We start from the raw sequence: 288,358 nt of genomic DNA on the forward strand, positions 1-288,358 counted from the left end.
AATATGCATAGACTCTTGCTATTATTGCACAAAGCCTTTCAAAATGGTCAACATCCACTGCCATGCTTTCTCTGCTGTATTTTTAAATATTCTACATCTGATGAGTAATAAATTCAAGACTAGTTTAATTTTATAAAGGAACTAGATGTGTTCATTCTCCATCATTTGTACAACCTTGTAATATATACATGTGGAAAATTGGGGACAACATTGCTTGCTTTCTTTGTACAGAACCAATTTAAATTTGTCACTCTCATTTACTTACTGCAGAGAAAAATAAGGAGCATGTCTTTTGAGGCTTAGCTTTGCATTTCATAGACTATATAGGCAAATGTGGGGGCATCACAACAAATGCAGGTGAAAAGGGGGCTACTAATTAAGAACCATCATTCAATGTCATTTCTACATTAGATTAAGAAAAATACATTAGAATGCTCCATGCTATTTTTCTCAAGAGGTCAGAATCCAAGCTACTAAACTCATCAGAACAAACATAATCACTTTTTATTCATTTCACAACAGTTCAAGCTAAAATTAGGTCTCATTTGCCTTTTACCAACATGCCTTCTAAATGCATCATAAGCGTTTCTTCATTTTGAAAAAGTTACTACAATAGGCCACATACATCTCTGCCCATATTCATTTATTTTGTCAAGTCAAGACAGTTCATTAGAAGTGTAAATATTTTTTCTTTGGTTCTAGGGAATAATTTTTCTTCTATAGACTTCCCAGAATATACCTGGGGAAAAGAAGTTTTGATTCACAAATTGAGTTTTGAGCTCTTGCTAAGACACAGAACACCACAGAAAGGGTGAAATTCAAACTGTATGTACGCAAATGTAGTTCTGGTGTTTTAACTAAATCAATTTGGACAACCTCTTAGATTTTTTTTTTTTACTTCGCTGATGATAAAATTAGTCTTTCATCACAGTCAGCCTCTTATGTGTATGACTGCTGCCTCTGTGTAATTTACTTCTAAAGATTGAAAATATCTTATTAATTAATGATCCAAACTTAATAATAATATTGACTTAAAAACAATGTTGTTTCTACACAAGTGAGGTGAAGTTCAGAGTACAAATAACAAGATAGTTACAAAAGAAAAACTGCTTGAAACTGCTTGTGTATTTTGTACTAAGATTGATTGGTTTTAAGTTATTTGGATGACTACCTCAGTTATCCACTTTACTGGTATAGATATGGTTTAAGTCATGGCAATAAAATAAATAGTAATAACTTTAAAAATAAATAAACACACAATTAACTGATGTTGCAGATACTTCACTAATACAATATTTAGTTTCCAATTTGTTCATATAGACATATAAAAACAGGAAACTACAGATAGGTAGTTTATATAATGAATAACTTTAAAAAACCTGCTAACATGTAACAAGAAAAAAATCATATCATATTTGAAATTATGTAATTCTGACACCCTACATAAGAAGAGAGAAATTATCATGAGAGAAAGCACAACACAAATTTAAATTTTGGGTAATAGTTCCTTTCCCTTCTATTTTAAATAAATGATCATTGATTATAATATATGATAACATGGTGGTCTGCTTGGTTAAAGTTGATAACAATCATCATTTTCCATTTGATTTGTGCATACATTTTGAGTAGTACAATTGTCCCTTGGTATCCATGGAGGATTGGCTCAGAGATCTCTTGTGGATACCAAAATCTGCAGCTGCTCAAGTTCCTGACATAAAATGCTGCAGTATGTGCATATAATCTATGCACATCCTCTCACATAATGTAAATCATCTCTAGATTACTTATAGTATCTGACACAATGTAAATGCTATTTAAGGCCAGGCACGGTGGTTCATGCCTGTAATCCCAGCATTTTGGGAGGCCGACGCAGGAGGATCACGAGGTCAAAAGATCGAGACCATTGTGGCCAACATGGTGAAACCCCCTCTCTACCAAAAATACAAAAATTAGCTGGGATGGTGGCACACGCCTGTAGTCCCAGCTACTCGGGAGGCTGAGGCAGGAGAATTGCTTGAACCTGGGAGACGGAGGTTGCAGTGAGCCGAGATCGCGCCATTGCACTCCAGCTTGGTGACAGAGCATGACTCCATCTCAAACAAATAAACAAACAAAAAAAATTATTCTACTGCATTGTTTCGAAAATAGTGACAAGAAAAAAAAAATCTGTTTATATTCTGCATGGACATATTTTTTCCAATATTTTCTGCTTGTAGTTGATTGAACCCATAGAAGCTGAACTCACCAATAGAGAGGGCCAGTTGTATGCAAATATGCAGAACACGCTAAGTATTAGACACCAAATATGCTACAAAGGTGACTAAGACCTGGTTCTCCTCAAGTGAAGATGAGCCAGCCACAGGCTACAATATGGAGGAGACTCCATTTTAGTCTCCATCATACACCATTTGTTGGCAGCTTACGGAGTTGGTGTTCTCTTGTTTGCAATGTAGTTTTCTTTATATCTTTGGAAGTTCATAAATGAGAGATTCACAACTAGAAAAGGTTTCTGTATGAATATGCAGAGGTAATAAACTGTGTCTTTTAAAGAAGTACCTGAATCAGAGCAGACAGACTCAGATTTAAGTAAGTTTTCAGCTGTGTGACCTTCAGTAAAACACTCAAACTCTCTAAGATTCATTTGGTATATCTGCAAAATGAGAAAAATAAGTGTCAATATCATGGATGCATGTGAAGATTAAATTAGGTAATATGTCAAGCATTTAGCACAGTACCTAATATAATAATTACTACAACAATAATAACACAGAATAAACTACTATTAGTATTAACGAAACTCAAGTTGCCATGGAAGTTCCAAGGAAAATTTCTGTGGAATGCATTTGGGGATCAGAAGCATTCTAGTAGAGAATAAAGGATTTGTTGATTTAAAACAGACCAAGAAGACAACACAAGTGTTTCAGGAGAAAGGAGTGGAAAAATTAAGTGCTGAGTGTTAACAAAACAAGGTGTAGTCTTGAGAGAAAAATGTACAGTCAAGCATTGCTTAATGACATGAGAAATGCCTCCTTAAGCAATTTCATTCTTGTGCAACATCTCAGAATGTGCTTACACTATCTTGGATGGCACAGTCTACCACACACCTAGGCTATATGGGACAGCCTATTGCTCCTAGGTTACAAACTGTACAACAGGTTACTATACTGACTACTGCAGGCAATTGTAAACCCATGGTATACATCTGTGTTACTAAGCATATTTAAGCATAGAGACAGTACAGTAAAAATACAGTATTTTACTCTTACGATACCACTGTCATATATGCAGTCTCCATACCGAAACATGGTGTTGGTAGGAAATGATGATAGTCAAATTTGAATGAAAGCAAATATTAGGATATAAGACTGGAAGCACAATTTGAAACACAAACTTATCGGTTCTTAAATGACAGACCTAAAAGTCTTTATTGGTCTTTATTTCATAGGGCAATTGAAATCTTTGCTAATTTTTGAAGTTAGTAAGATGGATTGAATACGTAGGAAAGTAGATATGAGAAAAAAATTTAGAAGACTGTTACTAAAGTCGAGACAAAGTGAAATGGGGCCATGAGCTAGGGGGCACTAGAAATAAGAATGAAGGAAGAGAAATGAAAGGTAATTATAGAATAAACTTAACCAGACCTAACAAATAAATATATAAGGCCATGCAAAGGAAATCATTCAGAGTCAAATACTGGATGATTCTTGATGCCTGTTATGGGGCTGAATTGTGTTCCCCCAAAATTTATACGTAAAGTTTGGTACTAGCTCTAATCCCTAGTATCTCAGAATGTGACTGTCTTTGGAGACAGGGTCATTAAAGAGGTGACTGAGTTAAAATAAGCTCATTACGGTGGGTGCTAATTCGATATGACTGGTATCCTTATGAGAAAAGGAGGTTAGAACGTGGACAGGCGAATAGGGAAGATCATGTAAAGCCAGAGAGAAGATAACTGCCTACAAGTAAAGATGAGAGGTGTCCAAAGAAACCAACTTTGCCAGCATTTGATCTTGGAATGCCAGCCTCCAAAACTGTGAGAAAATAAGTTTCTTTTGTTTAAGCCACCCAGTCTGGTATTTTGTTATGGCAGCCCTGAGAAATCAATGGAGTGTTGACAGAAATGGAGAAAATAAAAGTGGAACATATTTAGATAGACACAGATAATTAGTATAATCACAGGCAGGTTGACATGACTCAGGCTTTGTAAATTAAGATAATAATGGTTTCCTAGTGATCTGATGGTTATGTTGAAAATATTAAAAGTTTAATGCTATAATTGTTTTTTGGGGAGAACACACACCTTGTATATTATGTTCATCAGATAATTAATGTTAGCTACCATAAAAAGAAATTCTGCCCCTCTTTCTATCTCAATGGCTTCACAACATAAAAATTTATTTTTTGTTTGTATGAATTCACTATAAACATCCAAGTTGGTTCCTCTTTTTTAGAGTTAACTTGAAGAGCTTGCCCTCTTTTTTCTTGTAGTGCTGATGTTTTTCCTTTGCTTCTAGCCACATGGATGGAAAGAGAGAGAACTTGAAGAATGGCTTTATGGCTATTCTTGGAAGTGAGACCTATTTCTTCCTCCCATATTCTATTGGCTGGAACTCAGTCACATAATTCTACCCAGATGCAAGGCATCCTGGGAAGTCTAGCTGAGCTGTGTCCCCGGGAACAAGAAGCGAACAGAATATTAATTTGTACAAGTAAACTTTGCCTTATGGGCTACCAGACTTTTAGTGTGCAGAATTATATATAATGGGGAAAGAGAAAGGAGTAGCTAATTCAATATAGGGCATATTTCTATGAAGGTAATTCAAAAGACCATCTGGATTTAGAAATTTCTTCTCAAAAATATAAAGATTGCTTAGCATTCCCTAAGGTCCAGAACAGGCTTTGAGAATTTTTTTCTGTAAAGGAGTAGAAAATAAATACTTTGGGCTTTTGGTGCCATATGGTCTCTGTTGAAACTACTCAACTCTTGTTATTGTAGCACAAAAGCATCTGAAGACAATATGTAAATAAATGAGCATGCCCTTCCAATAACACTTTATTTACAAAATTTTAAAAAAGGCAAACCAGATTTGGCTTACAGCCATGGTGTGCCAACCCTTTTCCTAGTATATTAGGTAATTTGTCATTTTGCAAGTATTTCATGCTTGTGCTCAGGTAATTGTGCATGGGCAGTGAGCCTAGCTCACCGCCAGCACCATCAAAAGTGGCTTTGCCCATTATCCTCAGCAAACTAAAGCAGGAACAGAAAATCAAACACTGCATGTTCTCACTTATAAGCGGGAGCTGAACAATGAGAACACATGAACACAGGGAGGGGAACGACACACATTGGGACCTGTTAGGGGAGGGTGGTATTGCTGGGAAGTGGAGAGCATCGGGAAAAATAGCTAATGCATGCCAGGCTTAATACCTAGGTGATGGGTTGATAGGTACAGCAAACCACCACGACACATGGTTACATATGTAACAAAACTGCACATCCTTAGCCAGGCGTGGTAGCTCAAGCCTAAAATGCCAGCACTTTTGGAGGCCGAAGTGGGCAGATCACTTGAGGTCAGGAAGTTTGAGACCAGCCTGTCCAACATGGCAAAACCCTGTCTTTACCAAAAATATAAAAATTAGCTTGGCATGGTGGCGCACGCCTGTAATCCCAGCTACTCAGGAGGCTGAGGCAGGAGAATCACTTGAACCCTGGAGGAGGTAGTTGCAGTGAGTGGAGATCACGCCACTACACTGCACTCCAGCCTGGGCGACAGAGTGAGACTCCATCTCAAACAAACAAATAAACAAACAAAAAACCTGCACATTTTGCACATGTATCATGGGACTTAAAAAAAAAAAAAGTGGCTTTGCTCTTTGTCATGCTCTAATTTACTTGCTCAAAGTACAAGAAGTGTCATTTACAGAGAGGAAAAAAAAAAAAGCCCTAAGTTACTTTGTAAAAACTGATCTTAAAAATCAAAGGTAACTACTTGAGCTGATTATGAAAGTAAAGAAGAAGTGAGGAGCCCAAGAAAGTGGTAGAATATAGCTAGGAGATGTCACAGTTAATTTCTGTTATTTTGATTTGTCTCAGAAGAAGGGTTGTTTTTTCTTGCCCGTAAAGATAACTTTTCTTGATTTTATGATTTCTTAAATCCAGAGGAATCTTCTAATCACCTAATTTTTAGCTATCGCCTCCATTCTGTCCTTCTATACTGGCCAATCTCTTTTACATTGTAGTACATTGTAGGTGTCTTCTCATTATATTTCTGTCTCTAGTTTTTCCCATCTGCCAAACTGCACAACAAAGCATATGAATCAGACAGATAGGTGTTTGAGTTCTCCAGTCTTTCATTCTTTAACCTTGTGACTCAGGCACTTCACATTACATCCCTCAGTCCTCAAGTCTTCATTCCTAAAAGTTGGCAAAAGCACGATATTAAACTCAAAGATTTGTTTGGTTTTGTCTAAATTAAATGAGTTAATCTATATACAGACCACTAAACTCAGTGTTTGGAACCTAGTAAGAGCTTGATATTAGTTTATTAGCATTTTAATTTTTCAGTAATTCTATCCTCACTGCAATATGATTACTAGAACCCAAGTTGTACCAACATTTCTCTTGCTAATATCACCAATGGTTTTTTTTTGGGGGGGGCGGGGACGGGCTGTAAAGGTTTGTATTTGTTTAATATTGTTAAACACCACTTCCTCAACATACTTCTTTGCTATAGTGTTCATGTCATTCATTGTATTCTGCTCTTTATCTCCCACATTTATGATACTTCTTTCTTCATATAATTTGATGGTTTTCTTCCTCTGACTCATAAATGCAATGCAGACAGAGCTTATTTCTGTACCCCTTTGCTCCCCACACTCACACTCATGAAAACCCTTTCTTTGCGGGGAATCTCAACAACTCCTGAGAACAAGTCAAACACAATCCTTAGGTTCTGTTTTAAGCTCTCACACTTGCAACTCTTTATCTGATACTTCCATGGGAATATATCTCACCCATGAGAAAGTATACTCCAAACCAAACTGATGACATTTGACATGTGAACAGTCTTTCTAACTTGCCATCATTGTTCCCATTTCCCAGGCTTGAAATTTTTAAGTCATTTTCTACTCTCCTGCATCTTCTTCCCTTATGTTTATTCAGTTCTCAAATCCTGTCTTTCCCTAAAAATATCTGCCCTTCCCCCGTCTCTTTGATAAGGTCCTTAGATCTCATGCCTGAATTAATTTCTGCCCTTGGAGTCTATTTTTCCTTCTACCCACTACCTATTTATCCATTCATTCAATGAGTATTAATGCTCTACCATGGGCCAAGCAGTCTGAGGTCTCTACTATGAAAAATACGTGAAATATCAATCTACTCCTAGCTTTTCAGTGTGTATATTCTCTTGGAAGAGAGTAGACATTGATAATGCACACATGCTATGGAATCAAATAGTCTTCTGTTAAAGTCTTGGATCCTTTATTTCCTACAACTTTAAACAATTGACTTAACTTCCCCATGACTCATTTTCTCATGTGTAAAATTCAGATGTAATCTGGTACACACTTGATAGGTATTTTGTAAGTATGAATTAGGTGGTGCCACATCTAAGCCTTTGCACTGTGCCAAATATCTAATAAACCCTCAATAAATATCAACCATTATTATTACTAATAAAAGCAGAAAGAAACATTGCCACGAAAATGCTATGTATTATTAAAAGCCAACATGAGAGTTATCTGGAGTTGCAGTGATTCAGGGAAACTGAGGTGAACTGTGACCCTTCTGGGGCCAGTTCAATGAACAACCCAACACAAAGACAGGTTTCATTTATGTATGGTACTGAGTGAGACTGAATGTGGGAGTTGATGGCCTCTAATAGTAAGCCAGGACATGTGAAGAACTTCCTCCTGTTCACAATGTGGAAACCGTTTAGGTTTTGGAGCTGAAAAGTAATATGACAAAATCAGTTTTTTGTTTGTTTGTTTTTTTGAGACGGAGTCTCACTCTGTCGCCCAAGCTCGAGTGCAGTGGTGTGATCTCGGCCTGCCTCAAGCTCCGCCTCCCAGATTCACGCAATTCTCCTGCCTCAGCCTCCCAAGTAGCTGGGACTACAGGTGCCCACCACCATGCCCGGCTAATTTGTTTAAATGTTTTTTTAGTAGAGACGGTGTTTCACTGTGTTAGCCAGGATGGTCTCCATGTCCTGATCTCGTGATCCGCCTGCCTTGGCCTCCCGAAGTGTTGGGATTCCAGGCGTGAGCTACCAAGCCCGGCTGATAAAATCAGTTTTAAAACAACTTGAAATCACATAGCAACCCTTTATTCCTTTCCACGTGCTTTGCCTGCCCTCTGTTAAGGTCAATTGCGTAGTATTTTTTCCCATTTAAATATTGCATTTTTCCAAGTGGAATAGTCTTATTTTGAGGATAGGAGATATCCAGCAAATACTTGATCGTTTATTGAAATGTAACTGTTTTGATTGAGCACAGAAGTCAGGATTTTTTGAATCACTCCCTTTTGTGGAGGTGCATTTATTTTGTCACTTTATTCCATGGCTATGCTCTCTACCATTAGACTGAGGTTAATTTGTGGTTAAAAATGCCTGTGGTGTTGTGTTACAATGTCTACAAATGTCAACGAAGTCATCTGTAATACTGTAAAAGTAAATTAAACTCCAAATCAACTGATTATGATTCTGAGGTGCAGTCTTCACAATGATTAGGAACTTGATTATTTAGTAGAATTGTGCTTAGGTATGAACATCACCACTCTTTTCTGCACTGTGAGAAGAAATTACTTAATATAAATGGAAGCATCTTATTTGGCTCTACTTTAGTGGTTTTGATTTTTTTTTTTTTGACCAAAAACTGTGATTATAAAGGTCAGTGAGCTATTTAAAATAGATTCTGTCTCAGAATAAAATACATTTTGTTCATAACTTTGCCAGCTACTATGTCAAGCCTATATTTACTAAGGGCCTTCATGAAATTATTTGGAAGAATCAGTCTGTAATGGCAGTGATGTGTCACAGAAAGACGAAACAGGCTTAGGGAATGCATTTTACCTGCTGTGGGTTGCATGTACCTATAACAGAAAGATTCCTTTGTCTTTGGGCAGGTGAGTTGCCCTGGCAGGGTGGTGGAGGATTCTGTCTGTGCTTTCCAGCTCATAGCAAGATGTTCACTTCTCTTTACTTCCTGAGTATCCTTCAAGCGGTACTGTTATCAGAGCTGCATTTGAGATGAAAGGGATCCCTATTATGGACCAAACCGAAACTCTCCACAGGACACCTCTAGGTAAGGATTAAGCTGTTAGGAAGGTAGGGATTCTTTCCAACTTTAGACACTGAAAGGAACTCTTGCTTCTTTATTGTATGCAAGATTTTCTTTGATATTTTAATGCTTATTACTTTAATCTCAGAGGAAATGTTAGAACATACTAAGGTTCCATTTATTCCAAATATGTAGAAAATAACTTACTCTTTTTCAAAGAGAGGCACTATGTTTACCATCTGCAGATTAGGTATGCTTTACCTATGTACATATGCACTTATGAATGAACGGATGAATGAAGATTTAGGTGGTATTATAGGCTCTCCCTTTCTCCTAACATAATTTGCATAAACAGTGGTCTCAAAAATACAATTTCCCCTGATTCTTTACTTGTAGAGCCCAGGAAATGCTTGCAAAGTCTGAGGTTCACAAAATGGATCTGGTTGGCAGTTGTGTGCCTGTGTATATTTTCTTATTTCTTTTAAATTCTTAATGACCTTTATGTAAATTTACTTTACCACTTTGACCCCAGAATACCACATATTTTATTGGCAGGGTTATTTATTACTGAAAGAATGTAAAATAAAGGTATAAAAATGTTTTCTAGATGAGGCATTTTTAGTATATTTTCTGTGGTTAATTTTTTTTTTCTTTTTTCTCTTTGCATTACTTCTGTTTAATTATGGAAGCAATGTTTTAGGCCTGTTCTTTTCTGACTTTACTAATGCACTTTTCTGACTTTAATATGCACCAAAGTTGTCCTGTTTAACAACTCTTTCTGTATCCTTTTACTAACGTTCAATCTCCTGGGAATCAAGAGCAAAAACAAAGTCATCCATCTTGAACTAATATACAAGCTTACACCTACTGACAGTAGTAAATACAAAATTGGTGATGCTCTCCACGACTGGAATTCCATTTAACTACCAATTCCCAAGGAGACTAATTCATTTACCAACGGATATGAACAAAACCACAGTCACTATTTCAGAGAACATATTGTATTTTCCCTCTCTGAGATAATTCTAACAAGGGGCTGTTCCACCTTACATCTTCGATCACATGGTGGTGAGAAAACCCTATAACTTAAAGGAAAAGAGTTTATTACGGTAAGTATAAAACAGAACAAAACAGCTGGGCTTCCACAGCACTTTATGGGAAATGTCTTCTGACCCTTCTATAAACAATTCCTTTGGTAAAGTCCCCATTTTATGTTGGTTTGCTCTGTCATCGGTGTAGAGTTATGGCTTGAATAAATTCTTGTTGAGGGTTTCAAGGTTGGCATGGGAATGCCTTTCTTTTCGAGATCTTATAGTGGATGTGTGTAATTCATCAAGTGTGGAACATATGCCATGCTTTATTCACAAACTTTGAGAGGAGTTAATTGCCAGCTATCTCCTTCAAAATCTCGCACCAGAATTTGATATCTAAATCATTTGAGTAAAAATTAGTTGGTAAGGCTTTGCCAGTTACTCCTAGAAAATATATTAGCTTATCCAAATGAAAATAATTTTAGTGTGGTTTTATGATTTTCAAAAGCTTGTTATTTATGCTTCATTTCATATCGTGGTAAGCATTTTAGGATTTCACTATAGCTAAATTTTGGATTTGGTGTGAGAATTAAATACATAACTAAATTGCTGGAGAAGATCAGGTTATAAAAATTTAATTTGTATTTTATTTGAGTAGCATTTAAAGGAAAAATGTGTTTTCTGTATGTACATTAGACTTGTGATATTTTATGTGTGTTTTAAAGCATAATATCCTCCATATATTTACTTTGTAAAGAAAACAAGTTTATGAATATAACACAAGCTTATTTATTCCTGCTCTCTTTTTAAATTGAACTGTTAACAATTACCAATGCCTTGAAAACTCACAAAAGTGCATTAGGTAATATACTTTCACAATTAATTGGTTATTAGATAATTATAAATATTTAAAATGTTTTTTCTTCTGCTTATGGTACCCAACTGCTGCATAAAAAAAAAACAGACATGACATATTATTTGATGAAACACCAGTTTTATAAAATCTTTTTTGGTTTAAAAAACCAAAGAGGAGCCTGGTCCTCACCTAATAATCACCTTTGGTTTAAAAATAATCACCTTTGGTTTAAAAAACCAAAGAGGTGCCTGGTCCTCACCTAATAATCAGCTGGAAGTCAACTTTTATATTTGAGTCTAATTTTGAGAATAAAAGAATAATCTGCAGCAAAGTGTATTTTTTCATTAGATAAAGTGAATAAAACATGCTTCATGTATAAGAATTTCGGTTAATTACCTTGTGTGTAAGATATTCTTCAATTAATCAGTTCTAGCTGTTTCCACAACAAACATTTTTTCTTTGGGCATGTATAATAGAAAAAAAACACATTAAGTTGGGCATAATGTTTTTTTTTGTACTTCCTCCTAAGCAATTCATTCAAATTTAGATAAATTTTAAGTTATTTTATTTTGAAGTAGGCAAGCTATATTTATTTCACTTTGTTTCAAATGCAAATGGTTAAGTGTTTTGCATTCTCATCAGTAAAGAGTCCTATGACAAAATAATAATTTAATGATCTCTTCCTAGAGAGATAATGCAAAATTTAGATCTGAGAAAAGGATTCTTATTTTTATCTATTTACGCTGATCTTTCTATAAAATCTCTGCAGTCTGCCTTTGTTGTTCAAGTCATAAAACAGTAGATGAAATCAATATTGTGAGAGATAATATATTTATTATAGAATTATGGATTATTGAAATAAATCTTCATATATGAAATGATATTTTATGTATTGTGATCATGTGCTTTTTCTCTGGAGTTGGGAAATTGTCTCAGTTTTATCAGAAGCAAGAGTACAGCCTTTTTTATTTAAACCATCATATATAATTTAGGTAAATTGAAAGAAAAAATTTTATATTTACCCACATCTTTTCCATTTTCAATGCTCTTTACTTCTTTATAAAGATCTGAGTTTCTATCTGGTATAATGTCCTTTCAACCTTAAAAATGACTTTTAGTGTGTCTTATATATAGTGTAATTCTAATGATGATAATCCTCTTAGTTTTCATTTATCTGAAAATATATTTATTTTACCTAAATATTTGAAAATTTTCACTGGATAAAGAATTCTGGGTTGATAAGATATTTTTGTTCATTTTTCTTTCAGAACTTTTAACTTGCTATAAACAGTATGCAATGTGTTGTTTTTCTCTCTGACTGTTTTCAAGGTTTATTATTTTTGTTTTTTGGCAGTTTGATTATTATGTACTTAGGTGGGGCTTTCTTAATATTATCTTTCTGAAGGTTTGCTGGGATCCTTGAATCTATTAATGCTTGATTTTCACCACATTTGATAAATTTTTTTGCCATATTTCTCTAATATATTTTTATGCCTCATCTCTCTTTCTTCTGTTGAAAATTCAATTACACACATGTAAAATGTTTTGAGGTTCTATTCAATTCCACTCCCACCCACCCCCAATCTTTTCTCTCTGTTTTTAAGGTTGGAATATTTCTATGGATCTAGCTTCAAGTATGCCAGCTCTTTTCTCTGTTACCTCCAATTTGCTGTTAAGCTAAGTGAAAATTTTAATTTCTGATATTATTTTTTCAATCCTAGAATAGCTTTCTGGTTCTTTTTTAATAGTTCTATTTCTCTGTTTAGGTTTCTCAATTTTAGGTTCATTTTGAAAAATATTAATTTTTTTTTTCATCAAGCACAATTACAACAGTGCTTTAAATTCCTTGTTTGCTAAGTCCAATATTTAGTAGGTAATCTCAGGGGTCATCTCCATTGTGTTCTCTTTGAGTATGGAACACATTGTCTGGTTTTATCATATGTGGAGTCATTTTGAATTGTTTTCTGGTCATTGTAGAGATTCCAGAATCTGTCATGTTCTCCAAATTATATTAACTTCTGTTTTGACTACCAGGCAGTAAATGTAGCAGAAATCAAACTATAGTGTCCTTTGAAGTGGATGGTTGTTGAAATCTCAATTCAATTCTTTTAACCTCAGCAGACTGTTTGGAAATTATCTTGCTGTCTTAGTTCTGGCTGCTGTAACAGAATACTATAAGCCAGGTGACTTCTAAGCATCAGAAATGTATTTCTCACAGTTCTGGAGGCTGGAAAGTCCAAAATTGAGGTGTTGAACTATTTGTTGCTTTGTGAGGGCTAATTTCCTGGTTTATAGGCAGCTACCTTCTCCCATTGTCCTCACAGGATGGAAGGGGTGAAGGAGTTCTCTGGGACTTCCTTCATGAAGGCACTAATCCCAGTCATAAGGGCCCCACTATCCTGATCTAATTACTACTCAAAGGGCTCATCTCCAAATACTATCTCATTAAGGATTAAGTTTCAACATATAATTAGGGGGCAGGCACATATATTCAGTAGAGCACCCACTGATGCATATTTCAGAAGATAGCCAGGGATTGGGCATCATTTACACATAGAATATGGGGCCTTCTCCTTGATTTATTTCCCCTCAATATTTCCCAGTTGCTCTGGTTGCCCAAGCTCTGTCCTTTGCTTCTTCAAGCCAATAACTGCAGGTTTGCTTTCCTCATTTTATCCACCTAGAATGGACAGACTGGGTCTTGATCTTCCCTAAAAGCTGTGAAATAGGAAACTTACCCAGTGTTGTTCCCTTCTTCCAGTTGTATGCCCCTTCACTATCTGCATGTTTTGGATTACTTTCCAGTGTTTTCAGGTACTTATGTTTTATATATTGTCTATACTTCATAGTTGTGTTGTTTTGTTTTGTTTGAGACAAAATCTCGCTCTGTCACCCAGGCTGGAGTGCAGTGGCGTGATCTCGGCTCACTCTAACCTCTGCCTCCCAGGCTCTAGCAATTCTCTTGCCTCAGCCTCCTGAGTAGCTGGGATTACAGGCGTGCACCATTGCACCCAGTGAATTTTTGTATTTTTAGTAGAGATGGGGTTTCACCCTGTGGGCCAGGCTAGTCTCAAATTCCTGACCTCAAGTAATCCACCTGCCTTGGCCTCCCAAAATCCTGGGATTACAGGCATAAACTACCACGCCTGGCCTATACTTCATAGTTTTAGGGTTGGTTGGTTCTGAATGGACCCAGTATTTGAAATCTATAACTTCACATTGGAAAGATTTATCATATTACAAACCTTTGAAAACATAATTTTAATGGCTGCTTCATTACAGGATTACAGAATAATCTATTAGTTTAAACAATGTGAAATTTTTATTTTTCCAGGTCAGAAATTCTCAGATAATGGTAATTTCATACGATTTAAACTAATAATTATGTTCTTAGATATTTATAATTTATTTTATCATTGAATATCTATGGTAATATAGAGTTTTCTATATTTCAGTTTACTTACATTATATAGAGTCTTAGAAGTGGAATACCTGGGTCTCAATTTATGTACCTCTTTAAACCTCTTCAATATAATTGCTATTTTTGTTTTTAAATTGTAATGTAAATAACATGTAATTTTTTGTAAAATGGTTGCATACATTAATGATATTTAATATGGCTTTCATCCTACAATTGTGTCATGCCATTAGATTTTGGCTTTACTATTTTTTCTTTGGCAAAATAGTACCAAGTTATTTAATTGATTTGTGTTTGTTCATTATTATCCATATTGAATATATTCATTATGCTTGTTAGCTTCTCTACTTCATCTTTGGATAAATGTATCAGAATATTTTAAATACCCAGAAATATTTGAGACTTTCATCATCACATTTTCTCCTTTATTCATATTTAAGACTTTAAATTCTGCTTAAATTTAGGAATTTCTAAAAATAATGTCAAATTTTATCTTAGATTCAGTGGGTACATGTGCAGGTTTGTTACGTGGGTATATTATATGGTGCTGGAGTTTGGGGTGTGAATGATCCTGTCACCCAGGATCATCAAGCATAGTACCCAGTAATTAATTTTGCAATCCTTAGTCCCCTCCTCTCCTCCCTCATTTACTAGTCCCCATTGTCTAGTGTTGCCATCTTTATGTTTATGTGTACTCAATGTTTCACTCCAACTTGTAAGCGAGAACGTGGTATTTAGTTTTCTGTTCCTGCCTTGATTTGCTTAGGATAATGACCTTCAGCTGTATCCATGTTGCTCACAAGGACATGATTTTGTTATTTATTTTATGGCTGCATGGTATTCCATGGTGTATATGTAACACATTTTAGTATCCAATACACTGTTGACGGGCACCTAAGTTGATTCCATGTTTTTGCTATTGTGAATAGTGCAGCAATGAACATATGAGTGAATGTGTCTTTTGGTAGAACTGTTTATTTTCCTTTGGGTATATACCTAGTAATGGGATTGCTGGGTTGAATTGGTAGCTCTGTTTTAAGTTCTTTGAGAAATCTCCAAACTGCTTTACACAGTGGCTGAAATAATTTACATTCCCAGCAATGGTGTATAAACGTTTAATTTTAGGAAACTTTTAAGATGGCTCCTATATGCAAGTAATAATATTTGAAAATGTGTTCTATATTTGTATTATTGTGCATACACTCAGATAAAGAAAAAGGAATCTAAGTCAATAAGTGTTTCCTGTTTGGAGAAAACTCTACTTGATATACGGGCAATACAAGTGTTATATATAAAGCTCTTGTCTGCTTATGTGCCCTTAAATGTTGTAGTATGAGCTGGCACAAAACTATCTAAGTGAGAAACACAAAGGATATGGCATAAGAGAGAGTTACTAATTCCTATAAGATAAGGCAAATTTTTCATGTCAGTATAAACAGAAGATTTGGAACCCTTGCTGTGGGCTCACTGTACTGTGGCATAGTGCTATGAATGCCTAAGAAGGTTTGTCTGTTTATCATATTCTGAAAAACAACATGAAAAAAATAAATTGATAGGTCTCATTTAACCCCTGGAAGAAAACAAATCCAATGCAATGCTTGTAAAAAACTGAGTTATGTTTGTGTTAACACAGTGCATCACATACTAGCAATCTGTGATTTAAGTACATGTCTGCTAATGAATTTGTTTATTTTGCAGGAAAATAAAGTTAATTGAAAGCATGAAATATGATTCCTAAACAATGCATGGAAAGGGCTAATTGGTCCATGGCTTTTTAAAAAAAATGGATAAAAATATCTTAAAATGATGTCCTGTTATATCACAGTTCAAAAGAATAAAGTCCCCACCCATGTTTAAATGTATGCTAAAACTTAGGAATATCTTAAAGCAAGAATAGTAAATACTTAACACATGAGAATTATCTCTTGTATAATATCAGTGATATTATACATTAATAGGTCACTTTAACCTTTCCTGCTCAGCTCAGATGCAGGGGCAGGATCCTTGGGACACAGTGTTTCAGTAAGTCACTACTAATCAGTCGGGTTAATTTATGAAAGGAAGATTATTTTGCCCTGTATACATCTCTTACTAAATAACCTCTAACAAGAGAGTAATCTTACTTAGAAATATATCATGAATAAGAATGATTTTAAGAAACAGGAAACCGTTGAAACTATTTTACGTGAGACATTTTTTTTTTGTCTCACCTAGCTACAAGGTCAAGTGCATTCCAGTTTCAGCTTTGAATAAAAAATAACCTTTCAGTTTATTTGAAGATCTGGGTCTTCAAATATAATTGTCAAGTATCTATCTCTCTCCTCTTTTCTCTATAGTGACTTTATTCTCAGGAAGGCTCTTTCTAAGTGATGATAAGAAGAAGGGAGTTTCTCCTGCCTTATGTCATACCTGCTGAGCAACCCTGTTTTCTTCTGGTAACTCATGCATAAATCCAAGGTAGGTTTCTCACTGGCTTCTGTTGGGTCTGATGCCCTTCATAGCTTTAGTCCCCATAGACTTAGGAGTAGAAAATATTGGTTTGTCATGCCTGTGTCACATAGACCAGGGGTAACGAGAAAGCATTGGAATTAGCCTCAATTCAGCCACATAACCACAGGAGATATTATTCCTTAGGTCCAACCAGGCTAAATGAATGGAGATAATGCTTGGCAAGCAAAAAACAGCAGGTATTCATGGTAGCTTCCATTCTTATTTTTCTTGACTATTCTTCTGAAATTGTTCTGATGACAGAGATTACAGTTGCATTTGTTACGGTAAAGTTTAAGCAGTTATAATAAAAGTATCCAAAGGAGATTGGCTCAAATTGAAAAGGGACGTTAAATTTTTTGTGGTAGTACGTAGGTTCTGATCCTCAGGGTCATGTAGGAATTCAGGCCAGAGTGGAGTTTCTTTGTCATCCTCAACATGAGCCTTTTAACAGTGTGGGTTAGTCAAAAGGACAAGGAGAAGTGAATCCAGATTATTTTTAAGTAGATGAGCTGAAAGTTGCCAACAGCATTTTTCCTCTTGTCTCTTTGGTGAGAACCTAGTCCTAGAACCAAACTAAGTCAACATTTAGTCTTTAGGTTGGTGGCCGTGTGTCCAGAAGGAGAAAAAGAACAGTATGGGCCGGGCGCGTTTGGCTCAAGCCTGTAATCCCAGCACTTTGGAAGGCCGAGGGGGGTGGATCACGGGGTCAGGAAGTCGAGATCATCCTGGCTAACACAGTGAAAACCAGTCTCTACTAAAAATACAAAAAGAAATTAGCCTGGTGTGGCGGCGGGCACCTGTAGCCCCAGCTACTCGGGAGGCTGAGGCAGGAGAATGGCATGAACCCGGGAGGTGGAGCTTGCAGTGAGCTGAGATGGCGCCACTGCACTCCAGCCTGGGCGACAGAGCAAGACTCAGTCTCAAACAAACAAACAAACAAAAAAACAGATTAGTGGTGCCAGAGGGAGTGGAGAACAACCTGCGGCTGCCACAAGTTCTTGTTAGTCTTTCCTTTTTCTCTAACATGTTTCTTTTACATTGAGTGGAAAACATACGTTCAAAAACAACTGGAAAAAAAAAAAAAAAAAAAAACAAACGAACAACAATAACAACAACAACAACAACAAAACAGAAAAGGACAAACTTAATTTTGGCAATGTGTCTCTGTAAAAAGATCAGCCCTTATGCTCCTGGTTATCACTCACTATCTCACTATTCAATATTTGTCTTGTTTGCTGCAACAGAATAATAATAAATAAAATTATCTTCAAATATGGCAGTGGCTTTTCATCCTGTAAAATGTTACACGATTAAAACTTTGGAGATTTTTTTCAATACATTCTAGGCCATTAACCAGTTGTACAACTCTGATAAAATTTCTGAATCTTACTCTTCTCAGATATAAAAGGAAGCTATGGAAGATTATGTTATCTGAGGTCCCTTCCAGATTGAAAAGATTTCATACCATGTTGGAAATAGAGAAGTTTAGGAGAAATTCTCATCCTCCAAACATAGGAGGACTTTCTCCAACAAATAGGAATTCATCCTGTAACTCAGTTCACAGGTCTTTGAGATAAGACTTGGCTGCATAGGACTTTGGAGCAAACCATCACTAGGAAAGAAAACTATCCATTGTAGGCATTGTTGATCGGAGGATGGGAAATCCTTCTGACCTGCACAAGTAATCAATGGATGCCTTAAAGCGTGAGATTTGAAAATGCTTAACATTATCTTGGCTACATAATTATAATGTTATTAATGGCCACAAAGTTTCTTAGCCTTTAAAAAGAAATCCATTAAAAGCATTTGATTTCATGACCTCCCAGGGCTGAATCACACATATTAATGATCCATGGCATGCAATACAAGATTTTACCTTTTTATTTGTTCCAGAATTATTGCCCTTTGATTTTTAATACATATCCTTTTGGTCTTGTATTAAAGGACAAGTTAAAGGAGTATTGACTCTGTCAGGATAACTCTGCAGAATTAATATGGTCTTTTTAGCTTTATTAATATCTAAGCTGAAGTGGCTGCTTTGTACTTTCAAGGTTGCTTTTGAAGGATCTATTCCTCAGTGGAACATCCTGCTTCCTGCTTTTATTATTATTATTATTATTATTTTATTACAGCAGTTGGCCGGAAAGCCCCTGTTGATCTGGACTACTTGGAACTGCTAGACTGAAATGCCATTTTCAAAACTCCAGCTCTTCTGCTAAACAATTTTTCTAGGAATGATGCCATATCACTAGCTACTTGTATTTGCCAAAAGGCAATACTACTTCAATGGCCCTAGTTCTGGGAATGATACCAAATGATGGTTCAGGAGGGAGGTAGGCAGTAAATCAGCAGGAAAAGCTGAAAAATGCCCCAGTTTTTAATACCTTTTATCTTTTTCCAGATGACTGGCCTATCTCTCTCACCTTCTGCTTCTATTCATGATAGTACCCTTTTCTCCCCTTTTTTGTGACTTGATATTAGTATTTTCATTTGAAATGGCCTTCCTCAATTATCAGAGAGAAAATTCACACCTTTCAAAGCTAAGGCAATCAAATTTCCACATGACTCGTAAGTATACGTTCTTTCTCTAGCACCTATGTGCAACTGCGGGATGCCTGATAGATTAGGATTGTATGTTGAATGGGAAATCGATCTGAACAAAGTGTCAGACAGTAGAATGGGAGCCAGGGGAAGGTTCCAAAGCAGCAGCAGAAGGTATCTCTAGCAAGCATCCACTCTGGCTGGCGGCTGCCTTCTGGTTCCAGCCTTACTGGAAGCTCAGGCAATGGAGTTGTGAATTCCTTGGGCCAGGCAAGCCTAGATGTGTTGCTTGCTTTTGATAATGTATCAAAAATATGAACTCATCCTTGGAGATGACAGCTATGAGGTGTTTCTTGGATGTAGAAATTTAGGTCATCTGTCTTCCTTTTGCATTGCCTTAAAAAATACTATTTCCTTTCTTGGTTTATCATTTGCCTGCTTGCCCTTTCTTTCTTTCTTTCTTTCTTTCTTTCTTTCTTTCTTTCTTTCTTTCTTTCTTTCTTTCTTTCTTTCTTTCTTTCCTTCTTTCCTTCCTTCCTTCCTTTCTTTCTTCCTCTCTTTTTTCCTTCCCTACATTTTCCTTATCTCCCTTTTTTCTTTCTTAAAATTTGGTTGCCCAGGGTAACACGTATTGCATACATGCTGACTTCCTTACTGTCCCTAATAAGCTATGTGTGGCTATTATTTCTTCATTTACATGCAATGTCAGAAGCTTAGAAGTATGTTATCTCCCTTTCAATAAAAACTCACATTTAAGAACTGACCATCTTCTTGTTTGGGGTATTGTGGCTTGGTATTATCTAATATATTTCGAGGGTATTTGATTTTTTACAAAAGCAATTGGCCATGTCTATTGAGTTTCCTACTGCACCCTAGCACCCAGATCAGTAATTGATAAATAGTAGGTGCTCAATAAATATTTGTTTTTTTAAAATAATGATTCTGTTGTCCACCAAGAAGGAAGGAGCTATATATTTAAGAGTACTCTGTTCATCTGGCCAAAATGGAGTTCTGAGTCCCATGCTCAGGTGATGCTTACCCAGAAGATGGTAAACTCCTGAGACCAACTTGGCTTTCTTGTCTTTCTTTTGTGGTTCCTTGACCTTGGAAATGCTTTTCTACAGGCAGAGTATTCCCCCCGCTGGAATTTTATTTAATATTCTATCTTTGTTTCTGCTTCAGAAAACATGCCACGTGAATAATGATGCCCCAGGCAAAAGAAAACCACTCCAGCAGTACAATTTAAACTTAGGACATCCTGCCCTCACTTGCATTCACAATTTGCCAAAGCAGTCAGTAAGAACTGTGCCCACACACGAACTGACAGAATCGAGGCCCCAAGGTTAGCGATGACTAAAATTTAAAAGTCCATTTACTCGTTTTCAAAATATTTTATTCGATTGCTTCTGAGACAGAATCATGAGTTGCCTTCGCTTTTGCTGCTCCCGGTGGTGGCATCCAACTCTGAGGGGAGCTCATCCAACTCTGAGGGGAGCTCTGAGGGGAGCTAAATATCCTCATTGTTCAATGAGCTAGATGAGAACAAAACGAGGCTGTAAGGTCAATCTCACAGCCTTAGTGGAGTAAAAATTAGAACTCAATAATTCTCTTACGAACAAAGAGGACTTGCATTCAACAGAATTTTTAAAAGTGGTATTGTGTAAAAATTTTGGAAAATACCACCATAATGGAAAAAAAAATTGAAGTGGCATATAAATCAAAAATAGTGCTAAAAATTATAATTTTTCCATATGAATTTTGGAATCCTAAAATATTTTTATGTGTTTGTGGATTGATAAGGCATCAGAACTGACTTTTAGCACTGAATATGAGTACAGAAGGCTTTCTTCTCCAATAGTGAATTAATAAAGGATAAGTAGGAAAAACGTTATGAAACAATATGGTAAAATTATGGACTCTGTATTAGGGCAAAAATTGTAAAAATAGTAGAGGGTCTCTAAATTTGTGTATGCACAATTTGACACCGGATGGTTGTAGCATATTTTGTAAATTCAATAGTAAGCCCCACCACGCCCTTAAATGAAGGAAAGCAAGAAGATCATTTTTAATACGTACATGGCACCACACCCCTCTAACATGCAGCAATGGGAGAAAACCAGATTGGCGACCTGTGTATGGAATATCAACTGAGTGAAACCACCGGGGGGCGGGCGGGGGGGGGGGCATTTCTTTTAAATGTCGCTTTTGCAGATAAACAAGCGGAGATCCTACCTCTTTTGACCAGAGATGTTGAAAAGCACGACCAAAGTTTTTGGCTTGGTCTCTTGGTTTCCACAATGAGATAAAGTCTTAAGCCTGTAACTCTCCCTATCCCATGGGAGTGTGCAAAGGGAGGGAAAATAAGCGGCGTGGGTGAGGGGTGGCGGCGCAGAATCGAGGAAGGGAGGAGAGGCGAGAGCCAGCCTCTGGCAGGAGGGCGTGGATCTCGGTGCAAGCCAGAACAGGTCCAGCCTTCCCGCGGCCAGCGCCAGCAGCGGGAGGGGACAGGCGGGACCTCCGTGGGCAGTCCCGGGTGCGGACCAGCGGGGAGCGGCCGGCAAGAAACTCCCTTGGATCCGCCCAGAGCTTACTGGACCCTGCCCGTTCCTGTCCCAGCTCCCAGCCAGTTTGGGGGAGAAGTTGCCCGAGGGGAGGTACCGGACAGATCTCGTGCTGGAAGCGACGCAGGTGTGTCAGGGGTGGGGGTCAATTTGCATCTCTTGTGCCAGCCCTGGGGGGTCTCCCATGGAGGAAGGGTTAAGGGTTTGCTCCCGGGAGGAGGGGGTCAACCCGTTATGGAAAGGAAATGGTGCGCAGTCAGGGCTCCTTGTCTGAAGTGGGGGTGGTCCGAGGTCCTTCAGCATTCACCCGGGAAGAGACACCCCCTTTTCAAGCCCCGCCCCCGGGTGGCCGAGGCTGGATTCAGACTGCTCGGGGTCAGTCGGACGGAGCACAACGGGTCCCCGAATCCGCCAGGTCCCACTCACTCCCGCTGGTCGCCGGTAGGTTGACCCTCTTATTTCCAGCCTCTCCTACTCCATCCCTCGCTACTCTCTGAAGAGGATTCCAGATCCCACTGTAGATTCCCGTCCTCTCTCGGGTGGGGATCCGAGGTCTAGCTAGTTTGGGGGTCAGTCTCGGCCTCTCCCACCACGCCCCTCACGCCCCAGACACCTCCTAGTGTGTGGAGCTCAGTTCCCCTCCCAATCCACTGCCCCTGTCTGGCTCCTACTCTCAGGAGAGGAGTCTAGATCCCAGGGGGGATCCGAAAATGCCGCCAGCCTGGAAGAGGGGAATCAATGAACCGCGGGGTTGTGGGGTTGGGGGGCACGAAAAACCAGAGAGGGGCTAGAGCTCCACCTCACCAGAGCGCCGAGGGGGCGAGAGGGCAGGCCGGGGGCCTGGTTGCCATGGCTCCTGGTAGCGGAGCCCGGGGAGCTAGAAATGCCAGTCACGGATGGTCCCTTCTTCCTCTTTGTGCCTCTCTCTTTCTCTCGCTTTTTTTTTTTTTTTTTTTTTTTTTTTTGAGTGTGAGTGTGCGTGGGGAGGCAGCACGGAGAAAGTGATTAATTTGGAGAGCAGGGATTGGAGCTGGGAGGCTGGGGAAAGCCAGCCCCTCCGTTCCCACTCTCCGGGCTCGCTGCGAGCCACACTTTCTCAGTCAGGAGCAGTGCTGGGGAATTCCTGCGAAAAACCACCAGCCTGAGGAGCCGCAGCCGCGCAGCCCAGGTACCCCCGCCTCAGACGGCGCGCAGGGTCGAGCGCAGGGTGGGCGTTCGGGCTGCTGGGCTCGGGAAGGCGGGCAGGGGAAGGGGTGGCAGGCCAGCGGCAGAGGGCAAGTGTGCGTCGGCACGGCTGGGTGGCCCTGCGGGGAAGGAGCCCCAGGCTCAGCCTCTCCTCGAAGGGCGCCGGGGTCCAGTCCCGCTCGTGGGAGCCGCGGAGCAGCCCCAGAGCCAGCAAGGGGCTGGCTGGCCAGGAGCGTGCGCGATGGCGCGCTCCCGCTGGAACTCGGAGTGGGTGGGGAGATTTGCGCGTGCGCGTGGAGATGGGCAACTGGTGAGCCACCTGGCTCACTCTAGGAGGAGGCTCCAGGGGCGCCCACGTGGCTTCGAATTCCAGCTTCACCATCACTGTGATGTGTCACTTTGGACTAGCCATTTAACTACGCGCCTCAGTTTCCCTTTCTCAATAATATGGAAATTATCAGTACCCTCTATATTGGGTTGTTGCAGGACTGGAATGAGATGATACAAGTAATTTAACACCATGCCTGATGCATAATAAGCACTCAAAAGTTAGTTACTGATGTCGATGGCATTACTGTTAGTTAATCCTCAGTTTAATTACATATGGTGCATTCTCATTTCTCTGCATTTTCGTTGAAGTCAAAAATCTGCGTTTTCTAATTTTGGAGAATAATCTTAATTAAAATAAGAACATTTTTACTGCACAGTCCATCTCCTACAAAGATCTGACTTGCAGCAGATTGGACGAGAGAAACTGATCAACTGCTGGTGAAGTTGGCTTTTCAGTATATTGATGGAGAGAGAAGCTTAGAAGCTTAGATGGAGGGGAAACTTTTGGTGACAAGAAAATAAAAAGTTTATCCCACTTTTTTTTTTTTTTTTAAATCTTCGTGTTTTCTCTTTCAGCTGCAGATGTTGCAGTTGGATTTGTCTTAATTTCAGTCTCTTTGTGAGGGATCACCATTTGGCTGTCATAATTTAACTTAGTTACAGAGCCTATGTATACCCCCGCTTTCCATTTTATGGCCTTAAGTGCTGCAGTGGATTTACCTATAGTAGTGGCAGAACGTAGTGTATAATCATTCCTTGCAAGCTCCTGAATATTGTGAGCAAATCAATGGAGACAAATAGTTATTACTGGATGGGTGTGAGTACTGGCTATGGCTGCTCATTAAAATCTCTTTCAGGGCATGTTTATACCCACTTCACTGCAGCACAAGACTATGATGATGAATATATGTTTTCCAGATTGTTATCTGTTGAATGTAGACTTATGGATCCTTTTCTTTAAAGAAAAGGCTATAGATATTTATTGATTCCTCATGGTTATATAGGTCCTCCAATCTATCTGCTGATAAGTAAACTGTACACTGCATGGGCCTAGCTGTAGGTCTAAGAGGAGTTGATATTGCACATACTGTACTTATTACATTTAAGTTAATTCATCTCATTACTTGAATTGGTTTTAAATATATTTTTAAAATCATTTGATTATTAAAATAAAGGCATTTCTTGGTGAACTTGAGGCCAGTAAAGCCTGACAGATGTCACCATCACAAAGATCCTTAGTGACCTTTACAAAATAGAGCTCACCCAGAAAAACATTTGCTGGATAGAAACCTGATTTTATAGTCGCGTCTGACATCTTTGAAGATAGGAGTTTATTTGCCCCAAAATTGCTTTGTTGAAATAATTTAGCCTGACTCGCTTTTATAGAAAAATAAGGGTAATGAGGTAATGATCAAGACTAATTTAAGCTTCTTGTATTTTTAACTGATAAAGGAAAATTCAGTAATAGTGGGGGACTAATGGTGTCAGATTTGAAGGAATGATTGTCAGGAAATACTGAGAGTATCACTTCAGGTAGTAGTGTTTGGCTTTGCAAGACAACCCTCTCATCCTCACCATGAATGTGTCATCTTTAAAAGGTACCTTGAGGAATTAGTGTGACAGCTTGTCTGAAATTCATGTGATCATTTACATATTGTTTCCCAGGAGCTTTGGCATTAAATGTTTCATTTATTGGAAATTATTTTGCCCTTTGATTTATGACAGCCAACAGTGCAATAGAGTCTAATGCATTTTAGAAACAATAAAATTAGCTTTTCACCATTTTGTATTTTCCCTAAAAATCTAGCAGTAATACACTTGGAATACTTAAGTTAGTCCAGAGACAAATGGTAAGAGTTGAAAAACATGACAGATTGGGAGGTGTTGAGTCCTGAATTTGGGGACCTAATTGAAATGCAAAGGTATAATCAAGAGAATGAACATCTCTCTGTACTAAGGTTGTTTTCAGTGATGTACTGTATTATCTGATTCAATCAGTGTTCCTTGTTATTTTTTCAAACCAAGATTGAGAATACTATATTTTCAATTATGAACATTTTGATTACAGTTTCATTTTAACTAATTCATTCTGAAGAGAATGCAATTATTATGGTGATTTACATACAATATGCTAAGTTAACACAGCTAATGAGTGAAAGCATAATATTCTTTCTATTCATTCCTGGAAAAATATTGTGCTAAGCATTCTTTCAAAGAAAAGATTACATTATTCACTATCATTTTATGTCTACCTACAAGTAGAATTGGCATTGAGCCATTTTCTCTGCTATTAAAGTGAAATCTCTTATATTTTGGTGATCACATGCCTTTCCTCTCACCCCTTGGGGGAGACTGGAAACAATTCTCAATTTAATTAGATATGCTGCTTTCTTTTTTCTGTACATCTTTATCTGAGGAAAGATTCTGTATTTTCTAATTTGGGAGGCTGCTTAACACCTTAAACATTACTAATTACTGCAGTTTATTTTATGTGTGTCGCAATAGTGTAGTTAGTTAATTATAGCTTTCTCATTAGCACGACGTAGAGAATAATGAATTAACACATCCTTTTGATCAAAAGGGATTTAAGTTTATCTTCTGAGAATAAAAGTGTTATTGTGTTACTGAAAGTCACTATAATTTTCCCAAGAAACAAATTGGTTGGAATTCTGTATCACTGGGTTAGGAAGCTCGATGAATGAGTTGGATTGATCACAAAGTAGAGTAGAGCTGTGGTTGCTTGGCAACCTGACATTATTCTGCAATTTCTGGTATATTTATCCAGTAAACTAGAAAATTCTGTTTTGTTAACGAACGTTTTAAGTCAGTGCACAAATAGACCATAACTAATTGAGATTTTATGTGTTGTGGATAAAAAATGATCCTGCTTACCTTCTCATTATGTTTACATAATGAAAATACAAAGGGACATATTCTGTTTTCAATTTTAAGGCTTTTCCCTGAAATGTTGACTTCACTTTCACATAATTTATTCCTAGCGGAAGAATACAACTTGTATATCTCTTTGGAAGTTAAATTATTACGGGTGTGTGTGAGTGTATGTGTGTGTGTGTGTGTGATACTTATATACATAAATTCAATAAGAATCACAACTGGAGTTTGAGGTGAGATGAATTCTCAAAACTCATAGTTTGCTAATTGAACTGACAATGTGGTAAATTTAGGGTGGGCATAAATATCTGATTCAAATGATACTGGCAGATGATGATAAGAATAATAAATGCGTTGAACTTGGCCAATATATAAATATATTTTGTGCTTTGACCAGGGTTTCTTCTCCTGGTAGTCTTATAACATTCTCCCTTCTAATGTTTGTTTGCATCTTATTTCCCCTATAGTTGTGGAAGTAGGAGCTCTGTTGCCCATCTTCTGATTCACCTCTTCCTAACTCCAGGGACTACAGTTGTTCCATTTTCCTATACAACCTATGAACTTTAGTGTGCATTACAATTCCCTTCTCAGATTGTAAACTCCTTGAGGGCACACTTTTCCTTTTATGCATCTCGTAAACTCTTAAAGCATCTGGCACAGCGGGAAGCAAACTGGTGTGGTGGTTACGTGCCCAGGTTATAAAAGTCAGGCTGCCGGGGTTCAAAATCTAAGTCTGTCAGCTTGCAGGTGTGTGGCACTGGCTTAGTCATTTTGACGTCTCTAAGACTAATTTCTTCTGTAGAAATGGGGAAATAGTCATACCTAGCTATTGTGGACATTGTATGGGGCAATCTATGCAGACAGCTTAGTAGCACTTATTAAGTGCTCAATAAATTTTGGTTTTTTATTGTAGTGATAATTATTCTTCTATATCATGCTCAGTATGTGAATGAACAAAGATAGAGGGACAGAGTATATATGTGTGTGTGTGTATCACTGTGTATGTGAATAAGTGTGAGCCACGATCAATGGTGGTGTCAAATGGAAAACTGTTGATTCCTACATTAGTTATATGTGCATGTACCAATAATGATTGTTTCACATATTTAAAAGGTTTTCTCAATAGTTGTTCTTAGGCTTGGCTAAAATTAGAATCATCTGGAGAGTTCTTTAAAACTGCCAACACAAATCAATTCAATTACAATCTCTGTGGATGGTGACTAGGAATCTGGATTTTTGAAAACTTCTAATGAGATTCTAACATACCCTAATGTACCATCACAGTTGAGAACCACCACCTTAGATTTGCATACATCTTCCATAAGACCGTGTTGGGCTAAGGCATTGGTTCACAGTTACCTTGGTGTCATGAAATGTGGCTGAACGAGAGAAAATGCTTTGGCAAACTTCTGAGGTTTTTCTTACTAATCTTCTTGGTTTAAATAGCACTTTATTCTCTGAAGATCTCAAATGTGCTTTTCATTTACTGTGTATAATTTCATTTTTCAACCAAATGTCTCTGTGAAGATGGTAGGAAAGAAGTAATTATCCTGATTTTGCAGATGAATGGAGTGAGCTACACTGAAATTAAATGATTCTACTAGATTCATACATTTAGAACAGGCCCACATAACAAGATTCCTGTGACTTTGGGGTTTTGATTATTTCTCTGTTTTGCCTGCAGATTTCCAATGAGGTAGGGGGAGTTATTGTTTTTGGACTAAAGTACTGTGTAAGAAAAAGCTGTAAAAATGAGACTTCCATCCTTTTTTGGTTGTAATTGTGCAGTGTAAAGAAAAACAGATTTTTTTTTCTTTCTAAGAAGAGGCACCATAGTCTATATAGGATCCAAACCAATGTCCCTTGGACTTTGAACCCAGCTTGTATAAGTATTTTATTTGGCTCAAAGAATGTTTAAGACAAATTTCAGCCAACATTTAAATACTGGGGATTTCATGTAAAAATTCATATTTCTGGCTTATCTTAAAAGGCTTGATGTCCTCACAGTATTGGACCTGAATGTCCAGGTGGCAGAATGCCACAGGCTAGAACCGAGTGGTTTGTCCCCTTGATGTTCTTGAAAGGCACGTTTTCGCTGGGTAAAACATGGCTTCCTCTCACTTTCACTTTGTTCCTTTCTTTTATATAGAGCATACTCCAAAGGGGTAATTAAGGGACCTTGAAGACGGGCCCACATCTCTTTGGATGGGATTAGGGGAAGCCCACAAGGGCTGCTGAAGCACATCTGGAGCTGTTACTGCCCCTTGTCCTGAGGGACCATGGGAAGGTGAAGCTCCTGGAAGGAGGTGGGAGCAGTAGCTCTGGGAGAGGGCTGTCAAGTAGGACCTATGGCTTTTGGTAGAGGAACATAACTACTGTCAAATCACAAGACAGTGCTCTGCTTCTGCCCCAAGATTTCCAGCTGCTTCTTGAGCAAGGCAGTAAGAAAGCAAGCGAGCCTATTAAGTGGTTTGTGGAGGTCAGTTCTCCCAGAGCAGAGCAGGATGGAGGAAGACAGAAAAGGGGTCTGAATCTGGGAAGTACATGAGGAATAGCTAGCACATCTTGAAGGCTTTACATTTGTGGAGTGTGAGTAATGGGGAAGGCGAAAGCTAGAATTGACAAAAACGGTACAAAGTAGGGAATCAGTAGGTTTGTATTCAGGAGAATCTTCACCACTTTTTCTTTGTCATTCCTTTTTTCTCCCTTCTTTCATTGCCTGAGGTGGGCATGCTCATATTCAGTGGTGTGTTTCAGCTGAGACTTCTAAACTTCAAAACAAATTTGTCCATTTCGTTGCATTATCTATGCTTTCTAAGATGAGAGCTGACAAAGCAGATAGAATAATGTAAAAGATGTATTCCAGCTTCTATGGTAACGAGTTTGCATTTTTAGCAGAGGTTCCTCCCTAACAAAAGCTTTTGCTGTAAGTGGTGATTCTAGTGGGAGGGATTGTAGTTATGATGCCTGGGAAAGTGGAGATACCCTCAAATGTCAGTCTGGCAGCTGAAACTCATGTAACCTGGATGCCTGGATCTTTGGAGGAAGTATCCTTCCTCTTTGATATAGTTGTATCAGGACAAAGACGATGAAGGAATAGACCAGGATGCACTATTTGCATCCTAATGTGAGGAATTTTTATTTCCAGGGACTAAGCAATGTGTTTCCCAGAGTAACAGAATGTAAGTGGATAAAAGGAATGTGGGGATTTTGGTGATCTGTTGCTGTTAAAGTTGTTGGAAATTTGATTTTTTATTGCATTGAAAACCTTGCTAAAAACTGTAAAGTGACAGAATATTAGCTTATTATGGGATGCCTTACATATTGGTTATGTTCAAACGAAATAGCACATCTCATGTGAAAAAGGTTCAGGGGGAAGATAAATACAGACTCTGATACTGGATGCTGCATTTCCATCCATTCAGAAGATTTCCTCTGAAGATTTCTATTTAAAAAAAATCATAATGTCTTGCATTATTTGAGTGCTTTATTCTTTTCAGAAAATTTTTCCATGTCATCTCATTTGACTTTTACAATAACATAGTGAACAAAAGGAAACAGGTTGTTAGCCCATTTCATAGATGAAAAAAACTGATGCAAGGTCAAATAGTGAGCTTCCTATTTCACCACACTGCCTACAGTAGTGACAATTACAATTAAATTTTAGATATCCTAATTTGTAACCCAGTTCATAGCACACTCTATTGCTCAGGTTTTTCCTTCCTTCCTTCTTTCCTTCTTTTCTTTTCTTTTCTCCTTCCTTCCTTCCTTCTTTCCTTCCTTCCTTCTCTCTGTCTCTCTCTCTCTCCTTCTTTCCTTCCTTCCTTCCTTCCTTCCTTCCTTCCTTCCTTCCTTCCTTCCTTCCTTCCTTCCTTCCTTCCTTCCTTCCTTCCTTCCTTCCTCCTTTCTCTCTCTCTCTCTCTCTCTCTCTCTCTCTCTCTCTCTCTCTCTCTCTCTCTCTCTCTCTCTGTTGTTCTGTTGCCCAGGCCACAGTGCAGTGGTACAGTCTTGGCTCATTGCAACCTGTAACTCCTGGCCTCAAGTTATCCTCTCACCTCAGCCTCCCAAAGTGCTGGGACTACAGGCAGACACCATCATGCCTGGCTAATTTTTAAAATTTTTTTGTAAAGATGAGGTTTCACTATGTTGTCCAGGCTGGTTTCAAACTCCTGGCCTTGGGCGATTCTCCCACCTCCCCCTTGCAAAGTGCTGGGATTACAGGCATGAGCCACCATTAGCAGACCAGATTTCCTCTATGGAAGAAAAGAGCAACATTCTATAACTGATGGTGAATTTTTTTTTTTTAAGGAAATCTAGAGTCACTGTATAAATTGAGCGTTGTCTAGGGGAAAGATTGAAAATGTTACAAGTTATATTTTGAGGGTTGAATGTAGTCCTGGACCAAGATAAGGAGATAGACTTTTCCAAAGCATCCTGAATTCTATGATACATGTTCTTGTGTGTGTGTGTGTGTGTGTGTGTGTGTGTGTGTAGGTCCTATGAGGCATTGTGACCAGTCATTATAAAAAGCTTTTATTGATCACCACTTTCTGCTAGAGACAGGACTGAAACTGTGCCAGGCAGATACTTAAATAGCCACCATTGATCATTTATCAAGTGTTTATTATGTGTTTTGCAATCCCCACATAGTGATTTGAGGAAAGTACTATTATCATAACACCCATTGTAAGCTGGGTCATGCAGACACAGAAGGGTCCTTGTCCAATGTCACACAGTATGTCTTGCAGTGCCAGAGTCAGAATTCAAACTCAGAAGTGTCTGATTTCCAACCCCAGCAGTGCCCCCTTGATTAGCAGGATTCTCCAGCTAATCTTGATTGACTAATACTCTTTCCTGTTGTCCATCCAAACTTACCTGTTCTGTGTCCCATTATCCCAGGTAAATATGTGGAAAAGTAGACATAAAGGAATCCTACTGAGGTATTAGATGATAATGCATACCTATTCCAGGAATGGTGGCATTTAATATGAGATTTTAAAAACTGCCAGGCATGGTGGTGCAAGCCTGTAATCCCAGCACTTTGGGAGGCTGAGACAGGTAGATCACTTGAGGTCAGGAGTTGGAGGCCAGTCTGGCCAACTGGTGAAACCTCATCTCTACTAAAAATACAAAAGTTAGCTGGGCATGGTGGCATGCCTGTAATCCCAGCTACTCAGGAGGCTGAGGCAAGAGAATCACTTGAACCCGGGAGGCAGAGGTTGCAGTGAGCCTAGATCGCACCACTGCACTCCAGTCTGGGTGACGGAGGGAGACTCTGTCTCAAAACAAACAAACAAACAAACAAACAAACAAAACCACCTTAATGCAATTTTGGGAGGTGGAGACTGGAGGATCCCTTGAGGCCAGGAGTTCAAGACCAGCAACATAGCAAGACTCCATGTCTACAAAAAATATATAAATAAATAAAAATAAAAATTATCCCGGTGTGGTCTGGCATGCCTATAGTCCCAGCTACTTGGGAGGCTGAGGTGGGAGGATCATTTGAGCCCAGGAGTTGGAGGTTACAGGAGGAAGACATTTGTATTCTCTCCAAAATCAAGTCATATAAGCATTCGATGCTCTGACTCTTCCTGCACCAGACCCTGGGCATCATGATATGTGCAAATGAAACTTTACCTCCTCATTATCATTTTTTATTTCTTGGCAGAAATGTTTCTGATACTCTATAATATGAATACTCATGGATTTCCCTCACTTCTGGGTATTATATGTAACCAATTGCATTTCATGGTTGGCATTTCCACAAAGGTGGAGTATCTGCTATTCCAGATTAAAATAGAAATTGTTGGCAATGGCAGATGCCATATCTCAGCCTTGCTGTTCTTGAAAATGGCTTGAAAATGACACCGATCATAATGATGGCACTGTCTTTATTAGCAGCTGTCAATGAAGATAAGGCTTTGGAAGAAAAAAAGGCAACTCTATTTCAGGCACAGCCAATATATTTGGGAGTTTTAAGAGGTTTTTGACTTTTTTGTTTGGGATATTTACAAGCAAATGTTCATGTATTTTTAAAATATGCATAATATAAATAGCATTCTCAGATGCTGAGTGGCTCCAAAAGGCTCCTTTTTGTGTACTAGAAAGCGGCAAGAATAAGTTTGTTTCCTGCTTTGGCTAGACAGGAGATCCCACTTCCTTGGATTATACACAATGGATTTTCTATAAAGCTTTTGCTTGACCCATACCTACTTCTCTGGAATACACAGCTTGGCTTCTCAAGAAGTACGTTTATTTCTGTGTTGTAAATTCAATGATTTTTTTAAATCTATAAAATGCATCTGATGACATAGTGGAGAATTCATGCATTGGATTAAAATTGGATTTAAAGATGTAAAGAATGTTTATGGCATTATACAATGGCAAAAAACTGAAAACATTGCCCACAAGGGTAAATATGTAGACAAATAATAACAATTTTAATATCTATCACCTATATTTGCATGAATAACAGGCTATATTGGGTTATTTGTTATTGTTCACTAATTTGAGGACATATACTATTTTCTATAAAGAAGATCTGAGTGAATGGATAAAGATAGCGAAAACAAGCCTTTTTAAATTTGACCTTGACCCCATTTTGCTTCGTGACCTCTAGCAATTCTCAGAGGAGCAAATTTCAAGGGGTCTCAACAGTCTGCACTTCCCATGCATACAAGTTTCTGCATGTAATTGATTTGGGCTGAATAGATTTTGAACACAATTGATTTGCTTGAAATAACATTAAAGGACCAAGCATTGAGCAATTCAGGTGCAACTCTTGCACACTTCTGAGTCAAGTTCAAATAAATTGGATTTGACCTTAATCACTGTCCCCTCAAAAAAAGGGCTGGCAGTCATCAGAGTGAATGCCATCCAATCAAGTATAAAAACTGATATGAGTGGTTTAGATCAGAAATTGATCTCCATACACAAAATCTTCTTTTGAAAACTTGTTATGAGCTTCTGTTTTCCTGTTTCACCAGCTGTAAACTGAGGAAAGAAACATTTACTGCTGCCTCCCAGTGGCAGTTGGAGGATTAATGAGCTAATATTTGTAACGTGCTTTGAAGATGAAGGTGCCAGCTATTATTATTACTAATAAACCATTTTCTTTTCTGCAGTGTAATTTTGGACAGCAGCCATTAAAAACTCATTACTGTATTTAACAGTAAAACAATCTGCCACAGCCTAGTATTTAATGCCTCAATTAAGCATGCCTTCCACTTCCTTTGCCCCTCCAAATTCAGAACTGGCGAGGAGAGACAGAAAAGTGTGTGTCATCATTTCCCAAGTTCATTGAAATATTAGGTTTGGGTTGTTTGATTGTCTCGGCAGAAAGCTAGACTATATCCTCAGTGGGAGACTAGTTGGGCTACACTATTGTTTCTATGCCTTATGAAGGGAACAGAAGGCTTAGTTCTTGGCCTTTATTCAACCAGATTTACATTGCAGTTTATTATCTTTGAAGACTGCATTCCAGTATCCCTTTGGTTATTTGAATACGGTACCATTAATGAAACTGGTTAATTTGGGTGGTTTTATGTGTGTACCTGCATGAGGGTGGGGTTCACAACTTACTCCTAAAACCGAAGTGGAAAATGGAGGTAATTCTGCAGCTATCCCATGTACAAAAATATTAAAAAATAAAACTGAAGACCTTGAATTAGACAGGGTAGTTTTATAGCCAGTAATTATTGTTATCAATATATGATATTAAATCCATTCAATCTGATTTATTTTGATCTATACAGATGTCCTAAAATATCAGATGGTACAGGGTAGTGTAAATATTTCTCACATATTGCCAAGACAATGCTCATTTTCCTCTGATGCCGTTTCGGTACTGCAAATAAAAGTAACAAAAAATATATATAAAGTAAATAAATGACTACCATGAGATGTCTCAGCTTTCAACAGCTACTTAAGGTATTCAAATGCTAGGCCAATATCTAAAAGTTGAACAAAAGAAGCCTCAAAGCATCCTAGATCTCTTTCTTAGCAAAAATTCACTAAAATATAAACATTTGATTATGGAAAGAGCTTCTTCATTCAGAGAGTATTTGCTCTTAATTTAGAACCATTCTAATATTCATAATTGTATTTTTTAGCAGATGACAAAGTATAAACTGCAAGTTGGAGCAGATGAGAGAAATTCTGCAAATTCATTCTAAGACAAAAGAAGTTACATCGAATATTTCTTCAGCAAGGGAGAGAGATAGAAAGTCTAGAAAAAGACAACTCAGAAATGACCATATGGGTGCTCTTGAGTCATTAAGAAATTATAAAGTAGTTTAAAATGAAAAATAAATTGACATACCACCTATAGGAGTACAGATCATTTATCTGAAAATCATATTGAACCAATCCTTCCTAGTGGTCTAGTTGTTCAATAATGTTAAATACAAATTCTTAACAGAACCCAAATCTATTATAATAATACTTTAAGTTCTAGGGTACATATGCACAATGTGCAGATTTGTTACATATGTATACATGTGCCATGTTGGTGTGCTGCACCCATTAACTGATCATCTACATTAGATATATCTCCTAATGCTGTCCCTTCCCCTTCCCCCCCCACCCCGTGACAGGCCCTGGTATGTGATGTTCCCCACCCTGTGTCCAAGTGTTCTCATTGAACAGAACCCAAATCTTTTAAAGGGTTTCTTTCACAAACAATGCACTAATAATGATCCAAGGTAGGTGCTGTTGTTTACAGATAGGATTTTGTATTGCCCATTCCAAGTCTGCCACAGAGTATACTTCTTACTACTATCACTTAGGGAGACTGTTTTGTAAATACCATCACCATTCCATTGACTTTTGAAATTGAGCTCGTGCTATTTTCATCATTTGTTTTAATTGTGTATGGGGAATTCACCATAAGGCTTAAAACTGTTTAAGACCTCAGTAGATACGTATTTTGCATATGAGATTCTTGGGGTATCTGTAGGAATATACACAAGCTGTTTGTTATTGGGAAGAAAAGTACCTGAAAGTTTGCGTGTAGCTAAGAGGAGAAATGATGAAAAATATTCTGAAATGTAGCAAAGTAACAATTTGGGTAAAATGCGAAGGCGCGTTGTTCCACTTACCTATTATTGAATGGCAAACTAACGCGTACCTTTAAACAGTAACTTCAAACAGACATTTTATGAAATCTCATGAATTGTAGGTCAGAAATTTAGGCAGGACTCTGCTAAGTGATTTCTTCTGCTCCATTTGATGACAACTGAGGTCATATGGTGGTGTTCAGAGAGTGACTGCGGTGGGCTGGTGCCCCCAGGATGGCTTCCCTCACATGACTGATGCAATGGCAAGGAGGGCTGAGCTCAGCTGGGCCCCTCTTTCTGTCCAAGAAGTCACAGGGCCTCTCTCCTGGTCCTTCCAGAAATGTCACTGAACTTTTCACACAGTGACTCCGGGATTTAAGAATCTAACTTGGAAACGTAAAGGCTAGTCCTCAGACAGTTCAGATTTGAAGGAAGCTCACATCCAACTTTTAGTAGACAAGGTAGCAAGAAATACTAATTAAGAAAGACATGCTAATTAACAGAGTTATTAAACCCATTGTGATATACCATTCACTCACCACGTGACTGCTTACAAAGAAGGAAAAAATATGGAGCCCTCTGCTCCAAGGGAACACTTGTTTGCCCCTCCCTACACTTCCTAGAGATCTCAGACCCACATGACTGTGAGAAAGAAGAGTGATGTGAGAGTCAACTTTGGCAAGGCTGAAGTGCCCTGATTTTGTCTGGAGAGAGAATAAAAGTGAGAGGAAGGAGGCGTCCAGTTGGCTGTGAACACTGTTGGCTAAGATTCTTTAGCAGAGTGGGCTTTTCCGATGCTTTTCTCCTCTGATCTATTTAGGTTTATCCTTACTCTTTTCCTTTTATCTGGGAAGTGACTTGGGTTTAAGAGAACCAGTAGTATCTCAGCAGAGTCAAAAGGGCCACGGTGAACCCCAAATGTCGGGAAACAAGGAATTGACTAGATTACTCAAGGCTTCACTCTTGAGGAGGGAGAGAAAACAGCTCCTGCATTTCCTTCTATTTATTGATTACAGCCACAGATGGAAAAGGAAGCAGGCTTTGTGTCCTGAAATAATGATGGTACATCGGGCTGCAGAGATCCTATACCTATAACTCTCAAAAGTATGACTATAATGGAACGAAGACTAGCACGTGGCTGGTACCATTATTCTCAGATCTTCCTGCAGTGTTATGAGAGCACAGAGCAGGGTGCAGGGTGGGGATAGACAGCAGTGGAGCTTTCTTGAGCTACTTATTCCTCTCCAAATGCTCTCTGAAAGTGGATGAAGAACTGCTGCCATGTCTGGCTTGAGTTCAGTTTGTGCTCTCATTGCTTCTACTTCTCTGTTTCTCCAGATCCTACCATCACATTCTTCCTTCTGTGGCTTGGCCATTTTTCTCTCTGCCCTTGGGAACCATACATACTATCATTCCTCTGCCTCTGAAGCATTATCCCATCCTTCTGATAGACATGAGTAGATGTTTTCCCCCCACCAGTCTTGCCAAAAAGCACTTACAGAGCATTGCACTATATTTTTCATAATTCAAAAACACTTCAACAGGCAAAACGCGATATGCACAACCAAAAAATGCTGTGCTATGATGAATTTAGTTCTATATTGGTAATGCTATAAATTGCTTTTGAATGAAAGATAACATAATTCAAAAACACTTCAACAGGCAAAACGCGATATGCACAACCAAAAAATGCTGTGCTATGATGAATTTAGTTCTATATTGGTAATGCTATAAATTGCTTTTGAATGAAAGATATAATGTCTATATATTATTTAATTTGATATCTGTAGTAGCTAGCTATTTAAGCAAGATAGGTATTAGTCTTGTTCAGTGAAGTTCAGTGGAACTAATGGAACAAATGTGTGGGAGTGGAACTGAAACTTGGATGTCCAATTTTGTCTTAAGTTATTTTATGACAAGTCATGTAGCCACCGATAAAAAGTTTCTTATTCAGAAAATTCAATCTTCTGGACAAGTTTCGTTTTTACATGACATAACCTAAAATGTTATGTATGTTAAATTCTGCTGTTTTAGATTTCAGGAAAACAAATGCAGAGTGGTAGAGGCTGGTGGTGAGAATGAACTGAGAGGGATGGTAGTAAACTGAGGTTTCTACAATGAGTTTGCATTTAAAAAAACTTGTTGGGGATACTGGAACCCAAGCACGCAGATTTTTCCATAGCCTATTTTTATATAGCATAATACATTTTTATTATGACCAGGCAATAAAGCAAGACTGGTGAACAGTCTTGCTTTAGCCATTTACCATTTCCTATACTCTACGTATGTCCTTTCTCTGCTTTTACACTACCACAAAGCCTGCTTCAACTTTCCCCTCAATACACTGAGATTTATTTCTTCACTAACCATTCTGGAAAATTCCTTGTTCAGCCTTCTAATCACTAGACCCCTGAACCTTTCCTTCACTGGATTTCTGCCTTGTGTAGTCATTCTTCTCCAATAAGATCTAAATATCACTGCTAAAATTCCCTTTCTTGCTTGTCACTTTGACCATGATGTCACTTACTTCCTGAAAATTTCCCCTGGCTCCCTACTGCTTTGCAGGCCAAGTAACTGTCACACTTCGTTTCCACTTTCAGCTGGACTCAGCCTTCATTATTCCCCTCTCCATCCCTGTATCCTTAGAGACCCTCTCCTTTGACTCAACAGCTCACTGCTCCTGTCTTCTCAGAGCTCCTGTCTTTTCACACACAGTTCCTGCTGTCCTTTCTTCTTAAGACAGCCAGCCATTCGACAGTCTCCAATTCTCTGAGAAGACATTCCCCTAAACTCACTATCTTCAATACTTGTGTCATATCTTTGTGCCAACTTCTAATTCACTTAAGATTTTAACTGGCTTATTAAAAAAATACACTAACTTAAAATGAAGGTTTTATTTTATTACCTTAAATGAAACACCAATGTCAGTGGCAAACAACGAAAAGTAACAGCAAATGTTACTATGATGAAAGCAACCTGAAGTCATTGCATTTTAGGTAGATATTTTTGCCTGCCCCAGACTCTGGGCTTGAATCTTGCTCTCTTATTAAATAGGGAGATTAGAAAAGTTAAATTGTTATTAATGTTCTATTAACACCTACTTGAGACTTTCAACTTTTTGTAGTAAGAATGATTGAAAAATAATTCACAGGGAATGCAATTCCCATGATGCATTCACCTATGTCCTGCTCAGAACACATCTAGGATCATCTCAGGACTGCCAGACTGTTCAAGGAGATGCAGCCCAACGCAAGGAGGGTATAACCACCCCTAAGAAAAATTCATCATGCTCCTCCTCTTTGTTTCTCCAGTTTTATTCCCACTTTTGAACATTAAATGAAAATTTATGAAGCTCCTGCTGAGTGAAAATCACTGCTGGATAGATGAATTCCAGGATGAAAAAGATACAGTTTCTGGTCTGAAGTTGCTTACTGTTACCATTGAATATATGCCCATAAAATATTATTAAAATATACCTAAATTCCTTTTCTGGGGTCTGGAACTCTCAAAATGTTGTGAGCCTCCAATCTAATTAAAGAACTCACTCAAGTATAATGCAAAATAGAGGATGAAAAATGCCATGGGAATGTATAGATAATGTATTATGGGAGATTAGGATAGAGAAAGATTCTTTCCAGCTTGTGCACTGTTAAGAGTTATTAGGAAAGAGGTAGAATTTGGAAGACAAAGAAGAAATTGCATTTCAAAAAAGGCATTCCATTGCAATGATTATGTCTCTGAAGCAAAATAAGTGTTCAATCCCAATTTAATGAGCAATTAATTTTTAGCAATATTTTCCACATATCCATAATCTAGCACCATTTGAGAAAACTTTCTGATGTGAAAAACTGTGATTTGAATACCTGTCTCAAGTTCTGAAAGGCTTGCTCACATATTATAAAACAAGAGCCCTCGCTAATTTGAGTCAGGTTAGAGAAAGCCAAACATAGGTGGAATATGGATACCTTTACCGTAACTACATTTGGGGAGTCAACCTAATGTTGGCTTAATTCCTTCGCAGAAAGATTGAGGGGGGCAGTGATATCCAGCATCATCATAGGGCTCTTTGGTGCCAATAATCTATTGAGGTGCTTTTCAATTGTGAGATGACCAAGAAATCAGCTAATCCCAGCAGAAAAACAGAGCTCCTTCCTTACTTTTCAGCTTGGTTAATTTCTTCTCTACATTTCAGAGTACTGCTAACTCCATCCACTCATCCCTTCTAGGGCCTGGTTTTCAGTCCTAGGAGATCAGGTAAGGCTATTCTCTAGGCATAATATGCATGTGAAACAAAAAAGAGAAAAGTAATAATAAGGACTTCAGATATTAGGATCTGACTGTGAAATATCAGATTCTTTTAACTCTTGTATTCATGTAATCTTCCTACATTTTTTGAGTGAAAATGTTTCCTACATTTTTAAGAGACATCAGTGTTATGTGTTACATTATCGATATTATTTTCTTATTGGCCAGGAAAATGCTTAAATAATTGACTTGTTACATCTGTTTTACACATTGCATTTTAATTACTTTTATGATTTTAAGAAACTTCACTTTTTAGAAAAATATAGACATGAATACCCTTGGTATTAATTAGTAGTAGATATCCTTGCTTCTGATAGCCCTTATATGATGTATCCCTTTCTATGAGTGCTGTAGATTTTTCACTTATATCTACAAATACAGAAGATACAACTTATTAAAAGTTCAATAAGAATAAGTCTTCATGTTATGAGAGAGCATAAAGCAATAGTTACAGTGATGTGAAATATTATAACTGTGCCTTCTGGAATTATTCCTTGCAAAGATTAATTATGTATGCCTAATGAGATAACAGTGACAAGGCATAATTTAGAGATTATAAAGCAGAGAATTTAAATGCCTAGCATGTGCACACACACACATACACACATAACTGCTCTTTTGCAAATCTTCATCACATCATTTGTGTTGAATCCATTATCTTAAGCTATGCTTTCTCATATTAGCAAAATGAAAACCTGAAAGTAGTATGTTGAAGAGACACTATGTTGAAGAGATTCTCATGTTGATTGCAGCATTATTTACTGCCAAGATATGGAATCAACCTAAGTGTCCATCAACAAATGAATAGATAAAGAAAATGTGGTGTATATATACACAATTGAATAGTACTCAGCCATAACAAGAATGAAATCCTGTCACTGTGGTAACATGGATGAATCTAGAAGACAATATGCTAAGTGAAATAAGGCACAGAAACACAAATATCCCATGTTCTCACTCATTTGTGGAGTCTGAAAAAGCTGATGGCACAAAAGTACAGAGTTATTAGTGACTCTGGAATGTATCAAGGAGGGGAGGATAGGAAGAAATTGGTTAATGGCATAAAATTACAGTTAGATAGGAGAAATAAGTTCTGGTGTTCTATAGTGTATCCCTATACATTACTATACTTTATAAGTATTGTAATACATTACAATACTATAGTAAACAGTATTATAGTTTGTATTTCAAAATAACTATAAGAGCGGATCCTGAGTTCTCACCACAGAGAAATAATGTTTCAGGAGATGGTTATGCTAAAGCCAGTGTATACATGTATCCAATCATTATGATGTACTCCATAGGTGTGTATACTTATTGTGTATCAATGAAAAACAGAATTCAAAAATTGTCATGGGTTTGCTCTTTTTTTTTTTTTTTTTTTTGCAGCACAAAATGACATCTATTTCTTGGCTGCATGCTAGGTGATTAATTATAAAATGGCTCTGTGCATTGAAGTAGCTCTTTCAAGAGCTTTATAGCCTCACTTTTGGGAAAGGTACATTGTATCTTTTGAATGATTCAAGAGTGAAATTTATTTCTGAGTTTACCATTTTGTGATTTCTGAATTTTTTTCACTTTCAGCATTTCCCCTCGTGTTTTTTATTTACTACTTCCACAAATCAGTCAGTTTCATCAAATTTGCCAACTGCCAGCCTAAACCATTGGAAATTGGCATAATGAATATTCTGAGTTAGAATACATATGTTATTAGGAATATTTTAAATATAAGAAAATAGGATACAAACCTAGCTCCCAAAATATGGCAAAAATGTAAACAAAAATGATGTGTAAAAAATGCCACTGTATTTCGAAGGGATAAAACTAATCAGATAGTATTTTAAAACTGATGTCTTGATGGTACAATTTTAAATTGAAGTGCTGTGGGGGAAATTGACTTACTGGTATTTGCAGTTTGGGTTCAAAAATCCAGAAACTATATCTTGAAGAGTGTTTAACAGAATAATTCTAAATATTATAGTTTTCTCTTTCCTTTTTGTTATCTTGTGATTTTAACTTTGACTTTCTTATATGATAATTGAAAAAGTGTCTTCAATTTTGTGTATTCTTTTTTAATGTGATCAGAAGAATTGATCACATTAAATTGAACATTTTCTTTCATAAAGCTGAGAGTTAATTCTGAAACATTGTACCAGAATACTTTTATGAAGGAAAGAATAGCCTTTGAACCCTAGGAGAGTCAATTCTACACCAACCCTGTCTATTAAAAAAAAGTCTGTGCTTCCATATGTCTTGTGTGAGATGTGGCTTTACCAAAAGTATCTAAACTTCGTATTTCTCCTATCACTGCCAACTGCCCATGGATATTGGCAATATATTTGGTAGACTTATTTCTTCTGTAGGCATACAATGCCATGGCCAAAGTGAACTCTACATTTTTAGGAAAGGCTGCTAAATATGGCCAGTCAAAACCGAAAGACTAGCATTTGTCCAATTTGGCAGTGGTTTCTGGATGGCACACCCAGACTTACTTCCTTAAGCAATGCTGATTTATGGAAATGCCATGATAGAAGCTCACAAGCTAGCACTGAATTCAGCAGTGCAGAAAAACTCCAAATCTTATGGTTCTTCTTTGTCAATATTTTCACTAAGGCAACATAAGATATTAAATCACCTGGAATTAGTTATGTGCCGTTTCAGCAACCTTTTGTGCTCAGTCTGCTACAAGCTGCTTGTGCTGATTAGCAGTTTAAAAGTCTGCAGGGGAAGGAAATTTTCAGTAGCTCGATTTTACCCCACCCTTTGGTCCTGTGTGCATTGGAGAAGAAATTACGTTCTGTGCAGTTCCTGAATAATTTGGTTTGATTATTAATAGATTCATGCTGAAAAAAGAACAATATCAGGAAAAAAATTTACCCATGGGATTGTAACTGTGCTCCCAGATACAAAACAGGGAAAGAAAACAGGTCTCTCCAAGCAAAGGGTATATGCGTATACGTGTGTGTGCATGTGTAGCTCTGATTCTAAGAAGCCATTCATTCATTTATTCATGCACCAAATATTTATTGAGCTGCGAACAAATCCCAGGCACTGTGATGAAGACAGATTTCCTGCCCTCGCAGAGTTGCCATTACTAAGAATGTTAGCCAATAAATGAGTAAACACATAAAATCTTTACAGGAAAGAAACAAAGGACTGTGATAGAGAAAAATGGGAGGAGAAACTTACTTTAGAAAGGATTATCTGAGAAGGTGCCTTTTAAGCTGAGCCAGAAAGGGAAGAAGGAAAACAGGAAAAGAGCCCGAAGAGCAGAGTTCCAGGCAGAGGGGAAGCAAGTGGAGAGGCGGTGTGGAGGAATCAGATTTGGCCCGATCTGGAATGGACAGAAGGCTAGAACCTGCAGTGCAGTGAGCGTGGGAGGAAACCAGCTGGCACAAGGTAAGCTTAGGGAAGATAACATAAGGCCTTGTAGGTCATGGACAACAACATGGATTTATGTGCAGTATAGGAACTTCAAAGGAATTCCAACAGTTAAGCTAGTTGATGTAATTTTTGTATACACACACACACACACACACACACAAAACAAACAAACAAAAACCTTGGCTGTTGCTTGCAGAGTAGATTGCCATGGAGAGGAGGACCAGTTGGTATTCCACAGGGGAGACAGGGATTTTATATGAGCAAGGCTGTTTTATTATTTTATTTATTGTACTTCTATTCAGGTGATATGGGTGCTTTGGGGGCTGTTGTAAATTACAAGCCACAGCTCCTGCACAGGAAACCTCCACAGGAAACAACCAAAGAATAAGCAGCTGTGAGATGACAAGGTTTAAGATACGTGTGTTGTCAGGTTTCTTAATAGTAGAGTGGGTGGGTGATTTCCAAAAAGAACTCAGGACTGGGGTGGGTGAAATTTTGGAGCTTCTGGATTGGATGAGGGTGTGTTCTTGCAGAAAGAATTCCTGAATACTTTCTGCACTTAGAGAACCTGCTTATTAATTCTTAACAGCAGTTACATTTTAGAAGACGAAAGACAGTTTCCATTCAATTATTGATCATAAGCATGATGTGTGTTGATTAAAATGGCATGATAATGGTACCAAATGGACTTTTGATATCTTTTTCCTTACTATATTTTCATGTATCATATTTAAGTTTCCTCAAGTCAGTACAGAAGATGTTACCCATGTCCTCTTTTCCAAAGAAGGAACCATTTGATCATTTAAAGGTTTACTGAATAGAATATAAACTATGTTGACTTTAGCACAAATTCCTGCCCTAAGTTTTGGCCCATATATTAATGATATCAAGTGCTGCTAAATGTGTTCTTCTTCTATAAAAATTAAAGTTTAAGCTTTGGATGCTAACATTCAAATCTATGTGAAATGATATGATTTACTAGTTATATAAAGAATGACATAAAGAACAAAATAATACTTTTTAAAATGTATAGGGGAAAAGACAACACAAAAGAAAAATGGGCAAAGAAAGAGAACACATTTCATGCAAATCAAAACCACAATGAGATACCATTTCACACCAGTCAGAATGGTTTTAATTAAAAAGTCAAAAAATAGGCTGGGCACAGTGGCTCATGCCTGTAATCTCAGCACTTTGGGAGGCCGAGACGGGCGGATCATGAGGTCAGGAGATCGAGACCATCCTGGGTAACATGGTGAAAACCCGTCTCTACTAAAAAATACAAAAAAATTAACTGGGTGTGGTGGCGGGCACCTGTAGTCCCAGCTACTCGGGAGGTTGATGTAGGAGAATGGCATGAACCCGGAAGGCAGAGCTTGCAGTGAACTGAGATCACACCACTGCACTCCAGCCTGGGCGACAGAGTGAGACTCTGTCAAAAAAAAAAAAAAAAAGTCAAAAAATAAAAGATGCAAGTGAGGTTGTGTGGAGAAAAAGGAAGAGAAAATATACTGTTAGTGGGGGTGTAAGTTAGGCCAACCATTGTAGAAGACAGTGTGATGACTCCTCAAAGACCTGAAGACAGAAATACTATTCAATCCTGCAATCCAATTACTATACATATTCCCAAAGGAATATAAATTATTATATTATGTTTAAAAGACACATGCATATGCATGTTCATTGCAGCACTATTCACAATAGGAAAGACATGGAATCAACCTAAATGCCCATCAATGACAGACTGGATAAAGAAAATGTAGTGCATATGCACCATGGAATATTATGTAGCCATTAAAAAAGAATGAGATCATGTCCTTTGCATGGACATGGATGGAGCTGGAGGCCATTATCCTTAGCAAACCAATGCAGGACCCAATGCAGGAAAACCAAATACTGCATATTCTCACTTACAAGTGGAAGCTAAGTGATGAGAAAACATGAACACTTAGAGAAGAACGATACACACTGGGGCCTACTTGAAGTTGAAGGGTGGGAGGCGGGAGGGGACCAGGAAAAATAACTAATGAGTACAAGGCTTAATGAAATAGTCTGCACAACAAACCCCCATGACACAGGTTTACCTGTGTAACAAACTGGCACATGTATCCCTGAACTTAAAATGAAAGTTAAATAAAAGAGAACACATTTCAGAAGAAAGCTCAAATGGCCAAAATATGTACTAAGATAGACAATCTCATGAATAGTCAGGGAAAAGCACATTGAAATCACAGTGAAACAAATTGGAGTTCATCTATATCATTGAATAATACTCAGTATCTAAAACAAATGGACTACTGATATATGCAACAAAATAAATGACTCTCAAAAACATTATGCTAAGTGAAAGAAGGTTACATACTGTGGGGTTTCTTTTATACGATATTTTGGAAAAGGTGAAACTGAAGGGATAGCAATAAAATCATTGGTTTCAAAGACCGGCGAGGGTGGTTGACGACTTAGATGATGGGAGTATTTTGTGCTGATTGTGGTGGTATTAATACCCAGTCTACCTTTGTCAATATTCATTGAATTGTACTTTTACAAATTTGGTTATTGTGATGTATGTAAATTATACCCTCAATGATATGATTTTAAACATTACAATGAAGTCGGGAGTGGTGGTGTGCACCTATAGTTTCAGCTACTCAGGAGGCTGAGGTGGAAGGATTTCTTGAGCCTGGAAATTTGAGGCTGTAGCATGGGTGTCCAGCCTTTTGACTTCCGTGGGCCACATTGGAAGAAGAATTGTCTTGAGCCACACATAAAATACATTAACGCTAACGATAGCTGATGAGCTTTTTTTTTTTTTTAAAAAAAAGGTCCATGCCTAATTTTTGTGATATCTGCCCTGCCACCACAGATAAACAAAGAAGTCCTCACATTCAAAGGATTTTACACCCATGCATGTAGAATGCTATAATTGCACCTGTGAGTAGCCACTGCACTCCATCTTGGGCAACATAGTGAGACCCCATCACAAAAAAGACTCACAATAGGAAAATGTTACGATTTATTAGGCTACAACAATGAAAATATGTAGTACAGAATCTTGTGAAGGTGTTAGGAAATGAGAACACTCATGCTCTGTTGGTGTGAGTGGAAAGTGGCATAACCTCCTTTTGGAGGAGGAATTTCACAACAGCTAGTAAAGTTGAACATGTTTTAACCCACACCTTCTTAAGTCTGATAAACATTTACAATCAATTGTCTCTGAAGCCTACTACCTGGAAGCCTCATCTGGATAGAGCCTTGGTCTCCACAAACATCCTTAACTTAACCAAGACACTCCCTTTTATTGATTCTAGGTCTTTAGATAAACTCCTTGGACTAGTTGCCAATCAGAAAATCTTTGAATCTACCTAAGACCTGAAATCCCACACTCAACACTTTGAGTTGTCTCACTTTTCCAGAATGAACCAATGTGCATGTTTCATGCATTGATTGATGTCTTACGTCTCCCTAAAATGGATAAAACCAAGCTGTAGCCCGACCACCTTGGGCATGTGTTCTCAGGATCTCCTGAAGCTGTGTCGTGGGCCATGATCACTCATGTGGCTCGGAATAAATCTCGTCAAATATTTTACAGAATTTGACTCTTTTCATTGACACTAATCATCATTGTAAAATTAAGACAATAGTAATCAGTGCATGTTGAACCCTCAGTTGTTGAAGTACTATCACAGAAGATCGTTATCAACTTTTGTTTCAGCTCCAGATTACAAGGTGAGCCTATGAGTGTTTATGTGTAGCAGACACTAAACTTATTCAAAGAATCATTTGCTTAGATCCAAGAGAAATCTCATCCCTTTTACTTTTAATATAATGGTCCCTGTGAAAGATCAGACAAAAAGTCAACCCAAGTAGTTCCTTAAAAGAGGAAGAGTACAGGGAATTCACATGAGCAGCACCCCAGTACTTAACAGTCATTCAAGGACTTATGCATTAATAGTACTTGGCATTTCATGTAATCCTTCCAATGTTCTTATCAGTTCTATGTGTTCTTACCATTGAAGTATACATGTGCACACCATTGAAAAGTTTAAATCATTCATTTAGTATTAAGTTTATAAGAACATAGGTGGTACACCTAAACTTATCCAAGATATTAATCCATTGTGCCTTAGTGTTGTATTGACTCAATTTATACAAATATTGTATGTGTTCAGAAAAACTATAACTACATTCAAGACATAAATTTGATTTTATGACTTAGGTTTCTGTAAGAAGCAGCATACTTTTAACTCAGGCTTATGAATATAATATCACTTCATTTCCTTACAAAATAATTAGAATAAAGGCAGCATATATTTTGTATGAACTCAAAAGAAGTACAAAATATTGGTCCCCAAAATTAAAATGTAAGTTCTTAACTACACATTTCTATGTTATATTACTTGTATTAGTTTCCTATTATGGTAATAACCAAGTTCCTCAAATTTAGTGACTTAAACCAACATACCCTTTTCTGTTAGAGATCTGGAGTTTATAAGTCCTAAATGAAGGGGCGGTCTGCCCCTCCACACCTGTGGGTGTTTCTCATTAGGTGGAACGAGAGACTTGAGAAAAGAAATGAGACACAGAGACAAAGTACAGAGAAAGAAAAAGTGGGCCCAGGGGACCAGCGCTCAGCATACAGAGGACCCACTCCGGCACCAGGTCTCTGAGTTCCCTCAGTATTTATTGCTCATTATCTTTACCATCTTAGAAAGAGGGAAGTGGCAGGATAATAGGATCATCGTAGGGAGAAGGTCAGCAGTAAGACATGAATAAAGATCTCTGTGACATAGGTTTAAGGAGAAGTGCTGTGCCTTGATATGCATATGTAAACATCTCCATAAACCTTTTTAGTGCATAAAGAGCAGCATTGCTCTAGCAAGTCCCACCTTTCGCCCTAAGGCTGTTTTCTCCTTTCTTGGTAAACAGAACCCACAATCGGGTTTTACACTCAGATGTTCCCTTGCCCAGGGACGGGCTGGAGAGAGATGCTGTTCTCTATCTCAACTGCCAAGAGGCCTTCTTTCCTCTTATACTAGTCCTCCTCAGCACAGACCCTTCACGGGTGTCAGGCTGGGGGACGATTAGGTCTTTCCCTTCCCATGAGGTCGTATTTCAGACTATCACATGGGGAGAAACCTTGGACAATACTTAGCTTTCCTAGGCAGAGGTCCCTGTGACCTTTGGCCGTGTAGGTATCCCTGGGTACTTGAGATTAAGAGAATGGTGATGACTTTTTACAAGCATACTGCCTGCAGGCACCGTTTAACAAAGCACACCATGCACAGCCCAAAATCCGTTAAACCTTGAGTCACCACAGCACAAGTCTCTCACAAGGACGAAGTTGGGGGTAGGGTCACAGATTAACAGCATCTCAAATACAGAACCAAATGGATTCTCTTATGTCTACCTCTTTCTATATAGACACAGTCACAGTCTGATCTTTCTTTTCCCCACACTAAAATCAAGGTGGCAGCAGGGCTGTACCTTTCTAGAAGCACTAGGGGAGAATCTGTTTACTTGCCTTTTTTTTTTTAGCTTCTGGAGGCCACTTGCACTCTGACTCACGGTCCTGTTGGGGCTAAGAGGAAGCTGCCCTCTTGCCCTTGGATGGTTTGCTGAAAAATAAACTCACAATAAGGCATGTTAATAAGAAGAAAGGTATAAAATTTATTTAACCGTATGCATGGGGAGAATCACAGAGTGATTACCTAATTACCCAATCAAACGCAAACACTTCTATAACCTCCTTTCAGAAGAGCAGGGGGAGATGGGAAATATAGGTAATTCTTTTGAGAGACATTACGTGATTACTACGGAAAAGTAAATGGATCCTTGGGAAAAGGAATAGATGGACTTGTAACTGATTTGGAAGTTGAGTGAACCTCAGAGACAGTCACTATTTTGTAGAAAGGCTGTGCCAGTTCTGAATACATTCTTCCACTCCTGTCTTGAAATAGATAATGAGATAACAGGGAAGGGAAGGAAAAACAATTGTTCTTTTTGGTGAATCCATCCTATTTTTATGAAGATAGGGGAAAAGTCTCTAATATGGCATATTGATTTCTAAGGAATTTTAATTCAAAGTATTCATTACATCAGGGAGCCATATTTTGGGGTGAAATTCTCTGTGCTCTTTTAGTGCCATCCTTCATTTTTATGGCCAGCAGTATAGTATCTTCCAATTTCCCTTTCTTTCTGGGCTCTGTCTTCATAACACCTTTTCAGATTCTGACCCTCCAGCTTCTCTTGTGTAAAGACACTTGTTATACATTGGCCCACTCACATAATCCAGGATAATATCTCCATCTCAAAATCCTAAATCACCTTACTCACATTTGCAAAGGCACATTTCCAATGTAAGTTGACATATTCTCAGGTCCTAGCAACTAGGACACGAACATCTTTGGGATCATTATTTTAATGAATTGCTTCACCCTTTAAACCCTTTTCTGGTTGAAATATCCATAAAATTAAGTGACATTTGGGTGAAATGTCATCACCCATCACTATCCCTATCTGATATAAAATAATGATACTTAAGTGAAGTGTTATAGGAATACAAATTTGCACTATGAAGTTAATATTGGAAGATAAATGTCCTCTAAGTATTATCTAATGGTGGTAAGATAACTTTTGTGTGAAGACTATACTATCTTTTATTCTTACAGTAATTTACTATTCAAAATGTGGTCAGTTTTGGCACATTGTCAGAACTATCACTGTATAAAGAATAAGACCTATCTCAGAAGGTTGTTGCAATTATTAAATAAAGCATTATTTTGGCATATAGACTTGCTATATATTTACTACAGTTGTTAATATTAGATCCATGTGAAATATCAAAAATTGTGTTGTAATTGTCCAACAGGTTCTTCTTGCCTACTGCATGGATACGGCAGATTCACTGAGACAGTGGTATTGCAGTAGAAAAATAGTTTAGTAATTGCAGGCCCAGCCATGCAGAAGGACTGGAGTTATTATTACTCAGATCAGCATCTCTGAAAGCTCAGAGGCTAGGGATTTTCCAGGATAGTTTGGTGGGCAGGGGGCTAGGGAATGGGAAATGCTGATAGGTTGGGGCAGGGATGAAATCATAGGGGTCAAAGCTGTCTTCTTACATGAAGTCAGTTCTTGGGTGGGAGCTCCAGGACTAGTTGAATTAGTTCCTTGGTATGAGTCGCAGATCCTGGTGGAGTCAGCTGGCCGCCCAAATGCAAGAGTCTGAAAAATACCTCAAACACCAATCTTAGGTTTTGACAATGATGATGTTACCTATAGGAGCAACTGGGAAGGTTACAAATCTTGTAACCTCTGGGACAATGGCTGGTTATTGTTTATACCTAAATCGTAATAGAGTTCAGGCCTTTCCCATAATCCTAGTCTTGTGGCCTTGTATTACTTTTACAAAGGTGGTTTAGGTCCCTGAACAAGGAGGGGGTAGTTTGAGGAATGGCTATTTTTATCCTTGTTTTAAGGTTAAACTATAAACTAAATTTCTCCCAAAGAGAGCTTGGCCTATGCTGAGGAATGACCAAGGACAGCTTGGAGTTCAGAAGCAAGATAGAGTCAGCTATGTCAGAGTTCTCTTTGATATAGTTTGAATATATATCTCCAGCAAATCTAATGTTGAAATGTAATCCCCAGTGTTGGAGATTAGGCCTGGTAGGAGAGGTGTTTGGGTCATGGGAACATATACCGCTGTCCTCACGGTAGAGAGTGAGTACTCAGGAGATCTGGTTGTTTAAAAGTATGTGGCTCCTCCCCAACTAAGTCCCTCTCTAGCTTCTGCTTCCACCATATGATGTGCCTGCTCCAACTTTGCCTTCTACCATGAGTAAAAACTCCCTGAGGCTCACCCAGAAGCCAAGTAAGTGCCGGTGCCATGCTTGTGCAGCTTGAAGAACTACGAGCCAATGAAAACTCTTTTTTTAATAAATTACCTGGTGTCAAGTATTTCTTTAAAGCAATGCAAGAATGGCCTAATACATTTATTGTCATAATTTTGCGAAGGTAGTTTTCATGTCAGCTATATCAAACTGAGGGTTTGCTAGGACAGAAAAGTGAAAAATATCAATTAAAAGAACTCAAGGCCAGGCACAGTGGCTCATGCCTGTAATTCCAGCACTTTGGAAGGCCGAGGCGTGCAGATCACCTAAGTTCGAGAGTTCAAGACCAGCCTGGCCAACATGGTGACACTCCGTCTCTACTATAAACAGGAAATGAGCCAGGTATGGTGGCACATGCCTGTAATCTCAGCTACTCAGGAGGCCAGGCCGGAGAATCACTTGAACTCAGGAGGCAAAGGGTACAGTAACCCAAGATCTCGCCACTGCACTGCAGCCTGAGTGACGGAGTGAGACTCCATCTCAAAAAGAACTCAAAAGGACTGTGTTAGGTACTTACAGACTAGAGGATTAAGTTAATGAACCTTTTATTCATTCAACATATAATTATTGCCCACTGAGTATGTAACACGTTTTCTGTTATGTTTAGGAACAATTATGAACAACTCAGAATGGTCTCTGCCCTCAGAGAGTGTACAGTCTAGCTCTGTAGGTAGATAATAAATAATGAGTGATGAATGTTGCACAAACTATCCTTTATTTGACCCTTAGAGTTATATAGTATATTTAAACATTTTGAAGTTTGAAAATGAATATAAATCAGAGAGACATCCAATAAGGCAGAATTTGGGTTAATGTTTATTTTCCTCAAGCCCAATAACAGTATGCGATAATTAATTAAAAATTAATTATTAAAACACATCTTTATATTTCTTTATGAGACAACTCTCTAAGCAAAAGTGAAAGCTGGCTCAAACACAATTCAATTACTTACACACATGTATACACACACTTATAGTCACACACACACAAAACCACCACTGTCTAGGAACTAAACAATAACTGTACTTTTCTAGATACCTAAAACAAAGAGAAGAATAGTTAAGAATAGGTTATGGCCGGGCACAGCGGCTCACGCCTGTAATCCCAGCACTTTGCGAGGCCGAGGTGGGCAGATCACGAGGTCAGGAGATCGAGGCCATCCTGGCTAACACGGTGAAAACCCATCTCTACTAAAAATTCAAAAAATTATCCAGGCATGGTGGCACGCACCTGTAGTCCCAGCCACTAGGGAGGCTGAGGCAGGAGAATCACTTGAACCCAGGAGATGGAGGTTGCAGCGAGCCGAGATAGTGCCATTTTATTTCAGCACTTCAGCCCAGGCGACAGAGTGAGACTCTGTATGGAAAAAAAAAAAAAAAAAAAAGTTTAATCTTACTTTTATTCTTTTTCTTTTTGAGACAACCTCGCTCCATCACCCAAGACAGAGTGCAGTGGCATGATCTCAGCTCACTGCAACCTCCACCTTCAGGTTCAAGTGATTCTGGTGCCTCAGCCTTCCCAGTAGCTGGGACTACAGGCACGCACCACTACGCCTGGCTAATTTTTTATATTTTTAGTAGTGACGGGGTTTCACCATGTTGGCCAGGCTGATCTTGAGCTCCTGGTGTCATGTGATCCGCCTGCTTCAGTCTCCCAAAATGCCGATCCCAAAGTGGGATTACAGGCATGAGCCACCATGCCAGGCCGAAAATTCTGTATTCTATTATATATTATATAATATATAATATAATATATATACTTATATATTACATAATATGTTTTTTAATATATATATATATTTTTTTTTCCTGCAACGGAGTTTTGTTCTGTCACCCAGGCTGGAGTGCAATGGTGTGATGTGGGGTCACTGCATCACTGCAACCTCCAACTCCCGGATTCAAGCGATTCTCCTTCCTCAGCCTCCCGAGTGGCTGGGATTACAAGCACGCACCACGCCCAGCTAATTTTTGTATTTTAGTTGAGACGGGGGTTCACCATGTTGGCCAGGCTGTTTTTGAACTCCTGACCTCAGGAGATCCACCCTCCTCGACCTCCTAAAGTGCTGGGATTACAGGCGTGAGCCACTGCGCCCGACCTGTAGTACTTATATATTTTATTTTTTCTCCAATCTTTTAATCTTTTAATCATTCTCCAAAATGTTGCCTTTCTTCTCAATGCTTAGCAGACAGTTTGATAAAGAAGGATCCTTTTCTAAGTGACTTCATATAGGAGAGTTTTGAAAACAGAATAAAAAGGGCATATTATTCCTTGTCAAAATATTTTCTTGTTGAAAATGGAAAATTTTTACTAAAAGCTGAAATGCATAGCAGATTAATTTATGCCTATTACTTCAGGTAAATAATCTCACTAGGAGTCTTTGTAGGTAAAATGAATGTTTATGCTTGATAAAAAAAAAAAGTAGCAATTGTTGATTTCAACAGGGTTTTAAAGAAGCATAAATGTTATCCACCTCCTCTTTCCATCCCATGCACATCTTACTTTTACTTTAGTAACTACACCCATGAATGTCCATCTATTAAACCCAAGCAGAGAGTAGTTTTTAAAATGTTCCTTTCCTGTTTTCTGTTGAACTATTTTCTAGACAAGCTATATAAAAAAGAAACACAAGGAACAAAAAATGATATCTTATTCTGGTGAAGGAAATCTAAAGTTGGGATCTAGAATACAAATACACCTGTGTGCAAGCTCCAGTGATGTCAGTTCCTAGTATTAAAGAGCATTGTGACTCTGAGCAAAAGAGGGAAGACAAACATATAAACAGAAAACCTTGTCTTTTCTCAAACATCCTCGATGACCGTTACATGAAAATGAGGGCGATCAGGCTCATATCATTTTCAAAGACAATAGGTTATATGCATGTGGAGAACAAAGACAAAAGGCATGCATAGAAATCAAAAGTGACTAGAAATAGACTGAATTCTGGAGACAATGGCATCTGTGCACAGACAGGTGCTACAGATTTAATGCTGACATGTCAGAGAAGAAATGTCAGCTTTCTTTATTACCAGTAGCTCTCAGCTTTTCAGGCAAATTGTTCTTCTTTGTACTCTACATTCTTTCTCCTCTTGGAGTTCCCTCTTGTTGCCTCTTCCTACTTCTTCACATCTTTCTACTCCTTGAGATACCTGCACTCACTGCTTGCACTTCCATTAGTGATTTTGGTACAGTATTGCGCTGTGTGTTTCCAGGAGTGGAGCCAATATGAAGGAAGTCCAGAAATGTCTGTCAAGGGAGACTATGAGATGATGACAGCACTCCTCTTTTTCTCTCTTGTGCTTCTTGCAATTAACACCTACATCTATCTATCCGTCTATTTGTGTATCTCTGTGTCTGTCTGTCTGGCTATCGATTTATCCATCACCCATTCATCTACTCATTTATTTTGGCATACAGCTTTTCGATAGAGGCAGACACTGCCTAATGGAATTGATCTACAACAAGACCATAGCTGGAATGAAAGAACCAGGACTCAGAAGTTAAGGCCAAAGTTAATGATGTTATTGGAATGTATAGTGTTAAAAATAACATATTTTTAAGACAATTTTAATTTGATTAAGTGTGTAATGAAAACACAGGGGAATGTTTGAAGAATCTTTTATCTTTTGCCCAGGTGATATGCTTTCAGATGGGATTACATTTAATCTGAGAGTTAGAAAAACTTCACCAAGAACATCTTAAAGGCTTACTCCAACCATCAGAAAAATATTTGAACGATTTCCTTCTTAAACTGTGCACAACTTTTTACGTAGATATTAAGTGTTCAAGGGGATCCCTGCACATGGATGTAGTCATGTTTGCATACACTCAGTGTAAATATGTGTACAAACACACACAGACACACACACAGCAGAGGGAATATTTTTTAAATAACTACACCTAAATGGCTACTTTCCATCTCTATTTATTTTCTTCTGTGGAATAATGCAGACTATAACTAACATAAATTGAATGCACATGAGACCACATATCTTCACGTGGTATAGAGTGTGTTATCGCAGCAATTTTATAATGGCTCATTAGCCCCTGTGAGAGGCCAGTAATATGGGATAGCAATGGATTTCTATCAACGTCATGAGAGAGATAAGTAAGGTGGCATCTTATGTAGATTTCTAAATCCTCTACTTTGAAATCAGCTCAATAGCATATTTTAAACTCAAAATAGAATGTCTCCTGGTTCCTAATGATTGATTTAATGGTGGATTTGACCATATGTGTATCAGATGTGAAAAGTATTGTCCACTAAGTGGAGTAAAAATGATCTTTTACAGAAGGAAAAAAAAAAACTGATTTAAATCTTTAGATTCTCATGGGATCTCATTAAGGTTCTCTTTCTTTAATACATTGTGCAGCCTAATAGTTATCAGCAACCCTGCAGTGTGCATTGCTGATAGGTTAGTTTACACAGGATTAATTGTGTAATTTTGCAAGCAACCAGCACAGTGAACATTGATTTTTGCATTAGCCCCATGTGTTGTTTCCAAGGGGACTCTGCTTTCTATTTTAAGGTGGTGTTACATTTCACTTCTTATTAATTATAATTTCTGCTAGCATGTTTTATGCCCAATACGATTTATTAAAAATCCTTCATAATCTTTTTTTCCTAATTGTTATGTCCTTCGGTAACTTCATTAATTTTGAGCACTGATGTGTAAAAAATGGCAGGAGAAAATGGCATTCACAAAAGGTTCTCTGACCAGCCCGTTTCCCCATGCTCCCGTTGATAAGTTGCCACAAATCTTTTGCTAAAATACAGAAACAAATTCAGTTGCAGCCACTCCAGATATGCTAAGTGAATAATCAGTGCAGGCAACAACCTGACAATACTGCATTCCTCAAACCAAAAGAATGCGAATGTTCAAAGAAGTGTTGGCTATGCAGAACTCAGTCCATTTTCCACAATATGTATCTTAGTATTTTCCAGAAATACTCGTGTATTTGGAAGAATTAGAGGAAGGAATCTTTTGTTTGAATATTCTACATAATAGCGTAGTTCAACACTTAGCTACTACATTTTATCCCCTCTTGGTGAGATTATGAAATGCCTATTGAGGTTTCAGTGGAATCTTTATAGCTGGACTTGATATTCTCATACGTGGTTTTGAAAAAACAAAACCAAACAAAATGTTGACTATGCACAGTTTAGAACTTAATCTTTAAATTATTTTTGTCTTGAACTTGAAAATCAGTTATTTGTCTGTGCCTTACCACCTCTTCCCTCATCTCAGCCTTCGTGAGATAAAATTTCTGGCTCCCTCTGGAGCACGTGGTCTCTCAAAGGGGAAGAGTCACATCTCCTTGTTTGTGCAGCTCTTGCTTTGTTTTGTTTAGGGTGGGTCCTCTCTCCTCCTTATCCCCAGGAGTTTCTATAGTATTATAAAGGCCCAATAAGGTTCTGTTCAAAGTGGGTACTCAAAATGTGTCCTGAGTGACCAACTGGCCCCCACTGGAAGAACTCTTTTAAACACTCTGTTACCAGAGCTTCAAAAAGGGCTTGTTTCTGAGGGATCAAAGGAACTCTTGTATAATAAATTCTGAGCGTTCAGTACATAATGAAGAGAAGAAAACGTCTCTTTTAAGCTCCTATATGATGCCTGGATTATGTGAAGAGATGAAGGAAGTGGTGACTCTTTCTGGCTTTTGTGTCATTCACATTAAACAGGAATAGATGAAAGCAAAGGCTTAACACTGACAAAATCCCAAGTAGGAAGGCTCGGCATCCATAGCCTGTTCGCACATTCACAACAAACCACCAGCTGATGACTTGAAAAAACTATGGTTTTCTTTCATAGTGAAAGACTGACTTTATTTTGTGCCTTTTTAAACATCCACCTTCATACAGTGTAAACCTTTTTTTTTTTTTTTTTTTTTTTTGACAGAGCGATTGGGTTACAATATTGTTACAGAAGGACTAGAATTAGAATCACGATACTTGGGTGCCACACTTGACCTTTGTCACTTGTTATGTATGACACTAAGGAAGTAATTTAGTCTGTAAATTAATTTTATTTTTCATCATTCATAAATAAACCTAGTAAAATTAACATGAATAGTTGTTTCAAGGGTTTATTTTAGAAATCTTCGTTATATTGAGGTAAAATGTAGACTCATATTCTTATAGGTAGATTGCAATAAATTGTTGTAAGCAATTACAACAGATCTTATTGCTCTAAATTAAGGCTGAACAATCTCTTTTTTCAATTCAACTTTGTCTGAGTAGTTTGAATGGCCCAGATCAGAGGTGATTTTTGAGACTGTTGTTATTGTGTTCAGTATATTGTGCTCATGAAGGCATGTGCATATTTATGGAGAAAGAATTCTTAGCTTTCCCCAGATGCTCACATGTGTTTGTGATCCTAATGGGGTTAAGAACCCCTTAACCTGATAATTCAACCAATTTTCCTTTCACATTAAGTGGGAGTCCTACTATTTTAGTATTAAGTACCAGAAGGGTGAATTTTATATGTTGCTTTATATTTACTATCGGTTTTGTCTAACAGGAATCTTGTGCTGTAAAATACCTACCTTTCAAATTCCCTGGGAGGAGAAGGACAATGCATACTGGCGATATGAATACTTTTCCACAATACTTATAAAAAATAAAAATAATTACCTTGGTGATTTCCCATAATTATGGCAGATTTTTTTCCTTCCTCTTTCCTCTCCTCTCTTTTTTCTGTTAAAACCACCACCCTCATCATTACCACTGCCACTTTTATCTCTTCCTGTTTGAACTGAGTAGATAATTGCATATGTACAATTTCCTAGAGAACTGAAGCAGGCCTAGCCCATAGGCGAACTAAGTTTCAAAATTTGCAAAGTAAGACTGGATTAACTATATTTTCTGTTAAGTGTTGGTTTTAATAAAAAAAGAAGTTTATATTAATTGAAATTTTCAATTGGGAGTATATGTTTTAAAACCTTATTTCTTCTTCTTCTTCTTCTTCTTTTTTTTTTTTTTTTGAGACCGAGTCTCGTTCTGTCATCCAGGCTGGAGTGCAGTGGCATAATCCTGGCTCATTGCAACTTTTGCCTCCTGGGTTCAAGCAATTCTCCTGCCTCATCCTCCTGAGTAGCTGGGATTACAGGTGCCCACCACCATGCCTGGCTAATTTTTTGTATTTTTAGTAGAGATGGGGTTTCACCATGTTGGCTAGACCGGTCTCAAACTCCTGACCTCAAGTGATCCTCCCCCCTCGACCTCTCAAAGTGCTGGGATTATAGGAGTGAACTACCGCACCCGGCCTAGACCTTATTTCTTAACCTCTAAATGTGTTTGGTGTGACACTCAACTATATTTTCAGCTTACCTAGCCCAACATAAATTTTATTTTAATGAATGGTTTCCAATATTTTGACTCTCCTCATGTTAAAAATATCTCTGGATTTCCTTATTTTTGATTTATGTACTTATCAGTATTCGGCAGGAATGCAAGTCATGGCAACAACTGATAGTTGACCAGACGTTATGCTTAGAATTGATATATTCATCTCCTTAACTGAGAAGGTTTTGGTGTCTACCATTACTGACCTCACTGTGAGGAGGCACAGGAGAATCATGATCTCATTCTGTACATTGGCGTGTCGTTACACATTATTAATTTGGTATTTTGAGTGACACAACTGTATTTGTATATCAGTGTGTTTGTACACTGTCCCTGGAGCTCTTTGTACTGAGTTATTTTTATTTCATTTTTATTAGCAATATTTTGGGAATTGTCATTGAATTTGTACCTTTTCTCCCTTGTACTTTACAATAATTAGCATATTGTTATAGTAAATTAGAAGTTTAATAATTAAGGTAACATTTAGATCCTGTCAATAACTATAGCCTACTTCATTTTTGGAACATCTTACTATGCCCGTTTGTAACAGTTTTAGGTTTTTTAAAAAGTCATTAGAGTCATTTATTTATGCTCTGCTGATTAGCTATTTATTTTCACAGTTTTATAAGTTAGATGCTTGTACTTAGATGTTTTTTCCAGATCGAAGTTTCTATTTGCTCATGAGTAGCTATAAAATAATAATTATCATTAGGTTAGACATTTTCTGTGTTACACAGTTTGCCATTTATATATTCTCATTGCCACCCTGTGAGTGAAATGAATCAGGGGTTGTTAACTCCAGTTTTTAAAAAAAAATGAAGAAAGAGACATTCAGGGAGGTTGTGGCATACTCAAGGCTCAATGGCTAACTAGTAAGTGCCTGAGATGGTGCTGTTCTGTTCATTTAACTTTACATTTTAGTCTAGAATTTTCTCATTACTCCACTCCCTTCTCTACTCAAAGACCTTTTTCTAAAAGAAACCAAGGAACCGTTAAAATTTGTTCTCTAAGGTTAGGGCTGGACTCAAACCATTTCTGGCAAAATCAGTTTGGTCCTTTCTTTCCTCCTGATTTTTTTTTTTTTCTTTTTCTTTCTCTCATAATGAATCTCTCATAATGAATCTCTCATAATGAAGACATCCAGCCTCCTTGAAACCTTAAAGGCATCTGAGAATACAAAGATACCAAACTGGAGTTATCTTCCTGACACATAAATCTGATCTTGTCATTTCCTACTACAAATCCACAATGGTCTTCTTTTACAAGATAAAGTTTAATTATCTGAGCATGACACCTAGGGCTCTTCACTTTCTGTGCAATCCAGCTTTTCAGCCTCATCTCTTTTTATTATCTATTGCTTGCCCTCATACACCTCATCTTCAGCCTCCCAAATTCCATATATCTTCTCGACAATGCCCTGCTCTTTAAGGCTTCTGAGTTGCCTCTCTTGCTCTTGTATACCACCAGCCCCCAACCCCAACAGGAATGCCATTCTTTCCTTTGTAGCTTGCTAAACTGGGCTACTTACCTAACCAAATAACTATGTGGCTTTGGAGAAAATAGTGTTTTTATTTCTTAGCATGTTTATTTTGATGCAAAAAAAAAAGTGTAACACATGATCATTAGAAATATATCTATTAAATTAAGTCATCTTCAATCTTTCTTCACCACTTTCCTCCCATAAACAATGGTAGCAATTTGATATTTTTCTTTCCAATGTTATTTCTCATGTAGACATTGCTGCATAGTATTTTTTTTGTATGAGCAAAATAAAGCTCACATCCTATGTAAAATGTTGTAGTGCTTTATTTCACCTAATATTATACAAAGTCTCAGCATTCAATATTCTTTGAAAATACAACTTTTTAAAATTATAAACTTTTCTAATACATAACTATATTCTACATATTTAATTATTTCTCTATGGGCACTTAGATTGTTACCAAGATTTTATTGTTATAAATTACAATCAGTAAAGATTTTTCCATTGGTATTTGGGCATATATTAATATGCTTAATCCAAACTTAGATTTCTAGATCTATGCATACTGGCCACATGAACATAAAAATCTATGTTAGGATATTTTAAAAAGTCAAAATGCTCATAATGTTATGTAGAGGTAAACAGCATATGATTTTTACATGTGTAATATATTCATACACATATCTGTATGTGTGTATATGTGTGTGTATATGAGTGTAGCTATAGCACTGGTTGAATATTAATATATCAATTGGGGAAGGAAATACACTAAAATATTATTTCTTAGATGATGTCCATTTTATTATGTATATGTGTGTGTATATATGTATATGTGTATGTATGTATACATATATATTTGTATTTTACCAAATATCTAGAGTGAGCATTTGTTACTTTTATGATAAAACAAAACTCCCACAATTATCCACCTTAACCAATTGCTGTCTCCTACAAATCCTTTCCAACCTGACTTCATGGGTAGAAAGTGAGTTTCTGCTGGTGAAAGAGTGAAACTACTTGAAAATTATTTATTGCCTCCCAAGGTTCACTGTAGCATGAGACCTTAGGTAGTTATCAAGACTAAAATACAAAGACAGCCCTGAAAATAGCTGGGGAGTGTGGACAAGTACTGAAAATTAGTGATATTTAAAGGAAAACAGAACGTTTAGCTCTTGGTTTACTTTGGGAGAGGATGGGATTCTGAGGCCTCCATGCTGGTGATGCAAGGATCTTAGAGGGTGGTTAGGGGTTTAAAGCCACTTGAGCAAATACTCAGTCCAAAGTAGCAGGTATAATGGCTCAAGCAGGAAACAGAGTAATATCCTGAGATTGTCTATGTTTAGACAAGTTTCTATTTTGGGGACACAGGGCTCCCCATTCATGGATGTGCCTTGAGTGTAGTGCCAGACACAGAATAGTCAAGTAATATGTTATTGGACGAATAGACAAAGACGCTTTGTACAATGCTCTGGGACAGAAAGGCTTCATAATAGTGATGTTAACATCTTTTCATACCTAAATAAGCCTAAGAGACTTCCAGGCAGTTTTCATATGTATTTCAATGTGACTTCATGGTTTACAATTCTGCTTTCTAAACATTATTAAAAATATTTGTGTCACTCAGCTTGCAGCCATAAAGAACAAGAGTTTGCTTTAAAGGTGTACTGATGCTGCAGTAACACCTACAGCAATATTTAAGGTTATCAAAATTATAAAACTCCATCCTGGAGAAATGGTCATGTGACTTTAGGCAATATGTAACATCTTTATGCCTTAGTTCGGTCATTGTTAAATGAGGACATTTAAAAAAAGCAAAACAGTATCTCCCTCATGGTTTGTAAGGATAAAATGAGTTAATAAAATGTATAGCAATTAGGACAGTGCCTGGCCTATAGTTAGCCCTGTATAAGTGTATCCCATTATCATTACCAAAGAAGCTTGACATTGGTATTAACTTGCCCACAATTAACTGGTTTGATCAGGTATTAGTTCAAGGTGATATTTGAGTCTACCATCACATACATTTTGGACTATATAGAAAAACATAGTGCTTCTCTATAAATGGTTTGCAGAATTACTACCGCAAATTTTAGTGACCTTCTACTTCCAGAGGAGGCCATCTCCAACTGCATTAGAAAGTAATATAAAGTAGGAACTGGGTCCTCTTTGAGATCTAAAAGATTATCTATTTGATTTATTCTTAACTTAAAACATTGACATTTTTGCTTATTGCTTTCAAGACTGTTTCAAACATTTCTTTTGATATACTATCTTTGATAGTAGTGAGAAAACAAGAGATGCCTCTACCATCATACTCCAAGGTGGGAAACAGAGGACTAACACCTCCAGAAGAGGGCATCTGGCCTCTGGCAGGTGGGGCTTTTAAGTTTCATGATTTGGTATTGGTGCCAGGATCTGAGTTTTGAGGTTTGACTATGCAACATGCTTGAAACACGGCCTCAAGGATTGTTTGGCTGCCTCAGCATTCGTGGTGGGAAGACTAGTGAATGAATGGTAAGAGATTTGGACCTTGCATGGCAGCCTTTGGCCTCAGGCCCTGCTCCACCTGCTTGGTATTCTGCTATGATGAATTAGCTACAGCTGGTTTCCCAGGAGCTTTGTCATATCCACATTTAACTGCGGAAAAAAGAGGAGTTAATTAACTTTCCCAAAAATGACACAGCTAGTAAGTGGCAGAGCTTATTCATTCATTCAAGAAAATATTTATTGATGACCTGTTGTGTGCTACATGGTGGAGCTGGATCAAAACCCTCAAGTGTCTGAGTGTTATTGATATCATCAATCAGACCCAGGTCCTTCTGGGTCAGCCTTCTATAGGGAAAGGAAGTGGGGAAGTGTTCTTGAGAATGTGTCTTGGTTCTCCATGATGTTTTGGACAGTAGCGATGAAATGCATATCCTCATTTCTATGAATAAACTCTGCCTGCATTGGCCAAAACTATGTCTCTCCTTTTTTGGAAGCTATTTATTTCTTTAACATATATGATCTATTATAGTAATATAATTCTATTGTGTATGATTTGCCCTCAGTTTATTTCTGGAGGATCTCCTGTCTTCCAAGTTGTGACAGCCCAAGGTTATAGAAAACATAGTGATAGTCACATTTTCTGTGTCCCTTAAGATTTTACTTCAGTCTATCAGTTCTGTGTATTCATCTTTCCACACTAAAGATTTCTAATGTTTTTAATCTTCCTCTGTGTGAGTCCCATGGCCCCAGCCTCTTAAATAATATAGTGCTTTTCTCTGTACCTCCTTCAGTCCCATTATTAGAGAGTTTAAAAAAAAATCATAGACTTCTAAGGCAAAAAAAAAAAAAAAAAAAAAAAACAACTTGTAAATAGCATTCAGTTAAAATTCTCATGTTGTGCATAAGGATTCTGAGGCCCCAGTTAGTTAGGAAACACGTCATTAATAGGGAGTGTTACTGACATAGCTAGGAATCAAACTTGTTAGGACCTCTGACTTGCCTTGGAATATTCTTTGCTGATATCACTCTATTACGCTGTTAGCATCTGATATGGTTTGGCTCTGTGTTCTCACCTAAATATTATCTCAAATTGTAATCCCCATGTGTTGGGGGACAGACCTGGTAGGAGGTGATTGGCTTATGGGGCTGGTTTCCCCCATGCTGTTCTCATGATAGTCAGTGAGGTCTCACAAGATCTGATGGTTTAAAAGTGTGTGGAAGTTCCCCACTCACTCTCTGTCTCTGCTGCCACCATGCAAGATGTCCCTTGCTTTCCCTTCACCTTCTGCCATGATTGTAAGTTTCCTGAGGCTTCCCCAGTCATGTGGAACTATGAGTCAATTGAACATCTTTTCTTTATAAATTACCCAGTCTCAGGAAGTTCTTTGTAGCAGTGTGAAAAGAGGCTAAATACAGCCTCCTTTAGATAGTTGAATATATCTTAAAAATAGTAAAAGACTGAGGTAAAATCCTTTTGGATTCCTTAAAGATGCTCAAGGTACTTTAGATGAGTGATGCAATAAGAAAGAGGGTCTACTGTAGATAACAGCACAGGCCTTGAGGTTGCACAAATTAGGTCCATATCTTGGTGCTGACATTTATTCTCATTGTAACTTTGTAAATGATACCTAACTTATTTGAATTCATTTAATCTTCTGTAAAATTAAAGTTAGTGGTACCCAAATTAGAGGTACTTGTATTACATGAGATTATACCTAAATTGTTAAATATGATGTCTGACATATAATATATCTTCAACTGATATTAGAAAAAAATCACATATGATGTTTAGTAGGGAGTCAATATCTGTGATTTAGTAAAGAAATGCTAAAACTCGTGATCAGAAATAGGGGCTATTTCCATTTAGAATGCTCTTTCAGAAGTATTCTTAGAAAAAAATTGAACATCTTCACATTGCCTGTATAAGGTTTTGCTGATAAATAATTCCCAAAAGCAAACATTAACAGCTTATCATATTTTGTCTAGTTTTTACATTATTGTACGTTATTTTATTTTAGACAGATTGAAGAATTTGTTTGTGTGTTCATTTTTGCAGTACTAGTAGCTTATAACCTAGGGAATATTATGTGCCTCATGTATCATTTTCCTTTTTAAAAGATATCGTCATTCAAATTTGTATTGAGCATTTTGGCACACATTTTGAGGGTTTGGGCCTGCATGATTTGAATCAAGAGCTGATTCCTGTCAGGTAAATGTTAGTTGATGACCAAAAAAACCGTGTTTTCCATCCCAGTTTCTTAAGAATATTGACCTAAATATTGACTAAAAGCTGAGGTGCTCACAGCCTTTTCTAGCAATTTAAAAAATCACTCAAAATCTCCAGTGTTTAAAGATCAATTGAGATCAGATACATTTTAAAAGGAAAAAAATTAAAAAATAGCCAGTTTTGATCTCAAATGCACACACATATATGTAGAATAGGCATTTTTTGTCAATGTATGTGTATTAAGCAACCAGTATTTGGCAATCTGACAGCCATTGTGCTTGAGTACTAGGAAGGCAAAAATTAATAAGATCACTTTTCCCGGACCTCGACTTAAGGAACTAAAAGTCTTGCATAAAACATTGTAAAGAAACGCTTTTCTGGCCAGGTGCAGTGGCTCACACCTATAATCCCAACACTCTGGGATCACCTGAGGTCAGGAGTTCGAGACAAGCCTAGCTAACATGGTGAAACCCAGTCTCGACTAAAAATGCAAACAAAATAGCTGGACGTGGTGGCGGTTGTCTGTAACCCCAGCTACTCAGGAGGCTGAGGCAGGAGAGTCCCTTGAACCCACGAGGCTGAGGTTGCAGTGAGCCAAAATCGCGCCTTTGCACTCCAGCTTGGGTGACAAGAGCAAGACTTCTAAAAACAAAACAAAACAAAAACAAAAACAAAAACCTTTTTTTTTTTGTCTTGTGAGAATAAGGCATGTAGCTGCTCACACATGTGGCTTATACAGCAGCTGTCAAGGTTCATATGCCACCATGCGGGGTACTGTGTAATTTCCTCCTGATGGCTGAGTTGAGTGGGGACTTTCAAGTAGGGGGAACCTGGAGACTGATCTCAAGTGTCCCTCCCAGCTTCATTGGACATCATCAATCAGGACAATGATGTGGCTGCTGCTACTGCAGCTGCCCCTTGCTTTTCACAGAGCACCGGCTAGATCTCAGCCCTGTGCTAAACAATTTTTGCATGTTAGTACTATTCCTCCAAGCCATTCTGCAAAACAGATAACTATCATCCCTTATTTACCAAGGAGACAATTGGAGATCTAAAAGGCTACATGATTAGCTTTTAAGATCACACAGCAAGTAAGTGCACACTTGCTGTATTTTCAGTCTCTCTGTCATTTTTTTCTCTGCTGTAGCATCTTTTTTGACAGACACTGTGCTGGTAATGTGCTCCCTCCTGTTCTACGAAAGTATGAAATTCATACCTGTGACTGTAAGGTGAAGGAACTATGAATACTACTATTAATTGATATGTGTAGCTTTAATGCATTCATTCATTAATTCATCTAAACAGTATATATATACATTTTAAAATTATTTTTTCATAGGCTTTTGGGAAACAGGTGGTATTTGGTTGTGTAAGGTCTTTTATGCTGATTTGTGAGATTTTGGTGCACCCATTACCTAAACAGTATGCAATGAATCCAATTTGTAGTCTTTAATCCCTCACCCCCACCCCACCCCTTCCCCAAATCCCCAAAGTCCATGTATCATTCTTACGCCTTTGCATCCTCATAGCTTAGCTCCCACTTAAGAGTGAGAACCGGGCGCGGTAGCTCAAGCCTGTAATCCCAGCACTTTGGGAGGCCAAGAAGGGCGGCTCACGAGGTCAGGAGATCGAGACCATCCTGGCTAACACGGTGAAACCCCGTCTCTACTAAAAAATACAAAAAACTAGCCGGGCGAGGTGGCGGGCACCTGTAGTCCCAGCTACTCGGGAGGCTGAGGCAGGAGAGTGGCGTGAACCCGGGAGGCGGAGCTTGCAGTGAGCTGAGATCCGGCCACTGCACTCCAGCCTGGGTGACAGAGCGAGACTCCGTCTCAAAAAAAAAAAAAAAAAAAAAAGAGTGAGAACATATGATTTTTGGTTTTCCATTTCTGAGTTACTTCACTTAGAGTAATAGTCTCCAGTTCCATCCAGGTTGCTGTAAATGCCGTTAATTTGTTCCTTTTTATGGCTGAGTAGTATTCCATCATATATATTTATGACAATTTCCTTATCCACTTGTTGATTGATGGGCATTTGGGCTGGTTCCACATTTTTGCAATTGCGAATTGTGCTGCGATAAACATGGGTGTGCAAGTACCTTTTTCGTGGAATGACTTCTTTTGCTCTGGGTAGATACCCAGTAGTGGGATTGCTGAATCAAATGTAGAGCCACTTTTAGTTCTGTAAGGGATCTCCACGCTGTTTTCCACAGTGGTTGTGCTAGTTTACATTCCCACCAGCAGTGTAGAGGTGCTCCCTTTTCATTGCATCCACACCAACATCTACTATTTTTTTTTATTTTTTCATTATGGCCATTCTTGCAGGAGTAAGGTGGTGTATCAAGATGTAGTTTTGATTTACATTTTCCTGATCATTAGTGATGTTGAGCACTTTTTTCATATGTTGTTGTCCATATGTATATCTTCTTTTGAGAATTGTCTATTCATGTCCTTAGCTCACTTTATGATGGGATTGTTTGTTTTGTCCTGCTAATTTTTTTGAGTTACTTGTAGATTCTGGATATCAGTCCTTTGTTGGACATATAGATTGTGAAGATTTTCTCCCACTCTGTGGGTTGTCTGTTTACTTTGCGGACTGTTTATTTTGCTGAGCAGAAGCTCTTTAATTAAGTTCCACCTATTTATCTTTGTTTTTGTTGCATTTGCTTTTGGATTCTTGGTCATGAAGGCTTTGCCTAAGCCAATGTTTAGAAGAGTTTTTCTGATGTTATATTCTAGAATTTTTATAGGATCAGGTCTTATATTTATTTAAGTCCCTGATCCATCTCGAGTTGATTTTTGTATAAGGTAAGAGATGATAATCCAGTTTCATTCTCCTTCATGTGACTTGCCAATTATCCCAGCATCATTTGTTGAATAGAGTATCCTTTCCCCACTTTATGTTTTTGTTTCCTTTGTCGAAGATCAGTTGGCTGTAAGTATTTGGGTTTATTTCTGGGTTCTCTATTCTGTTCCATTGGTCTATGTGCCTAGTTGTATATAAGTACCATGCTGTTTTGGTGATTATGGCCTTATCCAAAGAGTATATATTACATTTTATTATGGTACCAGGCAGAGACATTGGTACAGCTAATATATGCCCTTGTGGAACTCAAGATTTCTTATACTGAATACAGAATAAAAGTAAATAGGAATATTTACAGCTGTTAGGCCTTTAGTTAATTTTGTCTAGATGGAGTTTCAAATTACTTATGATTTGCTGTCAATTCAGTGCATAAGGAGAAATTTACCTTATAAATAGCTCAAAATGTCTCGTGAAGCCAACTTTTCTTCCAGCATGGCAAGAGATCACCATTTCTCTTGCTGAGCATCTAATGAAGTCATAGGTTTGCTGTAGAGGCTATGTTGTGTGAAAAGTACTACTTTCAAATATTTGATAACTTCAGAGTCACAACATGCTCATATTCAGAAAACATGTGACCCTGACTTCCACTGATCCGCAGCTCCCATATTACACCAGCCATGGGTAGGTTATTTGCTGAGTGTACCCTCATAACCCAGTTTTTACTGTATCTTGCTCTTGAGCAAGTTCTATTTCTCCTTCCAGTACACTCCAGTATACTTCCTCTCTGTTTTTTTTTTGTTTGTTTGTTTTGTTTTTACTTTGCCGCAAGTCAGTAGAGTTTAATTTAACTAGTTTATTGTGCATACACTACGTTTTCTTTCAGTCATACTTTTCAAATCTTAGTAATGAAGCAAACAACCAATAAGGACCCAAATGGTTGTTTTGCCTTAAATTACTTTCTTTTTAATATTTTCTTTTTAATATTCTTCTCCATTCTTATTTTACATTTGGTGGGTATATTTATTTGTATCTCTTAAGTAAAAGAAACTAAGGGATTTTGAAAAAAACACACAACTTTTCACTAATAATAGAGAATAAGTTGTTAGTATCTATGTCAATGGTGGTGAGGGAAAGGGTAAACGCTTTCTAGAGTAAATAAATTCAAAGGATTGTACGTCATGTTAATATAAAAAAATTAGAAAGATGTTTTCTTTGATTATAGCAGTATATTGTGTATACACCCTTATCTAATAATGTTTGAGCCTATCCCTCCACTATATGTATATCCTAAATTGTAGAGACACTAGTATGCTAAAATTTATCATAAGAAAACGGTAAAAGGAGAGAAATGTTTAAAAATGAGATGAAAATCATAAGTACATGTGAGTGTGTATATATATATATGTATATATGTTTCAATATTTCTTGTTGCATTCTAAAGGATGGTCTGTGTACCTCTTTCCAGAGATCATGCACCTACAACATGAAGGAATGAAAGAAAACCTAATAATACAGAGACTGGCCAGGCATGGGGGCTCACGCCTGTAATCCCAGCATTTTGGGAGGCCGAGTGGGGTGGATCGTGAGGTCAGGATATCGAGACCATCCTGGCTAACATGGTGAAACCCTGTCTCTACTAAAATTACAAAAAATTATCCAGGCATGGTGGCGGGTACCTGTAGTCCCAGCTACTTGGGAGGCTGAGTCAGAAGAATGGTGTGAACCAAGGAGGTGGAGCTTGCAGTGAGCCAAGATCGCGCCACTGCACTCCAGCCTGGGTGACAGAGTGAGACTCCATCTCAAAAAAAAAAATTAAAATAAAATAAAATAAATTAATACAGAGATAATTCTTTGTTTACAGTAAACACTAAGAACACACACACACACACACACACACACACACACACAGAGAGAGAGAGAGAAAGAGAGGGAGAAAGATTAGATTCGTAGCAAGGAACTTACATACATGATTAATGTGGGTGCCTTCTGAACCAAAGTTGAAGGAAGCAGATGAGAACTCTGTGGGCGAAGGCTGCTTCTGTGAGCATACAAATAAGTTTGATTATACCTACAGTTTCCATGCCTAATGCCAAACAACTGCCTTGAAATTCCTAAGTGAGAGTGTGGTGGGTAATTCAGCACAAGTACTGATCTCTGTTGTCATGAGTGTCCTTAACAGGGGTAAGAAATGGGGACCCATTGGGGAAGAGCCACCTGATGTGGCTTCATGACATGATGGATTTTGAAGAGATGTCTTAGACAGATCTAATGTTAGAACAATAACAGTGGTACCATGGCTGTAGGAGATCCTGAATGCATGACATTCTTCATCACTGAGATAAAGAACATTCTAGATTAAGTCATTTAACATTCACCACAGCAAATGGAACAGCAGGGTCAGCAAATCTCATTTTGAATCAACATATGCAAACATTGCATTATTTCTTTTCCCCACTGAGAGACTGTTGTAACACACACAGGATGCTACGCACAACAAAGTGGGAGCCAGGTTCTGTATTATTCTACTTAGGTAAACTTCTATTAGCCTGCAGAAGTCAGTGAACACAATTATATTAAAACAATGTGTACCATGGACCCATTGGTTAGAAACCATATTAAACGCAGTTTCGTGCATGGTTAGTCATCCATAAACATTTCTGTTTGTAATAATAATGGTGTCAGAAGTAGGCCTTATGGGGCTGAAATGAGGTTACTAAACAAAAGTATTAAGGGCACAGTCTGTGCAGTGTGTCACTTGGTCAACTGGAAAGCAGTGACGACTTTTCTTATACTTGCCAGGGTGGAATTCTTCTCAGTGTATTGGTGTGAGGTTCTCTCCGGAGGCATTGCAATCTGTTTATAACTTCTTGGCAACAGCTTTTGGAATAAGGCCAAAGAGATTGTCAAATAATACACAGAGTGGAAATGAGTTGTTTGAATTTTTCAGCCATCTTCCTTTTCTTAGGGCCAAAGATGTAGTTTTATAAATCTCCTTAATCCGTAACTTCTACCAGAATGAGTCAGAATTATTACATGGAATTTAGCTCTTCTAAATGATGTTCAGTCATTAAATTATGACAGCTGGTATGCAAAAAAAAAATGTTGACTTATTCCGATTGTTCTGATGCCTAATAGAAAATCTAGTTTTTAAAAAGCGTGTTCATGGGATGGCATTCAAAAACAAGCTTAAGCAATCTTTTTGAGATTGGGAGCCAATCCTTGAGACACCTGGGAATGAACAGTAAAAGGATTGGATATATTGGTTGAATCAGTCCCCTCATTTCACATGTTGTTGTTTTAAGAGATAGGCGGCTTGGCAAACCAGGGTGAGAGATGACCTCTTGAGTTGAAGGCTTATATTCACTCTTTAGTTCAGAGGTCTGATCTTTGAATGCTTCCTGACAAAGCTCTCCTCGTTATGGTCTATATCATTTTGTTTTGACAGATTAGTCACAGCATCAGACAGATGCAAGTAGCTATTGTGCCAAACAGGTCAGGAGAACTGCTTTGTAGAAATACTTACAATTGTGGTCTGTTGCAAAATACGTGAATTCATGACAGAAGACACATCGATAATGTTTTCAATAAGAAGTATAATTATGTGGCTGCCTTTTGCATGCCTGCCCTCTCTGCTTCTTTTGTTCCTTGACAGAAATTCACAGGACCCGTTTTTTAGCAACACAGTAATACTACTGCTTAGGTATTTGAGTGGAAATTTTGAGGGGTGTGGGGAGAAAGAAAAATTAAATCTGTTTTTTTAAAGAGAAAACGTAAAAATTAATTTAAAAGTGACTCCTTAAATGATAATTATTTCCAAAATTACAACTTTCTAATCTATCCCTAGGTCCTGTAAACTGCAAACCATAATCCTGTCTTCACACTGCAAACAAATCACAGTGGAACTAAGGGGAACTTAATTTACGGGTAAGAGTATTTTCCTTAATCAGTTGTTTTACGCATTTTTGATTGTATTTAATTATTGCAGTACACAGTGCAGGAGTCACACAGAATAAAGACAAGGAGACGTTGCAGAACTTACGTCTTCACTACATTCTTAGCGTAGAGATGGACCAGATGTATCGTACAGTGAAGGTTTTTTTGTTTTTTGAGTTCCATTAAATTGCTGGCTTATTTTTGAAAGAGCAAAACCCTTACCTTAAAGTTGTTTTTCTTGTTGGCTGACCTGTTAGCATAGTCGAAAGTGGAATATGTATAATATTTATCAAAATGTAATTTTTAATAGAAAAATAGTTTCGTCACTGGCATTTGAGAAGGTTCACTTCTAAGGAGGCTTGAAGTTTCAATGAGAAAACCTGTATTTTCAGGGGGTAAACAGAGCTCATGCTTCAGAGTCAGAACGACTTTCAGCTTCAGTCACTGTTCCTTGAATTTGAATCCATTTGAAATCTGACCTGAGTCCTTGATTGGAGTTTTTTCAAATTCTTTGTGCAACACTAACCTGAATTATAACTAATTTCAAAGAGTTTGGAACAATGAGAAAAGTCCACGTTGGAGGGAGGGCCAAACACAGAGTGATGTAGTTCTAGTTAAGTTATTTAGCTATTTTTATGATCCATGTTATAAACCATAAAACTGGAATAATAGTTGTAACTGCCTACAGGTGCAGCTTAAATTAGATTATTATGATAATGCATATTAGCACTGGGTTTGGTCCATACCATTGTGTTTGGTTCAGTAAGTGCCAATAATTAGTATCACAACTAGTTTTTGAAGACAAAATGATTGGAGGTAAAACAAAAATGAGTAGTAATTTTTTTTCTCAAAGATGAAAGAGTGATTTTCTTACTTTCTCAAGAGCACATTATGTCACTAAGAGAATATGCACTCCAGAAGAATTAAGATGTTACTTGGTGCATGAACAATTTTTTTCTATGCATTTGTTGCAAATGAGACCTTAATACAAATATAAAATAATGAAGACAATGTGGAAAGAGATAGAGCATCTTGACTTTATGAGTCATTGTTAGCATACCTGGTTCCCAGTAACCCCCAGTGGTCTTCTAAATGAATGGAGGCTATACCAAGAATCAGTCTATGAGGAAACTGTGTGTTTTGAAAAACATTTGCTCTCTTCTCTCATCCACTGGAGTGGTTTTGCTCTCCACTATTTTTAGATCTTCGCTTTGGGACTTTCCCCAAAGGGGTTCTCCATACAGGCTTTCTCACCACAGGGCATCTTCAAGTCTCTTGTAACATTAAAAATGGTTTGAAGTAGGCCGGGCGCGGTGGCTCAAGCCTGTAATCCCAGCACTTTGGGAGGCCGAGACTGGCGGATCACGAGGTCAGGAGATCGAGACCATCCTGGCTAACACGGTGAAACTCCGTCTCTACTAAAAAATACAAAAAACTAGCCGGGCGAGGTGGCGGGCGCCTGTAGTCCCAGCTACTCGGGAGGCTGAGGCAGGAGAATGGCGGGAACCCGGGAGGCGGAGCTTGCAGTGAGCTGAGATCCGGCCACAGCACTCCAGCCTGGGCGACAGAGCGAGACTCCGTCTCAAAAAAAAAAAAAAAAAAAAAATGGTTTTAAGTATATTCTAATATCGTTAGAGAAAACTCTTCCCAAAATCTGATTAATCAGTTCCTTTGATGATGATTGTATGGGATACATTTATTCCATGAAAACCCTTTTATGATTTCACTTTATATGAATTTCTAATTCATAAGAAACATAGGTAAATCTTCTGAGATAGTAATGAACAAAATATAATACCCAGGGTATTAAATTTTAAAAAAGAGATTTTCATACTACCGTGAGGAACCGTAATTGTGGTTGTGTCATGATGATGTATTAATAATTGTGTCTCTTGACATCATGAAAATGGATGGTAACCTGTAAAACACCCTTCTTGCTCAAAGCCCTGCATTCTTTCCTGTATTTTATTGAATTATGTTTATTTCTTGTGTTCCTCGTGGTGATTGATGAAATCATTATTTAATTCAACAAAATAAGTTCCCTTACTATCAGTTTTCATTGTGCTAGGGAAATCAGCAATCAGGTTTCAGGAAGGGTTTGTGGAATCATAGTCATAAAACACCCACACCCACACCCACACATGAACAGGCATTTACCTAATCTTCAATTTTCTTTTGAGAATCTCTCTTTTGGAAATTTCCTCCCACAATACCCAGCCTCTCAAGAATTTAAAAACAATGGAGTAAAATACTCTTCAAGCTCTGATTAGATTACAATATGTGAATGCTAATTTTGTTTTTATGTGTTTCAGCACCCAAATTTATCTGAACTTAGGGCACAATAAGCAGTTTAACTGTTAGAAATCTTATGAGATTGAGTTTGTGCCTATCAGATGAATACAGATTTATATATACATTTCAATTATTGCTCTACCTATGTATAATTTATTCAAAGGTGACGTTATCCATGCATCTTAACAGAAGGCTTAAATAGTTGAATGGCAGAGACTACATTTTTGCTGCAGAAGATCATGATAAAACATGTGCTGAGACTGCTTGATGGTACTTATCTCTGCATACTGCATCTCATACTGATTTATGGATTTGGATGACTTATTTTATGTCAAAGACATAAAGAGAGTAGAGAAGAGAGAATAGTATTTTCATTTAAGTCTTAGTAAAGTTCTATTCTATGAGACGTTATAGCTGCCTTCTCTTGGTGGTCTGTGAAGTTTTTATAAAGATATTGATTATTTTCCAGTGATACACAAATCTACTGTCAGAGACCACTCAAATGCTTAGTTACACCAGGGTTTGGCTCCTATACCCTGAGGAGGACACGATTAACCAAATCCTCCTTTTTAAACGTTCTCTGGACAATGAACTGCACGTTCTGCACAAATGCAATTCGCTTGACTAATTTTACCTCTGCCTCCTTCCAGCTCTATTTACATGCTTCACACTCAGTTGAAATTAATTATTTACACAATGGTCTTGTGAACATATCTTTGAGGGCAAGTTAAATTTTTATTTGCATCATTACCTGCGAGAACACAACCTGGGGCGTATTAGATGCTTTGTAAGTGTAGAGGTAGGGAGAAAGAGGAAGAAAGAGAGGAAGAGAAGGAGGGAAAGATTTTCCTGATAGATCACTTCTTAGACACTTTCTGTACTGAGAAGTTCTGAGATTGCCTCTCTGGATCCTGTTATCTTGGCAGTCTTGCTAAGAGTTTCCATTAACACTTAAACATGGTTACTGATGAGTCTTAATATTCCCTTAACTTTCAGATCTCTGATGGCCCCACCTAGCAAGTGGGACCCTGGTCAGAAAGTTCACCTCTGTTAAATAAATACACATAGATTTTCAACATCCCTTCAGACGCATTCAGAGATGATAAAAGATTCCACTGGATGCTAGAACATTGTGCATAAATAATCAAAGTTTTATGCTCCTCAACAATGATGCTAACCCATATCCTTTTTATTTTTCTTTCCCCTGATACGAGGATATGAGTGCATCCGAACTAGTTCCATGCCCTTGTCCCAGAATTAATCATTCCTATCCATATTTGATGTTTATACCTTTTAAATATTTATGGGCTGTTATGTTCCTTTATTGTTGTTCACCCACTCTGGGGACAGTCAGAAGCCTCACATTTCTTCCTTAGCCAAACACCCCATTCCCTTCATCCTCTCTCGGCTGTTCTTTGGATTACCTCCAAATTGCATACATAATTTTGGTATTGAGGTGCCAAAAATACATTTGTTTCAACTGGAGTCTCATTGAAGTTGCTTTTACTCAAATCACGTCCACAAATAAATGTAATTTCCAAGACATGAAATTCAGTAAGTTCTCCAAAGGGAAGCTGAGGTATACAAATATTTCATTATAATGCTACAGGTAGATTTTAAGTCACTAGGAAAATTACATCTCAAAATCAAAAGATTATAGAATGAGTACTATATGAAGAATTACATTTTAAAGCATAGGCCTGTGATCATTTTGCAGGTTTTTGTTGTTACTGTCAGTCTATTGGTTTTTATTAATAATTTTATTGAGGTATAACTGATACACAAAGGACATATTTAATGTGTACAATTTGCTGAGTTTGGACATTTCCAAGGACTCATGAGACTGTCACGGCAGTGAAGGTAATACATGTATTTATTACTTCCAAAAGTTTCCTCTGTCCCTCTTTGTTTTTGTTTGTAAGGTTTTAATAGGCTCAAGCTCAGTCTTCATAGCCTTTTTTTAAGTTAATTTTTTTCTTTCTTTGCAAATTTAGAAGGCAGATTCATTTCATCAAAAAGAAAACAGTTGCTCAGTTGCTATTGCATTGCAGATAAAAGACTGACCATAATGACCATTAAATTATTAAAGAATAAAAGATACTGAAACTCAGCAAAACTTGGGTGATCTCTTTAATAAGCAGACACTTTTAATCTTATATTGACATTTAAAAGGACTGTTCGAGTAGCAACATGACAGACTGCACATATAAAACGTCCATGAAAATATGTAGCACAACCAAACAAATAACTTAGAGCAAAATCCAATGAAAGGAGAAAATTGTGTTTCCTCAAGAAAATGCTACTTTTGCCCTAAAGCAATTCTTGTTGGAGAAAAATATCATGTAAGACATTGACACAAATCACAGACATCTCTTCTAAACAGTGGATTTTATTGGACTGCACACGTGTGCAGATATTTAAGGCCTTGGAAAGGAAATCAGTGAAATATATCACTATTATCACCAACACAACTGCGGAGGGCAAAGAGCAGACACATCTCAGATCCTAGTGATGAAGCAGGGAATTAAAAAGTAAATCAGAGCCTCCGATCAAAGGCTAATTTAGTCTGTCATAATTGATTTGCAGTGGAAGGAAGCCTCATGCACAAAGATCAAAGATTAGTGACTTCACACTTACCACAACATCCCCACCCTAAAGGAGGGAAAAAAATCAGAGAGAAAGGGGAAAAAAGAAGAAGAAACATATCAAAGCTCACTAAGAACCCTGTGCAATATAATCTACCTTTCTTAAGGATAGCATGCATTATTCGAAAAATGAAAATGAATTTTATTATGGCATGTTTGAGTTCTACCCTTGAAAGAGTGAGAAACTGGCACTATTGGCTTAAGTAACTTATTTGCAAACAGACATTATTAGGCAGGGTCTTTTGCTGCAGTTGCTTCCCTTTATTTGTAGCCCTTCAAATGCATACATTAAGATTCTCTTCACAACTGCAAACAGCAGGTAAATAATTGTATATTTGAGAGACTATTCCCTATTGAATTTAAGTTGGTCACAGACTTTAGTCCACGCTAACATACTAATTGTTAACTTCCTGTTAACCAGTTTTATCAAGCCTTATGTAATTTTTGTTGTTTCAGTACATATTGTGAGTATAGCTGGCTCCCTAACTGTGTATGAATATTATATGGGGAGGAAAAAGTCCTGTTTCTCTATTCTTCTAGAATCTGTACCTGGGGCCTGTGAATTAAACTAACAAAAGACAGACTGATAGGAGAAAAAAACATTTTTTTTTTTTTGAGACAAGTCTCACTCTGTCACCCAGGTTGGAGTGTAGCGGTGCAGTCATAGCTCATTTCAGCCTTAATCTCCCAGGCTCAGATGATTCTCTTGCCTCAGCCTCTTGAGCAGCTGGGACTACAGGCATGCATCACCATACTTGGCTAAGTTTTTATATCCATAGAAATGGGGTCACACTATGTTGCCCAGGCTGGTCTTGAAATCCTGAGCGCAAGCAATTCTCCTGCCTCAGCCTCCCAAATTGCTAGGATTACAAGCCACAAATTTTATTTGATGTTAGTAATTTAATTTTTACATGCAGAGAGGATGTCATAGTAAATAAGTGAAAAACTCAAAAAAGCAATTAGACCAGGTTTGTATATCATTTTAACTAAGGGTGATAAATTGTGTAGAAGTGACAAGACAAAGGAAAAGAGATTTAGGCTTCTAGGAGCAGTTAATTGTGGGAAGTTAAGTATATGGGCAAAACTAGTGGAAGATTAGGGTTATTTTTAGTAAGATTTGTCTGTGCAGATCCGTCTCAGTACTGAGTTTCTATCTCCAGTGATAGTGATTGTCCTCCTGGTACAGCAGTGGGAAGGGGAAGACCCTCACAAAAGGAAATGCATGTCCTCCTTTTAGGCATATAGTGGGGAGGCAAAGAGCTCTTTCGGTATTTGCTGTTCCTGACTGCCTTCAGCTCAAAGTAAACCTTATGCCAAAGTGGTGTATTTTGGGGTGACATGTTCTGATCTCTTTCAGTTCCTATACATTATATTCTCCTATGATTTTGCTTTGTATATTTTATGACATTCTAAACCTGTGCCATTTGTAAAATGACAGTGAAAATGAAAGTAATCGTCTCATGAAATGTCTTTCTAGTTGTCTAATTATAGGGTGCCTTATTAGTTTGTAGGAATTAAGCATTTTCAAAGGCATTTATTTAACAATTGTTTTTGTGTGGCTGTTAAGAGCCACAGGGTTGAAGAGACAGTAGCAAACAAAGAGAGACACAGTTCTTAACCTCTCGAAGCTTATATTCTTATAAAGCAGACATGTTATTCAAGTTATAATGCAAACAAATGTAAAATTGCTGCTCTAATAAGTGCTACAACATGGTGATTTGATCTGTGGTGGTCAGAGAAGGCTTCTCTGAGCAACAAATGCCTGATCAGAGATGAGAAGTAAACTAAATCAGAAAGTAACACTAGAATGATCCATTTGATTGGGAAATTTAGTAGAATGCTTTCATTTTTCTTGAAATAGATGTGGAATCCATCTGTGCTGGGGAGGTGAAAAATTAGTCCACCTATCAGACAGAGTACAGACAGTGCTGTAGATAATTTACTGAGAATGGATTTTAGGTCCAGAAAAATCTGAGTTCCAACTTTAACTCAGTAACTTTTTGGTTGAAGAGTTGGACAAACTAGTCAACCTCTCTGAACCTGAGGCTGCTAATCTGTAAAGTGGACTCATAATCCTTATCTCAGATAATAATCATCTCAAGTAATGTTTGTTATCAATGTCATCATCATAGGGTTGATTTGCAATGTCATTTTAGGCAAACCATTTTATCTCTTTGAGTTTCAACTTCACATTTCTTTAAAATGAGGTAAAATGAGGGATGTTGGATTAAATGCTTTCAAGATTTCTTCCAGCTCTACATTTCCACGATTTTCCAAGCAAATGTAAAGCTGGAAATTTCAGTCTAGATATCATGGGAAGCCTATATCCTGGAAAGTTAGAAAAAGTGTTGTTTTTGGAAAACAGACTTTTTAAAAGAGGCATAATTCCACCCTTTAGCAATTTTACTTATATTTCTTTAATCCACACTTAGAAGTTTCTATTATCTTAGATTAAATTTTATAGCACATATTTCTTCTGCTAAAAAGCCTTTAAATTGTTTCAGTGGGAAGTTTAATTTACCATTATGGTTGGTTTCTCAAATCATTCTTTTTGTAATTGTCACATTTTTACAGTCCTGTTTAAAACAAATTCAGTTTTTCAACTAAATATAGCCAGCTGAGTTGGAAATTGAAATACAAGGACTGCAAAATCAAATGATAATAACCCAACCATAAGGTTAAACTTTCCAACAACCACAATCTTAGAGACCACCAGAAAATTGTGTTGCTCGTTTCTTATAAAATATAAAATAATATTTTGAAGATTCTTGTGACTGAAGTAACATTTTATTACATTTCTAAATCTAGAAAAGGAAAACTATTTTTAACACCTTGTTACTTATTTAAACATAAAAATATTTAGTTTGATTGGAGCCTCTTCTTGACTCTATTTATGTTTTATTTAAATTACTATTGCTTTAGCTATGCAAAGCCTGCTTTTGATTATATTTATGGTAAACATTTAATCTTTCTTTGTAGAGCCACAGATTTAAGAAAGTATCCAGATATATATATTTTTTATATATATTATAGATATTACATATATTTTTAATATATACATTTTATATATATATTATATATATATTTCTATTTTGGTATTTTACAACCTCACTCTTATGTTTTGTATAAAAGTACTCTTAAGTGCTTTCATATTTATCTTCATTTTTACCTTAGGAAACACATATTAAATATATTAAATAGGCAGCCCAGGTGCTATTGTCCTTACGTTACAGGTTAGAAAACTGGGCCATTGACTTATTCAAGTTTGATTGTATATTTATCGAGTGAAAATTAGATCTCATATCTCATATCTTCTAACTTCTTATTTTGCATTGCCTTACTGATTTTCCAAGGTAAGACAGAACCTACCCAACCGAATGAAAGAGTACTGACATGAATTAAATCTGGTTAAATGCCTCATAGTCTGATTGTCCTCAATGATTATAGCATTCAATGGTATTTTATTTTGATTTACCCTTCCATTTGTTTCTTATAATACTTCCCATTTTGTTAGCCTATGTATAGATATGCTTTTCATTAGTGAATGTCCAATTATCATGCTTTCATTTTGGGTGGAAGACTGATTAGCATGGATTAATTAAGGTAATTAAATAATTATAGTTACTATAATATAACAGTATAGAAATCAACGTAGCATGGTCTAATTACCTAGTAGTTAGGAACATGTGCTTTGGAGAGGTGATTTAAGTGGGCTTGAATTTGACCTTCCATACTTACTAATAATGTGTGCTTTTGCAAGCTACTTAATCTTTATGAGCCTTAATTTCTCATCAGTAAAGAGGAGATGGTAGTACTTACAGAGTTTATTTTTAATAGACACATTTCTCTAATTGTACTACATTTTATACATGATAAAAGCTCAATATTAGTATTAACAATACTTTTATTGCCCTAGCCATGGCCGTGACATATCTCACTATGAACCAATTATGCTTCCTTAGCACCATAGTTGTAGAGGATGGGACAGTTAATGTAAGTTAGGTTGTTTAGAGTTCTTCCCTAAGGATTTATTGAATTGATGCTGAAGTAACAGAGCTGGTATCAGATAACTATACCAGTACATAAGCAAGAAAGAAACAAGAATAAGCAGAGATGTTTGGGTTTCTGGATCCAGGGGTCCTGGTAGTTGGTTCCTTCTCTGCCTTTTCTGTAGTTTTTCCATGTGGGTCAATACAGTTCCATAACTTAAGTTAGTTTAGTTTGATTTGGGTTCCTGTGACCCACTAATATAATCCAACAATACAACATCTTAAAAGACACATTTCTTTGTTCTTCAAGTTAACACGTATTACTCACAACAGTATCTTATTACTTATTTATTTATATGTTTATTTTCTTTCTCCCAATTACTAAAATGTAAGCTCTATTTGTTTTTGTTTTTTTTTTTTTTTTGAGACGGAGTCTCGCTCTGCCGCCCAGGCTGGAGTGCAGTGGCCGGATCTCAGCTCACTGCAAGCTCCGCCTCCCGGGTTCACGCCATTCTCCTGCCTCAGCCTCCTGAGTAGTTGGGACTACAGGCGCCCGCCACCGCGCCCGGCTAGTTTTTTGTATTTTTTAGTAGAGACTGGGTTTCACCGTGTTAGCCAGGATGGTCTCGATCTCCTGACCTCGTGATCCGCCCGTCTCGGCCTCCCAAAGTGCTGGGATTACAGGCTTGAGCCACCGCGCCCGGCCATGTAAGCTCTATTTGAACAAAAACTTGCAGCATTCTTTCTTCAGCTATTAGAAAACCTCTACCACCTACTAGGTTCTCAGTAAATATTGGGCAATAAATGGATAAAAAGAGAAAAGAAGTAACACTTTTCTAAAAGTGCTCCTGAATTAAAATTGCATCTGTGTTCTTTCCTGAATAGACTGGAAAAGGACACAAATTTAATATTTACTGAGAACTTACACTGAGCTAGCCATCATGTTAGATATGATATATCTTTCGAACTTGATGGTACTATCTCCATTTCACAAATGCACAAATGGAGGGACAATGAGCTAAAGCCAAATTGGTGACCTCCTGGTTCTCTGCTCAGACCGACCTTTGAGAACCAGATGCTTTCCCAGCTGCTGGGGTGTGTCCAGTAGCTTGCACTTACATGTCAGCTCTGTTTTAGGGATTGCCTCAGTGGAAGAGAGTACTCCTTTGTACAATGTCATGTCCCCTTTCCAGGGAAGCCCACATCTAATGCCTATAAAGGCCCAACATCATCAGCTCAGCTCAGGATAACTCTTAGAATCATTCCTGCTTCAGAACACCCTGTAGGGTACCCCCTTCCCAAAAATTGATCTCACATCCCTCACTAATAAACAAGACTCTTCTTCCCAGGGAAACCAACCTGCTATGGTAACTTTCAAATATCTCTGCCCAAGCTAGTGACATGGCCTCTCTAAGGAGGTAAAATGGGCTGATATCCATTGAAGCTGGGAGAAGTATAGTTCCAAGGTATGATTTGAGAAAGGGCTAGGTATTTTCTAGTGTCTTGAAGATAGGCTTTTTAGCTGGGGCACAGGGAGCTGGTGATGAGATGACTGTCAGGGCAGCAGACATCAGACTATGCAGGGCCTATAAGCTGCGTGGCTTAGTCCTTTTGTGCTGCTATAATAGAATACCACAGACTGGATATCTTGTGGATAACAGAAATTTATGTCTCACAGTTCTGGAGGTTGGGAAGTGCAACATCAAGGCATCAGCACCTTGTGAGGGCCTTCGTGATGTTTCCTTCAGAGTGGAGATAGCCATGCCTCACATGGTGAAAAGTGGAAAGGCAAGCTAACTAAATCCTGCATGAAGACTCTTATAAGGCCTTTATGAGGGCCTTAATCCCATTCATGAGGGAGGAGCCCTTTTGACCTACTCACCTCTTAAAGGCCCACCAGTTAATATTATTAAATTGACCATTAAGTTTCAACACTTGAATTTTTGAAGGGATGCATTCAAATCCTACCATCGTGCAAAAAAGCCAAAATTGTATTTCCTATTGTCCCTACCCTTTCCTCAGATGCCAAGATTTGCCTATCTCCAACTCTAGCTACAATTGTTCTGAATTTTGGGGCTCATTTCTACTGCATGAATTTGTATTTGAATTCAAGACTTGAAAGATTAATTTTCCTTTCAGAATGTTATTCATATACCCTTTCATTATTAACCTGCTCACTGGTTTCCTAATATAATTATAGTCTCAAAAAGTGGTTGCATTCTGGCAAAAGGGTGTTTTGAGCTAGAGTTGTTATGCTGTTAGTCAGTTGTTTGTAGTTAAAAAGTCTCTTTTTTAATCCACTGAAATGACTGGAGTCCCAGCTGCTAGGATTCAAAGGCAACAGGGAAGATTTCTTAGAGTTTCATGTGATCATTAAAACCTTTCCAGACATTTTAAGTGATTATGATTTCTATGCTGTATTGACTTACAATTAGAGATCATTCAAATAACTTAGAATTCAGTAACTTCTAGTCACAGAGAGGCACAGATAGGCACTGTTGACAACCTTTTGCTTGAAAACTGGTGGTGTCTTCATGTGTGTGTGTGTGTGTGTGTGTGTGTATACATACATATACACTAAACTGTACTGCTGTATGTGTGGGAAAAAGTCTAAATGCTAAGGATTTTTATTCTAATTTGGGCAAGTGTCTGTGCTCAATGGAAGCAGGTTGGTATCTAAAATCTGAAAAATATAAAGATAAATGGATCATATGTGTACTTCAAGCTTTATTTTCTTGCATAGCTTTTTTTCCTAGTATTTCTTGACAACCTAGAACAGTAGTTCTCACCTTTGACTGCCTATAACCATTGCCCGTGGCATATTTTAAATCTAAGGATCCCTGGACAGATACTCTAACTCAGTGGGTGGAGCCCAGGTAGCTGTTTCGTTTGTTGTGGTAGTTGCTCTCTTTAATGTCTACCCATGGTCCTGTAAGACAACTAGGGTTGTGAACCATCTGTCTGTTACACTATCTAAAAGGAAGGTGTCTGTGGATTCAGGGTATCTCTTACCTTGCATACTTCCACACTTTCAACTTTCTAAAATTCCTGGGATTCATGTTCCCATTCCCCAAAGAATAGTGAGTTACCTATAATCATCTACAGCACCCATCAATAATGCCTTTACTTCTTCACTTTAAGTTCTGCTTAGAGCTAAAGATATTCTAAGCAAAGTAAGGAGGTTTCATACCTCTGTGTATCCATAAGTGTACCTGACAAAGAGACGAAACATGAAAGCGAAACAATACTGATAAATGAAATTTTAAAATATAATACAACTATGATAGGTAGTCTATATTCTGGCACTTCATGAAATCTCCAAATTATTGTATATTACCATAGCATACAAGTTTTACTTATAGCATGGTAAAGCAGAGTTCCTCCTTTTGAGTGATGTACAGCTATTGCACCACTCTAAGTGGTAACTTAACTTAGAATAAATATAAATATAATTATCTAGAGTTGTACAACTCAGCACCTCTGGTTTGGACCAGAGAAGAAGACCTTAGAGTAGTGGTTTTCAACCAGGAGTGATTTTGCCTTTCAGGAGCATTTGGTAACATTTGGAAATATTTTTTGGCTGTCAGCACTAATGAGGGAGAGACTTGCACCTGGTCAGTTGAGGCCAAAGATGCCACTACAGCAGAGGCCAAAGATGCTGTTACATGTTCTGCAACACTCAGTACAGCTGAATGCAAAAAAAGAACTATCTTGCCCCAAATGCCAATCATGCTGAGGTTGAGAAACCATGGCTTAGGGTATTGTATTAGTCATCCTGGCCCACAAAATTCCCATGAAAATTTGGGAATGAGGGGAGGATTCATATGTATCTTTTTGGTGTTGAATTTGTAGTGCCTGGGAGCATGCTTAGCATGCAGTAGTTACTAAATATATTCTTTGGATGACTGAGTGACGGCATGATTTGAATCGGACAATGTTATTTTACCAGCCGTGGGAGCTGGGCAAAAGGGGGCTGCTTAGGAGCAAAGACACAAGTCTGTGTATTTCTGTGCTTGCCTTTCCATGGAAATTCCCATTCAAGGGGGTACCTAATATGTAAGTGATTAAAGATACCTCCTCCTTGGATTTTCCATGGTGTCTCGTATTCTCTAATTAGTTATTCCTTAAAGTTTTGTCCACCTGTGTATCTTTAGTGGGTATGGCTTCATGTCACCTCAAATATAGAGACATTAGCTTTTCTTAGTTCAGTATATCTCAGATTATGGGATAGATAATATTGAAGGGATATCAAATGATCATAGGTAACCTAAGGTATAATGAAATATAGACTCATATAAAGCAATATTTTTTTATCTTTAGTTATCTTTCCCTTAATTCTTTCAATATTTCAGGTAGAGTCAAAGGCTGGCTTTGTACTATCATGATTTTATAACTAATTTTTAACACCATCTCATCTCTCTCCTTCTCCTTCTCCTTCTCCTTGTCCTTCTCCTTCTTCTTCGACAGAGTCTCTCTCTGTAGTCCAGGCTGGAGTGCAGTGGCACCATCTCGGCTCACTGCAACCTCCACCTCCCGGGTTCAAGCAATTCTCTTGCCTCCCGAGTAGCTGGGATTACAGCGCGTGCCACCATGCCTGGCTAATTTTGCATTTTTAGTACAGATGGGGTTTCACCATGTTAGCCAGGCTGGTCTCAAATTCCTAACCTCAGGTGATCCACTGCCTCGGCCTCCCAAAGTGCTGGGATTACAAGTGTGAGCCACTGGGCCCAGCTCTCTTTTAGATAAAGAGACAGCAAACCTCAAAATCAGAGATGCAGCTGGCCACAGGTCTATTTAAAATTGTTTTTATTTCAATTCATGTATTTTTCATGTAAAGTAGTGTTGATTTCCCATTTATAGCAGTGGAGAACATATTAAGATATTTTAATTTAAATAGAAAAGTAAGTCAATTAAAAATAAGTGCAAGTAGTGCACAGATAGAAAAAAATCATAATCATGTCACTTAAATAGGTGAAGAAATCATTGAATTTATTTGTTTTGTTAACATTGTCTCATCTTGATGGAAAGGATGGAATCTGGAGATTGCAGCTTGAATGGCTCTGGAAGAGGCAGCATGTTTTAAGGATTGGATGTGTTTACATAACTGTGGGGCCACATGGGAGGTGATACAGGAAGACTGAAAGAGGACAGCCTCAAAAGGAGGGAGCAAACCTTGAAAACACCTGCAGGGCCCCCTTTTTTTTTTGAGATGGAGTCCAACCGCATCAATTTAAAATGTTCACTTGCTCCCCCATGGCTGGCTGTCCAGGCAGAAGCAACATGACTTCTGGTTTGAAAGGCCTCTCAGATTAAGAAAGAATATTGTTTCATGGGGACATCAATCACATTATTATGAATCATAGAATTATGAGTCATGTGTTATAGGTTGTTTTAGTCAACAAGACCTTGGATGTCCTTCACTTCAACCACTCTTAGGGGTATTGAAGGGTGTTGCCATTGCAATCTGTCGCCAACGTCTACTTCCACATCTTTAATAAAGTGTCTGCCTCTTGGGGCTTCCAAGTCCAAGCGTGGAGTTATGTTTGTAGGAGCCTCAAATCTCTCTCTCAAGAATTTTCATTTGTCTTCCCCAGTTCTTCCCTGTGAAACTATGGAAATTAAAATCGAAACCCTGTTCTATGACCTTCACATGTTTGAAGATAGATATGATGTCTCACTTGAGTCATTTTTTCTTCGAGAAAACATTTCCAGCTCCTTCAATTTTTCCATCCATGAGATAATGTCTGTCTCTTCTTCCATCTTCAGACCTTGCCTTTGAATAAGCTCAGCTTGTCAGAATCAGTTTTAAATAGAAGCACCTACACTTGGATACGGTTTTCCAGGTGTTGCTTCAGTGAGACAAATGAAGAAAGTGAGACAATTGCAGCTCTTGTTCTAGATATCATACTTCTTTATCTGTACCCTAAGGTTACTAACTTTTTAGCAATTTCATCACATTGTTATTAACTAAGTCATTTTTTCTTCTTTTTTTTTTTAAAAAAAAGGAACTACAGTTTTCACACACCTTTATTTTAAACGTATACCAACATCTTTTTTCTTTTCCAAGACAGGTTCTCCCTTTGTCACCCAGGCTGGAGTACAGTAGCTCTATCATGGCTTATTGCAGCCTCGATTTCCTGGGCTCAGGTGGTCCTCCCACCTCAGCATCCTGGGTAGCTGGGACTACATGCCACCGTGCATGTATTCTTTTGTAGAGAGAGAATTTCACCATGTTTCAGGCTGGCTTTGAACTCCTGGGCTCAAGTGATCTGCCCGTTTCAGCTTCCAAAATTGCTGGGATTACAGGCATGAGCCACAATGCCTGGCCAGCAAATGTCTTTCTAATAAACGTATGTGTAGCTGTAGTGTGTGTGTGTGCATGCGTGTGTGTGTGTGTATGTGTGTGATATCACGGAGGTTGGGCAGGAGATAGGAATTGCAGAGAAATATGAACAAACTGTTAAACACAAAGAGAAACTAGAAATTCGAAAATATATGAAGTGTCTGACCCCAAGTTCAAGCTGAGAAGCTAGGCATCAATTTTATTTTTCCTTAGGCTGTTTCTTAAAAAGCATTTCTTCAAAGTTTGGTCCTTGAGCCACTTATCCGCATCATCTTATCAGGGAGGCCTTTCCTGTATATCCTATTGCTTGTTATCTCATCCACCATTTCTTGCTATCTGCTTTACCCTGTTTTATTATTTTTTCATAGCTCTTATTACTTCCAAGCATTTTATATCTTTTTATTTATGTATTATAAGGCTTCATGAAAGCAGGTTCTTTTTTTTTTCCACCACTGCTATTATATTTGTTACAATGATTTTATTAAATGAACAATTGAATAATAAGTAAAAGGTTAACTTGGAATGTGATTGCACATTCAGATTTTTGGATCCCAAGCTGGGCCTACAGAATTAGAATTTCAGGTCATGGGGCCCATTTAACTTACTTTTCTAGTGTTTTGTCTGTGTTCTAAAATTTTAGCAAGACTGAAAGTGCACACAATCTCAGTGCACCACACACTGGAAATAAAGTGTAATGAGTAAATTTTTGAACTATCAACTGGGCATGGTGACACATGCCTGCAATCCCAGCACCCTAGGAGGCCAAGGCAGGCAGATCACTTGAGATCAGGAGTTCAAGACCAGCCTGGGCAGCATGATGAAACCCTGTCTCTACTAAAAATACAAAATTGGTTGGGTGTGGTGATGCACACCTGTAATCCCAGTTAGGAGGCTGAGGCAAGAGAATTGCTTGAACCCAGGAGGCAGAGGTTGTAGTGAGTTGAGATGGTGCCACTGCACTCCAGCCTGGGTGACAGAGTGAGACTCTGTCTCAAATAAATAAATAAATGTTTGAAATATCAAAAAATGGCCATCTTCCTTTACATTCTTAAAGGAAAATGTAAGTCTGTATCAAGACATTAGAATATAATTATGTTGACTGCATATTTTAAGCCAACTGCATATTACTGGCCAACTGGAGATCACTATCTATTAATACATAAAATTTGCTATCATGTAGGTTTATTATTTACAGAGGTAAAAGGGTCTTATTCAAACCTTGTTTGGACTATCATGATGTCATGGTGGAAGATTCACTCCCAGGTCCTAAATAACATTCTAATACCAGCATGACAACTGATTTATACAAGCACAGGCACTTGCAGACTACCATAGCTTACCAAACAAGACCCAGGTAGATCATTTCAAAAAGCTACAAAATTGACACAGCTGGGGTGTAGTTTGGGAAATTTGTTCAAAATGCTAATCTTAGAAGTTAAAGGTGGAAAGAAAAAGTCTACATAAAAACCTTCCTTGGAAGGAGAAACTCTTATTTTCCTATAAATTTCATTACTAATAAAATAAAGGAGGAGAGCAATGAGAAACAAATAAGATTAAGGAAGCCAAATGGTTTTTAAATGAAATTATTTTTCTCAGACTTTTCCACAAGGCGTCAGCAGCTCTGTAACCATCAGATTGTCAGAAATTAGCCTGGTTTTTTTTGGACAGTTTGAGAAGTCATTCCGTCTGCCTTATTTATTGTTTATTAAATTAATTTTACTTGATTTTTTGCAGACATAAATGAGATTCTTCTGAATGATGCCCTATGCTGTGAAACCTTAAAATAATGCTATAGTCACTAGTTCTGCCTCTCAGCTAGTCAGAAGGGCACACCCTATGGTTTTACCTTTGATCATTGCACAAAAAGAAGAGCCAAGATTGTGTAACCTAAGTGTAATCAAAGTAACACAAAAATTACTTAGTGAAGCTAGCCCCGATCTGTTTAGCATGATGTTTACTAATTTATTTTTTTACCTCCAAGTAAAGTATTTGGTCTTTTTAAAAAAAGAAGGAAGAAGAGAAAAATAAAGAGCGGGAGGGAAGAAGATAGGGAAGGAAGAAAGAAGGAAAGAGGAGAAGAGAAAAATAAAGTAAGGAAGGAGGGAGAGGGAGCCTTCTCAAATTCAGAAAATAGTATTATTTTTTCTCTTATGAAGCATCGTGGAAGAAAATAAGGCCAGTTGCTACTAAAATTAAGCATTGGGCTGAGGTTAAGAAATCATATTCCATCTTTAAATTTTATATTCACTACATGTTTGGCCTCAAAAAGTCACAAACTTGTTGAGCTAAGATCTTACTTGTAAAATATATGAATTAGAGCTGAATGATATTGAAACATTCCAGCTTTAAAAACTATATGACTCTTTGATTATTAACATAACTGTCAGATTTGAAACACAAAGATAGAATGAGTATATAGAAACATAAGCCACAGACTTAGCAACCAGCTCTCCAAAACCTCTATTGGTATTTATAAGTAGAAATAATTTTGAGTAAAAAGATAATTGTGAAGTACAATTACTACTGATTATAATTCAATCTTCAATGTTTCAGTAGAAAGAAACTGAACAACATATATTCTTAATAACTTCCTTAAGTCAATAATTGAGTTTGAGAATATTTTAGCAGCTTGAGTGTATTCACAGCCTAGATCTACATAGTACTTGCAGGGCAGAGTTCATACATTTAAATGCTAAGGGATGAGGCATTAGGAGAGGTATAAGACAACAGGGAGTGGTGAGGACTGGTGCACTGAAAAACAGGACTGTTTTAAAGCAGGAAAGCTCTACTCAGCTCTGGAAGAATTTTGCTGTGTGCCAAAGCAGAACTAGTCTTGTCAGAGTTTCTAGGTTTTGGAAGAAAGGACAGAAATCAGCATTTTAATGTTAAAACTCATAATGTTTAAGACATGGGAGCTCATCCAAACTTTCAAAGACATCACTGTGCAAATGCAAACTAAACAAAACACACCTGTGAGTTTGGCCCTGCTAGGGTTTCTGGAGTTTCCTTCGTCCCATTCAACTATCAGGTGAACTACAATTAGGTATTAATCCTTAATGACAGCTTCCTAATGAACTTGTTTAGCTATTTCAAGAGGATCCTTCCCTAAAGTATTCAGAATAGCCTTGAAACATGAAGACCACTTCAAGTGCTATGCAAAGTGAGGGAAATTTGGAGAGTAGATTCTTCTGAAGATTTCTCTGCTAAATCAGTTGCACTCAACTGGAATCCAGATGTGCCAGCACTGAAGCTCCATCGCAGGCAAGGCCGCTTCATTGACCCTACCTTCTGTCCACTCAAGTTCCCCGAGACTGCTGGTGATTTATTAAGTGAACTCCTTGCCATTTGTAAGAGCTAATTCAATCTCATCCCCAGGGTGATATAGGTGCATTAAGAGTTGCAGCTCTTAGATTAATCAGGAAAAAAAAAAAAAAAAAAAAAAAAAAAAAAAAAAAAAAAAAAGCCAAGGGCTTGCTGAACATTTAACTGAAAATTTCTCATTTGTACCTGATGGTTCTGAATTTTGCCAACTGTTTCTTTGTATCCTTGTGACATGTTTCTTATTTGTCATTTTTTCTTTTAAGAAGCAATAATGTAAGGGAAATGAAATGTTCATTTGTTACTGGAAACTTACAGTGATGAGATGTGGTACATAAGACATCATAAAATGTCCCTCATTTCCATTTGCATTTGTCACTGCTCCAAATCATTCATGTATCTCTATATCTGCATCTGCATCTAGCTTTGATTTATTGACATAATTGATGTAGAGTGAGTTTTCCCAAAGACATGAATTATATTAAATTTTTGATATATGCATGTATTTGCTTTTGCATATCTTAGTTTTAGATTTTTATAGCTCTTCGAACTCAGAGAACATTCACCATATCTGTATTGGCCTAGGGAATGTTGGAAGAGTGATTTTAATGATGCCACATATTTTTGCACTGTTCTTAGCTACAAACAATTGTATAAGCTATGCCTTTTGAATATATTCATGTACTGTGCCAAATAGTAGTAGTGCAAAAAGCTAATGTTGGTTTTAAAAGAATGACCTTTCCTTGTGTGTTTCTTTCCAGTGATCTGCTTATCTAAGACAGATAATATTGATGGACTGCACTATCACAGTTTTAGACTTGCAGAAATGCCTTGGAGTTTTTTGTTTGACATTTCTTTATCCCTTGGGTACTTTGCTCTGACTCTGTCATTTAGACTTTACTGTAAGGATAACCAATTAGTAGTTAAATGAGTTGAAGCAGTCTTTTTATGTACTCTATTCAAATAACACTAAACTCACTGTCACATGAATAGGAGAGACGAATTATTTCTTTATGCACTTTTAAAGCAAGCCCACACAGTAAATGATATTGTTCATAACCCCTGCCTTTATTGCTTTCTTCCCTACACTTAGGGACCCTTTTTGAAGAAGAACTTGTAGATATCCTATTCTGCATTCCAGTAGAAATAAGAACTCAGTAGGAATAGGACTATGTAGTTTTTGTTTTTTTCTTTTAATATACATATATGAATGGTAGAATTAGTTTTGAAAGCCATACTCTAAAGGAACAACAATGAGAATACTTGCTGGGAATTCATCTCTTTAAGAAATAGCAGAGGACTGTCAAATTAACAAAATACCCCTGGTCTGTATCATTTGTACATGGTACAGATACATATTGTGGTCCTACTGTGTTCCAAACCCAAAGATTGAAGAAGTAAATTCTCACTTCCCATCTTTGACATATTCAGAATTTGGAAATGTTTAGGAAGCTAGAGGTCAATAGTCAAAATCTAACTCTTAGAATGAAAGATCCTTGGTCTTTTAACAAAGGACATCTGATTAATGAAATAGTCTTAGAGTTGTAGGAGAAATGTGTCATTCTGGACAACAATGACCTTCTGTCTCTTTCACAACGGACTGTTTGCATAAAAGACCAGCGTACTTAGTGAATTAGACATCTACAACACTGTGTAAACATTCCTTTGCAGTCATTGCTTCCTAGTCAGTCATAGAGACCACTTTGAAGGGCCTTTATTTTGAACACTAGGAAAGAACTACAGGAGAGCTACAACCCTCTGCAGTAACCCTCTGCAGTAGTAAAATTTACAAAACAAAGTTTGTAAATTTGCTAATAATGATGTTACATCATATCATTGGGACATCAAACCTGTCTAATGTGCACTAGTACTCCCACACTACTACTGCTAATGCAACAACCATTTACTAGGCATATTGGCTGTGTGCCAAGTGCTGTGTTTATTTCTTACTTTCATAGGATGTATTATTTAATTAACAAGTAGCTAAGAGAGAGGGCTCCAGAGACAAACTGCTAAAGTTCATATTCTTGCTTCCATTATTTGCTACCTTATGTATAAAATGGAAATACTTGCCTGATAGGTTGTTATATGATTAAATCAGAGGACACTGGTTAAGTGCTTAGAGCACAGACTAAATGTTCAATAAAATTTGCTATAACATTTCTATAATATCACTCAATGAACATTTGCGATAATATTTTCATATCACTTACTGATTACTGTAACTCAAAGAATTGTGCTTTCTTATTATTCTTAGTTTACAGGTGAAAAACTGAGGTTCACACTAATGTTTTAGTCAAAAAAACCCCTGAAATTCTAACCTGAGCTGAAATTCTAACCCTGTTTGATCTGATTCTGCAGTTTCAGTGAGGGATGATATGTAAAGAGAAGGAGTAGGTCTGCACCTGAAATGTTTCTAGAATTCTATACAATGATCTGTGATCTTCATAGTCATTCAAAAACCTATGGGTGCGAGATGTGGGGAATGTGTGGAAGATGTCAGAATTTGTATTTACAGTCAAGCAGGGAATTTAATAAGGTGAAATTCCAAGGTTTTAAAAACTCAATGGTTTTTGTAAGGTGGGAGTGGAATGGAGAGTGAAGTAGTAAATTGGGATAAACAACCTAGGAGTCTTCTGGGATGGGAGAGATTTCTCCTCCGTATTCAAATTCTGGAAACCTTTTGAACTTTCGTCAAAAATAACAAGCCATCTAATAAACAAACAATTCCATGCAGAGAGAAAGAAATGGATGGGTGGGGTTTTGAAGCCAGTGGTTCTTAATCTGTGTGGCTAACCCACTAGGGACAGATGGTATTATTGGGGGCAGCTCTCAGAAGATTTGTAAAATGTGGTGAAGTCAGTACCATGGCCAACTTTGTTGTACAGTATCCTTGGTTAAGCATATATACCAGAAGAAGGATCCATCTTTCTTGCACTTTGAAGGATTTGGTAGCTTATTCAGGACTTGGTCCTATAGCTGTGACAACAACAGGAGCAGCCAGCTCAGCTTAAGCCTCTGTTCCTTTAGACCTACAAGTGGCTCTGATGGGGACCTACAGTGATGTACCAGCAAGCGACGAATGGAGACATTTCTTTAACAAGGAAAGCTATACAATTTCTACACGGGGAGGATTCAGTGGAAACAATCTGGTTAGAAGGGGGCTAGGGACTCACTTTGAAGCTCTAGTTGCACAACAGGCATGATGTTCTTACTTAGATTTAAGTTTCTTTGGAATTGATAAAAATTATGAGCAAACTGACTCCTTTCCTGAGGTACAAGTTTGCTCTGTGGCCACTGTTTCTCTTCTGTGAAAACATGAAGCTCCAGCTTTGGTGCTAGCAACAGAACAGAGGCTTACTTTGCAATATGTCTGACAGTGATTGTGTGGTTTTCCTGCATCAAAGGGTTCAAGATGAAATAAAACTTGCATTTGATTTTGAGTAAATAAAGCAAGAGCAAATGGCATTGTCCTGAACAATGTTAGCACACTGTAGATTCTTAAATTTATTGTGGGTGAGGATGGATGTTCTCCAGATTAGCAATGCTGCACTTCCAAAGTTCAGTGGAGGGCACTTTAAGATGCAATTATTTACACTTGTTGTTGTGATATTACAACAATAGTTAATAAGAGCTGAAGAGATTTCCTAATTATTTGAGGGTGCAGGAAATCATTTCACCCTCCTCTTACTTGAAATGCTGGGAATCAAGTCTGCAGGAAGCTGGCTGATCACAAATCATGTGTCAGTACCTCCATAACATTTACCTGCATAATTTGTCCTTATTATTTTTTATGTTGATGAATCTATGGTGACATATCTTGCATTTATCTGTTTTTTTTTTTTTTTATTGTATGTATCTCCTGTTTCACAGTAGTAGGGACCCTACGCTCTATTTACTTTGTGCTTTTTCACAGTACACCATAGGATTTAAATAAATGCCTATTGAAAAATTAAACAAATAAGCCATGCCATTTTTGTTAAGCAGCTTTACTTGGCAGCAAGATCTCTGTTCAAAATTATGCTAAGTTGAAGAGTCTCACCATCATTTCCCTGGTGACCTGTGGGCACAGAATTTAATGAGAATTTGTTTCCTTGCCCTCGTAGCAACTTCCTCTGCATAAGATCCTAATTAACCACCATAAGGTGATTGAGGCCTTGGGGGTGAGGTGGAATTATTCATTTTCCTCTATTTTACATTTATATTTTACTTCATAATACTGCATTCACTTCCTTTGAAATGTTAGTATTAAGAAGTTTTCTAGTAGCTGTTCTCTTAAAATTGTGAGGATTATTGATTTTATGTTATTTTATTAGTCAAAAACTAAAACCAAAAGCAAAATCTGTAAAATTCCTTTTTTTAGGATGTAAAATCACCTTATACATTATATCTCATTATCTTTACTGATTTTAACATTAACACCCAATTAAACTGTGTGTGTATTTCAAAGGTAAGGCCAGGTTCTCATTGATTCTCTTCACTAAATTGTTGCATGAAGCTCAATAAAAATGTGAAAGATTATACAGTTTTTGGGCAACAAATATTCTCCCTAAGACTCAAGATGTATTTTCTTAAGGAAATAGATTTAAAATGTGAACTATTTCCAAAATATAACATAAAGCAAATTAAGCAGCATTTTCTTGCAGGAGAAAATGTAACAATTACCATAGAAATGCATTTGCCTTGATATTGTAATTTGTAGCAATGAGTTTGATCAGCTTTCTGTTGATGATCAATTCTAAAATGATGATTCTTTCCTATGAAAAACCATGCTTTGGTTTCATTTCACAGCTGGTAGTTTATTTACTTCACATTTGTTGTCATTATCACATTTTCTGTTTATTCTTGCTTCAAATGTGTTTTGCCCCAACACATGTTCAATAGATACAATCCTTTATATAAAAATGAAAGTAGATTTCTAAAACTCGTAGTATATTTACATCAAACTGTGAGTAAAATAATTTGGAATAATAAAGCATGAAGTGTTTTAGATGTTATGGCAGTGATGAAGAAAATGTGCTGAAAATGATGACTAGGCCGGGCACAGTGGCTCACTCCTGTAATCCCAGCACTTTGGGAGGCTGTGATGGGCAGATTATTGAGGTCATGAGTTTGAGAGCAGTCTGGCTAACATGGTGAAACCCTGTCTCTACTAAAAAATACAAAAATTACCCAGGCGTAGTGGTGGGCACCTGTTGTCCCAGCTACTTGGGAGGCTGAGGCAGGAGAATCACTTGAACCTGGGAGGCAGAGGCTGCAGTGAGCCGATATTGTGCCACTGCACTCCAGCCTGGGTGACAGAGCGAGATCCTATCAAAATAAAATAAAATAAAATAAAATAAAATAAAATAAAATAAAAAGTAATGACTAGCTTGTGTTTTCAGTACATATTTTGGATTAGATTTTCTACTTCAGTTAACACAGTTTTCTTCTTTCCCTCAATATTATTGCACATGCCATAAATATATCTTGCAAAATTGAATAAGAATTTACTTTGAGGCAGTTATAAATCTTAGTCTTATTAGCGTACAGAAAACAATAAAAAATCTTTGGAATTAGTTAGATTTGAGTTCAAATCCTGAGTTCAATTATTAGGAATTAGGTTTAAGAAATAATTCACTCTACCTCTCTTCCAATGTTCGAGAATATAGGGTTAAAGGCAGAGCTGAATCAGATGGCAAAATACTGGCTTTATTTACGCTTCCCTAGTAATTATGAATGTTAAAGGATGTTGAGTGGGGTTTTGTATTTTGTTGTTGTTGTTACTCTCAAATTGGTAACTAAAGTTCACAGCTGCATGCAGAGATTAGCCTAGTATACCATTTACTAACGAGAGAAGTAAAAAATTATGACCAGGATCCTTTCTCAGGAACTTCTCAAGAGTTGAAAGAAGAAAACTCAATTTCCCCAACCATCAGCCAGCTGCTCAGCTTGTGCACAGAAAGTTTTGGAGGCAGGAAGGAGGAGAATAGCTCTTTGAAATGTTCTAGCATTGTGGAATGTGCATCATTTATGATCAGATGGGATTCCTTCTACAGAGATTTTCTCATCTCAAGTCAAGTGAAAGGCTCCAACTTAATCATTTGTACAGACTGGTGCACCTGTAAGAAGGAGACTGGCAAATGCTCCCTGTTTAGTTAACTGAATCAGTAATGAACTTCCGAATCTATTTCTGTGCCAATGTTAGGCAGATAGGAGAAAAATGGAGAGAGATGGTAGGGAGGGTCAGTGGAGCACCTGCGTTCTTACCTTTGGGCCCAGCTGGGGTACATGAATGTTCTGTAGATAAAAAAGGCTCTCTCTCTCTCTCTCTTTCTTTCTTTCTCTCTCTCTCTCTATATATATATGTACACACACACACACATACACACATATATATATATACACACACACACACCTAATGGAGTTTTGCTCTTGTTGCTCAGGCTGGAGTGCAATGGCATGATCTTGGCTCAGTGCTACCTTCACCTCCTGGGTTCAAGCGATTCTCCTGCCTCAGCCTCCCAAGTAACTTGGATTACATGCATGTGCCACCATGCCCAGCGAATTTTGTATTTCTAGTAGAGATGGGGTTTCACCATGTTGTTCAGACTAGTCTCAAACTTCTGACCTCAAGTGATCCATCTGCCCTGGCCTCCCAAAGTGCAGGGATTACAGGTGTGAGCCACCACACCCAGCCAAAATATACCCACTACTAAGCAGCTGGGCTTGAGCTGTTGCTGGTACCTCATCTAAGGGGGTTGGTAACAGGGTACAGTGACATCAGCAGCAAGAGGCAGTGAGATCTCCAGGAAGCTGGAAGAAAGTGGGATGAAGGTGGAAGTACCTGAGACCGGTGCAGAACCTGACCCAGTAGAGGGGCCAGGCTAGAAGAGATGTGATAATTCCAAGGTGCTAAAGAGGAAGGGGGAATCTGAAAGGAAACAATAGTCTTTTTTTCATTTCAGCTCCTTCCAGCCATAGTTCTGGCCAGAAATGGGGGGAAGGGGGAAACATTTTGAATCAAACTGAGTTTCAATGACAGAAAGTGACTTGAGGTTTATGGAAGAATCAAAAGCATGAAGGCATGGGACAGGAGAATTTGGCAAAAAATAGTGTGAAAAACCATGTTTGAAGAAAAAAATGGAACTATTTCAGGCTAATGTTTTACTGAGGTGAGGGTCTTTGATAAACCAGTTACAGCTGGATTAGAGAACTCTATGAGACTTCACATGTTATTTTTCCTGAATTTAAACCCTGGGACTCAGTATTATTTCTAAGCAATCATAGATAGAGAGGTTGAAGGGAAGAATACAGAGACCTGATTGGTATTTTTACCACCTGGACCTGGAAGCACTGTCATTGACAGATCCCAGGTATAGGCAGAAAGGGCGGGGGATGGGGGTGCAAAAGAATAAACTTTGCCTTGTTTTTGAAGTTTCCATTGAACCAAGCAGATTAGACATCTATCTGTTGTTCCAGTTACTGTTACTGCATAAAAAGTTACCCAAAATTTGGTGGCCAAAACCAAGCATTTATTTTGCTCACGATATTGTGGATTAAGAATATAAAGAGGGCAGTTCTTACTAGAACTTTTAAATACAATTGCAGTCAAGGCATTAGCTGGGGCTGCAGTTATATGAAGGTTCACCTGGGCTGGGTGTTCAGCATGGCTTCCCCACATGGCTCGTAGTAAATGTTTGCTGCCAGCTGGGAGCTCAGCTGGAGCTGTGGACTTGAGCGTGTACACATGTGTAACCTGTCCATCACAGCAGTCTCAGGATAGTTGAACATCATGCATGACTGCTGGCTTTTTTAGAGCAAGCATCTTAACAGAACCAAGAGGCAGTTGAAGGCTTTCTTTGATCACACCACAGAATAGTTGGTTACAAGTATATCATTAAGGCCAGCTTGAATTCAAGGAGAGAGATATAAACCTCATCTCTCAACGGGAAGTTGCCAAAGAGTTTGCGGACATGTTTTAAATCTATCACCCTATGAAAAACCAAAAATTCTGCTCCAATCCAATAAAAACTTCTTATATTTTGGCCAAAGTTCCATTTTCTAAGGATTGTGGGGAGGGCGAAGGAAAGTTTTTGTGAACTTGGGCAAGTTATTTTAACTCATGATTTTCAGTTTTCTCTTACCAAAATGAAAGCAAAAATGCCTACTTTATTGTGCTATTGTTTAATGGGGTGAGGTGGGTGGCTCATGCCTGTAGTCCCAGGTACTCAGGAGACTGAGGCAGGAGGATTGCTTGAGCCCAGGAGTTGGAGACTTCAGTGAGCTATGATTACACCACTGCACTCCAGCCTGGGCAACAGAGTGAGACCCTGTCTCAAAAAAAAAATCATTGCACTTTTGTAAATTTAAATGAAAAGACAGTGTCTAATACATAGTAGTTCTTATTATTTATTCCTATTACATGATGTATCCAAAGAGAATTTCTCACAAGATATAATGAAGAAGATTTGCATATTGGAAGCTTTCATTTATGAGTGGAGAAAAACTGCTAAAGATTTGTAATTTTGAACGAACATTGGCATAAATAGAAAGCCAATGTGTAGAGCAGAGAAGGCTGATATTTTCATGCTAAGCTGTAGAAATCAGGAAATGTGTGATAGGGTTATCTGACAAATAGATTCAGAGAAGCCACAGAGAGAGGAAGGGGAAATAAAAGTGAACATTGATGAATATGGGTGAGGATATTGTGTGTTGGGGAAGCATCTTAGTTCTTCCATTAAATATACAAGTGATGTTTGAAGCACTCTTATGAAAAGTCATCTTTCATGTTAAGTGGAGATCATGTATTTGTAACATTTCTATTTGGTAGTCATATCTCTAGCTATTAAAAATCACATTGTGATAAAATACTCTTTTGATACATGCTGACTGTAAAATCACATGGTAGACATTTTCTGCAATGTAGCAGGATTTAATAGAATTGGGAAAATAATGCCTTTATATTTCTATTATAAATAACATTCATATAAATAATCTTACCAGTTGCTATCAATACAGGGAATTCTTATTTCAATTAATTAGTTTAAATTTTCATCATTTTTGTGCTTTATTGTAATATTGCTACTGTTATTTGAAACACATTACATTTGTGTAAGCACATGTAGCAATGCCAAAAATATTGGGGTGCCTGCTCTGTGCAGGGGTTTACGTTGGTTGTTGTAGTTGTTGTTTTGTTTTATTATTATCTTGTGCTTTGTCATATTTGCAGGCGTGCTATTGTCTTCTTCCAACTCTTAAGTATAGTGACAAACATATTTCCAATTCATAATTTTGTGTTTTTTTGTATTCCTGTCATTATGGTGTGCTTTGTTGTTTTTACATAGATTTTATAGTGTTTTTCCAGGTTTTAGGTTTAGTAATAGAAATACTTCTATTTCATCCATTTCAAGTCTTCTTTCAGAAATATTTCAGGAAGGCAAGGTCCATTCTTAACGAGAGACTATGTTTCCATTCTTTGGAAATAGGAAGATAAATAAGACCCATACTCTGTCTTCAGATGGCTAATAGAGTATGCTAGTATATTAGCCTATTAGCCATGGCATTTTCAATTGCAAGAAATCTAAGGCAAAAGGGAATTTTAGATCTTATAACTAGAAATGCTGTAGAGTTGTTCACATTATGTAAAATAAGTTACAGGGTTAGGGAATAGTTCAAAGCAGCAATGGACATATTTTGTATTGTAAATTCCAGAGATAATCATAAAGATGACTCCTTGGCACTTGGTCCCAAATGGATTCATCCTTTTATTAATTCAGTCTTTCACTCGTCCAATACTTACTGAACTCCCATATTTGCCAGACAGTTGGTGCTAGGGATAGAGAGGTGAATAAGACCAAGTTTTGCCCTTATGAGAGCAACAGTCTAATCTAGGGAGATAACAAACAGCCAAATCAATGAAGAGATAATGAAGTGTCACCTAGTGATCATTCCTATTAAGCTGGTGTAAGTTGGTTTAAACTAGATGATGAAGGAAGGTCTTTCTGAAGCAGTGCCTTTGAACCCGAGATTTGACTGATCTCTGTGAGTATCTGGGAAAGTCTTCAGGTGAAGGGTACAGTAGGTGTAAGACCCTAGGAAAGTGGGAGCTTGGTGGTATTTCACAAACAGTGAGGAGGTTGGAGTACATTCAGCACTTTATGAAGTTTTGTGCATTTTTCAGTCTTGTTGGCATCAGTGAGTGTGCGATAGCTAGAAACAGGTCAATAAATTACTCATGACCAAAATGAATTTGCTGTTTCTCTGCCCACATTATTGCACCCTTGAGAAGTGGTTAGTTTGCCCCACCTGGGCCAAAGGAGAGTTCCTTATCCAAGAACCTGAATCAATATGTTTTAGTTTAGCTGTCTTTTTCCACAAGCTCTTAAGCTCTTTAATTCTATAAAGACCATGATCACTCCTAGACTTAATCATTTTTCTCTTAGCCACCATGTTATCTTCTTTAATCTTATTCAAGACTTGTTTCCTCCAGTCCTTTATTGTTTTGCTATTAAGCCTTATCAATATTTTCTTGGAGCTGTATTTAGTATATTCACATTCTTCTTTTTCTATTCTCTCTCATTTTTTTCTGTGCAAGGACAAATGTAAATGTCATGAAATTATCAGAATCTTGAATTTTGATGTCATATTTATGTTTTCTATCATAATGACTTCTTTTAAAGAATAAGGGTATATATCTCTTATGAATGCTTCTTGTTTTTAAGTTATAATATTTCTGTCTTTTAAATTAGAGGTGGTAGGATGGTGATATGCCTATGTTAGATTTACTTTTCTACTAGATGTGTTTCCTAACTACTCTAATCTACTTTTGCCTATACTGTAATTTTCCATGCTGTAACCAGATAATTCTTTCTGAGATACAAATTTGACAAAACCATAATTCTGCTTAAAATGTGTTAATGATTTCATGTTCCTTTTTGGGTAAAGATCAGCTCCTTACATGGCCTAATAAGCCTCAGTGAAATAGACTCAACAGCAGGGAGGCTCCACTCTGACCAAATCTCTTCTCACTTCACCAGTTTCCATTCACTGACCTCCTTTTCCTCCTTAGTTTCTGTTCTCCATACCAGTCTGAAAACAGAGAATTTGCATGTACTCATTTGTCGTGTTCACTATATTTTTTTCCCTCCTTGACTAACTAACCTATACATCCTCCCAAATCTCAATTCAGTGATAACTTCATGACAGTCACCATCTCTGGATAGATTGTTAAAAGCAGATCTAGACAGAGTACCTCATGCAATTTCTGGTCACTCTAAAACATTATACATGCACACACAATGCATACCACATATACACCCCACACACATTCCAGATAATATTCAGAAATCTTACTATTTTAATAGACATGTGTTCGCTTAAGTTGAACCATGCTCAAAAAAAGAACATTCCAAATTATTAAGCTGAATACAACTGTCTTTAAATAAGCAGAATACATATATCCACTGTTCAGATTACCTAAATGGGGAAATAACCGCTTTTCAAGGTTATTAGCCCACAATATTCTAACCTCAGATGCTGTACTAGAATGTTCTGGCAAAAGTTATTAACCGACAATATTCTAATCTCAGATGCTGTACTAAAACATTCTGGCACAATTGTTGTTTGGTTTAATTTTTTACTCTAGTGAGCTGTAGGCTGACACTTATCCATAGCTTCTTTTCATTGTAAGCGGTACATAGTGTGATGCTCAAAATGTAAATAAGATAATTTCTACCATTTTTCAGGAGCGTCTAAGTCATCTATAATTGGATAACTTTTTCCCACAATTTGTGAAATACAGGTATATCTGTCAAAACTGATGCACAATTTTGTCTCTGTTTCTTTTATCTATAACATGACTTACCCAGTTGCTAGTGTGCAAGAAACATTATTGATGTCTTACTGAATCTTTCTGATGTCTTATGCTTTCTGTATATACTACTGTGATCTTGGTGGCATCTTCATTTATTATTCTAGTGGACGCATATAACTTACCCTCAGTATTTTTATGAGACAAGAAGCAGTATCTCTCTTTTCTAACTAAGCAATTTAGACAGTAAATTATGTTAGCATGGATACCAGTGTGGTCCTACTCACCACTGTAACTTCATTGTCTAGCATGGCAGCAGCACACAGTTGAAACTTCACTCTTGAAACAGCCTGTAGGTTAGGGATAGTCTACCTATTTACTAGTGATGAAATTGCCCCTTAAATGAATGGGTGAGTGATTGCCCAAGTTTACACAGCTGCTAAGTGGTAGGGTCAGGCTCTTAGTCACAGTGTGGCTCATTACCTAGCATCTACTAACATGTTATGAAGGCATTTTGCTACTTTAAAATAATTTATTTATTCAAACTTTGTATTTACTGGTCAGATTTCCATTGTCAGATTGAAAAAATAAATCACTCATTTGCAGGACAGTAGCAAACATCTTACTCGCATTCGAGTTGTGTATGGTTTATTTTAAATGTCATAATATTCTTTTCTTATTCCTCTTGCTATATATTGATGGCAACGGTAGGCCTAGTTTTACCACATGTCTATAGAACAAAGCCATATTTTTGGAATGATTTTAGGTGCTATCTGGACTGACACAGTTTTGTTACCTATAGTAAAATATTTACTGCTTTGTTGCAGAGAAAGCTAGCAGATGGTTTTCATGACATCACAGGCAGGGAAGGGTAGACATGTAGGGTCCACATGTTTTGCCTTTTTTTCCAAGAGTCTAACTTCATGTATTCATGAGAATTTTCAATGAGGAAGTCAATATACTTGTTATTGTTCTATAACGAGAAATCTTTACTTTCTGAAAATAAAGCCTATTACTTGTTGAAAAGAATAGATCTCAGCCTGAAAAGTATGCTTGTGCAAGTATAAACTTACATAAAAATAAACTTGTATAAAATTTAAATATTATTAGCAATCATGATTAAATATATTAATTGTATATATATACTACGTGCCAAGCAATTTGCTAGGTAATTTATATTTTATCTGATTTAATCCTTAAAACTCTGTTAACAGATGAAAAAACTGAGAATTTGAATGTTTGAGAAGGTAATTTATGTTCTAAAAACTAATAATTAGAGGAGTTGAGGTTAAAAATCTGTTGGACTCTTAAGTCTAAATTATTATTGCTTATATTATTCTTTTAAAAATTAAGATAAATATTATATATTCATTGCCATGATTACTTTTAAAATATATTTTTCCCACCTGTCTAAAATGCTGTGAAGGTAAAGATCATCACGTCTGTTTAATTTACCACTATCTTAAAAGTATTATATTGCACCACCAATCATATTGTATATGATTTGTGTCCATTGTAGATACTCAGTAAAATATATTGAATGAATTGCCTTGAGCTTTGAAGATTGGGATTGTCACAACATTAAGAGTGTTATAGCCTTTCTTCTCAGACTTTTTTGGGGAGTTGGAGATAGGAAATGGCAGAGTTTAGCCTGCTTGGAAGAAAGCTGGTGTTTTATAAAATTTGCAGCATCGTTGGAATCCAGTGATTCAATTGTCTTGACCATGTCGTTTCAATAAGAGGTAAGAGGAACTTCAGTTCCAAGGAAAATCTCCTGATTAGAAGAGTTGTACACTGATCTCAAAAGGACTTCAATGGCAGCATGGCATGGAGTTCGAGAATGGACGCTGGGCCAGATTATCAGGGTTCCATTCCAAAGTAGTCCACTTATTAGCTGGTAACTTTTCTTTTCTTTTCTTTTTTTTTTTTTTTTTTTTTTTTTTTTTTTTTTTTGAGACGGAGTCTCACTCTGTCGCCCAGGCTGGAGTGCAGTGGCCGGATCTCAGCTCACTGCAAGCTCCGCCTCCCGGGTTCACGCCATTCTCCTGCCTCAGCCTCCCGAGTAGCTGGGACTACAGGCGCCCGCCGCCTCGCCCGGCTAGTTTTTTGTATTTTTTAGTAGAGACGGGGTTTCACCGTGTTAGCCAGGATGGTCTCGATCTCCTGACCTCGTGATCCGCCCGTCTCGGCCTCCCAAAGTGCTGGGATTACAGGCTTGAGCCACCGCGCCCGGCCGGCTGGTAACTTTTCAAATGACTTCTCTATACCCAAATTATTTCATCTGAAAATTGGAGATAATGATTGTACCTGCCTCGTAGGATTATTATTATTAAGATTAAATGAATTTCTGATAAAGTACTTAGAACATTGCCTGATACACAGTATGTGTTATGTAGTGTTTGTTACCTAAGTATTCATTCCAAAAAGTCATTTAATATATAAACTAAATGCTTATAGATTTTTAAAAAATATTAGGCATCTGCTTGAAAGCTAAAGGATATTATTTGATAAAATGTTAAGATGTTCTCAGTGCTAGAATTATATAATAATAGACACATCCTGGAACCATAAAGGCATTCTTAAGGAAATTTATTTTTAAAAAAGCAAAATAAAGAGCCAGGAATGAGTAACTAGTGCACAGACTGTGAAACCAGAGGATAATATTCTATATCTGTAAAAACACATAACATTAATATCCTTAATTTGACAATTGGCAGAAGAACACAGCATTGAATGTTGTATATTTTCTCTTTTTTTTCTCTACCACATTCATTTCTATGTTACTTTTATCCTTTTCAGAATGCCCAATTGCTTACATTTTAAACTATAATCGCTGTACTTAGGATTTTTTTCTCTTACCTTATACTGGAAAAATATGCAACAAAGTGACATTCAGAACTTACATGTAATTTTTATATTGGGCATTCAAGGAAAATAAATATTTATGCCATTTTATTTCTAAGTGTTACATTTGCTTATTTTGTCTTTTCCATATTTTCCCTTTTCCCCATCTTTGGCATGACATTTGGAATTGTTATTGGAAAGAGATTCAACTCAGAAATCAGGAAAGTTAGCCAGTGACACATTCCTTTATTATATGATGCAAATGTTTTGCTTTGCTCTTTTAGCATTTTTCTTTCCCATAACAAGAAGTTTCACAGCTACATTTCACAGATTTCACATCTGTGCATGTAACAGAAACATAAAATGTAGTTAGCATTTAGGTATTCGTATTTTATTTTACTAGGCAGGAATGTAGAGTGTGTTTGTGTGCTTGTGCATGTGAGTTGGAAGGAAGTGTGGTTGCCGAGTACTTCCTCAGCTCATGACTGAAACTTTGTTCCAGTTCAAGAAGGAAATAAAGAGCTCTTCAAAATATAATACTGAATACTTTATTTATCTGCTCTGTGGAAATCTAGCCAGGAAGCAAATTAAAATTACAAGAATATCCACAACAGAATTACTTGGCTTGCTGTCTATGTATTTGACAACTGCCTTTTATGATTTTAACCTTTATAGACATTCTCTTTGGGGATGGTTTTCCTTATGGCCCGTAGGAGATCCCCCTGAAATCATATACTAGTTGTTGCAGATTTCCTCACAATCCCCATTGCGCTAAGTGGCGACTAATCTGGGAGCTGTCATGTTTGGAAAATACCATGATGCCATGAGTTAATTTCATACCTGTCACGAGATATTGCATGGGATCCCAGGGGACCAGTGGTATGTCACACACTACTGCAAGCATTCGTTAGTACCTCTCAAAGCAATGACCCATGGCCAAGAGATCTTGTTGCAACATATGGCAGCACCTGTCACCGGGTTTCATGACTGGCATAAAATTAACCTGTTTTTCTGTTTGATGTGCTGCTTTTTTTTGCATTATCCATGAAAAGGATGAGAATAACTTGTATTTGGAATAAGTTTACTGTTCCTTTCAAGAAGTATAACGGTACATTTGGGATACTGGACGTAATGAATAGACAGTGTCCTTGTAGAAGTACACACACTGTTATTCAGTAAAGATGGTATTTTATGAATTTCTGAATGGCGGTCTGCAAATCTAACACAGGAAGCAAAGTTTTAGTTTCTGAACTCTGTCAAACCTAGACATAGAGCAAGAAATGACATTATTGTGAGCCACATTGTGGAAGAAAAATCCAGGAAGCATGGGTTTCAGATGTGAGCTTGCCCTTGCCTTTCAAACGGCTTCAAGCAACCTTGAGCTTCCTCTCACTTCTCTCTGTATTTCTCATGCTCAGATCTTAGTATTCTAATGGGGACACAGGAAAAAGGGACCCACAGAAGAACAATATTCAGAATGATGCCAAATATTCACTGTCTGAGAAAAACAGATTAATTGAATTTAGTCTTTAAGTCTTAAAGCTGCAACTTAGCAGTTATTTTTTAAGGATAAAGACAAAGAATATAGTCCACTATTTATATATGGCTTTCTGCCCAGTGAAATAGTAAAAGTTTTTTGATCAAATGATTTCTCAATGGAGAAAGTATCTGGTTTCTTGCATCACTTTTGTTTTTTGGATCTTCTTATATATATTTTTGCAGTTCCCTAAGCTTCTTAAAATATTTATTTTAATTGAGGAGGGAGTTGTTTTCTATAGCTAGTCTCTTTCCTTCTTAAGGTAAATGCTTCTTAGATTCTGTGAGTTTTAAAATTCATATACAGCAAACAACAAAGATAAATTTAGTAGTCTTTTTCCTTTTTCTCACTACCAAGTCTAGGGAACAAATGGTGTTGTTCTTCCACAATCTGGACTGGTTGCTCTGAATTCTGGAGTAATCAATTTTTCCTGGCATTTCTTAAATGGTCTTTTTTATTCACTGAATCTCCTTTGAAAGTGTAAACATTAGTCCTTGTTTTGTGGTTTTGGAAATTGATGACTGCTCTTCTCAAAGGATAGTAGAGTTGGGATGATTGAAGGAGCAGAGCAAAAAGCTGAATTGAAACAATGGAGAGAGGGAAGGTAGTACCACAGACAATGAGAGAAGTGGGCGGTGATTGGGAGGTAATACGAAGTAGGAACTGGGGACTTAAAGGCTGTTTAAGACTTGATTAATAGATGCTGTAAAATGAAATGCTGAGCCAAGGGATAAAACTGCACTTGAGAAGTCACTTGAAAACATGTTAATGCCTTTACTTGACAAGTATTTATTTTTTCGTCCTGGGTATAAAACCACTGTATGAAAATGTAGATCTTTTTTTCACATTGAGTATTTTTTAACTGCTGATTATTGTTATGTTGTCCTGAAATCAGGTTTCTATTTCTGAAAAGAAAATAAAAAGAAATAAATATAAATGTGCAAAGATAAGTATTTTGGAGGCATGGATCTTCAGGTGAAGTGTCATGTAATATCTTTGCTAAGTCAGGATCAAAATAAAATTTAAAACTAAAATTCATATTTAAAAAGTTCTTAGTAGAGTATAGGCTTTCTTTTTTTTTTTTTTTTTTTTTTTTTTTTAGTGTCAGTAACAGTGATGAAAAGTTTTTACCTAAAAGAATGAAGGATTTTGCAAGGGTTTTTCAGGAGACTGTGGCACTGTCATGGATGGTATCTATACCATTTTCTAACAAAATATGTCAAGAAAATTGAACATCAGTCTTCTTAATAGAAAAGAGAATCTGTGGCAAATTATTTTATTAGTAACAGCAAACTGAGGATGCACAAAATAATTTAGATAAGAATTAAAGTGCTACAACAATTTTATTGCTGGTAAAGCTGAATTCAGAACTGCTTCTGGTAATTTTGCTACATCAAGCAGGCCCTGAGAAAGACAACCTGAAACTGTCTAAAGGGAGATGTTCAAGGGTGGTCACAAGATGTAGGACTCATGGAAGAGCTTCCACCATCACAAACCATCACTTTGACTATCACCAACTAAATAACTTTTTCTCTGAGAAGGAGTCAGTGAAGAGTAGAGATGAAATAGGAAAAATTTGGTTGGTTGGTTGGGTGGGTGGTAAGTTTAATCACTACTCTTCTTTAATGAGTAATAGAGTGGAAATAACTTTCCTCTCTGGTTTTAGAAGTTAATAGTAAGTGTCTTTGTTGAAACACATAGACAAACACACATTCACCAAACACACACACACACACATCACACACACACTACAACGGTTTGCTACAGGATTTCTAATTAATGATATCACACTCTCTAACCCAGTAGTTCCCAAGTGGGGTAATTTTGTCCCCTAGGGGACATCCGACTATGTCTAGATACATTTTTTGATAGTAATGACTTGTACTACTGGCTTCTCATGGGTAGAGACCAGTGATTCTCCTCAATTCTCCTACGACACCCAGCATATCTCCCCACAACAAGGAATTATTCAGTTGGAAATTTAAAGGGCACTCAGGTTGATAAGCCCTGTAATTGCTTGAAGTAACTTAGTTTCCTTAGTAATGGCACAGTATTTCATAGTTATTCTTCTTCCACTACTGCTCCCCACAAATTTGCCTACAAACTTGAGAATTTACGTAACTCCAAGAGTACAATAGAAAGGGGCCTCACATCCAAGTGCTTGGGTACTGTGCTATCTTCTGGTTCCTTATTTGCCTTCATCACTGTGATTTACTATCGGCAAAGTTGTGGTCAGGCTGGTTCTCCTGTTCTACAAGAGCCCAGAAATCTTCTCTTGTTGATGGTCCACCTCTGTCTTAAAGTCTATTTTGTCTAATGTTAACATAGCTACCCCAGATTTGTTTTGTTTATTTTTCCAATTTATATCTTTTTTTAATTTTTTTTTGAGACAAAGTCTCACTCTGTTGCCCAGGCTGGAGTGCAGTGGCACAATCTCAGCTTATTGCAACCTCTGCTTCCTGGGTTCAAGCGATTCTCACGCCTCCGTCCCCCAAGTAGCTGGGATTACAGGCACATGCCACCACACCTGACTAATTTTTGTATTTTTAGTAGAGATTGGGTTTCACCATGGTGACCAGGCTGGTCATGAACTCCTGGTTTCAAGTGATCTGCTCGCCTTGGCCTTCCAAAGTGCTGGGGTTACAGGCGTGAGCCACCATGCCCAGCCTATATATTTTTCTTATATTTTTGCTTTTGCTCTGTAAATACGTTTGAATCTACAATTTATCTGTTTTAGATAGGATATAATCATATCATTATAAAAACTATTCTGCCAATCTCTACTTTTTATTAGTGTTTAATTCATTTGTGTCTTATATAATTACTGGTAAGACAGAATTGATGTCTGGTGTTTCTATGTCTTTGTTTTTTGATTCCTTCATATCTGCCTTCTTTTGTGTTAAATAACTATTTTCTGGCATGCCATTTTATTCCCTTGTTTCTTTTATTGTATTTTTAAAACTATTTTCTTAGTATCTGTTCTGGGGAATACAATTAGCATTTTACTAAAATAATCTAGATCAGATAAAAATTAATTTAATAGTATACAGAAACTTTGCTCTAATATGTACTTGTTCCTTTCTTCCTCCTTGGCTGCAATTGTCATACAAATTACACTTTTATACAGTGTAAGCTCACTAACATGGTATTATAATTCTTGATTTATGTAGTTGTCTTTTAATCGGATAGAAGAGTTACAAAAATATTTTAATACTTTCTTTCGTATTTTCCTTTACTAGTGCTCTTTATTTATTTGTATAGATTGAGGTTAATATCTAGTGTTCTTTCATTTGAGCTTGAAGGATCCTTAACATTTTTTGCAGTGCAAGACTGCTAGCAAGAAATTCTCTCAGTTTCTGTTTATCCAAGAATGTCTCATTTTTATTTTTGTAATTTTCAAAGAATAGTTTTACTGTACATAGACTTCTTGGTTGACTGGTTGTGACTGATTAACTGTCCTTTTCATTCAGCACACTGAATATGTCATCCCACTGAAAAATGTGAATGGCTTCACAAATATTTGCATGTCATCTTTGCCGAAGCACTATAGTAACCTTCTCTTATCATTCCAGTTTTAGATGTGTCAGCAAAGCAAGCACTCTGGATCCTTCCATACTGCAATAGAAATGAGGAAGACTTGGGGGAACTTACTATTTTTCTCTATATAAATCCTGCCTTTGCCACTTTTTATCTGTTTTCTGGACTACGCTGTATAGAATACAGTGCCTCTCTAAGAAAACAAAATACTTGCATTTTGTGGCCAGTGATCCAAGTAAAAGCCCTGCTTTTGGGGCATCTGGTGGTTTTCTAACAGCTCCTGCTCTGATTATTTCCTTGTATTCCAGTTTTCTGTCTAATCACATGCAGAACCATTCTCTTCACGTGGTGAATACATCTCTCACTTGACAGAGGGATCCTCATTTATGGGAAAGAAACACAAAGTTTTTATTTGAAAAAGATGTTATTATGTTTGCTTCATGCGGTACATAACTAAAACCTGATTATCACTTTCTCCTCATAGCCATTCTCTTCATGAATATCATTAGCATTCAATGCAAAAATTAGCCTGCAGTCTTCCCCTAATGTTTGCATGTATCTTTTTATGTGATCCAACATTTTGCAAATAGAACGAATTCTGTGGAGACACGATTAGATAATACCAAGAGTATAATAAGTTTCCTGAGATTAGCAATCACACATGGCTTATTTCAGTGCTTTGTAGAATGTTGTGACTACTATCTTTCTATCTATGTACACATACATCTATGAAGTACTCCTTCATCCATCCTTTTATTCATTAGTGTAGCCAGTCAACCATCTATTCATCTATCTGTCTCTAACGTATCTTTTTCTTCATAGGAATTCAATTTGATGTTAGCATATGATAGTTGTCTAATAAATACATGTTAAATTAAATTCATATGAGGAATACAGACTCTAGTGTAAACTGTTGGCATTACTGAAATTTGGGGTTTGATCATTCACTTCGTGGGTAACTACCTCATGGGTACAGACATTGGATGTTCAGCACCATCATCCCTGGCCTCTCAATATATGCCAGTATTTTTCTCCCAATTGTAACAACCAAAAATGTCTTCAGATAACATAAAAACATCCATAGGGGAAAAATCCCACTCCTCCACCACAGTTGAGAACAACTGGTATAAAGGCATCCTTTCCTTCTTTTATCATAGTATGTATGATTAAAATAAATATTTAACAATGACTAATAGTAGGGAATTTATTGGATGAATGAATGCATTTACATATATATTTTCCAGATAGTCACACTCTCCCTCACTGATTCATCCACTCATTTATTATTAAACAAACACTTATTATGTACAAATTATCCACTAAGTACTTTGCCAGGTAGTGGGGATACATTTGTGAAATATAAGTTTCTGCCCTGATAGGGCTTACAGACTTTTGGTGGAACTAGATAAAAGTGAACACACAACTAAAGAAAAGATATCACCAATAAGTGTTTTGTTTACAATATAGCAGGAAGTTATGAGGGAACGACGGGGGGCTGCATTAGACTAATGGACAAGGAAGGACTTTCTGAGGTGAACATTTAAGGTAAGAATTGAGTAATATGAGGAAAACAAAGCAAAGATGTGAATAGTTTATTTATTAATTTTACTTATTTCTTATAGCATATGAGGTTTATGCTAGGAGTGCAAAAGGATGATCATTTGGTGGCATATCAACTTGCTTCTCTACCCATATTTGTGAAAAACACTAGATTGTTTGTGTGGAAACCATTGGGAACTGTTCCAAACTGTGTGAGAAGTCTGACATTTCTTATTGAGGGAGCATAGCTCTACCAATGTAAAGGCATTGTTTTGTGACAATGTCATGAAAACTGGTAAGACATTGAAAAGCAAAAATGAGACATGCAGACCTTAAAATATCCTGTGTGATAAGAACTAGTGATTGTTCACTGAAAAAGACAAATATCAGTTCTATCTTCATGACATTACATGTCACTGGGGAGATGGTGGTCACCAGAGAAAACTGTTCAGAGGAAACTCCTGGCCTCATATATTTAAAAGAAAGCAGGTAAATGCTTATTCATCTTTATTTTTTTTTCTCCAACCCCAGTAGATCTAAGGACATTAATCAAACCTGGGGATAATTATATATAGCTGTGCTATGAGTACGTGGATTCATTTCTAATTCCATTGGTAGTAGATAATGCAATTAAGTACAAAATTCTGTAGAATCTATTCTATCATTGTTTGACGAATCAAATAATGTATTCTGCATTTTTATTCTCATGAATATTTCCTTTATAAATAGATGTCTAAAACAAACTATTTTGCATATGCTTGCCTTATGAAAGTAGGCTTATCCACTGGAAATCAAAAGCTGTTTTAAGCGTATTTGTGTGTTTAAACATGCTTACGCATGTTTTCAAGCATAATTGAAATAATTAGAATAAGTTTCATTATCACCTTTCACCTTTTCTGCTAGATGCTGGATCAGGTCAAAACTGGAATTGCAAGTCAAACATCTTGATGAAATACAGAATGCTGTAAAGGAAACAGATGAATTACAAAATACAATCTTGTTTGAGGAAGACATTATGACAGCTGGGTGACTTGAGCATTTAAATGAAATCTGATAAAGTCCCTCCCACCATTTTCTCTACAAAATGCCAATGGCATTTAAAAGTAGTGTCACCAGAAGAGGCAATGTATATTTTTATGCTGCAATTAAGTAATTGCATACAGAATTCAGTACAGTCAGTGGGAACATGATCAGATGAATAAAGGAAGTCAGAGAAGATAATCATTTCAATTCTTTCCCTCATTTTGCTTTCTAGCCTAGTACTTAAAATTCACAGGCTCACAAGTCTCACTGGGCTCCAGAGAAGAAGCCTGACTCCTCCACAGCTGTGTACTCTCAGGCAAACTATGTAGACCCTACCTCAGTTAACTCAATTTTAAAACTGAGATCGTAATTCTTGTCTTCTAGAATGTTTGTGAGGATTGAATGAAATACTATGTATAATATGCACATTACATAGCTAATGCTCAATAAATCATAACTTTATGATTAGCAATGTTCATTTCCCTCAGAAGTGACCTAAAACCAACAACAACAATATTTTTCTTTTGCTTCCTATGATCTCTGCTAATTATGAAAAAAAATGCGCCTGCATTGATGCTTAGGAAAGAAAAATGGTTGCAATGAGAGAGAGAGAGCAGTGTTTCCAGACTTGTGATGACTTTATTCAGTTTTCTGCATTTTGTTTCTGGCAGTTTTTTTTTTTTCTCCTCTCACTTTCATGATTGAACATAATTACAGTAATGAATTATAAATGAACATAATATGTAATGAACATAATTCCTAAAGTTTATTACCCCCATTTTCATAATTCTGATTCCAAGTTAGATATCCCCTTCCAAGACAGGCTCCATAACCTCCTGTGTAAGATGTCTATGCCCACCCTACCCCAGATAACAGCACCCAGTTTGTCTCCTGCAAGGCACTTATCACAACTATTAATGCTTTTTGTTATTGGCAAGGGGTCCTGATCCATGCCCCAAGAGTAGGTTCTTGGATCTCGCACAAGGAAGAATTTGGGGAAAGTCCATAAAGTGAAAGCAAGTTTATTAAGAAAGTAGGGCTGGGCATGGGCTCACACCTGTAATCCCAGTACTTTGGGAGGCCGAAGTGGGTGGATCACCTGAGGTCAGGAGATCGAGACCAGCCTGGCCAACACGGTGAAACCCCATCTCTACTAAAAATACAAAAATTAGCCAGGCGTGGTGGCGCACCCCTGTAATCCCAGCTACTTGGGAGGTTGAGGCAGAAGAATCACTTGAACGTAGTAGGCAGAGGTTGCAGTGAGCCGAGATTGCACCATTGCACTCCAGCCTGGGTGACAGAGTGAGATTTTTGTCTCAAAAAAAAAAAAAAAAAAAAAATTAAAGAAAGAAAGTAAAGAAATAAAAGAATGGCCACTCTATAGTCAGAGCAGCATCATGGGCCACCCAGTTGCTCATATTTATTGTTACTTATTGATTATATGCTAAACAAGGGGTGAATTATTCATGAGTTTTCATCAAATATACCAAAAAAATGATCATTTTTGTTATGGTAGCACATAGATACACTACTCCACTTGTTTTTTTTTTTTTTTTGAGATGGAGCGTCACTCTGTCACCCAGGGTGGAGTGCAGTGGCATGATCTCAGTTCACTGCAGCCTCCGCCTCCTGGGTTGAAGCGATTCTCCCGCCTCAGCCTCCTGAGTAGCTGGGACTACAGGCATGCACCATCACGCCGGACTAATTTTTTTGTATTATTAGTAGAGATAGGGTTTTACCCTGTTGGCCAGGCTGATATCAAACTCCTGACCTCAGGCAATCTGCCCACCTCGGCCTCCCAAAGTGCTGGGATTACAGGCGCTAGCCACCACACCCGGCCTCCACTGATGTTCTTTAGCTAGCCTCATTTTACTTGGATTCTGACTGAAATATGTTCTCCTCAGAATACAGGAGGAAACAAAGCTAATTTAAGGTGACCAAGTTTATACACTAAGTACAATTAGTGCATTTTTCACCAGAAAGTTGTTCACTGCTTTAAGATTTTACCTTTGTTTTCTATTAGAAGGTATTAGTTAATCTATTTTCTCCTCTCTCTAACTCCAGTCATCATATTAAATTTTTGCAAATTTTATGTGCCAAACACATGTTGAATTTACATATATACAGGCATAATTTACATACATGCATATACAATGTAGAATATATCCAGAAGGTAATTAGCAACTGGTTACAGTTTGCTACTAATGAGGTCAAGTTTACAGATCTACTGATCCTCTGAGTCTATCTTTTGGCCCTGTTCCATTGCCACAGATTCTATCACGACCCCTGGGCTGCTGTTTCACACATGTTGTTTGTCACAGGACGGGGGCCGTGTAGGAGGATGTGATTGCTCCTCTGCCAACCCCCTACCTCTACTGGTCAAGGATCTCAGTATTTTCCTGACGAATGGCATGGGCGGGATGCGTTCCATCTTTGCATTCTCTATGTGTCAGGCTGTGTCCACAGGGAATTGACTGTGAAGGGTTATTACATCAATGAGACCACTAACACCATCTTTATATAGTGAAGACAGCTTATCATTAAATATAGTTTGAGACAAGCTTAATTGTGCAACTGAAAAATATTTTCGATAATATTTAGAACTTTTATCTATTTAGTGTTATTAGATGATGACTTCATTTTTTTTTTTCATTATGTCTTTGGTTTTGTTAGTTTCTTTTTTGTTTTTTATTTCCCTATTTCTTTCTTTCAGATACTATTAATCAACATTTCTTCCTTTGGAAAACAGGTCAAATGACAATGCGAAGGGTGATCAAGGTGAAAATGTGTGAAGTAGAAGCCCAGAATTCAAGAGAAATAAATAATATCTTGGCATCCCTTACTTTGCTTTAATTTCTTAGTTTTACTCCTTTAATGTAACAACTGTTTTTCATTTAAAAGGGAGTTGTGAAACAAACATCTATATAATATTTTTGGGATTAAAAATGCATTTGCAAAATTACATGCATTGGATTTTATCTTAAGGACATAAAAACTTGATATCATATTTAATTTTGTGCTCAAACGTACTGATAACACATTATTTAATCCTTGAAATTATTTGCTTTATTCCCTGTTGTGGATTAAGATGAGTGATTTTATTCTGAAAATATTAGATTGGTGTAAAAGTAATTGTGGTTTTTGCCATTAATAATTTACCATATGAGGGCTATTATAGAATCTAGCTAAAACTAAATACATTTATCCATCTCTCATTATTCATGGTAGTTATGTTCTATAAAGTCTCTGCAAACACTGAATTAGTAAATACGGAACAATTACTCCTGGTGGGTAAATAAGAGCTTGGTTCCTGCACGACTCTGGCCACATTTTTATCAGTCTATCAGTACATAACCTTATTTTATATGTGTTTCTGTTTAATGATATCTTATTTAGTACATATGGTATGCTCATTAACATTATACTCACAACCAATAGCACCGTAACTCACGCCTCATCGAAGCTTGTTCAACACAGTTTTTTTTCTCTGTAAGGCACGTTATAGCCTCCTTGTGCTTAAGAAAACTAGGGAGCACTTCTGCATTATGTTTAAACAGCAAGTCATTTTAAATAGCAGAATCATAAACAACAACAACAACAAAACATAAAAAATGAGAAGAACTAAATAGACCGTGAAAAAAACACTTGTTTATAGTAAGAGAACTGAAACATGAAGGCAGAGTTTCACTTGGTTCAATCTCAGCTGGCAACATGTGTAGGGGGTAACTCAAGTTTTGTGATTCTCTGCACACGTTGGGGAACGATCACACAAATGCTGTGAGTATTAATTTGGAGTACAAACTAATATTAGCAAATAGGTGTATTTGCAAATATGGAATCTGTGGATAATGAGGACAGACAGTATTTATATTATAGGTTAGAAAAGAGAAAATGAGCTCCTGTTAGTCGTCAGAAGCCAATGAAAGACCTGGGTTTAATATTTCCTTCCATCTCTTGGTTTCTGTTTGCTTAATTGAATGACAAATTCTAATTAGTCATGCCTGACTAACATAATTTAGGATGAAACTATGTCTTCATCACTCTCTACTTCTGACACTGGCCCTGTTCCTAGAGTACAGTAGGCATTCAGTTAATGCTTGTTGGAGGAATGCATAAACCCCTGTCCTCATTTGGAACTTTCTGAGTTTGGAACATTTGGAACATTTTGGAATTGTTGAGAACATCAAATGGCAACAAGGTGATTGGAGCTGTAGTCATACACAAAAAGTTGTCTATTTTAATTAGCCAGGTGTGGTGGCACACCTGTAATCCCAGCTACTCGGGAGGCTGAGACAGGAGAATGCTTGAACCTGGGAGACAGAGGTTGCAGTGAGGAAAGAATGTACCACTGCACTCCAGCTTGGTCAGTAGAATGACATTCTGTCTCAAAAACAAAAACAAAAACAAAGAAAGAAAAAGAAAAAAAAAGTTAAAACCACAAAGTTGTCTATTTTCCGTTTTGAGGATTTTAATTATTCTTAACATAGTCATTGAAATTTATTTATAAACAATATTATATAGTTTAACACATTAATATAGGACTTTTTTTTCCCCTGTAAACCAGGGTTGCCTGTTTAATATTTGTATTTCACTATGAGTAGCCAACTAGTATCTCTTGTAATGCAAGGTAAAGAGGAAGAGGTTGGTTAACAAAAGGAACTATGTTAATTTTGCTATTAATAAAGGGGAAAACCTTTTGAATTTATTTATCCTGGAGACACCAAACTTAAACTCGTAATTATATCATATATATTAGCATTACTATGTTTCCTTATTATTGCAAATGTATTCTACTCGGGTCTTTTCATCATTGTAGTCACTTGAAAAACATATTGCATAAGTTTTATTATATAATTTTTTTCACATTGATTTTAGTTTTTCTTTTTTTTTTTATAACCTCAGAAGGAATTAGATATCCAGCATAAAGAAGCCTGATCACTCTAGCCTTACTTGACTTTCCTATAATAGTATTTTTAGGATAACTGATATAAAACCTACAAAGTAAGTAATTTGGTTCATATAAGCAGGCAAGTAATATATTTTTCTAAACATTGTTATTTCTCATTAAAAACATACTATTACTCTCCAAATAAGAGATTTTTAGAGATCACTTTTTTTTTCTCATTTTTAGAAATACTGACTGACCCATATTTGCACTGGTAGACTCAGAAGTGTTTGGTTTATATTTGTTCAAAATGATTGTCAGCAGATGTAATGAGCCTTGGACCAGTCCAGTAGCTTGGCTAACGTATGTCTGCAGAAGGATTTTAAAATCCTGCTGACTGGGCTGGTCCTGTCGAGCCTCACAGCAGGAAAATTGTCTCTTGCAGCTCAGCTTATAAATATAACCTTTGTGTGTTTGGAAACATTCCTTCTAAGGCAGGACCTATGCTCACTCTGAAATCCAAATGTTCATTTTGATGTCAGCACTAACCAGGAAAAAGGAAAGGTGGAAACGATTCCTCTTGCACATTTCAAAATGTTAGAAACTGCCTATTATTTGTGTCTCATTCTTTGCTGCTCTGTACAAGCTCTAGAAATCATAAAGGTGTTCCTCACAAATAGACTCTCTAGAAATGCTGACTCCGTGTTTCAAATCCTATAAAAATATCTACGTGGTAGACATATTGTTTTCATTACAAATGCATTAAGTCAAAACTGTCAAAGGCTGTGTTGTTTTTGCAAACAGGGCAACTGCTGCTTGAATGGGGCTTATCTGTTTAGGCACTGAGGGGCTAGCTGTGCTATCTACACATATTTAATCACAAAGCTTTGCTTGACTTTCCCACGTATTTCCTTTTATTATTTTTACTTATGGAAAGCAAGAGTCAGGTTTCATAGTTATTCAGTAAGTCCTCTTTTTAAACAAAAATAAGTATCAGAAACAGTGTCTACAAGACCACCAGTGGAAATTACTATAGCTAATATAATTAGTAAGTTTGATTCACCACACCACAGTAGGTAAATCTTATTATGAGCAAACATTGATATCTTATTCACAGGTGTGTTGAGCTGTTCTTGCATTGCTATAAAGGAATACCCGATACTGAGTAATTTATAAAGAAAAGAGGTTTAGTTGGATCATGGTTCTGCAGACTGTACAAGCATGGCACCTCTCGGCTTCTGGGGAAGCCACAGAGGGCTTTTACTCATGGTGGAAGGTGAAGCAGGAGCAGGCACATCACCTGGTCAGAGCAGGAGCATGAGGGAGGGAGGCAGGGAGGTGCCATGCACTTAAAAACAACCAGATCTCAAGAGAACTCACTCACTATCATGGACAGCACCCGGCCGTGAGGGATCTACCCCCATCACCCAAACACCTCCCACCAGGCACCACCTCCAAAATCAGGGATTACATATCAACATGAGATGTGGTTGAGACAGATCTCCAAGACGTATCACCAAGTGAACTACCAAAGCTTTTTATTGGTTTGTATTAAGCCGACTCATGAGTTTTCCCAGTAACTCGTGATTTTTACACAAAAACCAAATTAAAGTTTATTGACCAGTTATTTGGATATAAATACATAGATACAGCACAGTGCTTCAGGTTAGTTTATAAAATAAATATCAAGTCTTTCCCTTAAATAATAAATGATTTATGCATTTATTCAAATTTAGAATGCTGAGGTATAAACTACAAAAGAAAACTTGTGGCTGAGTGCAGTGACTCACGCCTGTAATCCCAGCCCTTTGGGAGGCCGAGATGGATGGTTCTCTTGAGGCCAGGAGTTTGAGACCAACCTTGCCAACATGGGGAAACCTTGTCTCTACTAAAAATACAAAAAATTAGCCAGGCACAGTGGCCGGTGCCTGTAGTCCCAGCTACTCTGGAGGCTGTGGCACAAGAATCACTTCAACTTGGGAGGTGAAAGTTGCAGTGGTCTGAGAGATCGAGCCACTGCACTGCAGGCTTTGTCAAAAAACAAACCAAACCAAACAAAACAAAAAAACCTAACTGAATCTTTCCCTCTGTATTTCTGAGAAAAAGCAGCAAATATAAAATAAACAAAAAGAATATGGCATGTTTATTCAGAAATCAAAGGCCCAGCATCATATGTTCTAATGTTTGATAAGATACTACCCAGTATCCTGCAACTTTCACTTTTGTTCTTCTGTCAAAGATTCCAAATGATGATTGTGAGCCACTGTAACTTGAAGACATAATTGGATACATTTACCTATGTGTGTTAAATTATGATTCTTATTGCTATTTTGTGGAAAGACTGGGGAATAATTTTTTTTTTTGAGATGGAGTCTTGCTCTGTCACCCAGTCTCTGGGGTTCAAGCGATTCTCCTGCCTCAGCCTCCTGAGTAGCTGGGATTACAGGCGCTCACCACCACACCCAGCTAATTTTTGTAGTTTTATAGAGGCGGGTTTCGCTGTGTTGGCCAGGTTGATCTTGAATTCCTGACTTCAGGTAATCCACCCACCTCAGATTTTTAAAAATAAAGGTTACAGGCTGGGAGCAGTGGCTCACACCTGTACTCTCAGCACTTTGGGAGGCCAAGGCAGGCAGATTGCTTGAGCCTAGGAGTTCAAGACCAGACTGGGCAACATGGTGAAACCCTGTCTCTACAAAAAATTCAAAAATTAGCTGGATGTGGTGGCAGGCACCTGTAGGCTGAGCTACTCAGGAGGGTGAGATTGGAGACACTTGAGCCCAGGAGGTCAAGGATACAGTGAGCCGTCATTGTACCACTGCTCTCCAGCTTCGGTGACAGAGTAAGACTCTTGTCTAAAAATAAATACGTACATACATACATACATACATACATACATGCATACATACTAGAATCAAGGGGTTTACTTCTGAGTTCATTGAGTTAACTAGGAAGGTAAATTAATCAGGACCTTCTCAAGTTACCAATGTAATATTATTTAATTGCACATGCTTAAACAAGCTCAGATTACATTTGACTGTGATTCTTAAAACGGTGACCACAAACAAGTTATACTAAGATCCCTCACAATCTATGCTGTCTAAGAGAAAATCTTGTCATTTTCTTTTTTTTCACCATTCACTATTGTTCCTAGATTATGAAAGGTAGTCATTTACTAAATCCTTTTAAAATATTCCTTTTTTCTAAATATAGAATTATTATATTAGTAACAGGACAGTCATGGCCATAAGAAAATGGAAACTAATATAGTCAACATAATTAGTAAGTTTGATTCATCACATCCCAGGGTAGAATACATCTTGACCTTCTAAAGTGCAGTCGACCAGAATTCAGATTTCGAGCTATTCACCAGTGAGAATGCATGGCAACACATGCCTAATTGACATAGTTACATGTCATTAATTTATTCCTTTTATTCCTTTAACAAATACTTATTGAATGATTACTATGTACCAGACACTATAGTGCTGTTCTAAGATAGTTCATATTACTTATTATTGAAATTATACTTATTAAAATGGTAATAATTTGTAGAGAGATTAAACTTTGTTTCTTTCTCCCTCTCCTCTTCCTTTCTTCCTTTGTTTCTTTTCTTTCTTTGCTTCCTTCTTTTGTGTAGCCATAAAAGAAGAAGGCATTTCTGTTTGTAAGGCAAGATTTGCCTCCCAATACCCACCTCCCAAAAAAACAAAAACAAACAAACAAAAAAACTAAAAAAAAATTAGGGAAGGAACTGATTTCACATTTCTTCAGAGGACATGTTAGAGTGATAAAAGGCAAAACTATTTTCTTTACATGAACAGTCACAGAACCAAAAAGGCCAAGGAAGAAGTCAAAGAGCACACAGTATTTAATTATGAGAGTTTCTAGTGTCCCGAAGCCACAGAAGAAGCAGCTGCTTAAACATTGCTTACCCTTTGACTAATGGCCAAAAGCACTGAATAGGAGAAGGATTAACATGGATAAGACCTAAACAAAAGTGATACCACCATCAGAGCAACAACAAACAAAGGCACATTAAAAAGTAACATGAAATGATGTTAAGAAAGAGGTCATGGATGCAAAATGATAAAATGTTTTGTTCTTTGGAAGTAACTCTTTTTTTTCTTCTGTTCTTAGTCATCCATCTCCATCAGAGTTCTCAAATAAAAATGCAAAGGAAAGTTAGCACGACTGTAAAACAGTGAAGGGTCAGTTCTCTGCTTTTGGATATGTAATTTGAATGGGAAGTATCCTAATGCCAATTAAACACAATTTTCTAAGCACAGGAAAAAGACTGTAAAGTCAAGCAATGACTGTGGCTTTTCTTTTGTACTTCCTTTAGTATTAACTGTTTCCAAGTTAACAAATTCTGGACAGCCTATCTAGTGAACAGGGATGCTCTGTTGCCAGGCTTATGTTTTAAGCGATGATTGAGTGTACATAGATCTGAACAGTCGTGTGCTAAGTCTAAGTCTCTCTCATTTTGTTTCAGTTTGGAAGAGAGAACCATGGTGCCGCTTCTTCCCGAGGAAATTTGGGAAACATAGTACAACTGTCTCTCTCAAAAAAAAAAAAAAATACTCCTGTAATTCCAACCTAACTATTGATTGTTTTATATTTTTGATGTGGTGAGGAGTTCAGACCCCTTCTTAGTAAATGCTGTGTTTAGCACATTCTTTGGAATATGCTGCTTGAGTCTCTTGGTGCATCAGCTGAAACTTCATTTTAATATCCCATATGCACTTAGTAAATACTTGGTTTTCTTCTAAATTGGTAATTATTCCTGGCCTATCATTGAGTGAAGACCTATCTTCCATATACAGATTTCTATACCATTCATGGAAATTAACACTGGTTGGAAAGTAATAAAAACTGAACTCAAGCTACCTAATACAAAATGGAAGCTATTATTTTATATATCAAAATTCTGTGAAAATACAGGTGGGACTGGCCTTAGGGATACATGATATTAGGGTATAAATCCTGTCACCTTTCTCTCATACTTTTTGTTTGCTTCCCTTTGTAATCATTTCATTATTATTCTTCACTGACTTCTTCATGAATTTAGAACCATGGTCACTGGCACTTTCTAACTCATGCTTTCATAGTTTCATGACCACAGAGGAAAAGAGGCTTTGGAAATTTTCAAGGAGTCACCGTGACTGTCCACACTTGGGTCACATTTTGGACTCATCACAACAGCTTGAAAGTTAGGTGGTATGGATGCCCCAGCTTAGGCCATGAGCCTGCACCTGGAAAAAATGGGGGGAAATTATTTTTAAAATGGAAAGAAGTGGAAGGCAGACATTGTATCACGTTTTATATACTCATATAAACAAAACACTGTAAGTGGGAAAATATAGACTTGAATCAGAGGAGAATAGTTAAACCAATGTTTATATATTTCTTTAGATTTGTTGGAATATATGTGCATGTAATTATATCAGCAAAGTACATAGTGAAGTCAGGGAGACAGATTAGAGAGACAGGAAGAGTGGGAGGGAGAGAATGTACAAAGCAAACAATAGAAAGAAGGGTGGGGACATCCTGAAGTTTGTGTGTGAGGAGAGGACAGATAGGAGAGGTACAAAGGAAAGGGACTAGGAAAGAGAATTAGTTAGAGGATGGGGAGATAATACAAGGGAAAGATAGCCAGGTGTGGTGGTGCACACCTGTAGTCTCAGCTACTCGGGAGGCTGAGATGGGAGGATTGATTGAGCCGGGGAGACGGAGGCTCCAGAGAGCTGTGATTGCACCACTACACTTCAACCTGGGTGACAAAGTGAGACCTCATCTCAAAAAAATTATAAAAATAAAAAAATACATATAAGGGATAAGCAGTGACATAATGACAGAAAGGAACATAGAGGGACACAGATGCAAGAACAGGGAAAGAGAAGAGGTCAGAAAAGCATAATTTGTGGAGAGAAAATTAAAATGCTATTATTATTGGTATTATTGCTACAGTTGCTCTCTTTTGCCGATTAGAATATTTTGGCATTATTGGTAGGCTTCATGTAAAATGAGATTTGTGGGTAACATTGATCTCCAAATTATAAATGTTTTTCAATAGGATATGAACAAATATCATAGTAATTCTCAAAAGAATATTGCTATTTTTAATCAATGGAATATACAACATGTTATATTTTAAAATCATACAGTACTTCAAACATCGTGAAGAGAGAACAAAGCCATATCAAATAATGAATGAATGGTTGTATTACAGAAGTACTTGTCCTGATGGAATACTTCAAATACCATTTGGCTGCTACTTCTCTTTGGGTTTGCTTTGTATCCCATGGAGATGATCTGACCTTAAGCTTTTGTTAGCTTCAAAGAGAGCTCCGTTCTTGCCTCATCTCTGCAGTATTGAAGAAACAGATCTTGGTTAACAACAGGAAGCCAAATTGATTTTAATATTGTGAACTCTTTACTCTGATGCAGGAAATGTTATCTGGGTCATCTCAGTGGGCTAGGGATTATAGAGCTGGATTAGGCTTCAAAATACAAATGAACTCCATAGGTCTGGTATAGCTGTAAGGTACAGGGGTAGAGAATATTAGGTGGCCATCTTGATAATCATCTGTGATTGTGTTAATGCATGCCAAAGTGGACTTGTTACTTCTACCTGAGTGTATATACAACCAGTCTCTTCACTGTTTTCAGTAGCTATAACTTAGGAAAGAGACAACATATCAACGTATGAATGTGGGTATATCCAACGAGATCTCTCTTATAATTTTAGTCATAAATAGGCATAAAAATGTGTTCTTTCAGAAAACACTTACTGGAACCTGAGATAATACAATGTGTCAAATTGCTAAAAAGAAACTCCATGGATCACAGGTCTGACCTGATATCTGACTTTACTAATAATTTTAATGATATAGGTAATCACATGGCATGGGTGAGCCAGGGAGAGAGGTCTTTGACCTTCATGTGGCTCGCAAATGCTTTCTTTCCACGTCAGAGCATGCCCTGGGCCCATAGGAAATCTCTAGGTGACATGTGCAGTTTACATTCCTTGCTCAATAGGAATATTAGGTAATGAAAATCTCCATTTTATCTTCAGATACTTGCATAGCTTTTTCCAGGAGACCATGCCCATAAATGCATAGATTTCATGTTTGTTTATCATAAGCAGAGCTAGATAGTGAGCATTTGATAGAGAAGGACTGTCTCTAAATGCCATTGCTTGCCAGGAGGGTCTCTCATTCACATGTTTAACAGGAGATTTGACTGGGCTACCCTGTTTATTTCCAGGGAGTGGTGCCTTGGTGAAAAGAGAATGAATGGCAGACCTGCTACTTGACCATATTCCTCCTAAATACCTTCTTGGTGATATGGATACAGAAATTAGCAAAACAGTCCCTGTCTTCAAATTTTTTTTTTTGCCATATAAGAAGATGAACACAAACTCAACACCGGAGATAATGTACCTAAAACCCTAAATAACGTGTGTGGCACAGAATAAGTATCTCAATAAACAGGAATTGTTTTTACAATAGTATTAGCAATGCTGTGTTAAAGTGCTATAACCTGGTTGAATCTTATTTGGATGGTGGAGTCTTAGTGGACAATGGAATTTGTACAAATTCTGAGTATACTTATTCTGCTGACATTTATTGAGTAATCTCCCATGTGCCAGATACTATCTGAGGTGAAATGAAAGAGAATTCCTGGTTTCCATGAGTTTTTAGTCTTAGAGAAGACACAGTCAGGTAAATAAATAATTGAAAAATATTATAAGAGTGTTTATAAAAGTCTATTTGTTAGGTATGAGAGTGCAGCATACTTGACCTCCAGAAATGTGGAAAGTTTCATCAATATATAAATTAAATATTGAAGGATGAGTGAACACTTACTGGGTAAATAAGAAGATAAAAGGCTTTTTAGGGGGAGAGAATGAGATGGGCAAAGTTAGCAGCATCAGTGAACATATGGACATGGGGGTGCTGCAAATTCTTACCATTGGTTCCCTTTTGGATGTTGTTCTAGGAAAATGCTGGAAAATTAAGTTTGCATCAGATGATAAATTAGCCCAACAGGAACGAATGATAATAAAAATAGCTACCAATTTTGGTAATTACTATGTTCCAGGTACAATATTGGGTACACATTTGTAATACTCATGACAGATTAGGAGCACATAACATCTTGACTTTATAAATGAGAATTTAGTTCAGCAGCTGGTTAGATACTGTGTTGGGATGTGCCCCCATCCCTTTCCATGACCCTGTGTGAGCTCCCCTAGGCTTGGAAACTTGCACATTGTTCTCACCTGATAGGTGAGCAGTGAAACAGCACTAGGAGGACAATTAGTCATCATTCAGAGTGTATATCAGTGTGCCTCTGCAAACACCCACAGGAACAAATAAATCTATGAATAGTGAGATTGCTTTGGAAATAAAATATCAAAACAAGGTCACTACTACCTTCTCTTTCCATTCCATCGAGACTACAGCTCCTGGCACCTCTTCAACAGGAAGTTGTTGGCTGCCTTTCCCTTGGAAGTTTTAATAGGAAATGAAAGGATCAGTATTGGGTTTCAGAAAGAAAAAATGGCTACCAGTTGATGGAAAATGGCAGCTTAGAGAATCTGTGGTTACAGAAAATTGTTTGAAACTTACTATATCAGAGATGGAGTAATAAGAAGAACCTGGAGTGGCAATCATAGATCAGTTGATTGAAACTAAAACTAATAAGACTTGTTGAGACCATTGAGGGGACCCAAGATGTCAGTTTGAATCACTACAGAAAGCAGTGAGGCTACTTAGATAGAAACTGCCAGAAGAGGAAAATAAATGAACCTTTGGATTTGCTGAGTTTGTGGAGGCTGAATGCTAAAGATTTTTGTTTGAGATGGGGGTAGCTTATAGGTAGGCAGGAACCAGATCTGATGCAAAGAGAGATGATGGGATAGAAGACATGGATTTGGGTTCTGATGACTTTGTGAGAGTGAATGAGAAAGATATTCAATGGCAAGAACCTTACAAGGAGGTAGGGTACAATGTGGTTAAGCTACAATTTTTGCTGTATTCCTTCATTTTTATTGGCATCCAATTATTTTATATGTACTCACTATTTATTTAAACAGCTTTATTCATGGGGTGCCTACTCTGTGTAAGGCAATACCTTTGGCAATGAGGAGATGATTATGAGCAAAGCCTAAATGTTTCTTGCTCTCCTGAGTTTGTAGTCTAGTAAGAGACATAACACTAGTGAATGTATAATTCGAAACTGAGATAAGTGCTCTCATGTGAAACATCTTATTTCTAGGGGAAAAAAAGCAATGTAACAAAAAAACCCTTGTGATATGAATGGTTTCCTAAGAAAGTGCAGCTGTGTTAAGACCTGAAGGATAGGAGTTGCCATCTAGGCAAAAGATGATGAAAATAAAGGGTACTCCAGACTGATGGAAAAGCATATGACAAGAGATTGGAGTGTTTAGCAAGTTAAAAGAACACGTAATTGAAGCTCAGGAAGGGGAAGAGAGATGAGAGATATGTGTAGAGTCCAGACCACTCAGAATTTGCAGAATAATAAGGATTTTGATCCATGTTCTGAGTAATGAGACACCATTGAAGGTTTCCGTTTTTTAAAAAATATTAATCCAAATTTCCTTTACGTGAATAATACAGATAGGAAGTGCTGAGGAATCAAAGCAGAGGTAGAAGGGATTCAGACCCCAGAGTGTCTACATTAGGAGGGAGCTGAGCCTCATCAAGTTCTTTCCATAGGATTTTCTTCATGCACAAATATGCATGGCTGGCTTAGTCTACAGACCACATTTTTGGTTCACCTAGTGTTTCAGATGGCAGATGACATAACTCTGAGTAAATTAGAAGTTGTGGCTGTACCAAAAAAAAAAAAAAAAAAAAAAAAAGATATATATATATATCAGGAAAACGCAAAAGGAAACTGTTCTGTGATGCTTAAGAGAATTCATTGCCAACATCCTACTGGCTATTCTAACCCAATAAACAAGCAAAAGTGACTTGTTAGAGCCAGCAGCTATATTTTGAGTACCATTATCCCTCACTGAATAATTCAGCACTTAATGGTGGTGATTTTGGTTGCTCAGAGAAGGTATTCTTTTGCAATTGTGTAGCTCTTTGTTGAGATTCAGCATTGTCTAGTTAAAAGTATGAGAAGCAAAGCAGAATTCTAGCTGTGAAAATCACTACTTCTAAAGAGATGCAGCATTGCTATATAGTAGTTACACTGTGCAATTACTACATGGAAATTACTTGCTTTTCTGTAGTCTTTTTCCAGAAAGAAGACACTTTTTATTATTATTATTATACTTTAAGTTCTGGGTTACATGTGCAGAATGTGCAGTTTTGTTATATAGGTATACACGTGTCCTGGTGGTTTGCTGCACCCATCAACCCATCACCTACATTAGGTATTTCTCCTGTTAGTCCTCCCCAGCCCACAACCCTCAACAGGCCCTGGTGTGTGATGTTCCCCTCCCTGTGTCCACGTGTTCTCAATGTTCAACTCCAACTTATGAGTGAGAACATGTGGTGTTTGGTTTTCTGATCTTGTGGTAGCTTGCTGTGAATGATGGTTTCCAGCTTTATCCATGTCCCTGCAAAGGACAAGAACTCAAACTTTTTTATGGTCGCATAGTATTCCATGGTATATATGTACCACATTTTCTTTATCCAGTCTATCATTGATGGGCATTTGAGTTGGTTCCAAGTCTTTGCAATTGTGATTTGTGCCACAATAAACATACATGTGCATGCACCTTTATCGTAGAATGATTTATAATCCTTTGGGTATATGCCCTGTAATGGGATTGCTGGGTCAAATGGTATTTCTAGTTCTAGATCCTTAAGGAATTGCCACGCTGTCTTCAGCAATGGTTGAACTAATTTACACTCCCACCAACAGTGTAAAAGCGTTCCTATTTTTCCACAAACTCTCCAGCTGGATATTAGCTCTTTGTCAGATGGATAGACTGCAAAAATTTTCTCCCTATCTGTAGTTTGCCTGTTCACTCTGATGATAGTTTCTTTTGCTGTGTAGAAGCTCTTAAGTTTAATTAGACCCCATTTGTCAATTTTGGCTTTTGTTACCATTGTTTTTGGTGTTATAGACATGAATTCTTTGCCCCTACCTATGTCCTGAATGGTATTGCCCAGGTTTTCTTCTAGAATTTTTGTGGTCCTGGGTCTTATGTTTAAGTCTTTGATCTATCTTGAGTTGATTTTTGTATATGGTATAAGGAAGGGATCCAGTTTCAGTTTTCTGCATATGGCTAGCCAGTTTTACCAACACCATTTATTAAATAGGGAACCTTTTTCCCGTTCCTAGTGTGTGTCAGATTTGTCAAAAATCAGGTGGTTGTAGCTGTGTGGTGTTATTTCTGAGGCCTCCATTCTGTTCTGGTTTATATATCTGTTTTGGTACCAGTAACATGCTGTTTTGGTTACTGTAGCCTTGCAATGTAGTTTGAAGTCAGGTAGCATGATGCCTCCAGCTTTGTTCTTCTTGCCCATGATTGTCTTGGATATGCAGACTCTTTTTTGGTTCCATATGAAGTTTAAAGTAGTTTTTTCCAATTCTGTGAAGACAGTCAGTGGTAGCTTGATGGGGATAGCATTGAATCTATACATTATTTTGGGCAGTATGGCCATTTTCACAATATTGATTCTTCCTATCCATGAGCATGGAATGTTTTCCCATTTGTTTGTGTCTTCTCTTGTTTCCTTGAGCAGTGGTTTGTAGTTCTTGAAGAGGTCCTTCACATCCCTTGTAAGTTGTATTCGTAGGTATTTTATTCTCTTAGCAATTGTGAGTGGGAGTTCACTCACGATTTGGCTCTCTGTTTATCTGTTATTGGTGTACAGGAATGCTTGTTATTTTTGCATGTTGACTTTTATCCTGAGACTCTGCTGAAGTTGCTTATCAGCTTAAGGAGATTTGGGGCTGAGACAATGGGGTTTTCTAAATATACAATCATGTCATCTGCAAACAGAGACAATTTGACTTCCTCTCTGCCTATTTGAATACCCTTTATTTCTTTTTCTTGCCTGATTGCCCTGGCTGGAACTTCCAATACTGTGTTGAATAGGAGTGGTGAGAGAGGGCATCCTTGTCTTCTGCTGGTTTTCAAAAGGAATGCTTCCAGTTTTTGCCCATTCAGTATGATATTGGCTGTGGGTTTTTCATAAATAGCTCTTATCATTTTGAGATATGTTCCATTGATACCTAGTTTATTGAGAGTTTTTAGCATGAAGGGGTGTTGAATTTTATCAAAGGCCTTTTCTGTATCTATTGAGATAATCATGTGGCTTTTGTCATTGGTTCTGTTTATGTGATGGATTACGTTTATTGATTTGTGTATGTTGAACCAGCCTTGCATCCCAAGTATGAACCCAACTTGATCTTGGTGGATAAGCTTTTTGATGTGCTACTGGATTTGGTTTGCTAGTATTTTATTGAGGATTTTCACATCGATGTTCATCAGGGATATTGGTCTGAAATTTTCTTTTTTTGTTGTGTCTCTGCCAGATTTTGGTATCAGGATGATGCTGGCCTCATAAAATGAGTTAGGGAGGATTCCCTCTTTTAATGTTGTTTGGAATAGTTTCAGAAGGAATGGTACCAACTCTTCTTTGTATCTCTTGTAGAATATGGCTGTGAATCCATCTGGTCCTGGGCTTTATTGGCTGATAGACTATTGATTACTGCCTCAATTTCGGAACTTGTTATTGGTTTATTCAGGGGTTTGACTTCTTCCTGGCTTAGACTTGGGAGGGTGTATGTGTCCAGGAATTTATCAATTTCTTCTAGATTTTCTAGTTTATTTGTGTATAGATGTTTATAGCATCCTCTGATAGTAGTTTGTATTTCTGTGGGATTGGTGGTGATATCCCCTTTATCATTTTTTATTTCATCTATTTGATTCTTCTCTCTTTTCTTCTTTATTAGTCTGGCTAGTGGTCTATCTATTTTGTTGAGTTTTTCAATAAACCAACTCCTGGTTTCATTGATAGTTTTAAGGGATTTTCGTGTCTCTTGTCTCCTTCAGTTCTGCTCCGATCTTAGTTATTTCCTATCTTTTGCTAGCTTTTGAATTTGTTTGCTGTTTCTTCTCTAGTTCTTTAAATTTTGATGTTAGGGTGTCAACTTTAGATCTTTCCTGCTTTCTGTTGTGGGCATTTAGTGCTATAAATTTAACTCTAAACACTGCTTTAAATGGAAAGAAGATGCTCCTTAAGTGACTTGGTGGTAGCTTTTATTTTATCAATTTCTTTCTGATAAATTATACTGGTAGTCATATCTGGCCACAGATAAACTTTATTTCCTTTTTGACTGTTAGCTATGTTGAATTCAAATTGCATGCCAAAGCATAACATTTAAGAAAACATCATATCTCTAGAGTTATACTTGATTTGTGCTAATGATATGTTAGTAGAAAATAATGACAGTTTGATTTCTTTCATTCAAAGGAAAATCTCTACAGTAAGGAAGAAAGTATCACAGCTAAAAGTAACTTTTAGTTAATCTCAGGTTTTATCAAAATATTTACAGAACACTTTGTCTTAGTCACCTGCTAGTCAGTGTATTTCAATTACCGCGGTACTATCTTTGGAATCACAAAAATATAATGTAAAAGAAAATTGTTCTAGAGTACAGTGAATACTTAGAAATAGAAAATATATCCAATAAATGAATTAGTTAAGAATGTTGACATAATTAAGAACATTCGCATTACTGATAGTGACCTCTGCCCTAATTATAACTTTATAGCTAAAGAAGTTTAAGATCTTTCACAGGTTTTCCTTCAGTAATCCTTTTTCCAAACTGAATTTCGAATGTCTAGTAACTTGTGATTTTTCTAGGAAAAGCCCATGGTCTTTACCTGTTTGTTCTATAGATAACACTGTATAACTTGCCTTTTTCACTTAATAAAAAATAATAGATATAGGATATCATTTATACAACATATGTAATGCATACTATATGTTATATATAATCTAAATGTACATATAAATAAATCAAAATGAATATAAATGTCTGGAAGTGTTCATATCTTAAATGTTTTCTGGCAGGGATGGGGAGAAGGGGGTTGTATAATCTTCAACTTTTTACTGAATACATTCCTTTGCCATTATTTTCTGTTACAATAAGAATATATTTTATTGTAAAATAAGTAAAAACAAATTAATTAAAAATGGTATGTGATAATAGTAACTGTGTAGTTCTTGGAAATATTACCAATATTGGAATCAAAACACATAAGACTATTAAACATGTATATAAGTAAACTGCCCACTGTATCCAGAAAATTGAATCTAACTGGTTATCATGCAAATGAAGAAGGTAATCAGTTCAAAAATGACATATTAACTGATATTGCCTTCCTGTTCTTATTTCTTATTCATGGAAAATGAAGACAAGATATGAAAGGTTTAGGGATCTAGGTCATTGACCCAGGATTTGGCATTAATTCTTCTCATAAAAGCACAGGGAATGATCAATCAATGTTGACAGCTCTAATGCCATCACCGGAGCAGAAGATGAGCCAAAGGAAGTTATGAATTTCTTATAAATTTATCTTAAGTATCAGAAATCATACTTTGTATCTTATGGCTTGAATAGAATAGGTTTGCTTTTAACGATTTGTATAGTGAGAAGATTAAAATTTCTACCAACATATCCAAAGCACTGATACATCTATTTAACTATTTGCAACAAAAATACCTATACCTTTTTGAATTTGAATAAAAATATCCCACTTAAACAACCTCTGGGATGTGATTATGCATAAATATTCTTTTCTTAATATGCCCCAAATCTCTCTGATTATAGTTGGTTTGCTTTGTTATATTCCCCTTGAAAGTTTTGAATTGACAAGAGGGATGTTTCTGTGAACTACAGATTTTAGGGGAAAAGAAGGCTAAAGTTTTTTGTATCACTATTTGGCCTTTAGCATTTTTCAGCGAGTTAATTATCTTTAACCAAAAAATTTGCCTCAGAGAATGGAAAAAGAAATGTGGTAACAAGAACAGAAACAATGCAAGAAAATGAATAGTTATGAAACAGTATAGAGATAAAGAATCGAAAGTGAGATACCCCAAACCATGAACTATTTATCTTAATCATGCAGCCTTTTCGTCTCTAAAAGAATCTATTAGTGTCATATTCAAGTGCTTAATGTTCACTAGCAGTTGATAATTATGATGACCATCCCTGTCACTACAAGACCCTTAAGTGCCTTTTGATGAGCTAAGAAAAATAAAATCATCTTCAAGTACCAATGGTTGGAATTCATGCTTTAAATACAACCTTAGAAATGGCCTTAGGTTAAGGCTAATGGGGTATAACTTACTTAAATTTCTAAGAGTATATTTTCTGACAATGCTTTCATATAGAAAGTTTATGGCAGATAGTAGTTTCTTCATATTTGCATCCTGACCTAATTTTTGGTCATTAGGTTACTTTTTATAGGTACCAAATAGTTTCCAAGTCCTAGAGAGAAATGAGGATTTTAGTTTTCTCTTGTAAGCTAGCTACCAGATGCTATGTGACAAGGATAATCATAGGATGAAATAGTCCAGGCGAGCAAATATGTATTAGCCATCAAATGTACACATGTGCTTATAAGTATGTGTACACATGCACAAGCATGCATGCACACATACACAAACACACACATCACAAAATTGTACCCTGTATTCTGTCAGTTTGATGGAGTCCCAGCTGTTAAACCTTTGAGGCGTTGTGACAGAAATCTGCGAGAAAGCTTCACTAGAGGCAGATGAGATGATGTTCCAGCTGCAGGGTTCAGCTACCTTTTCAATTGGAGTCATAGGAAAAAACACTTATTGCAAAAATGAATGAAATCCTAAGCCTGGAGTGCAATGAAATTGTGTTTAGGCCATGGGGCTCCCTTGATTTTTTAATATCCTGTTCATGCAAGGGTGCTTGTGTCTGAGCAAACATTTCTAGCAAACCCACCAATATATACAACACTGCTTGTTTTGTTTTTTTTAATGGCTCATTCTGGTAACATCCACTATAGTGATTAAGCCATACTTATACACTTAATATACTTTACAGAATAAAGATACCCGAAGTACATGGAGTAACCAGTGCTACTACATTTTACTAGAGATTTAGAAGAGTTTTTATTAAGATCTTTTGAATACTGATTGACTATATTTATGGGGTGCATTAAAATTCAGTAGCCTTTATATTGTCACACAGCCTATGCTAAAGTATTTTAAAGTAAATTTCAGAAAAGTTAATGATTCGTTTTTGTTGACACCTATAAGAACCACCAAAACCTATGAATATTGTTGGCCTTAAGTAGACACTGTAAAATGAATGAGATTGAGTGATATTCTATTAGCCTTTGAGTAAAGTTCTATTAGCCTTTATGGAAGTATTGTGGCAAGCCCAGCAATGTTTAGCTCAGTGTTTTACATTCAAATCCATATTTACTTTAATGAGTATTTCAGAAGTTTAATTTCTGAGTTGTCTTTGGATGAATGAGAAAATAGAAGGAATTCGGAATTTTCTCAACCAGCTATATCTATGCAGAGTATATTCTTTTGTGGACATATGCATGAAATTCATTCATTCATTCATTCAGGAAGATTTATTGTGAGTATTTCCTATATTCTAGGTAAGCACAAAAAGAATGAATAGGATCTGGCAACTGCCTCATAAAATATACAATCACCTACAAATATGTAGACAAGGCAAGTACAAAAAAATTGTGAGCCCTTGTTTATTTTGGTTTTATAAGTAGTGTGCTCACTACTGGTATCCAACTGAACAATTTGATTAACACAAAAAAGTGGAAAAGTAGATTAAAACCATCCGAAACATTGGGAGATATAGATAGATAGATAGATAGATAGATAGATAGATAGATAGATAATCATGCAAACATAGGGAGACAGATAATATATATAGATAATATCTATATTATAGAACTATATAATATGTTATAATAATATATAATAAGATCTATATCATAGAATATATATAATAGAATAATAAACACCATTATTACGTGAGCTAAGACAGGAAGGAAGAGCATTTGTTTGCCTCTCCAGGCCTTGATTTGGCTCAGTTAGAACTCCAGCTCCTTGCAATCTAGCACATAGCCATCTGCTTAGTCACGCTGGCTCCATCCTTATGTAATGCACGATAGAAGCTTGCCCTACTGGAACTGCTCCTCCAGAATACTGCTGTTTTGGGCATTCATTTTCCTTTCATTATATATATTTTTTTCTGAATTTGTTTTGGATCATTTTTTGTTTAAAATCTCTTCCTCCTCAGGAGTCCGCTGGGCCCTCTTCTTGTGGCCCCAGACAGTGCATAGTGGAACTTACACTGCTGTTGCTAAGGTGCGCTGCCAACCAGCAGCAAGCAATTCCTCACCAGGGACCAAGCAATTCCTCACCAGTGCGGACCGGCTCGCTGTGGGTGACATTGCAGACAAGATCAATGATCCTTGTTTTGCGAGTGCAACACTCCCAGCCACAGAAGTTCCCATTTACAGCCTCAGAGCACAATATTTCTTATTACCTCCCCACACATAAACTGTGTGGGTGTGGCGGGGGCCAATCTTTGTCTTGGCTCTGGGCATCCCAGCTCAGACTTCTGCTTCTTGTGGCAGTTCTTTCTCTTGCCCCTGTCTTCTGGTACTTGTGCCAGTTGTCCTGAGAGATGCCCATTGCTGGGTGCTGGTTGGAAAGAGAAACTTAGGTATATATTTTCTTTTTCTTTTTCTTTCTCTCTTCCTTCTTTCCTTGCTTTCTTTCTCTCTCTCTCTCTCTCCCTCCCTCCTTTCTTTCCTTTCTTCCTTCCTTCCTTTCCCTCCTTTCCTTCCTTCCTTCCCTCCTTCCTTCCTTCCTTCTTCCCTTCCTCCCTCCCTCCTTCTCTTTCTCTCTTTTCTTTCTTTCTTTCTCTCTTTCTTTTGTCTTTCTTTTTTTCGTTCCTTCCTTCTTTCCTTCCTTCTTCCTTCCTTGCTTTCTTTCTCTCTCTCTATTCCTTCCTCCCTCCCTCCCTTTCTCTCTTTTCTTTCTCTTCTTTCTTTCCTTCCTTCCTTCCTTCCTTCCTTCCTTCCTTCCTTCCTTCCTTCCTTCCTTCCTTCCTTCCCTCCTTCCTTCCTTCCTTCTTCCCTTCCTCCTTCCCTCCCTCTCTTTCTCTCTTTTCTTTCTTTCTTTCTCTCTTTCTTTTTTCTTTCTTTTCTTCCTTCTTTCCTTCCTCCTTCCTTCCTTGCCTTTCTCTCTCTCTATTCCTTCCTGCCTCCCTCCATCTCTTTGTCTCTTTTCTTTCTCTTCTTTCCTTCCTTCCTTCCTTCCTTCCTTCCTTCCTTCCTTCCTTCCTTCCTTCCTTCCTTCCTTCCTTCCATCCTTCTTCCTTCCCTCCGTCCCTCCCTCCCCTCCTTCCTTCTTTCTTTCCTTCCTTCCTTCTTTCCTTTTTCTGAAATGGTCTCACTCTGTTGCCCAGGCAGAATCATAGCTCACTCTAGCCTGAAACTCTTGGGCTCAAGCAGTCCGCCAACCTTGACCTCCTGAGTAGCTGGGAGTATAGGCACATGCCCTGTGCCTTGCTAATTTAAAAAAAAAAAAAAGAAAATATTTGTAGAGATGGGGTCTCACTGTGTTGCCCAAACTGGTCTCGAACTCCTGGCCTTAAGTGATCCTCCAGCTTCAGCTTCTCAAAGTGCTAGGAATACAAGCATGAGGCACTGCACTTGGTCCTATTTTTTCTAATTAGTTTTCTACTTTTAAATGTAATTGTAAGTTGTGATCAAACATTATATATATAGTCCTTTAAAAAATTCCAAATTTCTTGTTACGGTTAAATTTTTATCATTAGTTTCCAGACTCAATGAGAGTCATTGTTCTATTAATGGAAAATAAGGGAAAGACATTTCAGCTTACCTGGAAGTGCCTCATTTCCTTTTTGAAAATTCCTGCCATGGTACTGATCAATGTTGATATATATGTGAAATAAATAAAGAGGAGATAAATAGAGGGAACAGTATTTGATAACAGGAGAATAGTAGAGAAGGAGAAAATAAAGTTTTAAAAATGAACATTCATGAGCTGGGCACGGTGGCTAGCACTTTGGGAGGTCAAGGCAGGAGGATCATTTGAGGCCAGGAGTTTGAGAACAGCCTGGACAACATAGTGAGACCCTTACCTCTATAATTTTTTTTTTTTTAATTAGCTGCATGTGGTGGTGGGTGCCTATAGTCCCAGCTACTAGAGAGGCTGAGGCAGGACACTCACTTGAGCCAGGAGTTTAAGACTGAGTGATTCCACCACTGCTGTTATCAGTCTTCTGTGATTTTAGGTGTCCAAGGTGGGAGTGAGTGACGAAAATCTGAAAAAGAGTTAAGAGGATGTTCTCTTTAATTTACAAATATATTTTTGAAGTTGATTTTTTGTTATAGCTTAGAAATCTGTCATATATTATTATTGCTTCCTTTCACATATTACAGTTTTTCTTTCTAGGAAGAGTTCATCTTTTAGTGCTGTTTTAGGTTCACAGCAAAATTGGGCAGAATGTACAGAAATTTCTCTTATACTACCGGTTCTGCGTATGCACAGTCTCCCCATTATCAACACCACCAGCAGTGTTGCATTTGTTACAACTGATGAACCTACATTGACATACCAATAACACCCCAAATCTATACTTTACATTTGGGTTTCTTTTGGTGTATACATTCTACGGGTTCTGACAAAGGTGTAGTGACACATATCCACAATTGTAGTATCCTACAAAGTAGTTTCGCTGCCGTAAAAATCCTGTCCTCCTATTCATTCCCCCTTCTCCTTTAACCCCTGACAACCACTTGTCTTTTTACTTTCTCAACAATTGGAGTGTCATGTAGTTAGAATCAAACAGTATCTAGCGTTTTCAGATTGGCCTGTTCACTTTTAATGTGCCTTTAGGTTTCCTTCACCTGTTTTCATGGCTGATAGCTCATTTCTTTTTAGCACTGATATTCCATTGTCTGGACACGGTACAGTTTATTTATCCATTTACCTACTAAAGAATATCTTGGTTACTTTCAAGTTTTGGCAAATATAAATAAAGCTGTTAAACATCCATGTACGAGTTTTTTATGGACATATGTTTTACTCCTTTGGGTAAAAACCAAGGAGTTCAATGGCTGGATCATGTGTGAGAGTTTGTTTAGTTTTTGGGGGAAACCATCAAACTGTACTCCAAAATGACTGCTTCAATAGTAATGTATACAGTATATCCATAATATATTGACCACACAACTTTTTTTTTTTTTTTACCCAGTATACTACAGCATCAGTATCCGTCACAGTGAGGGTTTGCACTTTTCAGGTAGGACTGTTCTTCCTTGGGCAGGACTGTGCTGAGCACTGCAGGTCATTTAGGATCCATGGCTCCTGCTCACTAGATGCAAGTAGCCCTCCCCAGTCATGTGACAACCCAAGCTGCTCCCACATAATCCAAATGTCACCTGGAGGAGAGATAGCACCTTGGTTGTAATACAAAAGGCTAGAGGAACACAAACAGGTCTTACTCTCTTATGAGTTGGCCAGGTGGGATGCTCTAGGAGTGAAGCTAGTGGAATGTCTTTAGTGACTGAGAGTCCTTAAGAAATGTGAGAAGTGGTTACCTGGATTTATACATATGTAAAAGTTTGCTTAGCACTTTAGTACATCTGAGATTTTGTGCACTTTAGTACATCTGAGATTTTTACTTAATTTGAAAAATAGTCCCTATATGAATTTCACAGGTATATAAGTTGTTTTCTGAGAAATAACTCAGAAAATAACTTAATGTTGGGATTATTCTCCATGCTTGTAGCCAAATGACCATGAATTTCTGTAATTTTCTTTCTTAGTCTCCACTATGAATCAATTTGAATTAGATGTCATTACAGTATACTATTTTTTAAGAATCTTAGATGTATAGGTTGGAAAACAAAAACATATATATATGTATGTTTTTATATAACCTGTATATATATATATAGGTTATATTCAATTATATTCCAGTTAGAGTTCAACCACAGTAATTTGCTATTTAAATAAATGATATTATTAATTATATTAGTTTATCCCACATCGTTATTAACTAAAGCTGACATTTTCCCAATAAAATCAATTTGCTTATAATAACGTCAACATTTCTTTGATCTACTGTATAAAAAATACACCAACTCTGCAGGGATGATGAGTTAACACTCTAAGCAATTCTTTTGTCTTGTCACTGCAGTATTATGAGACATGAAAGAGCGTTTGAATGGATATAGCTATAGTGTACACTGTTTCCTTTGTATTCAGAGTAAAAAGCCATTAACAGTTATTTCAGGATTACTGTGTTTATGACACTTGTAAATTGATTTATAGTATTAGCCAGGCAGGTGATTGAACAAAAGCCTTTTAATTTTTGTGGGTGTGTTTATCCTTCTCAGCTTCAAGATGTTGAGTGATTCAGATCACACTTCAGGCTTATGGAAATTTGCTGGACCTCCTCCCCATAAGACCTAATTCCAAACCAGGGGAATAGTTTAACCTAGCCTGATAATCACATAAAAAGGAGTTTCATAAAGTGACACTTGAGGTCAGAGGGAAGTGAAGGTGACATCCACTCCATCATGAAAACGTCAAAGGGCTTTATATAAGACATCTTGCTTGACGCAGCTCAGTGATTCTTAAGCCATTTTATCACGGAGAGAAAAGAAAATTTAAACATTTCCGAGTTATAGCACTGTCTCAGACTATTATATAAATCCATTGAGTTATTTTTAAAACTATAATTTGGATGCCAGTGTCATAAAATAGCTCTTCCTGCTGGCTATAATAAAAGTTGTTGATCTATTTCAAACATCCTGAGTAGAAAAATGTTGTTTAATGATTTTGCATGCATGAAGTTAATTTCAATCTCTGGAACTCATAGTAGCAGAAACAACTTAATGCTGTTTCTCAGTGAAGAGGAATGTCAGCACAGCATGCATTTTTTTTTCCTTTATTTTGGCTGTATACATTCCATGTTGTCAATGAAAATGGCAGATGGACTGTCACTGACATTTCTGCTTTGTGTAGTTGCTGCCATAGAAATGAAAAAGTTTTTAAAATAGTGATCATAAGAGTCGCCTTTTGTTCATTGAATTTGCCGTGTTACATTTTCTTCTTGGAAATTTAACCTAAAACTGTTTGTGAATAATTATTGAGAAAAAATGTCAAGGATTTTTAAAAATCACTAAAATAAAATGTGCTATGTCAAACCAGCTGCCTTTATAAGCTGCTTTTTGTCCATTTATCACACTTGTCAGATTCTATTTCCCTCTAGGATAAAGTAGAAACTTCTTTTTTAAATTCCAGCTTATAAATTTGAATAATATTATTTGCAAAAGGAAAATCAAAGCATTTACTATTCATTAAAGCCATTAGAGAACCATAGTGCCAAAGGTTTTGTGTAAACATGACACCATGACTGTTAGGTGAAAAAAACAAGTGATTATTAGGAAATGATTATTATTCAGAATACATTAACAATAGCCTTGGATCTTTAAAGTAATTTTAATATAATTTGTTTTAGTGTTCAATTTATAACGGTAGAATGATCTATAATTGTCCAAACTGAAAATTTAGTCTTAACCATTTTTATGCATTGTTGCCTTTCTATGCCTTGTTAATGGAATTTAAGCAGTCTCCAGTGGAAACATAATGCAAAGTTGGTGAATTAAGGATCAAAGCATTAAAGAAAAATGAAGGGGTATTGTGTATACTAACAGCTACCAAGACTTAAGTGATTATGTACCATAAAATGGGCTTACATTTTCTTTAGGTGGGCTATAACTTTCAAAACTCTTAAACCAAGAAAGAAAAAGCATTGAGTTACATTAGTTGCTTAAACTAAATATACAGAACATACATACTGATGTTTAAAGAAACCCCACATTTTCTCATCTTCTTCCAACAGAAGAGGTGCATACAGTATGGTAGCTTTAAGAAAGTCTTTTTTCTTGTTTGTTTTTTATTTTTATTTTAGATGTATGGCACTCTCAAGACTTTGTCTACCTTTTGCCTAAAAAATCTCCTTACTGCTGTTGAAATATTTTAAGCTGATTTCTGATTTCCAAAGACTGAATAAACATTAAAAATGTTTATATTAGGAAAATGTTAAAATGTACCCCCAAATAGAAAGATTAGCATAACCTCCCCCATCTTTCTCTTTCTCTCCATATATATTATATATTATATATATTATATATTATATATATTATATATTATATATATTATATATTATATATATTATATATTATATATAATATATTATATATATATTTTATATATATATCTGCTTCAACAATATTCATTATTGCATCGACTTGTTTATTCTAGCTCTTCTACCTAAATTAGTTATTTCCACCTTTTAAACCATCCCAAAACACTGATTCAATAAAGGAAACATTTATTATTGTTCCTAAGTCTATGTTTCTTTGAGAAAGTCTGCTGAACTTAGCCAGTCTTGACTGATACTAACCAGCTGGTTCTAGCATCTGTGTTCAGCTGGCAGTTTATGTAGGGCAGTCTCATCTAGGATGGCTGCCATTTTACATTTAGTGGCGGCCTATCTGTTAGCCAGGATGAGTGTCCAGGGTGATCTCGATCTCCTGACCTCGTGTTCTGCCTGCCTTGGCCTCCCAAAGTGCTGGGATTACAGGCGCGAGCCACCGCGCCCGCCCGGCAAGCAAAGTGTCTTTTATCTTCCAATGGGGTAGCCCAGGCTTCTTTTTAACATAGCTGAGCAGAGTTTTCAGAGAGACAGAAAGAGGAAAAAGGTGCAAGGCCTTGTGAGGCCTAGACCAGAACTGATTCTAGGGTCAAAAGCCTGCCAGATTCAGGAAGAGAAGAAATAGCTTCTTGGGAGGAGCTATAAAGTCTTATTACAGAGTGTGTGACCACAAAGAGGGGAAGAGAATCAAAGAAGTTTTTGCAATCAATCTACTGCGCTCTCGCACTTTTGGAGAGAATATTTTGTATCAATCAATATAATTTCACCACTATATACTTTAGAGAATACACCTTTATTTTGTAAGTTGTTATGATTTTGTAACTCTAGTAGAATCCACAGAAGTTAACCATGCTCCTTGAATCAGAATATTAGTAGGCAGGACTATATCCTCATTGCCGCTATCAACACAATGATCATCACTATCACTAGCATTAGCAAATTTTATTTATTTTTCTCTGCTAATGATATAGTACCTCACTTAAATCTCATAAGTGTGCTATACAGCAGCAACTATCACCCCAGTTTGTACAGATGAGTGAGAAGATTGGGTAAACTGCCCAAAGTCATCTAGTAATGGTGACTTTGAACCCAGGTTATACTAATTTTCCCATGGTCTTATCACTAGACATCACTTTGTCATGTGACCCGTCAGGTGGCCACAGTAGCTTGGCACTTACTTGGGAAGCCAAGTAGAATGGACAAGGACTTAGCCATCTCTCTTTTCCATGTCTCAAGGAAGAATATGAATTTAAATTAAGGGAGCAAGTTTTTTCTAGATTTGCCACCATGGAGCACTTTTAAAAACATCAGAGGGATCTATGTAGTCACTTTATAATACTCATGATGTATATGTTAGAGGTTTTGTTTTGAAGAGGCAAAGAACTTTATTTCCTTTTTGTTGTGTTGAAACTTGTCCTAGGAGGTATGCACGCTTGTCCATGTTAAACTAATGTTTTGAAATCAGTGTATTCTTAATTCTTATCCCACTAGTGGTACTGGAGAACCCGAGGGAGTCAGGAAGGTTTGATTGCATTGAAGTGACTGCACTGTCTGGGGTAAATACCTGGGGTTCATTGTCTCATGACAAGAAAATGTAGAACACGGACACACATGAGGAGTTTAGGGGCAGAGGCTTAATAGGCAAAAGAAAGAGAAAGAAAGAGAAAGGAAAACAGCTCTCTCTCTAGTGAGAGAGAGGGACTTCCCAGAGGAAAAGGCTGGCCTGCTGCGGATGCACCATATTTTATAAGCAGGCTTGAGGAGGTGGTGTCTGATTTATGTAGGGCCCACAGATGGGTTCGATCAGGTGTGACGTTTACATAGTGTGCAGAAAAGGCTGGCCACCTTACCCCAAGTACCCTAATCATATTAGGTGACTGGGCTTTCCAGTTGACCGGTGCCATCTTGTCTGCTCCTTACTGTACATGTGGCTGGCAAAGGGAAGAGAAGATGGAACCGCCATTTTTGAGCATGATTAGCAAAACTGCCAGGGTCTATGTCTGCAGTTCTATTTTGGAGCCTGCTCTTTGTTAGAAAATGATTTGGGGGTTGTTTTTGAAGGGGTGGCCTGCCCCTCCACACCTGTGGGCGTTTCTCGTTACGTGGAACCAGAGACTTGAGAAAAGAAATGAGACACAGAGACAAAGTATAGAGAAAGAAAAAGTGGGCCCAGTGGACCGGCGCTCAGCTTACAGAGGACCCACGCCGGCACGCCAGCACCGGTCTCTCAGTTCCCTTAGTATTTATTGATAATTATCTTTACCATCTTAAAGATAAGAGAGTGGCTGGACAATAGGATCATTGTAGGGAGGAAATCAGCAGTAAGACATATGAACAAAAATCTCTGTGACATGAATAAGTTTAAAGGAAAATGCTCTGCCTTGAGATGCATATGCAAACATCTCCATAAACCTTTTAGCAGCATTGTTTCAGCCTATCACATGGGGAGAAACCTTGGACAATACCTAGCTTTCCTAGGCAGAGGTCCCTGTGGCCTTTGGCCGTGCACGTGTCCCTGGGTAGTTGAAATTAAGAGAATGGTGATGACTTTTAACCAGCAAGCTGCCTTCAGGCACTTGTTTAACAAAGACACATCCTGCACAGCCCAAAATCCATTAAACCTTGAGTCACCACAGCACATGTCTCTTGCAAGGACAAGGTTGGGGGTAGGGTCACAGATTAACAGCATCTCAAATACAGAACAAAATGGAGTCTCTTATGTCTACTTCTTTCTATACAGACACAGTAACAGGCTGATCTCTTTCTTTTCCCCACAGCTTTTCATTGAAAAGGATAACCTTACCTAGGGGACTCTGGTACCCTCACTATCTGCCTAAGTAATTTCTTCTTAACTCCTGTATCAGTATGATGTGACGTTGAGAGAGCTGTTAGGCTGGTGCAAAAGTTACTGTGGCTTTCGATGGCAAAAACCACAATAACTTTTGCACCAAGCTAAATTTTTCCTTTGAAGTGTTTGGCAGGGATGATTTATTTTTCCTAAGGAAGAGCTAAGATCGTAGGAATATTTAACCCAGTTTGCCTAGATTCATAAAAATTAATAGATTCCTTTGTGGATCTGAGTTGATATCATTAATATAAGCTATCAGACATCAGCTTCATGTGACTTAACTTCAAAAATATTTTAGTAAGAGTATAACTGGAATGTTTGTAACACAAAGAAATGATAAATGCTTCAGGTGATGGATACTCTAATTACCCTGATGTAATTATTCCACATTGTATGCCTGTATCAAAAGATCTCATGTACCCTATAAATACTATGTACTCATAGAAAGTAAAAACTTAAAAAAAATTAGTTCTTGTCTTAGTGCCAGCTCCATCCTGAGTTTCAACAATTGCTATTATATTTGAGGCCTGGCATGAGGCATTAAATGCCATTGTTTCAAGAAAGATAAATGGGAATATAATTTTATTGCTATCTTACTGTTGCAAAATGGCATTCCTAAGCAACGTACCCTTTGTGAATTCTGACAATGAAATTAAGACTGACTTTCCGTTTTCAATCTGAAAGCTATTTTGGAGCTTTCATCATCAGCTAATGGAGTCTTACTTGAAGGGGGTCACATTTAAATTTCTAATAATTTTTATGTTAGAGCCTGTGAACATACAAATTTCAGGTAAATTGAAGCTAATTCCTGCAGGAGGTAAGATCATATTTAGAATTAGTCATTATTCATATTCTGAAAAGTGATGATGTCATTATGGGAGAGAATTTCTTGGGTTAAGACCATGCACTTAAAACTATTAAAATTCAAAAAACTGGATCACCTTTACTGAATAATTAGTATCTGTAAGCTACTTTACTACAACAATTAGAGACCATTGAACTTACTGCCCTAAATCAGGAGATTAATGGAAACTGAGAGTGTTCTCACTTATTTGGCTATCTGGTTATTCTTGTTCCCTATTTCAGAGGTGAGATGATGTAAAATATTAATCTGGAAATATGATCTCCTAGTAGCATAATACTTTGGAAAGTCTTGCTCCTTACAAATAAAGGGTAACTCACAAAACACATACATAAGATGCTCTTAAAGCCATCAGCACTGAATATTAATGGAACCAAATATTAAATAATAACTAGATTGCAAGTAAAGATTGATATATAATAAACAATGACTTTAGATGACTATTATCAAACTGTTTGCAAAAAAAAAAAAAAAAAAAAAACCCAGGAAAAGGAAAATTCAAAGGACAGGGCGTTGATATTTTCCTCAACATTTTTGTATTAGTAATAGCTACATGGTTTGATGTCTCCCAACTTTGCACAAATATGTAGGGCTCACTTTTTGTAGTTAAGGCAATATTTTGCTTTTTATAATGAAAGCATTTTCTATGTTTTATTTCGTTGATTAGGATAACTCATTTCATCAGAAAAGTAGCGTCAATTAACATAGTGACACATTTGAAAATATGTGTTAAATTTACCAGTAGAAGTTAAATTACAAGCATAAGTTATTTGTTATTAGAAAATATTCTGAAGCATACAAGAGTCATTTTTCTCAATATCCATTTTACAAACAGGTCAACTGAGGTCAGGCAGAGTAGAGTAATGCCATTACTCTAATTCAGGGCAAAGATTCACAAGTGTTTTGGAGGGTGAGGGTAGTATTTTCTTTTATGATTAATATAATTTTGTTCTCAAAGTAAAACATAAACAATATTGCTGTTCCATAAGACTCCTAAAACTATAAAACAACAACGATTAGTTACTACTTTAAATTTTACCAATCTGTACATAGATTCAAAAGATGCAGGTCCATAATCTCTTAAGATGCAATTTAAGGTGAAATAATAAAGCCGAAATACTTAGAATTTAATATAAGTTTAATGGCTTTAGTATCTCTGTATTAGTTAATTTTTTCACCAGTTCTAAGTGAACATATAGAGTAATTGATTTTTAGAAAACAAAAGAAAATTACATACCTGAAAGACTAATTATCACATTTTGGCGTAAATTGTTGTATTATTACCTTCAATAATACATGATAGACAATGTACAAACAATGTTTAGACATCTGTTATCACAATGTTTCAGAAAAAAATGAAATCATAACAGAAAGTAAAAAAAAAAAAAATTGAAACCTTAATTCTTATTCTCTTTCTGTAAACTTTGGAATGAATAAATATTCTGTTTAAATGAGAAGCAACTTATGCCTTTGTCTTCTGCTGGAACCAAACTCACATTTGTAAATTTCAGTTAAAAAGGCTGGTTATTCATTTGTTCTTTATTTTTTTCTTTCCTTGATCTTGCTGGAACTATCTATCTTCTATCAGTGTGAAAACTTTGAAGATGAAAAGCTATTTCACCGGAAAAATCAATGTGTGTTTGTGATGCTTAGGAATGACTCAAATGGGAATAGATATCTAATACAAAGAACTGAGTAAAGAAGAACCACCTGTTAAATAAAATTGACTAAATGAAGTTATTCTCTTAGCCATTAACACTCGTCAGTCATATACACCATGGAATACTACACAGCCATATAAAGAACAAAACTGTGTCCTTGCAGCAACATGGATGCACCTGGAGGTCATTATTCTAAGCAAAGTAACACAGGACTAGAAAACCAAATACTGCATGTTCTCATTTAGAAGTGGAAGCTAAACACTGAATACACATGGACATAAAGATGGAAATAATAGACACTGCAGACTACTAGACGGGGGAGGGTGAGAAGGAGTAAGGATTGAAACACTACCTATCAGGTGCTATGCTCATTACCTGAGTGATGGAATCATGTATACACCAAGACTCAGTGGCACTCAATTTACCTATGTAACAAATCTGCAAAGATACCTCCTGAATCTAAAATAAAAGTTGAGAATGGAAAAGAAAAACCACTCATGTGTGTAATATGATACCTTCCAAGTAAAACTTCCTCTGACTTACAAATGTGATTTATTGGAATAGTTTGTGGTTTACAATAGAGTGTATATTCACTGTCCTTTATTTTACATAGAAAGAGGCAAAACTAATTTCATTCATGTAGAGTTATGAGAGAACAATTTCATAATGAGGAAATATACTGCCAAACCAAAAAAAAAAAGCGAATGTATTTAATTTGTTATGTTGAAATTTTAGAGTTTATGAACTAACATGCTATTCTGTTTGTTTTTTTAGTTTCCAGGTTAACTAAGGTCTCAGCTTTAAACCAAAAGTTAAGAGGAGACATTAAGATTTTCATTCTTTCTGGGTTATCTCCTTCCTGAAGAGCAATGGAGCCACGTTTAAATGGAAAAGGATTAATCATATCTCTAATTTTCTTCCTGTTAAAATTCTCAACAGCAATTGAAATACCACCCTCAGGTAAAGTTACAGCATTCAGTGCCTATTAATGGAATTTCATATTTGCATTTTGATTTTTAAGTAGAATACTTATGGATTGAGGATGTGACTTTTCTCCATATTTCTATATATTCTTTAGCAATCTGTCAAGAGAATTCATATTTATCTTTTTCATTTTGTGGGTGGCTGATATACGACTGCTGTAATTATTTTGCAACCCAGGCTTTTAGTTCCTTATGCAAACTTAGAACATAACGAGAATAATAACCTATAGATAAGTTAGTATTTTTCCATATGTCTAGGATTATCTGCAATATTACCAACAATTTCACTTTTATATACTTAGGTTACTTAATCAAGATCCAGAAATTACTGGCATTCAACCAATTACGTCAAAAAGGAATTGGATAAACTTTGTATTCTTTTTCAAAATGATTATATTTAAGAATGAAAACAATGAATTAGCAAAATAATAAGCCGTTTTACAAGTAAAAGTATAAGATGATATCAACTCTCAAAACCTACAGCATTATATAGTGTGCATTCATATTAAGAGCTTAGACAGTAGTTTGATGGAAATACATAAATATATATTCTAACACATGTTGGTAAAATGGATGCAGATTTTTAACCATTATAAATCAGTTTGAACAAGTCATGGTAATTAATAGTTAAAAAAAAATACATCAGCATCAGCAGGACATGGTGATACATGCCTGTAATCCCAGCTATTTAGGAGTCTGAGGCAGGAGGATTGCCTGAGCCCAGGAGTTCGAGACTATAGCGTGCAATGATCACACCAGTGAATAGACATTGGAGGCCAACCTGGACAATATAGTGAGACTTTGTCACAAAAAAAAAAAAAAAAAGCTAAAAAAATCTGCAAACAGAACGTATGTAATAGTATATCAAGTCTGTCGCAAGTTTTTCTTATATTACAGGCATATGGGATCTGAAAGGCCCATGAGAGGTTATTAATACATTTTTATCCATATAGTTCAGCAATAATCTCTATTGTCTCTTTTGTATATATTTTGGAGAGTTATTATATTAGAGGTATGGGTTGTTTATTAGAATCTTAGTATTGCAGGTGATATTTGTGAATCTTCTAAATTCTAGAGAAATAGCCTTGAGCTCATAAAATTTAATAAATGTTAGAAAAGTGTTGAGACTTAACTAAAACGTTGCTTTTGAAGTACTCAGACAGGCTGAATGTGAATAGAGAAGGAAACAACTCTCTGACTATACATAATATAATGTATTTAAAAACTATTCTAAAGGCCACCTTAAATTACTTGATACAGCTATTTTATATTATATACTTCTGAAAGGACTGCAATTGTAGTTCCATCCCCCCAGGTAGAAACCCCTTCTCTATTATTTTTAACAGATAAGTAAGCTCTGTTTTGACATTTCCATTTCTTAAGAAATTCCACTTTTCTGACCTACAAATATATAGACTTAAAGTCTGCTTTACATTTGGCTGAAATCTTTCAGCCTCCTCAATATATTAGATTTCATCACTGACCAGCCTTTTTGTAGAAATGCTGGTCGGGAGACTAAAGTACCTTCATCTTTAGTGAATTCTTTTGGTTTGAGTAAGCAGTAGCAGGTTAAGAGCAAGCTTCTTGGTAATCCTGTGGAAAAAGGTTAGTAATTTCACATTGTCTTCCCAATAGCAACAAAGATGCCACTGAGATTCCTGATTCAGATTCCTGACCATAATCTCTGGCATACAAATTTATTCTTCATCATTTCTTACTTTGTCGGTGGTGAAGGATATGAAATTTTGTATTAATTCCTGGCCCACATTTTTATTCTGGTTGTCTCGGTTACTTATGCATTTTCATGCTATAATGTCCTTAGACAACAATTGTTATAAAATATTAATGACATGTTTTCAGAACATCTGAATATTATTCATTTATTTCAGGGCTCTAGAGCACTCACAAGTAAATGCAACTAAGGCAGGTATCCAATTTGAATGTCAAGGAGTCTGGCATCACTATAACTGGATTAATTATAGAGGAAAGGATTTATAATGTAGAATATATATTCTTATAAACACCCAAAGGTTATTAGCTCCAATCCCCAAATAATTAGGTATTGCTGAGCCTTTACAACCTTAGGAAATTTAGGAAAGAATAATGTTCTAATAAACATGTTGTTCACAAGTTATTAGCTGATATCTAAGGGACTGTGGCCATTGTGTATCATCCCTCACCATTTATAAGTGCAATAAAATTTAAATAATATGAATTTGCAATAAGCTCAAGTCTTGCTCTACACAGAAATAGTAGTAATCAGAAACAAAGTAAATGTGAATGAAAATACAGATATTTTGCATGTTGGTTTATGAATATCCAGTAGATAAACACTGAACTTGAACTAATATCCATAAGCTGGTAAAACTCACTTATCAGATTTATTAGGCAAGAGTGAAAATTGAAAAAAAAATAGAATTAATAGAAAAAAATTTAGAATTTGGAAAGGCGTTTAGTTTTTATTCTGCTCTGGCTGTCAATGCTCAAAATGTGGTTTCCAGAATTATTGGGGCCCCAGAGATACATCCAGATGGTCTATGAGATCAACCTGTTTTTGTAATAAACCTACGATGCCATTTTTTCATTTTCATTGTATTGTCCTTTGCTCTGATGATACAAAAGTAATGGTGGCTGGGCATGGTGGCTCATGCCTGTAATTACAGGGCTTTGGGAGGCTTCAGATTAGGAGTTCAAGACTGGCCTGGTAAATGTAATGAGACCTCATCTCTAAATATATATATATATATATATATATTTTAATATATTTGTATATATATATTTATTATATATTTATATATATTATATATTTATGTATATATATATGTGTGTGTATATATATAAATAGCTGGATGTGGTGGCTCACACGTGTAGTCTTAGCTACTTGGGAGGCTGAGGCAGTAGGATCATTTGAGCCCAGGAAGTTGAAGCTGCAGTGAGCCATGATCATACCACTACATTCCAGCCTGGCATTGGCATCAAACTTTACTGGTAGTCAGACGATACTTAATGTCCATATACTCAGAGTAAAAAAACTCTCAAAACAAAGCAAAACAAAAACAGTTTTGCTTAAGATTATAATTGTTGAAGCACTTATAAATTATTAATGTTATTAATGAACTACCTTGGAATACATACTTTCTAACATTTTAGTGAACTGGGAAATAGACAGGTATAAAATAATTATGCTATGTATCAAAGTGTCTATTTTTTGACTGAATGATTGCTTGAGTCTAGCTGGACATCATCTTCACTTTAAAGTTATGACTGACAAATTACGGTTGCTCAGATAGAGGGAGGTCAGATATTTTCCTGAAAGTGAACCAAGTGAGCCCATTCACTTCAAGGTAAACAACTGACCATATGTAAGTCACTGATAAAATGTGAGTGTTCAAGAAAACATTAGAATTGTGGAGGACATGTATTGTTCACTGAAAGCTTGAGAGCTTCCCAACATTTGATACTGCTGATTAGATCAGTGGCAATTCTAATAAACTTCAATTTTTGATATTCTGTAATTAAAATCAATATTTGGAAGACACAAAACTCAGTGGAAGGGTATTTTTTCCAAATGAAAGCTGCATGATGTTACAAAATCATTTGTAGATTTAAAAAAGTAAAATGGTTTAATGTTACAGAATATGAAAAGTTGATTGATAGGGTTTAGATTCCACATTGCAATGAACGTTTAAAAAACTACCACTTGTTGAGTTTTGGTGTTCTGTCTAAAAAGAATATCTACAATCATCAGAAAAGACTATAACATTTCCCATCATTTTTAAACTACATTATCTGTGTAAGGCTGAATTTTCTTTATATCTTTGAGCAAATCAACCCTATTGCAACAGATGGAATGCAGAGGCAGATATAAGAATCCATCCGCCTTCTCAAGAAATTACAGAGATCGCCTGTAGTTCTAGCTACTCAAAAGGCTGTGGTGGGAGGATTACTTGAGCTTGGGATTTCTAGGCTGCAGTGAGCAATGATCCTACCACTGCACTCCAGCCTGGGTGAGGGAGCGAGACCCTGACTCAAAGAATTAAGAAAAAAGAAATTACAGAGATTTGCAATAATGTAAAATAATGCCATTCTTCTCACAACATTTAAAGGTTTTCATAAAATATGTGATTTATTTTAACACAGAATTATTTTAAATAAATTCATAAGTAAACATTTTGAAAGACTTTTTCAGTTTTTATTTCTATTATAGTAAATATTGTTAACTATACCCCACGTGAACGGATGTCTTGTAATTTGTAAGACTGCAAAAGGGTCCTGAGACCAATACATTTGAGAGCAATTTATCTAGGCTATATCCTTAATATTACAAATGAGAAAACAGAGAGTGGTTCAGGGCCTGGTCCAATGTCACAGGTTGTGGGGTCTCATTTGCAACTCTACTGTGGAATAGTACTTATTTGAGTTAGGCTCTGTGCCTGTCTCCAAATTGCTTTTCTCATACTTTATTTGCCAAAGTCAGGTCACTGCTGCTGAACAGTTTGCATTTCCTTATGAATCAACCCTGTCCTTTTATCAGAGATTCTAAGAACTGTACTCAAACTGGATGTCTCCTTTCGAAAAATATTGAGTGCTCATCAGCAGTAGATCTTTACACACATCATGCTCTATGTTTTATTTCAAAGCTTAATCCAAGTTGTATTTCCAGCATTAGTAAATATATTTTATAGTTGCAATTCTCAGAAATGTAATCTCGTTGCTGTACTAGGTGAGAGGCAAAACCACTTCCTACTTTTTTTTTTACTTTTATGAAAGAGTCTCACTGTCACCCAGGCTCAAGTGCAGTGTCTTGATCACACCTCACAACAGCTTCAACCTCCTGGGCTTGACATTAATCCAGCTAATTTTTACATTTTTTTGTAGGGAAGAGAGTCTCCCTATGTTACCTAGGTTGTTCCTGAACTCCTGGGCTTAAGCGACCCTTCCACCTCAGCCCCTCAAAGTGTTGGGATTACAGGTGTGAGGCACCAAGTGTGGTCCACTCCCTACTTTTTAAAATTGTGTTTGTTTGGTAGATTACTTATCAAACACTAACACAGTTTGTCACAAGATGAGAGGATATTTGAATATAAAGAATCTATTAATGCTATTATGCATTAGTTATTATTTTATAATAAAGGTTATTAGTAAGTTAAATTTTCTAAGGAAATGGAGCAAAACTCAAGCTCCCAATAGATAAGTGAGAAAAAGTTATAAAATAAAAACTTACAAATGAGGAATAAGCACTAAACAAGCCCATGAAGGAATATTTATTAACCAAAAAAAAAAAAAAAAAGAAAATTAAAATAAAGAGAATAGGGAGTTTATATTTTTCTTTGTAATAAATGCTAAACTATTTTATTATTTTGAAATGCTAGCATTCACTGGTGGGAAAAATATAGAGAACCACTGTATTTTTGTTATTTGTGTATATAGTCTGTGGTGAAATGATATTTACAATTTACCCAGAGAAATTACCATTTGTGTCCATGCCTGGAAATTTATCATAAATCAGTAATTCAATAAAGGAAAAATCTATTTACTCAAAATGCCTATTGAAATACTTTACCAGGAAAGAAAAAAATGGATAATAATCTAATAACCAGTAATAGAATTATTAAAAAATATAGCATGTCAATGGGAAGAAATAATGTAAAAGCAGTACATTAATTCTAATGTGTTTATAGAAGCATGGAAGACTACAAACAGAACTTTCAAAGTGACTGAACCAAGTAAAAATCCATATGCATGCTAACATAGATTGAATGCCAATAATTTTAATAATATATATTTTAAGTTGTGATGACATAGCAACTTTTCTTCTGCTTTAAAAATTGTTACATTATTCTGGGTTTAAATAAAATAAACATATACTGAAACATGAAATGACGGCAGTGAAGTGTATTCCTTAGAAGTAAGTACATGTTGCAAAGAGAGAGTGAGATTTATTCGGATTTTCACTTTTGTACCATCCTTTCACTTATCAGTATATAAAAGAGGTTTAAATTGTTTTCGTTATAAGTTAACCTTGCCCAGTGTTTGAATAGTGCATTTTTAAGTACATATTTTAATATTTAGTTCAACAGGTTCCAACAATCATAAAACAGTCAAAAGTCCAAGTTGCCTTTCCCTTCGATGAGTATTTTCAAATTGAATGTGAAGCTAAAGGAAATCCAGAACCAACGTGAGTATTCTTTCAAACTAAGTGATTCTTCAAATGTGCACTGTTCTTTATGCTGTTCTATACTCTTACCATCATAAACTTGTTGGACTATGAATCTACACATGATTAAAGCTAAGGGTTTACAAAAAAATAATATCCATGCAAACAGAAATAAAATTTGGTTATTTTACATATGTTCTTCTGCCAGTTGAATTTATTTTGACCATAAACTAAGGGCTGTTATTAAAATACTTAGAGTAGTCTTTGGTACAGCAGAAATACTCAACAGTCCCTTAGTCTACAAATAAATAAGGTAGCTAAAAACTAGAAGATCCTTTATTCTACTTAGTAAAATGTAGCATTTATTAAGTCAAAGTTTGTAAACATCATTCCACACATATTCATAATTATATGTCTTTAAATTTAAACATCTTATTCTGTGGATAGGTTGTTACTTGATTTTTTTTTAAGCTGTCATAGAAATATTGTCATCTCAAGTGGCAGAGTACTATTTGCATGATATACTACTATCTAGTATTATTTTATTTTATAATTAAATAATTGTTATTCTAGGTGACCATAATCACTGATGAACTTTTTTGAAATACCTCCTATTTTTGGGGAGGGAGAAGAAAATGTACATGTATTGAAGTGAGAAGGGAGAATTCCCAATATTAAAATTCTACGTGATTCTAAAATGGAAAGCAAAGCTACATACTTTTATTAATCTGCATGATTATCTTATATTCATTAAGAATATACATATTTGATGAAAACTGATGATTTTCAATTGTATCATGACTATTATTATTGCCTGATAATTTGATATTTAATAATCATTAGTGACCCATTAACATGCTAAATTATAATTATTTCTATGTTTAACTAAATGGAATATATTCAATCAATATATGTAAGTATAAATAGAATCACAATGGAATGAAGGGTAGTTTATTCAATCAGCATGAATATATTGATCAATATCATGATATATTAATATTAATTAGCTGAATTATTATGTCAAAAAGTAATACCATACACTTGTCAACAGTGAAATGTAAAACACACAGAGACATGTAAGATAAGTCAGGAGGGTAGCTGGGTAGGCCTACTCCTAATGAGAATACATGTCCATGAAGGTGTGTTATTCCTGTTGGAAGACTAATCACATAGATTAGTGTAAGAATATGGTTTCCTGAAATATACCCAAATTTACATGGGTAATTCCAATATACAATGCTGAGTACAATCTAATTGAGAAGTCATTATTTGTCTATCAGACTGATAAAGATTTAAAGAGACTTTTAATGTCGTCGTTCATAGAACTGTCACTCTAGCATACTGGGGTGGGAATTTAACTGTGTACATTTTTCTTCTAGAATATAATTTTGCAACATTTATCAAATACTATAAAAAAGTTTTTAATTATTGCTTTCTTAATCTCATTTCTAAGGAATTGGCATATTGAAATATTTGGACAAGTACCAAAGAATAAATATATAGAGTTTTTTCTTACAATATTGTTCATAAAAGGAAAGACATTGAAATGGTTAAAAGTAATTAAAATAGTAACCATATGACAGAAGATAACGTAGCTATAAAAATTGTCTTTAGTATCATTATAATAATGGAAAAATCCCGTTGGCCAAATTGTATATTCAGTGTGGTTAGAATATGTGAAAAAATTCTAAAAATACTAATAGGAAATATTATCAAATGTAATAAATATCATATTATCAAATGATAAATATTACTTAATATTTATCAAATAAATATTATCAAAAATAATAATAGCTTGTGTATTTTGGGATTTTGAGTGAGTTCTTTACACACACACATACATGAACAGAAATTATATATGTTTCTTGTAATCTCCAGAATATTAATAATAATCTTATGTTACCTTTCTAATGAAAAAATAAGCAAATAATTTTAGTTTAAAAAAGCAAAAGCTAATTTCAATTTTTATCTTCTCATTTGTCAAGCTTTTTTATGGACAGTAATATTTCTCAGATTCTTCTGAGACCCTTATTTATATCCTGTTATATTCCATTAAGTACATACTTTTTATCATAAACTGTCTTGGTTTTGTCATTTTTATGCAGTTGTTAATAAGTACTCTAAAATATGTTATTATTTTTCAGGATTATTAAGTTTAGTTTTATTTTTTAGATTTACGTGGACTAAGGATGGCAACCCTTTTCATTTCACTGACCATCGGATAATTACATCTAATAATTCAGGAACATTCAGGATCCCAAATGAGGGGCACATATCTCACTTTCAAGGGAAATACCGCTGCTTTGCTTCAAATAAACTGGGAATCGCTATGTCAGAAGAAATAGAATTTATAGTTCCAAGTAAGTGCTATAATGGGAATTTCATTTTACAAATGTTCTAGTGAAGTGTTAAATAGGAGTTATATTGGGTTCCAATGAAATAAAGCAATTATTAATTAAATCAACTTATATATGTCTTGTGTTTTATTTATAAGGAAAAATTTCCTCCAGGTTTTGACACTTAAAATTGAATGACCTTAGAAAACAACATAATTTGACTCTGTTTCAGTAATCTTATATCTAACATGGAAAAATACAATATCTGCTTTGCCTTATATGATGAGATTTAAACATATTATTAGCTAAACTTTGCTAAATTCAATGCAGTAATAGATAATCCCAAAACCTCTATGTAAACACGAAGTTATTCCTTGATAAAGCAATTTGCTGTGGGCCTGGCAACTCTTCAGGGCAACTGTTTTTCCTGCAGCCTTCTGGCTGAGCTCAGCTAATGAAGACATCATCATTCTGTGGTTGCCTCTTGTGAAACATGCCATTTTGATCAAAGAGTCTGGGTCAGGAACATGAAAAATTGTATACAGGCTCTTCAACGCTTCTGACAAGAAGTTACACAGGCAAACTCCTTACTCATGTTTTGTTAGGTGGGGCAAAGCAAGTTGCATAGTCCCACCTAACATCAATAATGATGCTCATTAGGAGAGGAGAACCAACTATTGCTAATGTTAACCATAAATAAAAATTATGTAAAACTGCAAGACACTTTGCTATTAGTGGTGTATTTATCAGTAATTGTTCCCTGAGGTAGTGTACTTTATTGGTAGCTTCTTTGCCCTATGTTCATGGGATATCCATGACCACCTTTTATATTTGATCATGTTTTCTCACTGTTCTTAAGATATCCACCATTACCCAATTTTAGCCAAAGCTTTTATAGGGTAAATTGTTAGTATAAAACTGTCAGCCAGATTCTATTAGGAAGTTCTTCTTTTAGAGTCCTAGACATGAAAGTATTTCAAAGAAAGTTCTAGGACTTGCAAAATATGAACATTTGTTTCTGGGGGTTCAGAATGCCCACAAACTTCAGAAAAACAAATGATGAAGAATCTTTAACCCAAAAATTCAGGGGGGGCATTGTATTAAAATTATCCTAAAGTCCTTATATAATTCTAGAGGAAGGAATATAGGTCAAATTTAGACTCAGAAATAAGGCGTGCATCGTAAAACTTATAGAGTATTTATCCTAAAATTATAGGAAAAAAGTATTATCACATTATGTGGTTGATGGGGGCGGGGGAAAAAAATAAAGGAGAGAAAATAATGTGAGAAAGCGGAAAGAAAAAGATAGAAATAAATTCAAATATATCACAAATCAAAGATAAAAGTAAATAGAATAAATGCTTTGAGTTAAAAAAAAGCTATAAACTTTTTACAACACATCTATCTAAACCATAAGGATACAGAATTGTTGAAATGAAAAGATGGAAAAGATATCCCAGATAAATGCTTTCCAAATGAAGGTAGGTATGACCATATTATTATCAGTCATAACAGATTTTATTTGTAAAAGCCTTCATGGAAATTAATTTACTAGACATATGTAATATTAAAATGCATGAAGCAAAAATAGAACTACAAACAGAAATAGATAAATTCATAATAATGAGATTTTAACATATCTTCTTCATTATTTGCTAACTCAAGCAGAGAAAAACATCAGTAAGCACATAGAAGATTTAAAAGTACAATCACAAGCTCCATCTAATGAAAGCATATAGGATATTGTAACTAAAACAGCAAAATGAGTTTTTTCATACACACAAGGTAAAAGGTTATATTTGATGATGTATTTGGTCTATGAGGAAAACATCAAAATGCAATTAACTTAGAAATCAATAATAAATAGAAAACTTAAAAAACTTCTATCTTTGAAAACTAATAAATATATTCCTAAGTGAGTCGCAGGTCAAGTACCAAATGGTAAGGAAAATAGAATATATTTTGAAGTGATGACAGTAAAAATGCTACATAAGAAAACATGTTTGATGCAGTGAAAGCATTATTTAGAGGGATCTTTATCATTTTAAATACATATTAGAAAAATATAAAGTATGAAAATTAATGATCTTAGCTTATTAGGTAACATAATTTTAGGATAAAAATGAATTAGTTAATTTAAGGCAACAGAATAAACTACAGTGAAGGGAGAAAATAGTATAAAAGCAGAAAATAAATTCAATAAAGTGGTATGTAATTTTTGTAGTGAAAGTATCCATATTTATTAAAAAACATTAAAAAGATCTAGATAAATACAAAATAAGTAAGCTATTTCTATTTATTGGAAGAACCAATACAGTTAAAATGCTTATTCTTGATGTGTTGATATATAGAAGAATTGAAATCAGAACGCCTATAGTTTGGTTTTTATTTCTCTGTTTGTGGAATGTGACCAGCTGATTCAAAAATATATTTGAGGAGCAAAGGGCAAAATTTGGTAGAAATTCTTAAAGAATAACAAGTCATAAGGACTTCTTCTTTTCAGAAATCAAGATTCAGCATAACACTTTAGAAATTAAGCAATTATGGCTTTGTGCAGGGTTAGACAAATCAGAATAGCATAGTAAACCCAGAAACAAACCCTCACATATGTAAAATCAGTTGAGGGAGTTAGCATGTTAGCATGGATTTCTCTCTCTCTCTCTCTCTCTCTCTCTCTCTCTCTCTCTCTCCCCCTCTCTCTCTCCCGCTCTCTTTACTTTGAACTAAACATTGTGGAACAATTGATAATTCACACAGAGAAACATTTATATGGACTTGTACCTGTATCATATAAAAAATCATTCAGAGTGGATAAAAGCCTGAACAATGAAAGGAAAAAACGTTTTAGAAAGTTAGACAATTCAAACAATATATTTATCATCAGGGTCATAAATACAGAGAAAGATTTTTTTTTCTTTCTTCTTTTCTTTCTGGCTTGTTTGTTTTTGACAGGAACTCACTCTCTCCAGGTCAGGCTGGAGTGCGGTGATGCAGTCATGGCTTCATGGCTTGAACTCCTAGGTTCAAGTGATCCTCCCATCTCAGTCTTCTGAGTAACTAGGACTACAGGAAAGTGCTACCGTGCCTGGCCAATTTTTGTTTTTATATTTTTTTGTAGAGATGGGGTCTCACTATGTTGCCCAGGGTGGTCTTGAACTCCTAGCGTCAAGCAATCTTCCTGTCTCAGTGTCCCAAAGTGCTGAGATTTACAGGCATGAGCCACCATGCCCAGCGTGGGGTGATTTCTTTAGTCATATTAAAGCCTCATGAAGGAAATCATTAAGAATATGTTCTCCTACGTTTTATTTTAGATCCTTCTTTTATCGAAAGATTCTAGGAAGAAAGTAAAAACAAAAATAAGCCACAACTCAAAAAAATATTGACAATGCATATAACTAAACATAGTATGTATTCATAAATAATTTTACAAATCTTTAGAAAAAATAAAAATGACGAAGTGGCAGCATATATAAACTTGAACCTCAGACTGGAAGGCCAATAAAAATGTGAAAATGTGTTCAACATCATTAGTTACCAGAAATAGACCTATTGTAACCCTAGTGATAAAAGCACTTGATTCTACCCAATTAGGAAATATCAGAAAATCTGAGAATAAAAATTTTAGGTTGCAATATACAGCCAAGAGAATACTTATCCACTACCGATGACAGTCCAGTTTACTGCTTGATCTTTGGAAAACGTTTTGTAATCCCTTCCTTAGTTGAAGATGCTCTTACTTATGACCCAATAACTCCATTCCCTCGCTCATGTGCATGTGCCTCTTGTCCATATATACCAGGAAGATTTGTGGTCACATTGTTTGGATTTAAACATATGCTGGAAAAAAATACAACAGGCCACTCAAAGTAGAATGGATCAATGCATTGTGCTCTATTCATATCAAAAATACTACACAATAGTGAAAAAAACGTCAAGAATATGTCGAGCAATAAAAGTAAATCTTGGAGAAAGTGAAATACGTAAACGAGGCTGGCGGATCACGAGGTCAGCAGATCGAGACCATCCTGGCTAACACAGTGAAACCCCGTCTCTACTAAAAAATACAAAAAATTAGCCGGGCGTGGTGGCGGGCACCTGTAGTCCCAGCTAATCGGGAGACTGAGGCAGGAGAATGGTGTGAACCCAGGAGGCGGAGCTTGCAGTGAGCCGAGATGGCGCCACTGCACTCTAGCCTGGGCGACTGAGCAAGACTCCATCTCAAAAAAAAAAAAAAAAAAGAAAGAAAGAAATACGTAAAACTGACTACAATTTTGACTGAAATAATTTTATGGTAAAATTATAATGAAAAATAAGAGAATGGTAAAAACAATATTCCTGACAGTAGTTGCCTGCAATGGAAGTGAAAATCAGAAAATGGAAGTGGGGGTTCAGACCAGCACCAGACAAAAAGGTGATGATGATATTCCTATTTTGTAAAATGGGTAGTCAGTGAATGGATTTCCATTGTATTTCTTTCTTTGTGTTTTTTACATTTATTCTATAAACAATCATTTTACATTCTTAAAATGAGTAAGCGTGAAGCATCCTGATTTGTCTCAAGTGGACATTTCTGAGTTACTGAGATATTTTAGCATCAGAGCAGTGACATATCAACCTGGAAATTGTCCTCAGGAGTTTGGATTTGAATTGACAATAAATAGAAAATGTCCATGAATCCTGGATTAGAAAGTATTGTCATGAAAATTGTGGTTGATAATAGTGAAACTACATATTACATTTATATAGTTAACTGAAATAAGTTAAGACCAGAGAAAGAGACAGATTAAACATCTGTTGTAGGAGGCAAGTCATGAGGGTGATTCCTAACCTAAATTCTAGTGGTTGCTATGGAGACACAAAAGAAAAGGAAGCAGCTAGATCTATTGCAAAGAAAAGAATGGCAGGATTTGGTTTAAGATTCTGCAATTAAAGAATTTCAATTTTTTTCTGTCATTATCTAGGCAGACCAAGTGAAGACATGAACAATATAAGGATAATTCTGACCAGAATATGAGTATTGTATTAAGAGATGGGAGTTGGATCTGAGCTACGTTGTTGGATAATTGCTCTTTTTTTTTTTCTTTGCTGCTGCTGCAGAAAAGAGCAAAATAAATTAGGTTTCTTATGCATCATTTCCAGCCTCTCCAGAAATTACTTCATCATCTGACAGCTTTCTGCAACCATCTATATATTGAATAGTAACCCAACCCAATCCTTAGGAGTTTATAAATCAGAGACAATTTAAAGCTTCCTACAATCTTTAATCGATTATTCTCTTAAACTGTAGAGAATTGGTTCTTCTCATATATTGATAGAAACTTTGTGATTCAAATGTTAGAGTTTCTACTTCTCAATCTCCTGTTAACAAACAGAAACCTTTGTATACAACGTTGAGTTTTCTATTTTTAACAACATTGCAGTTAAGTTTGCTAGGGAAAGAGTGAAAGAAAAAACAACAACCACCACCAAAGAAACAGAATGTACCATTTTTATATACCTAAAAAATTATTTAACTAAATGTGTTATCCAAGACATGGCATAGGGATTTTGTCAGTGAATTATTCAACAATCATCCTGAAACTCCCATAATACACCAGCCACTTTCTAGTAATTTGGGATCTAACAGTGAATAAAAACAAAGACTGTCCTCCAGAAATGTACATCCTGTGCATGCATATGGTGATTGGATCTTGAAAAGAAGGGAGCTACTCTCTTGCCTTCATTATCCAACTATCAATAAGGTTAAAATGATAATAGAAATTATCCTAATTTGACTGTTGAATACTACTCACCCTTCAGTGCACAAATCAGATTTCTCCACTTAGCATTACTGGCCTAATCCAGCCTAGATTATTTTTTTCTTTTTTCTGAGTTTTTAAACAACTTTTTTGTTTGTTTGTTTGTTTGTTTTTGTTTTGAGACAGGATCTTGCTCTGTTGCCCAGGCTAGAGTGCAGTGGTACAAACACGGCTCACTGCAGCCTCATCCTCTTGAACTCGAGCGATCCTCCCACCTAAGCCTCCCCAGTAGCTGGGACTACAGGCATGTACCACCATGCCCAGCTATAAACAACTTTTTTGAAGTATAATTTACATGTCATAAATTTTACTTGTTTTAAGTGTATAATTAATACTTTTTATACATTATTTATTTATTTATCTTACAGATGGGGTCTTGCTATGTTGCCCACACTGGTCTCAAACTCCTGGGCTTAGGTGATCCTCCTGCTTCAGCCTCCTGAATAGCTGGGATTATTGGCACATGTCACTATGCTCGGCCAATGACTTTTTAGCAATTTTTTTTTAGTGAAATATCATTATAGTCTAGTATTAACACTTTTCCATCACCACAAAAAGATTTCTTGTGCCCATTTGCAGTCACTCTCTGTTCCCACCTCCAGGCCTGAGGCAACCACCAATCAACTTTCTGCCTCTTTAAATGTCCAGAAATGGACATTTCATATAAGTGGAATCATGTATATGGTGTTTTTCATATGTCTTCTTTCACTTAGCATGTTTTGGAGGTTCATCCCTGTTGTAGCATATATCAGTAGTTTGTTCCTCTATATTGCTGAACAGTATTTCACTACGTGGATATCATTTACTGTTAATCCATCCACCAGTTGATGAACGTTTGAATTATTTCCATTTTTGGCTATTATAAATAGTCATGCTGCAAATTCTCTGGGGTTATTAAAACATTTAGTTGTGTACTGTTTGGGACAGTCTATCAATTGTCATATGTATTAATTAGGATCCTTAAGAAAGAGAAAATATACCAGACTATCATATCCTTCCTGTTCTGCATTGCCTCGTAGATGTCACAAGAATGCATACACTACTTTATTTGATTGATTTATTGGTTGATAGGCTGAAGAATAAAAGAATGAATAAAAGTAACAATGCAATTTGCACATCCTATTAAAATAGTCTAAGAAATGGCCAAAAAGGATGAAATCTTCTGTATAATAATTTAATGAAAACTAATTAGAAATATTCATGTGTTAGGTTTCTACATTTGTGTTAACATAACTTCCTCAGATTCCTCAGGACAATTTCCGAAAGATAAACTCTGTCTTTTTACTGTCCTGATTTTGGAGTGGGAGTGTAGGAAACCTGGGTGTTGTAGCCTATGCTAAATTCTCCTACTATTAAGTGCAAACCAGCAAAAACAGATCAATTTGTTCAATTAAGGGTGCAACGTTGAATTCTAAAGCTTTAATTAAGTTTGAGGATTTTACTCTGATTCACCAAAGTATGTGAATGCCTGGAATGAAATGGGCTGGATTGGGTGTCCTTCCTTAGCATGAATTCATTATGAGCTCATGGACTGAAAGCCAGTGTTATTTCTCTGTAGTCCTAAGTGGATTAATGGGGTACTCTGCAGGAAATGGGAATCAATTAAATCTCTTTACTGACGGAAACTGGAGTTAGGGGTGATAAAGTATGTGCACTCAGTAGCATGCATTTGTGACAATGATGGCAGACTGTGAGCAATTTGCCAAGCATCTTTAAGTGAAATGTATGGCACTCGAAAGCTCACCAGGCCAGTCCTATAAACAGAGTGCCAAGTCAAAATAGATAAAGCTTTTTGGTATGGGAAGATTCATCCAATGATAGAAAAAGGGGAAATAATTCAATAAGCAAATCATAGGTTCTACATGAAAAGCACAGCATTTTCTTCCCTCTGTCCTTCCATCTCCTCTGAAAATGTTACTTCAAATAATTACACAAAATCACAGAAGCTGTTAAGATGCAGGCTATAGAGAAAATCAGGAGCAGCAGCAGAAGAAAATTCTGTTCCTTTGCCCACCTTGTCTCTATGCATTTGGCTGTACCATGCAAAGTGAAAATATTTGAGGAGTAGCCAACATGTATTGAATAATTATTAAGTGCTTGGTCCTATTTTAATCGATTCATGTGAAATATTTAAATTTCAACATAAATCAAATGAGTTAGGTGTTATTACATTTCCCATTTATGAATGAGGACACTGAAACCTATTAAGTAGCACATTCAAAGATCATGTAGGAAGAGATGAAGCCAGGACTCAGGCCCAAGCAGCTAACTTCAGTGTTTATGGATAACGTGATGCCACATGGTGTTGTCTATACTTTGATGACTCAGGTAACACATCCTATAGATCAGCAAAAAGGCATTGTACTTCTTTGTTGAAAATACCTTGATACTAGATTACAGTATCATCTAGAAATAGGAAAATATAAGGAAACCTTCTATTTTATTCCTTGAGTGCCAGAGAAAGATAATCTGTAGTGTTGCATAACATGGTAGCGGTTAAGAGGCCAGCGATTTTTTTTTGTTTTTTTTTTTCATCAAAATGATTAATTAGCGTGAATTGTTTTTAGTTAAAGTTCCCTGATGCCATTTCACTACTACTCTTCACTATTAGGCATGTTGGCATGATGGGATTACACAGCTTAGGTTTTATTATATTCCTACCCTTAAGAAGCTTCTACCCTGGTGAGGCGTTTGAGGAGTCTAGAGAGATGAATTCAAAGGATTCTAAGACGCCAAAGGAAAACAAAATGAGATACAGAAAGGTGAAGATATTGGTCTGAATCTTTGTAACCAGTTAGTTTTCTAGTGCCTGCGCTAGAACCTAGTTTATGCTACAGGATATTCTATAGATATAAATTCTCTTTTCAGAAGACTTCTTTATTTCAGGAATGTTATTTTTTTTTTATATATTACACTGAAATAATTGTGATGATGAGTTTTCAAAACTCATTGACAGCACCTGAAGACTTAGAGCTCCTGCAAATTTTGTATTTGCAGGTTGGTTTTGCCTTGATAGTTCTGGTAATAAGATTCACGTGCAGCTAACTTGTCTGTAGGAAAGTTTTTCCATGACAGATTTTAACTGGGAAAGTTTTCAAAAACCTACATGTGAATATATTTGAATGTCACTTATACCCCTGGTGTTAGTTGTTGCTAGAAATCTGTCCATGACACTGAATAATAAATGTGAAAGCCTCATTGAGAAGAGTGAAGAGATACATGCTGTGATGTGCTTGCTTTGCTTTGCTGATGCAAATAAATTAATAGTGGCATTAGATAGAAAGGAAATTGATCTCATCTAGACTTGGTTACAATGGGATTTCCAAACATTCTTGAAGTTCTGCTTAGCTAGACTGTTATTTGCAAGTTGATTCTGATCCCTTTGCAGAGAGGCCATTGAGGATCAAGTCCCGTCTTGTTGAACCAAAGTTAAATGATTTTTGGTTTTGGTGTTGATGAAGTACCCATGTGAAATATATTGGCAAGATAAAGGAGTGTAGTCACCTCATGTACAGAAAAAATTACTGTTTTTAATTTACTTTTAAAAAGTATTACATTTGTCCAAACTCAACAATGCTAATGTTTATCACGAGATAAACACAGTAAATGCCACTGGTTGGAGTTATTTTTAAATGGAGCCATTTCTTTATTTGAATTGAAGTTAACTTCATGTCTGCTGTTGTGTTATAGTAATTAAATTTCGCATTTATCTGTGAATGTTAAAATTTTCACTTTTTATCATGCCATCAAACTCACTAAATAGTTTCAAAGTCAAAGGATAAGACATAAAAAATCCTGAAAAAGTAATGCCATTTATATCTCTTCTAAAACCTTAAATTTATTGATGTATAAGTATGCATCCCTGTTTTCCAGTATTAATTTTGTGTTTAGTTGAAAGCTGTTCTGAAGATTTATGGCATGTGATAACAGTTTTGGTAGAGTTCTAAATTTTCTTTTCTTTTTTATTGTTGGTGCCTTAGAAGCCAGTTGAATTACAAATTTACATTTTCAGAATTAGAATTGTATAATCTAGATTTATTTAATGCAAGGATGCTAATGCTTCACTGGCAGTATTATCTGTTCGAATTGCGAGATTTTTTTGTATGCTCTCAGGGAGCAGCTCTCCAATTAGGGATTTATACATCTTATTAATTAATTACTTTACAATAGATATTATCCAGTGAACTGTGTATTCATATTAGGCACTGTATAGTTTGCTTGTTATCGAAGTGGATTACATGCCCTTTCCATTTTCTAATCCATATTTTATTTCCTCTGCCGCCAAGATCTTGTATCTGAGTATAGATTCACCAACTACCCAGCAGCACCAATAACTTCAATGCCAGTGTTTACTGGGCTTCAGATATAGCGAATAAAACTAAACAAGTGGTTTGAATTTGGAGATTTGGGTACACAAACGTTTTGTATATTACTATGCCTTATATATATAAGGTGTACTTTCTGCAAAATGTTTTCCATAACATTTGCTGTCAATCAAAGCCAAGGCTTTACCAAATAGATAGCATGATATTTTATCTACAAGCTCTTAATGTAGTGAATATACTAAACACACATTCCTGCTGTTTGAGGGAAATTTCATGCTACCTATAGCAAAAATGTGATTCAAAGATGGATGCTATTTCAAAAATGTTTCCAGAGACTTTCTAAAAGAAATCTCATGGAATGAGAATGAGTTGAGCAAGAGGAAATCCACTAAAAGACTATCACATGGCTGAATGTATAAAGAGAACCAAAGTCTGCCTTCCGAAATTGCAAAGGCAGTGTAATAACCACACCGCCCCCTGCAATGTTAAGCCTTGAAAGGTCCTTGAATTTAGACAAAAAGCAATTCACTGTAACCAGCTGGTGCATCAATAAGAGAAATGTCAGCAAATTCCCTCAACCTCTAAAGGCGTGGATGGGGGTTAAGGGGCTATAGGACAAATATATAGGAAGTGCACAAAGCTTCTCAATAAGAAAATTTACGGTAAATTAGTAAACCTTTAGATTTCCAAGAACAATGAAAATTGGCTGTGAATCATAATTTAAGAATGAAATAAACAAATAGAATACCTTCTAATGAATTCCATCAAGTCGGGACTGTTATAAACACCTTCCTAAGATCCTTCTCCTCCACAAGAGACTGTGTAATTCTATAATAGAAATTTCCCCAACAAAAGTTGAAAGACATCAATGTAATGCTCAGGAAGAATACATTTTGAATATCCTTATAAAATCAATACTTCCATAAAAATATGACACTTTGGTGTCAGATTTCAAATTCTGCACAATTCTGACTTATATTCTTATTATAACTGCATTGCTCTTTTAAGAAATTGACTCCAGTGTGGGGAGGAAACAATAGGCTGAAATATTTACAAGTCTTATTTCCTACATCAATTCCATTTCATTTAAATTTTTATTTACTGGGAGTAATTTCAATGCGGATGGCTCTTTTTGCAACTTAAAGTGGTCAAATTTGGCTTTTCATTGTATTCACCATTTTCTCCATATGGGCTTAGAAGTTTTTGTTTGGTGTGGTTAATGCACTGAATGGAATATTTGCCAATTACATTCAAGGCCTTCCCAATAAAGCGAGAGTTAGAGGTATGTAACTGCTCAAAGTGAAATCAGTGTTTGGAGAAAAAGATTTAACATCTATCAAAGCTAAAGCAAGAAAATCCTGTGACTCTGGGTTTATATCTCTGCCCAGAGAAATATGCACAAGTATGTTATTGCCTTATTGTTATCACATAACAAAAATATTATTGTCTGGGGTTTCAAAATGCAGAAGTATTTTTAAAGTTATGTAAAGATGCACACCAGTTTCTTAATAGTATTTATCTCTGCAGGGGAGATGTAAGAACCAGGATCTGTAGCATATAATTTATTAAAATTGCCCAATTTTGAAAAAAAAGAGAATGCATTAAGATATTTGTTGTTATAGTCAAAGTTAATTTTAAAATAACACATTGAAATGATTTTTTACACCAGGTGTTCCAAAATTCCCCAAAGAAAAAATTGACCCTCTTGAAGTGGAGGAGGGAGATCCAATTGTCCTCCCATGCAATCCTCCCAAAGGCCTCCCACCTTTACATATTTATTGGATGAATATTGGTAAGTAATGCTCTGTTCCATCAAAAAAGGGGGATATTTTAATTCTATCCATCGTATCAATAACATGATGAATCCAAAGACTAAATAAAAATAAAGATCTCTTTTTTTTTTTTTCATATTTGAAGAGGAGATGCTACTAATATTATAAGGTTTGTCTATGAAAGACAATACTTTCTATATTTCAAACAGTGCACTTACCTTTGGAATATAGATCATGTGAAAGCTGAGGATGGCATGGGTTTGTGTTGCTAGCTTCATCTTTCTATTTTAGTAATGCTCTACCTGCTAATTGCAGTCACCTACTGATAAATTAGTATTAACTTTTTTGCTTAATTTTCTAAAAGGTTTGCTGACTCCGATCTGAAATTCTAGCTTTGTAAAGTCCACTTCTAGTATATGCCTTAGCAATGCTCTCTACATGTTTTCTCACTGTGAACCATAGAGAAAAATGCTATTTGTACAGCACTGAGAAGAAAGCAAATGAAGCTACTCTTAGGTACAGCCAATTGTTCCAGACGTCAGTTCCCCTAGAACCTTCCAGGCTGCAACCAGAACAGGTAGATTAATATCACAGATAAAACTTTTGGAGAGCTTTTTGTTTTTTATTTTTAAGTCATGTTTTAAATAAACGTGATTCTCAGAAAATAATTAGGGCATTGTCCGCATTGACCAGTTTTCAGTTAAGCCAATTCAGATTCATAGAGCAGAGGTAGAGACCGAGATGATAAACAGTTTACCACTGTTTGTCTACTAGCGGCCTTCTTTGGTTAATGGTAAAAAGCATGCTCTCAAGGGTTTTCCTGCTGTTTTTGTTTTGTTTTGTTTTCCTTTTTGCTCATTGTTCCTGTAGTAAGACCAGACTTGACAGGAATTAAAGAGCAAACAGGAAAAATCAAATGAAATAATAATATAAAAGAAAATGAAAAAGGAAGATGAAGCACAATAAGGGACAATTGCCCTTTTCAATGGCAAGATATCTCTTTTCAGAATTAGAACACATCGAACAAGATGAAAGAGTATACATGAGCCAAAAAGGAGATCTATACTTCGCAAACGTGGAAGAAAAAGACAGTCGCAATGATTACTGTTGCTTTGCTGCATTTCCAAGATTAAGGACTATTGTACAGAAAATGCCAATGAAACTAACAGTTAACAGTTGTAAGTCCAAATAATTTATTGTTTCTTCATGTATGCTGAATGCAAATGTGTCTGTAATTTCCTTCTGGCTGAAGCCGTTTAAATCTGGGTTGATATTTCCCGCCATTGTTCAGTTCAACTCTAGAGACTTCATCCAGATGAAATAGACATCTGCAGCTGCAGATTCACAGTAGCTCTGTCTCTCACAGCCAGGAAATCAAATCTCAATTCACAGGACAAATGTATTTCATCTGACGTCTGCAGGATCTTGTCATTTTCAGTGGGTGAAATATACAATGAAATTCCAGGGTTTTCTAAGCAAATCTTGGGCATTGATTCACTGTGATCTTGGATAAACTGGCAGACTGAAAATTGGGGAGAAAACAACAGAGGCAAAAAAAAAAAAAAAAAGGAAATTTTTATCACCAAATTGGCAAACTTACTTGAATTGCTCCTTTCCCTACTTGATTCTGCAGATGCCAGCCTGGGTTCCCAAATGGGAAAAGTAATTAGAGGGAGGAAGAACCGTCAGATTCAAAGGGAAGAAATAATCCACAACAGTTTACTGACTGAATAATTGGCCCTGGTATAGTCGAAAGTTGGCATTACCATTTCATTGTTTAATTTGGTCCGTGATTTTTTTCATTTTTATGTGTAGATACGCCATGCCAGGGCTTCACTATAACGTTCTTCTAGTAGCCTCAGTTCTCTTTATTGGAGCTATGACTTGAATTTTCTCCACTTGGGTTCATCTGTGGTAATTCAAGATTAAACTCACTATAATTATTTTCTATGTAAAACTATATTCCCAAAGGCAATGTTCTAGTGAAGCATGGTTCTACACCATTTTGTAATTTTTCTAAGACAAAAATATGACTTTTCATTCTTTATTGATACCAGCATCCACCATTATGTTTGTGTTTTTTCCTTCCATTTTTTTATTTCAGTAAAGCATGCTAATGACTCAAGTTCATCCACAGAAATTGGTTCCAAGGGTAAGTTGAACCCATGTGGAGTGTTGACTTTTGTTTATAGCTCATTGTCATTTCAGATTTTGAATTTTTTCTTTAATATCCTCTTAAGTTTATTACAATACTGTTATTAAGAAAAACATCTTAACTTAGAGGGTTCTATTGTCCCCCATTCCCTCTTAAATATATGCAAAGGGAGTGATTTTTATAAATATATAACTATATAAATATAATGAAATATACATAATGCATTGAATAGATAGAGATATTTAATGGAGTAATTATTTTGGGTCTCCTAAAATGTCTCTTATATAAGGTTGATACTTTTGCTGAAAGAAAAGAAAAGAAATGGTTAAGTGTCAAAGGAAGTAGAGAAAACACTGAGTTTAAGAAAGTTAAGTGGATTTTTTCCTTGCAAGCCTTCTTGAAATATTTGGCATGCAACTGTACATTGTGACTTTCTGAGAAAAAACCAGTTTGTAGCATTTTTCAAGCTCATGTGTCTATGTGATCTTTTTATTTAATTCTTTCCCCCATAGAATGTCTACCAGAACTTGTCTTCTATGGAAAATGCCTGAATAAATCTGAGTTGTATAGCAGGCGAGTTCTCTATAATGAGAAGAGTCATTTACATAATTGCAGCAAATATTCTCTATAAAATGTGGACCAGTGATAACTTAGATATCTTATATCCTTGCAACTTCAGTGGAGCAGGATGTAAGCTCCTTTTGAAGAACCGTTAGTTTTTAGGTGGACTGATTCATCCCCAACATCATTTCCTTTGAGATTAATAGCTCAAACATATATAGTGCTATATTTTCATAGTACTCAATGAAAAAATCATTGCATAGAGTACATATTCAGCAATTATTTTCCAAAAAATACAAAGTATACAAGACTGTCTACTGCTTAAGTCCCTTTGAAGATGGAAGTATCCTAATTTGCCATTGTATTTGAAAATATTCTCAAGAAAATAAGAAATGGGACATTTCAATATGCAGCTAGTGAGGATGCTTGCTAATCATTTCCTAAAATTGTTGTTTTCTTTAAGGAACTGAGACCACAGGTAGAATTGCTGAAAGAGCTTGATAAATTCATAGATGCCTAGTGTCTACCACAGCCTTCCTCAGTGAGAATTTCTGGGTGCAGGAGTGAGGAAGCTGTTTTTAGCAGAAATCTGATGAAATTCTTAGGCAATTTAAATTAAATAAAAACATAAACATAAAGTCATTGCACATGACATGATTAAAGTATAGAATATAAAATCATAGATTTTCTATTAAGGACTTCTGTTTGACCTTCTGAGTTAGAAGATATGGTATAAATAATAACATTTATAAAATTTGGCAGTGCTACACTCAGTAAAAACACATGAGGGAAAACCCATGCTTCATGGTAAGAGAGAAGAGGAGTCTGTCTAAATGGAAATATGTTAAATGGAAGTCTATTTAAATGTGCATAGAACACACACACACACACACACACACTCATGTGTGTCGGATTTTTTGTTTTAAGAAAGATGTGGTGTCACAGAATTTTATGTATATTAATTTGAAAAAATTCTGACTTTTCTTTTCTATTTTGTAGCAAATTCAATCAAGCAAAGAAAACCCAAACTGCTGTTGCCTCCCACTGAGAGTGGCAGTGAGTCTTCAATTACCATCCTCAAAGGGGAAACCTTGCTGCTTGAGTGTTTTGCTGAAGGCTTGTGAGTAACCTGACTCTCACTCATGACTTTGTCCATCCAGTTCTGTAAAGAATAAGACATCAAGCACATTAAGACTGTGTTTGCCTAGATATTTTAAAATTATTTATTTGAAAAGAAATAAATTCTGCCAGGCACTGCAAATATTCTGCTCAGGACTGTTATTCCAGGTACTCAAGAGGCTGAAGCAGGAAGATGAGGTTGCAGTGAGCTATGATCATGCCATTGCACTAAAACCTGGACGACAGAGAAGACCTCATCTTAAATAAAATAAAATAAAAATTAATAAAATAAAATAATAAAAATAAATCCTGTTGTTATATCTCTGGAGGCAGTAATTTGTACTTCACTCTACAGACTTCAGGCAGTAACTGAGGTTCATAAAATTAGATCTCTCTGTCAATTTATGATATTGTGGATGGCAGGGATGATGACAACATTCTCCTTAGTTAAGTTTAAGAAGCATGAGGTTGTTGGTAGTCAGCCCCTCACTTTTGGTGCTGAGTTTGCTCTCTGTGCTATACTATCTTGCCCCACTCCTGTTTGCTATGTTACGTACTAAATCTGCTCCTTTTCAGGTTTCAAGGAGCCCTATTTATCTATTTTTACCCTTCTGCCCTTTGCACACATGGAGGTCCAGACCATGTAATTTAAGAGAGTTTTACATCAATATCTAATTAAGTGAACTTTCTTTACACCTGAAAAAGCAATCCTTTTTTTGTTTTTTTTTTTTTTTTGAGACAGAGTCTCACTCTGTCACCCAGGCTGGGGTGCAGTGGCACAATCTCGGCTCATTGCAACCTCTGCCTCCTAGGTTCAAGTGATTCTCCTGCCTCAGCCTCCAGAGTAGCTGAAACTACAGGTGCGTGCCACCACACCCGGCCAATATTTTGTATTTTTAGTAGAGATGGGGTTTCAACATGTTAGACAGTATGGTCTTGATCTCTGGACCTTGTGATCCACCTGACTTGGCCTCCCAAAGTCCTGGGATTGCAGGCATAAGTCACCATGCCCGGACCGCAATGCACTTTTTTAAATCCTCCAAGAAAACCCTAAAGGACCTCACTTGGTCACCTCTTAAAATTGTTCCATTTATTAACTACTGTTAAGTACATGTAAACAGGGACCATCTTATTTAATATTTAATCATGCAGGGTCTCTCCTACTTTTACCACTATCCTTCTGAACTTATGGTCCTTCCCTACCATTGAGAATACCTTAGGAAAATGCATTCCATCTTCCTAGCACCTGCGTTTACTCATTTGAAATATAATCTGTTCATAGGCTGAGGGCTTGGGGACTGTAGTTAGTGGACTAGGATTTGAAATTCAAAAAATCATATTCATTCATCATTTAGAGTACATTCTGAACAACTGGGTTAGAAATGGAGCAGATTTTAATGGTTTTACAACCCCTAAGCTTGGTAAATTTCTCTTTCCGTCCACCAAAAATATCAAAGTTGCTTGTCTGTTGTAAACTCCCCATGTGTCTTTACATAAATTAGTCAGAGGTACTATGACACAGACTCCGTCTGGAATGTTTGGTGTATTATTTTAGAAGAGGAAAGTCTCATGTTGAGTTTGAATCATGATGGCAACAACCTGCTCTACTGGTTGTATTTGTATGTGTTTACAGTGGTAGAAATTAAATTCTTGCAGAGTTCATTACTACATTGAGTTGGGCAGGGTGACCCTTTCAGTAATTCTTTTTTCTCATTCCCCACAAATGCCATCATTGACCTCTTGGATTGACTAGCAACTGCACAGAATGTCTTCAAAATAATGAAATACTCTCATGTGCGTTTTAGAAAATGAAGAGTCATGAAGGAATATATAAAAATAGAGTGGATGAAAATATATGTTGTTGTGAGGACACGAAAATTCTTGATGTGCTGTCTTAAGGATTTTCACCTGAAGTAGTCTCTTCTTACTCATACTGGTTTTGTATTGGGTAATCCTGTCTGATCTGGGTCCTCTCTCAGAAGATGATACATTTTTTAAAAGTTTTTTTGGGTCATTTAAAAAACTTTTTCTAAGGAGTTTTCAAGCCGTTAACCTCCTATAGTAACAAAAATAATTATATTTAAGATATTGTACTATTATTTTGTGTAAAGCACTATATTTGGGTCTTTGAAAACTAGTCTAATTGTCTAATACATTTTACTTGAAAGAATAAAGTAAAATGATTATAAGTGTCAGGTGAACACGATATATAATTTATCTCAAGATAGGTCTATATCTTGACAAAAATTCCCAGCTATATTCTTGAAAATATTTTTATTTCCTTTTGTTTTAAATTTAAGGGACATTTACTAACAGTATCTGAACAAATGTGTTTTGAGGGAAAACTTATAAAATTGCCATAGGTGGACTCATGTGCACTGCTCAAATAGATTTTTTTTTCTGTTTTGTAAATTAAAGTAGGTATAATTCTTTCACAAGATACTTCTTTATAAATAGAGAAATATACAAATAAAAGTTGGCCAGACAAGGGCCTGAAAAAAAAAATTTAGATTATGAGGTAGTGTATTTTGTGTGCAAAAAGGTATTAAGCAATGTATTTTCCCTCAAAACGCATTGCTCAAATGCTGTTAGTAAATGTTCTTTAAATTTCTTTAAAAAGGCAGGGGGTATAAAAAATTGGCAAGAACAGAGTTGGAAATTTTTGCCATGGTATAGACCTATCCTGAGATTAGATTATATCTTATTTTCACATAATACTTTAGATAATTATTTTACTTTATTCTTTCAAGTAAATGGTATTAGAAAATTAGACTAGTTTTCAAAGACCCAAAGACTGGGGAGTCCGGGAGGTCTTGCTGAAAGTGAGTTACTTGCTCTATTAAAGGATGGACTCATGAAAAATTTCCTGTTTTAGGGGAACTGAGTTCCAGAGCAGCCTATAACTTGGAAAATTGTCATTTTGACAGATGGAGTGAAAAGCCAGCAGTTAGGAGACTTGGGTTATGCATCCTGTTAGGTGGTGTGCTCAGAAAGCCAGCAACCAATATACTCTCACAGCTGTCTGCCCAGGCATCATTACCGTGTCCTACACAAGTGTGCCATGTGTTCTTAGCTTGGTAAAATATAAGATTATTGTTCCAGGCTGCACAGCACATTAGTATTTGAGCCTTGAAGGAAGAGAGAAAAGAGTAGATATATGTAGATTAAAGAGTCTTCATCTTTACCTCCATTTTTTTTTTGCATAAATAACTGAATTATTTTAACCACAACCTATCAATACAAACAATTTGAGAATATTGACACACACGATTTCGAAGAATTGCTCTATTATTACATAGTAATGGATGGGCAATTTGACAGGAAGCATATATTCTAAGACTATAGCGTTAGGAAGGGCGTAGATTGAAAAGCACAAAATAATAAAACACACTGATTAAAAAAGAACAAGTTTAGAGTAGACAAATATAAGTTGTGGTATATCATTTATTGCTCCAGTGACCTTAAGAAATTAATTTATTGAAGCTTCAGACTCCTTACTGTTAAATGATTACAATAATGCCCATCTTTAGAATGTACCAAATAACCTACAGCTATTAATAATAGGAAGAAATATGGAGAGGAAAAGTGTAGTATCACTAAAATTAGCAAAGTTGTTTCTTCTACTCACTTACAGAGCCTGACTGGGGAAGAGAAAAGGACAATCATCCTTCAGTTAGAATCAACCCTTTTTGCTTTCCACATAATTCTTAAATCAAATGAGTCACAAAGGGTATGACCTCTGCACTTGTCTGGTTTTCATGAGAAGGGATTTTTCTTAATGTAGCTGCCTTGACTCCCCAGTCCTATTTTCCTCCTTACTAACGTGGGGAAAGTTATCACGCTGGTGTTTAACAAGTTATCACGCTGGTTTTGTTTTGTCTTTACTTTCCTGTTTGTTTTGATTGGGTGAGCTAATCTTTTGAAACTACTAAGCAAGGGAAGATTTGGTTCATTCCTCCTCTCCTCTACTCCCCACAAGGGCGAGAACGTGATCCAGGAGGGAGCATCTGTGCTACAGACTCCAGCTTGCCCTAGAATAGGCTATTCGTGGTTCTAATCAACACATTTAGCTTTCACACAGGAGCCACATTCTCCAGTATCAGCATCATAGGATTAAAGGGGAAACTTCTCTCTGCTGACTGTTAGGTCCTACTTTATTGTGTTTTACACAAACAGGGAATAGGGCTGTTATCACTGGCTGCCTCAAACCACCCACAGGGAGATTTTCACACTTGGAAAATATCTTGGTAATATTATTTCAATGAGCTCCAATTATTTATCCTTCATCCAGCCACACCTAGTCAGCACTTACATGTAGTTAGCCCCCGTAATAGAGGAGAGAGAAGGTTTCCAAGGAGATAGACTATTAGAGGAACTTTCAGTAAAAGAGATTCGCTTCAACACCAGTGTTCACTATTGATGGTGGTGGGTGTCACTGTCCACTGGTAAGGATGATGTGATTCAGTGGAATATGAGCACATATGTAAAAGCAACTTGATAAAGGATGGGTCCTGAGGTTTTCTTTGTATTTTACTTTCCACTTTTAAAAAAAGTTGTTTATTTAATTATTTTTTACAGGCCAACTCCACAGGTTGATTGGAACAAAATTGGTGGTGACTTACCAAAGGGGAGAGAAACAAAAGAAAATTATGGCAAGACTTTGAAGATAGAGAATGTCTCTTACCAGGACAAAGGAAATTATCGCTGCACAGCCAGCAATTTCTTGGGAACAGCCACTCATGATTTTCATGTTATAGTAGAAGGTACCTTTCCCATGTTTGTCTATTTTCCTGCTTTTCAAAAAAGTAACTTTATACATGTAGTAGGCCTTGCTTCTAAATCATACATGTTAAAACAGGTCAACAGTTTCAACTTTTAATTGTAGTGTGAGCACTGAATTCTATTACACTTTAATTAAGCATGTTGGTCATTTATGCCCCAAAACAACATAGAAGGGACAAATGACAAGAAAAGATCTCATGTTAGTGGCTAAACACAGACAGTTTACATGATTTATTCAAATAGTCATTAAAGCTAGTCTCCTAAATTATTTTTATTGTAATACACATATACACTTCATATTATTAAATCATAAAAGCAGCCGTAAGGATTATGATGAAAGAAAGTATTAAAATGGGCCTGGAAGAAAGCTTGGATTTTGCTTCCTAATCCTGCAGTTAACTTGCTGTGCCTTTCGCCATTTATTTCACTCTCTGAACCTGAGGCTCTTCACCAAATAAATGAAAGACGCAGGCAAATTGTTGTGTTAGCTCTTTCCTGGATATAACATTTTTGTAATCCATATCTTGGGTTCAGATGATAAATTCAATATGTTTCTTACAGGCCAAAAAGAATAGACTATGCTATAATATAAATTCTCTCAGAAAGTGCAAAAACATTATATTGAAGTCATCTTCTCTCTGTAAATTCAGAGATTTTGATCAATCAAGGTTTTATTGGCATTAGTTACATTTATAGGAATAAGTAGGCAAAAATGATATCATTTAAATGTGGAATGTAGTTATTAGGGCTGTGCCTGTTTGACTGATGTGAAGGTTGTCTAGTCCCCTGAATGTGATTGACACAGACTATTTTCTGTGGATCCAATCACACCGAGGCTTTCTATCTACAATTTAGTTGACTGTATTGATCAAATTAATGGAATGATTACTGCATTTGTACTTATTTAGTGCAGTGTAAGCTTAACTATTGCAAGGAATTATTCTTTTTAGACTACAATTTAGTGAACTGGTGCTCTAGGGCACCCATTAATATTCCAATAAAGTTCACCTCTTAAAGCTTTAGTTTACACAAGGAACACCTAAGTAATGGCCTGTTGTTTAAACTAATGGGGGGAAAAAAAGGGACTCAGACACAAATTCCCCTCCCAAGTAGATGTTAAGATAGTTGATTTAGTCATACCCCTGTTTGGAATAACACTGTATTTCCAAGCCTACTCCATAATGTGTATTATTATTTAAGGTATGAAGAACAGAAAACCAAAGTTGAGAATTTTATTTTCTTTGACTTGACAAAAGCAAAACTTAGATAGAAGAAAGCCCAATATTATACATTAATGTCAACATCTGGCAAACAGTGATATATTCCTCTGACATTAAATTATTCACAAAGCAATTCAGAGAAGAGGAGTTTGAAAGATTTATTTTATGTATATTTTTAGTCATCATTTGATGTTTCTATGTAATTTGGCTACATCATGCAACAGGGGTGTTTTTCTGTAATCCCTTCCTCCCCTCCCCAGCACACACACACCCACGAACTAGACATATCTAATTGTTAGATTCTCCTCCAAGTTGCTGACTATTAGAAATCCTTCCAGATGGCTGGAACATAGCTACGGTAGCTGAATATTTTAACAATCTGGCCACAGTTTTCTTGACTATAAAACCAAACCTTTCAAAAGAATTGCAAGGGTTGCACAAAAAAAATCAAAGATGTAAAATTAATTATGCAATTTAAGATGTTGACTATACAATTCCAAAGGAATATAGATTTCTAGAACAAATTGTTCTCACTACTCATAAAACAGCTATTAGCACTATTGAGATGTAAATGATATTTTATGAGGAACTTCTAATCCTCTCTCTTTAGTAGGAAACTATTAAATGTACCTTCAGTTGTATGTTTTTGGAGTTTCTCTTTACCTATGCACGTGAAAAGCAAATTGAGCTTAAGATGTCTTTTTTTTTTTTTTCTAAAGTGTGGAAGCGATAAATAAAAACTGTTAATCATCTGGATGGATGAACTTGTGTTTATTCAATTTTTTCTGCCTTCCTGCACTCTCTCCTTTTCTTTTTTTGTCTCTTTTTTAGAAGCCCAAATTAAATAACAGAGATTTGCCATGTGAGAAAATAGCAATGCTATTATGTATTTTGAAAAATCTACTCCATTCTGAAAACACCCATTGTGCTTAAGTAAAATCATGGATTGGGTTGGATTCTTTCTGTATGTGCAATGTCTTTCCTATTACTAAACATAATCAAATCCTGTGAGCTTGTAATTTAGGTTGCAACATCCTAAATATGAAATCAGACTGTACTTCAAATCCTATAATATGTATGAGCAAAAGCAGCCAGGATGTCTTGACTAGGTACAACTATATATTCTAAATATCTAGGATATGATTAATTACACATTCAATAAAAAGAGATATATTAGAGTGACATCTAAAACAGTCTATATCCAGAAATCAAAATATAATCACATCACATTTCAATAGATTATTTAAAAATAAGCTCCCACAAATAACTTTTATGTTGTCAACTTTTGAATTATTTAAAGCCTTTGAACTTTAGTAAGTGAAATAGGAAAGCATTTGTATATAATTATAGAACCATAATATAATCCAAAATGTTTTTGCATTTTCAAAGGTTGTCATAAAATCAAATGCAACTCAGCCATTAATATACTTGAGAAATCCTTTTTTTCAAATAACAAATCTATTTCTAAAATGTTGCAGTTAAATCCAATTTTTGTTGAACCTAACAATTTTTTGTTTATTGGAATATAGATTTTAATAAGAACCTGTGAAGAAACAGTTTTACTAAAAATAACCACTGTGCTGTATGTTTTATAGGTACCAAGTTTGTTTTATTTTGCTTTTTTCGTAGTGATGAACATCTCTATTTAGCTTGCTTAATATATAGTCCCAATGTTCAGACATTTGCATCTCTGTTTCCAGGAACACGAGAGATATTTATCATCTTATTTTTGTATTTACAATTATGAGAAAATGCATAAAGTTTCAACATAAGCAATTTTCACCTGCTACCATATATCTTAGGATAATAGCTAAAAGAATGGGTTTTTATGAGGATGGTTTTTTTCCTCAGAATTTTTGGTTTTAAGGCTCAAGAAGCAGCTGTTTCTGAGTAGGACAAGCTTGAAATCTCTCTCAATATTACATGACTCAGGACCAGCTTACTTCTATAGGAGAAACAGATGAAAAGCATCAAAGTAAATGTTCAAGCAATTACAAAGAAAGCTTATACAGAAGGGTGAAGGTAAAGTATAGTGATGAAGCCTAGTGAATGTTCAGAACTTCTGGAGTCAGTTGATAAATATAGGGGGAGCTTGGACTTGGAGGCATAAATTGAATTAACCTTCTTTCCTGTCTTTGGTACAAATTCATAAGATAACACTGAATTAGAAACAAAATCACATGACTTCAGAGCCTTAATGCTGCTCATCCATAGTTGCTGTGTATATATCTATGGAATGGCAAGGACAGGAACTGGAGCTTCCTTTGCTGGTGGCCCTGGCCAATTCAGGCAACTTCTCCAAAGCTCAGCCCTCTGTAAGGTGAAAGCATTGGATGAGGTGATAATTTGGGACCTCTTTCAGTAATACTAATATTACTAATAGTCCTAATAGTAAATGTCCTAATGATAATAGTAATTATTCATGAAGATTTACAGAAATATCATCATTGCTTGATTTTCTTTATTTTTGCATACATTGAAAGCAATTGTTGTAATTTTCTACTATAAATATGATATACCATAATGTTCATGTTCATGGAATATTTTTCTCTAACTCACAGATATTTAGTTTTGTATTGCTTGTATTAAAATACCAGAAAAAAGTAAGGATATCATCAAAAAATGCAAAATAGACAAAAATAAACCTTCACCTCAGAAAGTGATCTGCAATTTATAATTTGGACTAGTGTATTTTAAACCAAGTGACTAAATATCTACAGGTAGTACAGCTTATGAATACAGATATTTAACTTGGAACTTAACAATTAAGTCAACACCCTGTGGAGTGCACTTATCTTGCTTGAACTTGAACTTGCCAAGGTTAGTTGTATACATTTGTTTCTTATAGTGAACTTACAGGTATTTCCTTTTTACATAATCCTCATTTTCCTCCTTTACTTAGAAAAATTTTACTGATATTTTTTTCATTGTATACATACATATATCTTTGAAGACTTTTCTTTTTGACTAAAAATGGAAATCTAAAATATCTTTGGGTGAAATAACCAAACTACATTTGATGAGATTTGCTACCTGCAGGTTTTGTGCAATTTTCTCTGAAATTAAATTATCCAAACCATCCACACTTTAAACCTCTTATTTACCCCGATATAGCAATATTCATGAAGTTATAAAACAAGGAAATAATGTTTGAAGTCAAGTAAAATGTGTCATCTATTTCTGACATACTTTGTAGTATTGTAATTCTGGAGCATTAGGGCATAGAAAGATACAGGTAATTTTAAGGTGCCTTTTGCTTAATTGCTTTGACTGCAGAAAACTAAACACTGCTTTTGGGCTTCTCTCTCTCCCCTCTTACAAAAAAAAAAATCTAGGAAATACTATTTTCCAAATTGATTATATATATAAATGCTATAAGATCACTAATTAAGAAATATTCAAAATAAACATTAAACATTTTAATTAGTTTTATTTTTAAAATTCTTAAAATGTAATTCTTGTGTATCCACCTTTTTAGATGCCATGCTGCAGTTTGAAAATAACCTGTAGTCAGCTCGAAATAAATTCACCATCTGCTTATTCTTCCCTCAGTTTTTTCCTAGTTGGGTAGCTACTTGTATAGCTAAATAAAGTGGTTGTATATAACTATTTTTAGTATGTCGATTTATTATACATGTTGAGTCCAAATTAAACACAAACACACACGTGCACGCGCACACACACACCCTACAACGCAAAAGTAGCTCCCACCTTGCTTTGCAGAACAAGTTTACCAAAAAGAGCTACTATGAAACCTTTTGTGGTGTCTGCCCTCTGCTGGTTTAAAGTAGAAATACAGGCCTTAACATTTTTGGACTTTTTGACATAGATAACATCTCTCATGAGCTCTTCACTTTATATCCAGAGCCTCCTCGCTGGACAAAGAAGCCTCAGAGTGCTGTGTATAGCACTGGGAGCAATGGCATCTTGTTATGTGAGGCTGAAGGAGAACCTCAACCCACAATCAAGTGGAGAGTCAATGGCTCCCCAATTGACAGTAAGTTTAAAAACCAATTGCAATGCAATGCTGAAGGCCCTGGTTTGATGGGATTAATGATGGTCAGACATGTGTGTAAAATGAAGTTGGTAAATGGATTAGCAGGACAGATATAATGAGCAAATCAGAAATTGCTTCTTTCTAAGCAATTTGGTTGTTGAGACTTGATATTCATGGAATAGCCATAAATAATATTTATACTTTTTGGGCCCTTTTATAAATTATATGTAAGAATAAATATTTTTAATTTTTAAAAAGAAAATTGAATGAGAAAGAGGATGCATCCAAGGAAAAAAGCCAATTATTGTTCCTCTCCCTGAGAAGAAACAGAGCGGGAGCCTAGCGGCTGAGGGCACAGTTTAAAAGTCAGGACCTCCCTTAGGCTCAGACAGCAGCAACACCTGTCCTGGGCTCTGCCCTTTTAAGGGACTTGCTCTGGTCACCCTCTGGTCCTGCTTGTCTCCATGATTTGAAAGCATCCTCAGGGAAACTGTGGCATCCCAAGCCTGAACCTGGTCCCATTACTGCCTGTTCACTACCAACCTCAAGCACAAAGACCTGAAAATTCCCATGCCCGGTCCACCTTGAGCCCACTCCAAATGGGCTGGGCAGGGAAAGACAGGAATGGCCCAGCACTGAGGGCCAACTCTTCCCATTTCACCATGCTCAGCATAGAGCTCCAAGGAGTCCCCAAATCTTCCACTGGAACCTAGAGCTCAGATTATTTTGGATGTCCTTGATCAGGAAGGAGGACAGAACATATTTTTATGTGTCAATTGCTTAATTAAGAGCAGGTACAATAGTGGCTTCCATTTATCCTTTTGCTCTGGGGCCTGCGCTGGTCAAGGGTAAGCCAGTTGGTAGATAACAGACCTGAGGTCCCATCTAGGATGCGCACCTTGCCCGCTGTTTCATCTTGAGGTGTTTTCTGAATCGCCCCAAGCTTATGTTTTTTAAACTGCAGAATGGAGATGGTGGCAGTTGGTTGTGATTGAATGAAAAAAAAAATGTAGCCAGCTGCCTAGGGCAGTGATTCATCTGTAGAGCACTGTGATGGTTTATAAACTCTGGAGCCAGACTGCCTGTGTTTGCATGTCGGCTCTACCACTTACTAGCTGCATGACGGGGAGTATCACTGACCGTCTTCAAACCCGTTTCTTCACCAGTAAATTGGGATAAAAATAACACTGACTCACGGGGTTATTTTGTGGATTAAAGGAAACATCATGCAGAGAATGCTTAGCACGGGGACTGCCACAAAAACAGCACCCCATAAGGTATGGTTGGTTGGTATTGCTTTCCCATAACAGACACTTAGGATACCTTAGTCCTCATTATTATTATCTTCAGATTTGGATTTCTCTCTTCATCTCTTTAGGGAACAGAATAAGAAATGAAAAGTAACAATGAGGTTTTGGGTAGACAAAGGGAAATGAAAGCAACTTTTGTTCATAATGAATGTTCAGGTTACAAAAGTAAGGAACGCAGATTCTCCGGAATACAAAATCATAAAATGTTATATTTGGATGGTATTTCGCTGTTTACAAAAGACATTCACAAATTACTTAGAATCCTTAAAAGAACTTTGTAAAGGAGGTGCTATTATTCATATTTAACTGATTCATTCATTCAGTAATATCTATGGGGTACCTCCTATGTTCCCTGCACTGGACTTCATGCTTGAGATACAACAGTGAATAAAATGGATGGAATCCTTGCTCTGCTGCCATTAGACAAACAATACATGAGTGTGTACTGTGGTGTGGTAAAGCCTGAAAGAGGTTCAGGACCCAGAGTTGCGATCTTATTTTAAGATAATAATAGTAAGACCCCTGTGGTAATTTACTTTGAGTAGAGATCGGAAGGAGGTGAGGAAGTCAGCCATGTAAATAGCAGGGAAAGTGCTTTCTCAGTGGAGAGGTGTGTTGAGGAAGAGAAAAGAGGTGAGTGTGGCTGAAGCTGAGGGAGTGCAAGGGGCAGCCCTAGGCCACCAGATCCACCAGCAGGGGAAGGGGCCAGAGCTTAGGTAAAGATGAACATCGAAGTAGGGCCTTGGGATTTTGAGAATACACTAGGCAGCTCTTGGAGGATTTTGAGCGGAAGAGTGACACAATCTAATTTACATTTTTACAAGGTATTTTCCTGGCCTCTGAATGGAGAATGGACTGTGTGATTGATTCTAGGTAGGAGGCCGTCTGAAAGGCTCTGGGCTCAGGGCTAGATTGGTGGCAGTCGTGGTTAGCTTCTGGATTTATTTCAAAATCGAGTCAATAGGTTTGTTAATGGATGAGGAGGTCAAGGCTGAAAATAAACTTATGCAAGACCGCACAGCTGAATAATGGTAGACTTCAAACTAAAGACAAGTCGCTGGAATCCAAGCTCTGTGTTCTGTTCACAGCTTTTGGTCATGGCTCTCCCTGTTGCCCTGCAAACAGGTCATAAACTTTTATAGGTTGGGATATTTGATGACAGTGGGTTGGCTAAAGGATTTGAAATCTCTTTGAGTTTATTTTAGTTTTAGGGATTATATATCCTTTCCCCATGTTATCTCAAAATTAAATTAAAATGATTACTATTATTGATTATCGGCCTAACCCTTTTCACATGCTTTGCATATGATATTTCTGAACCTCGTAGCAGCTTGAAAAATAGATTCTATTATTCTCCATTGGCAATTGAGGCTTAGAGAGGTTACCTTACTTACTGGAGAATGCAACCCAGGTACATTTAAAACCAGGAACCGAACCCAGGAAGGATTAACTCCAGAGCTGAAGTTTCATCCACTTTGTTGATAATTTCTCACTGGGTTGACCAAAGACAAAACTGAGAAAGAATTTCTGAAGTATGTCAGGACTAGTGTGTTTTATAAAGATTTGGCTTTCTTGAATCCTGGGAGCTTCTGTTAGCGTTTGTCAATACACAACAATTTCCATACCCATGCCAGCAGGCAGATTTAAGCAATGTTTACTTACTTAAATAAAGTATCATTTAAATAGTGTAATTTCTTTTCTTTGTAATGAATTGTTAATTCAGAGTCATACATGGATCAGATGGGACAAGGAGAACTCTATGGGAGGATGGGGGTAACTCTGAAAGACTTAGGACTCTGAGTGGAGTGTGGTAGTGAAGAGTGGGATTACAGACTCAGTGCTTTGCAGCATTCTTAGAGAGTTTAGCCTTAAAAAACTTGGAAGAGCTACTCATCTTGCTAATTTGCAAGAAATAAGTGATAAATTGTTCAATAGGATTGTATTAGTTTTCTAACATTGCTATAACAAATTAAATTACTATAAATTTAGGAGTTTAAAAGAGTACATATATACTATTTTACTTTTCCGTAAAAGTTCAACACGAGTCTTGGCTAAAATCAAAGTGTCAGCAGGCCATGTCCTGGAAGTGCTTGGAGAGCACTCCTTTCTCTGCTTTTTCCAGCTTTCCCAGGCTGCCCACATTTGCTGGCTCCCTTCTGCCATCTTGAAAGCCAGCTACACTGCATCACTCTGACCATCCTTCCATGGTCACATTTCACTCTGGCCACAGCCAAGAAAGGCCTTCTGATTTTCAGGAGCTTTGTGATTATATTGAGCCCACTTGGGTCATCCAGGGGTAGGAAATAATTTTCCTACCTCAATGTCCTTAATCGTAATCATATCTGCAAGTCCCATTTTTCCATCTAAGGTAACATAGTCATACATTCTGGGACTTAGAATGTGTACATCTTTCAGGGGCTATTGTTTTGCCTGTTTACAGAGACCTTTCAGGAATAAAGGTTGCCCAACCTAACATTTTAAGTCATTCCAACAAGTATTTACTGACTGAATTTTCTGTGGTAGCTGCTCTTTGGGCACTGGGGACATGCTGCACAACCTCACAGTGAGGTCCTGCCCTCAGGAAGCTCACAGTCAAGTGAAAAAAATATTCATTTAGGACTCCCAGGCAGAAAAAGATGTATAAGTCTTTTATTTTAATATGTAATATTCATGTTTTCTAGAACCTAAAACTTACTATAGTCATTATCTTGTATAATGGGGACACAATGAGAAAAATGGAATTCGATTGATTATTAATGTTGTAATGTCCTTTAAACTAAAAATTTTTGCATTTGTGCCCATCCCTTGACATTTCCAGCTAATGTTTTCCTTCCCACTGGATTTTTTTTTTTTTTTTTTTTTTTTTTTATGGCGTCATAGCAAGGATAGGGCTTTTAGAGTCAGAAAAATGGCCAAATGCTGTGGGATATGTCATTCAACTTCTCTGCAGTCCAGTTCCCTCACCTTTAAAATGGCCATATAAATGCTGATCCATCGAGTTCTGAGCAGTGTCAATGAGATCATGCATGTGCCACATCCAATAGAGTTTTTGGTCCTTAATAAATGCATCAGAAATGTTAGGGTTTGTTTATTTTTTCTTCTTATTTTATTTTATTTTATTTTATTTTATTTTATTTTTTTTGAGACAGAGTCTCACTCTTGTTGCCCGGCTGGAGTGCAGTGGCGCCATGATCTCGGCTCACTGTAACCTCCACCTCCTGGGTTCAAGTGATTCTCCTGCCTCAGCCTCCAGAGTAGCTAGGATTACAGGAGCGCACCACCACACCTGGTTGATTTTTGTGTTTTTAGCGGAGACAGGGTTTTGCCATGTTGGCCAGGCTGGTCTTGAACTCCTGACCTTAAGTGGTCCACCCACCTCAGCCTCCTAAATTGCTGGATTACAGGTATGAGCCACCGTGCCCAGTCTCATGTTAGGTATTCTCATTTCCAAGAGATATTTCCAGAATTATGCTTGGATCAGGAGTGTGGAAGGTTTTATTGCCCGAAAGTAGAAAACCTGGCCCTTTTTCTCAAGAAGAGTTTAGTCTTACTGGGAAAATGAAATATACAAGGAATGTACGTGAAGTGGTTAAATAGTGAAGCAAGACAAATGAAATGAATGGTGCAGATCAGAAAACCGTAGAGAGGCAGAGAACTGAAATGGGAACAAAAGTGTCAAGGGGGAAAATAGCAGCCAATACTGGTAACTTGGGAGATCAAGATGTGTTGACCCTGTGTCTTGTGCCAGGCAGCAACAGTATCTAAATTCAGAAGAGTAACAGAGTGTCACTTCATCATAGGTCTTGAATGCCTAATGGATAATCCAGAATAGTACTATGCATGTGGGTATGGAAAGTCTGGGAGCTCTAGATGAGCAGATGTTCTGTTACTAAATATTAACTTGAAAAAGGATTGAAAACTCAAATGGATCTGGAAAGAAAAGTTCATAGTCGATGTTCAGAAAGCCTAAAGAATTGACTTCAATGAACTATTAGTCACCCTAAACTGGTTTTAAAATATAAATACTGTGTGACACATTTAATAAATGGTGTATAAATATTTTATGTCCTGTTCTTTATCAAACTGACATTCTTTAATCTCTTTCAGATCATCCATTTGCTGGTGATGTTGTCTTCCCCAGGGAAATCAGTTTTACCAACCTTCAACCGAATCATACTGCTGTGTACCAGTGTGAAGCCTCCAATGTCCACGGAACTATCCTTGCCAGTGCCAATGTTGATGTTGTGGGTGAGTGTGCCTGGGAGCTGACTTAACTTGCTATTTTCTTAAGGAAAATAGTCGAGGTCATGTTCAGAAGTACCAGTTAACTCTTGACACATAATATATGGGGGAAAAAAAATCAAAGCACTTTTCACCATACATTTGAGTTTTAGACTTCACACTGAAATTATACTTTCAAAAATGTATTGAATTGGGATACTTTTATAATTCAAGACAGACACCCACCATAATATTCCGCTGTTCTCTATTCGTGTTAATATGGCTAGGACGTAGAAAAATTTAGTTTGCACATCTTTCTTCCACCAAAATTTAAAACTGTATTTATGTTATTTTCAAATAGATGTCCGTCCATTGATACAAACCAAAGATGGAGAAAATTATGCTACAGTGGTTGGGTACAGTGCTTTCTTACATTGCGAGTTCTTTGCTTCACCTGAGGCAGTCGTGTCCTGGTAAGCCGGCAGCGCACAGTTTTCTTAAGAGAATGTAAATTGTAGATTTGACCTTGTTTCTTCATCCATCATTTGACAGGCTGCATTGGGTCTATATTGTTACATGTACCCAGTGCCTCTGAGACATAAGGTAACAAACTTACCTTTCAGGAAATTACCTCTTCTGAAAACATTGGCTAGATTTCTAGGATTTTCTCACATAGAGACATACAGAGAGCCACTTGTGTTCATAAAGAAAAGCAGAGAATTGAAGAGATTCTAGAGACAATTTTAAAGGTAGAATTGGTTTTTCATTATGGGGTACCACAAGGTCATATTTTACCCTATTGTTGTTGTTTTGGGATTATCTAAATAATTATCTTAGCTCGCATTTAATTCCAAATGCATGTGCTTCAGACTTTTCCAGCATTCATTTCGATTTTAATTTCAATGGATTAATTGGTATCACAAGTCCAAAGACATTATCAGTATGGATCTACTTTATTAGTTACTTTACTGAAAAAGTGTGGTTAAATAGTTCTTGAATAATTTTGTCATTGGTCTGTAGGGCAGGGTGAGATGAGTGACACCAGGTCATACATTTATAGGGTCAGATATTACCTTTATTTTAAATCATGGTATATATTTTGTTTGTCATGGGTTTTCTGAATTATTCTGATTTTTCAAAACACTCCATTGAAATATTATTCACCTTGCTTACTGAGATGTTTGGCACCCTGTTAAATTTTGCATCTGAGGCAAGCCTCTTGCTTACCTCAGCCTAGTCCTTGTCTGGTAGGATCCTGCATGGACTGCATCCACAGTTTATCCTTTGTTTGTTTGTTTGTTTGTTTTAAAATCAAGCAGTCACTTATTGTGAAATGTACAGGATAAATCAAGCTGTGGCAGCAAATGCTTGGAAATGGATGAATGTGGGAGGAAATGGCTCTGGGGTTGATAGGGTAAATGTAATCCATGTCCACAGTCTATTTGGCTAGAGACTCCCTGGCTTATAATATTTCTGAATGACCAATGTTCTCCCAGGACAGCAGGAGGTTTGGCAGATTCATTATCTCTTTCAATTACTAGCTTTCCCATTTGGTACCCTGGAGTGATCATTAACTAAAGAGTTCACCATCAATAAGCCAGAAAATATTTATTAAGCTCTGAGGATACATGCAAACGGGTGCTGGTAGCTATGACAAATACAGCAGAAGCACAGAGCATGGACTTAGGTTTTCTCTAGCTGCAGTCTATTTGGGTAGATAAGATATACATTCATGGTCCATTTTGAGAAAAATATGAAACCCAGTGGAACATTTCATAAGGTTTGCTAAGCTGCTGAAAGGTGATTAGGCTGAATGACGTCACTGACTAGTATTAAAAAGAGTATGCAATTTTGCCTCACCTCAAATGGATGTATGCTTTCTCTGTCCATAGGCAGAAGGTGGAAGAAGCGAAACCCCTGGAGGGCAGGCGGTATCATGTCTATGACAATGGCACATTGCAGATCAACAGAACCACTGAAGAAGACGCTGGGTCATACTCATGTTGGGTAGAAAATGCTATAGGAAAAACTGCAGTCACAGCCAATTTGGATATTAGAAGTATTTTTATTTCACTGTTACTTTGCATGAATTGTCACGTGGGTTCAGTCTGTCTTCATTTGCCCAAATGGAATAATACAGTTTATGTTGGAGTGCCTGATAAATTTCTTTGAAACGTTTTTCAAAATTCCTAGATTGGGTTTCATCTAAAAGATTATTGCAAGAATTACAGGGTATGCCAATGATATGTGTGCAGCTTCATCCTATTTTAAGAGGGAGCCAGGTGTCCTTAGTGACAGATGGCTGTCAATATTTAAAAATGACCTATTAACCACACTACACCACATTTCTGTAACTATATTTTATTTCAAAAGCCAACTCAAGGTAATGTTACCAGTAATCAAGTTTTTGAGCTAAAGATTTCACAAACTCATAACTTTATAATGATTGAGGCATGACAGAATGAGGAGGATTTTTGATCCTCTTTTTGGGTCATAAACAGCTTTGTATTATTCCTTCTCACTTCAGCGCACAGTCCTGGGAGCTGTTGATAGTTTCTTGGGTTTCACCGATATTTTGATTTTAATATTGCTCAGAGAATCCTCAAGAAAACCCAAAGAACAGAAAGGTCCTTCAGTAATAGTAGGAAGCACTTCTGTTTCTTGTGTCATGTCAATATCCCAGCCCGCTTCTCCCTTCCACCTAGAAAAGGGAGAGCATAGTTGTTTCATCATCTGTTTTCACTGATGCCTTTTTGCTCCATACATATTCTGCTGTTGTATCCACTGATGTCTTGACATTTCTTTTTTTCTCTTTTCCCATATACATCCTTCCTTCCTTCTTTTTTCATCCCTTTTTTTTCCTTCTCTTTGGTCTTACATCCTTTTCTTATTTTGTAGTATTTGTCTCTCTGTGCCCTAAGTAAATCAATGTGCCACCCGGACAGACTATATTTTTAAAGCACACAAATACTCTCTCATAATATCTACTTATATCTTATGTCTTCTACATTTTCAAATGTTATGTATACTTTTCAGGATGCCCTCATGAAGTCACTGAAGATGATGATGATTGTGTTTATACTTCAAAAAGTAAACTTATATTAAGGTTAAGCAACACAGCTAGCTGTAAGGAGCATGAAGCCTCAAATCTAAATAGAACTTTGCATTCCTATTGCCCAACACAGCGCTTCACCCAAAATGGACCTCAAAACTGCTAGTGGCCAGAGACATGGACAGGTTTACAAATTTTCAATATGCTGTAGTGTCTATTTTATATGCAAAGACTATATACAAATCATATCAATGAAGGATTAAGGACACATTTTTTTACATATACAAAAGTCATGTTGGGAATGGAGTTAAGTGAGAGTCTATATAGTATAGTAATTGAAAGCATGAGCATTGGCCGGGCACGGTGGCTCACGCCTATAATCCCAGCACTTTGGGAGGCCGAGATGGGTGGATCACGATGTCAAGAGATCGAGACCATACTGGCGAACATGGTGAAATCCCGTCTCTACTAAAAATACAAAAATAAAATTAGCCGGGCGTGGCAGCGGGCTCCTGTAGTGCCAGCTACTCAGGAGGCTGAGGCAGGAGAATGGAGTGAAACCAGGAGGCGGAGCTTGCAGTGAGCTGAGATCACCACTAAACTCCAGCCTGGGCGACAGAGCCAGACTCCGTCTCAAAAAAAAAAAAAAAAAGAAAGCATGAGCTTTAATCTCAGGCAGATTTGGGTTTAAATCCTGATTTAGCACCTTACCAGTTAGGAAACCTTGGTCTTATGGTTTAATTTCATTTTAACCTTAAATTACGTTCTGTGTAAGGTGGGAGTATTAATATTCATAAAGTTGTTATAATTATAAAATGCCACAATGAATATACATTACATAGCAGAGTCCTGATAGAGAAGTGCTTATTAAATTATATTATTATTAAATGAATTTCTGGCTTTATATTTAGAATTAGAAGTAGGATGTCAAATAATTCAGTTAAAATTAATTCAATTTAATAGTCTCTTCAAGTTTTTGTGCCTGGGATAACAATTAATTTTATTAACACTTTCCGTTTTTAACCAGTTCCTTGAGGAAAATGTACATAGCAAATATCAGAGTATAATTATGAAATTGGAGGTCAACCTGTACAGTTGGTCTGTGAGAGGTCCCCCAAAATGCCTAATGCCACATTAAGAGTATACTTACTTTTAACATAGCCTTAAAGAGTAAGGATTGCATGTTTTGAAACAATCATAATGAAGCAAACATTTTTTAAGGCAACCATATACTAATCTTTGAGTTTCATAATGTTGATAACCACAACTTTATTTTTGTTTCAAATTATCACTCACTGTAATTCATTCAACAGTAGATTTAGCAATATGTATTGAATGCCTATGATATATAGGCTCCCTTCTAGGCTCTGAGGATACCACAGTGTTACAAAACAGGCACAGGCCCTACCCTTCCAAGGCTTATTTTCTAGTTCCCCACCTTCATGTTGATATTTCATCCATGCATGGGCTTGAACACTTACCCTCAGGTTTCTGAATTAATAATAAACATGCTAACAGAGAATCAACTATCCCTTTTCCTTTACAGTGCTTTGATTACATATCCAGAAGCACTTGAAGGAGAAATTATGTTGTTTTCAAATTCTACAGACATTTGTTTGCTCATACTTTGCTTACTCCCTTGCCCAAGAAATAATGAGGGAAATTCCTAAACTATTAATTGATATTTCCACTTAAATTTTGTCAGATGTCCAAGCCTGGATGGAAAGAAAATAATAATGACATACAATGTTAGGAAATTACAGTGGGAGAAACCCTGCATGAGGATTGGACTGTTATGGTGACAGTTTGGGTTACTTAAATTGCAGGCACTTAATAACAAAGTAAGCTATGCTTAGTGCTAACTAATATCTTTGTTTGGTAAAAACAGATGCTACACAACTTAGAGTTTCTCCTAAGAATCCTCGTATCCCCAAATTGCATATGCTTGAATTGCATTGTGAGAGCAAATGTGACTTACATTTGAAACACAGTTTGAAGTTGTCCTGGAGTAAAGATGGAGAAGCCTTCGAAATTAATGGCACAGAAGATGGCAGGTAGGTAAACTACTATGATGTGTCATAATATTTGCTTGGGTTGAACACCTTGCATTTGAAAGAAAAATTCCAGGCCGGGCGCAGTGACTCATGCTTGTAATCCCAGCCCTTTGGGAGACTGAGGTGGATGGATCACTTGAGGCCAGGAGTTCGAGACTAGCCTAACCAACATGGTGAAACCTCGTCTCTATTAAAAATACAAAAATTAGCCAGGCATGGTGGTGTGCACGTGCAATCCCAGCTACTCAAGAGGCTGGGGCACAAGTATCACTTGAACCCAGGAGGTGGGGGTTGCGGTGAGCTGAGATCATACCACTGCACTCCAGCCTGGACGACAGAGTGAGACTCTGTCTCAAAACAAAAAAAAATAAAAAATAAAAAGTTCTAAAAGTATTCATACTGAAATAAAAACAAAAACTGAATAATATTTCTGTCTTCAAGTCACTTCACTCTCCTATCATATATTTATCATCCTATTTTTGCTACTGACTTTTCATGTAACATGTACCATTCTGTTAGTGTGTGAAATAGAAACCACTCTAAGTAACTGAGGAAGAATTGCAAGGGCTTGGATGCTTGCAAAAAAAAGACTGAGAACTGCATGGGCTTGGATGCTTGCAAAAAAGGAGACTGGAGGAGCTAGGCCTAGAAGAAGCTGCACACTAGTCTTCTACGTTCTTGATCACAAAGCACTGCAGCTGCAATCCAGGTGTCTGGAAACTGCTGCCATCTTCATGACTACCTCACCCCATTGGTACTACTCGTGAGTCCTGCCCCTGACAACTCTCATGTCTGCCAGAACCACTATCTGCTTCCACTGGCCCAGAGAAGATGGAGTCCATTTTCCTTCTACTTTTCAATCTCACATGAGTTTATTTAACTAACTAGCAAAACCTAAAGTATATCTGGGATTCTTCCTGCCGGAAAGTACTGAGAAGCATACGTTTGAGTCTTCCAAACTCTGTATAGAGAATATAGACAAAATATAAAAGGGAACATATAGAGGAAAGTGTGAATGGATGCTTAATAGCACTAGACAATATTAAGTACATCAAAGAAATAAAAAGTCAGCATTTGCTGAATGTCTACTCTCTTTTGAAAATATGTCAAAGTCAGCTTTGCATGCTTTTGCATTGTTACTAAATAAGGATTAAAACTTAACCATGTTGGAGCCAAATCTCACCTCTCAATAGTTTTGTAATTTATTGCTCTGTAAAAGTAAAAATCTGAAAATTTTTAGATAGGACATGTGCTGCTTGCATGAGACAGCAACAGTGCCATGGGTAAGATCATAAACTCTGAAGCTCAATGGCTCAGATTCAAATCTCAGTTCAGTCACTTATTAGATCTTTGAACTTAGACAAGCTGCTTAACATCTGTGTGCCTTGGTTTTAAATCCCATAACATAGTTTGAATTAAAAGTATTAAAAAGGTACTTTCATTATAGGGTTAACAATACCAAGAACTTAGAAAACATTAACATACAGAGCACTTAGAAAATACCAAGTGCACAGTCCATTTTTGCTCTTGTGATTTGTACTACTAATTTCTTCATTTTTTTTCTTATGACAAATTTCTTTTTTTTTTAATTTTTGTTTTTCTTTATATCTTCTTAAAAAAATGGGATACAAGGAACAGAACGTGCAGGTTTGCTACATAGATATACATGTGCCATGGTCGTTTGCTGCACCTATTGACCTAAGTTCTCTACCCTTGCCCTCCACCCCCCAAAAGTCCCTGATATGTGTGATTCCCCTCTCTGTGTCCACGTGTTCTCATTGTTCATCTCCCACTTGTTTGCTGAGAATGATGGCTTCCAGCTTCATCCATGTCCCTGCAAAGGACAGGATCTCATTCCTTTTTGTGGCTGCATAGTATTCCATGGTGTATATGTACCATATTTTCTTTATCCAGCCTATCACTGATGGACCTTTGTGTCAGTTTCATGTCTTTACTATTGTAAACAGTGCAGCAATAAACATATATGTGCATGTGTCTTTATAGTAGAAAGATATATATTCCCTTGGGTATAGAGCCAGTAATGTGATTGCTGGGTCAAATGGTATTTCTAGTTCTAGATCCTTGAGGAATTACCACACTGTCTTCCACAATGGTTGAACTAATTTACATTCTCACCAACAGTGTAAAAGTGTTCCTTTTTCTCCACAGTCTCACCAGCATCTGTTGTTTCTTGACTTTTTAATAATCCCCATTCTGACTGGCATGAGATGGTATCTCATTGTGGTTTTGACTTGCATCTCTCTGGTGATCGGTCATGTTGAGCTTTTTTTTCATATGTTTGTTGGCCATGTAAATGTCTTCTTTTGAGAAATGTCTGTTCATATTCTTTGCCCATTCTTTGATGGGGTTGTTTGTTTGTTTCTTGTAAATATGTTTAAGTTCCTTTTAAATTATGAATATTAGACCTTTGTCAGATGGGTATGTCAATCTACCCATCTGACATAGCATTCTGTAAGCTGCCTATTTGCTCCGATGATAGTTTCTTTTGCTGTGCAGAAATGCTTTAGTTTGATTAGATCACATTTGTAAATTTTGGTTTCTGTTGCAATTGCTTTCGGCATTTTTGTCGTGAAGTCTTTGCCCATGCCTGTGTACTGAATGGTACTGTCTAGGTTTTCTTCTAGGGTCTTTATGGCTTTGGGTTTTACATTTAAGTCTTAATTCATCTTGAGTTAATTTTTGTATAATGTGTAAGGAAGGGGTTCAGTTTCAGTTGTTTCAGTTGTTTGCATATGGCTAGCCAGTTTTCCCAGCACCATTTGTTGAATGGTGATCCTTTCCCCAGTGCTTGAATTTGTCAGTTTTGTCAAAGATCAGATGATTGTAGATGTGTGGTGTTATTTTTCAGGTCTCTGTTATGCTCCATTTGTCTATATGTCTGTCTTCATACCAGTAGCATGCTGTTTTGGTTACTGTAGCCTTATAGTATAGTTTGAAGTCAGGTAGTTTGATGCCTCCAGATTTGTTCTTTTTGCTTAGGATTGTTTTGGCTATATGGGATCTTCTTTGATTCCTCATGAAATTTAAAGTAGTTTTTTTCTAGTTTGGTGTAGAATGTCAATGGTAGTTTGATGGGAATGGCATTGAATCTATAAATTACTTTGGGCAGTGTGGCTATTTTCATGATATTAATTCTTTGTATCCATGAGGATGGAATTTTCTTTTCATTTGTGTATGTCCTTTCTTACTTCCTTGAGCAGTGGTTTGTAGTTCTCCTTGAAGAGGTCCTTTGCATCCCTTGTTAACTGTATTCCTAGGTATTTTATTCTCTTTGTAGCAATTGTGAATGGGAGTGCATTTATGATTTGGCTCTCTGCTGGTCTATTGCTGGGGTAAAGGAATGCTTGTGATTTTTGCACATTGATTTTGTATCCTGAGACATTGCTGAAGTTGCTTATCAGTTCAAGGAGTTTTGGGGCAGAGACAATGGAGTTTTCTAGATATAAAATCATGTCATCTGCAAATAGAAACAATTTGACTTCCTCTCTTCCTATTTGAATACACTTTATTTTTTTTATTCTGCCTGATTGCCCTGGCCAGAACTTCCAATACTATGTTGAATAGGAGTGGTGAGAGAGGGCATCCTTGTCTTGTACTGGTTTGCAAAGGGAATGCTTCCAGCTTTTGTCCATTCAATATGATATTGGCTGTGGGTTTATCATAAGTAGCTCTTACTATTTTGAGATGTGTTCCATCAATACCTAGTTAATTGAGAATTTTTAACATGAAGGGATGTTGAATTTTATCAAAGGTCTTTTCTGCATCTATTGAGATAATCATGTAGATTTTTGTCTTTGGTTCTGTTTATGTGATGAATTACATTTATTGATTTGAATATGTTGAATCAGCCTTGAATCCCAGAGATGAAGCTGACTTGTTCATGGTGGATAAGTTTTTTGATATGCTGCTGGATTCGGTCTGCCAGTATTTTATTGAGGATTTTCACATCAATGTTCATCAGGGATATTGGCCTGAAGTTTTCTTTTTTTGTTGTGTCTCTTCCTGGTTTTGGTATCAGGATGATGCTAGCTTCACAAAATGAGTTAGGGAGGAGTCCCTCCTTTTCAATTGTGTGGAATAGTTTCAGAAGGAATGGTACCAGCTCCTTTTTGTACTTCTTGTAGAATTCGGCTGTGAATCCATCTGGTCCTGGGCTTTATTGGCTGGTAGACTATTAATTACTGCCTCAATTTCAGAATTTGTTATTGGTCTATTCAGGGCTTCAACTTCTTCCTGATTTAGTATTGGGAGGGTGTATGTGTCCAAGAATATATCCATTTCTTCTAGATTTTCTAATTTATTTGCATGGAGGTGTTTACAGTATTCTTTGATGGTAGTTTGCATTTCTGTGGGGTCAGTGGTGATGTCCCATTTATCATTTTGTTATTGTGTCTACTTGATTCTTCTCTCTTTCTTCTTTATCAGTCTAGCTAGTCGACTATTTTGTTAATTTAAAAAAAAAAGTTCCTGGATTCATTGATTTTTTGGAGGATTTTTTGTATCTCTATCTCCTTCAATATTTCTTATCTTCTGCTAGCTCTTGGATTAGTTTGCTTTTGCCTCTCTCGCTCTTTTAATTGTGATGTTAACATGTGGATCTTTCTAGCTTTGTGATGTGGGCATTTAGGGAAATTTATAGCACTAAATGCTTTAGCTGTGTCCCACATACTCTGGTACTTTGTGTCTTTGTTCTCATTGGTTTCAAAAAACTTCTTCATTTCTGCCTTAATTTCATTATTTACCTAGGAGTCATTCAGGAGCAAGTTTATCAATTTCCATGTAGTTGTGTTGTTTTGCATGAGTTTCTTAATCCTGAGTTCTAATTTGGTTGCATTGTGGTCCGAGAGACTGTTTGTTATGGTTTACGGTTTTTTGTATTTGCTGAGGAGTGTTTTGTTTCCAATTATGTGGTCAGCTTTAGAATAAGGGTGATATGGTGCTGAGAAGAAAGTATATTCTGTTGGTTTGGGGTGGAGAGTTCTACAGATGTCTATTGGGTCTGCTTGGTTCAGAGCTGGGTTCAAGTTCTGAATATCTTTGTTAATTTTCTGTCTCATTGATCTGTCTAATATTGACAGTGGGTTGTTGAAGTCTCCCACTATTATTGTGTGGGAGTCTAAGTCTCTTTGTATGTCTCTAAGAGCTTGTTTTATGAAACTGGTTGCTCCTGTTTTGGGTGTATATATGTTTAGAATAGTTAACTCTTCTTGTTGAATTGTTCCCTTTACCACTATGTAATGCCCTTCTTTGTCTTTTTTGATCTTTGTTGGTTTTAAGTTTGTTTTGTTAGAGACTAGGATTGCAAACCCTGCTTTGTTTTGCTTTCCATTTGCTTGGTAAATTTTCCTCCATCCCTTTATTTGGAGCCTATGTGTGTCTTTGGACGTGAGATGGGTCTCCTGAATACAGCACACAGATGAGTCTTGACGCCTTATCTGATTTGTCAGTCTGTGTCTTTTAATTGGGTTGTTTAGTGCATTTACATTTAAGGTTAGTATTGTTATGTGTGAATTTGATCCTGTCATCATGATGCTGTTCGGTCATTTTGCTCATTAGTTGGTGAAGTTTCTTCATCATGTCATTGGTCTTTATATTTTGGTGTGTTTTTGCATGACTGGTTCTGGTTTTTCCTTTCTATATTTAGTGCTTTTTTTCCAGGAGATCTTGCAAGGCAGGCCTGACAGTAATGAAATCTCTCAGCATTTGCTTGTCTGGAAAGGATTTTATTTCTGCTTCACTTGTGAAGCTTAGTTTGGCAGGATATGAAATTCTGGGCTGAATATTCTTTTCTTTAAGAATATTGAATATTGGCCCCCACTCTCTTCTAGCTTGTAGAGTTTCTGCTGAGAGGTCCACTGTTAGTCTGATGGGCTTCCCTTTGTAGGTGACCTGGCCTTTCTCTCTGTCTGCCCTGAACATTTTTTCCTTCATTTCAACCTTAGAGAATCTGATGATTATGTGTCTTGGGGTTGATCTTCTCATGGAGTATCTTAGTGGTGTACTCTGTATTTCCTCAATTTCCATGTTGGCCTGTCTTGCTAGGTTTGGGAAGTTCTCCTGGATAATATCTGGAAGTGTGTTTTTCAGCTTGTTTCCATTCTACCCATCTCCTTCAGGTATGCCAATCAATTGTAGGTTCAGTCTTTTTATGAAGTCCCATATTTCTTGAAGGCTTTGTTCATTCCTTTTCTTTCTTTTTTCTCTAGTCTTGTCTGCACACCATATTTCAGCAAGGTGGTCTTCAAACTCTCATATCCTTTCTTCCACTTGGTAGCTTTGGCTCTTGATACTTGTGTATGCTTCATGAAATTCTCCTGCTGTATTTTTCAGCTCCATTAGGTCATTTATGTTCCTCTCTGAACTGGTTATTCTAGTTAGCAGCTCCTGTGACCTTTTATCAAGGTTCTTAGCTTCCTTGCATTGGGTTAGAACATGCTCCTTTAGCTCAGCATAGCTTTTTATTACCCATCCTCTGAAGCCTACTCCTGTCAATTCAGCTGCCTCATCCTCCATCCAGTTCTGTGCCCTTGCTGGTGAGATGTTGTGATCATTGGGAGGAGAGGCCTTTTGAGTTTTTAGTGGTTTTTTTTGTCGTCGTTGATTCTTTCTCATCTTCATGAATTTGTCTAACTTCTATCTTGAGGCTGCTGACCTTGGATGGGGTTTTTGTGGGAGATTTTTGTTGCTGATTCTGTTGTTTTTGCTTTCTTTTCCTTCTTTCTTTCTTTTTTTTTTTTTCTTTCAATAATCAGCTCCATCTTCTGTAGTGCTGCTGCAGTTTGCTGGGGGTCCACTTCAGGTCCTATTCATCTGGTTCACTCTTGTGTCTGGAGATGTCACTCAAGGAGGGTGGAGAACAGCCAAGATGGGTGCCTGCTACTTATTGTGGGATCTCAGACCTCAAGGGTCACCAACCTGATGCCAGTAGGATCACTCTTATACAGGATGTCTGACAACCCCTGTTCGAGGGTCTCACCCAGTGGGGTGGCACAGGGAATAGGACCCGTCTAATGAAGCACTTTGTCCCTTGGTGGAAGGGATGTGCTTCACTAGGGGGAAACCTACTCATCTGGGCTGCCTAGATTCCTCAGAACTACCAGGAGGAGAGACTAAGTCTGCTGGTCTACAGAGACCGTGGCCACCCCTCCCCCTAGGGGCTCAGGCCCAGGGACATCTGGGTTCTGTCCCTGAGCCTCTTCATTCTGCTTGTCTCATTTCTGTTGCTTGCTTAGTCTACCTTGGTATTTATGTGTGAGCCACCTCTATGCAAAGGCATTGGTCTCAGCCTTGGTACTTAATTTATTCTCTTCCCTCCTTCCTATATATATAAAGGTTTGCAGAAAGGCAGTGTATGTATTACAACCAGTTCTCACTGAAACACGAAATTAATTATATACATCTAAAGGCTATGCTTTGCAATACAGATCTCCAGTCTCAAGTTAGGTCTCTGCTGATCTACCGACTGCTCAGATATGCCTAAATTCTGCCTCTTTTGTTACTACTGCCTATCTGGGGTCTCCCATGTGACCTCTGGGCTACAGCCAAGAAGGGAATCAGATACCCATGGCTTGTTGGTAATATGACATGTACATTTAGGCTTTGAACCCAGAAGCCCTAAGCAGCCTTTTCAAGTGGCCCAGTTTTACAATTCCCGCAGGATGCAAGAGCTGATACTGGCTGGAGTTATTGGAGTTCCTGCAGGGAAGCCCCATCCAAGGAGGAATGATTGGTCAAGTTCAGGCCTGAAGAGGCATTGAGTCTGCCACAGTGGGTGTGTTGGGCTGTGGGGGACATGTCTTGGGACCGAGCCATCCAGCCTCCCTGGCTCCAGCAGGGGAAAAAGCACATCCTGGAGCTATAGACATGAATGTTGCCTTTCCCTCACCCAGGGAGCTTAGCGTGTTAGGCAGTTGTGATTCCCAGTGCTGGCTGCTGCCCCTCTCCTAAGGAGCTCAAATGGCTTAGGCAGCAGGCAGCTGCAGCTGTGGGGCTGGCCTCCCCTCCCTCTAGGAGCTCAGTAGGCTTAAGCAGATTCCTGCTGAGAGGCTGTTGAGAATCTGTGGGGCTCCGGGATTGTGACACTAGACCCAATGGCTTGAGTTTGTGACTAGGGTCTTCCAATCCATGCGTTGCACAGTTCCGTGGAAGAAGCACTGTATCCCCCTCTGGGTAGCACACTCACTCACTGCCTCCCTTGGCTGGGGGAAGGGGTCTCCCCTGCCCCACTGTGGCTCTCAGGTGGACCACTGCACCACACTGTTCTTCACTCCTCTCCGTGGATCCTGCCAGCCTCCTAGTCAGTTCTGATAAGAGAAACCTGGATACCTTGGTTGCCAGTGAAGGATTCACACACTTACTATGGTTCTTTTCCATGGGAGCCTCTGAACACAGCCCCTTGCTCCCGCCTCCTCCCCTCCCCACCCCCCCTCCCCCCACTAGCCATTTCTTCATTCTACTTGTCTCATTTCTGTTGCTTGCTTGGTCTACCTTGTTATTTATGTGTGAGCCACCTCTATGCGAAGGCATTGGTCTCAGCCTTGGTACTTAATTTATTCTCTCCCCTCCTTCCTATATATACAAAGATTGCAGAAAGGCAGTGTATGTATTACAATCAGTTCTCATTGAAACGCAAGATTAATTATATCCATCTAAAGGCTATGCTTTGCAATACAGATCTTGAGTCTCAGGTTAGGTCTCCACTGATCTGCCAACTGCTCAGATATGCCTAAATTCTGCCTCTTTTGTTACTACTGCCTGACTATCCGGGGTCTTCCATGTGACCTCCGGGGTCTTCCATGTGACCTCCGGGCTCCAGTCAAGAAGGGAATCAGATACCCATGGCTTGTTGGTAATATGACATGTACATTTAGGCTTTGAACCCAGAAACCCTAAGCAGCCTTTTCATGCGGCCCAGTTTTACAATTCCCGCAGGATGCAAGAGCTGACACTGAAATGAACCTCTGGCTATCTGAGTGGATTGAGCAAGTGACACAGATGTTCTGCCAATTTCCCTAAACAAGTAGCAGGGATAAAGGACAATAACCTTAGCTCAGAAGAGGCCCCAGGAGCGAGGAAGGCTGGGAGTAACGGCTGCTGGCTGGCCTTGGCTGCTGCCAAGGGCAGGCATGGAGCTATAGCAGGGAGTAGAAGTCACAGGTATCCGCTAAATTTCTATCAGCAACCTCATACTTCTTACCTTCTGCTGAGACACTTTCTTATTACTATGCAGAAGACCAGAAGCTTTAACCTAAAGAGAGGTTAAATTTCTAATCAAATATACTTGGTGAGAAGTGAAAATCCCTTCTTCTCTTTTCTCTTGTCCCCTTTCTTGTGCAGGGATGCAGTAGGTGCTGGGAACTGCCACTCTGAACCATTAGACCTATGGGGCTTCGTCTTATGTTAGTACTTCCCATACACGCTTTCTCTCTTTAGTCCTTGCAGTAATGCTATTAGGTAGATTGAAATGCCCCCAAGGAATTTTCTGTGGATTTCCAACCTGCATGTGGCTATAGACCATATAAGATATAGACCATACACTATGGTTATAAAAAAATGAAATGGAGCATGGGTATGAAACCATTTTTAGAATTTATACCGTGCTTAACAAAGTTAGTGGGGACTGTTCATAACTGTAGGCAAAGTGAGGGGCCTAGTCCTGCAGGAGAGACCACTGTAGCATGAAAAGTGGGATATACTGATAACTAGGAGGGCGTGGGAGGAAAGGGCATTGAGAATCCAGTGGGAGGGATTTTCCTTGGCACCAAATAGGAGCTGCTTTTTTTTCCCTCCAGAAATAGTGGCAAATGAAAGAGGGAGGGGAGAAGTTCAAGATGCAAAGATTATAAGACAATCATAGTGAAAGGTTTCTTTCTAACAAATTAGGAAAGAAGGTAATTTGTTCAAGCAGAGAGGCAGGAGAAATGGGAGTTGGGGACATTAAAACATCAACCATGAGAAATGTGATTAGTGATAATCCAAAAATGAATGAAATCCATTTAATTAATATTATTAGTAACACTCTCTGAGCACATACTCTGCCAGGCTGTATACACTAATCACTTTATGTGCTTTACCTCATTTAATTCTCCTGAAGAGAAAGAAAATATTGGTATCCCCATTTTTCAGATAAGATGAATTAGGTTCAATGTTTTATTCAAGGTTGTACAAACAATAATTGATGGAACTGAGCCGCAAACACAGGTCTCCAAAGACAGAATCATTTTGTCATGGTGCCTTCAGTGAAACACGGATATTACTCAGCTGAACAGGGTAAGACAAGACTGGCTGCTAACATGGATTAGGGACTAGCAGACAGGATGCTGCAGATGAAGTGGTTTTAGTGGATAAATTTCTCAGGCAAGGTAATTAAGCAGGTGAAGGCAAACAGAGGAAAAGATTGGGACACAAAGACGTGAAGCTGCTTTTTAGCTGCTTCTAAGATTTCAGGTGCTATGAGAGTAGAAAGGATGCAGCTTTTTAAAGCAGAATCCAACTGACCTACGATGGGAACATAATGTGAGGGAGAAATGAGTGACTGTTTTCTTAGGCATGGAGAATTTGGAGCTGTCTGTTACTGCAGCACAATGTAGTGTGACCCTGCTAAGGCAAATAGTTGTCAGATTTTGATGTGTGGCAGAATTATCTAGGCTTCATGTTCAAATGCAATGGCCCTTGCCCCATCTCCAAATGTACTGATTTGGAACCTGGACTGAGGCTGAAACATTATATTTTTAATAAGTTCTTTAGGTATACCATACCCACCACATTTCGAGGACTAGTGAGGCACCCAACCTTGATTAATTTCAGGCACCTAAGGTACATTTGTGAGACTGGAAACAAGGCATAATGCAACTATGACTTGCCAAAAAATTAGTAGCTTTCTTCTCTGGCCTGAAGCACCCATGCCAGGGTTCAAATCTTGGCAAGATTTCAGCTACTATGGACTCTCGTGCAGGGCACAAAGGCCCTATTTCAAGAGGTTATTAAAGTGTATTCTTTCATCTAATGAGGTAAATTTTTCAAAAATTGTCAGGATATGCAATATTCTAATATTGAATCAAATGGACACCTGACTAACATGACCTGAGATGTTAATTCATGTCAAAGTTTTATTATGTCTAGAATTATAGTGAGATTCTTGATTAACAATTGAAGGTAATATTGGTTGGCAAATCTTTCTATTATTGGTGTAGGAATAAGGGCTGATTCTGTCTATAATCAAAATAACTATGCTTCATTCCTCTGCAATTTAAAGTGGATTTATATAATTCAAAATTCTCAGCATTTATATGAAATGTACATTAAAAATATTAATTATGTGAGCCTCCTTTCCTCCTCACAAGGATGACACTATTTAAATTATTTCAACCAAATGCTAATTATTGTGAATACATTTTACATTTTGTGGAACTTGAAAAATACTTTAATAGTTATGTCGACAATACAAAGGTACAGGGTAAAAGGTGAAATATATAAAGAAGCAATTCTCTCATAATAAACCTGATCGCAAATTGGTAAAAGAACAAATGATAAAAAGCGAGGTGAAATGATTTGCAAAAAGAAGTACTACACTGCCATCTACTGTTCAAATAAGCATATGAATGCTTTAATTGCTATCAGATCTTAATGTGCAGTCTACTTGGGAGTGGAGGGGCAGAGAAAGGAGAAACTTGTGAAAAACTGAGATTATCGGATTCCATCTCAGGTATTGTGGTTCTGTGGAATGGAGATGGAATTCAGGAATCTGCCTTTGTAAGAAGCACTCCAATTGAGCCTATATAGGTGGTTCCCTAAACATACCTTAAGAATTACTCAAATATATCTTGGCCATTGTAAGGTATAATGCTAGGCAACACATGGTTCCATCAGTGACTCGTGCAAACAGATGGTTAGATTTCGTAATAATTTTTAATGTGATTTTGTTTATGGCTATGTAGACATTTGTGTATGCTAGAATAATTCTTATCTCCAGGTTTCAACTGTGGCATTCTCTAATCAAATTTGTACTGCATAAATTTGGTTTTCACTCTTAGATCGTTTTCAATGAGGAATATGCATTTTTAAAAGGATCGGGTTTCTATTATTTCTATTGTTTTCCTTCTCAGCATGTACTCACTTTTTTTCTGACAGGATAATTATTGATGGAGCTAATTTGACCATATCTAATGTAACTTTAGAGGACCAAGGTATTTACTGCTGTTCAGCTCTTACTGCTCTAGATAGTGCTGCAGATATAACTCAAGTAACTGTTCTTGGTAAGTGCACTAACTAATGAGAAATCTGTTCTTTTCTACATTTCTGATTAAATTCCATTGTTCCTGGTCAATATAGCTAACGATTATTTGAGCCCCTGCACATATATTGTTAATTTGAAATTTTTGTTTCAAAAGCAACACAATTTCAAATCCTTTCTCCTCTTTTCATATAAAAGAAATTAACTAATGCTTAATTTTTTTTCCCTACGTGTGTTAATTTGACAATAGCAGTGGGAGGTAAGTGGTGCCATCAGCAGAAAGAAAAATAAAGCATGCTTGAGTTCCTAGCACTCTTGAGCTACTCTTTCCTGGTGTGCAAAGAAATGGGGCTGAGGAATGGAGGTGGGCTAGATTGGAGGATCTCGGTAGGGGTTGAGAGGTGGATGCACGGTGGTCATCTCTAACCTAAAGGCACAGACTGAGTTCCCAGGGTTCCCGGAAGGACGGGGAGGAACTTCTAGCATTCTGCAAAGGAATGTCTTTGATTTTTGTTGTTGTTGTTAATGAAAGTACCAATTAGGAAACAGTGTGCACACTTCACTAGTGTAATCAATGCAATTACCCCCGAAATCACCAATGTTTAAAGCTCTTAGATCATCTGCTGGATGTTTTCCAAAATTTCCCTTTCAGATTCACTCTCTACCAGCTCTTTGACCTAGAAAGGTTGCTTGTAAGGACAACATCAGCAAACCACTTGCCTTCCAGCTATTATTTGGTTCAGTAAGTGGAGGGCCATTTGGAGTGTTGTATTGATTCTCCCTACTTCCATCCCGTGGACTGGCTGTCCCACTGCCAAAGTCATACCTTCTGCAGACAGGGTCTCCTCACACCATTCCTTCTGATGGGGCTCTAACAGCTGCATCTCACCACAAATATTTCAAGTCTCTCTCACACCCAACCTACCAAACATCCTACCCACATCTTTTAAAAGATGTTTTATTAAAATGTTTTGGAACTATCCTAAATTTGTGTAAGTTATTCATTAATTTTCTGGGGGGACCCTAACATCTACAGATATTTGTTCTGTTTCAGTGGCCACCATTTAGTCTTTCCTTTGGTTTGCAGGTACTCCTTAAAAGTATTGGTTTTTTGCCTACCTTTCTTTACATATGTCTACATTAATCACTGTTATTAACAGACCTTTGTATCCTTAGCACTCCAGCTTTTGGGACCCACTGTTAGGTTGTGAACAAGGGAGGTGGTGGTACAGACCGCGGGAGAAAATTCAGTCTCTTCTGAGACAAGCTGATAAAAAATGGGTCAACAGGCTGGATCTCTTCAAGTGAAGCGAATGGCCACCCCTCCTCAGGTGAAACAAATAGCCATCAAGTTGGGTTCTAAAAATAAAAGCGCAGTTTCCACTCGTAGAAGGTATGGATTTATAGAGTTGTAGAGTTGGCTCAGTAGAATTGTACCTTTAGGCAAAATGTTTGGCCATGGGTATTTGAGCATTTTCAGGTCTCTCCAAACAGAAACGTTTAATCCCCTAGTGATGATTTCAACAATAATTCATCAGATAAAGTAGTTGAGCTTCAGATAAACTGGAATTCTTCCCAGGCCCAGTGAGTTGAGGGGTGAGTTCAGGCTCCGTGTGCTTTGTCCCTAAGTATTTTGAACAATGGCAGCCACCAAAGGGACTGAGTCCCCTACTGCTTGGTGCTTCCCTTCTCAATTTCCTCTCAAATTTAAAATATCATTCTTGCGATTAGGCTGCCATTTTTGGAACTATTAATTTTTTAAAATTCTATATAAATTTTGCCTATGATTATATGTACTGTTTATGTATGCACTAATCTACCAATGTTTACAGAATAAAAATAAAAATAACATTTGAATAAAAATAAATTTTGAACTTTATTGCTCAAAATTTATATTCGTTTTTCTTTAGACCAACTTCTGATTAACCAAAGCATCTCTCAACAATTGACAATAATAAATAATTATATAGACACATATGAGGTTTCTAAAAGACTATGTTTTCCCCCGGAAAACAATTTTTAAAAGCATATACTTGATCCACTTTAATCAAAAGTTATTTTTAAAAGCATTGACATAAATATGCTTTCAGGATATCATTTTTTAAAAAAGTCTCAGTTGCAAGTTCATCAGTTCTAGCTCCATATGATTCTCAGAGGAGCCCGATTTTAATGACAGATGTAACATGCAGCCTTAGTTTACTTCAGGAAACTTCAGAAATTAGTGGACTCAGTAAATACTGAAGAGAAGCTGAAGTTCTCCGAGCTCAGAGATTCTCAAACCTGTTGAAGAAATAACTTTTTATTTAAGGCTTTAATGTTTGGACACAGTCATGAACCACAGTTTTTAAAAAGCATGTTCTCTATTCTGAATTTGAAACAATGCTTTTTGTCAATGTAAATTTCTAACAATTAGCAAATATTCAGGAGGAGCAATAGACGGTGCTTTCCACTAGGAGAAGAAAGAGCCCATTGAAAGGCTACATTACATAATACCTTCCCTTTCTCTTCTGCAAAAAGATAAAAGTCCTCCAATACTTGAGAGAATTCAAATCAAATTTTAAGAGTAAAGGCCTTTAGAAATAAGATTGTTGCTTTATTTTCAAAGTACCAGAAATTTTCATTTTCTTTAGCACTGGAAAATTTGTGATCATTTACTTACTTAATTTTCCAGTTTCTGTCACAACATTTAACAATACCAAATCTCCCTCTTCCGATATAAACTGCCTTCCTACTCCTTTTGAGAACTCCAGGTCAAGAGGGTATCAAAGTTGCTATAATGAAAATTCATTGTTATCAATGATGATAAAAATCCAACACAGTTGCAAAAAAGAAAGGCAGAGCTCATGTTCTCTCTCTTTTTCTATAGCCATAGGACTTAGTTTTTATTGATTTAATATAATAATTATATGCATGATTGAAGTAATAATATCTTTTTCACTGATTTATTTAGTTACAAGACATTTATGTGTGAGGCACTGCGGGCAACGCAAAGCATAATAAAATATGACCCCTACTCTTGGAGTTGAATCAGGCATATAAACAAATATGAACTGGACCAATAGAAATGATTCATTTGAGATACGTCATGTTTCTCAAACTTGAGTATGCCTAATCACCATCCAAAGAACTTGTTTGTAAATGCAGATTCCTTGGTCCACCTTCCTCAGTAAGCCAGAAATAGGGCCTAGGAATCTTCATTGTTATTAACTACTCCTAAAAGAATTCTGATGTCCCTGGTCAAGGATAACCCCTTGAGACTATAATCAGAGAAGAGGGAGGTAATATGGTCCACTGGGGAGTACGTGTGAAGATGCTGCATTTTACAAAGAACCCCAGACCCCAGAGGTTGATGCGTTTGACCATAGTGGAGACATAGGCCCAGAAAAAAAGGGTTTTTATGGAACCAAACTGGGGTCCACCAACCCAGTAGAGTAAGATCAGGTGTCTATACTGAGGTTTGCAGTGGGAGAAAGGAACATTTATCTGGAGGGCACCAAACAAGAATGGGTCAGCTCACGCTTAAGTCCCAACCTCCGCAATGGCTTGCAGGTGACGGTGTTTAAAAGCAGGAGTAAATTTCAGGAAAGCAAATGCTACAGGCAAAAAAGTAAATTAATACTTTGAGGTTACACATTGGTTTATGCCTAAAAGGGTGAGATATCTTAAAGTGGGGATGGGACATGGCTTACAGGTCATAGGTGGATTCAAAGATGTTCTGATTTGCAATTGGTTAAGGAAGAGAAGCTTTGTTTAAAAATTGGGAGTCAGCCAAAATGAAGATTGGCTCTGGCTCATGGATGTGGCTCCCTTGAGGCCCCTCAGGAAGAAATTTACAAAACAAATGATGGTCAGAGCTCAGACTTCAGTTTCCCCTTATCTGAGGTCTACGTGCCAGCAAATTTATTTGGTGACAGTCTGGGTTCCAGAAAAACAACTTAGAGACATATATTAAGACATTATCTTCAGTTTCAATAGGGGAACCAAACATCCCTGTGACTCTAGCTTCCTTGGCTGTGGTTTAAAGCTACATTACCTTCGTTCTTATCTAGCTGTTTATTTACTTCTTAGGGCTAGCTAGGTGCCTGAATTAGCCTTGAAACTCCACCTTTCACTTCCATATGTCGGGGGCTCCCCAGGTCCCTGCTCTGTCTCAGGGTAGCTGGCAATGTGTGTGAGGAAGCGAATAAGATAAACAAAGGCAATTATCTACATGTTTCCTTCCTTTATTAATTAGATGTTCCAGATCCACCAGAAAACCTTCACTTGTCTGAAAGACAGAACAGGAGTGTTCGGCTGAGCTGGGAAGCTGGAGATGACCACAATAGCGATATTAGCGGTAGGAAGACTTGGGATAACTGTTTTCATTACTCTGGATACTCAAAATTAATAGTGAAGCCATTTTTTAACCATCCTTAGTGGATTATTCTTCTTATAACATCCTTTTGAACTTTTAATATTGGGTATAAATTTTGGTGTAACTTATCCATACTCCATATATTCTAATGTTTTTTTCCCTGTTTTAATGTTTTTCCCAGAGTATATTGTTGAATTTGAAGGAAACAAAGAAGATCCTGGAAGGTGGGAGGAACTGACCAGAGTCCAAGGAAAGAAAACCACAGTTATCTTACCTTTGGCTCCATTTGTGAGATACCAGTTCAGGGTCATAGCCGTGAATGAAGTAGGGAGAAGTCAACCTAGCCAGCCGTCAGACCATCATGAAACACCGCCAGCAGGTATGCAGGTTCTCACATCAGGTTTCTAACAAAATATTTGTTTGTCCCCATCTTTGAACATCTTAAAAAAGATTGATAATGTAGGATTTTAGATTTCTCCAAATAGCGTTAATAGTTGTATAAACAGCACACAAAATATTCAAAGCACACGTGTCTCAGAAGGATTACATACAAGTTAGATAGAAGCAGGAAATTAGGGGAGTGACACATGAAAAAAAATTACTTTCAGTAATTTCTGATGGCTAAACATCAAATTTAACCAGATATCATCAAGTAAGTTCTAAATTAAAGTTCAGTATATATGTATCTCACATTATTAATTTTTATGCATTCAGTGTCTTTTCTTGTGTTTCAACATCAATCTAAATTTCCAAGATGCTTTTGAAAAAATCTCAAGAATGACTGTGCTAGAATTTGTATTACTGAATTGTTATTGATCATCAATGTGGTCATAGCATGATATTTTATTTTTCCTTGGCTAAAATAAATACTCTAGGATATAATTTCCTTTTTGGATTGAGTAAAAGCAAGTAAAGGTTATAACTGAATCAGATAGAAATTAACACTTGTGTGATTTTATGTATGTCAGCCTTTGCACTAAACTCCACATTTAGCTATTTCTAATAAAATGAATCCATCTAAAAATATTCATGACTACTTTACAGGTTTTGTTCTGTTTGATGCCCTTAAAACTTGGCTGCTGATATTAATACATGGTGTTTATTTTATTCTTCTAAAGGCAAATATTCACAACATATGTTTCTAATGACAATTCTAATAGAAAAAATAGAGCAGGCTTAAATTAAAATATATATTTTTAAAAAGCAAGTTCAGAATTTTAGAAAGCAGTTTTAAAAATTTTAAAGGCAGATTCAAAATTAAGACATATATAGTAAACTATCTACTCTCCACTGGATAATAATTATTTCACTCCAAAAAGACTATTTTACTGTTTTAAATAAAATATATATTTAAAAGCTACCTTAAATCTTTTTAGGAACTGGACCAGATATAAATTAATAAGTACAGTCAAACTTATTTAATTATCTGTAGTTTTTGGGGGGACGAGTTGTGATATGATGACTTACCTATGGGTTAAAGGAAAAATAATGTTAATGTTTTTAATTTTTCAGCTCCAGATAGGAATCCACAAAACATAAGGGTTCAAGCCTCTCAACCAAAAGAGATGATTATAAAGTGGGAGGTGTGTATTCCTTAATATGTTATATATTTCTTTGTGCTCTTTTTCTCTTCCTCTTAGGTCTACATGCTAACTACAATGATAGCACAATATTTTTTTAAGAACAAAGATAAGATTTGGAAATGAAATGAACTTGTGAGTCATCACCATCATCGTAAATTTTAAAGATCATTGTGATTAAAATGATGTTATGAAACCGAGTTTAACACTAGTCAACAATTTAGGGAAGATTATACAGATTGATTTAGTTGTAGTACATTACCAAAAGTTTCAAATTATTAATAGTTTAATTAACAATATTCTAGATTCTCTTCCATTAAAAAGATACTGAAAATCTTTAATTAATTTAGTATGATCTACTAGATGTTATGCATATCAAACTGATGACCCCCCAAAGAATATTCACCCCTCATTAAACACCAGTAGATATTTTGTATTCTCCTTTCTAATAATTCTGAGGATGATCTTGTGAAGAAAGCATCATGAACACCTTATTCTAGACCTGGAGATGGCATCCAGGATAATGAATGTCTTGCCCATCACCACACAACCAGAAATCTACAAAGCTAGGATTTATATATGAGGATCTTTGGACTCCAAACCTCACTTTTTCCTACTTTACATATCTCTGTTAAATATTATTAAATAGACTTCACCATTTGAATTTTGCATAAAAATGTACATCTACCCAGATAATTTTAATTATTCTAGGGTCATTTCCAAATTTCTTCTGTAACAGTGAGGAATTTTATTTTACCTCTACTACTTGGATATATTTCATGATGAGTATATTGACCTACCTAAAAGGAAATTATCATTCAGCCATTCTGATGAGTAATAGGCCTCCAACATTGAGTTTACAAAACTTTGCGTAAACATAGAACATTTTTAATGTATGCTGAAATATACTAATTTATTTCCACAACTCATTCCAGGTATAATTCTTGGAAGAATTTTAAAATGCACAAAGTTTAGTTTGCTTTTTATCCTCGTATGTTGGTGTTTGAATTCATTACACAATCAAATGGCCTATACCTGCAAATATTTAGTCAATATTTTTTAGATCAAAATTAGCTCTTTATTTCCACTTCAGTGAAATTAAGTTTTACAAGTTTAAAGTGTGGAATTTTTTTAAAAAATGGTAATACATAGAAATGAAATATATTCAAGAATATTATTTCTTTCCTTGAATTTGTGGTTATAAATAGTTATTACCACATAGTCTTGATAATTACTTAATTTATAATCTAAAATGATGTTAGTCTTTTAGGGTATATCTGTCTTATCCTCCCTTAAGTTCCATAGAAATTTTCATAAAATAGATAATTTAATCAGTTAGGTAACAATAATACTGTGAATTTGCCGATCAGTTCCTCAGAGAAGCACATCATGTTCCAGTAACATTAACTCACTAATCTTCATTACTCCTTTGGGAGGGCTGTGGTTCACGATGGCGTCAGTCTTATATGTCATACAGAGAAACTGGGAATCTCAGAGTTTAATGACCTCACCCAGATGCCATGGGCTGAGTCACATGGAAAAAAGGCCAGAAATCTTCAGTCTTTTTGACTGCTCCTCTCACTCACAAGTCATTTTTTATTACCCCGAAGATACACAAGATTGATTATTAATGCTCTTTTCTTGTAAGAATGGGGCTATAATAAGAAAGCATCTATGGCCAGGTACAGTGGCTCACGCTTGTAATCCCAGCACTTTGGGAGGCCAAGGCGGGCAGATCACAAGGTCAGGAGTTTGAGACCAGCCTGGACAATCTGGTGAAACTGCCTCTCTACTAAAAATATGAAAATTAGCCAGGTGTGGTGGTGCATGCCTGTTATCCCTGCTAATTGGGAGGCTGAGGCAGAAAAATCGCTTGAACCTGGGAGGTGGAGGTTACAGTGAGTTGAGATCACACTACTGCACTCCAGCCTGGGTGACAGAGCGAGATTCTGTCTCAAAAAAAAAAAAAAAAAAAAGCATTTATAATTTGTTTTTGAGGAGCAAATGACATGTAACCTAGTAGTTAATTGATTAGAGGAAGGAAGTAGTCACAGGGATTGGATCTAGGCTGACAGTTACATTCCCAATATGTCCCATGGTGTCTCCTATTATCTTGATATGTCAGAGATCTAGTCACTACTGACACAGCCAGTGAAATTTAAGAACATTCATTCATTAAGTATTGTTCTGTACGGATCATCCTATGGAAAGGAGTTAGACTCCAGGCTTTTCCCAGTTTCACAATCAGATAGCATTGTGAATGAATTACCAAACCCCCTCCAGAGACGTACCCAAAATAATTCCTATCTACATGATAATGATCAGAGAGACATACTTTGGGAAAAAAAAAAAGCTGATATTTCCCAAAAGAATTAACAATGAAGATGAGCACTAGGAACAGACTGGATGTCCCTATTTTTTGCTTATTTGTTTATGTTTTACATTTAACATTAAATATGATTGAATTCAAATAACAATACAATTTAACTGAATGGTAGAACTAGGTTTTTTAGTTAGCATTACCTTCAAATATTCACTTTTCCTATATTAAGTGGGTCATGACTCACTCATATATTTTGAGTGTTCCAACATCATAATGTTCTACTCACAAAACAGGACAAAAGAGTCTACTGCAACCTCATCTGTTAAATACCTATATCAGGATAATTTTTGCTTGAGAGTTTCCATTGTTCTTAAGCATAGGTATGTGAATTTTTAGCTTTGCTCAATACAATAACACATTTCAAACTTAAAGGACACCAAAAACAAAACCAAAAGCCCAAAAACCCCACTAATGTTGAGAAGCAGGAACATCCTTAGTTACATGGTTATATGATCACATCCAAGGTAGTTAATTCCTAATGGATCTAGGTTTTATTATTTATATTACAAGTATAATAAGAAGATCTACTGGCTTTAAAATGAAATTAAGTGGAATTAGAAGAAATATTGTATAACCTAGTAACTACGGTAGATAACAATATATTGTATTCTTGAAAATTGTTGAGAGACTAGGTTTTAAGTGTTCTATCATAAAAAATAAGTATATGAAGTAACGTATATTTTGAGTAGCTCAATTTAGCCACTCCACAATGTATACATATTTCAAAACATGTTGTACATAAGTATATACAATTTTTATTTCTCAATTAAAAATAAATAAAAATGTTCAAAAATTTTTTAAAAAGTAGAATTAAGGCAGGACAGAAGTCTTTCGTTTTCTAGATTAATAGTTAAAACCTTGCTTGGTTCATAGATCTCTTTGAAACTATGTTGGAAGTACAGGATCTTTTTCTAGAAAATTATACACAAAAAGTCATACTAAAGATATCATTGACTTCTCAGATCCTTTAAAGGATACACATGTACCCCATCTAGAGATTCCTACACCGCAAGTTAAGAACCTCTTTTCTAGAGACTCCTTCCTCGTGGGCTATTTCACAAGAGGCAGAGGGAAGGGAAGGCTGGTGGCCTTCTTGCTTACTCCGCCCTTGCTCCCTCTGTTCTTTGTTGAAGAGATGATTTGGGAAACATCTGAGGTTCAGTAGGCATTGCCTCAAAGTCAAATACAAAGCATTCAGGCTGTTTATTTGGGTTCCGGGGTACTAAAAAGGCCGATAAGATAGCTAAAATATTTTTGTTTAAAGTGTTATGGTTTATTATTTATTTATTTAAAATTTGTCATAGAACTTTATTAAATTTAACTCCTTTCTTTGGAGCAAAACGTGTAAAATGAATAATATTATTTAAGCACACTTATTGTCAGTAGAGACTGAAGGAAACTCTCATTCCACATTGCAGCACGGCACTACAGACTCATGGCCTAATTCACTGGGGCAATGCTAAAGCCCCTGGTGAATTTATATCCATTTCACACTCTAAAATATCTTGGAACAAAACTTTCCAACAAATGGAAGCATAAGCAAGGTCTGCAGAAAAATCTCAGAAAGTTTTCATTTTGTTTTAATTTTTTTTCTCCCAGTTAGTTTAGTTTATTCACGTTGGAATAGGCATACACTTAAAATTATTTTGCTTATATGTCACTATGTTATCAACTTAATTCCAAGCAATGCCTCTAAGAAGTCTTTTAGTAACTTAGATTAAGTTGTGAAGGGTTACAGATTCTGTAAGAACACTATGTATGACATTGTTGACTCACTCACATATCCAGACAAAATTACTATGTATATAAGTGAACCTTAAATTTAGGATTAAAATCATATTTTAAACATATTTTATATAACTGATTCATTTCAATGCACAATCCCATTATCTTTGAAATTAAACAGGCAGTTTAAACCACATTATTGTTTTTAAGTTAAACTGTTGCTCAATTAAAAACTAAAGTGGAAATAACCAATTTCCCATACTAGAAATTATTCCTCCAGGCCGGGTACGGTGGCTCATGCCTGTAATCCCAGCACTTTCGGAGGCTGAGGCAGGTGGATCACTTGAGGTTGGGAATTTAAGACGAGTCTGACCAACATGGAGAAATCCCATCTCTACTAAAAATACAAAATTAGCCAGGCATGGTGGCGCATGCCTATAATCTCAGCTACTTGGGAGGCTGAGGAAGGAGAATCACTCGAACCCGGGAGACGGAGGTTGCAGTGAGCCGAGACCACACCACTGCACTCCAGCCTGGGCAACGGGAGTGAAACTCCATCTTAAGGGGGAAAAAAAAAAAAGGAAAGAAATTATTCCTCCAAATATTTCTATGCAGCAAAATAAAGTGGATAAGGGAGGCATTTTTTCTTAAAGAAAAATAAAGAATGGTCAAGGAGCTGGGAAATTATTAGAAAGAGGAGCTACTGTTTCTTTGTATTAAAGTATAAACATGCATAGTCTCCAAAAATATATACATAATCTGTCTCTTCTTATGGAAGAAAAATGAAGAAGGAGAGAACCAAATACAAAAAAGAGTTTTCTTCAAAAAGCCATGGGAGAATCCTATTCACAACCAAAGAATTCGTGGCCATATTATTTTTTATTTGTCTGTTTTTTGAAAATGGAAAGGTGGAATGTAGTGGAAAGCATAAGCAAAAAGCTAAAACACTTCGTGGCATTTCTTTGTAACTTCCTTCATGTGTGAAAACTTAGACTTTACCATAAGGACATAATCCAGGCATCTGATGTGTAGGCTGCTCATTACTTGGGGAGGTAAGGGATTAATTTTCATACTTAAGCTCATATGATGACAAAACTTTTTCACAACTGTCTCTAAACCAAGAAGGGGGATTTAAGATCTCTCAACAAATGATCCTTCCATTGCATTGTTCCTTATACCACTTACGGTGGTTCACCACCATCTCTGAGTCAACACATCTGTGATCAGACTGAATGAGTCTCACCTTCTGTTTTAGCCTTTGAAATCCATGGAGCAGAATGGACCAGGCCTAGAGTACAGAGTGACCTGGAAGCCACAGGGAGCCCCAGTGGAGTGGGAAGAAGAAACAGTCACAAACCACACGTTGCGGGTGATGACGCCTGCTGTCTACGCCCCTTATGATGTCAAAGTCCAGGCTATCAATCAACTAGGATCTGGGCCTGCCCCTCAGTCAGTGACTCTCTATTCTGGAGAAGACTGTAAGTGATGCACTCAAACTGCTAAGCATGTCAATAACTGTTGCTCTCAAATATATTGTACTTCTGTCAACAAATATTTGTGAACAACTACTGCATGCAAAGAGGTTGTATTAGCCACAGGAGATAAAAAGAAACATAACACATGATTTCTATCTTAGGATTGACTGGAGGACAGTTGATCAGTATACAGTACCAAGAAGTATGTTGAAAATTTCCATTTTATTCAGTTTCCTATAAAGCTCTTCCTACATTGAAAATCGAAGACCAGGAGTTATCACTGCAATCATTTAAAGCCCCATAACTGTCATAAGATTTTCAAGTATATTTGCCCTTACTTGTCAAGGATCCCCTAACAGCCACTTGCTGTCATGCCCTGGGCTTCAGTGGCATGTCTGGAGCTTTCCTAATACTGATGAGATATACACCCAGATTTATATATAGAATTATACTCACACACACATTCTGATGCCACAGTAACTGTTGCAAATAGGTTATTGGAAGGAGAAAAAACACTGCATTCTGTATTGCTAATGTTTTGAATAATATTAGGGGTTATTCTCATTGCCTTTCCAGCATCTAAAAGAATAATTTGATCCAAAAGTAGAAGAAGGTTGAGAATGAGAAATAGCCAACTCATTACTCACCTGCTGTCTAAATTCTACCCAAATAAAAGCACAAAAAACACATAACACATATGAATTAAAATAGTATTAGTCTTGACTGCTCTGTATTTAGCTTATTCCTCTGTAGTAAGAACTCCTATAGAATAGAGATAGTAATATCCTCTTCATAGGGTTGTATGAACCAATTGAGGTAAGGCCCTTAGAGCAGTGCCTGACGTATAGCATATGCTCAAATGTTGACTGTTATTAATATTTGATTAACAAGATTCCCAACCAATTTTATTTATATTACTAGTTTAATTCACTTGCTTCCAAAACCAAGATGACCACAGAATAGTTTCTGGTTTTATTTGCCCACATTGTATCTATCTGGAGGGCTTTGTTTCTCAGTGTGATATAGGCTGTCCTCTTCTTTGGGAAATCTATTTGGACTGATAAACTTATCTGTCATGAGAAACTCTTTTGGTTCCATTTGGAATGAATTTCATAAAAGTGCTTTCTCCAGAAGAAACATTACGAAAATTTTTGAAAAGGGTCCTGATAATCACATGTGCAGGTTATTGAAAACTAATCAATCTTATACGATTAACAGATCCTGATACAGCTCCAGTGATCCATGGGGTGGACGTTATAAACAGTACATTAGTTAAAGTTACCTGGTCAACAATTCCAAAGGACAGAGTACATGGACGTCTGAAAGGCTATCAGGTTTTTATCATGGTTTTTCTTCTTGTTGTTGAATTGGTATCTGAGAATAAATAAGAAATGATTTCAGAAGAAGCCAAAGAGAATCTGTCACCATGATGCATATATTAAAAGATTTTTGTTTTCATTGCAGATAAATTGGTGGAAAACAAAAAGTCTGTTGGATGGAAGAACACATCCCAAAGAAGTGAATGTTCTAAGATTTTCAGGACAAAGAAACTCTGGAATGGTTCCTTCCTTAGATGCCTTTAGTGAATTTCACCTAACAGTTTTAGCCTATAACTCTAAAGGAGCTGGTCCTGAAAGTGAGCCTTATATATTTCAAACACCAGAAGGAGGTGAGAGGATAACAATGGAGAGTCATGTCAAAAATGGAGGTGATCCATGGCCATATTAAACATTCTTCATTATGGCCAGGCGTGGTGGCTCATGCCCGTAAATTCCAGCACTTTGAGAGGCCAAGGCAGATGGATAACTTTAAGTTAGGAGTTCCAAACCAGCTTGGCCAACATGTTGAAATCCTGTCTCTACTAAAAATACAAAAATTAGCTAGATGTGGTAGTGCACGCCTGTAGTCCCAGCTACTTGGGAGGCTGAGGCAGGAGAATCACTTGAACCTAGGAGGCAGAGGTTGCAATGAGCAGAGATCAGGCCACAGAGTGAGACTCCGTCTCTAAATAAATAAATAAATAAATAAAATAAACATTCTTCTTTATTAGTAGTTAATTAATATTTACTTCAGATGAGTGAGCTTGTCAATTTCTATAAAATTTATGATATAATAGGGCTTTTTTGAATTTTACTAATTTATATGAGTTTATTTTTGGTCTTGTGTTTCCTAGTACCTGAACAGCCAACTTTTCTCAAGGTCATCAAAGTTGATAAAGACACTGCCACTTTATCCTGGGGACTACCTAAGAAATTAAATGGAAACTTAACTGGCTATCTTTTGCAATATCAGATAAGTAAGTAGAAATTTGAATTGGAGTTAACTTCTTAAATTCCACTTTTTGATTGAGTATTCTGTTTGCTATGTTGGGAGTCTAATGATCACTTAAGGCCATGGTTTGTAAGCTGCCATTCTTCCTTGTAGCCCAGGGTCTTGTAAACTGGCTTGCATGCCAAATTCAGCCTGCTGCCTGTTTTTAGGAATAAAGTTTTATGACGACATGGCCATGTCCACTTATTTATGTATGTCTACAGCTGCTTTCTCCCTGGAGTGGCAAAGTTGTCATCTCAACAGAGACTACATGGCCTACAAAGGCTAAATGTTTACCATCTGGCCCTTTACTGAAAGGTTTGCTCACCTGTTTTAGAAAAAAAGCAGTGTGCTGATGAGTACACAAAACATGCGTTTAATGTTTATATATAAGATGTTTGGAGAAGTAGGAAACATGCAAAAGAGTTATTGAGTGATGTGATGGAGATTCAAAGCACACTACCTCTTCTGTCTCAGATATATGCTCCCATACTCAACCTTAAATATACTTGTGTTTATCAAATTCTCAATGAGTTGCTTGCTATTTCATGGAGATGATATTGAGAGGACTAAATAATTGTCTTTGGATCATTACTCGGAATGGGCTCTGCACACATGCTGCTATGCAACTAGAGTAACGTGAATGTGTTCAGATGAAATCAGGTCATTTTTAATAGTAGCGCCTCCCATCTTGAACAGTCCTCAAGTCTAAGCATCATCTCAAAATGGAACTTAGGGGATTGACATTATAGAAAATTTTAGCAACATCCCATCGTGAAAATTTTAGACTTTCAAGACTTCAATTCTCAAAGCACCAGAAATACAGAAACCCAGCATACACTGCTTACAAGTCAACTTGATTATAGCCCTGTTGTGCTACTTTCACATCAACTCAAAACTTCCAGCAACCCAGGTCATATATTTGCTTTAGCTTCTGATGGTTTCTGCTGAAATTAGCACATATGTTTAAATACATAAAGGCCTAATCCCAACAGAAGTAGATTTTAGCACTTTTGAGTGCTTGCTGTGTAGCAGGATGAGTACTAATCCTGCTCTTTTTGTGTATCTCTTTACATTGTTTCATTAAAATAAGAAATCTATTAGATATGTACTATCACTATTTTATGAATGAAGGGATTGAGATATAGAGAATATACTCATACAGAGTCAAGCAGTAAAATAAGCGTTAAGAATGCAAAGCAAGATCAGTCCAATTCTACATGTTGAACTCTTAACCTTATATTATTCCATGAACTGGTTTTCAAAAAAGGTGTAAGAATTGAAGAAATATTTGAAGATTCTTTTAAATGTCAATTTGTTTGGTAAATATATACCTTCTCCTTATCCTAACAATAAGAAACTCAATTAATTAAATTCCAACCTTCATATTGATCCATATGTAACATTTAAGTTTGTCTAAAAACAAGTTCTTAGAATATAGAAGTTGAAATATTAACAATTGTAATGATTACTGAACTGCTTGATATGTGGATTTTAAAATAAAATAATATATAATTATTTTGTTCTCAATATTAAATGATCAAGACATTTTAGGTAGTTTACCTTTTTCTTATTGCTCTTAAATAGTCTAAATTGTTGCAATTTATATGTATGAGAGCTCTATGTATACTCTCCTGAATTCTTATATTGATTGTAGTAGTTTTTTAATTGACTTTGTGGTCATTCACAATTATGTTTTCAAAAAATCTAAAAGAGTGATGATTTCACATCCTTCTTTCCAATGTTTGGATGCCAAATTTTTTGTTTGTTTTTTTTTCATTGATTTGAATTGCATTTTATGGACCAAGGAAGACATTTTTATGTCAATAATAAATGCATTTTTTAAACATCTATGGTATCTTGGACTGAGAGTCAAGAGGATTTATTCTATATTCTTTCTTGCCACTAACAGCTGCACTATCTTGGATGTATTTTATCTCTTGGATTAATGTTACAGTAATCTTATAATACGCCACGCTCTTACACAAATCTCATGTCTTTGCTGGGTACACAAATCTCATGTCTTTGCTGGGTTGCAATTCTTTGGAAGAAGCTATCTGATTCAGCTTTTTACAATTAGCACTTCGCATAGTACTTAGTACACAGTAGATATTCTTAAATAATTAATATATTCTTGCATTTATTGATTCTATGTATATTGACTAGCTATTTGGTGCCATATGTTAAACTAGAAGCCATAGAAGATATAAATAAATTATCATCTTGAATTATTCTTGCAAAAGGAAATTACAAGTACTTAATTCAAAGATACAATGAAAATATAGCAATGGGGAAAATTCATTATTATTAACAGGTATTATGAAGCTGGAGCAGTTGGCTCCAATACAGCACAGGGATTAAAGATGTTTCTCTGGGGTCAAAAGGCCATGGTTTGGATTCAAATTCCAGTTTGCAAATTTACAGATTCAAGATCAGAGCAAAGCCCTTATTCTTGTGAGACCTCAGTTTTGTCATGTATGATATAGTCATAGTAGTTGTACGTACCTCATAGGATTAAATGAGTTGATGGTTATGAACCATTAATGTATCTTTACATACTACAAGCATAAGGAGAAATGAAAATAATGAAGAATACAACTTGAATGGTTAAATACATTTGAGCTGTTGTTCATGTTTGTTTTTTAGTAAATGACACCTACGAGATTGGAGAATTAAATGATATTAACATTACAACTCCATCAAAACCCAGCTGGCACCTCTCAAACCTGAATGCAACTACCAAGTACAAATTCTACTTGAGGGCTTGCACTTCACGGGGCTGTGGAAAACCGATCACGGAGGAAAGCTCCACCTTAGGAGAAGGGAGTAAGTACATGAGGCTTCTCTTTTTAACAGAGGCTTTAAAAAGAGGCTGCATCTTTTTAAACAGCTGCGCTGAAAGGAAAGCACCGTGCTAGTCATTGTAAATTAGAAATGATTGTGATCCCACTCTGTCTGACCTTCTGTTTTCCACTGACATAGAGGCAGAATTTATTAATCTTGTTTGGAAAGTTCACATTGACTCAATTTATGGATTTCTGCGCAATACTAATCAAATTATAGCTTAGTGTATACAAGGTCAGGAACTATAATTTTACTTAATTAAAGTAGCGGGACATAAGGTCACAAAGCTATTCAAAAGGTTAGTAAAGGTATATTTTTCTTTTAGAAATGTTTCCATACAGAAAAACATGTGGCTCTTGCTTTGGTAGACATTACAGATCTAATACATCTCACTTTCATGCCTTCACTCTATATACATTGATTCATATGTCAATTTTGTTTTACTGTCTGATGATTGATGCCAAGCAACTAGCTGGGAAATGGCTTATAAATCTATGATTTCACTTGTAACACAATTGTCCTAATTCAATTACACTTTTCTATTTTTTTCCACCTTTAACCATTTCCCTTCCAAAACTGCATCTCCAGTTATGATTTTAGCAAGGTTCTTGCTAAGCTTTCTATAATAGCAATAGGACCTTCGCAGATAAATCAGATCAGAGAAACTGATGTACACACTAAGTTAAACAAAGAGAGATTTAGGTAGGGCTTAGGCTGTTCAGGAGTGGAAGGATATTGGAGAAAGAAAGGAAGGATGTAGAAGATGGCAGAAAGGGAAGTAGAGTTGTGTATTTATCGTGTATTAAGGTTGGTGCAAAAGTAGTTGTGGCCCTTCCATTAAAAGTAGTAATGACAAAGGCCACAATTACTTTTGCACCAATCAAATACTATGTGTCAGACTGTGTTCGGGATGCTTTTCCAAATTGTAGATTAGAAAAATGGTAGAATCAATGAAAGAAACATCACGAAGGGGAAACATAGTAAAGAAAATTCAACTGCCTATTATTTATTGAAGATGTATATTAAAATATATTCAAACTTGTGAATGACTGTAAATCACCGTGTTTGTGTGTGAATGGTTATGCTCTGACCTTTATTATTGGTTTGTTTTTACATCTTATTGTGCCTGCTATATCTGACTAATAACAAGCTTATGTTTTTCTTGGATTCCTTAAACATTTAAAACCCCTTTATGTGGGAAAAGTGTATAATTCAAATAATTACTTCCCTAAAACTCACAAAGTATTCCCAAGGATGAATTGAACACCAAGTGAAATGAAAAACTCATTTCACTGACTTTACCTGCCCATAAAAGTTAGATTTAAAGATGGGGGTTGAAAACTTCGCAGTAACTAAAAGATGGTTATTTCTGAAGCATTGAAACTGACATCAAGTGTCCAATACAAAGAAGAGAAGTCAGAATGGTAGTACTCCAAACATGCAACTTCCATATTCTTAAAAACAGAATTTAAGGCATGGAGTTGGTTGCTATTTTGATATAACCAAGACCATAATGTGCTTGTGAAATACTGATCCCATTCTTGCCAATTTGAAGCATATAAGAAAAAATATTCACAGAATTGCCTTACAAGCATTGCACATTCTAGTACATACGTTGGAAAATTTGGACTTGGTTGCATTCATGCTTGAGAAATTGTTTTTGGAGGATGAAAATGCTGTTCATGTGATTTTACAACTGATGTGGCATCTTTTCTTCAAACTAAAAATGTAACTAATTTGCTGCGTATCTTAAAAGAACATTTCTTCACTGTCTTACGTGTCAGGAATTTAAAAATGTTTCTTACTAGCGTGTTTGTGCTCTTTTTCAGGAATCTGCATTTTCAGTATTCCAGCTAAGTGCCCCCTTCCCCAGTTGACACTGATTTCTCTTCTATAGGCGTGTCTTGCTATATGTACAGGGAAAAAAATTACAATCTCTTTTTCTACTAGAGTTCAACATAATCTTTGAAAAAAATGTATATTTCTACTGAGAAGATACATCTTGTTATCACTCAGCACTCTAAAAATGATCACTTGTGCAAACTGGAACCTACTACTATGCATCTTTCTTCTCGCTCCGCCTATGTAGCTCATTTCAAGGTCATTTGGCGCTTGTTCAAAAAATAGGATTTGATTGACAAGCATTTTTCTCTGTTTTCAGGTTGTCACTCTGATTTTCAAATAAATCGTATTCCATAATCTAAGAGTAGAAAAGATGGAGCTAATCAGAAATATTATTTTTGTGTCATTAGTGGTTTGAATAAATCACTTGCTTTACTCTGTTTTTCAAAAGCTTGCACTACTTAACGTTTTGCTAATATCTCTGTTTTTCAAGGTCAAAATTAATTGCACTCTGTTTCAATGATGCTTAATCTTGAAGGCTTTGCTCATATAATTGGCCTTATTTCTCTCATGGCATAATTTTTAATAAAACCTTTTTGTTATTTAGTAACTATATAATTAATTTTTTTCTATAATGAAAATGCATAATGAAATATTGATCTGTAACATATACCCACTTTAAATAGAATTTCATAACCCGTTGTAGTCTCAGTAAGAAACATATTTTATAACACTGCTAACATTTTCTGGATTATATTTATTATATTGAGTTGATTCCCAGCAAAACTATGGATCACATGCAAAAATATTTAAGACACTTGGTGGTAAGATAAGAAGTTAGTATATTTTTGTTAAACTTGATTCATTTTATCTTCTACTATGAGATTCTACTATTAACATATTGACATATTAATATTTTTTGAAAAGTATTAACTTCCCACACCACTTTCAAAATGTCAGTAAAACCATTCCATTGGTATGTACCTACAAGCCTGCACTTCACGCACTTTGGGCTTCTATAAATTTCAAATATTTAATATATGACCATGTTGTAATGCTGTTTCATCAGTATTTATGGAGAAGACCAAGGCAAAAAAAAAAAAAAGCAATATATAGTTAGTTATGATTATAAGGTTATATGCTGTCAATTGTAAGTCAAAAGGCCATATTCAGTTTCCCATTAGGTTTGTGAAAATCCAAATTGCACAAAATCATATTGTATAATTTTTTTAAGTCTACGGTTTTGAACCATTCATGAGACCAGGCAGATTTACAGTACCATTTCATCTTAAACGGCCATGTATTGAGTTCATTTCATTTACTCAATTTCATTATATTAAAAAAGGAAGTTGAAATGTTGATTTTCTTGATCTCTTGTAATTCAAAAACTGAGACAATATATAAGTGACTTTCTTATTCACTTCGAGTAACAATATATATTTTTTTACTTTTTATGTCCTGTTTTTCCATGACTACAATTCACATGATTTAACTGTGTACATTTCTTAGGTAAAGGTATCGGGAAGATATCAGAAGGAGTAAATCTTACTCAAAAGACTCACCCAATAGAGGTATTTGAGCCGGGAGCTGAACATATAGTTCGCCTAATGACTAAGAATTGGGGTGATAACGATAGCATTTTTCAAGATGTAATTGAGACAAGAGGGAGAGGTGAGAAATGAGATTATATTTGGGAAAGTCTTAGTCAATCTATGTCCTGTAGAATATTTAGTGTTGCATATGTCCTATATTAAACATGAAAACACTGAGTATATTAGTAATGAAAATAATAATTTCAATTTTAGACATATTTTAAATTATCAAAATGAAAAATGTTTCACAGTAGTTCAACTTATCCTTTATTTTGTTTTTACTAGAGTTGTTGCCTAAAAATATCTCCTGCTTATTAACACATGTTAATAACACAATCTAAAAAGAAAAAGCAAAACAAAACAAAACAAAACCACCAGGCTCCATGGTCATCTGCTTCTAACCAAGGCAGCTTGCGCTTTTGCTTGCTCCTTGCTGCTTCTGAGTTTAACTTCTGCCTTCACTATCCGTCTTTGGTTTTTCATCCTCAGAATCAAATACAACTCAAAGAAGTCCCTTTTTAAATAAAGAAGGAAAGATTTATCAGTATTCTCCCATTAACATGTCCTTCACATTGCATTCCTTCTGGGGTCATTAAAAAAATTGATACTCTTTGGTATGCTTAAAAATGATGTCTAATTTTCCCCAATTTTACAGAATACAAGACTGTTTCTAGTGTACAATGTTGTGACTTCTCTTTCTACAACAGAATATGCTGGTTTATATGATGACATCTCCACTCAAGGCTGGTTTATTGGACTGATGTGTGCAATTGCTCTTCTCACACTAGTATTGTTAACTGTTTGCTTTGTGAAGAGAAACAGAGGTGGAAAGTACTCAGGTAAAATTGTTTTTTAATGTGATTTTCAACTTATTAAATAGCATTTTCTGGGAAGCATTCTTCAGTGACATCTTTTTTTTTTTTTAAAATACACATTCAAGTCAAATTTATTTTAGCAAATTAGATGTACAATGCACTGAGAGGAAAAACATATTGCTAAATTAACCAAAAAAAAATATGTATGGTCTAGAGTATTATTTCCAGATAGTTACTTGGTTTTAGTTTTTAGCACTTAAAATGGGCTCTAACTGCCGGGTGTGGTGGCTCGTGCCTGTAATCCTAGCACTTTGGGAGGCCGAGGTGGGTGGATCACGAGGTCAGGAGATCAAGACTATCCTGGCCAACATGATGAAACCCCGTCTCTTACTAAAAATACAAAAATGAGCCGGGCATGGTGGCAGCTGCCTGTAATCCCAGCTACTCAGGAGGCTGAGGCAGGAGAATCACTTGAACCCGGGAGGTGGAAGTGGCAGTGAGCCGAGATCGCACCACTGTACTACTTTAGCCTGGGAGATAAAAGCAAAAACTCCATCTCAAAAAAAAAAAAAAAAAGAAAGAAAGAAAGAAAGAAAGAGCTCTAACAAGGTTGATAACACTTCCAAACTTCTATTGTCTATCTGTGAAAGATCAGAGCCATTGAGAGACAAATTACTAAGTTACATACATGCTTTAGTGTTTTAAGTGACCCATCTATAGTACGCCTCTCTCTATACATGACATACACGACTCGTGTTTTTTGCACTAATGCATTCTAATATTACTGGCTCCACTGGCCAACTTTGTTGGTGTTAATCATTATTAGGAATGCGTTTCTTATTACCATGGCGTGTATTAGATACACTGCCTCATGAATTGATACATAAGGTATCCATGAAAACCATTATAGTTGGTAATATGATGTTTGCCTTTAATTTCATTCAACTTCCGAATTTGTTTTGTCTTTTTCAGATATACATATTGTATCAAGATGATGGTTATTACTAGTATTGCTTAGTATTCATGATGCTTTTATATGGTGACAAAGATTTAGATTACACTGCTATTTGTTTCATGATGTTCAGATTTATGAGAAGTTCATTATTGGCTTAGGATTTATCTAGCAAATATTTAGTGGGAACCCGTCATCTACATAGAAGCATTGAGAGCATAATTTCTAGGTTTTTGTAAAATGACATGCATAATTTATGGAGTTATGCATTTCACTTTTTTCTCTGAAGACTGAATGATTATGAATTAGGTTCACAATGACTAATAAATGTTCTGAGTAATTAATGGGAATCGTTAAAGAGTTATAGCATTCTCCTTATCCCCAACAAATAATCATTTGTGAATTGTGTGCTATCCAGATTCTAAAGATGTTTCTTCAAATCATGCCCTGAAAAGAAAAAAAAAAAAATCAGCATTTCATATTGCAGAGTAGCTAAGAGAATCTATTAGGTCTCTGCATGTAGTCATAAAAAGTTCCATAAATAACAATTTGTATTTGAGGGTTTTTGTTTGTTTGTTTGTTTTTAAGTAAAGGGAATAAGAGCTTTTGGTCTTATATTCCACTAATACAAAAATTAGCTGGGCGTGGTGGCGGCTGCCTGTAATCCTAGCTACTCAGGAGGCTGAGGCATGAGAATCCCTTGAACCCGGAAGGCAGAGGTTGCAGTGAGCAGAGATCATGCCACTGCACTCCAGCCTGGGTGACAGAGTGAGACTTTGTCTTGAAACAAAACAAAACAAAAAAAGTAAAATGTCAGTGGAGACCTGAATATTCAGATTGTTGCAACAGTTTTGTGTAAGAGTGATGCATAACAACCAAATGATTGACCTTTGTTTTTTTTTTTTTTTTTTGAGACATGATCTTGTTCCGTCACCCAGGCTGGAGTGTAGTGGCACTATTTCAGCTCTCTGCAACCTCTGCCTCCCAGGTTCAAGTGATCTTCCCACCTCAGCCCATCATGTAGCTGGGACCACAGGTGCACACTACCACACCTGGCTAATTTCCATGTTTTTAATAGAGACAGGGTCTTGCTTTGTTGTCCAGGCTGGTTTCAAACTCCTGACATCAAGTGTTCTGCCCGTCTTGGCCTCCCAAAGTGCTGGGATTACAGGCATGAGCCACCACATCCAGCCTTGATTGACTTTTTAAATTCAATTTAATTTAATGACACAGATCTAATAGGTGCCTATGACATCTTCAAAAGGTCCAGATAGTAAAATAAATATTTAGTAATTTGGTCTTCACTGAGAAATCAAATTAAGTTGGGCTCTTCCAATAAGACTTCTTGTTCACATAATATTGTGTAGTCACGTGAAAATATGCAGCACGCTGCAGGTGTGATGACAAAAAAGTAGAACTTCCCAAAATCCTCTCTCTTTTTTATTTAAACAAAGAAGTAACAGATGGGCTACAGGTATAGCCAGAAAAAAATATTGCCTCACTGGTATCAAAACATTTGAGCAATGCTGTTCTTATTGACTATTCACTATTCCACAGCGCTGGTAAAAATGTATTTTAAACAGTCACTGTATTAGTTTCCCCACCTTTTTTCTCTTTTTTAGTTAAAGAAAAGGAAGATTTGCATCCAGACCCAGAAATTCAGTCAGTAAAAGATGAAACCTTTGGTGAATACAGGTAAACTTGAGGTTCTGTTTTAAAATGTATCAAAACACGTATTCATCATGTTGAAAGCTCAAATGAACAAAAAGGTGTTTATTCTTAACAAAAAGTTTACAGAACTATAATGTAATGACCTTATAAAGAATACTTTGTACAAATAGGGCCCACGTAAGTGCTAGCAACCAAATTTCTGTCTGTGTGGTGAGGGTGTATAAAGAATTACAGTCCAGGCAGAAGTATCGGTTAGGATACTTTTCTTGAAACTGTGTGCCTAACGCAAATACACTATTCTTATTTAGGTTGAATATCTATTTGGGGTAGCTAAAACATCTTGAGCGTGGCCATTTTGAACTCAGGTTGGTACCGTTTGCATCCACACACATATATCTGTATACCTACAGTGTTGCCCCTGCCAAGGTAAGTAAGTTACAAACCCTGTCCTCTCGATGAACCTAATCAGCAGAGAAAAATGTCTTATATATGCAAATGACTGTAATGAATTAAATAGAATAAAAGAGCACAAAAGAGAGCAACTATTTCTGCCCAGGTAGGATTTTGGAAAAAGGATCATCCATAAGAGATAAGCTAAGCCTTAAAGGATAAAAAGGATTGTGTTACTGTTAACCACTGGACAGAGGATGACAAAATGAGTGAGAACGTGTCGGGCAAGGGAGGAATGGCAAGAAGTCTGCTCTGAGCTAGGCAGGAATCTTTTGGGGACGTGTTAAATTGTCTCTCCTGTTATCTCTCTCCATCTTCCCCTTTCTACTACTCTCTTAACTTCTTAGCTCTTTTTGGTTGGAATGGCATCATTTTTTTTCAGGTACCCTGTATATTTCAGCCAATAGACATATTTTAAGTTCCAGATTTATATCAATTTTAGCACATGGGAAACCAGAGTTTATATCAAAGAAGAAATCTGGTTGATCCTCATTCTCTCATCTCTGGATTCATCACTCTAGACAGGGATGTGGAGCATTTTCATTAGCTCATTGTTAGACATTTGAGCTTACCTGTACCTCCACTTTGTGCTATACTTATTTTTCTGTATTCTACTTAGTCAATATCCTTTTTACATTTTTATATTTCTTAATAAATGACTTTAAATTCTTTCCAGAATAAAGAACAATAAAGAGAAAGAAAGAAAGAGAGAAAAAAAAAAGAAAGAAAGAATTTTGGAGCTTTGCAAATTGTGCTCATTACTGTTGTATTAGTGAGCAGCTGCCTCATAACAACAACCACCAATACTTAACAGCTTAAAACAATAAACATTTATTATTTCTATGTCCTCATAATTCAGGAATCCAGACATGGCTTAGATGGGTGCTTCGGGCTCAGGACTTCTCATGAGGTTGCAGGAAGGTTTTGACCAGGGCTATGGTTTCATCTAAAGTTTCAACCAGAGCACAAGCCATTCCTAGGCCACTCATGGTGCTGTTGGCAGGTTATAGTTCCATACAGACTGTTGAACTAAGGGCTTCAGTTCTTCACAGGCCAGAAGTCATTCCTAACTCCATATCACATGGATATCTCCATGGGGCCATTCACAACATGGCAGCTGGCTTCCTTCAGAATGTGTGAGCCAGGGAGCAAAACAGAGCACCCAAGTTGGAAGCCACAGTCCTTTTGTAACCTGACATTGGAAGTGACTTCCCATCACTTCTGTTGTATTATATAGGAGCAAGTCAATAAGTTTAGCCCACAACTCAAAGGAAGAAGATTATACAAGGTACAGATTCCATGAGACAATGATCATTGAGGACCTGCAACAACTTTTCAGAAGTTGAGGCAGGAGAATTGCTTGAACTCAGGAGGCGGAGGTTGCAGTGAGCCGAGACTGTGCCACTGCATTCCAGCCTGGGCAACACAGTGAGATTCCATCTCAATTAAAAAAAAAAAAAACACAAACAAACAAACAAAAAACTACTTTTGAAAGACCGTATTAGCTCAGTTTTACAGGCAAGAAAACAAAAACAATGCCTTGCAATGCCTCGTCTAAAAACCCATTTCCCCACATCCTGCTGCTTCTTTATAAAGATAGCTAACATCTTCCCGTGCATTATTTCCTATGACATCCCTTTATAGTAGTTGATGTCTTTTCCAACCTCTTTCCCCCAAACTACACATTTATCAGGATAATTGTCTACTTTCCACATTATCCCAGGAGGCAATTTTATAAGAGGTACCCTTACATAACATAAGTCCTCATCCTTCTAGCTTCCGATAATCGTCCCTTTTGTTATTTTTCTTTGCTCTTTGTTTCCTGATTCCTCAGCCAATGCCTCATCTTTTTTCTTGATTTGTTTTTATAACTGCAATATCCTAATTCGAGAGCCAATTATCGTATCAGTCAGGGGAGCATGTGTTATGCTGCTGTCAAAACAACTCCAAAAGCATGTTCTTTCTCAAGTTATGTATCCCACAGAGATTGCCCTTTTCATCTTAGTCACTTAGGAGCACCGGCTGGTGGATGAGGATCCAGGGTCACCACAGCAGGGAAAACAGAATGTAACAAACTGAGCACTGGCTTTTAATCTTCCACTTGGAAGAGACACATGTCACCTTTGCTCACTTTTTTTTTAAACCGAAGAAAATTCCATGGTGGCATATAACATAGAGTAGGCAGAGAAGTGTCATCCTGTTTTATTCCTAGAAACGTGGCATACTTATTGAATAGCACTGACCAATACCACAAATTATAAAATGATACGTACATCTAAATTATATTTTTTCCAAATGCTTCATTGATAAAATTTGATAAAATCATTTTATATGGTGTATAGCTTAATAATGTAATACTAAATGGTATTTTTAAAAATCTTGATCCAAAATCTGAAGATCATATCATTTGATAAGCATTTTACTAATGGATTTGCTTCTGTTCATGAATAAAACACCTACCATAAATATAGTATACTTATTTATGTTATTAAAATATCAGCCGCTTCTTTCTATCTTAAAATGTAACAAGCTTGAACTGTTAACTATATTAAAGAAAGTTATTTGGTTTCAAAAACAGAATATGATTGAGTTTTAAAAGAACTTTTTGGAACGATATAAGAGAATGAAAAGGATCAGAAGTAAAAACAGTAGATCAAGACTTAGAAGCCAGGAACTCCAAAAGTTCATGAAAGCAAAGGAAATTGCATTTGTTCTCTGTCTGAGTCCATTAGGGGCTACTATAACAAAATACCATAAACTGAGTTGCTTATAAAAGAACAGAAATTTATTTCTCACAGTTCTGGATTCTGGGAAGCCTAAGAGCAAAATGCCAGCATTTTCCATGTCTGGTGAAGGCTCACTTTCTGGGTGACAGATGGTGCCTTCTCTTTGTGTCCTCACATCGTGGAAGGGGTAGGGCAGCTCTCTGGGGCCTCTTCTCTAAGGGCACTAATATCATTCACTAGGGCTCCACCCTTTTGGCCTAATCACTTCCCAAAGACTCCACCTCTAACTCTCTCACATCTGTTATCAGGTTTTAACATAGGAAGCTTGGGAGGACACAGATATTTAGACCATAGCAGCCACTATGGACATCAACAGGTTGAATCTCACATGTTACAGAAGCTCAGCTGTCAATTTTAAAGAGAATCAGAAGTGTTGTGAATAATTAAAGATTGTTTGGTGGAAATTGCTTATGACTTTGTAAACACGTGTTTACAGACTTTGCAAACTTGGTAAACATGTGTGGTAGTATCATGTGGGCTTTAGTATCTGTCTTCAATGCTATTATGAATGTCCTGAACATTATAAAACCTTTTAGCACTTATGAATGTGTTTCTTTACACAAATAAGAATATTAGATTTTATTGAACTATTTTTTGTTTGTTTGTTTTCAGTGACAGTGATGAAAAACCTCTCAAAGGAAGCCTTCGGTCCCTTAATAGGGATATGCAGCCTACTGAAAGTGCTGACAGCTTAGTCGAATACGGAGAGGGAGATCATGCTCTATTCAATGAAGATGGATCATTTATTGGTGCCTATGCAGGATCTAAGGAGAAGGGATCTGTTGAAAGCAATGGAAGTTCTACAGCAACTTTTCCACTTCGGGCATAAACACAACATGTGTAACCAACGCTACTGGTTCACCCCAACCTTTCATATTTATCTGTTCAAGGGAGCAAGAACTTTCATATAGGAATAGAAACATGTTGACTGAAGATTTCATCCAGAAGTCAACATCCTGCAATTATGTTGAAAAAAGTAGCACTGCCTTCAAAATATAAAATGCCAAGCACTTCAGGCCTATGTTTTGCTTTTGTTGTTTTCAGGTGCTCGAAATGCAAAACACAAAACGAATCCTGTGTTTAGATACACCTCAACTAAATCCAAAGTCCCCATTCAGTATAGTCCATATTTGCCTGATTTTACTATTCAGTGTGCTTGCATAGATATTGCTACCTTGTGGGTTTTCCTCCGTATGCACATTGGTATACAGTCTCTGAGAACTGGCTTGGTGACTTTGCTTCACTACAGGTTAAAAGACCATAAGCAAACTGATTATTTAAAATGTAAAAAAGAATATGAATGTCTTATTAAAACATTTCATTGAATATATACAGTCTAAATTTATTATTTAAATTGTAGTAGCAAAAGTCTTAGGTGAACAATCAACTAGTATTTATTGAGCTCCTATTTGGCCAGAGATGGTCATATTTAAACAGAAGTATAAGTTTTTCAGTTTCAACATTTTTAAAATTTCTATCAGTTATGACATCCACGAGCATCACTTTTTGTGTCTGTGTTTTTTTGTTTTTTGTTTTTTCTTGGACTAAATTCAACTGCATGGAAGCAGTGGTCAGAAGGCTGTTTCATACAAGAACAGGCAGAAAGTGCCCATTGTTCTGGATTCTAATAGCTACATCTACTTAATATCTTCATTTCTAAATTGACTGCTTTTACCTTTTTTCTATGTTTATGTAATGGTATGCTTGCATATATTTCATGAATACATTGTACATATTATGTTAATATTTACACAGTTTAAAATATAGATGTGTTTTATTTTGAAGGGAGAAAAGGAACATTAACAGGCATGTTTGTACAGTTAGAATATATTAGTAAGATACTGTTTTTCATCATTCCAGAGCTACGACTAATAACATGAGGTTCCAAAGCTGAAGACTTTGTATAAAGCATTTGGATTTTGTTCTTATATGGTTTTCTTTCAACAGTTTCAAAATAAAATATCATATAAATATTGAGGGAAATGTTTTCATATTTTTCAAAATAGGTTTTTACTGTTGAATGTACATCTACCCCAGTTCCTCAAAAGAAAAACTATTTACATAGAAATTACTACACATATGTTTGCGTGTATGGTATTTTAAACATCTTTGTGGTGAGAATCTGTTTCCCCTATATTCTCCTTCTGTCAAAGTCAGTACAAATTCAGGGAATTTATTTTCTGGCATTTGTGCTCCAGTCCTTTTAAAATTGTCCATGAACATGTTTTAAAAACAATATGGAGGATGATGCATACATGTCGGTCAAGTTCAGCACTAGACTTGACATTTTACGGAAACATTTTTTAACCTTACCCTGAAATACTTAACTATTGTTTAAATGAAATTCATTTATTTTACTTTAGTTTTTGAGCTGTGATTATTGTTATACAGTTACGTCCTCAAGTTGGATTTATGTAACCCCTTATATTTCATGGATACCAACATTTGGGGTATTTATAATAGTCAGCGCAGGAATGCACATGGAATATCTACTTGTCCTTTTGAACCTCACATGTCCTCCTGAAGCATAGACAGGAAAAGAATGTCTTATTTAAAACTACAGTTTATGGGCTCAGGATTTGACCACAGTCCTGGGAGTAAGCATTTCAAAGGGGAAGGCATCGTGGTCTCCACGCCGTGTAAATGTGAGGATGTGATGCACATCCATCAGTGCAACTCGAGCTCCATCCTCATCTGATTTCTAAGGTGCCGATTTTCTGGAGGAACAGTCATCATGTTTTGATTTATCTGGGAGAAAATTGTCATGCCCAGCTACTGAAGAGGGCAAGGTTGTGACGTTCAAGTTTAGTTCTCATACTATTCTATCTCCTCTTCTTTGTCATCAGTCAAAATGTGGTTTTTAAAGAAAGTCATGCAGGTTAGAAATAATGTCAAAAATATTTAGGAATTTAATACCCTTTAAGTCAGAAGATAAAACAAATACTGAAGTATTAGCTCTTCCTACACTTCGTGTTCCCCTTTAGCTGCCTGAAAATCAAGATTGTTCCTACTCAGATCTTTTGAGTGGCTAAAACTTACGGATGTGAAAAATGAGATTGAATGATGACTATGTTTTTCTATCATTATTACCTTTCCTCAATACTATTGGGCTACTACTGGGACTCTTCAGCACAAAAGGAATAGGTCTATGATTGACCCTGATTTTAATTGTGAAATTATATGATTCATGTATTTTATGAATCAGAATAACTTTCAAATAAAATAAATCCAAGTAGGTTAAAATGGATTTCATGACTTTCCCTCAGAAAATGAGTAATGGAGTCCATGATGTGCAATGGTAATTATAAATTGGTGAGGCTTGTTTGCAAAACGCCCACTAGTAATAAGGCAACAGCCAATATTTAGAACTTTGTTCTTTACTGGATTCACACTAACTTTCTCTAGTCTACTTCCAATATTATTTAATGTAACTGATTGTATATAGTCTCAAGAATGGTTAGTAGGCATGAGTTCCTAGAGAACTGTCCAAGGGTTGGGAAAATCCAAATTCTCTTCCTGGTTCCAGCACTCATTTTGTACATAAACATTAGGCAGGTTGCTTAACCTTTTTATTTCAAACTCTCAACTCTAAAGTGCTAATAAATAATCTCAGTTACCTTATCTTTGTCACAGGGTGTTCTTTTTTATGAAGAAAAATTTGAAAATGGTAAAAGCTAAGATGCCTTTTAACTTCACAAGCAAACCTTTAACTAATTATGTATCTAAAAGTCACCCCCCACATACCAACTCAACTTTTTTCCTGTGAACACATAAATATATTTTTATAGAAAAACAAATCTACAGAAAATAAATCTACTGTTCTGTGAGCAGTATGATTTGTACATGCCATTGAAAATTATTAATCAGAAGAAAATTAAGCAGGGTCTTTGCTATACAAAAGTGTTTTCCACTAATTTTGCATGCGTATTTATAAGAAAAATGTGAATTTGGTGGTTTTATTCTATTGGTATAAAGGCATTGATATTTTAGATGCACCCACGTTTGTAAAAATGTAGAGCACAATGGAATTATGCTGGAAGTCTCAAATAATATTTTTTCCTATTTTATAGTCATGGAAGAGATAAGCTAAAGAGAGGAAAATAATGAGAAATGTTGGTGTGCTTTTCTAAGCATTTAAAACGTAATTGCCAATTGAAATCCTAAATATGTTTACATGCCATTAAGATATGATTCTTGTAACAATGTTAAATTGATTATAATGGGATTGGGTTTGTTATCTGTGGTAGTATATATATATCCTAGTGTTCCTATAGTGAAATAAGTAGGGTCGAGCCAAAACTTTCTTTGTTTTGTACCTTAAATTGTTCGATTACATCATCAAAAGAAATGAAAGGTATGTAGAATGGGTTCACCTGATTACCTTTTTCTTTTGGCTTGGATTAATATTCATAGTAGAACTTTATTAAAACGTGTTTGTATTGTAGGTGGTGTTCGTATTATGCTTATGACTATGTATGGTTTGAAAATATTTTCATTATACATGAAATTCAACTTTCCAAATAAAAGTTCAACTTCATGTAATCCAAAAATGTTTGTATTCTGTTCTACACAGTTAAGAAGAATCAGAATTTACATATTAATCTTAACTACTTCGGTTGCCTCTGATCCTGGAATATCTATAAATGAAATATAATTTAATAAAGTATAAATAAGATATAAATAAAATATTTTGATTTCAATTACTTTACAAATATACAATATCATCAACGTCTATAAAACAGAATATTCCAATAAAATTTATACTTATGATAAATATAAATTTAAGATGAATGTATATTTATCTGGTTATTTTTAATAAAAATGTAGAAATGTCACCTTCCAAGAAAATGCCCAGTATGCTATATTTTCAGTGAGGCTATTAGATAATTTTGACATGGTCTCTTAGAATTGGGTTACCCAGTTTGGCTCAGTGGACAATCTATCGGAAATTGTTGTTTTTAAAACTGTTTTATTGAGCAGACATGGAGACTTACTGAAATCGTCGCTCTTTGTGAGGATGAGTTGGGTGGATCACTTAATGCCAAGAGTTCAACATCAGCCTGTGCCACATAGAGAGACCTCGTCTCTACAAAAATTTTTAAAAAAATTATCTATACCAAGCACTTTACATAGAATACCACATTTAATCCTTGAACAATATTCTCTGGTTTATTAAATTAGGGAACCGGGAGGTTAACTAACTTAATGAGTGTCACCAGCATGGGCTAGAACTAAAAATTAAACCCAGGGATGTTTGACTCCAAAACCCTAATTCATTATACCATTAATAGTACATTTTTTCATGCCCTCGCTCCTCCACCTTTTCTTAGAAATACTAAAGAAAGGTGAGTTTCAACTTAATGCTGACTTATTGATCATGCTTGCAAACACCTTGACTTTAAGATATGTGATCAAGACATATGATAGAGGAAAACAATCAATGCTTTACTGTATAAACAGTTGAATGTCTACAACCTAAAAAGAAGTAATTCAAATAAGCCAGTTATTTTTAAATGAATGTCACACATTTCATTATATTCCACTCACTCTTTTGGCAAACTGAAAAAGAACAGAAGCTTTTTATTAGAAGTGGCTTCAAAAACAACTGCACTAAACATTTTTAAGTTGATGTTTGTATTTCCTCATCAAACACCAGAATCTGTGGTAGAATATCTCTCTTCTTTTGCTATTCTCATTTGTTTCCCTGTAAAATACAACACAGAATGTTTAAGCCATATGTCTCTGGACTCTTGGCATCCCACTTATGGAGAACCTTTATCACCAAGATAAATCAGACGTTAAGTCATATAAACATATGCACGATAACGTTTCAAGGGCCTTGTTTTAGGATTTTAGCATGTGTTAATACAATGCGAGTTTTTATCATCCTCACATCACTTACAGTGTGATGCAATAGCATATATATACATGAGTAAAGAAAGAATAAAAAATGGAAATTCCCATATTACCTGAAAGAGATAATATATTGCACTGCAACTGAAATGCATAAATTCTTTTAACAGGTGGAAGAAATGTTTCATTGATTGGTCTACTTATAACACACTGAATCATGAAATATTTTCCAAAGTGATCATCTATATAGATTGTTCCCAAAATAGTTCTCTTGAATCACTGATTCTGTGGAAAACATCATGTTTGACAAAATTATTTTGGGAATGTTGGCAAACATAAGTAAATGGATACATTTGCTGCATTGAAAATCCTTAGGAGGATATGGCATCAAAACTTGTTGGACACTGGAGTTTTTTGCAGACTTAACCTCAGGCCTCTTTCCCACTCTACTGCTTTCCTAAGGTATCTGGTCCATTTAAGACTTTGATTGCCATGGGCAGACAGATGACTTCAAGTCATTTTTAGCCCAGTTCTCTCCTCAGATCTGAGGCTTTTATATGTGACATTTTACTTGACATCCCTCTGATGTCTGTAGGCTATTTCAAACTCAATGTTTCAAAAGCAAATGCATCATTTCCACTTTCCAAACCTGTTTTTCCCCCACTGTGCTGTTCAGTGAATGACAGCAGTAATCCATCCAACCACTCAAGACAAAAACCTAGACATTGTCCTTCATACTTGAGCTTTCTCTTTCAACCTCTGTGCTCAATCCATCACAAAATTCTGTTGATATTTTCTCCTATGTGTCTCCCGGATCTGCCCACTTGTCTGTACTGGGACCGCTTTTATGCTGAGTGATCTTTCTGTGTCAACTGGCCGCACTCCAAACTCTTCTCCACTATGCAGGCAGGGTGATTTATGAAGTGCAATTCTGTTCATGCTGTTTCCTTACTTTGAACAAAAACAACAAATAGCTTTCCATTTCTTCTAAGATAAAAACAAAAATCTATAATTGGCTTCCAATGTCCTGCATGGTCAGATACCTACTTAGCTTCCAAGTCCCTTATTTTCTGGTTCTTTTTTTTTCCTTTCTCCATTCCAGTCCTGATGATTGTATCAAACCAGTCTTCTGCATGCTTCAGATTCTGTAAGGCTCATCTATCTTATATCAGCCACTGCTGGAGTGAACAGTTCTGCGTGGACCAAAGCTGACTAACTGCAAGTCAGCTTGCAACTAGCTGCAGTGTTCATGATGCACCTTTGCACTATGGTATGAGATCCTGTGAGACTGCCTGGTGCCCATTCATGCTCAGTCTGGAAGCATGGAAGGGTTAACACCTTGTGGGCCAAACATTTATCCAATGGGAGAATGGAACTAGTGGATAAATGCCTGTCTTCTCTCTTATCCTGTGTCCCCTCCCTCCTCTCTTATAGCAAATGGTCCCATGGGACACAGCAATCGTTTGCATTCAACAGTGGCCAACTCAATAATGTATCTTCTATTGGTTCTCCCTGATTCCTTGTCTCATGCTCCCTTTTGCCTCATGCCTGGTACCTAGGATTGCACTCCCTAATAAATGAGTAGCCCATGTACTGATTCCTGCAGGCTCTGCTGTTAAGGAATCCAGGCTAAGGTGTGTCTTTTATCAGCTCCACGTATTTTCTAATTCTTTCCTGTCCTGAGAAACCTTTAAATTTCTTACCTCTCCTTCACAAAACCACTGATCTGCTTTCAAGTTTAATATCATTTCTCCAGGGAAAACTTCCATAACTAGGTGAAATCATCTTATTTTAATATGTCGTGGTGTTATGTACCTTTGATTTCTAGCATGAACCACTGTTGAAGTTTTACTTTTATTACATGGCTATTGATTACCATCTCTATTTATCCTATAAACCTAAAAATTTTATGAGGGCAGGAGATGCACCTTCATTTTCACTGGAAATACCATCTGCCTAGCAGGATGTCTTGTATCTGCTGGGCATTTATTAAATATTTACTAAATAAAAGAATAAATGTCACAAGGAGGGATATTCCAAATAATTAATGCATTTGAGAAAATGTCAGTCCAGCTGCATGAAAGAAGTCTCTATTTGCACCCCACAAACTGTTCTTACCCCTTGTGTTTTTCTTCTTAATAAATGACTCCACCATCCACCCAGTAACTCAAGCCAAAAGCTTTAGGATTGTTCTTGAATTCACACTTTCCCTCATTGTCCTACAACCAACCCATTGTCTCCTACAGTGCTAACTCCAAAATATAGTTTAAATCTATTCATTTTTCTCCATAGCCATTGCTACCATCCTAAGCTAAGCCAAAGGAATCTTTTTCATGTCACTGACCTTCCTTCATTCTTGTCCCTTTCTCCAACCTATAAAACAACACCAGGGAAATTTATAAATATAAGTCAGATTGTATTAGTGATTTCTCAGTAAATTTAGCCACAATCCTAAATGTCTAGCCACATGGCTGTGTACTAGCTAGCTCTGCCTGCCTTATGACCTTGGCTCATAAATTCTTCTCCCAAAAGCAAAGCTTGTGCCACACTGCCCCTCCGTATATTTCTAGAGCCCACCAAAACTTTTTCTTGCCTCAGGGCATTTGCAATGGCTGTTCTTTCTGCCTGGAATCTTTTCCCAAATTTTGTATGAACTTGCTTGTTATCATTTAAATCTCTGTTTAAAGGTCACTACTTCAGAGAAGACATTTCTAATTACCAACTCTAAAATAGCCAGGCTCTATGATGTTATTCCTTTTAATTTCTCCATAGCAATCATTACTACATGAATTTATATTCTTAGTTTTTTTCTTCCCTGTTGTCATTACACTTTAAGCTCTATGAGAATAACTTTGTCTTGTTCACTGCTTTCATACCTAGAATTGGCTCCAGAATATAACAGATGCTAAACTTGTTAGGTAAATGAATGAATTAAAGCACTAAATGAAAAAATACAAGAAATCATAATAAGAAAAAAACAAATTAACCTTCTTATCAAAACCTATTGGCTCCAGTTTTTTTTAAATATTCATATATTTAGAATATACAGTTGCCTCCACCAAAAACTCTTATACAGTGCATAAACACATAAAGCTGCTCACAGCAGGACTGATCAAACTGACAAAAAAAAATAGATTTTTCTTTTACAGCTGATGCCAAGCCCTTTCTCTTGTCCTTTTAGGGGAAGGAAGTCATTATTAATGTTTTATAAAATAATTGCGTGACATGTAAATCAATAATTCCAGTTATAAGAATCAGTACAAAAAAATGTTCTTTGCTAAATGTCAGTATCTTACAAACAATGAAGTTAACTGCAGTACAGTATGCATTTGAATAATTATAATGAATTAAAATGTTTATAATCTATGACTATAAATTCATAGGAAAAATGGTCATATTATAAAAAAAGTAAATTCCTGCATATAGTATGAGAATCAACTATGTTTTAAAATAAAATTTAAAATTGCCAACACATGCTTTTTTGATTAATTTAAACAGTGGATAATAATAATAGTAATAATAAAAAGCATGTTTTAATTAAAGATGCAGTTAAAAGTCTCCACCACTAGATGGAAGTGTTTCAAAGTAATGTAAACTGTGCCATACAGAAAGCATCCTACAGTCAGGATATTTTCTTCGCGAAGGCAGTTTTCAAGATTTAGCATGTATTATGTATGTATTACTTAGTTTACACTTCTTCTTTCACTTCTAAATTGTGGCTTTATTATAATCTTTATTGACTTTCTTTGATGTAAGTTTTGTAAATTACATAGGTTTTTTTTTTTTTCTAATTTAGAAGGGGTCAATGTTTTTCAAATGTTAACAAAGTATGACAAAATAATCTTGTTATAATACTTAGGACTTAAAAAAACAGTTTTCTAGTTTAATATTTTAAATACTGGTAGAAAGAGATGGAAATAATGTCTGAATTATTTATATTACCTATTTCTAAACAAATCGATATTTCTTACCTTTTTCTTTAATGCATATGAATACCTCATTTACTGTGCTAAAATATTGTCTGATATACATACATAAATACAATAGTAGTACTAATAGCTGTGAAGTCATGAAGATAAAAATGAGTTCAAATATGTAAATACTTTAGAACAGTATCTGTCATATGCAAAATGCTAATCACACATTATTGCATGTTAATTAAACATTTTTATAAAATTGTCAACTGAGAAAGTGTAGTTATGGTCATGTTGATAATCCTACAGTAAAGGATAAGGGTCTATCTGAAATAAGCTCTGTATCTTGCCAAGAAAGGGCACCAGATGAAATCTGAGTTGACATATGTTGTAAATAAAGCCTTAATTTCAAAATTGAGTTGAACTTGAACTTTAATACATAAAAATTAAATAATTCTGTGTAATTGGCTACCACCCATATTAATATCATCAAAGTCCAGTGGGCACCCACATCACCTGAATGGCTTGTTAAGGCAGATTGGTGGGCCCCAGCCTCAGAGCTATTAGTTTTGTGGATCTGAGGTGGGGCCCAAGACTTTGCATGTTAAAAAAAATTACTGTCGATCTAGGAATCACACCTTGAGAAACAGTGGCCTACTACAGTGCATGGATTTGAACATAATCAGTTAAACAAAAGAAAATTCAGAAAGAATGAAAATAACTCCAAAATATAAGAATGGTTCATTAATTATTTGAATACTCTTTTTAAAGAAGTAGCAAATTAACTTTCAGAATGAAAAAGTTATGGCATACTTCCTTCAAGATTTGTGAACTAAAATCCACAACACAGAGATGATTGCCCTGGACATAGGGATAGGGAGTTACAGCACATGCACAGTGTATTTGCATTTCCTGGGTTTGTAGCATCCCATGGACTTTAATATCTGGCAGATCAATTTTATTTTTTATCCCAATTAACACTGGTCTAGGAAAATTTGCTCAGCATTCTGTTGTATTCAATTTTTAATAAATTGAGCCAATAAAACAACTAATTTTGAAAGACTCTGAGAAGACATAAAATGGTTGGAAAACTTCTTTGTGATCTGTTTTGTCTCTGTGGCAGAACAGTCTCACATTTGCTCATGATTCCTTCCAAGTCTGGGCAGGTAGTCCCTTTGCAATGGGATAAGCAACACAGGACTTTCTAAAATCCTTTAATGACTCAGTTCCCACTCTCCTTCTAGCTGCCTTTTCTTTATCTTACTAGCAGTTTTGAAGTGTTTACCTAGGGCAGATTACTATAGACCTATTCTAAATTATCTTACTTCCCAGGATCCTGCACACTTTTCTGTTTTACAAAACTTTAGGAAATTTTTGAGTTAATGGGGACACCTAGTGTACATGGTAAAATGGACACCCAAATTACTGCACAGGACGTACCAATACAGAACTATGTTAGAGTTACAGGAGAATGCAGTTTAATAGACACAAATTACTAATGTTAGTACTTCTTTCTGAAAATATAACTTATCTAAGGGTGATATTCTTCAGTCTCAGGTTTTGTCATGATGTTAGAAAAATTCACAACCTAGACTGTAGCTGTGACAGTTTCAAATCTAAGACATGTAATTCCAGTGACTATAGTATAACGGTAAAATTAAAATCTAAAGCAAACCCTAACACTGTGAGTCTCAACAGAATTGGCAAAAATGAAAAATGATGCTAATGTCTGAAGTTGACATGGGAGATACTAACCTGTTTGTTTATAACTCCTGCTGGTAATACAAATTAGTAAACTAATTAAGGAGGGCAATTTGACCATATGTATTAAAACATATAAGAAGTTCCAAAATATGCTCTAGGAAAATAATTAAGAATACTATATTTCCTATTTTCCTATAATTTACATTAAATTGTAGGGAAAATAATCCATATTGTTCAAGTGTTTTACATGACTATTTCAAATAAAGCCCCTGATGAAGATAGCATTTTATAATAATAGAATATCAGAACAAAAAGACCCATGGAGTTCACCTAGTCCAGGAGTCAATACACTGATGTATAAACCTTGTATTTTTGTGCATGTGTATATTATCTGCGAGAAATCTATAATACCGTCCATCATACTTGAAGGTGCCTACATGCACAATTTGGCAGTTAACACAGGAGTTTTAGGAATTCTCTGAAGCCCAGTTTATTCATCACCCTCCGAAACAAATGGTCTAGTCAATTCTGCATTTAATGCAAGAGGAAACTGAGATCTAAAACAAGTTTCCCAAACGTACTGTGCTCGTTATAGCACATAGTACATAAACTAGCCCTAGTTCTATACATTCTAACTTCAAATCTAGTTTCCTATCTATATTTATCTCTATTTCTATATATCCATATGCTTTATAAACTATAAAACCCCTATAATGTGTTTTGATGTTTGCACTCTTACATTTGTCATTAAAGATTAGAATTCCTTGGTAGAATAAGAGGATATCAAGTTTGGTACTATTATTTTATCAAATGAATCCAGAGAAAGGGACCAAGAAATATGGCCCAAGGTCATGTTACTTATTTACATCAATCAAAGCCAAAAGGTAGCCTCTGATGTTTTAGAGAGATGTTTTGCCATTGGTGTTTCAGATATCAAAATCTGGCTACATAACCTGGTATACCTCCTAAAATTCAGTTTTATTATCTGTAACAATATCTAACTTTTAGGTTTGTGGAGAGGAATGAATGAGAAAATCATAACTAAAGTAACAAGAACAGAAATATACTCTTAACAAAAGGTTGTTGAACACTGTAGAACAAATGTGAATACATGTAGTACGTAATTATTATTGTATTAATCTGGGTTCTACAGAGAAACAGAAACAATAGCATACACATAAATATGCATACATTATATCTATCTATCTATCTATCGATCGATCGATCAATTTACTACAAAGGATTGACTGCCACAATTATGGAGGCTGAGAAGTCCAAGATCTGCAGTCAGCAAGCTGGAGGCCCTGGAAACACAATGGTATAGTTCAACTTTGAGTCCAAAGCCCTGAGAATCAGGAGAGCCAATGGTGTATGTTCCAGTCTGTGTTTGAGTCTGAAAGCTGGAAAAGACCAATGTCTTAGCTGGAAGACAGGCAGTCAGAGAAAGGGAATTCTTTGTTACTCAGCCTTTAATTCTATTCACATCTTTAATAGATTGCATGAGGCCTATCCACACAAGGGAGGGAATCTGCTCTACCCAGTCTACGGATTCAGATGCTAATCTCATTCAGAAACACCTCACAGACACACTCAGAAATATTGTTTGACCAAACATTTGGGTATCCTCTGGCCCAGTTAAGTTGACATATAAAGTTAACCATGACAATCATTATGTGACCTCCTCCTCCTCCTCCTCCTCCTCCTCCCCTCCTCCTCCTCCTCCTCCTCCTTCCTCTTCTTCTTCTTCTTCTTCTTCTTCTTCTTCTTCTTCTTCTTCTTCTTCTTCTTCTTCTTGTCTTATTCTCTCACCCAGGCTGGAGTGCAGTGGCACCTTCTTGGCTCACTGCAAACTCCACCTCCAGGGCTCAAGCAATGCTCCTGCCTCAGCCTCCCAAATAGCTGGGACTACAGTCTGGGACTACATGGCTAATTTTTGTGTTTTTTAAAGATGGAGTTTTCATCATGTTGCCTAGGCTAGCCTCAAACTCTTGAGCTCAAGTGTTCCTCCCACCTCAGTCTCCCTAAGTGCTATGATTACAGGCATGAGCCACTGTTCCAAGGCAGGAAAACAGTTTTTGAGTAGGAGCTGTTGGGTTTTAACTCCACCAGAGGTCTCACATCTTTCTAATACTTTGCTACTATAAGCAAAGCTTCTGTAATAGCCACTGCCATTTCCTAAATACTCACTGAAATGATCAGGTCATAAACGATAATTGTCTGCAGGCTTTCTAGAAAAAAAAAATGTCTGGGAGTCATCATAATTTGAACAAGTGGCAAAGAGTCTTGTGGATTGACTTCTAATTGTCGTGTAATGCTAGGTTTCCCTTGGATAAGTAATTCTCTGTCTTTAATACAAGAAATCTTAACCTCCTTTAAGAATTCATTGCAGGTCTCATATTTTCTTCGGGACCATGGGCAGATGGCCATAGCATTCATGTTCCTACCCACTAAAAGAATATATGTGTCATTATTCTTTCTCCTTACAAAATTCTTACTTTCTCTGCTAGCCTTGGTGAAATCAGAGGACACATACACAGCAACTAATTGCTTGCACAACTCCCCATTGTATAGTTAAGTTCATTGGAAAACACATTATACTGGAATCCTGCAGATGGTTGGACACATGGTATCTAAAATGTTATTTATACTTTGTAACTAGTCACTATGACTACAAGATTACCCGAGCCTTAATAATTAAAAATGTGTATTCTGTATCAAAGTCCATGATCATCATTTTCACACTGCATGCATTGCAGTAAGAAATTTACAGTCACTTCATTTCCTGCATGTCAACAACAAATATATATGTATAAACATCACTGTGTGAGATTAATAGTGACAGGGTGATAACAATCAATGATAAAATGAATCAACTTTTTTTTCTCATAGTGTATGTTAGTGGGTTAGATTCTAAACCACTTCTAAACTTTAGAAGATGAATTTTAAAGTCAGTAAAGCTGATGAAAAAATGGCAACTCATTTTACATGCCAGCTCTGATCATTTGGTAATGGCTGTCTGCTGTGTTGTCTTGAGTAGAAAGGTACATTCAGGTAGGACAACTGAGAGCACCACAGTGGATTAGTGATGTTTGCCCTGGACATACGGATAGGGAGTTACAGCACACACAGAGTATATTTGCATTTCCTGGGTTTGTAGTTATGAGTTTCAGGTTTTAAAAGTCATAGATTCCTGGCGTCATTATTTGTTAGCTAAATAGCTAAGTGACTTTGGATAAGTTATTTAGTCTCTCAGAGTCTCAGCTGCACTCAGTTCCAGTTCCATCAACTGCAAATTGAGGAAACTAATATTATCTCTCCTTATCTCTCTCTCTCTCAATGGTTATGATTTAAAATGCATGTAAAGTGGTACTTAGCATAAAGCTGAGTATTTAAAAATGTTAGATAATACTATTGCTACTGCTACTAATTATATTAACAAATAATATTTCTTCAGGTTCATCATGCACTGAAGAAGTAACTGGTCAGCAGAGACATTAAGAACACATAGCAACCCCTTATCCAGCCTCCTAATCTTACAAAAGCCATTCCTTTCAAACAAGTCCAAAGCAAAATGCCTAAAACCTAAGCTTTTCAGGAGTCCGCTGTGGCACGGTGAACAGTATGACAGCCTTTGGAACATTATAGGTAGGGGGAACCTAGGCTCTACTATTTAACTCAGTACCACACAGCTGGGCTGCAAATATCAAGTCAGTGCAAAAGTAATTGTGGTTTTTGCCATTACTTCTAATGACAAAAACCACATTACTTTTGCACCAACCTAATACTTTTCCCATTTCTCACTAATGTGTCATAAAATGTATGCAAACAAAGGCAATTTATACATTCCAAAGTACAACACATATGAAGGAATATAGACATTTCAATGCCATTAAAAATTCAGAAAACTCAGAAAATAATACATACCATTTACCCATCACCTGAGACTACCAATGTCAACAACTTGTCAGATTTATTTCACACGATATTGTCACTTATTTAAAGCAGAGGATGGATAAGGGATCGCTATGTGTTCTTAAATAAGTGATGCCTTATGTTGGAATCTCTTAGCTTCAAAGGTGAATCATTTATGCTTTTAAGAAGTTCCAGGAGCTACTTTTTTAAAATCTAGAATTGAGAACAGATTTGAAAGTTGATGATTGTAGTGTTTGCTGAAATTGTGGGGCCATTCAAGAAGATGGGGAATAGCCAAACGACTTCAGAACTAGCTTGTAAGTCTCATGGCAAAAAAAGCCATTCAGTCTTTGAGCTGTCCATCTAAACCCTAGATGGGTAACAATTTTGTTGGGCTCAGCTATGTGGAAGGAGGAGTCTAAGAGCAAATTCAGTCTTGGAATCCAACAAAATCAGCTTCTGAGAAGGAGACAGAGACAGAGAGAGAGAGACCAAGAGACAGAGGAGAGAGGGAGAGATCTTCATTACAGTATTTTCCACAGTGTATGACTAGCTTTCTTTTTAGCAGGGCAGCTTGTCTCCAATTCCTCTAATGCAAAATGAAATTTATATGACTCCTTTAACACTTTGGGATATAAACCATTTAGAAAGGACTGGAACATTCCTCTTGCTCACAGTTGCTTTTCTCTGATTTTTACTAAACGAAGCCGCATATTGCAGCTGCCCTGTTCTTCTACCTGTTTTTTTCTCCACTTGTAGATAGCAGAAAGATGTTTAAGTCTATGCATGTCATTATGATGAGTTATTTCAGCAAGGAAATCACTATTGGAAAAAAAAACCCAAAAAACTGTGACTTTTGGTGCCAAAAATAAGCACTTATCACTTAAAATTTTCGAAGAGAAGCCAAAGTCGTGCCACAAGACTTGGGGTAAGCACATCAGATTGCTAGGTTGAATGTGTAACCTCATTATGCAGTGTTCCTTCTGATGAAACATCTGACTTGGATGCTTTCCCTCTCACCAGAAAACTTTTTTGACTTTTCTTCTTCAGAATGAAAGAATCTCTGTAACTCTAAGTCTATCTCTTTCCCAGCAATCACACTTTAAATCAATGTGTTAGAGCAGTGGCTTCATTCCTGTGACTTCCCAGATCACCATTTCTCAAAGAAGCCTCCCTGGACCCTATTAAGTTTGTTCCTTTGGGGATGGAAGAGGGAGTAGGTGGAGGAACAGAAGTTTTCTATGATCAAAGGAATGAGAAAGTACAATAAAAATAAGTCCTTTCCTAGAGAGTCAAAATACACGTTTAAAACAGTGAGAATATGGAATGGAAGTTTGTTTAAACAACTTTCACAAACTTGTTTGTTCTTAGGATTTTTTTTTTTTTTTCACAGAGCCCTTATTAATATCATGTGAGGCATTTCAAAAACACAGTTTGGCAAATACTGGTATCAATCTTTTTTTCTTTCAACTCTTAAATATGTTGCTCACTCTATCTTTCTATTTGTATTTATTTGGGGTGTTTAAAACCATTCATTTCATAATCTCTAACCTATAGTTAGTAAGCTGTCTAGTTCTCCCCAAAGAAGAAGTAGGAAATTACGTTCTATAGTTTATGTTTACAAAATGCACTGTTTGAATTCGTTATCACTAAATTATTTAATTTGATTCTAATTAAGTTTCTGGTGGACCATGTGGAAAACTTAGAAAGAAATTTTATTCTCTAACCTGATGAATGATAGTCATACAGGCATGATACTTCAAACTAAACAAAAAATATTGCATATATTCTCAGGAGGCATTTTCCTTCTCATAGACTGAATATGTCCATTGCATAAGTGAAATACAGTCCTTGGACTGTTTTCTACAGTCCAAGTACAGACCTTGGACAAGTACAGACCTTGGACAAGTTGCCTACAGAAATTAGGAAAAGATCTGAAATAGCATCAATCAGAAGAAAGTGTAAGAGATCGGGTTAAGGATTCTGAAAACCTGGTGTTAATGTTATACCTTTGCATTTACTAATTGTGTGATGTTGGACAAATTATTCAATTCTTTTTTTTTTTTTTTTTTTTTTTTTGAGACGGAGTCTCCCTCTGTCACCCAGGCTGGAGTGCAATGGCTCAATCTCAGCTCGCTGCAAGCTCCGCCTCCCAGTTTCACGTCATTCTCCTGCCTCAGCCTCACACGTAGCTGGGACTACAGGTGCCCGCCACCACGCCCCGCTAACTTTTTTGTACTTTCAGTAAAGACGGGGTTGCACCGTGTTAGCCAGGATGGTCTCAATCTCCTGACCTCGTGATCCGCCCGCCTCGGCCTCCCAAAGTACTGGGATTATAGGCATGAACCACCGTGCCTGGCCAAGTTATTCAATTCTTACGGCATTCTGAATGATGTGAAGATTAAGTGAGATAATGAATATAAAAGTCTTTAGCACATGCCTGATAATAAAGCACATTAAAATGGTAGCTACAATTTTATTCTACTAATGAGGACATAAATTGAGAAGGAAGCTAAAATGTCCACTGAAACTGATACCACTAATGCCTAGAATGCTGGTGTTGGTCTGACATTTAAGCTGAGTATTAAAATTCCTCTTTTTGTTTTCTTTTTATTTGTTTTCCCTCATAGGCCTTTTTGGAATTTCTTAGGTCATCTGAAATAGTCCTTTGTGATGATACATTAATGTTAATTGTGTAAATAATCTATGAATTACTATTAAGAAACCTTTGTTTTTATTGAGCTAAGCAGTCTTAATAAATCAACAGCAATGCAACAGGGTGTTAAAATAAACCCAAAGCTATCAGTTATCAGATATCAGGCATCTAAGAGTGGTGTAAACGAATCTGTCTGATAGAACATGCAAACTTCAGGTGTCTGAGGATGATAACCAGTTAGATGTCTCTGAAACAGCTTGCCCACATTGAGGGTGAAATTTGGGCATCTTACATCCTATGAGTCTCAACTGCCCCACTCCTCCCTAAGGGAAAGAGCCGGAGGTGCTTCTTTGTTTGCTTCTAAAGAAGATACTATCAGTAGAATCATGAAGAGACCTTGAAATGGACCCCCTGAGTTTAATGGTTCACGGTAAACTGGTGTCTGAATCCTATCTGTAAAATCCAAAGACAAGAGATGGATAATTGAGTGTAGACGAGTGGAAGAGGAGAAATGGCATTGAATCACATTTCAATCTAAGAGTCTTTTGGGGCCAAGGATGGGCAAGTGATTTCTCTGGTCCTGATATGGACAATGAGGGAGTGAGAGCTGGTATGGGGTGGTGGATCAAGAGGAAGTGGTTAAATCTTCTTCAAGAACAGTCCCCTAGAAAAATGAGAAACATCAGCCGAGAAGAGCTGGCAGTGCACTTTTGGATTCTAATGGGGCTGCTACAGGAGGAAATGATGAGCAGATATGAAAATCTGTGTGCCCAGTTAATGGAGCTGGGGGAGAGTGTTGCTTCCAAACAGAAAAGGATTGGTCTCCAAAGAACCAACCAAACCCTCCAGGAGAGGAAGAATCAGTGATAAACACCTGCCAGACTTAGAGTCTGAGAAAAAGAAAAGCAAACCAGATATTCTTCCCCCAAGCTCCACCCGGATCCTTTAGGCTGTTACTTTAAAATCATTATCACCTGGATGTAAACTTTCAAACTTCTAAAGGGAGGGTATGTTTTGTAACTTAAAGAAACATTGGATTTTGCACTGTTGTTCAATGTGCATAACATTGCAGTTATACAAGATAAGAAAGCTCCAGACATCTGCTGTATAGCATAGTGTCTATCGTTAACAATAAGGGATTGTTAAAAATCGTTTAAGGGAGTAGATTTCATGCTAAGTGTTCATAACACATATATACACACCTAATCAAAACAAACAAACAAACAAAACATAAAGGCATACCAAAAACTTTTGGAGGCAATGTATACATTTATATTGATTGTAACGTAAGTGCATACATATGTGCAAACTCACCAATTGCACACATTAATTATGTGCAAGTTTGTATACAAATAGACTCAATGAAGCTGAAAAAATAAACTAACATTGGTAATTCTTAAAACTCACCAACAAAGTCATAAAACTGCATACATTTTCATCCAGAGGCAAGGAGATACCTTCTGCCATTAATTCTCTGTAAGTTTCACCTCCCCAAATCCTCCCTAAAGGAAAGAAGTGAAGAGGCTTCCCCATTGGTGCCTAGAGAAAATAACTTTAACAGAATCATAAAGAGACCTTGATAGAGGTCCCCTGAGATTGAGGGAACATAACAGACTGGTGTCTGATTTTATCTTAAAAATCCAGAAGACAAGAGATGAATAGTTGAGGGCAGACAAGTGGAAGAAGAGTTACATGCTTGCATAATACTTCAATCTCGAATCTCAAAGAGTAGAAGACTGAATAAAATTAGTTTATTAATAATACTCATATTCATTTAATTGAACCCGTCCCAGGAACTATGCTATGCACTTTGCCCACATTCAATGCTCCTAACAACCATGTGAGATAAATGTTAGCTGATTTTCAGATAAGGCTATTTATGCACTAAGTCACTCAACTGCTATAAACAAAAAACTGAAATCCAGCCCCAAACCTATGAAACTCTTAACCACATTTTTTTCCAAAATATTACAAATCCAAGTCCAACTTACTTCTAAGTAGAGCATATAGCTCTAGAGAGAATATCATTATTGTCACATGCAAACCTTTTGATCAGAATATTATGAGACTGTGTAATGATATCCTTTTCTCTCTAGAATAAAGATGGTTTACATTTTCTAACGTATCTAATAAAACCACCCCAAAATTTATTTGGTAAAATAGTTCAGTTTCCAGCTCTCCAAAAGATGCTGAATAACAAAGAAATTTTATTTGAATACTTAGAATTGGATTAGACAGAAAATATCCTTGAGAAGATCTTCTTAAAAGGTAGCTACAATTTGTAGAGGACTACATGCTCGAAAACGAGACGTTCCCAATAAGTCCTGCTCTTGCAAACGAAGCAGGGCGTTCCTTCCCTGTAAACAGGGAGGACAAAGGAGCCAGCTGCAAACAGCAGACCCTGGGGGCTTTTTTATGTGTAAACATCTTGAATATCCAGAAAGTCAGGGAAAGGTCAGAAAAACAACAATGTGTCTCGTGACTTGGCAACGTTCCACAAACGACTGTATAAAATAAAGCAGAGTGTGCCATTCGAGGTGGCCGCCATGTTTGTCTTGTCTTGTGTTGTCTTGTGTGTTCATTCCTTTGTTTAGGAAACACGTGGACCCCCAACACAATTTACCAGTTTGATTATATATTATTTTTATCCATCAATTTGCAATTATAGCAGCAGGAAGTAAAGCAGTGGTAGTCACTGGGAAAGAGGAGGGACACAGCTGAGGGGTCAGTTAATCTAAGACTTATCAGAGGCTTTTGACAAATTATAATTTCATTCAGGTTTCTTTGTCATATTAAAAAAATTAATAAATCCAGACTTTGGTAAAAAGAGATGATTCAAAAGAATTATATGAGAGTGGTGAATGGACATTGAAATGGGGGAGGGAAACTTTCTGATCAGAAGATCAGCAAATGTCTCCAAAGTAAGGCCAAAAAAATTTTTCCTTTGTAAGGAAGAAAAAACAAAGCAGTAGAGGTGTGGGGGAAGTGTGATGAGCAAGAAGGGTGGCTACAGAGAGTAGATCAGAGAGTATTTTACTCTGAGGTCAGCCCATTCCATGAAGGGGCCACTAAAGAGAGACTGTGGACTGGCTTAGGCTAAGGGTGGGTTTGCGAAAGAATAGAAGATTAAGCAAAGATTGGTCAACAACTATTTTGTTACATTGATCAGTGGGGAAAGCAGTTCAACTAATCATCTTGGAAGGAAAGAATAGGAATTTTGTCTGTGTGAGTGTGAAGGGCTCTCTGTCTAGCATCATAAACAAGTGGGTGCCATGAGTCTTACCTATGTCCTACAGGGAAAGGTGTTTTTTTTGTTTGTTTGTTTTTGTAGTAGGCTAGGTCATTTCCCAGAACATAAAAGGGTGGGAGTATTCTTGTTCCTGTCTTTTTTTTCTTTTTTTTTTTTTCTTTTTTTTTTTTGTAGGAGCACAGGGCTCAGGTAATACTCAACATTGCACCTCAAAGATCTATATGTTGGTAAGTGCCAATCTACACTATATAGTGAAAAGCAACTTCATTTTAGAAAAGACGCACAACTGATTTCAAAAAAATAAATAATAATAATAAAGCTATCAGTTTTCTTTGATGCTACAATTCAGCATTCTTAATGTGGGGCCTCACTCACATTAATTGGTTTACTCATCTCTTCTGAATACTAATAGATGCTATACTAATAATAGTCATCATTTATTGATTTCTTATGCAAAGCACTGTTCAAAGCATCACATCTTTTATCTTCTTTAATCTTCATAGCTTTACTAAATTTCAGTTACTGTGACTAGAATGATTTTCAAACATAGAAAATTACACCTAGAGAGGCCCAAGTTCCCACAGCCAGTTTTGTAACCCAGGGACATTAGAGTCCAAAATCCAGTCCCTAACTATTACAGCATACCATTTCCCAAAATGTGCAGAGAGAGTGGGAGGGCTTTGTCTCTTCGGTCCCATATCCTAGAAAAGCACTTATTTAAGTATAATTCTAATGTGTGTATCTTTGTTGACTTGGGCTGCTATAACAAAATACCATGCAATGGGTGGCTTAAACCGTAGATATTACTCACAGTTCTAGAGTCTGGGAAGTCCAAGATCAGAGTGCTGGTCAATTCAGTGGTTTCTGGTGAGAATTCTCTTACTGGCTTTTAGATGACCTTCTTCTTGCTGTATTCTTACATGACAGAAGGAGGGAGTGAGGGGTGGGGAGAGAAAGAAGGAGAGGACAAGCACAAGCTCTAGGTGTCTCTTCTTATAAGGACACTAATCCTAGAGGATCAGGGCCCCACTCTTAAGATCTCATTTAACCTTAATTACCTCCTTGGATACCCTGTTTCTAAATGTAGTCACATTGAGGGTTGGGCTTTCAAAATATGAATTTAGGAAGGATTAAATTTCTATCCATAACAGGGTATAAATTGTGGAAATTAAAAGATAAAGAACTATTCACTTATTTTTTTCTTAGAGTAATTGAAAAGGCAGTAACTTTACAGTTACTTTTACAGTAACTTGAGTATACACAATTTTAATAATTGTATTCAGAGAATTCCTTTGGATAAATTACCAGATGGAGCATACTATTAAGCCATCTCAAATTTTGTCTATTATCACTAACCCACTTAGCCCACCCAAACCCAACAGTACAACCCACATTCTCAGCATATTGCATGTTTCTGTGAATTTTTCCAACAGTTATGCATTGTATACCTTCTTAGAACAATTCTGTAATTTATATTGGATGAGAATTTCTTGAGGAATCAATACTGAATGTGTCTGAAACAACAATTTTGGCTTTCCAATTTAAAATATCCTATTTCTCTCTATGACTTAAGATACACTGTCTAGACATGGCTCTCCATGCCAAAATCTAAACAGCACAATCCCAAATAGAAAGGCAATTCATTAAACACACACACACACACACACACTTACACAATCATTTCTTGTACACAATTTGGCTAAGGGGAAATAAATGTCTGCCTCAAGAAAGAAAGAAATTGAGAAAGAAATAATTGGTCAAGGGAATCCCAAATTATATGGGTAGAGAAAGGAATTAGAAAGCAAAGCAATTTCCAAATAGATTGAGTGTGAGAGGGTAACAAAACTCAGCTTAATTCTCAATGAAAATATCCATGGAATATAAATTGAAGCCAATTTTAAAATCCTCAGTCAAGGGATTAGCTGATGTTCATTATATCTATCTTTTCTCCACAATCTCCATGTTTACATTCCAGACAGCTTGACAAGACTAGAGTTATTTCTTTTGTTGTCATAATCCAAATAATCATCAGTAAAATTATTTGATAGATTTATCTGCAGTGGAAAATAGAGATTATGTTTTGCCATAATTATTAAGGCTTAGAATAAGTAAATGCCCATGATTATCCTCTATCCACTGTCAGATGTATTTTATTAAGTGATTGCAAAGTCCTTGAATTCCAGCCACAAACTTTGGTTATTGGTTCAATTAGCAATAAAGCCTGGTGTCTTTTCTTCTGTGATATTTTAGTTGTTCTAGGTAGTTTGGGAAGATACTATGAGATTGCTCATTGCTATAGAGCCCATGTTCATCATTATCTATCTGAGTCCCTTTGGGCTCAGAATATTTTATACAGTTAATAGTTTTTCAGGCTTCTTGAGATATGTTACCTGTCTTTGGTTATTCACATGTTGAAACTCCATTCAGTACACTGATTTTCAGGGTACTCCACTTTATGCTAGAGTTGTGTTCCTAAAGACTTTAAATAATTCAAAACTCACTCAATTCAAGACTTATCCTGATAAACTAGGTTTTATATTTACCATCTAAAGAGGGTAATTCCACTTGAAAAGACATAGTTACAATTTATACAACCTGTTATGAGATCAAATTAATATTAGAATTTAATTTTTGGGATGAGAATGGTTTTGCACAAAGTTAGAGCTTTTTATGGTCTATGTCACACTATTTCAAATATAGGTAAATCACATTTATATAAAACATAAACATGGTAATTATAGAATTGTGTTATAAGAGGTTTGTAGTAAGCCACAAAGTCATAGACATATGAGTAAGCTTAAGAGAAAGATGTTGAATAAATTATGCAATAATTATTGAACACTAGCAATTATTGAGAGAATAAAAGACTCCTTTCTTATGCCAAACTGAAGAACATCCTTTAATCCATGAAGGAGCCCAAGCAGCTTGAGTAGAAATCACACACACACACACACACACACACACACACACCCCTCTTTTTGTTTCTACCATTCTCCAGACATTTCCATTTGCAACAATGAATGATGATTGGGTCTGCTATTCCCCTTCTTTTCTCTTCACTTTGCTTATTTTTCTCTTCCTCTTTTTCTGCCACAATGTAATATGCTAGACATAATTATTTTCCTGAATAGCTGCCATTTACTGACACCCCAAGAACTCCTACCGTGTGCAGTTAGATTCACGCATGCACTAATGATCAAACTCCCCACAATAAACATTACTAGCTGACCAAGTCTATAACCAGAGTCAAAGCTCATCATACAGTTCATACACCATTGCGGAAAACTGGAACCAATGCCTGGCTCAGACATGAACGACGATAGCTAATAATGTGGTCATCTAGGGATAGGATATCAAATAGATTTCAAATATTGTGAAAATTGAGATTGGCAAATGGAATATTGGAGACTATTGTCCTGAAGATTCAAAGGCAGCATTGATGACAAGTATGCCAGGATGGCTGAGTGATGTCTGCCATGGGTGTAGACAGGGGATTCCTGGGATATATGCCATGGAGTTGAAACTTGAATTGATGCCTCATGTCACATATTGGGTATCCTTGACTTAGGTGGTAAGTAGACAGATGATGCCTAATGCCTAAACATAGGAATATTTGTCAGTGTCCTGGGTGATTGACAAATCCTTGGAGATCAACCTCTAATAGTTAACCACCGAGAACATTGAATGCTACTGCTAAAAACTCAGATCACTAACCCGAAACTCTATACCAATTAACACTGTCTAAGTATCTGGTCACGTTGACTGCACGTCTGGAGTCTCACCTCCCTCAGTTCCCAAAATGTGGGTACTTTTCCTGGAACTTCTAACAAGCAAAATGTTTACAGTCTAGAACCAATGGGGAGGATTTCTTTCTGCCAAGGAAGAGCAGAACAATGTGGTGGGGACAGCAGTGGACAGAGTCAGGACTCTCAGATGTTGGTAAAGTTGTGGAGAAAAGTGAATGCTTACACACTGTTGGTGAAATTGCACATATTAGTTCAGCCCCTGTGGAAAGCAGTTTGGAGATTCCTCAAATAACTAAAAATATAATTGCCATTTGACCCAGCCATCCCATACTGGGTGTATAACCAAAGACAAATAAATTGTTCTACCAAAAAGACACCTGAACTCATATGCTTATTGCAGTACTATGTATAATATCAAAGACATGGAATCAACCCAGGTGCTTATCAATGGCAGATTGGATAAAGAAAATGTGTACACATACACAATGGCATACTACGCAGACGTAAAAAAGAATAAAATTTTGTCTTTTGCAGCAACATGGGTATAGCTAGAAGCCATTATCCTAAGCAAATTAATGCAGAAACAGAAAACCCAAATACCCCACATTCTCATTTATAGGTGGGAGCTAAACACTGGGTACACAAAACACTGTGAACACGAAGATGAGAACAATAAACACCTCCAAAAGTGGGGAGGGAAGAGGTGAGCAAAGGTTGAAAAGCTATCTGTTAGGCACTATGTTCACTGCTTGGGAAACAGGATCATTAAAAAAAGAAGAAAGACAAATGAGGAAACTATTACAGTGGGAAGAGTATCTAAGAAGAGGAGAGAGTACTAAAATACATGATTTTTTTTGTTTTCTTTTGAGATGGAGTCTCACTCTGTCCCCCAGGCTGGAGTGCAGTGGTGTGATCTCGGCTCACTGCAAGCTCTGCCTCCTGGGTTCACGCCATTCTCCTGCCTCAGCCTTGCGAGTAGCTGGGGCTACAGTCGCCCGCCACCACGACTGGCTAATTTTTTGTATTTTTAGTAGAGATGAGGTTTCACTGTGTTAGCCAGGATGGTCTCGAACTCCTGACCTTGTGATCCACCTGCCTCGGCCTCCCAAAGTGCTGGAATTACAGGCGTGAGCTACCACACCCGGCCAAATACATGATTTTTATGGCACTACTATCAGGTTTTGGAATTCCAGTATTATTTCTATGTGCATTGCCACGTAATTTCCCAGCTAAAACTAGCAATTATGAATTTCTCTATATTTCCCATCATTCATCAACAATTTGCTAAAAATAAAATAAACTAATAGTTTGATATAAATTTACCAAGCGATATGCATACATGACATCAGCTGACACTTTCCATCACAAACATTACCATAAATTCATCATTCTATTTAAATTGCTATGATAATAGAGTAGACATTGATGCATATATAAGTCTTCTAGTGTTTTAGGAAGTACAGTTTCTTATCAGGGGCCTATAAACTACAGCCTCAGGGAAAGTCCATCCCCTCTGTTTTTTTAAAGTTTTATTGTCGCACAGCTATAATCATCTACGTATTGTCTTTGACTGTTTTTAACCTTACATCATTGCATAGTTGTGACAGAGGATATGGCCTGAAAACCCTAAATATTTGTTATCTAGTCCTTTACAAGAAAAGTTTTCTGACCCCAGTTCTGAGCTATCAATGTCAATAAAACAGCATCAGCTTACTGTAGTGCAGAAATGCTAGAACAACTTCCAAGGGGAAATAAAAGGTAGTCTACAGTGATAGAAAAATGCTCATAGTGGTAAGCCATAATCAATGCACTGAAATAAATTAAAGTCATTGATTGCAGGGAAAATTGTACATAAGCAAGATATTTATTAAAAAACAACAACAACACAACTATGTTTTTCCTTTAATATTAAGAATAGAGTATATAGATGTGCATAAAGAGTTTATTGCTTTGGGGCTCTCAAATACTTGGCTGTGGGTTGATGAGAAAGGAATGACTTTCTTTTTTGATCTATTCCTGTACATGAAAGGAATAGAAATTAGTCTATAATCTAAAAAATATTATCTAAAATAAAATAATTCCTGTAAAGTGATCCTTAAAAGTGAAAACATATTTGCATGACAATAAAATTTTAAACACTGGTTTTCAGTCTATATTATTCAGTGGATGTGTTCAATTTTCTTTACTTGATGTTAGCTAGGAAAGGTCGGTTTTTTGTTTGTTTGTTTGTTTGACTTTTTATTCAGCCCTTCTTATTTGTGACGTGGGTGAGAAGGTTAGAGGTGGTCTTTAAAATGATGGGATGTCTGCTAAGACATCCTTTATGGTCTAATGACCCTTTGAGTTAGTTAACTTCAGTTACAGTTGTCAGCGGGGAAATTTGATTGGGATATTATGTTTGATTTCTCCTTGTAGTTCACCTGAGGACAGAATCCCAATGCCTTCTTTGTCAGACACTAAAGCAGGAAGAATGCGAGTCATTTCCTCCAGCTTCCCTGATCTTTCACTCTGATGGGTCTCTATCTCAAACTTGCTTTTGTTTCCTTCAACGAGAAGGAAAATAAAGCTATTCTAACCTGAAATTACCTGAAATTACCCCAAATTATACCTGTTCTTCACTCCCTGTAGGCTTCTTAGTTTTCCTTCAAGTTAGTTCTTTCCCCATCCTTATCTCTTTTCCCATTTTGAGTTCATTTTAATGGTTTTCTTTGAATAAAACTAACCTTGCTCAATTATTATTATTATTATTATTATTTTGCATTTTAGCTTTCCATATACAATTGAGTGATGTCTTTTTGAGTGAACTCTGAAAGATTTGTGCAAGATTTGCCTCCCAGTTTTACACAGCAGATTGTTTAAGTGTAGGAGAGCTTTTCATACATATTATTTCATAGCCATCATTTTGCTTGTATCCTAAAAGACAGTTCAGCACAGTGGTTAAGAACTCTGAGGACAGTATTCAATTCCTGACTCAGGGCATTTACTTGCTGCACAAAGTTATTTGCTTTCTCCTTTCCTGAATATTCACATCTGTAAAGTGAGGATAATAACAGTACCTATCTCATTTACCTGTTTGGAGGAGTACATAAGGTAATAGTTATAAAAGGCTTAGAACAATGCCTGGCCAAGTGTAAGTATTTACTACTACTAGGACTTACTGCTAAGGTCACGGATGCACACTCTGGTCATTATTTCTCCCAAAGTCATTGGGGCCCCTTTTCCCTACTGGGGAGAGGGACACTCATGTTGGGTACTGATGTGGGATGGGAAGGCAAGTCCCTTTTCTAATACTGAGATTGTTACCCAGTTCTTTCCACTGATGTGTAAGGGGATACAAATTGGATGGCTTTTGGGATCCTTTCACTATTAAAGAGGAAGTTTAAGAAGAAATGCTCTGCTCTGAACCATCTCCTGCCAGATGCCTTTGAATGTAATGGAGACCATGATGGTTGGAGCTGCTGCAGCCATCTTGTGACAAACAAGGAAAGTAAAACATAATCATTAGACATGCCAGTTACTGTCATTTTGGAATTGAAACAACCCAGCAAATACTGTCTTGCAGACTTCTTGTCATGTGAGGAAATAACTTCCTATTTGTTTAGGTCGATTTTAGTCGCAATTTTCTCTTCATGGTAGATAAAAATATTTCTATTGTACAGAATCATCTCTTCTACATAACAACATCTGTTTTCTGAATGCATAGATCTCTCCAGGGGTGCATTCAACCATTCTATGATAAATATTTGAGTTGGCATTTCTGAAATACATATCCAGTGACAAAGATTATCACCAGTGGTTTCTAAGTCTCACTTCAAAATAACACATAATTTGATATTTTTTTTAAATAAATTCAAGTGTTTCAGTAACTGGATAAGAAAATATCGCAAAGCAAAGTCAGTGTCCTCCTCAAGGGCGGGTCTTGGAACAAGTATCCATGTATCCAGAGGTTGGCTCTATTGGTCAAGAAATACTCATGTACCAGGTTAGTGTGGGTCCACCTGGGTGCCCTTGTTTGCACTGTAATAATATCCAAATTATACCTTTAACTGATTTGCATATGTTCCTAAAACAGTTTTTAGGCTGGGAGTGGTGGCTCACACCTGTAATCCCAGCACTTTGGGAGGCGAGGGAAGCAGATCACTTGAGCTCAGGAGTTTGAGATTAGCCTGGGCAACAAGGCAAAACCTGCTCTCTACAAAACTTTTTTTTAAAAAAGCAAAAAAGTTAGCTGGGTACAGTGGCATGTGCCTGTGGTCTCAGCTACTTGGGAGGCTGTGACAGGAGAATTGCTGGAACCCAGGAGGCAGAGGTTGCAGTGAGCCGAGATCACTCATGCCATTGCACTACAGCTTGGGTAACAGGAGTGAAACTCTGTCTCAAAAAAAAGAAAATCTTTTAAATAAAAAAAGAAAGTTAATATTTTTTAACTGGCAACATTTATGGACTACATTGAATATCACAGACATTTAAAAAAAAAGATGAGATGTTTATTAATGAGGTTGTAAATGAAGAAAAAATAAACACCTTCTAGTTTTCCAGTTTTCTTGAAGAGCCAGAGACAAGATGCACCATATAAAAGATATGTCTGCAAAATATGCATAATTTTTCCTCATCTTCCCATGGAACGCTCAGTAAGGACCTGGAAAAGAATCAGACGTATTCCTCAATTTCTTCCATGGGATTTTAATAAGTCATACTGTTAATTAGATTTTAAGGAGTTTGCATTTAGAAGATAACTGAGTTAAAGTTAATTACATTCTTTAAAATTATACAAATAACACATGAATATTATCTTATTACAAAAAAGACAAAGAAAAGAAAAACACTTAAAAAGTTCTTCTTGCACCAGCCTTAGGGGCTCATGCCTGTAAATCGAGCACTTTTGGAGGCCTAGGCGAGATCACTTGAGCCCTGGAGTTTGAGACCAGCCTAAGCAACATAGCGAGACCTCTGTCTATATTTAAAAAAAGTCCCTCTCATCTCTTTGCACTCTCAGTTCCACTCTAGTCTACAAAAACAGTAACGTTTGCTACCATATTAATGAGTGGGCATCAGGTTTTTTTTCCTATGATGGTACATATTCACATGTGTACTGCATAGGAAAAATGTATATGGGCATGCATGTGTGTGTGCGTGAGTGGCTGTTTACATAAATAACCCCCGTATTCTCTATGTATTTTATTTTATAAGTGTTTTGTGACTTCTTTTAAAATAACAATATCTCTTAAATATTTTATCAGTGTATACAGATAAAATTAAATCATTTTGAAGATCAGCACCATGATGTGCTGTCATATCCTAATTTTTTGAAACATTCTGCATTCTTGCCTGTTACAATAGTTGCAACAGACCAACAATTTCTACTCATATTAAATTAAGGACTTTTTCTCAATTTGAGTTTGGAGACCCATCCTCTACATCTTAGCAATTCCCCTTTCCCTGTATCAGAACTCTTTCTCTCTATGTGCAGTAGTCATCTCTTGGAGTTCCTGTAGTATATATTTTGATACTAGAAGTTCTTAATGTTTTTAATTCCTTCCTTCGGCCGGGCGCGGTGGCTCAAGCCTGTAATCCCAGCACTTTGGGAGGCCGAGGCGGGTGGATCACGAGGTCAGGAGATCGAGACTATCCTGGCTAACATGGTGAAACCCCGTCTCTACTAAAAATACAAAAAAAAAAAAAAAAAAAAAAAACTAGCAGGGCGTGGTGGCGGGCGCCTGTAGTCCCAGCTACTTGGGAGGCTGAGGCAGGAGAATGGCGTGAACCCAGGAGACGGAGCTTGCAGTGAGCCGAGATCAGGCCACTGCACTCCAGCCTGGGAGACACAGCAAGACTCCGTCTCAAAAAAAAAAAAAAAAAAAAAAAAAAAAAATCCTTCCTTCTATGATTTCAAGTGTTTCCCTCTTCTCGCAAAAACATGGTAGGAGTGAACTATTCAAGCTTTTTGAACTTAGATATGGATGTGGAACTTGCTTTGGCTAGTCATTTCTGGCAAAAACTTTACAAGCCAATGGTGACCTTCCACGTTCTCTGCCTCATGTCAGATGATCCTAGAAGCAAATGTTGAGATGGAGCCTTCATTAACCTAAGTCACCGAGTGACAATGATAAACAAAGTGTTAGCAAACCTTTGTTAGATTTGTAGCTTGATAGATAAATAAATGTTTGTTGTGCTAAACTACTGTCAGGATTATTTATTATTTCAGCATAACGTAGTTAAGCTTAACTGTTGCCACTACACATTCTTTGGCTTCCAACTTCACTTACTTTCATAAGAAAACTTCTTAGTATAACTGTCTATACTGTATTTACTTTCTCAACTTTTTTTCCCATGACAGTCATTCTTCAATTCCCAACACTACTCTAAAATTGCTTCCAATAGCACTAATACCATTCATGTTTCCAGATTCAATGGTTAATTCTCAGTCTCTGGCTTGATGTCTCAGGAGTATTCACCGTGGTGAAAATTATTTTCTTTTCTTGCCTTCCAGAGTATCATATTCTGATGGTTTTCCTCTTATCCACTAACCATACCATCTGAGCCCCCTTGGTTTATCTCATACAGTAGCCCCAAGTGAACTTTAAAAAACATTAACCTTACCATAGTACTTTCCTGCTCAAAATCTTCCAAAGGATCTATAGCATATTAACATCCATACTCGTTATCCTGGCCTAAAAACCCTGCATGATTTGGCATCCACCCACTAATATGTCCTCATCGCATTCCACTCCCCTCCCTATACTCCAGCCACACACACCTCTCTTCTATTTCAAATATGCCAAGATATCAACCAAATTAGAGTCTTTGTACTAGTTGGTCCCTCTGCTTGGAATGTTTTTAATGCATATATTTCCATTGCTGGAGTGTTATGCAGTTTTTAAAGAAGGCTTCACCCCCTGCTATTTTCATACCTTAGTATAATCCGCTCCAGTATGAAATGGAATTAGTGACTTGCTTCTAATAAACATAATACAGCAAAAAAATGTGCAGATATCACTTCTGAGATTAGGTTACAAAATTCCAAGACTTTTTTTTGCTAGCTGAGTTTCTCCACTGTCTTCTTGGTTTATATGATCTGATGAAGCTAGCTACCATATTGGAAAGGCCCACATGGCTAGGATCTGGCTGACTGCCAGTGAGGAATCAAGGCCTTCAATCCAGCAACTTGCCAGCAACTGAACTCTGCTAACAGCCACATGAGCTTGGATTTAGATCCTTCCTCAGTTGATCTTGAAGATGAGATTACAGCCTTGACCAATGTCTTAATTCTAGCCTGTCATAAACCATGAAGCAGAGAACACAGATAAATCATGCCTGGATTTCTGATCCACACAAACATTGAGGTAATACATATCTGTTGTTTTAAGCTTCTAAGTTTTACCTTAAACGTATTGAGACCAAACTCAGATTTATTACTCAGATTAGATAAATAATATCATTGGCTTCTTCTCATGCAGGTATTGACCTAAATGTCAAATAATTAGAGATGCTCTCCTCTACAACTCAACCTAAAATTGCTGCTTCATCCTCAATAACAAATATCTCAATTTGCTTTATGTATAGCTTGTTGCTGTCTTATGACAAATACTGCTAGTGGTAACCAAATAGCTTTTCTCTCCTACTTCCTCATTAATAGGGCTGCTGGATCCATGACTTAAACACCTAAATAAAATGAAAATAATATTAATATTAAACTCACAAATTTATTGTGAAGACAAATAAGAGAAGACATGAAAGGTTCCTGGTACACAGTAAAGTACCTGATAAATATTTGCTATCACTTGAGTATTTTTTCCATTATTTATACTGTAGCACTGCCAGTTTTATTTCTTTTGGGACAAATAATTTTGAGTTTCTCCTGTTGCCAAATGACTATCTTTGTGGACAGAATTCATTTATGATACCATAATGTCATAGACTTTTAGATCTAGAGGGGACATGTAACAATCAACTAAAGTTAATATTCAACAACCACTTATGGAGTAGCTATTCAGGACTTGGCTAAGAGTTAGATAAAGTATTCAAATGGAAGAGGATACAAGTTACAAAGATATGTATTCTGCTTTTAAAAGACTGTAAATGGACTTAAAAGACTTGGCAAGTGCAGCCTTACCTCTCCACCTCCACAAGCCTTAGACCCAATTGCCAACAGTAGACTATGTGCTTTGCATGCTCAGATGTGCCAGGCCATTTGAAAATGGCCACTCTGTGGACGTCCACTGCTCATGATCCCTGTGGATGTGGGCCAGGAGCATCAAATACTGTCTTTATGGATTCTGAGCCCCTCAGACAGGAGGTGATGCCAGCTTGCACAGAAAAAGGTCTGGCTCTGCCTTACAACCAGATGGTTGGCTGCAGGCCCAGCTACATTTTTTTTTCTCCATTTAATTTCTGGTCTGAAAGTTACTGTTTCCAGTGGTGACCTGGGGACCATAAATTTTGAGGCTTGTTGATGAGTTCTGAAAAGTACTGTGTAAATAGATCTTATGAAATGCATTGAGCACTTAAGTTCCAGACACAGCAGTGTTTTCGAACATTATCTCATTTAATCCTTACACCAAATTTCTGATATAGATGTTATTGTTATATCTACTTTACAGGTAAGAAAACTGAGGTTTGGGGACATAAAGACAAAAGTTAAGAACAATCCCTTGAAAGGAAGCTATGAGAATGTTGTGAATATTTAATATTTTCTTTCTCAATAAAGTATAATTTAACATGTAGATTTTTTGTCCCTTAGAGCCTAGTTGGTAAAATATAAGTTAGAAACCAAATCTGACAAAATTGGCACTAGTATTTGACCAATCACATAAAAATGTTATGTAATATGTGTAGCATATAGTAGATACACATCAACACTGTACAGAGAACATAAAGTTCTTTTATTATTTAATCATGTAATGCAAAGGCAATACTTTTGATTAAGTGAGTGGGTCCACAGACTGAGGTCTCTTATTGATCTTTAGTCATTAAAAAATACTCACGTTGCATCATCTAAGATTTTTACTTTCCTTACAGAAGCAAAGGTCTTCATATAAGGCTTTAGTTTCCTTACAGAAGCAAAGTCCTTTTTACATTTTTATGATTGTCTTCTCCAATTGTTTAAAACTTTCATATACCTAAAGCTACAATAATTTGAGCCAAATGCCTTTTATGACTTGTTTCCTGGAACATACACATGACTTCAGTTTCTCAATGTTTGAATAGAAGAAAGCTTAAAGTTTAACATTCAATTGTAATAAATGGGTTTGGGAGCAAATGCAACTTACTCTTAGAAATGGCGCAGATGGGGACTTCTCTGCAACATTTCTTAAAGGAGGCTGATGCAGAGGGCATGCCTCAGGCCACTTTTTACTTATCTTTAAGATCACATTTATTTCTATTGACATCGGTATCACTTGAACCAATGTTTTGGATTTTTCTTCATCACTATATTCCTAGAATATTCCTTTACTAATAATTCTCATGTCCCACTGACTTGCAGAAATGAGTAGGGATACTTTTACAATTGAGAAGAAAAAACAAATATACTTAAAAAAATAATTCATTGCCAAAGACAATTCCACATACGTGGCTTGATTTCATTGAGAATTATTAGAAAACACAAGGTATGCTTTCTCTGTATTAGGACTGTTCAATGGAACACTCTGTGATAAATGGAAAAGTTCATTATATGCCTTTTCTCCCTGTTAGGTTGTTTCTCATCAGTTTGTAAGATGGTTTTATATATTCTGTAGCTACACTGTTCAATATGTCCTCATTCACTGCATGTGGCTATTGAGCACTTTAAATATGGCTAGTAAAACTGAGGAACTGAATTTTTCATTTTATTTAATTTTAATTCAATTTAAATAGTCATGCGTAACTTGTGGCTATGATATTGTCTAAGGCAGATCTAGATCTATTATTCCAGCTGACTTAAATACAGGGCTTCTCAAATACAAGGCCAACTTATTTGATTGCATATATAACATTGTAAGGTAAGTTACCAGAATGATTTCATGTAACCATAGAATATTTCTTCCTAGGTTTAGTAAAAGACAGTGTGTGAGATAAGTACATGTCTGCACACAAATATATGCTAGCTATGTAATAAATTATTCACCACATCTCTAGATAAATTATTTTTATTTTGGTTTACGGGAGTTTGAGCCTTGTTTATGTGTGAGAAAAGTCAGAAGGCAAATACTTTGCCATTGGGATACAGACAGACTAATTCTTGTGTGGAATAATATACAAATATATGTAAATATTCACATTCTTACCAATGCTCAGGAAATGAACTTATGAGAAAACAGAAATATGCAAAATAATGCAAATATGAAAGCAGATATCAACTGGCAAGTCCTGCTGTTCAACATCTAATGATCATTGCATAACTACCTGGATATAGGAATGTTATTCAAATCATGTCTACCCAGTCAGCTTCCCAGTACGTTCAGCAGTTGGAATCCTTACTAGCCCATGAATTGCCTCACCCCTAACTTGGAAATCATGTTTTGAAGCCTAATTTACATCAGAATCTCCCAATCAGCACAAGTATAGTGGACCGAAAGTTTTGATGTAGAAATAATCTACTGATATCTGTAATGTTGCAAAATTAGATATGCGACCAAGCAAGATATAATCAAAATATGTGTTTGTATTATTTTACTGCTACTTTGATATTTTAGTGTTTTCGGGGGGGGGCATTTAAAATGTCTGCTTTTAACAAAAAATATTTTAAATGTACAATACTTGTGGAATATCTTTTATAACATGAATTGGCCATATTTTTCGCAAAATTTAAATGAATGCAACTTTTCCATCTGAATTTATTTTAATTATATGAAAGAACAACCCCCAGATATTATCTGGGCATGGAGGAGAGATAAGTACAAGGTATCTAATGAGAGTCAGCAAACCCTTTTCAACGTAAATCATAATGTTATGTATTGTCAACACTCGTAATTTGTCTGAGGGTAGAGGGAATGAGTCTAATGAATATAAAGTTTAAATATTAGTGTTTAAAGCTATCAGATACTACAAATTTTGTAGTATTGCACTGTTTTGCATCCTGTGAAAAATCCTTATTGGAGAATCACACATTGAAATTTTTTCAAATGCTCTTGTTTCTCTGCTCACTGGCTACTCAATTTGATGGATGCTATTAAGTTATGTTCAGCCAATTAATATCACACAAGAGAATAAACCAATTACATTTGGATCTTCCCTCTTGTGGAATCTTCAAAGAATAAATGTTCTTCATCGAAAGAGCTGGGAATGGTAGTTTCTGCATGAGCATAGAGATGTACTGTGCATTAAAGGGAAATGAAATAAAATGCTTTAATGAAGAAACACTGAACATTGTGGTATGTAAGACTGATAAACATGCTGAAATTGGAATTTTGATTTAGATTTATGAATCAACAGTTCCAAGAGGAAGTGGCTTGCGACCCACTTTCCTCAAGAGACATCAACATGTATTTGTATTAATTTGTCTTGATAGTCTCTTGTTGCTAGCAACTCTTTGTGGGAGTAGAAACCAGTGCACCTTTGCCAACCATGTGTGTCTCTCTCCTGCACCCCTACCCTTTTTTATGTAAGGCAAAATGAGACGGCTTGAGTTTTACAGTGATTACTAGACACTCAAAAATTGAGGAACTAAAAAAAAGCTCATAATTGGCTTTACAGTTTTAAATAGAGCATCCTTAAGGTTCTTCAAGTCTTTACTGATAAATTTTAGCAATCTTTTGGTAGTTATTTTCATTTAAATTATATTGTTGAAACGCCCATTTCACAGATTACAAAATATGTCTCATGGTTGGGACATGAACACAAAGAGATATTATGAACATTGGATTATCTTAGAGACAGTTTTCTTGGTCTTTATTGTAAAGCCTATTCATGAATATTTGTCTAAGTGATAATACTGTAGATATATGATGAACACATGATTTTGACTGCTTTTTAGCCAACAGTTATGAAATTGTAACCACCAATATGTAGTAGAGTTCCTATATTCCTATAAAAGCTTATTAGAAGGGTATAGAAACTTCTAAACTAACTTGGTCAAATTTCAACTCTTCCCTAAAGTCAATGTTAGAAAATATTACCAATGGACAGTGACATACCCAAAGAACAGCAAAAACCAGAAAGTTGGGAAAGGCTAAAATCTGGAGTTTTGATACATTTTACAATGAACCAATGAAAAATCTATAATTAACTTTATATTTTATCCTGGTAAATAAGCCACATACCACATTAAAACAAAACAAAACACAAAGTGAATTAAAACAACAGTCAAAGATCTCACAATATTATTTTTCAACTGGTTGAAAAACCACCACTTAAGTAGCTTAAGCAATAAGTGGATGCATTGTTATAAAACTATGCCCTTATCTAAGTGCTCACGTAGGGCATATTCCATGAATATTGCATCAACTTTTTCTTTTAAGAGGTGGTCATTCCTTGAATGTATTCTCCTTCCTATTTTGGGTTCATCTTCAGGCTAGTAGCAAGATGGTTGTAGAAGTTTCAGACATTACTTCCAAGTAGAAACCCATTAAAAAGCAGGAAGAGATGTGAGTTTTTGCATGTGTTCCTTTATGTGAGTGCGGAAGTATTATACAGGAGCCCCTAGCAAACTTCTTTTCTATTTCATTGATGAGAATTAGACCTCATGTTCACTCTTTAATCAGTTGTTGACAGGAGAAACTGGGTTCCAAAAATTGCCTTAGACAAATCAGGAGTGACCTTTGACCTAAAGATATTGCTATATTCACATGGAGGGGAAGAATGGGCAGGGAGTGGGTGAACATGCGAAAAATAATGTGAACCTGTGGATAACTGAGGGCCCACTTTATTATGCCATTTCATATAAGTGACTTGAGCTTCAATGTATTGTTGGTATCTATGAGGGGTTCTGGAACAAATCTCTGGTGAATACACAGGGCCTACTGTAAGTCTTATGTATTCTTGAAGTGATTTAATTGTTGGCTTTCCAGCTTCCTTTTCCAGTGTGAAGTCTTCTTTATGTATCTGGGAATATTAAAATGGTTGGATTAGAACAGACTCCAGTCCAAAGAACTACAGTATAAGCAATGAACTGGTTTTTCACAATTATATTGCCTAACGGGAGAAGCTGGATGCACTAAATTAGTTTATCTTACTCACGATCTGCAGAATTTCTTCAGAAGTGCTCTCTTAAAGTCCTAACTTGCTGTGAAGGTAACGATTTCATCCCCAAACATTATCATCAATCACTGACTTCTAAAGGCTCTCTTCAGCAATTTAACTATCAATAGAAACCACACAAAAATGCATGGATTTTAGTGACAGGTATTTCTATAGAATGGAGAGGGCATTATGTACAGGGTGGTTCAACAAGATTGGGAAGGATTTAAACCTTCTCGTAAAAAATGTTTACATATTAGTATTATGTATTATAGCTTGGATCTAGGTTTCCTGAGACAAAATGTGTCTGGGTTAGTGTTTTTATTTTGTGATATAGTTGCATTAATATTAGAAAAAAATTATATGCATTCACTAATGCCAAAATTTCATAGTGCAGGTTTGAATTTAACGTCACCATCCTATACCACATTATGAGATGCTATACAATGATAGGTGTTTGGCCCACTTTTGTTGTAGATATTCATTCTCATTCAGCAAATACCAATTGAAATAGATTAAACTTTTTATGATAATAAATCCATCATCATTTATTTAAAAATAATAAGACATCACTATATGTGCCAGTCAAAATAGACTCATGATAACAGTTGGTTATACTTCTGTTTTACTTGAAAGTAATGAAACATATCTACATTTGGATTTCCTTTTGTGTCTTACTACCAATCCCATTTTCCCTCCATTTCTAGAAGAAATCGCTCTTAAGACTTTGGTGTGAATCCTTTCTTGTCATTTAAAATATATTTCATTAAAAATATTTCCCACAAATTTCTTGATGAAAAATTTGTGGTCTGCGTTTGTTTGCTTGTTTTAATGACAGTGCAGCTGTCATGAGAATGTGTCTCATAGACCTCCTCCTACAAGGAGAGTAATTAACCAAGAGGCTCAAGTGCTGCACATCGAAATTTATTGTGGTGTTTGTGCTAAGGTCAAGTCTTCTATCAGATGCTTCCTGCCAATGAATGGGTGCTAAGAAGATACTAGAGCAGCCTTGCTTTTGAGACATGTCTGCGAACTTTATCTCAAAGACTCCCCATTGACTTTCTTGAACCTTTCTTAGACAAGCAGGGAGTATAAACTTCTCTCCCTCCTGCACAGTGTCAGACTAGCATTACAGTCTGATAACTTTCCTGGTTTTTGTTGGCTCCCTTTTTATTTCCCTTCATATAGACATTTCCTCTTATAAAATCTTTGGATGTTTTATTCCCTCTTGGTGACTGCTTCTTGCAGAGACAGGACTAACAGAGATGGCCTCATACTAGGGGAAGCCTTCTCCAATTAAATGACTTAATAATATATTAATTTTTTTGCTATCTAGTAAATTCTATATAGATCTACTTTATTTTTAAAAAATTAACCTACGGGATTCAGTTTTATGAATATATCACAGCTGACTTATCTCTTCCCCTATTGACAGGTATATATCTTGTTTTGATTTTCTTGCTATTATGCAACATGCTTCAGTGAACACAATTGTGCACGTCATATTGTGCACATGAGCAAGAGTAATTCTAGTTACAAACCTAGAATTGGAATTATTGGATCAGAGAGTATAGTACATGATCAATTTCCCTATGTACAACTATATTTCTTAATATAAGAAAATTAGATAGAACTAATTTATATTTCCACTGGTAGAGTATGAATTATTCTTCCTCTCTATTCTTGCCAACACTTAATATTGTGAGATTGTTTAATTTCCAGATGCTCTCATTTAATGCTTTAGTATACATTTCTCTTATTCTAATAAGCTGAACATCTTTTCATATGTTCACTGAAATTTCTCAGTTCCTACGATGCCCCATGCACTATGTTATTTACGATGGTATTTTAAAATCAGAATTTATAAACAAATTGTATTATGATTCAGTGTATTGTACAGAATGAAATTAATTTTGCATAACCACACGGGAACCATCAGCCACCATCTATTTAAATACGTCCAATTAAACAACTTTTACTAATACCTCGTGAGTGTCTTTTAATATTGAAGAATTCTAAGCTCTAACAAATAGCCCTGTAAAGTGCTTCTCTATTTAGTAATCCTCAATATTTAAAATCCCTATATTCATTTTTATAATCACATGCTGGTAAGCTCTTTCAAGAGTTTGTTTTCTTCTTATAGTTTAAATATTTTTTCAATGTGCTTTAAATTTATGTATTTAATATTCCTCTTCTAAATTTGAGGTCACCAAGGACACATGTCTAGAAGTTTCCATTTGTTCAAAGACAGGATTGCTACAGAGATATATTCTTTATATTTGTATTATTTCTCAACTGTTTTTTTGTTTTGTGTAACTTCCAAATAACCTACTAAAGAAGAAACTAGTTTGATGCTTAATTGCAACTGGACCAACTGGACCACATCCCAGATACATTGATGCTTCAATGAGGGCACTTTAACATAACCAAACCCACTTGAACCAACTTAAAGAAAATGGGGGGAAATATGATACATGTTTTATGTGTCACACAAACAAAAGATAAGAATGCATGGGGAACTTCAAAATAAACTGAAAGAATCAAATGCTAAAGGAACACTTATCCTGCCTTTCATGTCTGTTCGTTTCCTTGAATCTATCTCATTTTTCATCCCTGTTGAATGTTCTTGAATGTTCAACAAGAACATTCTTTTTCCCAGACCATATGGTAGAAATGTAGCTTCTATAACATCCTGAGTTTTTCTATTACTGGCCCACCCACCTGGAGAACAACCGAATTGACTCTTTCCATCTTTCAGTTTCCAGGGAAGAGATTTCAAGAGCTTATTTTGGGTTAGCTGCCCACTCCCAAGTCAGTAGACTGCATTTAGTATGATGGAGATGTTTAATATAGACATGGCTGCTTTGTATGTACCAACATGGTTTGAAGAATACCAGTCACAAACTAGAGTGGAAACTGTTCTCAGACATAAAGTTGGACTTGATAATCAGTGTAACAGATGTTCATTACAGCTGGTGAATGTGGGATAATAAGAATTTACTAAATTCCTAATTTGCATTCAGCTTTTAGCTTGATCTTTGAGTGAGAGGACTGAAACTTTAGGCTATTGATACTTCCAGTAGTTGACATGAAAGTATCATGTAATTTCTACCATGTGTCAGGCAATATGGCAGACTCTTTACATGTTACCTCATTAAATACAACAAACCAAAGGGTGGTATTGTGATACTCTGTGGCAGCCCTGGACATGCACTGCTCTGATTGCCCTTCCAGAGAGCCAGCTGCAGGTAGCATTGTTGATTGACAACTTCTAGTTGCCACTCCTTTGAATTCATTCCTTTGTTCATGTCAGACCATCTTTTCCCTGGAAGATGTGGCTGCTTGCCCCCAGCCACAGACTAAGCCCAGCAGGGACACTGGAATTGGCTGGTTCCTGCCTTCTGCAGGGTTCTTCAATGGACAAGTTTAGCTCAGGGATTCCCCATCAGCCAAAAGATTTTTTTATTTTTTATTTTTAGTATTGTGCTGTGGTCTAAGCTCTTCATGTACAATTCTTATTTCTGTTTCTTCTTTCACAGATGCCAGACCTCTATTGCAATTTGAAGTTTCTATTTACTTTTGCTCTATCTCCCTCTCTCTTTCATAGGTGTCCTTTTCTTTTCTTTTCTTTTCTTTCTTTCTTCCTTCTTTCCTTCCTTCCGTCCTTCCTCTTTCTTTTCTTTTCTTTTGTTTTCTCTTTCTTTCTTTCTTTCTTTCTTTCTTTCTTTCTTTCTTTCTTTCTTTCTTTCTTTCTTTCTCTTTCTTCTTTCCCTCTCTTTCTTCTTTCTTTCCTTCCTTCCTTCCTTCTTTCCTTCCTTCCTTCCTTCCTTCCTTCCTTCCTTCCTTCCTTCCTTCCTTCCTTCCTTCCTTCCTTCCTTCCTTCCTTCCTTCCTTCCTTTCTTCTTGCTCTGTCACCCAGGCTGGAGTGCACTGGTGTGATCTTGTCTCACTGTAACCTCTGCCTGCTGTGTTCAAGTGACTCTCCTGCCTCAGCCTCCAGAGTAGCTGGGATTACAGGCACATGCCACCACATGTAGCTAATTTTTGTATTTTTGGTACAGATGGAGTTTCAGCATGTTGGCCAGCCTGGTCTTGAACTCCTGACCTCAGATGATCTGCCTGTCTCAGCCTCCCAAAGTGTTGGAATTACAGGCGTGAGCCACCGTGCCCCACAAACAGGGGTTTTTCTTCATAAACCTTTTGCATATTTACTTCTGTCTTGGTATCTGCTTCTTAGAAGACCAAAACTGATACATACCCATTTTATAGATTATTTGTTGAGAAAATAAATAACTTTTCCAAGGTCATATACATATTGTTAGTAAATGCTAAGTGCCAAAATTAAACATATATCTTTCTGACATGAAAGCTCATATTCTTTCCACTATATCATGATGCTTTCCACTATAGACTTCAAGTTTTATGAGAATGTAATCATTACTTTAATGTGCAAGGATTTAGAAGAATGTATGGTACATAAAAAGCAATAGGTAACTGTTATTATTCTGTTGATTTTTGCCATTGTTCACATGTTGTAGAAAATTTAGAAGGCAGTTCAGCATAGCAACTTGTAAACCTATGTGGGAGATTTTAAAACTGGCCATTCCTTCTCTCTCTTGCATCTACCCCTTTGCAATGTGACAGTGCATGCCTTTTTATTTTACACCTCTGGAATCAGGATTGGACGTGTGACTTTATTTGGCCAAGGAAACATTGATAAACACGATACAAACAATGTTCTAAAAAGCACTTATACTTGGGGATTGTTTTTTAGTGACTCTGGAGATCTTTCTACCACCTTGTATAAAAGTCCAAGCCACCCTGCTTCAGAATAAAAGAGCCTATGGAATACAGCAAAATTACTAATGCTAAAGACCTCTCCTAGATCAAACAGCTCCCAGATCACCTGGTAGATTATTACAGATGCATGTGTCGGAATAGCCAAGATCAGCAGAAAAATGATCCACCTGAGTCCAGCCCATATGACTGAACTCAGAATTAGGGGATAAACAAATGGTCTTGTTTGAAGCTGTAAGTTTGGAAGTGGTTTGTTATCCAACAAAATTTAACTGTGGCCACAGGTGCAGAAAGGTAAATATTTGTTGTGGTCACTCTTGGTTGCCTTTTCAGTGGCTATTCCTTCTCTCTTTCTTATTACCATTACAGTAGTGGCCTTTAGGAATTGGACCTATAGCTTCATGAAGCTCTCCCCAGTTGCAACTGGGTAAATGTTGATTAGTATAAAGGTAATCATAGTAATGTTATTCATTTTGCTAATGACTAAGCAGCAGGTATAATGATGACAAATGAGTCACCTGGAAATTATCCTGGAGGGGCTTCTGGAATTGCCCTCACTCTTACAAAGGACATACCACATCCTGCCTTTGGATGTTGTTGTATGCTAATGTGATGCTTGGATCTCTGGCAGCCACCTTTAAGGTATGAGGTGAAAGGTGAGAGAATCACAAAGAAGTTGAGGAGGATAACTGATATCATTGACCCAAAGAATTAACCAACTCTTGAACCATCTACCCAAGACTTTCTGTTATGTGCAATAATGTATTTTCTACTATTTAAGATGTACAAATTAGGTTTTTCTATAACTTGTAGCCGAGGGTATCGTTTTAGACATAGTGGTTAAATTTAAGCTTCTTAGAATTTCAACAAATTTTTGAAATGAGTACATGAATATTCATCCAAAAAGATGAAGTGTAACCACTAATAAACTTCACCTTTCAAATTTTCTCTTCTCTTCTCTCCTCCTCTCCTCCAAACCTACACAGAGCTTTACAAAAATACTAAATAAGAAAAGCAACACTTTGGTTTCATACCAAGATAATATTCTCCAACTTTTCTAAGTATTATCATATATTTCAATTCTAAAAACACAGCTTATTCCTTTAAAATAAATTTATTTAAGCTGGAGGCTTATGTGCCACAAAATTAAATTATTAGAAGAGAATCTCACGTAATAGCTTTGATTTTTTTTTAAGAGGATGATTTGAACCCTTCAGACAAAACCAGAAACCATGGACTAAAAATGCCATTTACAAAATTGCTCGTGATGTTAGCCATCTAGGTAGGGAAATAAAATGTATTTTTTTATTTTTAGAGCAAAGCTGTATCCACTAGGATGCACTGTTGCCTCATAGCTTTCCAATAAAATCCCTTATTTCTAAAGTGTGTTCATGAATTGTCCCTGCCAAATCAGGAATGCCTCATCACACTTCCTTCAAGCAAGCATGCGTGTTGCAGTTTCTTTAATTCACTGCAATCCAGAAAGTGTCATGCTGTAAGATAGAAAAGAATGATGTTGGAAAGCAGCTGACATGCAATAAGTTTGATTACTGGCAACATTCTAATGTCTGATAAGAACACTACAGCCAAGTCCTGCCAATTATTTACATCTCCAAAGGATAAATGATTTCCCAAATGGTATCCAACCACCCAGGTACCCAGAGTGTTGCAGGAATGTTTCTAATTGTGAATTTGAAGGATAACTATATGAAAGCGATGTTCATGGAGTTTGTGCCCTAGCAAACGTTGATATGAGGCATCTAGACAACCTGTCTCTCCCTTGGTATGACAGGATTAATTATAAACTCTTCAGGTAATCTCATTTGGCAAGAGAGATACAACCAGTGGTAGAGGGTGCTGACTCGGTCTATGAGCAAATAACCACTGAGTGCTCAAAGCATGCCAGGTCTTGGTCTTTATGATCAGAACTTCTGCCAAAGATGAGTGGGCCACAGAGGGTAAAGGCTTTGATGGGGAAAGACAGGGGTCTCTTTCACACAACCACTGGTATCTGTGGTGTTGATGAATACCTGTAAGGACATGGAGTTACATTTTGATATATTTCTTATTTAATTTAGTAAATTAAATTAAACTAGGTGTTGATGAGACAATGATGAAAATGCTAGCATGCACTCAACCCTCAAGAAAATTAGAAAATCTGAGGAATGATCCTCATGGCCCAAATCACAGATTCCTGTGGGCCAGAATCTTCTCAACAGTTAATATATTTTACCATCTGCTTCCATACTGTCTTCCCAGCCACACCTTCCAGGATCAATTCCATGATATATTTTTGGCTGTATGCCTCATCCCTTAAACACACACCCACACAGATACATACATACCTCTTTCATCCAAGCTTCTTCCTGAACTCCTGTAATTTGCCACTGTTCTGCTCTTCTCTCAGCTTGTAATAAACTTAGCTTCTTCTCCCCTCTCTACTTACCTTTAATCTTTTTATTTCCACAATAATCGTGACTTCATCTGCAAAGCCTGTATTTACTTTTCTGATTTTTTTTAATTCCTAGGATTTAGTAAGACACATACTGATACAGACCTTTCATTAGGAACAAAAACAGATATTAGCTACATAAATACTAGCTATTTTGGTTGTTTTTATCTTTTCTCTTATGTTTTGTACCATGCATCCTCGGTTACATAGTACATCTATAGGCTATGGTAGATTGTCTACAAAAATGACCACCAACACATCTTCTCATCCCTGAATATACAGATACTCATTCCATCAAGTGGTGAGGTCTATTTCCTCTTCCCTTCATCCCAGAACTTGCTTAGGCCCATAGAATGTACCCTTAGTAGTGTTTTAAAACTCTCAGGACAAGATGTTAAGGGAACTGGAGGTTTTGGTTTGTACCCTGTTGGGGTTCAGCTGCCGTAAAAAAGCTTAGAGAGTTATTATAGACACAAAGAGAACTGGAGAGAGAGAAAAAAAAAAAAAAAGAAAGAAAAATAAAGAGGGAGAGGACAGCCAGCACTGCCTTTCCTGCTGCTCCAGCTGACATACCTGGGAATGAGTGAACCATCTTGGATGTTCCAGTCCCAGCCAAGCTTCCAGCTAAATACAGCTGCATAAATTACTCAAATCAAATCCACGTGCAGCAGACACGATCCATCACTATGAAGACTGGCAAAATTTTGGACTTGTGGGGTAACAAGTGGCAATTGATTTAAAACCACTGAGTTCTGGAGTGGCTAGATATACAACAGATAATTGAAACATCTACAATGTACAGCATGCAAACTCTTTCCAGGAGAGAAGTATGCCTTACCCATTTGTAAATCTCCTAATGCCTGGAACAGTTTCATGACAATTTAATTTAATGTCAATGATGTCATTAAATTAACATCTCAAAGTGAAACAAATATGCTCACTGGCTACCAACAGCTCCTGTTCACCTTGCATCATTTGAATGAGCTCTTTAAACCTGAATGATTGCTGCAGATATTGTTGGCATTTCTGCTTAGCTGGCATCTCACATTGTGTACTTTTAAAATTTGCTCTGAAATGCAGATTTTCCAGCCTGATTTCAAGTCCAGTGTTCATCATTCTGTCCTAAATATCCACTTGCACTGATCCGTTAATGTGGCCTGATCTACGGCAGTCTTTTAAGTTTCAAAGGAAATCTGAAATCATTCGTAGCTATGAACAAATAGTCTTTCAACAATTAGAAAAAGAAAGAGATATGGAAATCACTTTCTCTACATATCCACTGCCCACATAATATCATAAGCTCCAGCTTATGTGGCACTGTCTCCATCTAATGTTGAGTTGTTTTCCAGATTTAAGATATCTTCCCAAGTACTACCAGCTTTTGTTGACCTCCACAATGCTGTGAAATGGGGAATTGTTGAAAATTATGCTTCAATGGTTTAGTATTGTTTCTTTCTAGACTCTACACCACTTGTGCAAATATCTCTCACATTTGACTGCCAACAAATCTTGGGCCTGGCTTCAGACCTTGTATTGAAATATCAATAGGAACCAGTCAGAATGGTGATTATTGAAAAGCCAAAAAATAACAGATACTGGCGAGGTTGTGAAGAAAAAGGAAAGCTTTTACACTGTTGATGGAAGTGTAAATCAGTTCAACCACTGTGGAAGACAGTGTGAAGATTCCTCAAAGACCTAGAGACAGAAATATTATTTGACCCAGCAATCTCATTACTGAGTACATATGCAAAGGAATGTAAATCATTTTATTATAAAGACACATGCATGCATATGTTCGTTGCAGCACTATTCACAATACCAAAGACATGGAATCAACCTAAATGCACATCAATCATAGACTGAATAAAGAAAATGTGGTACATATGCACCATGGAATATTGTGCAGCCATACGAAGAAACAAAATCCAGTCCTTTGCAGAGACATGGATGAAGCTGGAGGCCATTACCCTTAGCAAACTAATGCAGGAACAGAAAACCAAATACTGCGTATTCTCACTTATAAGTGAGAGCGAAATGATGAGGACACATGGACACATGATGGGGAGCAACACACACTGGGGCCTCCGGGAGGGTGCAGGGGGAGGAGGGGGAGGATCAGTAAGAACAGACAGTGGTTGCTGGGATTAATACCTGGGTGATGGGATGTTCTGTGCAGCAAACCACCATGGCACACATTTAGCTATGGAACAAACCTGCACATCTGGCACATGTACTCCTGAACTTAAAAGTTGGGGGGGAAAAAGACAAATAAATAAATAAATAAAAGTGTGTGGTACCTCCAAAAAAACAGAAAAGACAAGAAATGTCAGCGGGAGTGGCTAACATTAGCTTTGACACATGCTATTTATCTTGTTCAAGTAGAAATATGACACCATGCTTAGTTTATAATATGGAAGAGATCGTTTCCTGTCAAGGTAATACCATTTGTGAAACCTGCCTTTCCAGTGTACTGGACTACACTTTTACTTCCGATGTTCGTTTTATTGAAACTGCAAAGTGTACTTTCACCATAGGCTTCTTTGCAATAATTTTTTCTTGTGTGTTGTATTAGAGTTCTCTAGAGGGACAGAACGAACGGAATATATATATATATTCTGCCAACGCTTGGCAGAAGCATTGCAGGCTGCATAGGCAAACCCATATCTGGAGTTAAGGGTCTATTCCAGTGAGGACAAGCCTCTGCCTTTTCCATGATGGAAGACGTTCAATATTACATATTATATATCACTATATGTAACATAATATGTAAAATATTATATATAGTGATATATAATATATAATACATAATATAATATATATTTTATGTATACTACATAATATAGTATATAATATATAATATAATATAACATATATTTATATATAATTATATGTTATATTATATATTATATATACTATATATACTAGATAATATTTTATATTGTATATATTATATATAATATATAGTACATATACTATATAATATATATAATAATTATATACATAGAATTTTATTAAGTATTAACTCCCCTGATCACAAGGTCCCATAACAGGCCATCTGCAGGTTGAGGAGCAAGGAGAGCCAGTCCAAGTTCCAAAACTGAAGAACTTGGAGTCTGATATTAGTGGGGAGGAAGCATCCAGCACCAGCACGGGAGAAAGATGCAGGCTAGGAGACTAGGCCAGTCTCTCTTTTCACATTTTTATCCCTCCTTTTATTGTAGCTGCACTGGCAGCTGATTAGATTGTGCTCACCCAGATTAAGGGTGGGTCTGCCTTTCCCAGTCCACTGACTCAAATGTTAATCTCATTTGGCAACACCCTCACAGACACACCCAGGAACAATGTTTTGTATCTTTCAGTCAGTTGACACTCAGTATTAACCATCACAAGTCCACCCCTTGTCAACTTGAATGCATACACATCTCCTGAGATCATACATAATCTTTAAATAAAGACAATAATAAAGTCATACTAATGCTTAACATAACTATCCTTTGTATAACTGGAAATGCACCAATCTCCAACCCAAATACTATTACATAAAGTTAATAATACTTGAATGTTGATGTGAAGTCAATAACTCTTATGTCACATGATAAAGGAGAAAGGAAATAAAATGAAGATACTTTCTTAGTAGAAGTGTACACATGCAAAAACATGTTTTTAAGAAAAGAAGGAGGAAATACTCATGACAATTACAGTCCTCGTTTCTGCAGCTGGACATGTCATAGGTGATATTGATGACTAACTTCTTCTACTACCCATTCTGTATTCTCTTTGCCTTCAGTAAGCATCTCAGCAAGTAGTGTTTGTTTGTTTTCTTTTTCCTGGCGGAGTGACCCAAATCTTCATTCCTGAAAGGTCTGGGTCATTTGTAGTCCTGCCTGGATTGGGCTATTGCAGTTTCCCATTGATCTTAGTCACAGGGCATGGTAATACTAAGAGACTCCCTAATGGATCTCCTGTATTCAATGCATACTCTTCCTCATCTCCACTGTGGAGTGATAGACTGATTCCATCTTGATTGTCTGGGTCAGTCATCCCAGCCAACACTGTAACTCCCTTCTTAGCCTGTTGACTTGAAAGTAAGAGGAGTCCAAAATGTCCAGTTGGCAATCTTAATTTCCAGTTTAATGGAATTGTTATTGTGTCTCCTGGTGGCAGCGTTCCTCCCTCTGGAACTAAGACCTCTAGGCCAGAAGAACATAATGTGTCAGGAACAAGAAGCAAAAATTTTGCTAGTGATCACCAGGGGTAATGGTGAGTGGTGCCACTTCCATTTCCACCCCTTGATTCCTGGACCAGTGAATCCCGTACCAGTGAATCCTGGCTATGGAAGAAAGAGCACCATATATTGGACACTGATTCAGAGCATACATGGCCTTCTGGAAAACTTTGCCCCATCCCCACAAAGTATTGTTACCTAGTTGGTGTTGTAATTGTGAATTCAAAACGCCATTCCACCATTCTATCAATCCAGGTACTTCGGGATGATGGGGAACATGGTAAGACCAGTGAATTCCATAAGCATGAGCCCACTTCTGCACTTCTTTAGCTGTAAAATGAGTGCCTTGGTCAGAGGGAATGCTGTGTAGAATACTATGATGGTGGGTGAGGCATTCCATGAGTCCATGGATGGTAGTCTTGGCAGAAGCATTTCACGCAGGATAGGCAAACCCATATCTGGACAAGTGTCTATTCCAGTGAGGACAAACCTTTGCCCTTTCCATGATGGAAGAGGTTCAATATAATCAACCTGCCACCAGGTAGCTGGCTGATCACCCCAAGGAATTGTGCCATATCGAGGGCTCAGTGTTGGTCTCTGCTGCTAACAAATTTGGCACTCAGCAGTGGTTGTAGCCAGGTCAGTCTTGATAAGTGGAAATCCATGTTGCTGAGCCCGTGAGTAACCTCTACTCTGCCACCATGGCCACTTTGTTCATGGACCCACTGGGCAACCACAGGGGTGGCTGGGGAAAGAGGCTGAGTGGTGTCCACGGAACGGGTCATCCTATCCACTTGATTATTAAGATCCTCCTCTGCTAAGGTCACCCATTGCTGAGCATTCACATGGGATACAAATATCTTCACAGTTTTTGACTACTCAGAGAGGTCCATCCACATACCACTTCCCTAGATTTCTTTGTCACCAATTTTCCAATCATGTTTCTTCCAAGTCCCTGACCATCCAGCGAAACCATTGGCTACAGCCCATGAATTGGTATATAATCATCCATCTAGTCATTTCTCCTTCCATCCAAAGTGCACAACCAGGTGCACTGCTTGAAGTTCTGCCCACTGGGAAGATTACCCTCCACCACTGTCCTTCAGGGATATCTTAGAAAGGGGCTATAATGTTGCAGCTGTCCACTTTCAGGTGGTGTCTGCACATCATGCAGAACCATTTGTGAACCAGGTCCTAGTCTTGTCTTCCTCTGTCAACTGATCATAGGAAACTCCTCATGAGGCCACCAGTGTAGGCTGGGGAGAGAAGGCAGGATGGCAGGAGTGCAGAAAATGGGTGTTTGGGCCACTTCCTAATGTAACTTACTTGTGCCTTCAGGACCTGCTAAAATCTGATCACGTATATAGCACTTCCATTTGATGATGGAATGCTGCTGTGCATAACCCACTTTATGGCTAGATGGGTCAGAAAAGCACCCAGTTCATGATAGGCAGTTCAGATCGCATGATGAGTTGATGACCCATAGGCAAATGTTCAGTTTCCACCAAAGCTCAGTAATAGGCCAAGAACTGTCTCTCAAAAGGAGAATAGTTATCTGTAGAAAATGGCAGGGCCTTGCTCAAATATCCTAGAGGCCTCTGCTGTAATTCATCTATGGGGGCCTGCCAAAGGCTCGAAACAGCACCCCTGTCTGCCATTGACACCTCAAGCAACATTGGATCTGCTAGGTCATATGGTCCAAGTGGCAGAGCAGCTTGCACAGAAGCCTTGATCTGTTGCAGAGCCTTCTCCTATTCTGGACCCCACTCAAAACTGGAAGCCTTTCGGGTCACTCGATAAATGGGCCAGAGTAACACACACAAATGAGGAATGTGTTGCCTCCAAAATACAAATAGATCCAGTAGGCATTGTGCATCTTTCTTGGTTGTAAGAGGGGCCAAATGAAGCACTTATTCTTCACCTTAGAAAGAAGATCTCAACAGGCTCCACACCATTGGACCCCTAGAAATTTTACTGAGGTAGAAAGTCTCTGAATTTTAGTTGAATTTGTTTCCCATTCTCTGGGACACAAATGCCTCATCAATAAGTCCAGTATGTTTGCTATTTCTTGCTCACTGGATCCAATCAGCATAATGTCATCAATGTAATGGACCACTATGATATCTTGCAAAGGCAAAAAGCGATCAAGATCCCTCCAAATAAGATTATGACACAAAGCCAGAGAGTTGATATACCCCTGAGTTAGGACAGTAAAGGTATGTTGCTGGCCTTGCCAGCTGAAGACAGATTGCTTCTGGTGGGCCTTATAAACAGAAATGGAGAAAAAGGCATTTGCCAAGTCAATGGCTGCATACCAGGTACCAGGAGATGTGTTAATTTGCTCAAGCAATGAAATCACATCTGGTACAGCAGCTGCAACTGGAGTCACCACTTGGGTTAAGCTTATGATAATCCACTGTCATTCTCTAAGATCCCTCTGTCTTCTTCACAGGCCAGATGGAAAAGTTGAATGGGGATGTGGTGGGAATCACCACCCCTGCATCTTTCAAGTCCTGATAGTGGCACTAATCTCAGCAATCCCTCCAGGGATGCGATAATTGGTTTTGATTTACTATTTTTCTAGGTAGAGGCAGCTTTAATGGCTTCCACTTAGTCTTTGTCACCATAATAACCCTCATCCTACCAGCCAGGGTGCCAATGTGGGGGTTCTGCCCACTGCTAAGTATGTCTATGCCAAATCTGCATTCTGGCACTTGGGAAATGACCACAGCATGAGTCCAGTAACCCACTGGACCCACTGTAAGTGGGACCTGAGCTAAAATTCCATTAATTACCTGACCTCCATAAGCCCCTACTTTAGCTGGAGGACCACAATGATGTTTTGGGCCTCCTGGAATCAACGTCAGCCAAGAGCTAGTGTCCAGTCATCCCAGAAATGTGTTATTATTCCCCTTTCCCAAATGCACAGTTACCCTGGTAAAAGGCGGGAAGTCTTCTTGGGGAAGGATGGGAAAAAGATTCACTGCATAAATTGTCTGTAATATAGTGAGGTCTTTCCTCAAGGGGATCGGCCTCTCCTTCATTCAAGGGGTTCCAGGTCTGTAAACTGGCTCAAGTCTGGAAATTGATTGACAGACTATGATTCTCTGTTTTTATAATTCAAATTAGTCTTTTGTGCATTCGACCTAGATGTTTTCTCCTAGTATAAATTAAGTAGAAATAGAGTAGGCTTCCTATTATTTTCTCTTCTAGCAACACTGTGATTAATTAGCTAATACCAGAACTCTACATTAGTCAGACTATTCTGATTGCTGCCTTGCCTCTGCTGTCTATTATGGTAGCTACGCCCACCTTGCCTTTGATGGTTGAGTGCCACCAGTTGGCCTGTGCCACCTCAGGATCCAGTTATTCCCACTCTATTTAAATTTTATAGTTGAGTGACTGTGGTTCCCACTTTTAGACCTGATATACAGAGAAGAGAAACTACAGGGCTTTTCAAAGATTCAGGTGCTGCCCTCACAAATCTATTTTGGAAGGCATTAATCAAGGGTATATCTTCTGGACCCTCACAGCTGGGATGAGTAGATCTAAAGGGACCAGTCCACTCCACCATCCCAATCTCCATAAGCTTTTGGATCCCTTCATCTACATTAAACCAAGGGAGATCAGGCATTCCCAGCTCTCTCACAGTGGGCCATCTTTTAATCCATATTTCAGCTAACCAAGCAAATAATCTATTAGAATCTTTTTAACTCCCTGAGCTACAACATGAAATGCAGAGTCCCTACTTAGTGGGCCCAAATCAATAAATTCAGCCTGATCCAACTTTATGTCCTTCCACCATTGTTCTACACCCTTAATATCCATTCCTATGACTGTTCTCCAGATTTCTGTGTATATGAATTAGTAAACTCAAGCAGTTATTTTCAAGTGTGATGCACCTCCTCTTGGGACACATTGTGAACCCCACCTCTAAGCACCCACTGGGACTTTAGTCTAGTTATACATCTAGAAGTAAATCGGGGTGTTGGGGGTGGCTCCTAAGGAGAATCAACATTATCTTGCCTGGCAGCTGCCTCAGGGGAGGCCTCAGGCAGCACAGGGTTTATCTCCTCAGACAAAGGTAGAAAGGCTTAGGGCAGCATGGGCCAAGGAGGGGATGTTACCACTACTGGGGATGGGGAAGCTGTTTCTTCTGGCAAAAAAAAAAAAAAGTGTTAATCAGCAGTGTCCCCACCTGTTCATCTGCAGTGTCCCCACTTTCATCAGGATCCTCTCACACATTCCCGTTCCAAGTTGCCAGGTCCCATTCTTTTCCAATCAATGCCCTCAGTTTAACAGTAGACATCTGGCAAGGCTGTACATGCACCTTTTGGTGCAGGTCAGCCAATTGCATGATAAGAGCTTGGATCTGTTTTTCCAAATTTCAGCTCTTTCTCTACAGGAGGTAAGACTCTCTTCAGGGCAATCTAATCAGACTTGAAGCTCAGTATCTGCTTCTAATGCTGGGAGATAGAATCCCTGAATTCATCATTTTCTTTCATTATTTTATCCATTGAACTTAGGAGCAACCAACCAGCTTCATTATGTTCCTTGCTTCTCCACATATGGTTAAAGGTATTATGTGTACAGTCACTAAACTCCTTGCCTCTCATGAGCAATGAATCAGGAGTGTCAAGTGCATTTATTTTGCATAATTCTGTAAACAGTTCATGTCAACGACTATCAGTGTTCACCATACTATTAGAAGTAGAGTCCTTAGCATTTTTGAGTCTAATCGTATTAAGCAGCCAACTCCAGAAACCCCTAAACCAAGAAAAGAACTCCATGCTTAATATTCTGTTCCTCTAGAACCACTCCTGATACCAAAATCTGTATTAGTCAGTGTTCTCTAGAAGGACAGAACTAATATATATGTATTTTATTAACTATTAACTTACATGATCACAAGGTCCCACAGTAAGCCACCTGCAGGCTGAGGAGTGAGGAGAGCCAGTCTGAGTTCCAAAACTGAAGAACTTGGAGTCCAATGTTCCAGGGCAGGAAGCATCCAGCAAGGGAGAAAGATGTAGGCTGGGAGGCTAGGCCAGTCTCTCCACGTCTTTCTGCATGCTTTTATTCTAGCCGCACTGGCATCTGATTATATTATGCCCATCCAAATTAAGGGTGGATCTGCCTTTGCCAGTCCACTGACTCAAATGTTAATCTCCTTTGGCAACACCCTCGCAGGCATACCCAGGATCAATACTTTGTATCCTTCAATCCAATCAAATTGACACTCAGTATTAACTATCACTTTTCTATTCTGTTACTAAAGTCACACTGTCTCAACTTCCTTTCAAGCACCTTTTTGGCCTGGGCCCGAAGGCTAGACAAATCAATTTAGTCCAGTATCAAGAACAAGGCCAAACAAGACAAAACAAAAAAACTCCACTTTTTCTCTGCATTAAGTTGTCAATAACCCTAAAGCCTTTTCCATGTGTAAACGCTGTAAACTGGACTTCTTTCTGGAAGATCAAAGTTTTGGATTAGTAATTGTACATAAACAAAGTATGCAGCCTAAAATATTTTTATCCATTATTATGTCCAAAGTCTGTTTATTATCAGGGAGGACTTTGCCAAAACCCATCTTTGAATTTGTTCATTCAAATAATTAGTACACTAAGGTTTATATATGTGAAACAAGTAAAAAGTAATCATGGTGTTATGTAATCAAGTATTAGAAATGTCAGATAGGATATTTGTCAGTGTTCAGTGATTTAAAGCTTTTGATATCTGTAAAAAAATGTATTTTCTCTCTTTTATTATTTTCCTGTCATCAGATGTTTGTCATCAATGACTAAAGAATGACTTCTTTAGTCATTGTCACTTGATTCAAACAGTAAAGTCTGTGCTGAATGAATATTTTCATTTATATAGTAAGAATGGCTTTAATAAACATTTCAGTCAGGGGAGATGTTGAAAGTAAGTTCTTTAAGGCCCGGCATTGTGGTTTACACCTGTAATCCCAGCACTTTTGGAGGCCAATGTGGGAGAATCGTTTGAGCTCACTAGTTCAAGACCAGCCTAGGCAACATGCCGAAACTCAGTCTCTTAAAAACAAACAAACAAACAAACAAAACAAAAATCAGCTGGGTTTAGTGGTGGGCACCTGTAGTCCCATCTACTCAGGAGGCTGAGATGGGAGGATGATTTGCGCCTGGGAGGCAGAGGTTGCAGTGTGACTGTACTTCAGCCTGGGCGACTAGACTTTTCTGAGAAGAAGTGAGAGGGCTTGGAAGGATGGTTTATGACAATGAACCAAAGAGCTCTAGCTTTATTTGCATAATAAGGGAGTTCCAAAGAGAGTAGAGGGATTTGGAAGCTTGCCTGTGTACTAGGCAAATGATCCAGCATGTTCTTGTCCATGCTTGTCCATAACCTTTTTGAGTAGGCGGCAGTCTGCACAACCTGCTTCCATGGCACAGGTAATTGGAACAGTGGTTGTCATCTGACCTCTTTCTCCAGAATATTTGACTGAGAATCCCAGAGCAAAGTTAATTTTGAACTTGGAAGGTCTTATAAATGCAGGTGTTAGGGCTGGAAGGTCATATAAGCGCAGGTGTTGGGGCTGCCATTTTAGAGAATAATGGGTGATGGAAGAAGCCATAAAAAGATTAGAGGAAGAAAAAAGAGGGGAGAAAATGAGTAAATGTCTGAAGGGCAGACATGTAGTATCTCATGGCAGAGGCAAAGGCATGACTCATCCTCAGAGCTGCCTGCCTTCCTGCCCTTCATAAGAATGGCTGCCCAGATACTGTTAAGTTCCTATATTTGTATGTCCTTTCAAAACTTCCCTTTCTTCTTTAGGTTCCTTGAGCAAGTCATTGTTTCTTGAAACCAAAATTACCCAATGGGTGCAGTATTTGGGGGAAAATGAAGCCTAAAGGAAAATGCTACAAAGGAAAACTTATGAATTGATAAGAGAAACCAACTAGGAAGGACATAAAAGTATGGATGAGTAAGTCACAAAAGGAAGATTGAGATGGGAAGAACTTTGTTTGGAGGCTGAAATCAGTAAAATTGAGTCAAAACAAAGTGTGGACATATTTTAACGGAAACGAGAAAGGCTAATATCATGGGTCATGACAATTTAGGATGAAGTGAAAGCAATGTAAAGGCAGTGCCAAAAAAAGGTTAAGTTTTCATAAATCTTCTCTCTGACAGATTATTCAATTCTGACATTTTTATACCTCCTTTCTTCGCTGAAAATAATTGAAGAAATTGCTTTGTCTTTTTTTTTGCAACATACTGCGTATTAACCTGTCCTAATTAAAATGTGAACTTTTGTTTTATTTATAAGAGTTACTTAAAATGTTATTGCTACAGTGTACACTATCTTCCCTCTTTAATAATTTGCAAGTAACATAATTCCTTAACAATATTTTTATGGAAAGGTCAGTGAGGCCACAAAACACATTTAGCTGACAGCACTTGGAGTTTCTGCCTTTGAAACCTGTTCAGTAGTTTCCAAGTCCATCTATGTCTTGTTTATTTTGAACTTTCTCTTGCAAACTACAAATGCCATATGTGTATATAAATACGTATATATGAATATGTATCATATATTTTATATATATATGTGTGTGTGTATGTGTGTGTATATATATACTTCTCCCGAGTGAGGCCATAATGAGGACTCACTAAGGCTTACTTACCTTGCTACATAACTTTGATTGTGATTCCTAACAGAAATTATTCTAGAAGTTTTTAGTACAAAAAAAAAAAGTCTTTATTTGGACTTTTTCTTTAGTAAGGTCTAGAGGTCTTAGTGTAAGAATAATCTCTGCTTTGGCAGGGAGATGAGCCTGTAATCCTAGCACTTTAAGAGGCTGAGGCAGGAGGATTGCATGAGGCCAGGAGTTCAAGACCAACTTTAACAACACAGAGAGGCCCCATCTCTACAAAAACTAAAATAAGGTTAAAAAAATAAAAATT

The 288,358-nt window shown here is 36.7% G+C and overlaps 1 protein-coding gene across 7 annotated transcripts; it reads left to right on the forward strand.

Moving 5' to 3' along the window:
- Positions 1-22,137: 22,137 nt before the first annotated feature.
- On the forward strand, positions 22,138-235,306 carry CHL1 (cell adhesion molecule L1 like). 7 transcript variants are annotated; one of them, XM_005547632.3, is made up of 28 exons: positions 22,138-22,300; positions 71,400-71,479; positions 146,657-146,842; positions 152,938-153,043; positions 155,195-155,382; positions 167,151-167,273; positions 168,261-168,431; positions 169,358-169,405; positions 170,969-171,089; positions 175,667-175,851; positions 180,956-181,087; positions 186,505-186,645; positions 186,980-187,091; positions 188,511-188,677; positions 191,559-191,724; positions 203,875-203,999; positions 208,212-208,313; positions 208,513-208,710; positions 209,844-209,914; positions 215,275-215,497; positions 216,713-216,828; positions 216,959-217,163; positions 217,668-217,790; positions 220,451-220,630; positions 224,000-224,161; positions 224,790-224,921; positions 227,472-227,544; positions 231,369-235,306. In XM_005547632.3, exons 3-28 carry the CDS (start codon positions 146,752-146,754, stop codon positions 231,583-231,585), a joined length of 3,678 nt encoding a protein of 1,225 aa, XP_005547689.3. In that variant the 5' UTR covers positions 22,138-22,300; positions 71,400-71,479; positions 146,657-146,751; the 3' UTR covers positions 231,586-235,306. The 7 variants fall into 7 exon arrangements, with proteins under 7 accessions (XP_005547689.3, XP_005547693.3, XP_005547692.3 ...); XM_005547634.4 differs by lacking the exon at positions 22,138-22,300 and adding an exon at positions 23,233-23,341; XM_005547636.4 differs by lacking the exon at positions 224,000-224,161.
- Positions 235,307-288,358: the final 53,052 nt, after the last annotated feature.

This window comes from Macaca fascicularis, chromosome 2 (genome assembly GCF_037993035.2).
Source record: "Macaca fascicularis isolate 582-1 chromosome 2, T2T-MFA8v1.1".
Classification (NCBI taxonomy): domain Eukaryota; kingdom Metazoa; phylum Chordata; class Mammalia; order Primates; family Cercopithecidae; genus Macaca; species Macaca fascicularis.

Coding starts and splice junctions, on each gene's coding strand:
- CHL1 (XM_005547632.3), top strand. CDS start 146,752: ATGGAGCCACGTTTAAATGGAAAAGGATTAATCATATCTCTAATTTTC. Junction 155,383..167,150: donor AATAGAATTTATAGTTCCAA/GTAAGTGCTATA, acceptor TTTTTACACCAG/GTGTTCCAAAATTCCCCAAA. Junction 171,090..175,666: donor GAGTGTTTTGCTGAAGGCTT/GTGAGTAACCTG, acceptor TATTTTTTACAG/GCCAACTCCACAGGTTGATT.